Genomic DNA, 250,000 nt, shown 5'->3' with positions numbered 1-250,000 from the left:
AAGAAGTAGGTGTTAGAGCCTGGCAGATACTGGTATCAATATTTAGTTGACAGGACAATATGCTAGGCAATACAAGGTTTGTTTGCAATGTTACAGCTACTTCCACTTTGTGATGAAATCAGATTGTTCGCATATGCCCACAAATGGCAGCTAAGGTTGTTGCATGGATTGTTTGTGTTGTCTGCTCACATATTTCAGATCAGACTCAAACATGTACAGATACACTCAGGAATTTTCCATTTCGGGTAAAGAACTAGAAAAAGAAGTGAAATCATACTACTACTGTTTGTTTTTGTATCCGCTGGATCTCTGGAGCTGGCACAAGACTGCAGTGGGACTATTTCCAAAAGTTAACCAGTCAGAACAGAGACAGGAGGTAAAACAGCCTGTTTCAGACAGAGGCTGAACTGAGGGGCAGTCAGTCTGTTTCTAAAGTCCTTCAAACAGATGGATGACAAAAAAAGAATAATAAATAATGAGTTCAGAAACATTAATGAATGCAGATGCTGTTAAATGGGGCACAACAGCCCACTCAATATCCAGCCAGCGCTGATACAGACTCACTGTGTGTATCCTGTATTCCTGTGTGGGTCAATCTGCCTTTTAAGAACATCATGTTGAGTAGCTTTTCCTTCTCCACGGTTCTAGCCTTTGTAGTGGTGAGACTATGTTTCACATCTGTATGTACATAACAGACTTAACACTCCCTCAGATGCTCCTATCCTGGATGTTCCTTATGACTTCAGTCTGGAAGTTGGATCTGTCAGTTTTCCCTTTTCCTGTCCCAACACCTCACAGTTCAGATAGAGGACAGGAAGTGAAAGTGATGCACTTCCTGCTTACCCCAGTTTTTGCTGGACCCGTGGATTATTTTGGCCTCTGGGTCAAAACCCTGTATATGTGTGTGTTTGTCTATGCATGCACACTGTCCCAGTATTGGCTTGGAAATAACGTTTCCTCCATTGGCTTCGTTTGGTTTAACAGAGAAATGGAAGCACACACATACACACACTACTCTGGCACGTAGGCTTCAAGTTGCCTAGCAACCGTGCAGTAAAGGTTATTATTCAAGCAACTTCTGTAGGTGTGTGTGAATGTGGAGCAGTTACAACGTGTGTGTGCAGGTGTGTGTCCATGCTTGCAGACATTTGGTGACAAAGACGGATTATGTGTGAAGAATTGATTAATTTTACTTGTGTCCAATCTATTTACTCTTCTGCACACGTGTGTGTGTGGTCCACAACTTCGCATGTTTAAAGTCTGGGCTCTCGTTTATGGCTCACAGTGATTTGTGCCCCATGTTAACCCACTTCCACGTTTCCATGGCAACAGTGGGACAGTGGCCCGGGGCGGCCAGAGGAAGCCAGACACGCCACACAACTCATTGCACACACTCTAACTAGCCAGCGGCCTGACTTCTATGATGCCGTCTTTCTTTCTCTCTCTGTATCTTTTTTCATCTGTCAGATTTTCCATCCACTTTGCATCATTCCTTTGCATTTTTCATTGCTCATACTTTGTTTCCCTCTCTCTCTCTCTTTATCTCTGTGAAATCTGCTGCTTACAGTACAGCTAAGACCACACAGATTTTGGAGGACTGGACCAAAACTGACCATTTACTGGTACTGATTTGGTAAGATGATTGACGAGGTAGGAAAGAGGAAAAACAAAGCCCTACTACACAAATGTGCACTCACCGTTTGGACTTTCAGAGCTTTGCATTTATTTGTGAAATATCAGACAGTTTTAATTCTTTTGGCCTCACACAGTTATTTAAATAAAACCAAAGCTTTTGAGAGAAAATCACTCTCTGCTGGAAGTGCTTACAACTCATAAACATCTGAAATGTAACAAGGGTGAAGTAGATCAGGGATCACAACACAAAAAGGTTGGATATCATTTGTTTCATCTGTATTTCATAAGCTTATACAATCTTAAGATGTAATGGTGTAAAAAGAACAGTATTTACCTCTAAAATATTGTTGAATGGAAGTGTAATGTAACAGAAAATGGAAATGCTCACGATAAGTACCTCAAAATTGCACTTAACTAAATCACTTGAGAAAATGTACTTTCCACCACTGGGTAGACCTGTATGAAGACAGGAGATAGGACAGGATCACCTGCTGTCTGCAAATGCTGGTGGTGGTAGATTAAAGCCAGCAGGTGGATAATGGAAACTCTCAGCTGGTACTAGTGTGATGGGCAGTTCATGGGTCGTAGCTACAATAGCAGGTATGAAAGAAAGAATGACTAGGTGCAGTGATATTAAAAGAGCAACATCCTAGGACTGATTGGGTCAAGGACTTTGGGCAGAAAGAACCACGGACATTATTGAATGCCATGCTGTCTGTTGCGATATTTACTTTTTATTACTACAAACTCATCACGTCCTACTCTGTACGCAGCGTATTCCTTCACAGCTTTGATCTTTGAATTTTTTTTCATAAAGTGCAAAGAACTGTCCTCTAAACTTGCTGTGGCTGTGTTTTCGGCTATAGCCATGGAGTTTCATGAGAAGCTGCAGAGCCTGGCGGCAAAGGAGGGGCTGAAAGGTCGCAAAGTCAGCCGAGCGCTGGAGAGTTTCAGCTGGAACATCACCATCCTTAAGGTCAGTAACACACACACTCATACGCTCTCAAAAACCCAAACAGCCTCTGGGGCGGACCATTAGACTGTGTTTTGGCCTCCAGCTGGTTGCTCATCCTTTTGCTCTGTTTCCAATCTCCCGCCCTCCCTCTGTTACTCTTTAATTCTCTCCTGATTTCCCCTTTCCTCTTCACTTTCCTCACATCCAGGGCCAGGCTGACCTGCTGAAACGTGCCAAGGCTGAAGTCCAGGAGAACATGAAGCAGGTCCATGATGCCGCTCTGACTGGAAACCTCAGCAAAGAAGGTGTAGGAGTGAGAAGAGTACGCTCCCAGACACGAAGAGGCCAGGACGACAAACCCACACCAAGTGTTAGAGGAACCACGGTATAGCAAGTGAATGAAGGAGGACGTGACCAAATTGCCATCGTAGCTGCTGTGACAAACTCTCCAGATGTTATCAAACTTTTCCAACATGGTATAGCAAGTAAGGTGTTTTTTGAGTACAGAAGAGTTGATGAATGTAAAAGTCTTCAAAACGCAGCCAAATGCAAACGTTGCTGCTGAGAGGAAGCAGAAGTTAAAAGATTCTGGGAAGATGAATGTAGTGAGATGTGAAACCAAGGTGCAGTTTGTTCGTACTGTATTAAACTGTAAATACACCAAATGTCTACTAACCTCTTCTTACAGTATGTGCAATGTTTTTGAGGTTGGAGGTGAGTCTTGTCATCTTTCGAGCACTTTCTAGGATGATTTAAACTTTAACCATAAGATATTCAAAAGCTTCAAATTTCCTTGAAAAACTGCCACGTCCACATGATAGCAGCTTGTGTTGCTTAAAGCTATGATCAAGCAATATCAAGGAAGGGTTCAATTTAAAATCAGGTCGCGGTGCCTGCGCATTAAAAAAAGACACACTTTTTTGATCATTTCCATTGGAAAAGCTAACGTTTGTGGATGTTTTAGATGTTTTTTTCATGACCCAGTGCAGCTCCCGTACTGTATGTCTGTCCAGCTTCTATGAATTATTTGTGTCCTGGTTTTCTCCTCTTGATCAAGTCACCTTGAGGTCCTTCATCATGCCACATCTCTCACTACTGTTGTCTCACGTACAGTATTATATATTTTTGTATCTTCTTGAAGCCTGTGTGCACTGTTACCCGCTGTAATGCTCGACTCCAGAACTTTAAATGTCTGCCTCTAGAGAACAAAATGCTGTTATGTTGACAGTGCTTACTTTGTGTGCAAAACACTGTACAGTATTTTATTATGTAATTCTATCCTTTTGCTGTTAAAGAATATTTTACATAAGTTATTTATCTTGAGTGAAAACATTCCAGTCACACGTATCGGTGCAGTAGATGAGGCTCAACCTGTTCAGCTCTGTAAAAAAGAGTTCATGATCACCTTCCTAATAAATCACGATGGAAATAAATTCATTTTTAAATGAGTGACGTTTATGTGTGCGTGCTTTAACTTTGATGTGCATTCATTCAGACTGACATGTGACACAAGTTCATTACTACAGCAGAGATGCCAGCTGGGGCAAAACAAAGCTATGGGGCAGTTAAGTGCAACAGATGAAAGCCACTAATTAACTTCCATTTATAGTAGTAGTCAAAACGTATTGACAATAATTGTTTTAATTAGTTGACAGAACAACTACTTTTTTATTATCGTTTTTTTTAAAAGCAAAAATAGAAATATTTGGTTACTTTGGTTTATGCCTCTCAGTTGTCTTGTTCTTTGTCTTATGTAATGATAAACAGAGTATCTTTTGATTCAATTGTTCCAAGTATTTTTCTTAGATTCTTTTATTGAATATTTATCATTAAAATAATCTGTGGAGTAATCTTCAATTCTGAAGCCCCTACTGTATGGCTGCAATGCTCACAGGGTTGTAGCAGGATTGCTAATTATTTGATCGAAAATTGTTGCACTTCTTAGCTTATAGTCAATGGCTTCAACTTAAAAAATCTCACCACAAAGTCAATTAAGCATCTGTTTTGGGGCTTTCAATCATATCACATGACCTTTACCAGAAGGACTGGAATTTGCTCAGTTGTCAGCTGTAAATGTTTTAATTTCCTTTTTTCCTGAGCACTTTCAGAACTTCTCATCCATGTTGGCTTGAAATATTAACGTCTACAGCTTCATTACACCTGGGCAAACTTCCATCTGCTGCAAAAGGACCATGATATGATAGAAAGCTCCAGAACAGCTCTTTAATGGATATTGTGGTGAGAATGTTTTCATAACTTCCCAACATTTTCTTTAACAGTGGCACTATCTGTAATATTGTAAATTGACTATATGAATGCAGATCAGCAGTGCAGCCCAGATTCTGCAAAGCAAGCCGAAGTGTACATCGTTGTATAAAAAGGTCCACACAGCATTTCCCAAACAAACACAATGACTTCATTGCGTAGCAAGAGCAATGTCGTTTTATTGGTCTAGAGTTAATTATGCTGAATGGGCAGCTAGAGGGACATTCTTTGTGCGCACTGCTTTACATGGTCTCCACACGAGAGAAACTCAGTTCTGATGTGAGAAATGAAAACTGTCAATTACCACTTTAAAAATGTCCACATTGGAATTAAAAAAAAAAAAAAAAAAAGACTTACTCCATAATTTAATCATTTTTATCCAGGAAAGGGTTAAAATATTTTCTTTAAAAAAAAAAAAAATCTAACAAAAAAAGGAATAAGATCACAGATTCAGGTTTTGTTTGGTTGAGTTAAAGAGTAATGGTCAGAGGCACTGGTTTAGGATGGGGAGAGGAGAAAGCTGCCCTTGACAACTGACAGAGGGACAATCATCCTTCTTTCCTATGAGTATCAGAGAAGACAGCTTCCCCTGTAAAGGACAAACAGAGACAGACATGACACAGGTAGAGAGGTATGGCCAAATCTCCACATTCAGAAGAAGCAGAGCATCACATTCCCAAATCAGCACAGTAAGCTCAAGAGGAGGGAGAGAGAGTCCCCCCCCCCTCCATAAATTGAATTGCAGTTTGAGGTCCAACTCTTCAGAGTAATCTTGTAGTGACAGGGTAAGCAGTTCGATGGCGCCCTCTCTCTGTGGAGCAGGGCGCTACAGTTAAACATCATGAGTGACAGGTGAGGAGGTTGGTGCCTGCGGTAGGCCCAAACGTAATAGGGAGACAGGCATTAGGTAGATGAGATAGTATACAGCATCAGTTCAGACAGGACTGAAGTGGCACAGATGACAGTTAAAGAGACAGAGTACAAGGTTTCGGTGACTTGCTGGCTCTCTTTGATGAGCCAAAGTGTCATAGTCCACATGTGCAATTTTTTAGCCGACAGCAGCTTCACCAAAAACTGCAAACCCCAGCCCCACATCCTCTAATCCCGAGTCAGTTTTCTTTTATCACACCCTCTGAATGGGATACGATACAGGTATAAGAAGAGGAGGGGAACAAAGAAGGGGTGGTTCACAGGTCATTTGGATTGACGATGGTGAAGTCAGAGTCCTTGCTGTTGGTGGAGCCCTCGTCTGGGCTGGAGGAGCCGGAGGTGGGGCCGGCCATCAGGGGGTCGTGGAAGGTCCCTGCCGCACCCTCAGGCTCCATTCGCACCATGCCGCGGCCTCGCCTGATCGGAGGGGTGTGCTCGGCTGCAGCCCTTCCTACTCCACCTTCTTCAGCTTCTTCTCCTTCTTCTCCTCCTCCTCCTCCTCCTCCTCCTCCTCCTGCTCCCTCGGCAGCCTGCAGGTCTTCTTCCTGGGATACAAGGATGTAGTCGTCCCAGTTCTTACCCTCGGAGCCGAGAGAAGATGCCACCTGTGCACAAGATAATGTTTTAGCTGAATGAAAGGCTTGAGCGTGATTTTTGTCCTTTTTGTCAAAGATTCTCAACACGTTGAAATGCAACAGAACTCAGACTCCAGGAAGCACGTCATTAAGCATTATGCAGCATCATCATGGGATTGATTCATTTCTAGTGGGACAGCTTTAGTGTCACATGGTCTAATCCTGCAAAGAACACGATTCTGCTATAAAAACCGGATCAGTTTTTGACACTGGTTACATTTTGTTGGGATGAAAATGATGGGATTAAATACATTGAATACTAGATGAACAAGGTCAAACAATCAAACAAAACAATCGAAAATTAATCCTGCCTGAATGGAATATTAAACTGTGGTTAATACCAACATAGCTGCTGACTCAGTGTAAAATTAATCAACTACTAGCCTGTTGCTCAGGGGGGGTCATCGCCTGCTCCTCCTCTTCTTTCTCATCCGTGCTCACGCTCCCGTCGAGGTCGGAGTCTCGACTCGGTCTGCTGTCGCCTGGCTGCTGGTCGTCACCGTGGTGACTGTTGGAACTCAGAGCATTTTCCGCAGCCGCTGTCAAGGTGTAGTGATCGTCAGCGATGGTGATCTCCTCGTTCTCTTCAGCCTCCAGCAGGCTTTGGTTGAAGCGCAGTGCCCCCTTCAGGATGTCTTTAATCTGACAGGATCAAAGTGGGCCACAGGGGGACATTACAGAAACGCACAAAATACAAAATAGACCCCATGCAAAGAGAGTATCACACACATTTATGTACGCTCACTTCCATGTTCACACACTCACCTGTTTGAGTCCTGCCAGTGAAACCAAGACCTCATCTTCTTTCTTCAAATGTTCCTCGAGAATCACTTCCTGGATTTTACCTAGAGACAGAATAACTAGTCAGTCAATGATCCAGTCTTCTAAAAAAAAAAAGAGATCTGAATCTGAATCTGAAAAAAGGGAAATTCTCAACCTGATTGAACAAATAAGTGAAATAACTTGTGACAATGTGTCCAAAATCATTTCCCACTTGCCATAAAATGATAAACTGTCCCAAATGGAGAATTGTTTTTTTTTTTTTTACATCAAAAGTAAGTGCACATTTTTTCACTTTAAAAGCATTGTCATGGTAGACAAACCTGAAATGAAACTTATTCTTACTCTATTTTAATAATAGGGAACATGTCCAGGGTTTGTAGCATTTGAACTGGCTACTGCTTCAGAGGCTGAAAACGATCAAGTGCCGGTGTGCACTTTTAGCAGATGAACTTACAGATGTGGTTGTTCATCATCTTGGCACAGTATTTGCTCATAGCCTCCAGGTCGTTGATCTGACCCTGCAGGAAAGACACCTGGGCTTCCAGGTCCTCCTCCTGCTGATAGTACACCAACGCACGCACACACAGAGAAATGTGTCAGACTTAAGACAATAAAAGCACTAAAGGAACAAAAATAGGTAGGACACCCATATAAGAGGGTTTAGGGTTGATGAAACTGGAGACAGCAACATGTAGAGAGTGTAAGAAAAGTACAAAGACATGTAGACAATGAGAGACTGAGCATTAGAAGTGAAAACTATGGGAAACAGACAGCAGGTTGAAGAGCTCACCGCCTCTTTCTTGCCCATGGTCTTGCTGTGGGAACGTGAGCGAGTGATGTTGAAGAAGGACTCCTTCTTGGTGGCGGAAAGGGGAGGTGATGAAGTGCTGACATCACTCCCTCTGGATGGGGGGAGGGGTGGAGAGGCAGTGGCCTGACCACGCCCACCAGAGAAGCTTTCTATGCTGGGAGAGGAACTTACTGTTCTGGAGCTTTGGCCTGCAAAAGGTACAGAGAGAGAGAGAGATAGAGAGGCGCCAGAGAGAAGGCAAAATGTTAAAGAAGGCGAACCATAATTGAAAATCTATGACCTTGCCCCTTTATGTACTTTTAACAACAATGCTGCTGTTGGCGAAAATAATGCTCAACACAAAATACAAATTACTGGCTGTTTCTGGAGAAATGTTTTTTTTCCAAGGTTGAAAATTACCCTTAAAGCTAAATATTTTTATTGTTTTAGAAGGCTTAAGAAAAAAGGCACACTCATATAAATAAGTACAATATATCCCTTAAAACTGAATATGTGTTTCAGCTTCACTGTGCAGACTGATGTATGTGCATCATTTTTTTTGTAAATCGTTGTATCATAAATAATGACACACAGCATAGCCCCCTCCCCTTGCAGACACTGGAGAATATAAGCATGTGCTGTTGGCCAATGAAAACTTGAGTAGGCCAGTAATGTGATGCATGAAACAAGCATCACTCAAGATTATGTGAACTGTGTCACATAGAAAAATCAGTGGAGCAGGTAATTTTTCACTGTTATAAATACTCTTGAGAAGGAGAAACACTGAATGAGGGAAATCAGGAAGCTTGGAGTGGAAGAAATTAGTCTACAAAATGTATTTGCCATCAGGTTAGGGAGACTCCATCATTTGAAAGAAAGTGGGCTAATCAAAAAGAATTTAGCGTTCAGTGAAATAGAGGTGATGGGTCGTACCATTCTCAATATGCAAGAATATTTGTTGCTTCAATCTATGACACTGTTTCCTTGTTCTGTTTCATTTACTTAAATACAGATTAAACGTGACAATTGACTTTAGTCTTTGTAGTAATTGACAATCACTAATATATAAAACAATCTGAATAGGGCAAGTAAAAAACACCTTACAGGTGAATCCTGTCATTTGCTATAGGGGCACATTTTTCTGTGTTCTCCTTAAATCTGAGTTTATCTAAAATCTGACATGTATGAATTAGCATGATTTGTGACATCACAACTAGTCTGGGAGCCAGAAGTAGATCAGTAAGCAACCAAGTTACACTTTTAGGATGAAATACATCTGCATATTGACATATTCTGTATTTTTCAAGGAGGAGGAAGAGTAGATGAAAAACTTTTTGTGGAAAAGTCACGAGACACAAATAATTACTCATACTTAAATCAGTCTGGAGGGGATCTTTAAGGTTTTTTTTTCTTTTTTCTTCCAAATATCTACAATCTATATTAAGAGCAAGAATAGCAATAATATGAAGCCTGCACTGGAATACTTAATTACAGAAATACTATTAAGTACTGGCATAAAATACTATAAAAAGCTTTTACTGATTGATTGATTAATTGCATATGCATTTAAATGATTCATTTAAAAAAAGTCAATTATATTTTCCAACAATAATTATATATACCTATTCACTCTTTTAATTATTAATTAATATTTGAATTAAAAAAAAATGTTCTGACTTTTAGTATTTGTTATTCCATTTCCTAAATTGCACAACACAATTGTCACACAATTGTTTTAGCTCCTGCTTTTAATTTTCAGTTTCAACAATTTCCATTTAGATTGCTTTAATTTAAATTTTGCTTTCCTAAATTTAAAGATGCATGAGCGTATGTGTCTGCTGATAATTAATATGAACGTCCAACCCACCGCACAACAGAGGGAGCTCTGACTGGCCACCTGTTATGAGTTGGAGGTAGTCATCTGCAGATTCAGACCAATCAAGAGCTGCTGCTACGGTTCATTAATCCATCATTTAAATGCAAATTCAATAAATCTATTTCCAATAGCCTTTTATTTGTATCTATTTATTTATTAACTGATTATAATTAAAAACTCTGAGTCTATAATTATTCCAGGCTCCATAGAAGACAGGCATGAAATCCATTTTCTTTGCATTTTTCTTTGTCAGCGCAGAGAATACAGACAAACTGGCAAAAAAAACATGACACACAATAAACAAACTCTGTGGCCACAGAGATACAAGAAAAGCACAAACACAGGAGAGCTTACTCTTAGGTACATGTTCAAAGCAATACTGACAACAGATGTCACAACACATCCTTGACACTTGTACTACTCATGTGGCTGGCTGTGATCTCCCTCTGCTGGTCAGTATTCACTATTACAAGCAGAGGACACAACTGTTTACTGTAATATTCTAGAAACAGATCATCAACCAGTAATTGTCACACTTGGTACTTAGACATGCACGGACAGCGACAGAATCGCAGAGGGACGAGGGGGCGTCACACAAGCAGTTGCCATGGTAGCAGTTACCTTCTGTGTCAGTGTGAGTCTGGGCTGGGAGAGAGACCTGAGACACTCCACCTGAAACTACATCTAACAGACAGGAGAGTCAAAGCTGATGCTGCCACACCCACACCATACAGCGGATGCAGACATTCACATAACCTACATGCAGCTAATTCACCAGTTACATAACTGCCAACAAAAATGCACAAATGAATAGTCGCTAAATAGGAAGCTGTCCTGAAACAATTCTGGAGCTGTTTTCTTTTTGTGTGTGTGTGTGTGTGTGTGTGTGTCCTGGCACGCACCTTTGCTGAGATGAACAGGCATGCTCTCAGACTTGAGCAGGCGGTAGTGCTGGCTCTGGCTCTGGCTCTGCAGTGGCGCCTGGCCTGATGGAGGCTCAGCAAGTGGGTGACTCAGGATAGGCGCAGGGGCTGAGGCAGGAGAGGTGGAAGACGAGGAGGAGGAGGAGGAGTGTACCTCACTGTTGATTGGTGAGATGCCGCTGGAACCACCCGAAATGGCTGGAGCAATGAGCTTCCTGCCGAAGCTCAGCAGGCTGCTGGAGACTTTGTTGATGTTGAGGGGAGCCGTTTTTACACTGGAGCCCGAGCTGCAATGACAGGAAAGACATAATGATGGAGTTAAATTGACAATGAAGGAAAAAGCATGCTGTTTTAAAAAAAATCTTAATACAAATCGTTGATACTTTGTCACTGCTGCTCTTTTAGTGTTTAGACTAATTTCTTACCTTCTAGGCAGCCATTGGTTTATCTATTATTTTCCCCACAGAGCATAGAAACTTACTTGAGACAGGTAATCACAGTAAAGAATTCAGCACATTTATATTTGCTATAGTGGCATGCTAACAATATTATAAGCAGACATTAATCTATGCATTAAAGGACTCTCAGACAGCTGAGATTTGAGAGTAACACCGCTGAGCTGCTCTCCAGTCATAAAAACTGATCCCAGAGGACAAACAACAAGCAAATATGGAACATTATGAAAAAATGAAAACTGTAAATGAATTGCCTCATGTAGGAAGAAATGCGTTGTGTTGTATTCATGTCCTGAATGTCAGAGTGTTCTGTTCTTGAATGTGCTAACAAGAACAAAATGAATCTGAACTATTTCAGTATTGTTGCTTCACTTTGAAATGAAAAGAATAAAAGCCATTCATTTCATTGTGGTGGTTGCACATCTCAATAAAAGTCTCTGAAAGCACTGTAAGCAGTACATTTAGTCATATTTTGGTCTGTGTGTCTGTGTGGTTGGAACATATGGATGAATGCTGGACAAGTGGATTGTGTTGTAGGAGCTAATCATGATCTGTGAAGCAACTATAACTTTTCACAGCCACGTTATAAGTCTACAGAGGGTGTGTGAGTGTTAAAAGGAAGGATAGCTCTCTGTGTGTGTGTGTGTGTGTGTGTGTCTGTGTCTTTTACCGTGTTTTGTCATCAGATCAGCTCCCCTTGTTTTGTAGTAATCCAGGTTCTGCTGAAACTGGTAGTTTACAGGTCGTGGATTGTTCTACAAGAAATGGGACAGATTAAACCGTTTTTATATAGCAAAATCAGTCCGAAAAAAGTCACAGCAGTGTGAGCGAACACATCAACCAGTGCATTTTGTATCTGTGTGCACGCATGACTACGTAACCAAGGAAATATGTGTGCCTTGACTTTTCTGATTCAGTACTTATGAGCAACAAGCCTGTTTTCTGCCCCTTCCCCCCAGGTGTAACCGTGATGTGGACATGGGGTGACATGGTCGTACACCTGGGGCCAACGCTGTCACTTTGGATCAGCACCTTCCAGGATTTTTATCCCAGGAGAGAAGTGGACAGGAGTGTGGAGAGGTCGGGTGTGTGGGTCAGTGAGTTTGAATTATTTGTAACTGAACAGTTAGGTGTTAACTCAAGTCAAAGAGTGGCTACTTTTAGATTAAAAGTCAGTCTCTCTCTCTATCTCTCTCTCTCTCTCTCTCTCTCTCTCTCTCTCTCTCTCTCTCTCTCTCTCTCTCTCTCTCTCTCTCTCTCTCTCTCTCTCTCTCTCTCTCTCTCTCTCTCTCTCTCTCTCTCTCTCTCTCTCTCTCTCTCTCTCTCTCTCTCTCTCTCTCTCTCTCTCTCTCTCTCTCACACTCACACTCACACTCACGATAAAGTGACAGAGCCTCCAAATGAGTGAGAGTGTGTGCTAGGAAAAGAGACAGAATTGCATGTGCATGATTACTATGAAATGTAGTATATATATTCACATCAACCAAGACAGCGGAAGTTATAAGGTGTCAAAACTTCGTCCTGTTTTCACTCTCACTGTTTTACAGTTGGTGTTCAAATCGTCAAAGATTACAAATGATGATTACTGCAATAGGAAGCAAGCACTACAATTTGGCAGTTACATTTTCAGGAACTTAAGTGTTTTCACATTCAGACCTAGCACAGGGATTTTCCTTTATTACACTGGACAGTTATACTCATTTACAATGTTTTAATGTTTAATGTTTGATGTTTAATGTGGTTGTTGTCTACTAAAAGTCTAGCAAAACAGAGGTCTCAAAGCCTTAAAAAATGGTCATGATATTAAAAAAAAAAAAAAAAAAAAAAAAAAAAACTTATATTAGATGTGAAGATATTGAAAATGAAACCATAAACTTGTACATGCAATTTGTAGCAAGAGGTATAATTTGCAAAGCTCAAGTCCATTGAAAATCCAGTAGGAAATCTTATTCTAAATGTGTAGTTATGCAACAGTGGTGTTCAAATTTAAGACACCTGAAGGTTTTACTTACTTGTGAACGATGTCAAGAATAATTTTTATCCCTTTACAATCAACATTAAACTAATAAACACTTCATACTTGTCACCAACTCGAAGGCCACATCACTGAGCATGGAGTGTAATCGCCTGCAGGGACCTGAAATCATCTCACTTCCAAAACTTCAAATGAAGCTTAACTGATAATTAATAAGATAGGGTCCAGTCTCCTAAGAGACACATCATAAAACAGGGGAGTAAATGGATATATTTTTTGTGACTGAGTCTCAATAAACATCTTAACTTATCTTGTTTCCTCTAAATATACACAAGCAGAGGATTTCCCGCTTTCCCACATTTTCTTCATTCTTGTAAAAATATTTTTATAGGAAGCTGTAATTTGATTTTTTAAAGTAATCTTGCAAAATTAGTTATTTAGGCATGTGTGCATATTATAGGCATTATGTGTAAGATTAATGATCTGTGACTGTCCCAAACTTACTCTAGTACTATTTCCATGTCACAGGGTGATCTGTTATCATCTGTAACATACATTTCATTATACGTAAATGTCAAGCATGTGTACACTGTATGATATACACATGTACACAACTTCCTCATTCTTTTTGACAGAACTGACTGGTTCATCTATTGCACCTGTGCCTTGTATATTTACAGTAAACACCCTCATAAACAATGACTGGAACCACTGAAGTCTGAGGAACTGAAACGTTTGCTTCTAATTTTAATTTCACTTTTAACACTTAAGTACTTTTTTCACATAGCAATAAAGTTGCAGAGGGTTTTGGTCTATTCTACATGACAGTTGTTGAAGGATTTCAGCCCACTGCTCTGTGTGTGTGTGTGTGTGTGTGTTTGTGTGTGTGTGTGTGTGTGTGTGTGTGTGTGTGTGTGTGTGTGTGTGTGAATGTTTCACTTCTGCTAATCTTTTCCTTCCTCTGCAAAGAGCATAATCATTAGCACGGTAGCTCCTTTGCTCTGAGTACTGAATTAAAGGAGGAGGAGCAGATACTTTCAACTCAAATTTAGGCTCCAGGAAGATTCACCTGTTTGTTTCAAATTTTCCCTTTCTCTTCTCCATTTTGACTCGTGACCGGTTCGACATAATGAAAGTACTTAAACCACATTGAGACCTTCTGGCAAAGAGTGTGAAAAAATATATAACACCCACAACCAATGTCAATGAACTGCGTGACTGACTAAGAAACTCGCCATGAACTGCAAAATCGATTTTTGATAACTATGCTAGTGTGTTTGTTTCCTTACTTTGGGATCTCGGAGGAACAGAGCCTTCTGCAGCAGAGCGTTGATGTCTCCTATTGGAGGGTAGTGCATTAACAGGCCCAGGCAGGTCTGGAAGTTACTTGCAATGACTGAAACAGATAGATGAACAAATGCAGTCAAAATAACCTCAGAATGAGAGAGTGCACTATAACCATTTTAAACATGATTGGACGAGCTTGTGCAAAAATAAATTAAAAAATGAAAAATAAAACAACAACATTAGAACAACACCGCCTGCTAGGAAAAATCCCAGGCGACAACAGACCAACAACAGCTGTGCGTCAAAATTACTTTCTTTGATTATTTGTCTTCTTTTCAAAATAACGCAGCTGAATATGCAGACTGATAGAAAAGATTTGGCTCTTACATTTGGCTCCATAGCATCTGCTGTACAACAGCAGGGATTCAGTGTCTTACTAAAAGACACTCGAGCAGTGACAATGCTCGCCAACATTAGAGCTTAAACCCCCATCTTGCTTGTGTGTGTGATCTACTATATTCTATTTAAAGCAATATGACTCCATCTGATTAAATGAGGTGAAGTAAATCACATTCTTCCAGTTAAGTGTGCCTCATGAAATCACATGCTGCAAAGAAAACACATGGCTTTATTGGATTATTTCAGTAATAAATGGAGCGTACGGGCATCTCGGATATAGAGCAGCATGGCCACAAAGATGTAGTCCACCAGGTCCAGAGTGATGCTGTCAGCAAACAGTGCGTCCCACACCACCAGTAGGTCCTGAAGTGGAAACTCGCGGCCAAACAGCAGACGTACCCACCGGCTGAGGGGGCACAATCACAAAGACACAATCAAAAAAACAAGGTAACTGTGACGGTCAAGAACAGGTGCGGCCGTGCTGAACTGAAGCTGTATATACTGACATGCCATAGATTTGTGGGGCGATCTCCAGCCGGTTGACGTGCATGTGCAGCTCCACGTCATGCTTCTTCACCAACTGGTCCTGGATGCGGTTGACTTTGGTCACTATGGCAACAGATGGTCCTGCGTCCTGGGGCCGAGCAAATGGGATGCTGGTCAGCATCTCTTCTTTTCCCTGGAGTAGGAGATCATTATGTAATTAACGTATCATTATATAAACATCAATTTGCGCTGTATGACACACATTTAGCACATTTGTTGAAGTTTTTCAAGTGTCTGAATTACTTTCTTTCTTTTTTCTTTATTCCAGCTTAGAACTAACATCAGTAGCCTTACATCAGCATACCAAATATATTCTATAGTTCAGTTTTCTTCTTCATGTCAGCACAAGCTGATCAAACTCACCCTCCTCACTTCCCTCTCAAAGCTGGAGAACCATGGTTCTGCTGTGTCCATCAGCTGGGAGAACAATGCACTATAGACAAGAGAGGTGTGTTTGTACATGAGTGGAGAAAGAAACAAAAGAATGAGAAAGCAAAGAAGGGACACACAGAGATAGAAATAGACTATTCACAATATATGAAAAGTAATGTACAATAATAAGAGTGTACTCACTAGGCATCATGCTCAAGGAACAGTGGGTTCAACAGACACTTCATCTCCTCACTATGGAAAAAGAGAGATGCTTTAGTCCGTATCCGTAATAAATGCAGAAATATTTTATCTAGAGAAGCAGAGACACGTGTAAAAGGTGACAGATACAGATTCACAGGGAGTACTGTAAGAACTGACCTGGGGCTGGCAGTCTCGCTGGCATGCTGGAAGGCTTGATGGTCACAGTGCAGCACAAACACTATGGGAGCCAGTAACTCGTGCATACCCTACAGACAGAGGGGTTGAGACAGAGGTAGAGGGGGTGTAAGAGGGCAGAGAGAAAATATGGTTCATTTGTGGTCAGTCTTTCTTTAATAGTGATGCACGAGGTTTCTAATATGGGATGACAGATTTAATTTAGATATTGTTAGCCACTGCCCAGCCATGTGTCACTTTGAGTTTGCAAAAAAGCTGTACTAGCCGCCTATTCACTTGCTGGCACCTGTTACAGACACTGATAATGATTAGGTTAAAAAGGCATTTTGTTCTTGAGTCCGAGCTGACTGGCCACTGAAAAGCCTGCACACACACGGGCACACACACAGACACACACACACAGACTAGACTATCAACATTATTGCTCTGCAAGAAAGCCTGTACCTGTTTATAAAGTAATTGTTCATTTTCTCGGGCATAACAGAAGAGGATGTCCGTCAGCTTGGTCCTCACGTCCTCGTCTTGGAAGTAACGAATCTCAGGGAACCTTAAGGAAATAGAAACAATGAAAGGAGGAATTCACTTTACGTAGACAACAGAAGACTTTAGGGTGTTTAATATAGACAATAAAATAAAGCAAATAAACAACTAGTCCGATAGTGATACTGACGTTCTCAACACATCTTGTTTGATCATCCCCTTCAGCTCTTTATCCTGGAAGAACTTGTTCCACAGGCTCTGGACAGGAGAGGAAACATTACAACACATCCATAAGAATATGAGTCAGAATCAGGAAACCGGGGAATTTGGTTGGCAGAGGGGCAGCGGTGGCGCCACAGAAATTATAAACAGTGAATGAATTAATACATGAATCAATCCATCAACAACAGATAGATGGATCAAAATGTTTTTTAACAATAGACTACCTAACTCAACTTTGCAGCCCTGTTGTCATCTGATAATCTGATAATTACTTAAGGGAACAGACTCTTTGGTGTAATTCAGCAGCATTTTGTGTAAGTATTTGTATTTTCTGAGTTTATTTATAAGCAGTTTTAGCATCTTGTTTTGCAGCTGATCTGCCGTGCAATGATTAAAAGACATTCTAAGTTACATTTGCAGTAAATTGCAAATGTATTAATAATCTATTTTACTTTCAGGAGGCGCCCTAAGAAATTTCATAGGAAATTATTAGCAATATTACCAATTTCTTCACCTGGCTAATAAGAGCTCCGGTTTGGCTTTGTGTTATCCTTAGTGTGGCTTTCTGAGACTTTCTTAGTAATTTCTAGATATTTTAAATATTTTATCAATTGCCTAATTCAACATTAATTCAATGGCTTTATAATTCAATCTGTTAATGAATCAACAATGAATCACTGAAACAGTCTATAATTATTGCAATGACACAGAGTCATATTTTACATGAAAATATGAACTGAAGCTGACTGAAAGACAGACTGAGAATAAATCACACACACACACACACACACACACACACACACACACACACACACACACACACACACACACACACACACACACACACACACACACACACACACACACACACACACACACACACACACACACACACACACACACACACACACACACACACACACACACACACACACACACACACACACACACACACACACACACACACCCCCTCATCCTGTGACAGCGGGTTGTTGACCACCAGGTCCTGCTGGCCTGCAGCCTTGCGAGGGTTCGTGATGTGCTGTGACAATAAAAAAAACAAAAAACAAACAAAAACAAAATAAACGCACAGCTGTAAATTCTGGTTGTTCACAGATCGGTGATCTCAGTTAATTCCTCAAGGGCTGCACCGCTAAAAATGCATGATCACATTGTGACTTCAGATATCAAGTAACTACTGCAAAAAATAGGCAGTCATAAGATCTAAAATCTATAAAACGTCTGTGGTTGTGGAAAACTAAAATATAAATAATATTCTGACGTATCTGGAAAAACAACTGAGGAGATTATTTAAGTCAGCAAAAAGAAAAGAAGCCTCTGCAATTTGTATGTCTGACTGTTTGTCATCACTGTGAGGAAATTGGCCACAGAGAGGCCCTCTCACCGTTTCTTTAATCTTCTCATACTGGGCTCGGAGCTCCTTGGTCTTGTTGATCCACTGACTCTTGTCTTCTGGAAGAGCCTCCAAATACAACTGCAGACACCCAGGACACAGGTTAGTGCGTGCTATCTTAACAAGAGCTCTCCTCTCACAACTCATGAATATGCAGAAAACTCTCTAAACTCTGGTCATTGTTTCCAAACTGCACACAGATTCACCACCACAACAAGGCCTGCAAGCTGCCAGAAACTGCAGTGTTTTCTGAAGCAGGGAAATTGCCAAAGCCACTCTAATAAAACTCGATAGGACTGCTTGATCCGTTTGGCAGTTACCTTCCAGCATACGCTCCGAAAGCGGCTGCTCCTCAGTCGACCGTTGATGCCTGCCTGCCGGATCCTGGCCAGGTAATTACTGTTGAGGAACAAGTCGTCCCATTCTTTCCTGCACAAGGGGAGGGGGGGAGAGAAGGCAGAGGACAAGGAGATTTATGAGCTTCTCACCCCAAATTGGGCACAGTGTTCCATCTAATGTGTCATCCGGCAATAAACTGAGTGGTGAGTCTGGCCAGGAGTTTATGGTACGCCGACACAAGAAAATACTGCAAACACTCACCTATATGAGAGGAAGGTTGACTGAGACTGTGAGTAACCACTGCTGTCAAGAGATCCTCCTGTTAGAAACAAACACAGGCACAACCACAAGGGGGAGACGTGAACAACAACAGCTAGGGAGTAAAGCTAGAGATCAATCATTTTAAAGCTTATAAATGTGGGGCCATACACAAAAACATAACCTTTGACAACTACCGTAATAAGGAACTGGCCCTTTTATTGCTTCCAAATGACTCCTCGAATGTGTTTGGGCTCTTTTTCTAACCATGCAGGAGAGCATAAAAAAAAAGACCAGAAGCAGGCAAAGTGACGACACACAGTAAAGCACCATTCTCCTCTTCCTCTTTATTGCCAGTAATAAGTCTAATCTGTCCTGCAGGTAAACACGCACTCAAGTCGGAGAGCTGTCTATCAACATTAATTACAGGAGTAGATCATTCCACGGGGACACTCATTATGAATATTCATCAGTTCCACGACATGCCAGCCCCCAACATTTTCTCCCTCTCTCACATACGCAGTCGTAAACATAAATACACCCTCGGCCCGGGGGCGTCGCCAGCCACGTCTGTGACTCACACTTCACAGTCAGCTCCAAATTTCCTTTTTATTATATCTCTTCATCTGTACTTAATGTGACTGTCTCTTCTGCTCTACGCCCCCACTACAGGTAAGAGTCTCTCTTCAGGCCTCCATTATCTCTGGAAGGGGATTAAGAGGTTATGAAGTGACTTAAAGAAATATCTACAGCCTGGTTCTTTAAAACTGTAAACAAAAGAGCATTCCCAACATGAGAGAAGCACTTATATGTAGGTAGTGTAAGTGTGGTGTTTGATCTAGTGTGTGACAGCCAGCACCGAGAGTTGACGTACTGCTGCGGTTCTTGTTGAAATTGTGGAGCGGGTCGAAGCCCGTCTCCTGCTGCTCGTCCGTCTGGAGCGGGTGGCGGGTCTCAAAGTTGGGGTGCTGCATGACGGCGACCCAGCCGGACCTGAAGAGAGTGAAGCAACAACTAAAACAAATAGAATCACCATCACAGGTTAGCAGAGCAGAGCAGCTACAGACTACCAGAAACCATAAGTCAAACTTTGGGTATCTCATATCATGTTATTGATATGACTTTTGAACTCCCTAAGTCCCAGTGATAAAGCACAAAGAGTTGCATATGAACAGGATAGGGACACTGACCTTTGATCATAGACTGTGCTGACATGTATCTACCCTGCTGAGTTGTTCTCTAGCTGACCGCAACTTCGGACCTCTCCATTGAGGGCGGTGTGAGCAATACTTTCTAACTAACGATAAACACTCTTGAAAAGTTTTCTCTCACTACTTACTGTCACAGCCTTGTAATTCTCCTCAGCCAAGACTCAGAAGAAGAGGATGTTTCTGCAAGAGGAAGAAGAGCCAGTAATGAAACTTAACACCCTCAGCGTGAGGAGAAATAAATAAAACTGCTATTAGAGGGCCAAAAAAATGATGTGGTGTTAGTAAAGGCATGTTAATCGCCACTGAAGGATGCACCAAGAAGGAAGTGAAAGATAAACTTTTAAAATGTTGACATCAAATACACTGTACAACATCATAACAAAATAGAACTTATGAAGACATGATATTTCAATTCAAAAAAATACTCTTCAGAAGACATAACTGTCAGCTTTGGTTACACTTGCAGCTATTTGTATTATGATGATCACAGCCACAGTTTATTCACCTTTTGCATTTAACACAACTTTGCTGCACAAAATAAAAACACTGACACTGATTACAGTAAGTGAAGAATGGCTTAAATTAACAAGAAGCACTTGAGCTGCCTGATGTCCCGCCATGCTCTCTGTGATATATTAAACATAAGCAGTAATGCTAATTAGGTCATTAAGTAGGCAAATTAATGCATTAATTATATATTTTGATGTCAACAATCTGGTCCTCACATGACACATAAGACAGTATGAAATGTGTGTCTGAAATTATTCAGGGATACTACAGTAAATAAAGTAATATTAAATATTAAAAATTAAGACTGTGTTGTTCCTCATACAGTGCAATATATATACACACACATATATATACATATATGTGTTGTGTATTAGGTCAACTATGTTTACACTTAGATAAGGTTGCATGTTCACAATTGGAAAAATGTATAAAAATCACATAATCAGACAAATCTACAATTAAGACAAAATTAATAAATAGACAATTACATACAAGTAAGAAAGTCGCATATATCTTATAATTTTACATAATTCTTAATTTAGGCTTTACTAATATTAGTACTATTACTGATATAATATCAGTTAATTTAGGGTTCAATGTAGGAGATCTATTGAATGTATCCATCTACCATCATTATGAAACTTTCTTACATCTTAATGTACTTTTGCTTTCAATAAGTAGTCTGAATCAATTACAATGGCATGGATAACAGCTAAAGAAACCAGTGACATCACAGAAAACATTCAACCAATCAAAGAGCTTACAGTCCAGGCCAGAAGGCCAGATTACACTGTAATTAATCAGGACAAATGTCATTTAAGTTAGCCAGCGGCAGCGAGGAGACTAAAACATTCGTCTGCAACAATTGATAATTGGTTAATTGTTTAAGTTGTTTATTAATCAACATAGGCCTTTAATGCTTTTATCTGATTTCTAGCCTTGAGCCTGTGAGAAATTGCAATGTTCTCCCCTCCCAATGATTATTTTCATTACTGATTAATGTGCTGATCATTTTTTCAATTAATTGATAAATTGTCTGGTCTATAAAAAGTCAGGAAATGGTGAAAAAATGTAATCACTGTTTCCCAAAACCCAAGATGCAAGCTAAACCGTCTTGTTTTGTCCTCATCAAAAGTCCACAACCCAAAGATATTCAGTTTAGTATCACAACTGAATTTTAGCATCTCTTCTAAAACAAATGACTCAAAACAATTAATTGAGTCTAATAGTTTTGTAATTGCCTAGTCATTGTAGCTAGAATAAACCATTAATAAATTAATTTTAAAAATATCAGATAGATCATGCAAATTATTGTATCCCTAATTAGATCAGACATACCAACTGTTGGAAGGTAAATATGATCATTTATAATTATTGTCAAGAAATGGTCCAGTTGAGGTGGCAGACAAAGCAAGTTTCATTAAAACAAATCTATATTGTAATAGTCCAAACATGTCCATTGTGAGTGAAAATTATTTGCTTACATACCAAAAATGTAAAAAACGTTCAAAATAAACACGACAAAACATTAGAAAAATTACAATAACATGAACATCCTCTCCAGGTAAACCATGAGCCAGCTCCTCTCCTCTCTGCCAGGCCATTGCAGCTCTGAGAAAAAGTTTCACTTTCTCTGTGAGATGCTGCAATCTAGGTTAACCAATTCTGCCTCCATTCTTTATCCGGCTTGGGATTATTCCACGTTTATGAATATGGTTAGCCTAATACACAGGCCTACAGAATAGCGTGCTTCCACAGAGCATTATGTTTTCTTTCGCTTTATTAATTGTGGAAATAACACAACAAAGGCATATCTTAAACCTATTAACCATGTGAATGGAACACCGCTCAATAAATCAGCAACACGCTATCAAAATAGAAATAATTTAATATATGCATAATGTATGTGCCTGTTTTCTTAGGAAACATCTGTTCTCCTCCAAGACTAATGCTCTCCTTAAGTCTATGGGCTTTTTCTCCCCTCTCTCATAAAAAAGGACATTATCCCATTAAATAACTAATCCACAACTATGGGGAAAGACCATAGAAGAAGAGAGAAGAATGTTGTGAATAGGTATCTCCAATTATTTTGTGTTTTATTAGTTTTTCTTTAAAAGATTGGTATGGAAGATGTATAAAGTATCCTGGGTGATTATAAAAATAATAATTAATTGAATATGAATTCATAGTATCACTATTAGACTGAAAACTGTCAGTGTCAGAAGATATTTTGAGGCACACTTTTCCCTCACAGGCTCTCAAACATATCAATTGCTTTGTCCCTTCCTTCCAAAAATACCAAAAAAAAGTCATTCCTAACTTTCTAAAGAGGCCTTTACAGATCTATTGTGCTTTGAGGACACTCGTTTTGTGTGTCTGTGCGAGCCTTTGTGTGTGAGTGAAAGATGATGCGGGCAACGGAAGACTCGAGGCCTGGCTATGTTAGCTCAGTCTTGCCTGAAGCCACTCTTCTCTTAGACCCCCCCCCCACCCGGACTGGAACGTGAAATGACATTCCCCAACTTTACTACATAATAATCAACGCAAATTAGCTCCTGCATAATTCAACCTGCTGCACCTGGAGACGCCTCAATAATTCAAAACACGGATCTTTCATGAAATAATCAAATCAATACATAATGAAATTTATAAATAAATCAACAGACAAATAAGGCCGCGTCCATCTGTTCTGAGGTAGAAGATCTGTTCCTGGGATTTACAACAACAGCAGCAGCCATGAAGTAAAAATCAAATCGCAGTCACTACAGTATCTTGTTACATACATTAAGACTTCTTGACCGCTTTCTTTTTCAGTTCAAAGGGATCGCCTCAAGCAGTGCCAATAATTTAGCAGTGTGAAGCACACAATTCAAGTCAAACTGTCGGGCTCGGAACCTGTTCCTTCAATGATCCTGATGAACGTGTAATGCACAACATTTCCCCTTTAAACTCAACCTGAAAGAGCCCATAAATATCACTGGAACGGAGCCTAAAACTTTCCTCTACTTCTTTGTTTTTCCACTGGATTAAAGCTGCAGCATCACATTCCTTAGTGTCATGAAAATATTTCAGAGCCACAGATCAGCTGATACTTAAAGAAGCTCTGGGCTCACCTCAGTACCATAGCCAAAATTAAAATTCATTTCAGCTCTTTGTCAAAGTGCACAATGTGGCAGTATATTGGCTGGATGACCACATGCTAAAGATCCCATGTTCATGTTGATGTGACATGAAAACACAAAGACAACCTTCTTCCTGTTACGAGCTTATGGGCCTAAAAGGCATAAAGGCTAAACTATTCTGAAACTAAACCCAGATTAGTCAATTGTATTAAACATTTTGCTGCCTGTGCTTGCAGAATTTCTAGTTAGAGACATCTGACTGAATCACAACAGCAGTTCCTCTCAAATGAACAGGGTGCAGCCTCATTTCCATCCTTTATAACATAAGTCTAGACACGTTTTTTTTTTTTTTTTTTAAGGCTTCATTCCAGCTCTACGATGGCTAGAGTCGTCTGATGTCAAATAAATTCAGAAAAAGAAACAGTACAGTGACTCTTCAGAGGATGAATATTCACAAAGGGCCCAGCAAACAGCGATGAGAGGAGCTGTCAGTGGCAGCCACAGTCTGAAGTTTAGTCAAAGTGAAACAGCCAGCTAAACAAACTCACATGTCTCTACTTCAGCACACAGCAAGAGCCCAGGGACCTTTACAGTCACATGCTCCACAAGAGGCTGGGAACATGCTTAGGACCTTAACCTTGGCAAATACCATGAACTTGCTGGGTCCTGACTGATTTAATTACCATATACACGACTAGAGATGAAACATGACAGATATCTCTCTGTCTGTGTGTCTCTGTCAAGATGATCGGCGGCATAAAAGAGGAGGGGGGAAAAAAAATACCTTAATTTCCTCTTGGGTTTTTTTTTCTTTTTATCCTTGTGACTTCGAGGACAATTTAACCTCTTCATTCAAGGATTCAAGGATTCAAGGATTCAAGGAAGCTTTATTGTCATTGCCACAATAAAGCTTCCATTATTGTGGCAATAAAGGAAGACTAGCTTCTTAAAACCAGTCCTGACATATCTAGGCTGACATTATTCTCTGACCTATTCAACTAGTGCTGAAGGGACATATTGATATTATATTGATATGGTGATATAAGGCTAGATATTGTCTTAGATTTTAGATAATGTAATATTGTGATATGTCATAAGTGTTGTCTTCTCCTGGCTTTAAAGTATTACAGTAAAGTGATCTGATTTTCTGAACTCACCAGACTGTTCTAGTTTTTCTATTATTTGTCTTTTCCCAGTTAGTCATTATGTCCACATTACTGATGATTATCAAAAATCTCATTGTGTAAACATTTTGTGAAAGCACAAATAGTCAACCCTACAATATTGTTGCAGTATCAATAAAGGTATTTGGTCAAACATTTCATCACATTTGATTTTGTCCACATTGCCCAGCCCAAGGTGGAACCTAGAAAGTTGAGAAAACTGCACTAGAGAAAGAGCTGTGGTGCAAGAACAAGGAAGAAGAAACGTTTTAAACATCCAAGAAAACTCAGTGGTTTGTGAGAACAGCATGTTCAGCGAGTAGGAAAAAAAAAAGACAACCCATTTCCCCTAACTTTTCCAATCATTACAGTCATGTGAAATTAAGGCTAAAGGTTAGGTTTTAGTTAGATGGCTTTTAGTTAATAAGGGCCAACAACACAGTCCAAGTCTTCTTTTCTAATCTCAGAGTTTCTAGTCCAAGCTACCCCTTCAGACACTCAGACTTGTACTTGTACCCTAACCCATATTTTCACACTGAAATGGTTCTTGACCGTGTGGAGATGAGTGTGAAACCGCATTAAAAGTGTTCAAGGCATGCAGTGAGAGCTGCACTGCCCTGAACCCATCACTAAATCTGTCAGGAAGGCTGGCCCAGCCCGAGAAAAATGATAGGTTTAAAGCCCACCACCCTAGTAAACCTGCTGTAAAGACAACACAACCTACACCTTTCATATAACAATCATACCAAAAACAAAGCAATGTATGTATAATTTGACATGAAACGCTGTGATTGTCTATGATGCACCACGGATGGTGAGAGCAGCTGGGATTATTATTGCGCAGGCAGGGCAAGACGCCAAACTACAGCTAGCTTTGACCGAGTGTCGGCTAAGCGACGCTAACAGAGGTCTAAACTCGTTCAGATAAGCTTAACAACGACAAGTTGGAGCTGTGACAGCTGCCCTAAAGTGACCGCAGACGGACGTGAAAGCTGGCAAAGCTAATGTGACGGTAGCCTGGTTGTTAGTTAGCAAGTTGTAACCGAGCCGACGCACGGGCCTGTCCCGACTTCCGACACGCGCAGCTCCTGCAGACAAACACTCTCACACACACAAATACTCACACAGGTTAATATAAGTGTCCGTAGTGGCACATGATAATCCATAAACTTTGATTCCGATACCTGTCCCCGGTCATGCACGGCTCCTCATTATGCTGTTTCGGAAATGTTGGTGGTTTGTAAACAGTAGCAGGTCAGGCGGATGTGCTGAAGACCAGCTGACTGGTCACGTGACAGGAGAGGCTGACGATGCAGCAGCCTGCAGGTAGGTATGAAATGCCCCCAAATGGCTTTGGGTTCTATGTTTATACAGCTTATTTTTGTGTTTTATGAGGATTTAGGCTACTGTACTTTGACATTTAAATATTATTTCTGTCTGCAATCAATAACAGAAGCAATTTGGTCATATACATATACAATACACACATGCATACATACAAAATAAAAAGGAGGCATACTCTAATGCTAAAGTTGACGAGCAACACAATGACACAATTTAAAATATTTCTGCAAGTTGAAGCTACAGCTTATATAATGGCTACTCTTTAACAACACATGATATTTGACCTCAAAAGATAACACCAAACAACAACAACAAAAACAACTTACATGTTATGAACTCTGTTTGCATATGCCAAAGTTGTTTTTTTCTGATCATCCAATTTATATTTGTTATAAGTAAGTTCTTTTTAAACATTTTTTAAACTTGATTTTGATAATTTTTTTCAATCAGTCCTTGTTTATTGTTTTTTGAGCATGTGAATTCCTCTCACATCATATTAACTTCCTCTACCCTTTTACACAACTTTTGGATAGTTTGATAGTTTAAGCCCTGCAAAATGGGGCCATCCATGGGGTTTGAAAGACAGGAGTCAAGTTTCCATCCAAATGTACTTCAAATTTTAACTGAATTTCCAGAAAATCTGCTAAAGAAAATGCAAATTAATTGTTTCTTTCCACTGCTATTATGCAAATATTATGAGTTGGCTGCAAAGAGCGAGATTATGAGTTGGTGGTGCTAATTATCCTGTCAGGTGCCATTAAACCATTGCAGAAGAAGAGGGTGCTACTACAGTAGATGATGTAATTAAGAGAGCACCAACCAAATGCTTTTTCAATGATATTCGAGTTACATGCTTCATGTACATGTCATAATTTATTCACTAAGTGTTCGAGGTATTTCATTTTTATTACTACACCAATGTTCCCATATCAGCCAAGCGGATTAACGTTTTGTTTGTGATATTTCAACTTTTCTCATTTCTGGTGATTTCGCTTAAAAATGTGCAAAAGAGAATAGGCGGATTGAAATGAAGTTATGGCATAAACCAGACAAGGAAGGTCTATTGAAAGCTTTTGAGTTACATTATGGGAAATGTAGAATCCTATGGAAGAGTTTAACCCATAATATGGACCAACAGTCAGGATGTCGTGGCCTCTGCTGGAACAATTTTTCATTTTCTTTTTATCTGTGTCTTTTAAGTGCCCCCAACTTTATGGAAGTGTAATACTAAATTGCTAGAGTGCCTCTTTCACTAAATTCTGTTGATAATATTTGTCTGTTATACACTATTTAACTTTTACGTAATTAAAGAATCTGGTACTTCGTCCAGTTATTCCACCAAGCTTTCTGGAAATTATCACATGGGACTATCTGTGTCTGTGAAAAAATGTGTAACTTTTCTTGTGTAGGCCATAATTAAATTGCACTTCCTTGTCAAATTTAAACTCTCGGATGTATGTTTATAGCAGCATTTGCTACAGAAATATACAGCGGCCTAGGGAGTTGGTGATATTTCCAATAATTGATCATCATAGCTACCCACTTGGCACACAGGAAATATCCACAGACTCTCATACTACAAACTACACTATGATCTTTGCCAAAATAGTCCTATTTGGGCTTTATTGCGAGAATGATGCATTTCCCCTGCAGTCTACTGTATAGCCCTGTGCTTATCTTTTTTTGCTGTCCCTCTCATGTGCATCTAAAAAAGCAATAACAGATTTAAAAGAAGAATATAAACAATATGGATGGTCAAAAAGATGGAATAGTGATGCTAATCTTACTGCATTAAGCTTAGGTTGTGCTGGACACCACCCCACCATGGAGAAATAAAACACATCACGAATAAAGAATACAGAAGGGCCTATACAACATGAGGGTTAATTAGGATAGTTTTATGGAGACTTAATTACAGCAATTTTTGAGGTCAGACAAGTCAGGTTTATCTGTGAGAGTGCTTTTAATTAACACCTTCATCACAAAGTGCTTCAAACCAACAACACAAAAACAAACTAAACCAAAGCAGCATGACGGTCATGATGGGGAAAAGCAAGAGTCTGTGGTGACTTTAAATAGCATTAATGAGTCAAATGTGTGCACTGGCAGTGTGTGTGTGCGGGTGTGTGTATTTGTGCAGTGGTGGGGGTTAACACAAAGCAGTCGTAATGATCATCATCACCATTACCATCGTCATCATCACAGGCATGGCATTTCAAGAGCGCCATTATCATCATTATTATAGCTAATATTACTGATGATGAGGCTTTCATGGCCTCTCGTTGGCCCTGACTAAGGTATCGTCATGGAAACAGATGACAGAAAAGAGCACTGCTTTATTGAATTACTCTATGAAGCTATTCTGACCAAATGGGGCTTGAATGTTGCACTGTCTGAGTATAGTATGTGAGCAGCAATGTGAAAAGTCCCGAGGAGACACAGATGAGAGTCGGGGGCAAACGGAAAGGGGGGGGGGGGGGGGGGGGGGGGGGGCGCAAACACAGACAGAAATATCAGTTCAAGAACAAAAAAGAACAGATAGAAAAGAAAAGAGACAGAATATAGAACACAGTGGCAGCGCTGACGGGCATGTGATCGGAGAGAGACGCAGATCCACTGGTACAGAGAGCTCTGGTGACCAGCACAGAAGAATATTGTCTGATGGCTAGAAACAATGACACCAATTTACAAGTCACATTAGAGGAAACCATAACAGTATGGCGCCAACACAGACAGTGAACATCGAAACCACCGATTTAGATCTTTAGCAGGTCTTAAAATAGTAGGCTGATAAATGAACCTCGTCTCTTTTTTTACTTCTCCATTTGTTTCAATGAGAATCAATCCAAGTCTGTATGTGTCTCACACATCCTAACTGAGTATTTTAAAGGTGCAAATATCATCTGCTTCTGTTATGCTACTCAGGACCCGTTTGTAGAGTTTAAAAGACAAAAACAACCATCTTTTTATTCCTTCAGGAAGCAGAAATAGCACAGTGCCCTCGCAGCTATCTAAGCCTCTGTCATGAGGTCTTAAAACCTGAGTTACATGGAGAGAAACATCATGTGTAGCTGTCTGTATGGGTAAAGTGTGTCCACTTTCAGTTTGACGGTTTGGTGTTTTTCAGGAACATTTTTGTGTCTTGTCAAAAACAGATGTCAATTTATTTGTTTTTTTTTAAATATATAAAAGTTATTGGTCCAGTCTCACATGTAAAACACATAAATCTTTATTAATTGTACTCAGACTCTGTGAAAAAAAATCTAGTGAAAGATCAGATGGCTAGAACAGATTGAAGTAATGCAAAAAATACAATTATGATTGAAAGTCTTCAGTTTTACAAATGAAAGAGCTGTCATTTTGTTTCAATATTTCATGTACATACAGAATGTACTTCACTCATCATCTTCAACACCTTCTTCGTCTTTCTTTCATGAAAACACATGAAGAACATTGTGCACTCAGTTCTGCACAGCTCGCTCCGTCTGAAGTGTAAAAGGAGAACAAAAAGCAAACTTTTAAGAGATGCTGTCATAATACTTCCTCATATTCTTGCCTGTTTCTGTTCCATACGGTGAAAAATCTGTTAAATACGACAACCACAAGATGTGTAAAAGTAACACTTACAGCATTTTTTGAGACAGATTTACAAATTCATGCAACAACAGAAATACTGTGTGTAAACTATAATGTGCTCAGACGCAAATTAGAGCTTAACTTTTAATATTGTGAATAAAGTTGGAAAATAGGAACAAGAATGAACAATTAAGATACGCCCACAGTGATCAGTTTGGTTTTTCACTCATTGTTTGATGAATTGATTTAAATAGCCCTGCAGTAAAAACTGCACAGCATGCCCCGTCACTTAAAATAGGATTCATTCCACTTGTTATATATCATTCACAAATTCAACTCTCATTGTTTCCAAATAACTATGATTTTGGTCCTCAAAGTTCATTAAATGACTTATGACTCCACCATGTAAATAGTGAGTGACTTTTCTCTTGGACGCGTTTAATTTAAAAAAAGAAACATTACATTTTACAGACAAATATGGACAAGAACAATGTAAAGAAATCAAAGATAGACTCCTGAAGAAAACTTTTAAATGACTGTTAAAATCTGATTCATAACACAAAATCACTCCTAGTTTAAATATAAACAACGGAGATACGGATCATATAAAAACAGACGGGCAGTGCCACTTTCTACAAGGCATTTCTGGCATGAACATTTCTGGAACTTTAGATCAGTCAACTACAGTTATTCAACAGTGATATGTAATCTGAGGCTCTTTGCAGTATCTACACAGAAGCCATGTATAATAACATTATCTGTACATATAGTCACAGTTACTTTCTGTCTCAAGTGCATTAGGGAACCTCAAATCACAGGACAGTTTATAATGTAGGTCTCTGGTTTTGAATATGTGCATCCTTCTGTGGTATAAACAGATAGAATTAGTCTTTCCACAGCATTTCATTTTCAACCTATGTTGAATGTGTTGCGGTTTGTGCTAGATGTAGCTGTCCCGCTCTTCCTTCATATGGGGAATTGTTTGAGTGCCAACTTCCAACTCTTTCAAAATAGTCATCTCGCTCAAGTCATTTCTCCCCGTCTCCTCCTTCTCCTCCTCCTCCTCCTCCTCCTCTGCCTCCTCCTCCTCATGTTCTTCTGTTTCAGCCTTTGCATTATCTTCCTGCTCTTGTTCCTCAGTAGTTTTGACTTCCTGTGACTGGTTTGGGTCTGTGTCGCCATGCTGGTTTTCTCGCATATGTTTTTGGATCTGGCTCTGGTGTTGATACTGGTCTTGACCATGCCCATGCTCCTGGCTGTTGAAGAAGCTGCGGATGGTGTGTCTGGGCAGGCCCAGCTGAGCTGAAAGGGTGTGGACTGCTTCCTCGTCTGGGTTGAGGCCAACGTCCTGGATGAAGCTCTGCAGGATACCCAGAGCTTCATGGGACACTTTTAACCCCTCACCTGTAACCTCATCTCTTGCTTTGACCTCATTATCTGCCTCTGCACAAACCCCAACCCTTGCTTGGTCCTCATCCTTCACACCGGGCCACATCACAGAGAGCTTCTCCTTAAACTTGAGCTCTTTACTGTCTCCATTGCTTTCATTAATGCCTTCCTCACCCTCATCTCCATCTCTCTCCCGCTCCTTGCTTTCTGTACTCTTGTCTATCACCATGCCAGTAGAACCCCAGTCTCCACCCAAACTCCCCCTATCCCCTCTTCCCCCCTCAACCCAATCCTTACTGTCCACTCTCTCACCACTGCTGCTGCCTCTGCCCTGCAAACGTACTCTCAAGTGCCCCCAGTTGCCCCCGGCCTCAGATTCAGCTGGTGATGCAGTGCATGGTTGCCGTGGAGATAGGTGAGGTCCTGTCTCGGGCTGCAATGGTTGATGGGGTTGAAGATGGTGTTGCTGTGGCAGTGGAGAGTGGCGTTGATACTAATGAGAGAAAGAAGTTAGAAGTAATTAGAGTAAGAAACCATACTTGGAGCACCCTGATAACCGAATGGTTACTGTGCATTCCACATAACAGCAATGTCCATAACATTCCTGGTGTTCATGTTGATATTACAGGCTACTATTTTAATGGCATACAACACTAAGTAAAGTCTAGATGGAAATGTATTTGTAACATTTGAAGTGATGAGTCTTAAAAATAAGGGACGAGTCTAGATATGTTTTAACCATTAAATGATCTTAAAATGTAGAAACAGTAGTTGTTAAAGAATAAGTGTCACTGCTTTATGAAATGTGCTGTATTCGTTTTAGATTGCTACTGTCTGTCAAAGGAAACTCTGAAGCTATAAATTACAGGATTGCTGTTATTATATTAGAATTGCTCTCACATAATGACTGAGAGCAAACACATGTGGGGCTTTCAGTCATTTTGAACTGACTGTGACATTGACTGTGTGATGAATACTCTGCACCACATCTACAGAAGAGATAAAGGTCTGAAGTTGTTGTATCTGTACACACACTGTGTCCTTCCACAAATCAGGATACACTACAGGTTTTTTTTGCATGTTTATTCTGTTGAATTTGTGCTACAATCAAACCATCAATGCACAAACTATGGAAATGAAGGAAAAATAACAAATGTAATGTTATTACTTAATGTGGTAGTCATCCTTTTTTGTGACATCTTTGGCATTTCAATGTGATGCTTTTTTAAATTTCTGATAAAAAAATAATATTATTGTTATATGTAAATCACTTCAATTTAAATCTTGTAGTTTAAAACACCAAATGACAAAAGGTTTTATGTCTAATAATGTTGTGTTTCTCCTGTTTATGTAGGCTTACCAGTGTGTTGTCACTGCTGAGCAGCGTAAGCCTGTCAGAGCAGTGCTGCTGTACTGTCGTGTTGATGCTCTCCTGTTCGTAGATGGCATCACGTTCAGTCTGGGACAAGCTGAAGAACCGGCGGATCATGCATAGGTTCTCCCACAGGGTTCGGTTCTCTGGACTGGGATCCTCTTTCCAACGCAGCAGCTCACACAGCCAGCCCTACAGGAAACACACACACACAGGAGCTTACCAGGTAACCCACTGTGTAAGACATAGATGCTCTGTGGTCATGAAATGGTGTGTCCTTCACTTAGACGTCATGTCAGCACACATTTATTCTTTGTACACAAGACACTGACACCCACTGAGCTCCTGTGGAGAGGTTCTATCAGACGTGATCTGACAGTTCTGTAGAGCAAGATAAAGCAAGGAGAAAATGTCTCTTTGACGACCAACTAAAATATTGCAATTGAGCTGCCTAATAATGCCGCCATAATTGCCACGACATAGTAAACATATCCATTAGCTCTGCTAATCACAATAATCATTCTGCTAATTAGTCCATTAATTAGTATATATTTCTACATCAACAAGCTCATCTTCATATAGCAGCATATTATCAATATCTTACAGTCTTTCTGTCTATTGTGAGTCAGAGACAATGTCTCTACATGTGGTTTGATGTTGTGTTGAACACTGTTACCTTAACTACTACATGACAATGCCACTCAGAGAGATTTAAGTTGTTCAGCTTTAAATTTAACTTCGTACACATTAGCCTAAAATTGACATTTTTTGTGATATATATTTAGTACATTATGGTGTTAAAATATTGTAGCCATGATGTGTATGATTCATCGATTTTTTTGACTGCATGTACACAGGAAAGAGATAGAATGTGGTCTTAAATGGATCCAGACTATTTACCCACATCACCAACATATTTGTAAGTTTTGTCTGCTGATAATTTGTTTTAACAAAAGAAGTTACAGTGTTTTATAGTAAGCCATATTTATGTAGCGTACATATTTATGATGTCCAAAATCTAGTAAAGTTGATCCATTCTATAGTGTCAATCCCTGGTGCACAGATAACAAAGTGTCAGGACATAACAATTGCCATGGTGACATCATATGAATTTATATCTTTTTAATTCATGTCACCTCCATACACCTACTCTCCCATTACTTTTGTGACTAATTATAATTTTAGGTGGGTATAAGTGGTGAAATTTGAGGGTCTGATTTCATAAACAAACTACAAATGAGTAGATTCAGTCTTCCTTTGGTATATACATAGCATGTATGTATATTCATGTTGTAAAGCTTCTTATCTATTTCTTGTTTACTCTCAATATACAACACAAAAAGTCAGTTTTTAAGAGTGAAGATGCTCTAAATGCAAAACTGAAAGATGACAGTGAGATTTTCTCATTAACTAGAATTCTTTCTGCATCACGACTTGTGAGTGGCAGATTGAGGAACGTAAAGCCAAGTTAGTTTCAGATTCATGAACTGGAGCATGATTACGTTTGCAAGCAGTCTGATATGCACACGCACGCACGCACGCGCACACACACACACACACACACACACACACATCTGGCTAGAGCCCAACTCTAGCACACAATGCCATCCAGATGCACAGCGCAGATAGAACAGAGAGATCCAGCATGGATCTGCCTGCCAAACAGCACGGGTAATACAGAGAGAGAGCAAGAGTGAGAAAGAGAGGTAAAGTGAACATGGAGAAAGTAAGGTAAATTGGAGGCCAAAGAAAAGATAGAAAAAGAACCTTGGGGGTTTTGGACCACCTGTCTGTACTGGCATGACCGCTGAATGACCTCTAAACATCTTGATGATGAGTAGAGAGAGAGAGAGAGAGAGAGAGAGAGAGAGAGACAGAGAGAGAGAGAGAGAGAGAGAGAGAGAGAGAGAGAGAGAGAGAGAGAGAGAGAGACAGAGAAAAAGAGAGAGAGAGAGAGAGAGAGGTAAGTTACAGAAAGAAAGAAAGAAAGAAAGAAAGAAAGAAAGAAAGAAAGAAAGAAAGAAAGAAAGAAAGAAAGAAAGAAAGAAAGAAAGAAAGAAAGAAGAAAGAAAGAAAGAAAAAGAAGTGGAAATTATATGAGATATGCGCAGGAGGAAAAGAAAATGAGACAGCTAGAATCCCCCCATTCCATGAAAGGAAATTATCCTCAAAACAAAGGCAATAACAAGCTTATGGGGCCGACATAAAACTGAGAACAATAAACACTCAAATCATGTTAGTGTGTGTATGTGTATTAGTGCACTTGTTTGCCTCTGTGTGTTGTGCGATTCAGTGTACATGCATGTGCTTGTACAGTGTGTACGTGCACAAATCAGTGTATGTATGTATACGAGTGTGCATGTGTTTTTGTATAGCGACTATTAAAGCGATCATTTAGGACACAATAGCAGTCTGATGCACTGATGATAGTCCTCTGCAGAGTACAGCTGCTGGTTGATTATCTGGGCTTTTCTCCACACACTCTAGCCCATCCCTGCTTTAACTGAGGAGGTAAATTCGCTAAATTTGAACAGTCGTACAATAGAAAAGATTTGCATGTTTCGCCTCCATCAGATTCACACCAGTGAGCATATATGAGTACCTGACTCTTGGAGGCGGCCACCTTTGCAAACAAGGCCTGAGACACCTTGGCTCTCTTCATCTCATGCTGAATCTCCTCGTAGATAGAAGAGCTGACATTGAGAACACAACTGTCTGTCCTCAACCCTCTGTCTGTTGTGACTGGAGACAGTCTCGCCTAAAGAGAAAGAGAGAGAAAAAGACAGACAAGGAGATTGGATTTTAATATGAGCTGTAGAGACAAAATAAAGGGTAGTTGCAACATTTAGATAAATCTAAAACACTCCATTAAACACTTTTAAATGTTTGGAAATGGGAAGCCGGTGAGGGACCATGTCCTTTACGTAGCACTAGGTGTGCCTGTGCAGAGAGGAATGGATCCGGGGTCACAGGTTGAAGCAATGCATGCTACTTTCTCTCAAATGAAACTCTTCCTTGACAACTCCATGTTTATCAGAGGAAACGTGGCAGTCTACACCCTCTCCAGGCCAACAGAGGGAGACTGCAGTGAAGCAAACTAGGAGCTGGTCATTTCAAATTGGGATGAATTGGTATAAAAAACAAAAACAACAGAGATGAAGCTATGAGAAATACTATATGAAGGACTTATATAATCATGTCATGTCTTCATGTCATCTTTCCTGCACTGCAATATTGGATAAAACAATATAATAAAAAATCAAGTTTGATGTTGAAGCCCCTTGTAAAGTGTTTTTTTAAATGTATTAATTACTAAATTATGATTTATCTAATTTAAATGAGATAATAAAAAATCATCCTATTATTAGGTATATATGTAGAAGCTTTATTTAATCTGCTTCATCAGGACTGAGTGGTTTGATCAGATTTGATTAACAGTGGCATGGCAATATGATTTTATTGATTTGAATATTGCATAGTCCTGATTGGTGCACAGAGGCATGTGACGTCTTGTTCTCCAAATGAGCCCACCCCACTTCAAACCAGTGGGAAAAGCACAGACAAAAACATAAAGAAATCTCTCAACAGGAATAACCAACACTGAGAAAATGATGGGCGTTTAGGCATTTTTTTAGTAGGCGTTCTCTATGAACAAGACAGTGAGAGGTGTTATAAATAGACATTTCTTACATTTGACTTGTCATGGCAGGAAACGCACAGGTGCCACTAATAACATTAGTGATGGTTCAGTTCCATTGACATTTTCAAGGAAGCCATACTAGTGAACCATCATGCACTATACCACGGTCATGAATTTAGAAGTGGTGCATAACGAAAAGAAACTTTGTGTCTGGTAGTTTTGGTTTACAGGGTTCTGTAGGGCCTGTCGGAGGGGGAGGAGTTAAAAAAGGTTGTATCGTTGTGTCACACCAGCCATTTAACCTTCTGCCGACATGTAGACTTGTTGCCATCTTGGATGAGTCCATCGAATGCAGTTTCACCTGCAAACTTCACGAGTTTACCTGCTGTTTCCTGCTTATCAAGAAGCTGGAGATACAGTGAACTGGGAGAGTTTGGAGGAGACAACGAGCTGAAGTCCACAAACAGGAACCTCGCATATGCCTCTGGGCAGTCAAGGTGTTCCAGGATGTAGTGCAGTCCCATGTTGACACTGATAGGCAAACTGCAGGGGTCCAGCAGGTGTCCTGTGATGTTCTTCAGGTGGGCTAACACCAGTCGTTTGTTGTATTGATATGATTCATCGGCTTTCTCTCTACCACCGCTTCCTCTCTTCGTTCACTCTCAACCTCTCTCTCTCGCTAGTGCTTTCAGCTCTGTCTGTTTCTCTTCTTTTTTTTTAAAAAGGAGTTGGGAAGCCGACAGCAATGCCTAACTTTACTTTTAACACTATCAAACAAAGAGAGATGTCCTCCCCTCATCCTAGTAATATATTTGTACTCCCTGCAACATGTCGTTGGGATGCAGTTCTCCAAAAGTTGACTCTGAATGAAATGACTCACCGCAGGCTATTGCAGCGCTGCTGCGGCTAAAACACCTGCAGCCAAATTATCAGTGTCTTTGGTGTGAATACAGCCTAAATTTGTCTTTCTCAAACATGCAGTAGAGGAGACTCAGGTCATCAAGCAGGTTTTTGTTTGTTCCAGCAAGAGGGGATGGTCTTCTGGTGTTTGAGATGCCTTGCAGGCCTTTCCACACTGATGCAGGTTGGCTGAAAACCTGTTTTTCCAGCTTTTTAGTGTAGCTTCTTTTAGCCACTCTGATCATCCTCCTTGGCCTGAGGAAGTTGCCTTAGTCTGGCTGTGTCAGATGGCTTGTTATTGTTATATATGTAGTAGGTCTTGGTTGGCACACACATGTCTTTACAAAAACTGATGAAGCAGTATCGCTCTGTTCCAGGTCCAGGTCGTAAGTTGCACTCCAATCGGTGGAGTTAAAACAAACTTGCTGTTCCTGCTTTGCCTCACTGGTCCATTTCTTCACTGTTTTGACCTTAGACTTTAGCAAATTTTCTTTTCTGCCTTTAGTTTGAAATAAAATGAACCAAGCAGTAATTAGAGTGCCCTAAACCTGACCCCGGAACAGAGCGGGATTGCTCTGTTAAAGTCCTTAAGGTTTATGAAAAGTGAGTCCATATGTTTATTAATAAATAATTAATACAATAATACATTTATATTTATGTAAAGCTGGTGATATCAATACTTAAAGAGCCTAGAGTCACTGTGTTGTTCTGTCCAGTAAAAACATTAAGCATCACCCATTTTATTGGGCAAGGAGTGGAGCAATGATGTCATTAATTGCACGTGTACTTGTCTTGCTTTAACTTGTCAAAATGACCTTGTTTTATATGCAGGGATCAATCTGTGTATGTTCTTTTATATTTGTGTTTCTTATCATTCATGCAAAACACGTGAAAGATCTTTTTTACAGGGCACATTTTAAATCAGTTACATGTTACTTTTGCTTGAGTATTGTTTTACAGCAGTTAATTATTCTCCTTAACGTTCCGACTAATTCGTGTTCACTATTTCTGTGAGCTGTCCTGAGGAGAAACACATCAGTTGAGACATTTAACAGCAGGTTTGTGAGACTGACTTTTTATTTCCTGTGTCTTATCTGTCTCCCCATCTGTCTTCTGACTGACCTGTGTGGATCTTGGTGGCGTGTTGTTACAGCTGGGTGTGAATCCAGTCAGGCTTCGCTCTTTCTCCTCCTGGTAAATGCGCTCCCTCTCAGCTTCGGGGAACTGCAGGAAGCTGTACATGGCTCGCAGGTTGACCAGCAAGGACTGGGAGGCATGTTTAGGATCCTCCTCTTTCCGCAGGATCTCTGACAGCAGTCCCTGGTAAACACACATAAACACACACTAATTAACAGTCACATATTTATATGGAGTACATAATGATACATGCAACATCGCTAGATTACTATCCTTAGAAACTGATTGCCATTGTGAAAATATTGCCATCAATGTTGTCTGAGGGCTATAGTTTACCTTTGAGATATAATAATCTATGCATTCAAATCAATTATTTTTTAAAGGAACAATACAACATTTTGGCAAATATGCTTTTGTGCTTTCCTGTCAAAAGTTAGGTGAGAAGAGCGATACCACCTTAATATCCATTAAATCCTTTTTGTGTCTGTTAAATATGAAACAAAAGCCAGAAGGCAACTGGACAGTTGGATTACAAACATTATGTGTCCAATTTTAAGCCAGATGCACTAATGATACTGATTTCTTTTTATATGTTTCATAAATCAATATTTAGGCATATGGGATGGTACATTAATAGGTATTTCAGAGAATACAATGTCCTTTCAGATGCTGACTTTCTTTAGGCTGCCTGAACACTTTAAACATCACACATACATGGGGATATTGTGACAGATTTTGTATTAAAGATGATCGATTTTTTTCAATTATCTTTAAATAATGGTGGAAATATAAAGTTTCTCATATGCCCAAATTATTTTTTAAAAAGCTCTTTCTTTCTAGCTTTAATGTAATTCAGCAAGGCACCTTGACAAGGTGATGCAGTTATTGTTTCACAGTTATAGGTGATATAGAGCCGGTTTACAGTCACTGCTAAGCATGTAGAGCTAGCATTATTCTGTATCTGTCAATGCAGGAAAGCCTTCAAACATTAGTTGCAGATTGTCGGGCCTCCTTCCTGAGAAGAAATCATATTTCATGCTGGCAGAGAGATGGCATGGAAGGAAACAGCCTTCTTATTCAAATCATGGATCATCTTTGGATCCACACAGCAAACCATGCCTTCCAAATAGGGTCTTAACATGAATTGTCAAATGACAAATACTTCCCTCGCTTCTAGATGGCATCTTGGCATCATGCCCAACTTGTATGGCTGGCACCGGCACACCTTGCACTTGGCAATGGGGAAACATGGGGGTGGATAATAACTAGCTCTGCTTATTGTGATGAAAATGATAATGACGGTAATAATAATAATAACAATGGGCTTAGCCTGTCTTTTGAGCCCTGTTTCTGTGGGCGTGGTGGTGAACGTGGCATTTTAGTGTTATGGGCAATGGATAGCAATATGAAGGACACCAATGGGAAGAAAAAGGGAAAGATTAAAAAAGATAGATTGACAATGAGAGGTAGATATTATATGAATAGAAGGGCTGCTGGAGTGAAAGGTGGCAAGATGGAGGGGCAGTGAAAAAGAGGAAGAGGTAGAGAGGGAGACAGCATTTCTCCAAGGGGTTGTGATTAGTTGGCCCAGCAGCTGCTTCAGTGCTGGCACCAGCTTTGTGCTGCAGAGAGCTGGCACAACCACATACACACACACAACCACATACATACACACACACACACCCACACACACATACACACATGCACATGGGGGAGGGGGCATTGCGGCAAAGGCCATGCCACTGTGCCAACCATCAAACACATGCACATAGAACACACTTACGAACTACTGCAACACCAAAAAAACACTTCCAAAAGATAATCACCAGCAAACAGTTGTTATCTCTTTTGAATAAAAACACCTTTCAATCAGACAAAAGTCCCCAAATGCCACTGTCCTCCTTCCTTTCATACCTGGGTCCTGTTGAAGGCCACTCGGGCAAAGATGGCTTGGGAGATGCCTGCTCTCTTCAGTTCCTCTCTCACACAGTGGTAGATATCATTTGGCACATCCGATATCCCCAGAGAGGACCCAGGCAATGTCTGGTTTTGCTGCCCTGCTGCAGGGCCTCCCCCTGGGCCACACTGGGCCTGCTGCGGGCCTTGGGAATCAGGGGGTTTGGAAAAGACCTGTGTAGGAGGTCTCCCTACAGGCGGGTGGTTGAGATACTGCTGTGGGGCAGGCGACAGACCCTGGCCAGCTAACATGCGGCTAACAGCGTACTGCTGGTTGAGAAACTGGGCCATCACTAGCTGCTGGCTGACCATTTGGCAGTTGAGAGGTTGGGTTACCAACCCGGGGGGATGAAGGCCGAGAGGGGAACGGCCACAGATGTTGGCTACTCCTCCACGAGGGAAAAGAAGGCTCGAGCTCTGATCAGCTGGGCTACTTGTGATTGGCTGCTGGGTGAGGGTGATATGTGTTGACTGGTCAGAGAAGCTGTTAATCTCTGGTGCAGGAAAAAGGGAAGAAAAGACAGATGTAGAATTATTAACACATTCAGTTATAAGAGTGTTTCCCAAACCAGTATTACACACTAATTTAAAGCAGGTTTTGACTACTGTATGTAATGTGTTACCACTGAAAAAATGCGAGAAAAAAATGAAGAATGCTCAAACCAGTGTACACACTAAAGGTTTTTGGGGTTTTTTTTGCTGCTGATGCACACTATTTTCTTGTGCTCAAAGGAAATGGAGGAGGTGCTCACACTTGGAAAAAAAAATCTGAATTTTATTTGTTAAGTTTAATTGGCAGCAAGGGTGCTGTGCCCATTCAAGTTGAGAGGGGAACGTGGCCCCTCAGATATTTGTGGGTTTAGACATTGTTAAATTCTATGTTCACAATAAGTGTTTTTAATTAGCCTTAATAATATGTAAGAAAAGTCATTTTATTTGTATTTATAACAACATAGTAGAAGTGGAGCTGCTGACATTTTGTATGCTGCTAAAACAGTGCATTATGATGATTAGTATGTAGCAAACTGTAAAGAATTAGTATCTAGGATAGATTTGGTACATGCTATTAAGACTTATCAGGCACACTTAATGTTTAGAGGCTTAATTGAAATCCCTCACCCTTGAAGCATTTGGTCTTCTTGAAGTGCTTGTACCATCGACCAAACTCGTGACACTTGGCAGCTGAGACATTTGCATAGTAAGTGCTATTTACAATAGATGATATCATACTCTGAAACAGAGGGGGAAAGACAATAGAAATTCATTACATTTTCCAAGCTCCTGCTATGGGCGGCCTGGGTGTCTCAGCTGTTCACACATCTGATATTAATGAACTCAGATCTGTGTTATTAAAAAGACCCCCAGGTAAATAGGATAATAAAGACAGATGAGTATGTCAGCGTGTGAGCTGTTTGTGCATGTGTGTGTATGAACAGCATATGTGTGTGTGTGCACGTGTGCATATGTGTGTATGTAATCAAACAAAACACTAGAGGTCATCAGAGACTATGGCTCTCTGTCTCTTTCTCTCTCTCTCACTCACTCAGGCACACACATACAAACACACAGTTTGTCCCCAAAGACCGTCCTGTGCAATCTTTACATCTGATTACACCTTTCATCTTCTCATATTTATTTTAATCTGCCTCTCACAAACAAGAAAGTGGGTAAAGAGAGTGATAGGAGAGAAAGAGAGAGAGAGAGAGAGAGAGAGAGAGAGAGAGAGAGAGAGAGGGGGGGGGGAAGGGAGGGTTTGGCTTATATCAGATCTTAAAACTGCACAGAAGGAAGGAATCAGAAGAAGCGAGAGATAGTGAGCAATTTCTCTTTATCAAACTGTAGATGTCCTATGCACCCGCAGGCAAAAACAGCAGATAGACTAAGTTGATATTTATGAATATTCATAAAGAGGCCATCTCCAAATACTGCATGATTAATGTGAAATTATTTGTGCAGTTGTGTCTATATTTGCTTAATAAAATACACAAGAATTGAGGGAGATCTTGAAACCAGTTTTGGATGTGAGTTACTGCTGAATCAGACAAGACTGCAGAAAAAGCTTAATAGCAAAGAGTGAGCGTGATGGACAGATAGGGTGAGAGTGAGACAGGGGGTGAGGCTGACAGACAGATAGGGTGGCAGGGAGACAGTCGACAGGATCGAGATAGGCAGCAGCCGAGGCAGCTTTTAAGAGATAGCCATCTCTATCTATTTCTCTCTCGCACTCTGCCCCCACACCTTATCTACCTCTGCATCTGGACTTCCTGCACACCTACTGGACCACACAATCACTCTGTCTCATGCGTCAAAGTCAGCACAGACATACATACACACTTGTGTATAGGAAAGCAAAGACATTACATGCACTCTTTGAACTTATTTCACATTTCTCTTCTTTTATGCATGCTCTGTGTGCATGTGGTGTAAGTGTGTGTGTGTGTGTGTGTGTGTGTGTGTGTGTGTGTGTGTGTGTGTGTGTGTGTGTGTGTGTGTGTGTGTGTGTGTGTGTGTGTGTGTGTGTGTGTGTGTGTTGTGTGGTACCTGGGACAGTGGGCACTCTTTGGCCAGCGAGCTCTGGTTCATATCCTTGAGGAGCTCCTTCAGGGCATTCCTCACCGTTGAGTGACTCCACTGCTCAGCTGGCAAATCCTCCAATTTGGGACAGCTTAATTTAAAAAATAAACAAAACTATTTCACTTTAAGAAGTAGATATTCTTTAACTTTACTGTCTTTCATTGCTTATTTCTATTTGATGGGCAGGAAAAACCCTGGATGATATGCCAGTCTATTACAGAGGCAACGGCCCTGCAATAATAACACTCAGAAATTCATTTAAACCACAGAGTACACTTCCTGTCTAACTTTGGACCACATGCTTATTCTGTCTCATGTGTCAAAGTAAGCAAAATCACACTTACAGAGGTGTGAATAAGAGTCTGGGCTGTGATCACAGGGGAAAACATACTCAATCGCAGGTCTTTGGCCTTTTTCATGTAAGACAGTTTGACATGTCAGCAATATGATAAGCACAGGTGTAGTTAATACATTTAATGGTGGTAGAATTCTATTTAGCCCCCGGTGTTGTGCATGCTTTTCCTACTTCAACAAGTCAAAATCTCTGCTATGAAAATAAATTATATTAACCTCCCTACTCTGAGTCTTAAAATAATGTACCATCCTATGCCCGATTGCAAGTCTTATCTAAGACTCAAAATGTGGCACAACTAAAGGGGAATATTAATAATATTTAATATATCATATTTAAAATAATAACAGGTACAAATATCTTCTGCCGTTAAAATGCTCATCAGTATTCATTGGAACAAGAACATAAAACCAATCCACTAATTAAATCAAATATAAAGATATTAAATAGTCAAAAAATAAGAATTGTATCATTCTCTGCTGGAAACTAGATATTGTAAAGTCCATTCCCTTTGGTTATTATATTTTCTTTATTCAAATGAAGGCTGGTGGGTGGCTGGAGTTTTTTTCGTGTCTTCAGTGAACAGCGATGAAATACTCAACAAGTCTTGAGTCACAGGGCCAAGACAGACAATCACACTCAGGCTCTCATTTATACATACTGGAGTCTGCCGTCAACCTTGAATGCATGGTTTTGGACATCAATACAAGGATAATATGCAAAGTCCACACACACACACACACACACACACACACACACACACACACACACACAAAACGGAAAGGAATAAAACTTCGCTGTGAGCGCAAACAGATACAGATGTGTGTGCCCTACCTGTGCAGCTGTATTTTAAGGGTGATAACATGGTGAACATCCTGCAGCATGTCGGCCACTGTGGCATCTGGAGCATCTGTTACACAAGATAGAGGCACCGGGTTCCACCTGCCCACCTGAATCAGACCTGAACACACACAACCATACACAAGTGAACGATCCATTGTGAAAATACTTGAAGATAGACTTACTTATGTCTTTGCCTTTCTGTGCTGGTGTGTTGTGTACCTTTGGCCTGCGCGGCAGAGCTGTGTGAGTAGCCCAGGGTCAGCAGGGCCATCTCTATCAGCTGGTTAAACAGCAGGTCTCTCTTGACTAACACAAACTCAGCATGTTCTTCTGTCCTCTCTCCCTCCAAAGAGCTTTCCCTGTGTTCCACCACACAGAACACCGGCAGCAAGCTTCCTGAAATGACGGAAAACACAGATGATTTCATGCAGCATGACATTTGAGAATGCAGTGTGAAAGCCGAGAGTGAACATATGACTTATATATGAGTTTTTGAGTTCGCCTTGAAAAAAAATTGTTTGACAGCAGTCATGGGTATAGTTAATGCAAGTGATTTTAATTCAAGTTATCAAACTTGCAAAATGGTGAGATTCTCCAAAAGATCAACATTTAAGGTGATGACATCCACCTAATGATCCCAACACAGATACTTAATATAGGGCAGGAAGAAGTAGTCATTCTGCTAAAGACCACAATCTGTAACATCAAGTTTCATTAAGCATAACCAAGAAAAATCGTTTAGAGATAAGATTTTTAGATGTGATATCAGCCCATGTACCTCTGGTGTGCCAGCTCTTGCCCTGTGACTTCACTGTGGTGGGTTTCTGGGCCAGGGAGGGGGTTTTGGCCCCTGGACTCCCTTGCCTGCTGCTCTCCTGGGTTGAGGGTCCCGCTCCGTTTTGTTCCAGACGAGCCAGCTTGGCAGGAGGGGGCCGGGGGTCTGCAGTGGGATCACTACCCTCAGGTTTTTTGGCTCCATTACACAAGGGGTCCATCTGTGGTCTCACACTGACACACACACACAGAGACACACACAGACATACTTAATGATGACAGCGTACAAGGGTCACTAATAAGAACAAAACACTTTTATTCTATTAAAAGTGTATAAGTGAGTTAATGGCAATCCTATTGTACTTTCTGGTGTGCTTCCTTAAGACTATTATATTTTAAATATATGTTTTGCAATCACACTTCCCACTGTTCCTATAAAATTGCTGATAACGTGAATAATTTCCACAAGACACATGGCGAGTGTCAACAGAGTGTCTCAGTAAGAATCACTTGTGATTTTCGAAAAATGAAAAAGCACAATTTAGACACACGTACACGCACACAGCCTCCGATCTGAAGGATATCCGGATCAGAATTGGGAGACGACCTTCACACAGATGCAGCGATTAGGATAACCCTCTAAATCCAATAAAAGTCCGGTGAATGCTACAGCGCAGTTTCCCATAATAAACCTGCTGTCATTTCCAAGCGCGCCGCTCCAAGCGACAGGGATTCAGTTCATCTCCAGCACCTAAATGCGCGCTAATCGTCCCACGTCCGATTTTGCTGAAGTTTGATCGAGGCGAGACCAACCTGTTTCAGTCGGCACAACGTGCATGCCCGACCTGCCATCATACATCAGCACTCCATTCCTGTCGACATCGGCTGTATCCATATGTTGTGCTCGCTTCCATTGATCTCCAGGAACAGACTTGCTTCTCCTGGCTGTCGGTATTTGTCCAGCTGTAAGCACCGAAGCGTCCTGATCACACAGACATATCTCGTGTTTCACAGTCCAAGTAGTTTTATCGCTATTCTTCCTCGTTACCCCGTTCACAGACCACGCTTCGCTTTCCGGTGTAACAATAAACTGGCGTTAGCTCAAGTTCAGAGCGACTCCCCCCCTATCCAGAGCAGCGGGACATGCTGCTGTGGATCATGCTCCAGAGAGAACAATACACGGCTCGGAGCTCCTGGAGTACATCTCCTATCACATGTTAGGCTACAGCACTGACTGCGGGACAGCAGTTGTTGGTTAGGCTACACTTCAAAGCCCTATGCGCACGCGGAGAGGGAGACAGTAACACACACACACACACACACACACACACACACACACACACACACACACACACACACACACACACACACACACACACACACACACACACACACACACTCATAAATACACGGACCCAGCTGCATTAGCATATGGTGTAATAATGAATTCACTAGCGCGCTCCGTAAATGTATTAAATGTGACAATTGCGCATAAATCTATTTATTATTTTCTGCCGCATGCTGTGCACGCACTTATTATTGTCTTTAGGGTATTGGAGCTCTCCATGGTAACAAAGTGGAGCAGGACAAGGTGGAACTGGCTGACTGATATTAACTTTTGAACGCTGATGTTTTATTGTCACAAGATTATCCATGCTTAGGTTTAATATGCAGATAATCACAGTATGCAGAATCCTGCTCACATTACATTTATAGCTGCAGGCATAGTAGGTTATAGTAGAATATAGTATAGTGTTTATAGAGCTTTTAGTACTGTATGATATGATTCATTGACTACAGTATAGTATAGTTGAGTATAATTGAGAATAGTTTATACTATACTATACTATACTATACTATACTATAATATACTATACTATACAATACCACCAGGTATATACCCTATAGTATAACTACTATGTTGCAGTGTTATTCAGTATATTCTACTATACTATACTATACGATACGATACGATACTATACTATACTCTACTATACCACCAAGCATATCAATATACCATATCCATATCTACCATCTTGCGCTAATCTACTCTATTGTACTATGCAATGCTATACTATATTATACTGAACGATATATAACATGTAATCCTATGTAATATTATAGTAAAGTTTAGTTTATATAGTACAGATTTTATTGTACACTATAGTGCCCCTCAGTGTACTTACTGAGTCTATTGCACTCTACTCTACTCTACTATACTATACTATACTATACTATATTCTGTATTACAAATAACTTACACATTATTTTACTATACTATACCACACTATACTTTAAACTAACACAACAGGGTAGCACTTTAAACAGCAAGATAAAGCTTTGATAATATGTGATAATAATAATTTGACTCAAGCACTGCTCACTAAAGCAACTGTAAAATGCATCAGAGTAGAACCACCAAAAGCACCCCAAACTCCAAAAAGACATGAACACAAACAGACACATTTTAAACATCACTGTACCTCCAAGTTTTGATATAGCTGAATTATTCAATTTCCATGAACAACTCTTCTGACCTGTTCCCAGACACCTGAAGTTGCAGTCAAGTCCTATTAGTCTTCCACCATGCAGTCCACTGCAGACAAGACACACTTCACCTCTTGAGCTGTAAACCCTAAATGGTGCCTGAAATCTCTTTGAAGGTATCGTAAAGCAAAATGTGCTTTATGTATGTGTTTGTGTGTGTGTGTGTGCGTGTGTGTGTGTGTGTGTGTGTGTTTGTGTGTGTGTGTGTGTGTGTGTGTGTGTGTGTGTGTGTGTGTGTGTGTGTGTGTGTGTGTGTGTGTGTGTGTGTGTTGTGTGTGTGTGTGTGTGTGTGTGTGTAAATGAGAGAAACAGAGGGAGAGTCAGAGATCCTAAATTCTTGGCAGATGAGATTCAAAGATTTGCCCCATGAAATGCTACACCAGTGTGGTTACAGGTCTGTCTTTTCTACAGACGACACATAGATGGGTGGATGTTGTGTAATCTGAGTGTATGTTTAGGGAGAGAGAGCATGCTCTACTACTTTTGACTAATTAAACAAAGTGAATTAGCTATCTCCCCAGCCAGAACGATTCATGGCTAGTTACACATCATTCATCGTGACTAATGCAGAGAGAGAGATGTCACTCAGCTGGGTGGAAAAGTATGTGTGCATGTGTGTGTGTGTTTGTACCACATATTCACCTCTGGGTATGCTGCTGTATAAGATCACTGTTTTGTGTGTGTGTGTTTTAGAGATATCTTCTAATGTTTTGTGTGTGCATGTGCCTTTAAGTGTTTATATGCTCACATTTTTCTCTCTCTCCTATTTCATCACTGGCTTGATACGTCGTCAATGAGGCTGGCATGCTAAATGATAATTAAGACCATTACACGCTCACAGAGCATGCTACCAGTGCAGCACACGGCTCCCTCAATCGGAGCCTCATCTCAAGGGACACCCTACTACTCACAGAGTCGTGTATCTCTCCAAATTAGGTTAGATTTTCATTCCACCTCATTCACCATGGATGTGATGTGGTTATTATAAACTCATGATATGGTTAGTGAGCCTGCCGCCGTTAGCTGGGTGGAGGCATCATTTTGGCGCGTTAAAGGGGAAATGGATTGCCAACCCTCAGTATTGCAAATCTCTGTTTTTCTTGCTACTCCATGATCTGAAATATGTTTGCAGATGCACACAACCATGTGCAATCTGATATGCACAATGTAATGCAAATGCACACAGACACAAACAAAATGCATGTATGTGTTTGTTTGTGCAGACTGAGAGCAGACAAGAACAGTGGGGGCTTAAGACACACACACATCATACCACATACAGAATATACACCACATTACCTTAATTTAAATGATCCCCTCTATCTACACATCCAGTGTTGTAAAGCAACTAAATACATTTGCTCAAGTACAGTTTTTAGATACTTGTACTTTACTTTAGTGTTGCCATTTTATGCTACTTTATAATTATTTCTTTCTTTCTCTACTGTGTTTCAGGGGAAATTATTGTACCCTTTTAACTACAGCATTCATTCTACAGATTGAGATTTTACATTAAAAAAAAAAACTTTTTGGCTTGTAAACTCTGATAAAAAGCAGTATCTAGTTGAGGCCCCATGTCATGTTTCAGATGAGTTGTTAACTGTTAAACCACAGTTACTTCTCCTTGAAATTTGTCAGATAATTTAGGTTTTAGTAGCTATTACTGTATGATTCTAAGCCCAAATAGGCCCCACATTTCACAGAAAAGCAACAACAACAAAAAAGAAAACAGATTTGTGTAGCTGAACTCTGTTTTTACTTCTCTCTTACCTTGTTAATCATCTCAGGACCCCTCAGATTTAGGGGGTCTCAACACGGTAGCTGGGAACCATTGGACAAATCTACTTAATTGTGTATCACTGTGTAACAAACAACAAATGATATAATTATCAACAATATAATAATGTAGAATATATTGTAATAATGCAGCATTCACAGTGACTATTTTCTGAAGTTTTACTTTCATACTTTGGGTAAATTTAGCTGTTGATACTTTAAAACTTACTTTACTGGAGTAGGATTCAGAATGCATGAGTTTTTCGAATAATGTATTCTTACATTGTTGCATTGGTGCTTTTACTTAAGTTGAGGATCTAAGTACTTGTTCCGCCATTGTCCTTGTCATATGACTAATGTGAAACACCTTAACCCAGAAACCTCTCTCTACAAACATATTATATATCCAGATATTATAATCTTATCACTGACATTGTGCCAGACCTAGGCTTGACGACAGCTGTCTCTCCTCGGGTTTCTCTTTATCTGGAGTGTGTACAGCTCCTCAGGCCTGTTAACATACCTGCATAGGTATCAAATATTGTCCGAAAAAACCATACTCTCATATTCATATACATGTCAGAATTTCTTTGACAAAGGAGGCTCGAATTTAAATTGAAAGATCTCCAGATTTCAGATGAGATTGTGAGCTCAGGATCAGATGTGAGATTGTGCCCTTATTACACACAAGATTGAAAAACTGATGGGTTTTTGTTTTGTGGGGAGAGGGAAATCGTGTTTTTGTTAGGTTTTGTTTGAGATAAAGATGACGAGTGAGGATAAAGAACAAAAGAAAGAATGGGTGAGAAGCAGTTTGACAAGAGGTCATATGGGTCTGCAGTAGAATATTATGTGTTATGTGACATTTCTATATAATCTTGTTCTACAAAAAGGCTTGTGATGATTATAGTGTGATTCAGTGTGAGAATGCATACATAGTGCACATACTGTATTGGCACTGCCTCTCATATTGACTGTGCCAAAGTATGTGTGTAAAATGAACTTATAGACGTATCTTTAAGCAGCCATGCCCACTTCCTGCATAGCACCCGAGGGCATCATAAAAACCATTAAGTTAAAATGCTGGCACAGTGTCGCCTTTATAGCACAGCAAAGGAGTCTTAAACCATCAATGCATGACTTTATGTTATACAGGCATGAGGCCAGATCTGATTAGAGTTTAACAAGGACTGTTTATAATGACATCAAGAAGCACAGACGGACTAAGGACACAGTGTTGAAATCGCAGCAGAGCAGCACATCACTCACCCAAAAACTAGTACTTACAGCTTGTAGACAAAATCACACAATGAATGTACAGTATTGATGATTGTGCATTACTGTTCAAATTCTTTGATGACATTTAAACAGTTAGTTTATTTCTTATCTATTTCTTATAATATACATTTTGTATGTTAAATTTCAGACTCTAGTGACTCCTAGTGGTAGTATCAAAGAGACATCTGAACCACAGACACTGAGAATGAATGGCTGAAAGCAAGATTTACTGAGTTTGGCACATTTTTTTATAAACATATAAATACAAATTATGCCACCAGAACAGTTTGATACTATAATCCTGCACAAATTCCACACACAGGGGCTTTAAATGTTGCTTGTCATATTAATCCATTACAGCTCAAAATAGCTCAATGAGATCCTTCTCTTGTGTTTTAGCAGATTGGCCACTAATATGGAGGATGCTATCTGTATCTTGGGTATAGTCTTTGATTCCAACTTTGTTATGGATAGCAATCATGATATAACTTGTAATTGACCTGGGTTAAAATGAGAATATAATAAGCTACACCTCTTTTGGATTGTTTACCGGTTACATGTTAGTGTATCAATACACTTTAAGGTAGTAATAATAGATTTTAAGTAGGTAGTATAGTTTTGAATTTGACTTTGTAGTCTTTACAAAGTCAAGCTCCCTTCTTGCATTTATACTTTTTGATTCTGTTATGATCTGTTACTCATTGTAACAAATTTAAAATGTTCTTTAATTCCTTGTTGTGGGTTTTAAAATAGCATTTTAGCCATAATTTGTGTTGAAAAACACTTTGTAACTGAAGGTAAAAGTGGATAAAAAATCTGTGATCGAGATGATGATGATGATGATCAAACCCCAGTAAGTTTCTTTACTGTCTCAACATGAGTGAGTCAGACCTTTTTATCTCAATGGTATCCATGGCTACAAATATTTTTTTTGCACAAAAAAGCTTTTCTGATCATTGAGTCAGTGATTGGTAATTGAGTGATGTCTGAATAATAAATGAAGTAATGTAAGTTCAAAGACTCTAATTGTAGAGGTTTCATAAAGCTTGTGGTGAGGTAAGACTGCAACAACAGAGACTTATTTTGACTCAACTGTCACTTAAACTTAACTGTGGCTTGCACACACAAATACACACACACACACACACACACACAAAATGTTTTGTTTGGAACCGTGATGAGGCTTAAATGATGCATTAAGCACTTTATTACTCAGGTGAAGCATCACTGTGCGTGGCTGTCTGTTTTAATTGTATTAGCTGACATGTTTATGGAAGTATATCTCTGCGGTAAACTACTTCACACCCTCACCTAAGGGACATGATTCACATGCTTCTATATGTGTACCTGTATGTTTTTGTGTGACTGTGTGTACATTTTTTTGTGTGTGTTCTTGCTTGAGGCCGCTGAGGTGATACATGATTCACAGTCTTAGAGCACTTGATGACTTCAGTTTGTCTAAATGACACAACAGTGGTAGCAGCCACTTCACTTTTGTGGAGGGTCTGAGTAGGAGGCACAGTGCTTGACTTTTAGTGTTTGGTACCATGCTGTAAGCACTAATAGTAATGGGATTGACCTAGATTGGAGTTTGATTCTGTTTAAAATATTTTGGCTGCATGTCTTTGTGTATATGAACATGCTCCAGGTGTGTTGCTGCGTGCCAGAGAGATGAAGGTGTGTGTTGACTTGTAATTGCAACATCAGCTCATACTTGTAAATATTTGGTGGCAATCCAATTTTCTGGATTTACAAAAACAGAGTTTGAGTTTACAAACAATTACATGTGAGATATATTGAGACACCTCCGATTACATACAAGGGATTCATTTATAAAATCCTGTCCATCATTATCTGAAAGTACAGTGATACATTTTTGAATGAATTATCCATCGGTTCTTCAGAAAATAATAAGTCAGTTTAACAGTTTTGCTGTAAATCACATTTAAGGAATGTGTATGTTATCTAAAAGTTGGTGGACGTCATTTGTATAATTTCTTGTATTTATTGAAGCTTGGCACTGTCATGTCCACATGAGGGCGGTATTATGCAACAGATAAGTCTGTTTTGCATTCTTTGGCGCTCATTGTGTTTTGACTGCAGCCCATCCATTCAGTCTTTCATGCATGTCATTCTTTAATTATACCATTGGGTGGCGCTCAAAACAAAATATAGTCTCTCGTGTTCCTATGGCCAGCTGCGCGCATGGTGACAGGTATGTGTGTGCTTGGGGAAGAGAACAACAGCGTGGACAGGTCGAAAGTCAGACTATGAACAAAGCAATGTAAAATCGACGTCTATTGCATTTCGTTGTGCTCTGGTGTATTTATTCATTTTAACCGTTGCACGTTCTGTGCATTGCCTGATTGTTTTCACGTATCTTAATTTTCCCTATATTTTACTACAAAGAAGCACTGGTCTCTGATCTGTATTAAAGATCAACTATTAAACTAATATCATTATTGAATTTGCTATAGAGTGCACTAAATCATTCAACAGGATCAGGGGTGATAGTGATATCAATCTATTCTTCATTTTCACTACTTTTAATGGGATTTCCATCGATTGAACTATAAGTTGATAAACCAGGACTTCGTTTATTGATGTGGTGATAAGACAACAAAATGAATTCATGTAAGAAGTTGTAGAGCGAAAAAAGGAAGAAAAAAGAAAACAAGATGTAAATAAAGTTTTGTTTCTGAAGCTGCCTCTTTGCGCTGCTGTTGAGCGTGATTGATGTCTGTTACCATTGTGCGCTGTGGAGAGATGATCATTGAATCCGGCGGTATAATAATGGCATCGCTGACAGGGAGTCTCACTCGCTCACGGTCGTCCCCGCTATTACCTGAGCTGCACCTGTGTGCTTCATCTCATCTTGTCGTTTACACACGCAACAGACGCTCCAGACACACGGGTGCGCGCATCACGTGCACTCTCCATCGGGTAAGGATCGCATTGTGCTGAGTTGACCGTATAGCTCCTTGGTCATATAGGTTCAGCGCCTTAAAAGGGAGAACCCCACACGTTTGGACGACTTGCACCTTATCTTCAGTAACTTTGATGGGGACTTCGACATTAAACAGGGAAAATGCCTGTGATGAAGGGATTATTAGCGCCACAGAACACGTTTCTGGATACCATAGCCACACGGTTTGATGGCACTCGTAAGTTTGGCTTTAATTGCTTTTTACACACTCGATTTTTTTTTAGCCGCTATAATAGTTTTTGGTTTAAATGTTCGGCTGATTTGTGTTTCCTGGTTTGTGAGGGGGCTTGTCAACGCACACTGCGTAGTTTGATTGAGGACCCTGAGTAGATTCATGGCCGGGCACGCGTTTACCTGCAAAAATAAAATGAGGACTAATGGATTCTCGGTGCCTTTCAAGCTGTTTTGCACACTTGCATTTTGTTGTCCTTGATGCAAATAGTCTTTGAAATAAGGGTAGACGGCACCAGCCATCACGGACTGATCTGGTTTTGCTGAGGTAAACTTTAACTTCAAGGCAAGTCCAAATTGTTTCATGTCTCAGGACCAGAGAGCGCTCCCACAGCAATTAATCGACGGAGACTGTCGCTGTCCTCGGTGCTGAACCCTCAGCAGCACCACGGACAGCGATAAAGGGTTAACCGTACGCTCACACAGGCTCCCAGCTATATACACCACACATTTGGAGAACTTGTTCTCAAGTTGCATCCTGTCTCATATATTTAATGTACATATTTGCTCACAGACCTGAATAAATACAACTTTTTGGAGTTGTTCACATGTCAAATCTTTGTGAAGTTTACCTTTATTATGTCTGCTTTTTGGCCGACAAGTCCTGCGGCGAGTGAGATCTTCCTCCCGCTGGTCTGAAGCCAGCAGTCTCATTTATCAAAATTAATTGGTCAGCGGCAGCAATACAGCCAGCCTTTCCCCCAGCCCGAGGCACAAAGGCATTTTTTTAACGACAACTTTTGTCTGAACTATCGCCTCTTTCGTTAGTCTTCTTTTTTCATAATGAGCATCCTCTGTCTGTCTTAAAAAAATCTTTGAAATCAGCTTTAGAGTTGACGTTTACAGATGAGCTCTCATTCTCTAGGCCTATCTCTCCTTTCTGCAGTTTCAGCTCATCCTTAGGCTTTTGAGAGTTACATCTTGGTCCGTTTGTTTAGGCAGCTAATACACCAGCATGTTTGCAATGCTTCTCTTGTTTTAAAAACTGTGGTGTGTTTGTTTGAGATAGTTATTATAGTGTATCATATTAAGGAGGTAAACACACGCAAAAGACTGTAGTGCTTTATATAGCATGTTTGATGAAAAAAAAAATCACAACATACAGTAATGTTTGTGTCAAGATTGGTGCTTTTAACAAAACAAAAAACAAAATTAAACACTACAACATATTCAATTTGATATTTCTGATCAATCTGAGCTAAGGTTTTCCACTTATTGTTAAAATGTCTTGTTTTAGGTGTAATGGTAATAATGTATCTTTAGTGTATTTAATGGAGAAGCCCAACCCAAACCAACCACCTGACCCCACCCGTATCCCATCTACATTTCATCCTGTTTGCTCACCACTCAGTGAGACATCATAATAACCACAAACATCCATCATTATGTCTGTCCCTCTATGACATTCTGCAGGTTGAGCACCATTGTATGAGTAAGACGAGGCTAAAAGTTGTGTGGCAACAAACAAACATTCATATGCTGGGGAAGGAGATTTGTTCTAACACAAGGGTATTGGAGTGGTACTGTACCTAACTTCTCTTGAGGTTTGTCAAGCCCCAGAGAATGAACTGCTGTCCTTGAGCTGCAAGGGAGGAAATTAACGTTGGATTTGAACTGCAAGATGGGCCAGACTGGAAGCAGCAGAGCTTGACGGGACAATTTGGGTCTGATGGCCAGGCCAGGAGCAAATATAAGGGAAATGCTGGGTTCACTGCTATGTGATCCCCTTTGACGTCATCCAAAGCCCAGGCAAGCAGGTCAGACCTGGAGACAGCATATGATAAATGGATCAAAAAAAATAAAGTGGGCAAGTCTTAAACTTGATCTGATTTGCACCCAGAGGAAAGGTTGTTACATTTGGCTTTTTTTGTACTCCCACTCAAATAAGAGATGTGGTCTCCCATATTCAAACCACAGCTTATTTAAATAAAGTACTTTTTATGAGTTGTCCGAGGCATAACCCAGTGGTTTCAGAGACAGTGTAGTTACTGCAAACTGTCTGCATAATTTCCTTTAAAAGCTGTGAGAAGGCACTAGATCCACACACATTCACTTAAACAGCTCGGATGAGAGTTGAAGCAAAATGTCTAAGCCATTGAACAATTAATTGTAGGCTTTTTCATTCTGATTCCATGTTTGAGGAAACTAACAGCTTTGCAAATGAACAAAAGTCCTTGGAGGGATATATACAGATTTTAAAAATATTCCTGCAGCTTGCAAAACCTGATGTGGGCCAAGTTGCTGTCCACTTTGAAAAAAATCATCTCATAGCTCAGTGTGTGACATTTTGAAAAGGCCAGCAGTGTTTGGGTGCTTCACTGTGCACTGTGTCGACTTATTGGTTGACAGACAGAAATAAACCTCTGATCACTGTGGTGGGCTCGGCGTGTCCCTGTTTGCTAGTACTGTAACTAAAATAGCAGAGTCTTTCTGTAGCATTGCACTGTGATGCCATTGTGAGAGTGTTGTGACACTTTTTGTCATCACTACACAGTGTGCCATCCAAGTGACTAATATTTCCACCTGTCCATCATAGGGATGTAGTTAGTGGTGTGCTACTCATTACAATTACATAATATCACTTAGCTGACAGCATACTGTAGCAGTGGTTCCCAACCTAGAGAGATAGAGAGAGTGAGAGAGAGAAATATTTTACACAAAAATTATGTTTTTTAATGACTTCTCTCAATTTTTTGTTTATTCTGTTTATTCTGATAACTGTTCTGATAACTGTTCTGCCTCTATGAACCATTCACATGAAAACTTAAGGGGAAATATCCTTTTTGGTTCAACTGCTACTGCTAGTAACAGTAAAGCCATAACCTGTGATGGGTGCTTTCATTTTGACAAAAAGAACAATATAATATATAGAATAATATAATATTATATATAATATATAAATGCATAATGAAGATCTTTAGTTATATAGAGATAAATTTTGATGGTTAAAATGCATCCATACAATACATGCTCTGGATAGCAAAACTGTCACTTAATACCTCCGAAGTCATTACTGCAATCTCATCACCAGCACAGATTATTTGCTGACTTGACTGTCTGTCAAGCAGTGATGGTATTCATAGGGGAGATGGATGCCGTATTGTATGGTCCTCCTGCCAAATTAAGCAGACGGTTTGATGGTACAGTTGTAGCAGAAGGCTGTGTAAGGTCTCTCAGCATGTGCTGCATGCTTCCCATTCTGCACCATTCTTCAAGATTGCTATTTTCTTGCTTTCAGCACATTCTAGTTCCACCTCCACTAGGCAGGTAATTACTGTCACAATCACTGGTGCCAAGAGTTGGAACAGCTGTGTGTTGAGTCGGCACAGGGTGGAGGTAGTGGAAATGTTTAAGTGTATATGTGAATGAAAGGGAAAAAAAGAGTAAAGAGAGCTGAAGACACAGAAAGAAACAACACAAGAGAGGATAGCAAGAGGAAAAAGGAAAGTGATCTGAATTTTCAGCACTGCTGGTTAGTGTCCTAGAACTTTATGTGTGTGTATGTGTAGCTCTGCAGCTGTCTCCATCTTTGAACATGAAGGCACTAAAGAAGAAGTTTCCTCTCCACTGATTAACTTTCTTTAAATGAAGCACATCTAATTAAGCTGTTAAAAAGTGGCTGTGGGATCCCACATCGTGATTACCACTTGCTGCCAGGTGAATGTTTAAAAAGTCATCAGAGTATTGCACACAATAACAGAGGCCATCACTATCATATTCTGCTGTCTCAGAGAAGACAGTTGCTGTTCTTTGACCCGCAGGAAAAGCCAGGCAGCTAATTAACAAGTATGAAAGACCACAGACCACATACTGATGCACATATGACTGAAGTGGAGATAACCTGGATTATTTTCTGGGATTAACCAGGATTACATGTATCATACCAAAACATCATCAATATTTCCATTTAGCTCATGTTTATTTTACAATGTTATTATGCCAGCTTGTGAAAAGACAGGTCAGTTCTGTCCTCAGCCAGAGAAGGACTGTGAGAGAAGTAATGAGTGCAGTTATGAGACTGTGAGGGAGTAATCAATCATCATTGACTGTAGTGCTGCAGGGTGCAGAGACGCTCTCACTTACTGGCAGTGGATTGGCACTGCTGTTCCCATTTTCTCCAAAGCTCACTTAATATTAAGACTGCTTCATTTTAGGGTAAAAATAGACTCAGTATGGTGCTATGCCGTACCACAATAGCCAATGTAAAATATAGAAATCATATCATAGTATTGCCTTAGTGCACGGTAACACCATCTTAACGAACCATGATGATTGTCTTCTGCAATTTAAACTCCGGCAGAAACTGCATTAATTGATGTTTTAACCACAAGCTGTTAATACATATTCCATTTTACCATCTTATAAAGTTAATATAGTGAACATGTTAGGAAACAGAACTATTTACACATCCAGCCTACATAGAACAACATTAGTATTCATTTGTTGTGCCTTAGACGACTTGAATGTAACATAAATCCAACTTTCACTCTCCTTCTACCTCTGCTTTAATCTCCACCAACTCAAGAGGTAAAAAAAAAAAGCTCACTTTTTAGCCACTAGTTGCTAAAGAACCAAAACAGCTGTGTTTTTAATTCTGTGCCTCAAGACAACATGTTTTAACTTGTATTCAATAAAAATAGGCTGATTACTATAACATCATCATTTGCATGTCCTATTAAAAGTAACAAGATCCAGAGTATCCACCTACTCACTCACATTGCCAAAGGCATCAGTTAAGTGTAGAAAATGTAAAGTAGGTCTAGTATTTTGAATGAATAGCCGCCTGGCAGCATCCACTGGCTTTAAGAAGTCTATAACAAAGTATTCAGTTAAGAGGACATGACCACTATCATCAATATAGACTCAGCAGGCAAACGTTGTCCTCGCTTTAAGGTCACTAGACTTGATAATTACTGTGCACTTAAAGGGGGCTAGTGTCTCGTCTGTTCCAGCAAATTTCTAGGATTTCTATGTGAGAGCACCACAGTCACTGTGGACGTTCCGCCTTATTAAACCGCCTAATTAGCGAGATTCCTCTCCTAATCACCGTTACTAATGGACTGTCCAAAACGATCGACAAATGGGGTTTCACCAGCAGAAGTCTGGGCCAAGTCGGCCATTTTTAGACTCAATTAATTTTTTTAATGAGAGGATTGGGTGGCGAGAAAGAGAGAGAGAAAGTGAGGGGCTGTAACATATATTTCAAGGAAGCAGAGAGGGAAATAGACAATGGAGAGTGAAAAATATATTGACCAAGAGAGATACAGAAAGAAAAGCAGGGAGGGAGGGGGCTTGCAAATTACAGGAATGTAATGACTGGTATAATGTTTCACTTGGTGAGAGCCTGAGGGAGGGACTGTATGATAAAGAGCAACAGAAGTGATTAAGGCTTTGGATTTGTCTAAGGATTTTCTCTCTTCAGTTATGTCGTGTGAGAAGATTACCACTTTGAGCGAGGCTCGGTGTATGTGTCAGTCCATGTATGTACTGTGTATGAGGGCAGATTTATGCTTGTTTGTATGATCTAACTTCAACAAAAACACATATAATTGACACAAAACTCGGAATTTATTTATACAATAGAAACATTTTACTATTGGACATTAATCTCATAATCCCAAGAGTTGATTATGAACGTTGTAACCTTGGTTGCCATGGTGTGTTTCAGTGGTAACTATGGCAACTCCGGAGTGACATTTTTGTGGTTACATTACTGCTCTGTATTAGTTTCTGTAAAGGCTGGCATGAAGTCTGGCAAAGAAGGGAAGAAGGTCTGTCCATCCATTTCTCCAATTCCCCGACAATTTTTACCACACTCCATCTCCATCTTTCATCATTCCATCTCTCACAGCTCCATCTTACTTACTTTCAACTTTTTCTCTTTCTTCACATCACCCCGCAAACCTCTGTCCCTTTCTCGCCCTCATCTGTCTACCTCTGTATATTTCTCAGTCCCCCCTTCTCTTCCCCTTACCTGTCCACATCCCCCTCATCTCTCAGTCTTTCTCCTGCCTCGCCATCCATCTCCTGCTCTCCCTGCTGTTTCTCTGTCACTTTCTACTTCCCCTCTGTCTATGTATATGCTCCCTCGCCCAGCACATGAATTGTTGTGGTGCCTTAAATAGCTCAGGGGTTGCTTGAGGTGGTGGCACAGGGGCTGGTGAATGTACATATGGAGCATTTGTGTGTTTAAAACCACAAATCTGGGACAGAGCAATGTGTGGACAAGACCCCCAACTCCCCCAACCCTCAAGCATGCACTTGCCTCCACTGCCAATTTTTCCCAGGCTATCTATGGTTGCCTAGGACCACTGTTTTGGAGCCATGACCAAAAATATTGCCTTTTAAAGATATCACTTTAGTTATCTTTCATCTGGGCCAAAATCACACGGTGTATACTTAAAACAATGTGACATTACTTAGTGTTTTGTTGGCAAATTTTTCATCTTTAGACAGAGCCAGATGAACTGTTCCAGTCTTTATGCTAAGCTAAGCTAACCATGGCTCCAGCTTCATAAAACTGTTCACAAAACCTAATGCATTTTGAGAGGAGTTAATAGTTATATTCTGCTGTGGTTTTGAGGCTGGGGTATGCTCAAAAGTATCTTTTATTTATAGCTCACACATGCTTTACAAATTATTAGTTCACCCACAATTAGAAAGCACATTAATTGACTTTTATTGTATAAGAAGGCTCCTCAACCATCTCCCTCCTCTTCCTTCATGCTGTCTTTCTTCTCTCCCTGCCCACTTTCCTCCTCTGCCCTCCCTCTTCTTCTCCTTGTCTCCATCGTTCCTCCTCCCTCTCTTTTCCGTGTCCCTGTGGGGTTTCTCCAGCAGCTGTCATGCAGTAGTTTGAGAATGAGGGGAGATGATCTATGGGCTTCTACACTGGAGCAATTAGCGAATAGAAATTCTGAATGGAGAGAGAGATAGAGAAATGGGAGGTGATGAAGAGGTTGAGACAGAGGAGAGAGGAAAATAAGATCCAGAGGTTTTTTTTTTAAAGGATGAAAGAGTAAGGTGGTAGAGTGGTACAAAATAGTGAAATGACTTCTGAAAAGCACTGAGAGATGAGGAGATGATTCAGTAGAAATTAAGGGTGCAGAGGAAAGACAGCAGAAGTAGAGACAGATGATGCTCTCATAGAGATGGTGGGGAAGATGGTGAATGTGCAGAGAGTGAAGGAAATAGATGGATCATGGGAATAGAGAGATAGGCTGGTGGAATTCCAAGGGTAGAGAGAAGATGAAGAGTAATTAGGCGGAGAGATCCAAAACGGTAGGAGGGATATAAAGAACAGCTGGGAGGAAAGGAAGGAGGGAGCAAGGGTTGATGGGGGGAGGGAGGGCAGGGAATACAAACAGTTGTAGAGCAAAGGAGTGAGAGAAAAGGGGGGTATAGCAATGTAAAAGGTAAGAAAATTAGAGGGTATGGGGAGGGTTGGGTTGGCACATAGAGCATTAGAAAAGGAGGGAGGGAAGGAGCCAGGGAAAGTAGGACATAGGAGGGAGGGGTGGGAAGAAACGTAAAGAAAAGGAAGGATGAGGGAATTTGGTAAAAAGGTCAAAGAAAAAACATTTGGTTCTGTGTCGGCTAAAAACATGTCAAGCAATTAGTGATGTCTTAGACTGCATGTGAAAATATTTATCAAAAATAATAATAATAATAATAATAATAATGCATTTGATTTAAAGGCGCCTTTCAAAGCACTCAAGGACACCTTACAAGGCACAAAAACACGACAACAGTACATCAAACAATAAAAATCTGGTAAATTTTAGTGCAAAGATAAAGAAATAAATATGAATGTGACTATAAAGTGCATCAGTGCAACAAATAAGCAAGAACATGATTGCATAGTTAGTGTGAGACAGAGTATGCCACTCTGAATAAGTGCGTTTTCAGGCGGGATTTAAAGGTGGAAACAGAGTCCGAAGTGCAAATGTCTGGTGGGAGAGAGTTCCAAAGGCGGGGGGCAGATCGACTGAAAGCTCTTGACCCCATGGTAGTTAAGTTGGCAGATGGGGCAAAGAGCTGGTTGGCGGAGGAGGATCGGAGAGTTCGGGAGGGTGTGTAGATGTGAATAAGTTCCGAGAGATATGATGGTGCCAGGTTATGAAGGATCTTGTAAGTGAGGAGTAGAATCTTAAAGTCAATGCGGGATTTGATAGGAAGCCAATGAAGTTGCTGCAGGGCAGGAGTGATGTGTTCAATAGAGGCGGTCCTGGTAATGATACGGGCGGCCGCGTTCTGTACCAGCTGGAGTTTGTGAAGAGATTTCCGCGGAAGACCAAAGAGGAGAGCGTTACAGTAGTCCAGACGGGATGTGATCAGGGTGTTTACCAGGATAGCGGTGCAGGTTGGTGAAAGTGAGGGACGGAGACGGTTGATGTTCCGTAGATGGAAGTAGGCAGTCCGAGTAACGTTATTGATGTGGGCTTCGAAAGACAATGTGCTGTCCAGGATAACACCCAGGCTCTTTACCTGATGCGATGTAGGAACAGTGGAATTGTCAATGGACATGGAGAAAGTGTTGAGTGTTGCTAGGGTAGATCTGGTACCAATGAGGAGGACCTCAGTTTTTTCGCCGTTGAGTTTAAGAAAGTTGAGTGAGAGCCATGATTTAATTTCCAGTAAGCAATCCGATAGGGCGATGGGTGGCAGAGTGGAAGAAGGCTTAGTGGAAAGATAGAGTTGGGTATCATCAGCGTAACAATGGAATTGAATGTCAAATTTCCTGAGAATATGACCAAGAGGTAGAAGATAAATAATGAACAGGAGGGGGCCAAGGACAGAGCCCTGGGGAACACCACTAGAGACTGGGGAGGAGCCGGATCTCAGGTTCTTAAGTTGAACAAACTGTGTGCGGCCAGAGAGATATGATCGGAACCAGGCCAGAGGGATGTCAGTGATTCCAATGGAGGATAACCTGTCCAGGAGGATGTCGTGGGAGACAGTGTCAAAAGCTGCGCTCAGGTCGAGGAGAACCAGAATGGAGAGGAGTCCAGAGTCAGATGCCATCAGGAGGTCATTGTTGCTGTCTCGGTGCTGTGAAGGGGACTGAAGAAACAGAAAGAAATGACAAAGAAACAATCAAAGCTCCTGCAAACCTGGTGTCAATCTTAAACAGTACTCAATAACACTGATGAAACATGAATCAAAGTTAAATAAAGCTGGATCTTGTAGGTGTGATCAGATTTGATTGACAGTGACCACATAAGCAAACAACCTCGCAGCCCTTATCACATTGTGAGTTGCTAAACCCTGTTTGGTGCATGGAAGTAAATTATATCATCATTTTCCCCAAACTCACTAGTAGGAGGGCGTGGATTGCAAAAATAGGTTTTTGGGGCCTTAAAAGTGAACAACATTTTATGATTGCCTTGATTCTCTAAATACTTTGGGCACTTTTGATTACTTGGGCACACAGCACACAGGCAAACCATGCTATGATAATATAGGCCTGGGGTGTTTTTTGCATTACTTTGTTTAAAGAGGCATGTTTTGTGTCATGGTGACGTTTTGCTTTGCCTCTCTTCATTAGGCTACTGTTTTATTGCTATTCAAGCACAATGGTCTCATACTTCCTTCAGGCAAAATGAAGTCCACTTATCCTTACATGCATGTTTTTCCCTGTCACCCTATTTTTTTCTTTTTTGTATTAGGTATTTACAACATTCCAACTAATATCGCACAAATTACATTCTTTGCAAGCTTAAAATGCACATAAAATGAAGTTCCGGGCCGGATTTGGCGAGCAGGCCTTGAGTTTGACACGTGAAATGATATAGGCTTCTTTTTTTTTGCATAATATGGTATTTCTGAGGACAGAAAGACTCAGACTGTTTTTGTCATCTTGGTTTTTAACACATTAGTTTGAGCACATTGAACCATATTGTAACGTCAAATAAAAACGAAGGAGCTCTTTAGTTAGGACCATGTGTATTATTTATGCACTCATTTGATCAGTTATCCAATCGGCATAACAAAACAGGATCACTTTTCGTCCCCTCCATACATACATGAACAGTATATCTGTCACTTCCCTTCAATCAAACTAATCCACTGTTGAACACAATATATTGTGCAGTTCACTGTAAATGTTTGCTTCCTGTCAACGCCTTTGTCTGGTGCTCTGGGGGCAGCCACCAGTCAGGCTGTAGGCCTTTGCACCAGGTTCCTAGTAGCCAAGCAATCCTGTCGGTCTTTCTGCTTACTGCGAGCCTGAGGGGCCTCATGTCTGACAGCCGGTCCCAATGCTGAGACCTGCTCTGACCATCTGTCTGGGCCACGCAGTCAGAATATTACTGCTGACAAAACATTCTCATATGAAACATATGAAAGGGTATCATTGTAGCTGGATTTTATTAATTTAGTGGATTTCATTAATTTAGGACTCACATGACAAGAGAAATATTGTCTCTGTATAACCAAAGACTGGTACAGCTCCCCTGTGCCATCCTCCATAGTTGTATGAAAACTAAGACAAACACATAAATGAACCACACCGTTGCGTTGGTTGATGTGTTCCTTCATTACAATGAACATGGACTGTACTGTCCTGTTGTTGTAAATACTTACCAGGCCCCAAATCTGCTACTGAAGTCTTCCCCCAAAATGCACTATTAACTCTAACCCTAAACCACAGTTCCCAGCTGCTTTAGGAAATGATTTAGCCTTGTGACACCATTTTGAAATGCCACAGACTGTTTAGGGAGGTAAGAAAGTGTTGAGAAACAAACTAACACACTGGGTTATTTTTGTCTTTTCATTCAATTTGTTGAGTAGTATAGCATGTCGCCTCCCAAAACTCCTGAGAGTGACACAAATTTTTATTTTCTAGTGAGTGCCAGCGAGCGTGCAGAAGCAATTGTAGATCGTTGAATGGGATTATAAGAAAGAACATGCTGCTTATTCCTCTTGAGGGACGGATACAAGGGTTTTGTTCTCTGCTGCTGTATTCCCAATTCAAATCTAAGGTGGTTTCCTTCAACAAAGCCTGACATACAACATAAAACAATTAAACACCGGGGTCGCTGGAAAAAGGATTTATTGATGCAGAAAATAGATTTTTGTAATGAAATGTAATTGAAACAAGTCGCTTTGCAGGACGTCTCAAGCAATGATTATTAACGAGCTCGTGTTGCCTTGTGTGTTTGTGTGTGAGTGTGCGGATTAAAATGTGTTACTCATTTGTTTACTGTGATTATACTGATGTCACAAAGGTTACGTGGGTATAATTTAACAATGCTGCATGTACTGTAGCTTTACACCTGTGTATTTGTATGGTAGGAGACTGGTATTTTACTTATAGGGACTACTTTGAGCAGGTTTGACTGCTCAAATTGCAGCACCTTATAGAATCTGCTAAACCACTGGTATAATATGCATCGTACTGTAAACATCAGCTGTCTATCAGCACAGCTCAGCATCATTCTCTGCGTATGCTGGTGCTGTGGGTGTTTGTTTTCGTGGAAGGGTGTAAGTGTTTGTGTGTTATAATAGATGGATTCAGGTACAAACAGCTGGTCCGCTTCAACCAGGTATTTAGAGCTAGACACAACACTAGGCTTATTAATTGTGATAGATTTCAGTGTTGATGCAAATCTGTATTCACTGTCATCATTCCAACACATTCCCTGCTGATCCTCCACTTCTGCTTTATGTCTCACGTTTTGCTCTTTGTTTTTAAAACCAAAATTTCTCCTTAACACATGACCTCTCCTGACTGCAACTCTCACTGGAAGTATTATGAATTCAGGGTCAATTTCTTGACACCAGGGAATGAGCGGAGGATACCATGGCACTTCAGCTTGCAGATAGATCAGTCCTTTATTGAAGTAAATGACCCTTCATGTTGCAGCCCACACAGGCGTTCATCTGCCTGAGCTGCAGATCCCATTAGCCTTTGTGTCTGAAAGTCATATTTTAGCCCCGATGGCTCGTGAAAGCGATTCACTGAAATGTCCGCAGAGGCACTTCTTGACCAGTTGAATTTGTTTCCATTTTTATTATCTGAAGTTTCAAAAGTGGGTGGTGGTAGCCTCTAGGTTACAGCAGTGTGCTCACAACAACAGTTATGACAGTCTCAGTTGGAGACTGTAGTCAGTAGTCATACACAGCTTCCATGTTGCTAAAAAAGATCCTTAAAGCTGCTCTAATCCGTATTTTATATTAATGATCGATCACATGACTTCTTGTATGTGAAAGTGGTTAAGAATTAGGTGAATTATTTAAAGAGAATCATCACCCAACTCTACATTTTCCCTCAGCTCTACATAGATCACTGCTGTGGTTTTACAGCAAACAAAAACTGAGTTAGTGACTAGCTAGTGAATGTAGTGCAGCTAAAGAGCCAGATATTTCACTTAGTTGTCAGGGAAGACCAAAACAGAGCTAAAAGAAGAGTGAATATTGCACTTATTCGTTGGCTGGATGTGTAAATACATAAATGTTTGTTTATATGTCAGTGTTGTGTTTCAATGTGTTGCTTTGCTGTAGAGTAGACAGTAATCAATTATAGCAGATTTATACTTGTTAATGTTTCTTACTATTACCAGTGTTAATTAATTTTCATATTTATACAATGCTTTGCTAGAAATTTGCAGTGTAATGAATCTGTGGTGAGTAAGATGTTGGGTTGTATCATTGGGACCTCCAGGGACTCATGATGGAGCAAAATAATGTACTGAATAAACTAATAGTTCAGTACATGCAGAGTTTTATTATTTTGCCTACTTGCCTAGAATCCAAAAAACATTGCATGTTTTTTTTCTTTAATTTTTAGATTGAAGACATGTTGAACAGCCCTTGGATAATTTTAACTGTGTGTCTTCTTTCTTTTGAGAAGTAGGCTACCATTTGATCTCATTGACTTAACTGAGCTAAGCTAAGCTCACTGTGCATTATTCCTTTAAACTTTGAACAGAGACACAGAGACCTCTATGAATTTATGTAAGTCTGGCTTAGCAGAACTTCCACCTGCACCTCAGTGAAAAAAAGTCATCAGCTACTTCCTGTCCATCTTATCTTGCTTCTTCCTCCCTCGTCTCCTGCAGACAGCAACTTCATCCTGGCCAACGCTCAAGTGTCAAAGGGCTTTCCCATCGTCTACTGCTCTGATGGCTTCTGTGAGCTCACAGGCTTCTCCCGGGCGGAGGTCATGCAAAAGAGCTGCGCCTGTAAGTTCCTGTATGGGCCCGAGACCAGCGAAAGCATCATCCTCAGCATTGACGACGCTTTGGAAGAGCGCAAGGAGTTCAAGGATGAGATCATGTTCTACAAAAAGACAGGTAACCATTGACATTGGCTAGTCTGGTTACCATAAAATGACCAAGTTTGTGCCTACCATTTACCAATTAAATGTTATGACCAAGGAAAGTGGACAGGTACAGAAAGCCATTAGAGAGCACACAGAAAGAGTGATTACCATGTAGGACTTCCCATGTAGTTCCATAAATGGAAGACAAGTTGTGTGTGGCTGTTCCTGTGGAGGCTCCATATAAATTGGCATAGATGGAGCCATGAATAAATCAAGTAATTGGTGAAGGAATAGATGTTTAACTTTTTCATTGGTCCATTCTCATTAAAAGGCAATTAAACAACCCGTCATTCACAAAAGTCCTCCAGTTATTATTTAATGCTGACTGACACACATTAAACTTTCATAGCTGTCGGCATAGTGACTCCTTAACCCTGTCTCCCAATTACAATGAGGCCAGTTGCCAGTTGTATCCATGTGTGCTGTGGGATGAAACCAGTTCATTTTATCTTCATGCTTCTTGTTTGGACGTCTTTGCTTCAGTCTGGAGCATATATAAGTTACTTGTTCCATCAGTACTGCATGCTTTCTAATTTGATCTTGATCTTTGATCTAATCTTGATTTTGAAACAGCAGCTGACAACACAATCTCACCACAAGGTCCATCACTTTGCACAAAAGTTTGTTTCTGACGTTTCTCCTGTTCTTGACCTTTCAGTTTTAGCTTTTGAGTCAACATGGACAAGTGAAACTCTTTAAAGTACTCTGTAAAACGGAACTTTGAATATTTACACTTTCATTACAACTGGGCAAACTCATCGCCTGCTAATCAGACTGTCGTCCCATTTTGTTTTACTTAATTTATTCTGCAAGACATTGAGTTCATGTTAGCCAAATTCTTTTCGGGAGGTTATTTTGACTTGTTTTTCCCTGAGCACTCAGTGGCAAGTGACATATCTGTCCCACTGACGTCATTTTCAGGCAAGAAAGCTTCAGAGGCGGTTGCTAAGAGCCATTCACCATTATGTTGAGTTATGGGTTATTTCTGTTAGTGGACTTGCAGTAATGTGTGCATCTGCATCAATCTCATAGCAAACTAAAGATTGTATAAGATGATTGAAAGATCCGGAATAGATATTTATAAGGATTGTTTACTGTGGTTTGCTTTTCAAAAAATCAATCAAAACTCAAACAGGTATTATGGTATATGCATATGTCATGTACAACTTTTCGATATTTTTTCCTGTGATCAATTTGTAAAGCAGATATAACAGATGGCTGAGTGCGGTTTGCATAGACACCGAATTGCTAATACCATCACAGATGTTAACTGTCTACACCACTCTGTCTGCTGTTGCTTTATCTTTTGTATACAGGAAAATCTGTCACACTCCCCCATGTCTTTTTTCATTTTCCTTTCACTTTCCTATTTTTAACTTTAATCTTACTCCAGCTATTCCCTGGCAGTGTCATTTCCCTTTCTACCATCCTCTTTACCATTTCCACATGCAGTAGTACTGTTTGTTTGTCAGTCTCCCATGGTTTTCTTACCCCCACTTTCCCCGCCTCAGTCTTTATGTGTTGTCTCATCCCTCTCTTTCCGTCTGTCACAGCAGAATCCTGAAAGTAAACGTTGCTGATTGACTCGGTTTGTCCTCCGTCTGTCTGCCTGAAAAAAGAGAAAGCTGCGTGCTCGCAATCAGGAACACTTTTTCTCTCACTGTGTGCTTGATGGAGCTGCCTTTCATGCCATGCAGATACACACACACACACACACACACACACACACACACACACACACACACACACACACACACACACACAGATAAGAACACACTGTGATTGAATCATCACCAGGCAAGGAAGATAGTGAGTGGGAGTTATGGGAGGGAACTCCGTGAGAAATCCCTCTTAATCAGCAATTCATCCTTGGTCATTGAATGGAGAAGAATAATGCTCTACTTTGAAGTCTTTCATCTTCACAAAAAAGTATTTTGAGAGTAAAAGAAAGTTTTTAGGGTAGGTTTCAATAATACTCAGTCTCCAATTAGAAAACATTCTAACAAAAAGATCAGTTAATCAACAAGAAGGAATTTGAGTTTTAAATTATCTAAGAGCAAAACAAAATACCAATACATGTAACAAAACTATCATCAAAACAGCATATGAACACTGCCATGCTGCCACAGCATGATGTGGATTAGACTGAATTTGATGTGATTAATTAACATAATGACTAAAAGTGCTGAGATGCTCTAATGTTCAACACAATTCCTATTATTTCATGAAGAACATTAACAAAATATAAAGATGACACCAGAGAAACAGGGGTTGTACAACAAGCTGTAAACACAACACTGACATATTTTCACCCTATAAAGCCGTTAAGGTAAACATGACTATTCACACATATAGGAGACACAAAGCAACATTAGCATTCATTTGAAGTCAAACTAACTCTTGTGGGAAATATTGGGACTTTTAGTTTACCTTGTTAATGATTTACTTACTAACTTTATCTCTGCCATTAAAATTGCTGCCTGTTGCAGCTGGCAAGTTTCATGAGAGCCATGAAGTCAAAACAATGAGCTGAAAGATGCTGAAACGCTCTATAACACTGAGGGAAACAGCTAATTCTAATTATTCTCTTTGGGATCATCACTTCCAGCGACCTCTGTCACATTACTCATAGTCATTTGACCCATTGTTAATATTATAATGTTTTTTTTGCAGCTTTAAACTCACCCTCCACTAAAAACACTGTAAATGGTTTCTCTGTACTCCCTTTTAAGACGCCTCTGCTGCATGGGCATGATTTTATGTCATCACAATGAGCCAATCCTACGAGTGTGGACTTTTTAGTGTAGCACACTTGTGTCTTGTGTCTAAAACTTTTGAAATGAACAGTATTTGCATAATCATAGATACTGGATTTTTTAAAACTTTTTCTGAAAAAACAAACAAACAAACATGTTAGACGCAAATTAATATTCAGAGCAGAGCGTTTTATATGTCTTGAATATAGAACATGTGTTGGTACACCAGAATAGTACAATGTAACCAAAAAGATATATGTCCAATGCGATTATTTTTTGATAAATCAAGTTTATGAGAGTGATACAGTAATGGGCACCAGCACACTAACAATGGGGCAGAACCACACAAACACACAGATGCTGACCCGGAGGTTCTCTATTTAGCAGGAGATGGGACCTCAGAGATGGGTTCATCTCTTTCAGTGCCTGAGGAACAGTGGTTTGGTCTATTAAAAGGCTCTGTTTCTCCTGAGGGACTTCCAACTGTAGATAGGCTTACTAATAAGTCTGGGAGTCTGTTGGATTGTTGCTCGACAAACACAAACACTGTAAATCCTTTCCGAATATAATCACAGAGTCTATAATAGTGTTAATAAGAGTGTTTTTCTTCCCTTTTAGCAGTGCTGTTCTGGTGCCTGCTGGACATTGTACCAATTAAGAATGAGAAGGGAGATGTGGTGCTCTTTCTGGCTTCATTTAAGGACATCACTGACACTAAAGCCAAAGCCATCCAAGAGGACAAGAAAGAAGGTCAGTTTGTGGATGTATATATGGAGGAGCAATTTTACTGTTGTTGAGTGGATTCTAATGAATCACAGACAAGAGAGAGAAATGCACTCATTATTTTTTTTAAAAACCTCCCAAATATTTATTAACAGGTGAAGCTTTGGCTTTAGCATTCACTACCACAAGGCAGCAAGGATGTGTCATTTATCCTCCACATTGTCCAAACTGTTAAAAATGTGGTGCTTGATTTTGTTGAATCCAACCCTCAAGTTACAAGGTAACACAAAATCTATATGACTGTGATATATTGAAGGTGAGTAACTTTTATTCCTCCAAGATCACTACAGATTAACATCACTTCTTTCTTGCTTTACGTTCTCTTCATATCTTCTCTTCAGTTCTGTAGGGAGCTGATACTCTGTAACTGTGCTCAGCAGAATATAGTTGTATTTCTTTTCTTAGATTGAACAGAAAATTGAAAAATTAACAGACAAGCACACAACCCTTCTACCTCCCATTAGAGCACCTTATGAAATCTAATATTTATTCTAATGATTAGGTTTAAAGGTGCAGCTTTGGCTGTAATATACTTTCAGAATTGGTAAAAAACAAAAAAACACTGAGGGCTCTGATATCTTGGTTAGAACTACACTTGTGTTTTCCCTTCCAGCATTTTAATTATATTCATTGCTGTAAGCACTGAGAACAACTAAAGATAAAAAGGTCTCAAAATCTATTTTCTCAAAGGATTACCTTTAGGACAATACGCTAAAGCTAAGAGCAGCCTACAAAGAGAGAAGGTCAATGTGTGTGTGTGTGTGTGTGTGTGTGTGTGTGTGTGTGTGTGTGTGTGTGTGTGTGTGTGTGTGTGTGTGTGTGTGTGTGTGTGTGTGTGTGTGTGTGTGTGTGTATTTGCCTACTTACTCGTAACTGTAAATAAGGGGGAATGGGAAGCAGAAACAGTGAGCACAGTTATTATTTGCTCACTTAATGAAATGCTTTTCATAGAACAGGGAAGTGACTAATACAGCGTGCCTTTAGACAGAGACGATCACCCAACAGGTTCGGCGTTGACAAGCTTGTTTAAGTGAGAATATGCCCGATAAGTTTCACGAAACATTTTCGGTCTCAGTGCAGATGTAGCATGTTTTTGTTTATTTAAGCCACTGCAGAAGAGTGAGTAAGTAAATAAAAGCGATTGCATTTGCACAAATGTTACAAGGTGTGTAGAATTTTTTTTATAATTGCTGCCATTTATAAAATCATTAAACATGGTTAAATACATTCATGAACAAGCAGTAGATATGCAAACACTATGACATCATTTAGGTATTTCCATCTGTGCTGAGGAAGCCTTTCAAGGACGGACAGACCCCTTGGATGTGACCCATTTAGGTTTATTTTCTCCCCACCGACTGGATACTGTGTGCAAAAGAGGGAAACCCAGTCTCTGTCGTCAACAGTCTCCTCTCTCCACCGCCTGTTCTCTTCTCCTCCACATCACCGTTCTCTCCCTCTCAGACATGAATTTTCACCCTCAGTAAAATCTCACAGTCTGCTTTGAGCTGGCTTTATGTTGTCCTCTTCTCACCTCCCACTCTCTCCATCACCTCTATTTCTCATCTATCCCAGCTGTTTTTACAGTATCTCTCCATTCCCACCTCCCCTATCTGCCCTACATGCCTTCGCCCTCCTCCGTCACACGCACACACACACATACACACCCACCCCTGCCGTCCCTCCCCACCTATTCTCCCCCTCTACCCCCACAAGAATGGTTATAAAGGCGAAGGGAAATTCATTAGGTCTAAAAATAAGCATGTCTCTGTCTCTGTGCTCCTGCCGTGTCGCGTCCCCCAAGGCTGCACCACGTTATGGATGGGCCCTGTCTGTTCGGCTCGTCTGGGGTCTGTATACACACACTCGCACACCAGAGAACGCACACACACTCTTTCCAAAGGACATTCAAAAGCAGTTAGCACGTCTATTCTCCAGCTTCGTTACTGCCGTTATCTGCCCTCCAGCCGGTCTGGCCATAGTGCGTTCCTGTGGGTTCACAGCAGTGAGAATGGGGCTTAGAACCCAGCAGCAATAACTTGCCTTCTCCTATTACTACAAGTCCTTGATCTGAACACATCACTCACGCGCTATCTATTTTATCTAATACTACAATACACTTGGAGGGAACACACAAACATGTTCGCAAACACACACACACACAGACCATCCCAGTAGCAATCTACCACAACAAATCTTCCATACCATATTTAACTGCCTCTCTGCCCCAGTAGTGGCTTATCAAAGCTGAAAATTGCTCTGCTTTGCTGGAGATAGTGTTTACACAATAAACCGTCATCAACCAACATTTACAGCTGAATAACATAAATCAAAAGCAGGTAACAAATGTTCTTTGACCTTTACAAAAGCGAAATGACAGTAAATACACAAGTTGTTTGGTTTTTTTAACTTTACTCACAAATTTTGCAATTGCTCAGAAATGACACATTCTTGCTGTTGCATATTTATGTTTTCTATTCAGGACAGAATATTATGTATTTCATCAGGCATAATGACTGATTCAGTCATCAGGAGTTAACCTTGGGGGGTAAAGCATTGTAGGAAAGAAAGTGTACTGACATTTGTGTGATGATGATAGTGTGTGTGTGTGTGTTGTGTTTGTTTACAGAGCGGCGGCGCGGCAGGGTGAAAACAGGCTCTCCATTCAGCTCAGCTCGTCTGCGCAGCAGCACAGTGCTCTACCACATCTCTGGACACCTCCACAGTCGTGAGAAGAGCAAAATTAAGCTCAACAAGGTATCATCAGACACTTCAAACAATGGGGCAGGAGGCAGCATGATGAAGGTTCATTCAAAAGTGGGTGGGGGTGGACTGAAACACTGGAAGGCAGAAGATTACTGCTGTTATTGGAGCTCAGTGGTCAAAATCAGGGGGCAGGAAGCTGAGGAGGAATATTGTGTCCAGGTGGAGAGGGGCGCCTAACTACACAAAACTCTCCAATAAACAAGGTATAATTAGCTTACATTCTTTATCACAGCCACCATAAATGAGCTAGAACATGCTGCTGATCCTAGAATCAGTTACAGTAGTATTAGTTGTATGGTAGGTACCTAGGTTTGGTTTGGTATGGTACCTTTGTGAATAAAGGAAAAAGGAAAGATCACAATACACTCTTAATATCACAGACAGATAAAATACAGATTGTAATATATTTAAACTGTCTATATTTTAAAAACACATGGGGTGAGCTAGCTGTCAAACCAAAACAAAGAGAGGAAAGATGCTAAAATAACTAAAGGGAACTGCATGTACTGAAAGTAAATGTGCTGACATGCGACCTACAGAGGTGAAAGTAATCAGCTCAGTAAAAGCTGTCCAACTTGGCGTTTCTATGTTTTCACATTTCTAGGGGAAAAAACATGCTAATATTTGAAAATAGAACAAGTGGATACAACATAGCACATTGTTGCAACTATAACACTTCTGTTATATTTTCTGTCCTTGTCCAGAATGTGTTCGGAGATCTGCCCGCTCTGCCAGAGTACAAAGTAGCAGATGCCAAGAAGTCCAAATTCATCTTACTTCATTACAGCACATTCAAGGCTGGTTGGGATTGGCTGATTCTGCTTGCCACTTTCTACGTCGCCGTGACTGTGCCCTATAATGTGTGTTTCATTGGTGATGATGATGACCTGACCCGCAGCACGACTGTCAGTGATATCGCAGTGGAGATACTGTTCATCATAGGTTGGACTTTATTGTTGAATCACAGTAGATGTAGTTGGGATTATTTGAACTGAAAACTATTCTTAACAGTCAAAAGTCCAAATATGATAAACAATTCTGCGTGTGTTTTTTTTTCTTTTCCTCCTAGACATTGTTTTCAATTTTCGCACCAGTTATGTCAGCAAGTCGGGCCAGGTGATCTTTGACGCACGGCAGATTTGTATCCACTATATGACCACATGGTTTATCATTGATCTGGTGGCTGCGTTGCCCTTTGACCTGCTCTATGCCTTCAAAGTCAGCGTGGTGAGTAGCTGTTAGCTTGATGTTTGACCCCCAGTTTATGGTAATACAGAGCAAAATCAATGTGCTACTGTAGTGTTTGTTTCTTTTGAAAATTGGATCTAAAATACAACTTTTAATGATCAAATAAAAAACGAATACAAAAATCATATAACAAACAATATCCTATATTCAATAGAATTGCCTGAAATATTGAAAAAAATACTTGTAAGTAAGAAGTAAGTATTATTTTAGATGGATTTTCCAGAAGCAGAGAACCAGTCTCTAGTCCTGTCAACACAATAGTGCATTGTAAAGTGCAACACCTTCAGCACATTTGACATTTCAGAACAATAGATCACATGGATTGTTTCCAGTGCTGCTCCAGCAGCTCTTTTATTATGAAATCAAATAAGGATCATTCATATGTTGAGCTTGTGAAATGGTGGTGGTGGCAGTGGTAATGAACATGTAAAGTTTTGCAGCTGTAGAAATATTTTGTGCATGTGTGAAAAAAGTTTTGTGCAGGAATATTTTCACCAGTAATGTTGCATAAAATCAGAGAGATGGACACACACATTTCACTAACCCAAACCTTAACCCTAACCCTAAATTTTAATTACACATACACAAAATATTTATACAGCCACAAAAATCGTTTTCACATTTGCTAATTAAATCTGTGCATGTATGATCTTTTTTCATACATGCAAAAAATAAATCTGCAAAACTTTATTATACATTTACAAACCATTTTACAAGCTCAAAATATAAATGACCCTTATTTGAATCCATATTTGATTTTGTGTATTGATTTCACACACTGTACAAGGCCTTACAAAACAGTTCAACCTGTAGGCTATCATTAAACTGCTTTCTGTTCAGTTTGAGTCAAATACATGGCCCCCCTTAAGAATAGTTGAATGGAGGAAGACACCAAGATACAGAGCAATTATGTAGACCTTCTTGTCTTGTCCCTGGCTCAGTAATATCACCAAATGGAAGCATTACACTAAAGGGGTGTTTTGATTGGTTGCTTATGGACGATTTTTGCTTTCCGACCTTTGATTTATTGACAGGGATGCTTTCACTGTATTAAAGTGGGTTTCTATGTGGTTGTATGTTGATTTGTACCCCCATTAGCTGCTACATACAGTACATACAATACAGTGTAAAGTCATACATACCAACACCAATCACTCAAAACTCACAACTGTATAATGACAATAAAACACACAAGGGATACACTTACATCCAAAATCATCAATGGCATGATATCCATATACATACATACACATAAAAAATGCTGTGTCTTTTACTGTGTGTGTGTGTCTGTGTGTGTGTGTGTGTGTGTGTGTGTGTGTGTGTGTGTGTGTGTGTGTGTGTGTGTGTGTAGAAAGGGGGGGGGGGGGGGGGGGGGGGGCACCATGACTGGCCGCTCCAGGCAAAGGTGCCTGTTTTGTTCCAGACTCTATTAATGGAAATACCACGCGCTCCCAGTAGAATGGGATTCGGGTGTAGGGCTACTGGGCTGCAACTTCCCCTGCCGCCGGGGGGACCAGGCCAGTAATTGCTAAACGTTCTGCGTGATGTCCCCTCTAAGGATGAAGTATTCAGACTGATGTCCCTTTGAGGACCGAAGCCATCTTTTACTGAAATGAGCCATGGGGCCTCAACAGTGTCCCTCTCTGGTGCTTGCTTTGTTTGTTTTTGTCATAAATCTCTGGTATATCGGCTTTTTTGGAACGTTGTACAGTATTGTTGAGTGTTCCCACTTTGCCCTGATTTTCTTTTCTTCTCTTTTTAATTAAATACTTATTTATTTTCTTGATACATTCCTATTTCCCATGATCATCCCCTGCATTTCCCCACCGTCTGTTTACCTTTGTAACATTTGTTGTGTGAACAGCTGCACATTTAAAAACTTCCCAAACATAAGAAAAAAATAAGACATATGTTTGGAGGAATTTGAATCACCTAATCATTTTGGAAAATGTGTTTTAAGAGATATGAGTGTTTGAGTTCTTTTTGTTTTTCTTTATAAGTGAAATACTGTTATAATGTTATACATTTTCTAATCATTTTCTAAAACTTAGAGAAATGTGCAAAATACAGTAATGTCCTCATTCCTCATCCTTCATTCATGGTCTGTCCATTCCATCCATCACATTTTGTTGTCATGTAAACAAATGTGTCAGCCATAAGATGATGATGCAATCACTGATTTCCTCCAGCGATAGTGCCTGAACACCAGAGCCGAAGGCTGCAATTTGTTATTAATACTTTACTGCCACCGTTATTATTAAAGCTCCTGTGAGTATGTCTTGTAGCCCTGGAGGCCCAGCTGGTAGCTTTGTGGAGACCAGCTTAGTTATTCATGCTTACTGGCCTCATGCTGCTGCATCAGTAAAATAAATTAAAAAAATAAACATGACCAGTCATGCTGTTGTGACTGACTTTTAGGGATAAAGGCATGACTGCGGGGTGAGAAATAATGAGCATTTTTGCTAAGTCATAGTATGTGTAGACTATACAATTGAGGAAGGTAGGCAATCAGGTAGCTAAATATAAATTTCACACCTGATAAGCACAGGAAATGGATATGTGAATGGCACGGGTGAGATGGAGTGGGTAGAGGAAAAGTTGAAGGAGAAAGTGGCATTATATTGCTTACTGCTCATGCTGCTGGGGGAGAATGGGATGTGGCACAGCCTGGTCTCTCCGTAGGTGGGATGCAGGGTGGTGATAGATGGTGGAGATGGTGGAGAGGAGATGGAGCTACTCCCCACGGCTCGGTCGGAGGCTTTATTACCCCTTGTGCGGCACCAGTTCCCTATTTCTCACAGCAAGTGTGGAAAAACTGCCATAAAACAAACTGGAGACACATGCTGGAGGAACTGTCCACACATCTTTCCCTCTAGTTCAAATGCTCTGATTGTGTATTTCTCTCTCTCTCTCTCTCTCTCTCTCTCTCTCTCTCTCTCTCTCTCTCTCTCTCTCTCTCTCTCTCTCTCTCTCTCTCTCTCTCTCTCTCTCTCTCTCTCTCTCTCTCTCTCTCTCTCTCGCACTCTCTCTCCTGTTCTCTCTCTCTCTCTCTCTCTCTCTCTCTCTCTCTCTTGCACTCTCTCTCCTTCTCTCTCTCTCTCTCTCTCTCTCCCTCTCTCTCTCTCTCTCTCTCTCTCTCTCACACACACACACACACACATTTGCTCTTTCTTCTTCATCCCTTTGTTGCCTTTGTCCCACATCCCGTCACATCAAAGGTATATTAAGGTATATTATATATAGATTTTCAATTGTGATTCTTCCCACTTTGTCATTCTCCACCCTGTCCAACCCCCTACACACACACACACACACACACACACAGTCTCCCTTGTCCTACATCCCTCTAAAATAGCTGATGTGTGGCTGTGCATCCGTGTGTGTGTGTGTGTGTGTGTGTGTGTGTGTGTGTGTGTGTGTGTGTGTATGTGTGTGTGTGTGTGTGTGTGTGTGTGTGTGTGTGTGTGTGTGTGTGTGTGTGTGTGTGTATGTGTGTATCTCCAATGGGGATACAGTATATGATGGCGAGCCCCAAATGATGAACTACTGCTGGAGATTTCCTGAGGAGCAGGTACACAATAGATTCACATCACACACAAATGAAGGAAATGTGGGAAAGGGAACTCAACACAGTGGAAGAAGGAGGCAGAAGGACTTTTGGAAAAAGTAGTTGTGAATTACTGAATGAATGAAAGAACACAGGACAGACAGGGTGAGGGAAGACATATAAAAAAAGAAAAGTGGAGTGTCTGTGATGATGAGGATGATGGAGAGAAGTTACAAGACAACAGAATCAACACACCTGTGAAGAAGTGCGTGATTGCGTTTGCGTTCTAACTGTAGAATCTGAGAGCGCTTGAATGCCTTTAAACACCAGAGAGGACATGAAGCATGACAAAGAGCTTTTTATTACTTGAGGCAGTGTTGTGTATGCAATTAGCATGTGTGTGTGTGTGTGTGTGTGTGTTAAGCTGGTTTATCACCCTTCCCAGGAGATTAACTGTCTGTAAAAGGGAGACGGTTGAAGTCTGCTCCTCACTTATGTAGTGTGTGTTTCTGTGTCATTTTCTGTATTTCTGTGTCTGACAGTCTGTCTTTGCCTTCAGCGGAACACCCGCAAATTTCAAGAAATGAAAGGAATCCCTGCCTGGCAAGGATTGAAACACATGTTGCCCTCCGGAGTTACAGTTGCAGAGACAATATAGTGTTGATAATATATAGTGACAACTGTAGGAGTAGTACATGATAGAAATTTCTATTTAGGTTTAAAACTGCACAAAATTGGCAAATTTACCATCTGTGTCCCAAAAATGAATTAATTTTGTGTCATTGGTCTTTATTCCCAGGTGTCTGTGGTCCACCTGTTAAAAACGGTGCGCCTGCTGCGTTTGCTGCGGCTGCTCCAGAAAATGGACCGCTACTCGCAGCACAGCACAGTGGTCCTGACACTGCTGATGTCCATGTTCGCCCTGCTGGCCCACTGGATGGCCTGCATCTGGTACATCATCGGCAAAATGGAAATAGAGGCCAATGCTTACAACTGGGATATCGGTGAGTAGTAGGAAGAAGCTCGGTTTGTTTGTGATGCATGACAACATCTGCACTGCACTACTGATGTTTTAAAAAGTGGAGAACAGTCGTGAGATCCATAATGCCATTCGTTCCAGCTCACTGGGAGTGATATTGGATGCTATGGGGATATGTGATTTCCCCAAATGTATTGATAATTACCTTGATGTAATGACTGATATTCTCCATTGGTTAGCATGACTCAGCTTATTCACAACATAACATTATTACACCACAACACTAGCACATTGTAGACATTCGGATTTATTAAAAATGATGTGATTACACCTGTGTGTCAGTAAATGTTTACTGTCTTACCTGATTTATGAATGCAACTATAAGGTCTTCTGTTGTAAAACAAATCCACATTGAATAGGAGTTTAGATGAATAAGGAGCTGTTCTTAGGCAGATTTTGATTGACTGAGCACTTGAAGGACCTCTTGTCCACATTAGCCTAGAAGCTGGGATTGAAAAATCATCCATACTAATTTTTTTTCAGAAATAAACTGTTCACAGAAACATGGACTCCTTGCAACAGCTATACAAGTTAAGTCCAATGAGAGAGCAGGATATCTCACTCCTAAAGTAAATACATGGAATCCTTATGACTGTCTAAAAACCACAGCTGGAAGGCTGTAATATGACTAGATGAGAACGTCAATACTGGACGATTCTGCAAAATCCCACATTAGGTTCAGTGTCAAGGTACAGTATGGTTAAAGGGAGGGATAATGGTTCCCATTAATTAAAAGGTGAATGTTAAGTAAAGAACTGTGACAGAAGATAAACACACATTTCTTCAACTCTTGTTCCACCTCACCCCCTACATAAAACACACTACTTCCTGCACTGGCACTGTACATTGGCACTGGATGTAAATCATTAGGTGCAATCATACCACATGGTTGTAATGCCAAGGATACTGTTACTACTACCAGCTGCTGTGGTGAATGATTGGGATGTGTTTGATTTCAGCTCAGCAGCAGTTCACTTAATGTGTGGCAGATTCGGAATAGATCTTAATTGGATATTCATGGCGCGACATACAGACAGCTGTGCTGTTGCTGTTGATGTAAATGTAATTCTTTAGTTTTCTGTACGGGTTGAGCAGCGAGGCCAGTTGAAGGCTTTTTATTTTATCTACATTTTTCTCGCTGAGGGAGCCATTATCCAGCTTTGTCAGGATCTGCACTAAATCAATAGAAAGGAAACACTGCGCTAAAGCTAAGTTGTCTGATTTTTTATTGATCACCTAGCATTAATAAAAGATGTGTTTCTTCCCATTTTTTAACACATAAATCCCACATATATCTCATGGAGGAGACGCCTGCTTTCCTCTTTTTTTGTTCTCTTGGCTTCTGTGTTAAGATTTAATTTCTGTTTTATCATGTGTAAAGCTTGGGAAATGTCTCAATATTCTGGTGCTCAGCAATTTCATTTCTCATTCTTTCAAAATTTTGTGATTTTGAAAAGCTACTGATGCATGAAACCTGCAGGTTTTTTTCAGCAGGCTAGATTTGATATTCATCACCTTTAAATGTGTTTTTCAGCATGGACCCTGTAGGTTTCCAAGCCTTTAAGACAGATGTTTACGTACAACGAGGATTAACCAGCACTTGACACATACGCGAGTATCGATTCTGCACTAATATAACACTCCTCATTTTGTATTAAAAAGTCAACATATGGATTTGATTTTGAAATGTGTTGTCATGTTATACAGTAGAGCAGATGTTTTGCAGGCAAGTAACGGTGCTGCATATTTGTCTGGGTCTCTTAATATTTCAGAAAATGGTGTATGTTAGCAGCTAAATTAAGTAGATGATTTCTTCATCGATTTTATTGATTACTAAGTCACTTGTAAAATATGTATGGAATGGAAAATGTGAGAGCACTGGACCAGTTTGTATGTGTGTTGTAGAACTGACCGAGAGAAGGGTGTGATTCTTCTGGTAATTAATGGTGAAGCCCCGAGGCTTCCCCCCTCAGCCTCCAGGTCCTTCTTATAATGAGGCCCCTTGGGCCGATCTCTGGTCAGTATCGATGAGCTGCTCTGCTCGCAATTACCTCTCTCTGGTATCTTCATAACTGGTTCCGGGTCAGCATAGACTGGGTCATGAGAACGATGCAAATTTCTTTTCACCAATTACTGCATTTCAGTGTCATGAAATAACAGGTCAGTGCATGCGGCAGGATTAATGTGTTGTATCCTAATTATGCAATTCTGATACCAAACGTGCGTTGAAGTCAGGCAGCTATGAGAGGCTTCCATCCAATTACCATTCATCAGTGTCTGCTGGAGACTCTCTTGGGATCAGCCGCATGTCTCCACACTGTACTGACCAGGGATCAGTTCTGGTTTCCAAGAATCTGATCTGCTTCTACTGTTGAATTCATTGTTCTTAACATAGCACAGTTTCCAGAATCATTGTCCTTGCACTGAGCTTTGAGTGGACCACTGCAGCACTTTGTATCTAAAATCACTACAGATTCTGTGTAATGAAACAATGCATTTCCGGTGATAACTTACACAATACAAGAAGAAGGTTGTGGAACATTTTTGAATAAAGTAATATCTGTAATAACCCTTTGATTATTTTATCAATAGATACTACTCAGAATAGATATGGTCATTTGAAACATGCAGTTTCAAGTTGTTTGACTGGTACAGTGTTATTAGCTTAAAAAAGAGAATAAAAGTGCATCATCTAATACTTTCAAATGCTGCCTGTTTTTTTTTCTTCTAAATATCTAACCTTCTATTTCTCCTTCTGCCCATCAATTCCCCCACTTATGCCATCTTATAAACAGGATGGCTCCATGAGCTGGGGAAGCGCCTGGAGTCACCGTACTATGCCATAGGAGGCATGAATGGGACCAGCAATGGTCCATCTATCCGGAGTGTCTACATCGCCTCACTCTACTTCACCCTTAGCAGTCTGACCAGCGTGGGCTTTGGCAACGTGTCGGCCAACACTGACGCAGAGAAGATCTTTTCTATTTGTGTCATGCTGATAGGAGGTATACAGAATACATGCACTGATTACACAAGTAAATTAATGTAGAATTATAAAGTAGAATTATATTTATGTCATATCTGAGTTTGAAGATTCTTTAGTAATATGAACAAAACCTGTTTTTGAGCAACTGTATCACACACATTTGGACAAGTGGTGAGCCAACACATATACACATACATACCATAGTTTTATCATAATCCTGTTGCCTGTACATTTATCAAACATGTCTCATCAGGTTAGTCTGATCCAGTTTAAACTGGCTTGTTTAACTGGCTTAGTTTTTGGGGCTGAAGAGAGATCACCATGGCGGGGTTCCCCCTGTGGACACTCCCCTGTCTGGTTTGGCTAAATGTTAAATGTCCATGGCTGCCTGGGGGCAGTAGCAGTCACACATACACACACAGTCATGTTTCCATCACTTCAGAGGACATTATATTGACTTGCATTCATTTCCTGGAGACTTATCCTAACCCCAAGCTCAATTATTACTATTGTTATTATTATCTCAACCTTAACATAATGCTAAACTTATCTTTAAAGGAACGTGAGGAATACCTGGACCACACACACACTAATACACACACTGTCCCCTTATGTGTTTATCTGAAATCTAAATTTACACAAGGCAAGTTTATATTTATAGCACAGTGTAGGTCAAATTGTGTGAATTGGATTTTTGCCTCATTAGAAAGCATAGCAAGTCTTTCTTTAACTAGATATACAATTGAAAATATGACATACTGTACGCCGACAGGCAAAAAAAACATAACCAAGTTAAACTGTTACTTTAGGACAAAACAACAATCGTTTTTTATATCAATGGCATGTGTCAAAAAAGATGAGTTTGGGGCCACGAGACCCACGCTTGACACGTAGTCTGTGTTCAGTGGTTTCATGGGCAGAGGTGAGCGACACACCTGCGGCACAGCTGAAGACAGAATAAGATTAGGGTGTTTAAAGGGCAGGTATCTGTCATTCCAATCAAATCAGCTCCGCTCAGTGCTGACACTGATGTCCCTGTCTGGGAGGTGCGGAGCCGCAGACATGAATGTAAATATAATGTTTAGCTGGTTGACTGGTTTTTATGTTTATTTGTTCACACACAAACTGACAGCTGGATTATGATTGTATGACAGAAATTTGATTATGCAAAGAAGTTTGTTGAAAATAAATTCTAATCATTTAAACAGAAGTACTGGCAAGTAGTCTGTGTGATTGTTGTAGAGGTCTATTTGGGTGTGAAGACATGAACAGACAGAACATGACTGCTCCTCGCTGCTATTTTCAATGCACCATTGACTTGGTTTGAGCTGGCAGGTGTTCCGAGTGCAAATCCCACTCATACCAGTAATGCTGCACTACACTCCTTGCTGGTGCTGAAACAACCCCTGCTGGGCCTTTTCCTACATTTTGGCACTGTCAAGTTTAGGATGAGCTAAGCAATCCACAAGCGCCAAGCTTCCACATTAATAATAGCATCCAAAACTATTTTTGTTTCCTGTCTTGGCAATCTGTTGTCAGTCTGATCTAATTCACCTTATTTAATTCCTGCTTGTGCTCTATTATTGCCTCCTTGTCTAACTCTCTCTTGCCTGCTTTCCTCTGTCTTCTTACCTACAGCACTGATGCATGCATTGGTCTTTGGTAATGTGACAGCCATTATCCAGAGGATGTATTCACGCTGGTCCCAATACCACACCAGAACCAAAGACCTCAAGGACTTCATACGTGTCCATCATCTGCCGCAGAGCCTCAAGCAGCGAATGTTGGAGTACTTTCAGACAACCTGGTCAGTCAACAACGGCATCGACTGTAATGAGGTACAAAAAGAGGGGTTTTTTTGTCAGCTCACCACACATGCACATACATACCTATAAACTCATTCAATTTTTTCAGTTAAATTTCTGACATCAAGGATCAATAATACATTTGAAAGATCACAAAGTCCCCAATCCTCACAAATGAGCTCCATTTAAACTAAGACTGAAAGAGTAATAATGTGATCGATATTACATGACCCCCTACAATGTAACATGTTCTTTCTCACTGCACAGATTGACATGGCATAGACCAGAGCATGTAAAGTGAAACCACTTATCTCTCATACATGGTGATATGTGGATGACAGGATATTTTATTAGCTGGAGATTTAGAGGTTTCTACACTTGTACACTATTGTTAGCCAGTTGAAATCAGACTAAGTGCACAAAATGTACACAAAACCGAGGTGTGGTGAACGCTAAATGCCAGCACTGGAAAAATATAACCAATATAGATTAGCATCAACTGAAGTGGTGTAAGGACAGCTTAGAGAAAAACACAAAAAGAGAAGGAGAGATGTCTCGACAAGCTCAGGAAAACGGAGTCAACCAGTCAGTAGTCTAATAGAAGCGCCTCTCTCTGGGCTATGAATGCCTGCGAGCCAGATGTCAGAGCCCAGAGCAGCGCTTCAATGGAGTGATGATGATGAATCCCAGACAGATGAATTATAGATGGGCCTGTTGATTAAAATCAGTCTGGCCTCTGATGACTTGTTGATTGATTGTATGTTACAATGAGCTCCAGATATTTGTCCAGACAAGGAGACCAACAGTGGTATGCAATGTTTTTGTTTTGTTTTTTTAAATTGTAGAAGGGATGTTCCATATAATGCTCATCTGTGTAGCAACTCTTTGTATTGTGTTGATTTATATAGGGCTGGAAGGTTTCTCATTTTTCTTTTCTTCTTATTCTTTTTTAAGTTATTCTTCTTCTTCTTATCAGAATTTAGGGTCTGAAGATAGTAGATAGGAGTATGTTGGGCAGACTCTCTGTGACAAACTACTGATTTTGGGTGATAAAAATAAACGTAACTTTCCCTGTAGTAGAGTAGGTTAGGAATCAAATCAGAGGTGAATTGAATCACTGTTGCAGCATATTGCTAGTTCCAAAGCCATCATGCTTTCTTCACTCTTTCCTGCTCCTTCTTTCTCTCTTCCTGCCTTTCTCCCTACTGTCATCTTCACAGCTTCTGAAGGACTTCCCGGATGAGCTGCGATCTGACATCACCATGCACCTTAACAAGGAGATCCTGGAGCTTTCGCTCTTCGCTTCTGCCAGCCGCGGCTGCTTGCGCTCCCTGTCACTACACATCAAGACCTCCTTCTGCGCTCCTGGAGAGTACCTCCTCCGACAGGGCGACGCACTCCAGGCCATCTTCTTCGTCTGCTCGGGGTCCATGGAGGTGCTGAAAGATGGCATGGTGCTGGCCATTCTGGGTACGATAAAAGGCTGGAGGTATTGAGGGGAGTTGGAGTGAGGTGTGTGTAGGATGAAGAGAAAGAATCCGTCTCTGCTATCGTTATAGTTTTACAAAGAAACTACCCGCAGCAACCCTCATAATAAAGCCCTGAGCGGCTCAGTGTGATAAAGCTGGGTCCTGTAAATGAGCCCATTGTTTAGAAACAGGAGCCTTACAGTATCCTTAAGGCTGCAGCTAACTCTCTATTGTTATTAGGCTACCATAAAATCAAATGCCATTTTTCAATATGTTCTAGTGATTAAGAGCCAAAGAAAGACTCATCTCTAGTCCTACATGAAAAATGAGAAATGAGGGAGCTAGATTCCTGCTTTCTAAAGCTTTTCTTTATGTTTGGCATATCGTTAGCTTGAAGGTGAGCAGCACTGACAGGGAGATGTTGAAACAGACATAAGCAGCCACTGCAGCTTGTATTATTTTATACATAGGTAGTCTGCTTGGAGCTGTCCATGATCATCCAATTCCCCACAGGTTAAGCCACTACAATCCTCTAACTGAGAAAGGTCAAGTCTTTTTTAAAGCATTGCAATTCAGGTCTGTCGACTCTAATCAGTGTTGTCCAGTTCAGTCCAGCCCATTCCATCAGTCCAATTCACTGGAGTCAGGTAATTTCAGATCCATCTAATTCAGTCTAGTCCAGTTTAGTGCTGTCCAGCCCTATCCTCTTTTAGGTATGTAGTAGTGTTGAGCACATTTTCACATGCAGGATTAAATTAATATTTAATTTGCTAAGGTTACAGCTAATTGCAGGTACTGCCTTTACCTGGATGCCTTCAGTACATTCGAAAACAGAAGCAGAAAAAAAACCCTGAAATCAGCAATTCCATAAAAAGTGTAGAGATGCTAAAATAAAATGTGGCTACTCACTAATGAAGGAATGAGATTCCAAAACATTTGTTAAGTCTGCTCAAACTAAGAAAAAGTATTTGGGTGTTTTTTATTCATAAAATTATAATAATAATAATCATTATTTTATGAGAAGGGTTGTGCTTTAACTGCAAAAGGAGTCATTATGAGAAAGGAAAGGAAAGGAATAGTATCTGAAATGACTTAAAAAGATGCATTAAAAAAAGACTTGGTCAAAGAAAGATGTAAATACCTCCCCTCAGACATTTTCAGGAGAGCAAACTGACCAAGATGGAAAAACTGATGCAGCAGGTGATTCATGTAGATGGTATTCATCCTGTATGACTGGTCTCTTCCTAGAATCCTGAGTTAGGACAAAAGTGTTTTATTAAAATGAGTAAGTAAGTCATAAGTCTATCATACTAGCAAATATGGTTATTAGATTCCTTTAGTAGTGGAGACTTTTCCTTTCAAAACTGCACAGAAAATCACTCTGTGTGTGTGTGTGTGTGTGTGTGTGTGTGTGTGTGTGTGTGTGTGTGTGTGTGTGTGTGTGTGTGTGTGTGTGTGTGTGTGTGTGTGTGTGTGTGTGTGTGTGTGTGTGTGTGTGTGTGTGTTTGCTGTATTTAAGTTTGTTGTTTGTCTCAACACCTGTTTGCAAGCGTTCGTACTGAAGAAAGTTGGGTGCGTGTATGTGTGTGTGTGTGTGTCTGTATGGAGTAGGTGGATTTGTTTACTGATGTGTGTGGGTGGATGCATGTGTGTGTGTGTGTGTAGGGTTGACAGGCGGAGAACATTGTCTTTGTTCTTGCCTGCTGACTGTGCAGAAGGTCAGGCTGACATTGAGTGTCTGACTGAAGGAGAAAAAAGCTTCACTGTCTCTGTTTCTCTTTTTGTGTGTGTGTGTGTGTGTGTGTGTGTGTGTGTGTGTGTGTGTGTGTGTGTGTGTGTGTGTGTGTGTGTGTGTGTGTGTGTGTGTTTGTGTGTGTGTGTGCCCCCTCTTCCTTGTCACACCACAAGTTCACAGATACAGCTCGGTAACATAATAGAAATTGAGACCACGGCAGGAGACAAGAAGCAGAGAAACAGAGGCTGAGGAGAAAGTGGGAAAGTGGAGTTGTTAGAGAAATAATAAGACGACGTGTGTAGTAGAATATGTAATAATGTGTGTGTATGTGTGTGTGTGTGTGTGTGTGTGTGTGTGTGTGTGTGTATGTGTGTGTGTGTGTGTGTGTGTGTGTGTGTGTGTGTGTGTGTGTGTGTGTGTGTGTGTGTGTGTGTGTGTGTGTGTGTGTGTGTGTGTGTGTGTGTGTGTGTGTGTCTGTGTGTCTGTGTGTCTGTGTGTCAGTGTGTTGGGTGACACTGAGGGAAGGAGTGAAAATGAGAGAGGTGTTTGTGTAAGCAAGCAAAAATAATGGTAAATGTGGAGAAAGGGAGCAAAGATGGGTTAGAGGAAGGGATGAGGAGGAAAAAGAGGGAAAATCTTGAAAGAAGGAAGGATGCAAAGGAGGACGGATGGAAGCAAGGAAGGGCAAACAAACAAGGAAGAGTGAAGAAAAGAAGAAAGAGATGAAACAGGGACGGAGGAAGGAAAAGACAGAAGAAGGGAAGGGAACAGAAGGAAATAAATTGGTTAAAAAAAGGGAAGGGAGGAAGGAAAGAAAACGCAAGGTGAAAAGAGAAGAAAAGAGGAGAGAGAGAGAAAGAAAAAGAAGAAGAAAAGCAAAGCATTGGGAATGAATGACAAATGAAAGAAAATAGTGAGGAAAAAGGAAAGGAGGAAAGAAATGAGACAGGGAGGGAGGAAGACAGGAAGAAAAACATTAAAATAGGGAAGGAAGGAAGGGAGAGAAAAAGGAATGGATATGGAAGAAAGAAAACAGAAAGAAAGGAAGAGAGGAAAGAAAATGCAAAATAGGGAATAAACGAAAGGAAGCTGAGAGGAAAGTTTAAAAGAAGGAATGATGGTAAGAAAGAGTACAGAAGACAAAAACAAAGGGTTTTGATATAGCAGAGAGAGGAGTGAGAAATGTAGAAACTGAGAGACAGAGAGGGCGGGCGGGAGAGAAATAATGAAAGAGGTGAGGAAAGAGAGTTGACTGAGAGACAGAAAGAAAGAAACAGAGAAGAGGAGAATGAGAACAGTCACGACTGCTGCTTCATCAGCCTCGGTGTAATTGAGCAGCGTTCACAGTTCACAATGACCGTAATGAATATTTTATCACTGCTTAAGGGGCATTAACACTAACAGGGAACTTCGCTCTGTCCTGCATGTATCGAGAGAGCAGGAAACAGCTGTCACCACCGCTTCATTCAAGTGTTTCCAAAAACAGTGTTCTGATAAATGATAACCAGACTGTAAACAGTGATAATGTGTTCATTCACCACCTTTGTTTAAACTTGTTCTCATTTTGTTTTTATGGTATTACTCAGTGACTGGCTCGATGATACTACAGTATCATTATTATTGTTATTATTATGATCATCATCATTATTATTATTATTATTATTATTATTATTATCATTATTATTATTAACAGAGTTAATGATACAAAAACTGACCATAAAATATTGTTGTTCCTGGCCTCAGTTGTGGCTTCCTGGTCCTTGTAAAAAGAAACTTAAATTGAGATAATAGCAACAATCACACTTTCAGTCATAGTAGCCAGAGTAATAACTAAGCTAATAAAGGGGCTACTTTCTAATAATGCACCTTTTATGAAGAGTTTATAAAGTTACTTTTTCTGCAGGACACTTGTTTTTTTCTTTTTTTATTCCTTTAGTTCATCAGTGGACTGCAGTTTAAGCACTTTCCTCCTGGAAAAGTTATTATTAAGGATCGCCTGCAGGCATGTTTCAAGATATATTCAAAAATACTTTACTTTGACTAAAAAAATGGATCTGTTATGATTATTCCACAAAAACAAGTCTGTTTCCTCATTGAAATCCACACACTACCCTTCCCCTGTTATTGAAAAATGCTGAATATGTGAATATGCAAATATTTGTCATTTCATAAGTTGAACTGCTGGACATAAGATGTCTTCTACTTCAAATTTCCACATCACCATTGTATGTTGCATACTGGAACAGAATTGGATTCTCAATAAGAATCACTTGTGATGTGACAAATCTTCTTAGTTTTACTGAGCTCAGTGAAACTTTCCACTCTCAGTCAAACTCTACACATACATCATCCTGCACAGAGAAGCATAAACATCCAAAACAAAGATTTTTGAGTGGAGTACTTCAACATTTACAACTCCAGACTTAATGGATTATTAACCAAAAACTTCTTCTGTTGGCATATTAAAAAGGGATAGACCCTCTGACCCTTCATCATTTAACATTTGTATTGCATATTAATTATTGTACAGATTCAGCCTTGCTTATAGACACATCAGCAGCAGACGTACACACCCAGACACCCTTTAATAAATGGAGGATATAAACCATGCCTTACTGTCTACATTATACTCAACCCTTTAACCAGAGTATAAACAGTACGCTATACCTCGTCCATGTCTCTGTCTTTGCAGGTAAGGGTGACCTGATTGGGGCAAACCTGTCCTTAGATGACCGAGTGATAAAAACCAATGCGGATGTGAAAGCTCTGACCTACTGCGACCTGCAGTGTATCAACCTGAAGGGGCTTTACGAGGTGTTAGATCTCTACCCGGAGTACTCGGACCACTTTGTCCAGGACATCCAGCAGGACCTCACGTACAACCTGAGAGAAGGACACGAGACACATGTGAGTCATGCAAATGCTTTTGATCCTCATATGTGAACCTCACCCAGAATCAGGTTTCAATACATTATAACTAAAGTGATGAAATCATAAATTACTTTTTCACCAGAAATACGCAGATTAGTCAGAAAATGTGCGGTTTTACAATGAATGTATGATGCACATATTGTGAGGCTGTACTGATATATATTTGAATGATATAGTATAGTATATATATATAGTATAGTTTTAAAAAAACTACCTATTTATGTTATACTGACTTTTTATGCAGCCCCTCAGTTCAGCCTCTGTCTGTAACAGGCTATTTCTGCTCCTGTCTCTTTAATGCCCCCTCCCAATGAGCCCATTCTTCTGATTGGTCAGCTCCCGGAAGCTGCATCTTGGCCGACTTCTGGCAGATTGGGAGGCTACATTTACAAACAGTATTCTTTACTTGAAATATAAACTTATCAGCTAGAGCTATAAATATCCAAGTCTAAATCTGAAGCAAAACATGTGATTGGACAACATGGACATCCCATGGAACAACCTTAGCAACAAAGGCTAGAAAACAGATGGGCATGTGTGACTGATCTGTGATCAATTTGATGAGGAGGTAGAGGTAATATTGCAAACAGAGTGTTCAGATCATACATTCACCTCAAGTTTTGGACCTTTGATCATATGTAACATATAAATCCAACATCATAAAAGTACTGTATATAGATTACAGAAAATCATAAAAAGCATGTTATGTCCCCTTCGAAAAGAGTTATCTGAGATAACAAGTCCCCATGTATCCAAATGTTATTATGTTTTATGCTGTAAACTGACAATGATCACTGTAGTTCACATTAACGAGGTGTTGTGATGCTGACAATTTAGCTTCCAGTAATAAAAAGTGAAAAGAAAAATGAGGCAGAGGTTCAGAGGATGAAATGAAAAAGAAGGTTCTGATTGAAATAAGCAAACAAACAAACTAAAGAGATTTTCTGCTTCAAATTATGTTGAAATTAGATATACAATAAAATGTGTATGTTATTGATTCTTATCTTGTACTTCTCCCTTGTTTTAATAATATTAAGGTACCCTGACAAGCTCTAAAGGTTTGTATTGTTGCTGCTGTTGTGTGTATTGAAAAAAAGAAATGAATGACCCCTATTTATAACCCACAGCAGTGCAGCACAAAGAAACACTTTATATACACTTGCCAATTTATCTGTATAATGAATCAAGGTTCTGTAACAGTGTGTGATAATGACTAATGGGTTGAGAGACAGGAAAGAGGAAAAAAGAAGGGTTGAGGTTGGGAGGGTGAAGACATGGACTGCAGAGGCGGGCAACAGAAAGAAAGAGAAGGAGAAAAGCATTAAAATAAGAAAAGTGAGAGAGAGAGAGAGAGAGAGAGAGAGAGAGAGAGAGAGAGAGAGAGAGAGAGAGAGAGAGAGAGAGAGAGGGGGAGAGAGAGAGGGAGAGAGAGGGGAAAAAATAGCTGGAGCACTTAGAGGAGCACTGCTGCTGTAATTACAGTCAGGTGTTCCTGTCTGTCCTGCCCAAACACCACTGGCCCACTTACACACACACCACCACTGGCCCAATTACACACACCCACACACATACAAACACACACACACACACAAACACACACTCTCACACATACACACACACACACACACACACACACACACACAAACCTGCCAAAGGGCTTTTTAGGGAAGCTAGTGTGAAGAGGGGCAGCCCAAATCTCAGGACTGGGCCAAGTTTAAATGAAGACCAGAGGAAGGAGGCAGCTCAGGGTGGAGGCTGCTGTTTGTGTCTGTGAGATGTTGAGATTGCTGTATGGATATTATTGTGTTGCACAACACAACAATATCAGTGTACTGCTGTGAATTATTATACCATCACTGGTAGCTCTGCAAGCCTTGTAATCATGTATTATTTTCTTGCGCCCACTTTACAAAATAATTCACGTCTGAGCCTTGTGAAATATCTCCTGCGTAAATTAAAGACAAGAAAGGCCACATCTTGATTGCTCTTTCCTGCGGTTGATTTACTATATGTGTCCTCTCTGGATCTCTTCCAGGTCAAAGCCAGACTGTCCACAACACCTCTAGATACTCAGGTACTGGACCACGAGCACTCTAACACAAAGACTCTGATTAATGATGGAAGATCTAAAGGCAATATGCCCAGCTTTGAGACAAGAACCATTAGCTCAAAACACTGAGGTTGATCACCTCGCTGTATTTGTTGACACCAGTCCACAGTGTTTTAATCAGCTCGCAATAGAAAATAATGAAACTCAAATTAAGGCTCAACCCCAGATCAATTTTTATACTCTATGAAAAGTCTGCGGGGGAAACCAGCGGTAGACCTCCATCAATGATAATGGACTCAATTACTCTTTTAGTCTTAATGATTCTGATGGAGAGATTTTTCCTCTTTTTTGAGGGAGGAGAAGGATCAATTATGTTTGAGAATGAGTTAGCAGTCATTAAATAAATGCTGCACCAGAATAGAGTGCAATGAAATGCTCTACATGCTGTCATGCTGCTCTTTCACTGTTGACAATCTGCACAAATAACACAAATATAACAATCAATATTTAGATATTTTACAGAAAAATCTATTCAGCTGTTGGACAGATTAACTTCAAGCTGCTGTTGTTTTCCTCTGAGAGTGTTGGGTCAGAGGCCTCTGATCAATAAGTTACTGCGGACCTAATTTCTGCTATTATCTTCATAGTTGATCAGCACCCTTGCAATTTAGCAAAACTGCAGACCCTTCACAATAGAGGACACAGGTCGGCCTTTGTTATTCTGCAGGTCATAGCCTAAAATGTTGATCTGGGGATTTTTGGTTGACTTTGTCAATCCAGCTGAGTGTTCTCGCACTAAGAAGTCATTAGACATGAGTTTTTCAGAGTCATGGTATTAACTGTATTTTTCTAGTTGTAGTCAGATAAATATGGATGAGTGTATTCAGCATCTTTGGAGACAGCAGGAAAACAGGTTGCAAAAAGAGGAAATTTAAGAAAAGTAGGTAAGAAGGCTGACGCTTCACATGACTCAAAACAACATGAATTATTTTGACTTCATGTCAGCTATGTTTGTTCCAGTTATATAATCCACAAAAGTTAGAATCCACACTCTAAGGCTATATTCTAAAATGTCCTCAAATCATAGCTGATTGATATTTGTTTCTGCTTTCATCTATTACATTCGTGTACTGTTTTATTTTTCATTTCCAGCCAGGAGTGAGAAGGAACGGACGAGTGGTTCAGGGCTATCCACCCATCATCGAGACGCAGGAGGAACATGAGGAAGATGAGGAGGAGGAAGACGAGGCCATGTCTGGTTCTCTGTCATCGGAGCGGAACCAAGCGGTGAACCTCAGGGACACCGGTGGGAAGTCTCCCCTGAGCCAGCCCAGCCAGAAGACCACAGGACAGAGCTCCAGGAGGTCTCGGAGGAAGGTCCAGGAAATTACTCTCACCACTCTAGATCCTTCCAACCTGAGCCCCAGGTGAGTTTGACTGCCATTGATTTGTCAGTCTCTGTGTGTCTGTGAGTCTGTTTTATGTCTATTTTTACCATTTTTTAGCACGGCTCATACTATGCAAACTAGGTCCGGGTGCTTTTGACAAACTTAAAAGTCATAGTCAAAAGTGAGAGACAGTATTTTACGACAATTTATTGTCTTGTTGTTTGTTTGTTTTTTAATACAGTCCAAATACTTCATTTTAACCAGCTGCAGAACTTTTCTTTTACATTTTGGAAAATGATTTCTGTTAAGTTAAGCTAACTGTCTCCTGGCTTCTCATCTAACTCTCAACAAGAAAGTGAATTATTATGTTTTCCAAAATGTCAAACTATTCCTTTAATACCATGAAAACACAGAGACTACAGTATTACAATAACCACAATCTAAGACATTTTGTCATATGTTTGTGTCTTTGTTCTTCTGTGCTCTTGACATCACTGAAAATAAGGGCTTCCCCTCAATGATCTCCACAAGATTTAAATAAAGGTTAAATAAATAATATCACAATATTAGTGTTTTTTATTTACTATTGTTATTGTTACCACATTATCAGTAATAATCTTCACCTCCATTCACACATGCACACCTTTCCAGTGGTGAAAAGTAAATCCATTTATTTAGATAGATAGATACAGTAGATAGATAGATAGATAGATAGATAGATAGATAGATAGATAGATAGATAGATAGATAGATAGATAGATAGATAGATAGATAGATAGATAGATAGATAGATAGATAGATAGATAGATAGATAGATAGATAGATAGATAGATAGATAGATAGATAGATAGATAGATAGATAAAGATAGATAGATTTCCATTTTATGCAACTTTATACTTCTACTCAACTGTAATTCTGAGGGAAATATACTTTTTACTCCATTACATTGTTTTGACAGTTATAGTCACTGGTTATGTTCTTAATATAAAACATATGATGAGCTTAGAAAAAAATTATGTGTATGAATGTTTTAGATTAAACTATTAAAATAGTTAATTAGCTCCACCTTTGCAAAACAGAACAGTCAAATGCTACTTACACATTAATGCATCAGTAAAAGCATTATAATATATAATTGCGTAACTATCACAGGGTGCATTTTAATGCAATTGTTACTTTTAATACTTTATATTTATTTAGCTAATACTATGTACGTACGTTTACTTAAGTAACATTTTTAATGTAGGACTTTTACATGTTAAAGTGTATTTTTACGTATGATCTGAATACTTTATTCCAACGCTTCACTCCTCTCTCTGTGCAGGATAGTGGATGGTACTGAAGACAGTGAGGGTACAGAGACTTCCCTGGCATTCTCCTTCTCTACCAACCGTGGTTGTCCTCCCAAAGAACCAACCAGTGCCCAAGCATCTGCCTCAGGTCCTCCAATCATAGAATATACAGCTGTTTCTTCTCATGTATAACTTCATAAACTACCATTTACAATCTCTTTAACTTCAAAATCCTGGGTAGAGAAAAACGTTCACATTCCAAACTCTGTAGTACTGTTGTATAATGGGGGTGATTACTATGAATTTGCACTTCTGTCAATGCCTACAGTATTTATCAGCCACCTTAAATCACCAACTGCTGGGTGTAAATTTGTAGCTCTTGTTCCGCGCTGGGAGTGATTTGTAACATGCTAATTTGTGTCACAGATATGCTGCAGATCAGCACAGCGGAATTAGCAGCTAAAGCAGAGGAGACCAGAGGACAACTGCGACACCTCGACCAGCAGGTAGGAGTGTGTGTGTGTGTGTGTGTGTGTTTGTGTGTGTGTGTGTGTGTGTGTGTGTGTGTGTGTGTGTGTGTGTGTGTGTGTGTGTGTGTGTGTGTGTGTGTGTGTGTGTGTGTGTGTGTGTGTGTGTGTGTGAGTGGATATGTTTTAAGTCACTTTCAGGGGACACAAACTATTTTTAAGACTAGTTGATTGGAGGCAGTGTGTGCAATTTGGGACAAAAGCTGTTCCCAAAGTTGATACATTTTTAGTCAGTGTTTAAGGTAAGGGTACGGTTATGTTTAGCCAAGTAGTGGTTGTAGTTAGGGTTAAGGTACGTCTCCTAGAAATGAATGTAAGTCTATGTAAATACCCAAAAGTGACTTAAGCAATCCTGTGTGTGTATGAGAGAAAGGTAGAGGTAGAGACTGACAGAAAGACAGCGATAGAGGAAGACAGGTTGGCTAAAGGCAACAACACAGTGCCAGCGTTCAGGTAAGCAAAAGCCATATGGTTGTGACAGCAGGACTGAAAGGACTCAAAGATGTAATGAACCAAAAGAGATTTTAAGAAATAAAAAAATAATACAGTAATAATGTCACGCAGTAGGCAATTTTTCTCCAGAAGAGGTGGTTTTATTGTTTTTAAATAATGAGGCCTTGCAGGATGGCATCAAACATGATTTATACAGATCATTTTTCAACCATATGAACCCTATATTCATGTTTTTTCATGAGTCTGACAATAAATAAACAGAGTCTGTTGAATCATGTAATCCCGATCTAAAATGTTTTGTTTGTTTTGCTCCTTTTCAACAGGATTTAGTAATACTGTGCCTGTTCAGCTGTCATGGATAATATCCTATTTGGTTGTTTTATAGACTTCAGTAACTAATTGTCCAGCTTGAAATAATCTGTTCGTGCACACACAGTCTCTCGTGCTGTATCCTATGGTTTTGATTGGCGGGTGGCTAAATTGACATTAGACTTTTGGCAGGTGAGGAGGAGTGTTTGCTTCGTCCTGCTAAGCTTAAGTCTGTATCCTGGGTTGAAGGGATAGTGGCAGAGAGAAAAAGCAGGCTGAAGAGAACAGAGAAAAATAGAGTATTAGAAGAAGAGTAATAGGACTTTTTGAGTAGAGTGCAGAAGCAAATGAGAGAGGGATAAAAGGGAGGCGTGTGAGCAACAAAAGCATGGCACCTCCACTTGCACACACACAGTTATACACATTGGCTCTGTTGTCCTTTCTCTGTCTCTGTGGGTTACCAGTGTTTGACAGGAAGTCTCTCAGCATGGTCTTATAGGTTGTTAATCCTCACTTGGATCCATCCACACTGATCACCATAGGAGATGAAAAGGGGGTGCTGGTTTAAACCCTGTCTGCTTTCTCTACACATGTGTGTGTGCGCTGTGGTAAGGTGACTTTTTTTTTTTTTAAACAGACCAAATGAAAGCATTGGATATTATGTGACCCTTGCAGGGTGAATGCAAAATGTGTTTCTTTAGCAAAAAATATTGAATATATTAACATTAGCTTATGCCAGCATTATCTTATACTCATTGTTCAGTCTCTCCTCCAAAGCAATATATAAAGGTCAATAAAGTTGCAGCATCCACAACTAGAACAATGGCCAACACTCAAAGTGATGGTTCATGAAGAATTTATTGCCAATTCACACAGGAGGAAAACAAAACAGCTGTCATTATATTGCACATTTCCACACTCACACAGAAAAACCATAGCCATACAAATTTATAATAAACTGAAACTAAATTATACAAGTAAAAAAATGCCCATAAGTTAGTACCCTGCAGTCTATTTGCTTTGTACATTAAAACATGATGAGACCAGTCTAAGTTCTTATCCATTGAAAAAAGCCAGGAAGTGCACACCAAGAAGCTGTGCAGTTTAAATTAGCTAGGCTATCTGTACATTTACTTGATAAATAGAAAACAAGCAATCAACCTTAGAAAAACCTGAAGTGTAGCTAGTGTTCCCATAATGTCCCCACTTCCCACTCAATAAAGTAAATACACAAAACATTGACCGATTTTTAAAATAAGAATTTGGCCAATAACCGATGTATACCGATTTTTTTTTTAATTTAATATGTTTTGTAGTTATTTAATCCACAGAGAAAAAAAGAAATTATTGTTAAAAAAATAAAAAACTGAATTGTTGTGTACTATCTGAGTCCGACCATCCAACTGCAAATAACCAGAACATTGGCCAATGATATCAGCGAATTGTATCTTATTTACTGATAGGCCGATGTTAGTCAACAAGAGAAATATCAGCCGATTCCGTTATTTGGCCAATATATCGGTGCATCCCTAACTTTTACATGTGCAAACAGTTACCAAATTGCAATAAGCCAATGTTTCCTTTTTAAGACAACTCATGAACACAAAAATCCCTGCATGAGTCAATCAAAATTCTTAATCTCATAAATAACGACAACAGTAACATTTTTGCATTCAAACCTGAAGACCAAGGGCCTCTTGAAAGATCTACTTTTGCTCTGCAGTAAACAAAGTGGGGCAGCTTTCTTTTTTTCTCTTATCAGCATGAACAGAAAAGCACAAACTTCTATTCTAAACAAAAAAAAATGTGTCCGTCTGAAAAGTGAAAAGGTTAATTTCCTTGTAGATCCTAACCCAAGCTGCACAAAGGCGACTACATTTTAATGAACTACAAATTGTGTGAGCAATAAGCCAGCCCTGACATTCCTGTGACCTCTTACCTCTGCCCTTTAACCTTACGCTATATTTATGCCACTGAAGGGTTTATTATAGTTGGATATGAGTAAAATATGGCTGAAGAAAGACCTAACATGGTGACCTCTGTACTGTGTCATGGAAATCATACTGTGCACACAGGAGAGCAGAAACAATAAGAGCTGTGTCTGAACAATCTCAGTAATTTTCTCCATAATTACAAGAGGAGGCTAGAAAAGCACTACAACATGACACACACACACATATATCACACACACACTTGAGAATGTGACAGGGATACACACACACACACACACACACACACACACACACACACACACACACACACACACACACACACACACACACACAGTAGTAGTATATAGTGCATATAATTTAAAGCAGCTATAATTGATTTTGGGGGGTACACATATGATCATGTTATAAGTTTTGGTAAATGCGTTAGCAAATAGTTACAAATAGCAACATTAACATCCAATAGGAGTTATTTTTCTGGTCACCTGGCTAATATAAGTCCAATACTAAATCTTCTTGGAGCTCTTTTTTGGTCTCCACCATCTCCCGAGGTAAATATGTTAAATGTTCCACTGTGAGAAGTAGAGTTTTTTTTGCTAAAGATAGCCTGCTGAACCAAAACAGTGACCTGAGCAAGAAAACTAAAACAACAAGCTGTAAGATACTAAAACACTTAATACAGCTGAGGGGCATTCATGGTCTCTGTGGGTTTCTTACTATGAGAAACACCTTTCACATTACATGAAGTCATTTGATCAACTGTAGATTTAAAGATATTGATTGATGCAGCTTTAAGGCATGGGTGAAAGGAAAATTATACTCAGATTGAATAATAAAATTAAAGTGTGTCATCTACATGAAACTTAAATTTAGATGACCAGTTGTATAGTAAATGTGTTGCATCAAACTGAACAGTAGGCAAAGAAAGACTGCTGCTTGATCGAGCAGGCAATCAGGATTTCAGTTTGATCTGATTAATCTGTTGATGTACTGTGACCTAGCAGATTACATGCTCAATTAGAGTGCTGCAGTACTTCTCCTGAACCCTTATTCTGATTCAGGTGTTTTTTTGTCAATTACATACAAGTTAGCATAAGAACTATATGATTTAACGATGCTTTTACTATTCTTTATTGAGCTCAACATGTACCTGCAGCTGAAAAGGGTTCTGGTCAACCATGGCTGCTGTTTGTCTGACCGTCTCTACAGACGGTTGTCTCAGAGGTGGGAGTACTGGAATCATGTTGACAGCGTGTCAAATTGGACTGTCCTGTCGCTCTCAGCTTTTCTATTTTTATCAGAGTCAGAGTGTAGTACCAGGCTTTTATCAGCCACTCCAGAGAGAGCGAGAGATGCGATAATTGTAGGATTGCGAAAGAGGGAGAGAAAATATTTTGTTCTCCTAAATGATTGTCGGTGTAGTAGATCAAAGTCAAACAACCTCAATGGAACAAAATATTGAACATATAACAGAATACAACTACATGTGCATTTGGACTATTAACTGATTTCTGTGTGAGGAAAAGAATTTGTACTACATTTTTAGGGTAAGCACATGCACATACCTGTTGTAGTTATGCCTTACAGTGTTCGCCCATGGAACTGAGAGTGGCCTTGCCTGATCTGATGACAACTTATGCGTGTAGCCTGATCACCTCTTGATGTATTCACTGGAGCAGTTCCCACCTAGAATTGTGTTTCCTGCTGTGGGCTGATGTGCATCCAGTAGCACTGATGATGTGCGTGATTGGCCTGATGAATGGTCATGGGTGCTTTGACTGGCAGAAGCAGATGGCACATTGGCAGGGCTTCATGCTCGTGCCCTCTGTGGACATGTCATGAGCAGAGAGCAGCTAATCACCCGTCCCTCCCCCCCTCATAATCGTAATGACCAATTATAGCAGCACAATGTTACATGCAAAACAGCATGCAGGAGACAGAAATATTTTGACCCAAAATGACTGACCTGAAGATACAAAATGCATCATTTGTGGGGCCTTTTATTTTTGATAATCAGTAAATGTTTCCTTGTTTGTCTTTATTACAGAGCCAGAAGAGTCAACTAAAGATGCTTTTTTGTTTGTGTCTGCAGGTGAGCACCCTTGGGCGGGAAGTGGCCGACCTCGGTTGTGTCATGAAAAGAATGGCCCAACTCATGGAGACCCTCATGACATCATTACCACACGCTTCAGTGGTCTGCCCCACACACTACTCCCCAGCACACCACACCTACCTGCCCCATCCTAACCCTCCACCATCTTACCCCTCCCCATCCTCGTCTCAGACTGCCTCCACCTGGACAGACACGCCCATGTCATTGCCCTCCTCTCCCCTCACAATCCCCCAGCAGCATGGTGCAATATGCCACATGGACTCTCTCACACATAGACCCCAGGACTTTCAGCACGGGTGCCCCAGCTCAACTCCACCTTTAACCCCCAACACATCTGCCTTTCAACTACAACACTCCTCCGTTGTTGCAGAGTCTCACCTGCCTTCCTCACCCCACGGCTCACCGGAGACTTCTAATTATGAAGATGGGGTTTCTGACTCCATCAGGTCAAGGGTATACTGTCCACCTCCGCAGGACGGGGGAGATGAGGGCCCTCATCAGAGCACTGGGGGCTCTCCTCAAACTGGATTTAGAGGAAACTACCAGGACCAAACCAAGGATTTGTAGCGAGCCTCCATATAACATTCCTGGACTCTGAAGGAATGTTTTCCAGGATATTTGCTGGGACATGTTCCTGCACTAAAGATCAAACTGATCATTGGAGGACATTTGCAGGGATGCAACTCAGATTCATTTTGTTTTAAAGGCACGTGTTTAAAAATCCGGTTGCATGAAAACAAGTGCAGAAGGCTTAGGTGTGTTAGCTTTACCTTATAGAGTCTTGGTGTTGTTAGACGGGAAGTAGAGGTTTGGGTCAATTGTGGAGCTGTGTAATGGCAGCTCTCTGGATAGAGTCGACTCCCAGCCCCCCACCTTGAGGCTCCTTCAGAGACCAATGGCAGGATTGTGCCATAATGGAGGACAAGAGTGATACGGTGTAGGAGGAGAGACTTCTTTGTTTTTCTTTTCTTTTTTTTTTGCTCCTGGCTAGAGATGGTTTCAGGTTGGCTGGGCTGGTTAGAGGAAGAGAAAGCATCATGAGTGGAGGTGGTGGGCTTTGGAGACAAGAAACCCCAGCCCCCTCCACCCATCCATCCACCTCTGCTATTTCCTCTCCTCTTAACCCTTCTTTCTTTGCTCACTCAACCCGTTCCAGATGCTGGATGGATTGCGTGGACCAGTGCGTGGCTGGTTGTGGCTGGTTGAACTGGGAGCACAGGATATTGTGAGAAGAGAGATGGGATACATTGTGCTCTTTACCGTTGGTCCTCAGGGAAGGGGGGAGGAGGGGATGCTTGGAAGATTGGGGCGGCTGGGAGAAGTTGGTTATGGAGGTTGGAGGGAGGGAGAGAGGGGGTATGGTATGCCTCAGGCAGCATAGCCCCTGCTGTCGTCTGTCACACTGAGCACAGGGACATTTTCTCCTTTTCTGTTTCTCTTTTCCAGTGTTTCTCTCCATACACCTTCTTCTCTCCCTCTTTCCCTCCTTCTTTCTCTTTCTCTTGCTCTCTGCATGCTTTTCTGAGCCTTTTGAGTAGTGCCTGTAGACACACATTAACATGCTGCATGTCACCCTGTGGAAATCCAGCTTGCCATTTATCTATCTATTTAAAGGAAACATGGTTAATTCTTTTAATAACTGAACCTGGCATTTACTGATGCATATTTATTGGATGTGGGCTCAGTTTAAACAACTGGCTAATATTAGGCACATGGTAGTCTGAGACACCCCTGTTGCGAGGTGGCCTGGAGCAAACCACCAATATTATATTGGTTCATGATCCGTGGTGTAGGTCATTTCCCTGATGGTCACCTGGGGTTACCAACTCTGAGATCCATTTTCTCAGCTGTTCAGATTGAAGGCAATATTCCCACATAAAAGCACAATAAGGATATTATGACACTTTTATATTTCTATGAATGTATCAATACTAAAGATGTATTTTTTTACCTCAAAGAATGCAAGAGTGTGGGATGGCAGTAAATGATGCTACTGTATATGAAGTTGTGGCAGTGCTATTTGCTGGTGCCAGCCAGCCAATGCAATCCTAAACAGGAAAAGGGGTCATAACTCTCGTCCCAACAGATTTACTGTTCATGTAGGTTTGACTCTGCTTCTCTGCAAATGGAATGTACTGTAATGAAACTTTTTTCCCTTAACATTTTGATATTTATTAGATACTGTTATGCTAATAAACGACAAATATGACTGTTACGTCCCAGATTGTTTTTTATTCAGTGCTCACAAAAACATTTATTGAAACTGGAGGTTATTAGAGTTTACATCCAGAAAATCCACCCTTTTATCTTTAATAACGCAAATAAATATTTCTTACCACCATATTCACACTTAGGAATGGCTATTCACCTCAGTTATTAAAAATCAGGATATGAGGATTCATCCTTTGGGTAACGTAACTGTGTGTACAACATTTAATTAATTTTAAAATTGGAAATTTGTTCATTATTTGTTAGGATAGGTGAAGTGGCCAACTGATAGACCAACATTGTCATCCCCATACTACAGTACTTACAAGATTAAAAGCATATTACCTAAACATATACAAACATAATGAAGCAGACATGCCAATAAACCACAGGCATCTAAGACTGGTTTAGGTGTCTAAAATGTTGAAAATACAAATTGTTTTTCTGGTTCATACAATAAAAAATAAATACTGGGCTGAGGACACGTTTGTAGAAATTGTGACTTATTTCCACAGACATTCATCTTGGGTAGCTCTGATATCTCAGTGTACCTGAGACAGCCTATAATCATGCAGCTGACATTCTGCCGAGTTGTTCCTGGACTCTTAATACACTAGTACATATATTTATGCACACAACAATCCAATAACAAAACAAAGCTAATAATGCTTGATCTCTGTCCTGCAGGGCTATCGCTTGTCCATACTCTGTTTATAATAGTAGTGTGTATTAGTTTCTTTTTGTGCATGCGTGTGTGGGTGTCTGTCTTTTGTTAGCTGCTGCTACGGTTCATTTGAGGTGAAAGTGTAACATCATCACATCCCACCGGTGACGTAGGCGGGGGTGAAAACTGAGTAAGCATGCATGCTATGGAGCACATTGACACACCTGTCAAAGGTCCAGCTGCTCTCACCTGGCGAGGCCCCACTCTACTCAATGTGTGTGTGTGTGTGTGTGTGTGTGTGTGTGTGTGTGTGTGTGTGTGTGTGTGTGTGTGTGTGTGTGTGTGTGTGTGTGTGTGTGTGTGTGTGTGTGTGTGTGTGTGTGTGTATTTGTCTATGTTAGGTAGTCTGAAATAGACCTGTGTTCAGCAGGGATACCAGTGAAAAATCGTGGCAATTCTTGTTTGTACAGATAACATTACAACCATGTCAATGTGTCTGTGTTTCTGAATGAACGTATGTGAGTCACTTGTGTGGTCGAAATATTCTCCACTTACACAATTTCTTGTGTGTTTTACTGAGAAGGGAGCTGCAGGTGGGTGGAAGTGTGTTTGCATTTGGGATGATTATTTGTGTATTTAGCAGCACCTCCATCACTTCTTTGGGAATGCTGTGATTTAGCCCGGGGTCTTGAAGACCCATCCATATTTAATGGTGTACAGACAATCCCATCCTGACTATTATGCATCATTTTATCCACCTGCGTGCAAACTCATCTTTTATTCAGTGCTTTCCCACTTTATTTGCTATTAGCAAACTGAGGCCCACCTGCTTTTCTCTTTTGCACCCTTGCTTTCTTCATTCCCACTGCTTATGATTTTCGATGACTCAGAAAGACAGAATAGGTAAGAGGAAAATGGAGAAAAGCGCAACACAAATGTTAAAAAAGAGAAATGGTAGAGTTCTGTGGTAGCTGAATGGTTACATTATATGTTACGTAATCTCAATGCACCCTGGTTCAAATCTGCCTGGGGACCCCTGTTGTCTGCCATGCCCCTCTCTCTCTCTCCCCCTTGTTTCCTGTCTGTTTCTACACTATCAAATAAAGGCACATAAATGCAAATTGACTGATGAAAGAGGTGGGATGTGGACTTATCTGAGCATTCATTTTTATACTTTATAACTTTGTGTTTTATATTAACACTATTACTGTGCATCTGTGTATATGTTTAATCCACTCTATTCACATTGTTTAATAATGGCCCTGACCCAAATACAGCAACTATTCATCTCTTTTCACTCTTTTCATCTGAACACGCACACACGCACACACGCACACACGCACACACACACACACACACACACACACACACACACACACACACACACACACACACACATAAACACACACACATTCACTCTTCCATTCAAATGAGCACTTTATCCCAGTGAAAAGAGCCTCTTCACTTGTCCTTCGGCCCAGATTGCAGCACTAAAAAACACCATTGCTGTGCAGGAGGTGAGAACTTCTCTCTCAGTTTATACAAATCCGTTTATTTCTTTCATTCATCTCCACGGATATAATGGCGATACATTGAAATCTGCATGCTGAGGTGTGGCGTCCATTCAACCTTCACAGCGTTCTGATATGCTGCCTGCTCAGGAAGAGAAGGCGAGCCAAGGACACATTAGGTGTGTGTTTGAATGTGTGTCGTCCGATTTAAATGCTTATGTGTGTCTTTGGTACAAGTATGTCCCTGTGTATGCATTTATAAGAGCACATACACATATAAAATATGGAGAGAGCTCTCCACACAAGGGCTTTGCATTCATCTGTTCCACTCGGGGTGAGACAGTAGCTGCTGTTGCACATCCGATGGTTATATTTGCATTGGTGTAAAGTTGGAAAGGTTGGGGGAGGCTTGCAGGACATATTGTGTGTTTGATAAATGGGTCTGAGCTGCTCCCCTAGGTGCTATAGCACAAGTGATGGTGGCACGAGGAGTGGCAGCAGTGGTGGTGGCACGAGGAGTGGCAGAACAATGTGCATGTCAGAAGTGGAGATTAATGGTGGTTTCTTCTTTTAGATGTGTAAGTCTGGCAATACCCATCAAGCCAATATACTGGAACGGTTGCTAAATTACCTCTTTTGTTACGCACCTGTCAAGGGAGTGATCTGGTATTTTTAAGCACCAAATAAAAGGATCATCACCATGTACAGCTCTTAGTAAGTAGTTGTCTTCCATTGTGTTGCTGGGATGTGACGGCCCCTGTTGGAAAGTCTAGACTACAATGCAGAGACATTTACAGAATGAGACAGGAGGCATTCATCTGTCTGTGAAAACCTGGCAGCATTTTACCCATAAAACCACTTTAACACTTAGACAGGCATAGATGATGTTCTATGATCTTCGATTCTGTTGTGTGGTGGTTTGTTTTAATAGGATAACTAACTAAAAAATTACTTTTTAAAGAGCACCAAAAGATGTGTAACTTTTCTTTTTAGCTATCTAATTATTTAAAATAGGACACATGGTGTCTGGTTCTAGATCCAGATTCTGCTGATGGTGGAGATAGTGAGACAAGCAGGAAATGATGCACTGTCCTTCCTGCCCAGAAGCAATATTGGCCTATTTCTTCTTGATGGATTTTTTAGTGCTATCAAAATATTATGCCTCTGTTTATTCACATCCATTTCCTGAATTATTATCTTAGCTCCAACATAAGGATGAAGACTTATTTCGACTCTCTGACTGGAACACCAGGCATCTATTTTTAGGCTATTCTATATAGTTCCGTTTTTCAATAAACCCTAATAAATCAGTTGGCATGTATATTGGCCGATTACTAACAAGAATTTGCAGTGAGGAAACAGAAAAAATCAAAGATGTTTGAGTTATTTATAACACCATTACATAGGATGTACAACAAAGAGCTACTGCACGTTTATTTTTCAGCTTTTTAAAAGATCAGTGCACATAATAGTGATGATCCTTCAATTAAAATAAAAAAGAAGGGATTCTAATCAAAAAATGTTTGTTATTGTTACATGTTTAAGTTACCAAAACATTTTTTTTTAATTGCAACTTTAATAATTTGATTTTTCATCAGGATTATTTTTGAATTTAAATCCAAATTTGACAGATTGATCTTTTTTTGCACCACTTGCCAACCACATATTTCAGATATGAGGTGGAAATTAGATGATGCATGTTCAATAACAGCACAATATGAGCTGCTTTAAAATACCTTATGTGTTACATAACTATATAGGCTTCACCTAAACTCTTTTTAAAAAAGTCACCAGGAACTTTGAAAATGAAACATTCAAAGCCGTTTTTGTCTCTGACCTTAATTGCTGTTGCAAGCTGAGTTTTTGTCACATTTTAATGCACTTAATCTTTGCTCAGTGTCAGCCCCAGCTCTCGAGGCTCATCCACATAGCCTAATTGCACAACAAGCGCATTACGAATCACTATAAACAACAGTGTCTGTCTAAAGAAGACCCAAGGCTCTTTGTGGCAAACGCAGTAAGTACAGCTAGCTCCGTCCTGGATGAAATAGCCCCATGGATCTTCATAAAGAGGCCACAGCTTCCTGCAACACAGCAGCTGACATCCATCTGAGTCACCCGGGTACCTTGGAAGATGTGAATCTGTGTGTGTGTGTGTGTGTGTGTATTGGTGTGCGTGTGTGTATTGTGGGTGGTGCAGAAAAAAAAAAAAGTCCAGGAACTAAGAGGCTGTTAGCTGGTAAGAATGTGACATGCCCAGCAGCCTTCAGTGTTTGATATGGGTGTTCACCGTATTCATCGCACTCACCTCAGCATGGAGAAGAGATGGAAGATGCTACCGATGGAAGACATAGGGGAGGGGAGGGCAGGCAAAAGGTCACATACAGCAACAGTGAAGGAGGACAGTTTCAGGACAGGAGGGAGTACAGAAGAGGAAAAGTCTCATGAGGACAATTTGATTGTAGACAGAATGAGATACAGAAAACTGGACAAATGATAAACTGCAGCTAAACACTTGAACAGAGTGTCCCAAATTTTCTAATTTGAACACATTATTATACATACATTACAACATTGTTATTCATATAGAAACCAACAAAACATGATATCCTCTTTAATGAAATTACAAAACCTAATCTAAGTTTTAGATACGTGCCGACCCTAACCCTCCAAAGAAATATAATGGCACCTTAATAGACAGGTTCATAATTATGCAAGTCAGCCGGTCTGTGGTGGTTAATTTTCACTTTCACTTAAGATGTTCCTGACTGACCAGCACCTAATCGGAAATACCAGCTGTGCACAGGGAGTACTCTGCACTGATACATTTTTAATACATTTTGCATGGAAGGAACACTGTAGATTTTGTCTCCCATCACTTGCATTAAATAAGCATTATAAACAGGAGGAATGATTACAGCAATAAATAAATAAAATGTGTCAGTGTTTATTTGGGCACCACACTGTTGTTTTAGGACAGACTTTAAAAAATGGGAACCTATCCTTAAAGTTGTCATGTACAATAACCATGAAACACATTGTTTACCACCAACAAGCTTGCAGAAAAGGGTGTTGTTTCACCAATATGCTTGACACGACTGGTTTCTGCTGAGAGACACAGTGAATGATCTTGATTATTTAATGTGGATTATCATACCTTCTACTGGAAAAAAATTTTCACACATCTTATCATGCTCTGCAATACAAAGTGACATCAGATGTCCCTGTGGGCTGTAGGATTTAAGTCATAAAATAGGCATTAAAAGGGGTACAAACTCAGTTTCATATCAAGACATAAATACTGGAGTTGGTGCACTAAAGCATTGAAAAATAAAGCTTTATTATGGGTTATAGTTGGGTAAATCATAAATAGTCTCACCTTGGGAGGTAATGGTAAAAACATGGGTGAATATTTATTTGACAAGTGTATGTGATGGAGAGGGTCATGAAATGTGGAAAGAAGAGGGCGGACATGCAATAAGCTCCTTACCCGCATTCAATATATAGATTACTCTCCTTTGGCAGACATTTTGGCAAAAGCAATTTACAATGATATTCAAGTCAGTGATGTCATAGTCCCATATTACAACATGAAGTGGCCAAGAGGACACCCCACTGCATTTGGCTTTGGATCAGTGTGCACATGTATGTTTGGCCACTTTGTTTACACATCTCAATAAAGCTAGAATTTTAGATGTTGTGGTACTCTGATGGAAGCTAGGATAAGTGTAAAGACTAAAGATAGAGTTTTATGTATTAGCGGTGCTGTCAATCAGACCTGTCATTGGCTTTATATTGTCTATTAAAGTTACACTATGTCCTGCAATCTTTGACCTTTATTTTTATCCAACAAGACAGTCATCACTGTCAAATCTATAAATAAATCTGGCTGATCATGGATTGCATTTCACAGTGAAATCAGCCACCTAAACTGTCTGTGACCTCTGTTCTGAGGACCCGCAGTAGAGATACAGTATGTTGCATGTCTTTAGCCCGTAGTTATGCAACTGGGGGAAGGCACGCTGTACACTGTTAATCACCAACATGTTGTTTGTCCAATTTCTTTGACCTATGCCTCCAAGCTGCAGACATGCCATATGACTGGGTTTTATTGAAAAGGTGCTGTGTGCTTGGGCTAAGTACTAAGTGCTCCATGGGTTAAGAGGAGCATTATTGTGTGGTTACTAGCACTCAAAGCCTGGGGGCAAGCAGATACTTCCCCAACCTAACCCTGGGCTTAAATAACAACTTCACATATTATTTATTTAACTGTGAGTTAGATACTTAGAAGTGTAAACATGTATTCAAATCATGGACAGAACACACTGTTTTTCTGTATGCCAATCACATTATTGACAGCACACACTCCTCTCAATCAGGAATCTTTTTTTATTTATAACAATAACAAAGTGAACAGCCGGGGATGTTAACTAGATTATAAAGGTAGATGGCTCCCTCTGCTGTTGACAATATGTGACAAAATACAGTTTATTTTGTTATATATACACACTGTGTTAAAATATGAGAATGCAATAACACCAAACATGTTCTTAAAAAGTATAAAATATTTAAGATTACAGCATTAAGTGGGTAGTAAATGTAAAACTAATCAATGCTTAATTAATTCAGTAACACCTTGCACACCTGTGGTTTACTCAAACAGGTGTTTTCACTTATTTTGCCTGATTGGGTCACTTCTCAGAAGCTTTATTCCAGCTGTGAAGGTGGAACACATTTACACATTTATAATTCTTAAAAGCTTTTCTCACAGAAACATGTGACAGTAAGAAAAGCAAGGATGTAAATAATAACATGTAGCTGCTCCTGTTTCAGGGTGCTGGCATTGTGCATGCTGCTGTCATGTCTTACTGGGACATTTTAATAGAATGGAGAAATCGCTAATGTCATTAATAACACCTGAGTTTTTCTTGCACAGCTCTAACTTCAACTTTAAAAGGCATTTAGTCAGCCAGGTAAGAGAAAACAACTGTGTTTGATATCATGTCCACTCAAGTCCAACAACAAGAAGCATTGGCCTTTTTATTGAGAAACAGAAGCAAATGTTAACTAACAGCTAACCCTAACCCTACTAATTGTTCTTATTAAACATTTTTTAATAATAATAATTTGTTTGCAGACTTTGTCATCTTTTACTATTGAACTTTCCACAACAAACTTGTATACATTTTTAATTGATTAAAAAGTAAGGCAACGTTGCAAAGGATTTTTGAGTATACTCAACTAATGGGCAGTGAAGTTGAAGCCGCCTGTCCCCCGTGCGCAACCTGTGGCAAACGTGAATTTCTGAATCTGATTACTCTCCCAAAACTAATCTGATTTCTTGTAATCTGATTATGCTCTCAACAGTACACATATTACTTTTAATCTGATTATTCTCCCAAAAGTGTATCTACTCCGGTTAAGAACCACGCTTCTTACTGATGTCCACAATCACTTTTATTCACCTTCAGTGATGAAACACCGTGAAAACTAGAAACAAACAAAAAACATTTCAGCAATCACATACATCAATCTCAGTCATACATTTCTTTGACACAAATGCCCAACAAAATTAACCAAAATAATTATTCTACCGTGTGCGCCTTGCAAACCAGCAGTAGATAAATTGAACATCGAAAAAAGGTCCGCCGCACCATTATCCTCTCTCGTCTCTCTTTCTAACTCTAATTCCCGCTCACAACATTCATCACACGTAACCCCGACAGGAAGTGGTTGCGCACAAAACATTCCCTACAAAACAAAGGTTTGGCAGAAACCATGACCATAAAGTATATAAGCATATATATATTTATATATACACATATAAAATAATAATAAAAAGAAATCAGATATCAACATATAAATTACACACTGACTTCCTGTGTTGTCATGGCAACCCATAGAACATTATTATGAGCGTCAGCTACAAAAAGTAATCTGATTACTTGTAATCTGATTACTCTCCCAAAAGTAAAGCTGTTATTTTGACTTGCCTGGCTGAATTGTTATATATTGTTTTGGTTGATTTTGATCCTGAACCACCATCTGTTTTTGCACCCTGTTATCATCATTATCATCATCGCCACATACTTTTAACACCTTCAACGTTGTGAAAAAATCCCAACAGACCGGGGTCACCATGTTGCCTCAGGAATGAGTTGGTTTAGAAAGGCTGAACAGAAGACATGTTTATTTCGCTGTAAGGGAAAGAGACTGGGACCAAAGACTGCTGCCATTTGACATCACTACCCAGAATGCATTGGACAATAGCGACCTTCAAGTGAAAGGATTTTTTTCCAATTTTATGAGAAATTAAGACACAGCAAATGTTGTCATATCACATTTGTGATGATTAGTTGATGACAACGTTAATCTAATAAAGCCTACAAATCTCAATAGTTGGGGCTCCTCTTCACAGTTTCTAATATTTGCAGCCATGTGATATCTCCAGTGTTGACAGTATTAGGGAGCAGCATCAAGGTTACAAGTGAGTGTGGTGCCCACATCACATGCGTTTTTTAACACCTTTTCTTCAAAATGACTGGTCACATTAAAAATTCCAAGACCAAATTGGTCATGTGTTTTTAGGACCGATGTACAGTGCATTCAGGAAGTATTTAGACCCCTTGAAATTGTATTGTTACAGAATGGGATGAAAAAATTGAAAACCTTATTGAATACTTATCATACTCTCTTTACTTATCATTCTTTAAATATGCTTGTGTTATGTAGGATACAGAACAGGAGGAGATGTGCGTCAAGGGACTTGAACTTGGAATACTCAGAATTGTTGAAGATGACAGAGCAGTCCAATACAAGATACATATAACAGCCTCTGCTCCTCCTGGAATTATCCAGCGGCAGGGATTGTTCACCTTCAGCCACAGGAGGTCAGTGCAGGTCAGTCAAGTTCTTCCACACCAAACTGGGGAAACTGTGTTTTTATAGACTCAGTTCTGTGCATAGACATTGTCATGCTGAAACAGGAAGGGGACTTCCCCAAACTTCATTAATACTGTAAACCTGTAAGCAGTTCCCTTTTTTATAGCAAACTTGAGTATGTTTTAACTGATCTGTACTGTCTATTGATAAATGAGGAACCATTCAGAAAGTATTTCCTATTTTTTCCATATCCTGTGTGTAAAATGTGTTTTTAATTACCTTGTTTTTTATTGTTAAAATTTCTCTTCAAGTCAAGGGGAGAGGAAGGATGAAGTGACTTGTGGTTTAGGGTTAAAAGTTCATGATTGTTGTCAAGATGCCATTTAAGATTTTGCAATGATTTCCGCCACGACCCAGCACTCAAATCATAACGATATAGTGCTTTTTAATGTGATTCTGTTTACTGAATATTTAAATATTTTAGAAATTTACTCAAAAACATTTACACATGACTTATTGAAAGGAATTTACTGAAGTAAAAGAAAACTACAATTTCTTCATACTATACAAATAGGCGACAATACAATAATATATATTCAATTTATAATCCCATTATATAATCTGCTTTTTTATTATTTAACACAATCAATGTTTTTTGCAATCCTTAAAACAGGAACAAAAACGCTGAGTGGTAAAGTGGAGCAAAAAATTATTTTTGATATATTTTTCTACACCATTTTACTACAGGCATAATGCATGCCACTATGTATAATACATATGATAATATGTGCCCAAGATTCTCATCTTTAAAATCCACCAGTCCATGTGTGCTTTCTCTCAGGTGCCTTTAGGAGCCACTAGTTGCTCAAAGTGCCACTGCTGTCTGGGATGATGGGTGCAGGGGCGCATGAAGAGACCACCCACGCTGGAACGGGTGCTGACTTGTTTTGGTTGAACACTGTTGCTGTGTGGGGGACCTCTGTCCTTTACAGCCTCCAGACATAACTGGGACTGTTGGTGAACAAGCTGGCCGCTCAGCTGAAGGGCAGAAAACAGACATATAGATATAGCCAAACACCTTTTTACAACCATACAAACAGTTTAGTGTACTGTCTTGCCTTTATGAACTTCCACTGGAGTCTGCTGGCTGTAGGTCGGGGGTTGAGGCATGGAGAAAGGATCACTTGCTCGCCTTTGGTGTCTAAACACAAAGACCCCATTGGACCCCATCGCACTTCACCCTCAGAATTTAGATCACAGTGCTGCAACGACAACAGAGATCATTTTTGTCCCTGTGTGTCAACCATCTCCTTCTGAGTTACACTGCTGAATAAAGTGTTGTCATGGTTACCTGGCTCCCCGTCCCGCTGCATGGTGCTATGTTCATGGACCCACCCTTCAGTCCGTGCTCTCTGGGGTAGTCTGCACAGCTACTGGTGCCAACATTGTAAAGCTTCAAACAGGCACCAAATGTCACACATCACAGTCTGTCTTGTCCACCATGGTGTGTTATGTGTGTGTGTTTGTATTGTGCATGGGTGCGCTACCTCTCCTGATAATCCAGTCCTGTCCTGGGGGATGTAAAGTTGTGGATACACTGTAGTCAGGTACCACTGGAAGTTCCTACATCCCAGACTCTTCTTTAGTTGCAGACGCTCTGTGATGTTAGGGCTCTCAGACTGCACAAAAACAAAAAAAAACATTTATGTGTTTAGATTTTCAGTATTCAGGATACTCAGCAGTTGATCTCTTGATGAAATCAGCCCCAACACATACCTGCCTGATGAAGTGAGCCAGTGTGTCTCTCCTGTAGAAAATCTTCCTGTATGTGTCCATCCATGTGTCTGCAATGCGGATCTTGTTTTTCTGAAGCTGCTCATCTGGGAAGCGGTAAGGTAGGTGGTGGCGGTCTAGGTGGGCCACACGGGAGCAAGGAACCACCTCCATCGAGCCCCCGCATGACCACACCTAGGATAGCATCAAAGATAAAAACATGTTTATAACCCTAATAAAAGGAAAAAAGCTTCAGGAAAGAGATGTAGAAGCAGTATTGTTTCTGTTAAGTATAACAAGAATTACTGCATTTTGAATGTTGGTCAATGAATCATATCTTATACAAGTTTCAGACTGATTTTTATTTCTCCACACTGCACCATTTTACTGTTTAACCTTCCACAGTACCGGCTACAATTCCACAGTATGACTTTTAATTGTCATCATAGGAAACCAAGTGGTCATGTAACATTTCCTTCTAATACTTGTGCAGTGAACAGGCAAAGACATTCCCAGACCACGATCCAACCTGAGATTTCCATTTGCGAAAGGCATCCCAGCTCAACATTCCTGAGGCCCTGACAGAAGGCAACCGAATCATTCAGCAGAGTATCGCTTTAAAACGATTATACGACTTAGTATGAAAAGCAAAGGCAATCTGTCATCTGTCTGTCCTGTGTGAGCGTGCGAATCGGAGGATTTAGTCGGAAGGTTTATACTAAATAATATCCCCCTTACCCTGATTGACAGCTCAATTTGCTCTGCCCCCCACAGCAGCATCCCCGGGTCGTAGGCTCCCACACTCTGGAAGAAATGTCTGTCGATGGCCAGAACTCCAACTCCTAAAGCTGGGCTCCTGTCACAGTCATAATCAGCATCACTTTACTGGCCAAGAAAAAAACACAGGAATTTGTCTTGGTGTCACAGGAGCAAAGACACAGTACAAACGTAAGAGGATTACAGGCTCACTTAACAGGTTTCCAGTTCATAAATGTCTCTCATTTTTTGCACTTTTCATAGTAAAAGGTCAATTGTGCAACCATTAGCATAAAATGCAAATGTATATATGTGATTAATGCATCCTCTTGCGGTTCACTCAGGATTACATTAAGTAAAACTCATCTCTTTCAGGTATGTGAAAGTTGTTAACTCACCGCACAGGTTCAATATCAAAGCCAGGGTCCTTTTCTTGCAGCTGTGATTTTGACTCCCAGTAGAAGTCCAGTCTCCAGTCAAACACTCCCTTGACTGGCCACTGGGTGGCATTGTACTGAAACGTCTGCCAGTCTATCACATCCATGATGGGGGACACCACTCTGGTCCTGCAGAGACACCACATTCATCTGAACTGTGGTTTTAATATTCAAGTGAGTATGTTTGTTGATATCTGTCAAGTATGGATTCAAAATAAGGGTGATGTTATGAATGGAAAGTGTGTTCCTGTCAGTAAATTTGAAAGAGTGACCATTTTTTAAAATGTTCCTCACCTGGATGAAATTATTGACAGCCTGTGTGCATTAAAGTGACATGGATGAAAATGGATGACATGGATTAAGAGGGAAATGGTTCCTCATCAGTGTGTGTTTATGATGCACATGTTATTGTTTGTCTGTGTTTTCAGTCTGTGTCACAGAAGCCAAGTAAACATGCATTGTCCTGCTGGGGCCTGTTCTGGTCCACATATGTTATTTGAAATACTTTTACCAAGAGGTCATGTGTGATATGATGTTCAGAGGACTGAAGAGATTAATAGGGTGGATGGGGGGGGGGGCAAGAAATGGGAGAAGGGTCAAACATGTGGCTGAGAGAGCTGAGTGGTTGCAGATTCCAGGCTGGAGAGTACAGCCTAATTACCTAGTCTAATTAGAGCTACGCTGCATGCAGTCTGAGACACAAGACCTGAGCCAAATCATGAGAGCTGAGGTTTGGGCACAGCAGCACATGTACCCCCTGCCTTCCTAATGGGTGAGGACAACTGATCACTCCGAACACCTCCATCTTCTCACTTTTCTCAAGTTCTTCTGTCAAAAAGAACGCAACAGAGACAAGCAGGCAGACAGTTTTAGCACATGCTGCAGGGTTTGAGTTTTCCCCAGCCAACTGTTTATCTACGTCTTAATCATTCTTCAAACCATCACAAGACACATTTGTCTATATTGTTGGCATTTAACCAACAGAGCAATTTACAATGAGTGTGTGTGTAACTGAATAACAAGGCTTTTGCACTGCTGTCCATTACTGTCATACATGATTAGAGTGAATACCTGTCCTGGGCCACTCTCTCCAGCAGCGGTTCCAGCCAGCCCTTCTGGCATTCACAGTGGGAGTCCATAAACACCAGCACCTCCCCCGCAGCCCTGGCAGCACCCAGACTACGGCATCCTCCAACTCCCAGGCGCTTTGTGCTGCGAATCAAATGCACCCCATCCAGATGTGACACATACTCGCTCAGCACACTTTTCAGGTGACCTGAATTGTAACGAAGACAAGACAGTGTGATCAGCAAATAAATCGGGTCAGATGATGAATGGATCAATGTGGAGAGGCGCAGAAACGAACCGTGTTGGCTCAGGTCGTCCACTAGCAGGACCTCCCGCAGGTGCTGTTTGGGTGTAGTGTCCAGCACGCTATGCACTGTGCGCAGGAGCGTGGACCAAGCCTCGTCATGGAAACAGATAACAACACTGGCCGACGGCAGCGACTCGCTGTACTGCTCCCCCAGACACCTGTTAGATGGGCAAACAATTACACACAGTCAAGGCAACAATTTGGACGCTCTTTAATATCAAAGTGGGCTCATTTCATTGCAAAAACTTTGGTTTGTATTTTGTGAGCTTTGGCAAGATGTTCCATGCACTTACTTAGGATGGCGCGTCTCAGGCAGCCTGCGATGCAGTGAAATCCTCTCGCTGCCCACTTCGTTGAAACCGTACTTCTGCGCTGCAGACAGCTCCTTATCCCTTTCCACACCCTCCAGGTGCAGCTGCACTGCCTTCCCCATTTCACCGTGCGTCGGGGTCGCCGGAGTGGTATGCTTATTTGTTACCGGCAGAAGCACCTTGTAAGTCCCCTTCCTCTGCGGAAGGCTCTTGGTGCCCTGCATCGACCGCACGAATAAAAGCTGGTCTTCTTGCAGAGAGTTGAGCGGGCTGAGGTCGACAACAAACTCTAAGGCATCATCCTGGTAGTCAACGACCTCCAAGTCCGGTGGATTGGGGACCCGCTGCAGGGGACGGCGGGGAGGGCCAGGTTTCAGATAACTGTTTTCCCTGTCCCGGTTAAACAGGTCCGAGAGTGCCAGCGTGACCAAGGCGAACCCGAGGAGCAGCAACCAGAGACAGAGCATCCTCCTCCGGAAAACTTTAGCTCTGCCCCACAGCTTCATGCTGGGGAGAGGGAAGAAGAGAGGGGTGCTTAGAAGTTAGCCCAGTGCTATCTTGTTTTCCCCATGTTGCCTCAACATTATTGCACTGAGTGTGTGCAGAGATTACCCAAGAAAGAGGAAAACAAATAAATCGTCCATAATCTCCTGACAAGTAGAGCTGTATCCATGGGGCATCAGACCTGGGATACGAGTGACAGACAGTGCAGGTTGAAGACAAACCCTCAACTTCTAAATGGTGGAGGTGCGCAGACTTCACTCTCATGCTCCAGCTCATCCCGTGGTCCTAAAGCCTGCGTAAATCTGAGCCCTCAAATAACGACTTGAAGATGCACCTGATACATCCACCTGCTACATTTACACCTGCTGAGGGAGCTGAATGTCAAAGTAATCTTAATATTTCAGATTAGAATATTCTTTTAGACAACCAGTTCTCCGTTGCGGACATACTGCAGACTCCTTTGAGTTTATTGTTTTTATGTTATTTTTAATCTTATTGCTTTGCTAGGATGCATGCATCCACTGATGTTGATGTCTGTTGGACTCACTAGTTAGTTTTACTGTCATATGGTATCGTTCTAATATTACTGTAACTTCAGGAATCCCAAAACTTCTGTTCTGTTATGAAACATTTTCTGTTATGGCAATAGCTCAGTTTACCAAATAAATATGTTTACTAGCAGCAGCAACAGTAAATTATAAATAAGCCCACACTGCAGTGGAATGAGACTGTTTTTATATTTCCTCCGGTCTGTGCGTGAGAGTCGGTTTGGTGCAGGCGTCTCCCCGGTGCGTCACACATCAAAAGACGCTCTCTCCGGCCAGCTGGCGGTGGGCCTCTCAGTCCCATGACCGTCTGTCGGTGCCGGGAAGAGGGGCGGCTCGAAGCTTCGATCTCCCCGGTTCGCCAGGGACATCTTGGCAGCCGGTGCTGCAGTTTTCATGTGAATGAAGACAAAGACCTCGATCCATCCACAGTTTGAGTGGAAAAATTTGGTCAGAAAGTTGTTTTCTATTGTATCGAAATGAATTTGGCACCAAATGAGATTATGGATGGAAAAAACTGTTTATAAGGGAAAGTGTTCATAAGTCATGTGTTGAGTATCTCGGTGGAAAAAGTCAAATTTAACCTAATTATTTCCTAACACATTTTCCAAGTGACCTCAGAATACCTTAACAGGAGGTCAGATTGCCCAAGTTTTCTTCACCACATCACTAAATGAAGACCTTTCTGCGTCAACTCACTTCACACGCTCTGTATTGTGGTTGACTTGAGCTGTGAAAGGCCACTGCATGTAACTTGGCAGTACAACCTGTGGAACTTTGAAGCCAGTTTGGCTGCAGTCAGAGACCAGTTCCCTGTCCTGGTGGTGGTGGTGGTGACTGTCTGGCGGCCCTTGCCTCTGTGATTAGCTGTCCTGAGTGAGCTGGTGGGATTAGCAGCCTCCTGCCTTCTTTCCATTATCCACAAATACACTCACCCTCCCTTGTGCTCAGGATGACAGGGCAGAATGGCTTCCGATGATTATGATTACAGTATACAGAGGAGGGAGGGGGACACCTGGAGGGAGAGGATTGAGAAGTTGAAAGAGCAAAAGAGGGCGAGAAAGAGAGCAAGAAGGCCAGGGTGTTACAAAGAAGGTGGACATGAAAGAGAGGCATGAAAGACCTGTAAGAGGGAAAGAGAGAGAAACGGCCGGCTCCTGACTCCTGTGTTCTTGTGGGAATAATGTTTATAAGGCACGAAATTGAAAAGAAAAGAAGGTCTTCATGTATTTCCAGTGCTGCACAGTGAACACTCCCATATGTTCCATCCTGCGGCCAAAACACACACACACACACACTGAACTGAAGTTTCCACTGCAAGCACATTTTCAGAAACACACATAAACACAGAAAGAGCACAGATACACATATGCACACACACACACACATAGTGAGAGAGGAGGTCCAGTCCCACACACACATCCTCAGGAATGTGCCTGCATTCCTCCATCTGACGATAAGCCAGAGCTGTAAATGAGAAAGCACGACAAGTAGGCCTTCTCGCATGCATCCTCCTCCCCTCACACACCACACAAACAAATACACAACCCCCCCCCCCCACACACACACACACACACACACACACACACACACACACACACACACACACACACAAACATGCACACATGCACACAACCACAGAGAGAGAGAGAGAGAGAGAGAGAGAGAGAGAGAGAGAGAGAGAGAGAGAGAGAGAGAGAGAGAGAGAGAGAGAGAGAGAGAGAGAGAGAGAGAGAGAGAGAGAAGGGGATGAAAGACAATTGGCTGCATGATGCATTTCTGGGCTGTTCATTCAAATTTCTGTTTTACAACCAGTGAAGTCTTCTGTCCTGAAAAAGAGACAAAAAGAGAGCAACACACACACACGCACACACACGCACATACAACATTGTCTCAGTAAGGTGCTGGGCCACCATGTGCCATCAGGACAGTCTCTGAACTCTACTGGAGGGATGAACACCATCTTCCAAAAGACATTTGCTCATTCGGTGTTTTGATGGTGGTGGTGGAGAGAGCCTGTCTAACACATTGTTTCAATATATCCCATAGGTGTTTAATTAGGTTGACATCTGGTGACTGTGAAGGCCATAGCGTATGAGTCACATCATCTTCATAATCAAAACATTCAGTGACCTGTGGATGGGGCCATTGTTGTCCTGGAGGATACCACTCCTATCAGGATAGAAATGTTTCATCATAGGATAAAGGTGACCACTCAGAACAACTTTGTATTGGTTTGTATACAAATCAATACAAAGTTGTGAAGACTCACTATAGTGAGTCTTCCCTCTAAGTGTGGACCCAAACCATGCCAGAATATTTATTTATCTATCTATCTGTCTATCTATCTATCTATCTATCTATCTATCTATCTATCTATCTATCTATCTATCTATCTATCTATCTATCTATCTATCTATCTATCTATCTATCTATCTATCTATCTATCTATCTATTATCAGAGAGAGAGAGAGAGAGAGAGAGAGAGAGAGAGAGAGAGAGAGAGAGAGAGAGAGAGAGAGAGAGAGAGAGAGAGAGAGAGAGAGAGAGAGAGAGACTTTCATTTGTTTTAATGAGCTGCTGCGGAGTGGTGCTGCCCTCTATTGGAAAATGAGCCGTATTGCTGTTCATTAAATTTATTTTTTCTAAATTTCAGGATTTTGACACACACAAAAAAAGTCAATATCAACCTGCTGAATTTCTTGAGGAATTGCATCACCGGATGTTCAGGTGTTATTAAGGTGGTATGAATGAAAAACATCTAACTTTTTGTTTCGTTTCATTCACTCATTTCCAGCAGGCTATGTGGTTAGTGGGCTAAATGTGAACATATGATGTCATTAATCATTTTTGTGTTGTATCTGTACTTGATGGAACACATTGAAATACCAACAATAACGTCGATTAGGCTGCATAGTATCATTACAGATCTTTAGTAACTGATTTCAATGCACAAACAGCCGATTACAGAGTGATGGTGTGACTTTTAGAAATAATTTAATTGGATTATCATTACGTAATCATGCACTGTAGCCCCATAGACATACCAAATCATCATCCCCGTATGGCAAGAAAACATTATCAATTTCTGGGCTAATGATAATATACTGGATGTACGTTAGGTAGTTTATGTTGGTTTAATTCCTGACATAATTTGACCAATCAGCCACTGCATTTGAATATATACGGCTCTAAATATTAAACTGTTGCGGTTTCAAAGTTGACAGATTCTTCTCTCGTTGTGTTTTCTCTGGATTTAATGCAAAAAATCAACTGAAGATAATTGATACATTTTATCTGAATTCTGCGCATGAAAAATTATCATCCATAATCCAGTTTAGGTGTTTTCAACGTTTTATGTTATAGAGTAAAGGATTTCCATACAGTGAAGAAGAGAGTTTACTGTTACAAGAATGATGAAAGCAAATTTAACTTGACTTTTAAACAGACATTTCAATTCGAGTGAGATGTCGTGTTTGCAGTTTGGGAGTCCTTGTTGTCGCTGTTTCCAAACTATCCTTGTGACAGGGTAAAGGCCCGTTAAAAAAATAATGAAGTTAATCACATGCTGGATGCTGTCGTGCCGCGGTGCTGTATATCAGACGCTTTCCTTCTGCTTTTGCGAACGCAGCTGTGTCGCAACGTGAGTGCGTCTCATCATGACACAGCTCAAATTCATCAACCTGAACGATTCTTATTATTATAATTGTATTACTATTTGAAAACTGACTGTCATGTGGTTAGCTGCGGTTAGGACATTTGAGGTTATCAAGCGTCCTGTCTTAAATTTAACGAAAACCCGCACAATCAAAAGATAACTTTATAATAGAGTTTTATAATTATATCAAATGTAATATGATTCGACTTGTTCAGGAAAAGAGATACTGATCAATCTGTGTCGAATTTTATGGGAATCACGACAAGAAGTTACAAATGCCTTTAATAAAATGCTCTTCGTTTGGATAAATAATAAAAACCGGAGCAGTTTATAGTAAATCAAGTTTCAGAATCTTACTAAAACTGATAACTAAGATGAGGGCCTGAATTAGCAAAAAAAAAAAGAAAGTTGCCGTCGCATATCGCATTGCAGCAACAACTAACAGTTTATAAAATATTTTGTACAAGTTTATCACATTTTTAAAAGCGGCTGATACCAAAACAATATACAAATAAAGACGTTACACACAGTTTATAGACCCTCCTTAGAATAAAAAGCCTTTATAATTTCTTGACAAACAGGGTTGGGGAAGTAAAAACACGAGGGGTGGGGGGGCACGCGCATATACCATTTCTCTCGTGAGTTTCCTGCATCCAGGACACTAATAAGGGATGAGATGCGTCTTGTTAGAACACATCACATGTTTGTGTGCTCAGCGGCCCCAGATTAAATTATCGAACATCAGGACAGGCAGGGGGAAGAACTGGCAGAGCTGGACGAGCAGAGTGTCGGACAACATCTGTCGGTGCGGAGATAGTTTCGGGTGGAGGACAGGCTGCGTTTTTAAAACATATTTTAATAAATTTTCCTACTCAGTTGTGGAAATGGGAGCCTTTAAATATATTTTTCTTCTGGCTTGTGCTTGCTTTTTGTATCAAGCGGATGGACGCAAAAGTAAGTGTTGCTGCTTTAAACTTTAGTAGTCAGGCTAATTGAAGTCAAAGTTATACAGTATTTTGAACAGTAAGTTTAGAGAGGTCTGATATGGAAATATGAACTGCAAAAACATCGTGTAAATGTCCTTGCTTCAATTTAAAGATTCACACTGATATCACAGAGCTGCTGTAAACTTAACTGTTCTGACTGACACATATCGTGTCATTAAGTATGAAATACACTTTGGGTATTCGATATTTTGTGCACAGGTTATAAATGTCCAGTAGTCAGCTGTCTGCAGTCAGAGTCCCATGAGTTTAATTAAGGAGAGCGTCATCCAGGGCACACGGGCTGACGCTCTCAAGTCAGACTGTGAGTGAATAACAGACATTCAGTTAGAACAATTTAAAAGTATCTTTGCAAAGTAAAGTATGTTATATCCATAAAAGGAGTACACACCTCAACCTTTAAACTTTCACCTATTTCATTTACTAAGTGTAGCACTGGAGAAAAGAACACCCTCAAAATGTAAAACGCACACTTTTATTTCAAACATTATTACAATACAAGTTTTTTTTAATCATTACAAATAGACTGCACATTATTTTAAAAAGTCTATGTTTGCCATGCCATCAGCTGATCGTCTGCACACATGTCTGCCTTCACTGAGATCTGGATTATTTTTCCTTTAATCAAATTACAGAGATGGAATTTGTTGTTTTCGTCTGCCATCCATACTTGGCAATTAAGATATGTCACTCAGGCTGAAGTCAAGATTAAAGGCATGGACTTATACAGAACAAGTTTACTGATCGACTAAAGACATTTTAGCACGATAAGATACATTTATATTTAAGATAATAATCAGTGAGTATAGGGCCAGATTTCATCTGTGCGAGTTTATCGTGACAGAACAGATATGCAAATTTTGTGGGGGTTTTTCCGTTTCTTTTGCGTCATGCCCAATTTTAATTATATTGTGTGCCGGACCATAGCCCTCCTTTTACTTACTTAATTCAATTAAAAGACTAATACTAATATTTCAATTAAAAAAACGAATAAAAATTGATTCACCTTTGAGGTGAACACACATTCAGATCATTATTATTATTATTATTATTATTATTATTATTATTATTATTATTATTATTATTATTATTTTAGATTGGATTCATGCTAGATTTCTATAATTCTATAATTTTTCACACTGTCATAATCTGGCCATGATAACCTTATAATGAATTGAACTTTATAATAAATAAGGTATGAAATCAGCTGTGGCACCATGTTTATAGACAGTGTGACAAAGGGACCTATGGAGGAAAATAATCACCTTTTAAAATGTAGCAAGATGGAATTCTTGTCGATTTTTTGCCAAATCAAATGAAATAAACAATTAAATGGCCTTCAAATGCACACCAATAACTAACTAAACTAAATGTTTTCATATAGCTGTTCTGCTTTCTCTTTCCAGCATACGCTGACATGTTTCCCCACAAGCACGCAGTAGCAGGAAAGTTTCCATTTCCAATCCCACCAATTCCACCCATCCCTGGCTGGGATCCTGACACCAACCCTTGGGACGATTACCTCTACCCACCACTTACCCCAAAGCCAAAGGAACTCATGCACGGAAAAGGTGAGTTAAGAAGTTCTTCTGACTGCTTACTATTACATGCTGAGTTGTTAACCTTGATGTCCACTTCTCCTTGCAGGTAAACCCAAAGTTCGTCTGACCAGCGACAGCCCGGCTCTCAATGGCTCTTCCATCTCCTTCACTGCAAAGCTGGAGCATCCTCCGTGCCAGAAGGAGGATGCCAACGGGGACCTGGTCTGGGATGAGCACTGTGCCGATGGTATGGAGCTGGAGGCCTCAGGTGCTGCCAGAAAGCCAGACCAGGCCATGTCCCTTAACACATGACATCACACTCCACCACAGAATACCATGATGCCATCAAACCAATAGACTTAAAATAACACATGCTTTTTCTTTCTTTTCTTCTCCTGTGAGCAGCTAATGGTCAAGTGCGCTCCGGCTATGTGTATAACTGGACTTCCTGGTTGGATGACTACGGCTTTGGAAAGTGTACAGACAAGATAAAATGCAACGTATTCCCTGATGGAAAGCCTTTCCCTCAAAGCAATGACTGGAGACGCAAGAATTATGTCTACGTATGGCACACAATGGGTGAGACGCACAAGTTTACAACTATGCACACATGCACAAAGACCAAATCCATCTCAAACTGACTTCTTTCTCCTTTTGACTTTGACTTTGAATGTGTTCCAGGCCAATACTTTGAGACATGTGATGGTTCCTCTTCCAGCTTGACCCTCAACACCACAACCTTCCCTATGGGGGCAGAAGTCATGGAGGTCATGGTCTACAGGAAACGTGAGCGCAGGAAGTACAGCCCCCTTACCACTGACAACAGCGTTTTCTACGTCACAGGTGGAGACAAACCTCATGTTGTCAAATAAATGTCTTCATGTTTCAGCAAGTAGACAGGTCTCTGCACAAGTAGAAACCGAATTAATTATTTATCACTCCCTTACACACACTCTCTTTAGATAAGATCCCAGTGGCGGTCAACATCTCCCAGAAGGCTGCGGTCAACCAGTCAGCGAATGTTTTCTTCCGTGGTGAAGATGTAGTCTTTAATGTCAAGCTCCACGACCCCAGCGGCTACCTCAAAACCGCTGCTGCCATTGACTACATCTGGGACTTTAGAGATGGCAACCAGCTGGTAACACACCGTGATGTTACCACACACACCTACAGCACGCTGGGGAAAATCAGTGTGAAGCTGGTGGTGGAGGCTGCATTTCCTATTGAATGTCCACCTGCTGTTGCCACCCCAACTCCAAGGAGTACAACACCAAAACCTCCTACAAGTAACAGACTGAAACATTTACATATTTAGACATGTACATTCAAAGAGAAAAGCATTTTTGTGAGCTACTGTATGTCCCTCACTCCTTATGGCATAATCTTGCTTTCACCATGTCTATCTCAATGTCCACTGGGGGGCGCCAATGTCAGGCATATTCTAATTCTACAGTAGTGGCTTTAAAGTTAAAGGAATGTTTTGACATTTGGGGAAATATGCTCATAGAGAGTCAAATGAACACTCTAACATCTGTATGTTAAATATGAGGTTACAAGCAGGAGATAGTTAGCTTAGCTTAGTGTAAAGGCTCTGTCCAAATATTTACAGTCACAACACAACAGTGGTATTGATCTTCTCATCTAGCTCTCAGCAAGAGTGAATAAGCATATTATCCAAAATTTGGAACAATTCCTTGATATTGCACAAAAAAACATTAGATCTGTTCAAACTAGTCTAAGCCCCTGTTACATTGGATAGGCCCTTTAATCATGAGTCAGATTTAAAGACATGGACAACAACAAGGTAGTCTAATAATGAAATATGTTGTCCTTCAAGTCTCAGTTCACCCTACTATATACTTACATTATTTGCTCAAATTTAATATTAAAAGTGTAAAAATATTAATTTCTGAAGGTTGATCATGTTTCTGAAAATAATTTTTGTTGAGATTCATCAAAAATGGCAGAGATTTATATTTTCAAAACCTGGACAAAGATACCATTACCACTAATTGGTAAGATGTGACCTTTCTGTCGGCAAACATCCACCCTGCCGAACAATGGATTGATGATCTTACAAAACAGCAAAAATGCAACAAAAAAAGTGACTTTCCCCAAGCAGAATTTGAAGAATTACATAACAATGCACAGGTGTTTGTTGATCCTATCTGTTTTCTCATATCTCTTCCTCCAGAGGCTCCCACACCTCCACCTGCTACTCATGCTGTTACTATCAAGAGGGAGACCACACAGGGTGAGTTGTCACAGCTGTTTGTGTTTGCTGCGTGTATCTGAACACAAGCTCATTAATTTTTAATCTAAGAATCTATAAATTGACTTTAAGTTACCTGCATGTATCCATGCACACACATGCTTGTTCAGTCAGTTCACATCTTGACAATTCTTTCATGTCCCAGTGCCATCCAGCACCACCCGTGCCTCCTACACCCCCATTTCCACGACAACAGGGCTGCCCACCACAGAGTCCCTCCCCCCTATTGTTGCCAGTCTTACCCCTGAGTCCAACCCCACCACCGCCCTGGCCTGGCTCCGCAGCAGGCGCCCGGTCAACAGCAATGGGTGTTTTCGCTACGCCTATGGGAGTTTCATGGGTAACATCAGCATAATTGGTAGGTGGCAGGACGCACTTTTCTTTTCACTGTGTCATCAGTGAATTTAATTTTGTTCTATCAATTTTCAAATGTTATGATACGTTTCCCAATTAGCACAAAGTTAAACATAACATTTCGTATGGCCTACTGAATTGCCTCATCATTTTATTTAGCAGGGTTGTGTCATAAAGGAACTCAAAATAAACAATATTGTCTATAACTAAATATAATTAAAAGACAATCCTTTGTGTCTGAAGTTGAATTATACAGAGATGTTTGCAAAATTCAATTTCTTGCATGCATTTTTATGTGAATTATTGCAGGATATAATTTAATTTCAATAATGCTGATCCTTCATTTTTTTGGTAAATTTTTCCTCACACAATCCTGTCTTTGTGGGCTTGCTTCATCATTTTAATGTTATGAAAAGATGATCTCACATCACAAACCAACTGTTTTAATCTGTTCTCCACAGAGCCCAAGCACCCAGTCAGCAGCCAGGCAAACAGCCGCATTGTGGACGTGTCGGCTGCCAGAGTGACCAACACTGACATCAACTTCCTGGTGAAATGTATGGGCAAGTGAGTATATCATTATTTTATCATTTATTTCAGAAATATGTCAAAAAGTGTTTTTTTTTTCTCCAAAAAGAACGTTTTAAGATGTCAATGACTTACTTGTAAAGCAGATAATTTAATTCATCATTCATCTTCAGCATCCCCACTTCAGCCTGCACCATTGTGTCAGACCCCAGCTGTACTAAAGTACACAACATCATGTGCGATGATGTGCCACCATCGTCAGAGTGTGAGGTGCGTCTCAGGCGAACATTTCGGGAACCGGGTATATACTGTGTCAACATCACTCTGGAGGACGCCAGCAGCTTGGCCCTGGCCAGCACCACCATCACCATCAACAAGTCCCAAGATACACCTGGTCAGTTACACAAGCCTATACACAGCTGTTTGTTCTCAAATTCTCCACGTTCAAAGTAAATACTTTTTTATAATGTGCTCTCATTATAAAAACACTTTTTTAAAATATATCAGCTTTGTTGAAAGTTGATGAACTCTGTCCCTCTTATTGCTATTCTCTGTAGTGTCCAAGACTCCTTACACTGCAGAGGTGGTCCTCTCTGCGAGTGCTGTGCTGGTGGCCGTCTTTGCATTCATTGCCTACCTGGTCTACAAGTAAGCAGTCTCCAGCTTTAGATGTGAAATTTAGATGTTTTTGTAAGGTTTAAGGTTTAGAGTACATTTTAATACATGTATACATAATGATCCTATATAGCTGAGTACTCTTGAGTTTTATAATCCCATACGGAAGGAGAACACACTCACAAAAAGGTGCAAGCATTATTAATACCAATGACATACAGGTTTGCTAGAGATAATGCTCTCACCCATTCAATGATTATCATCCTTCCCATTACTCATCTGCTTGTTTTATTCTTTTTCAACCCTTCCTTTACACATTTTTCATCATTTTGACTCCACCTGGCTCATTTTCCTCACAAATTCTTCATCCTATCTCTCGTCTTACTTTTCCTTCTCTCCTAGGCGCTATAAGGTGTACCGGCCCATACGTAGGTCACTAGTGGAAGATGCCTGTGTCCACGCTGGAGTCGGAGGTCGCATGATGCGCCTGAGGGAGACACTGTTCCCTTCCAGTGAGGAGAGTCATCACCTTCTTACTGAGAGACGCCCCCTGTAGGCTTTCTGTGGCACCTAAAGCCAAACTGAAGTTTCTCTTTTCTACCTTTAATGGCAAAAAATACTGAAGCCTATGCAAGATAAATCATGCAAATCTAAGCAAATGCTGAATCCTTAAAGAATCAAAATAACAGAAATACATTAATCTGTGTATGAAAATATTAGGAAATAATACTAATGTCTTGTGTTGTAATTTACTTGTTTAAGAGTGTTGGCTCCAGCAAATGGATAATGCTACAGCAGTATATGACGAGTGAGATGATTTACTCAAGAAGTTGTTAAATGTCTGAATGAGGCACTGCACTTTTTGATCTCCTTGATCTAACTCATCTGTGAATGAAGAGGTTGCCGGGAGATTAATTAGGTTCAAGTGACTGTTTTGGAGGCTTTTTCATACAGAATAGATGTGTGCCAAGAACTGCTTTACAATTTTGTGAATTATCCTGTAACAATAATCCATAATTAATTATATCCTTGAGATTTTCTGTTTTATAAAATATGTTTCAACTGATGCTACTAGTATCAGTGGTCTCTTCTTTAGTTAAAGGAATTCACTGGGAACTTGGCATGAGGCCCCTAATAAAGGCTGTGAACTAACCACTCATCTTTTGAATGCATTCAGTTCTGTTGCTATTTCTCTGTGGATTTTTAGGATAACCTTGTTTCTGCACACAATGCTTGAAAGGCTGGTGGAAATCAATTTTTAGCATTCACATCCATTTTAAACCAAGGTTATTTAAATAAAAGCAAACTATCAAATATCCATCATAGCAAGATTCGGCTAGTCTTAGCCGTCAGACTAAATAATGTTACACCCTCACTGACAGTACATATTTTGATTGATCACCTTCGTTCGCCAGCAATCAGCATTGCAAATCATTGACTATACACAACATAGTGCCACTTAACAGCAAAACTTTTCAGAATATCTTCAAGTTGCTATTTTTAATCAAGACCAATAGACTTGTACTGTACATAGAAAGGGATGTTTCTACTCATCCTTTCCCACTCAAAAAAAGTCTCCATCACATGTGTATATGAAATGTGACCCTGCAGCCCACAACGTAAGGGCCAGCAATTATCATAGCTGTTATTTCTACAAAATGTAGTGATATGATGCTCAATTCTGAAGAATTTAGAGTGCCCAGTTATACTATTTGCTCTAAAGAGTTAATTTTTTCAAACAAAATTCTGTTATAAGACTAACTAGTAATATAGATTTGGTTGTCTGTATGAACATCTACACACAAATACAATTAGCACAAAAAAATCCTCTGTGGAAAAGGTGGGGGGGGGGAAAAGGCCAGACAACACTTCCTTTTTTTAAATTTTTTTTTATTTTTTATTCAGAGGCATTTGACAAGTGGAGCTGTGTGAGGGGGAGGTGAAGGGGCACAAGCATGGTTGCAGAGAGGGGGAGGAGGGAATATCATGCTGAAGTTAGATCACTTTTCCAAAAAAACTCAGAGACCCAGTCCCTCAAATCTGTCCCATACCAAGAGGATGTTCCACGTTACACAGCCAAGAAATGCTAACAGAAGAAAATAGCTACCAAATCAGCGAGTGTGTAGCATTTGTGAAAGACAAAAGGTAAAAAAAGACAGGACTTGTATCTATTTTGTAGTCTTACAAATCAAACAAAAAAGGCAGGCCCTTTTTTTAAGAAAAAAAACCTGTATTTTCTCGTTTTAAACTATTGAATGCTAAATCAAACACGTGATTTGACCTTTTTCACAAAAACCCAAGCAAGAGTTCAAATACATGTAAGCCACACCACCAAAAATAGAAAGCAGAAAGAAATAACCATCGTTTGAGGATTTCAATTAAGCCAAAAAGAGTATATATAAACACTGGCAAAAGAAAATATTTTGATCACTTTCGATTATTCTCTCAATTCTAAAGAGTAAATGATTTTATTTTAAGTTTTAATTTATATCTGGGGAAGCATGGGGAGGTGTAAGGAGGGGGGGGGGGGGGGGGGGGGGGACTAAATCCTAACAAATAGAAGAATGCCTCTACTTCAAATACATGTCTAAAGAGGTAGATCAAAACAAACTGCAGAGGAGGGGAAGGGGCTGGGGAGGGTGGTTTGGCAGGAAGAAAGCGGGGGATTGGGAGGTGTCAGGGATAATTTTAAGTATCACTTGTGCCCCTCAGTTAAAGCGCGGTGTTAGGATGGCGCGCCCATGTAGAAAGAAGTGTTCCTGGGACTGAGGTATCAGTGCGCGCTGGCGCTCAGTGGGGGCAGGGTGGGGTGCCTAGTGCCACAACAACCCCCCACCCCCTCAGCTGAGGTAGACGGCGTTCTACTGTGGAAGCATGGATACACTCAAGCACTTTTACCACAATCAACATATTTACATTCGGCATGAAGAGACAAATGAAATAAATTGTATATTTAAGTTTTGGATTTCTTTCCTCTTTTCTTACCCCCAGTCAGGGTTCATTCAGTATTTTGTGTGCCTTTCGAGCTTATTTTTCCCTGTATGAACAACAAATTGAAACATCAAGTTACATTTGTGAGTTACAGAGAAGTCTTTTTTGTTTAAATCATTTTGCTATAGCAAAAAAAAAAAAAAAAAAAAAAATGCATCTATCAGTGCGACTCCCCCTACCCTCACCATGCAGTGAACAACGTTAACATTGACTTGATGGCCTGGCTACAAGGGCCACTCCGAACTGACAAAGCTTGCTCTATGAAAATAAACCTAGTCGGGCTTGGACCTTGCTAAGACACTATTGTCAAGGTGGTGGCAGATGTCCTGGGAACAGAACAGACAAAAAACAGACGCTCTGCTAACTCTAGAGCAGCTACACAGAGGACCATTACAGTCCACCCCTGCACTGCTCCGACCACAGCCCTGCTAGGAAGGCGAAAAAGGAAATTTTGACAAATTAAAGTACCATTACCAATAACAATGTCAATCCCAAAACTAAATGGCATTGCTGCAATTATGTACGGTTGGCATCATTTGCATGTCTTAGTTGTTTTGTACTTTTTTTCAGAAGATGGTGGACCCTCAGGGGAAAAACTGAGGCGATTTTCTCTGGATACTCCTGTCAGCCGCCAGCTGAGGGGGGCGCCAACTCTTGCTCCGGGGCCACTATGTACAAATAGACTTTATGTACAGGGTCATCTTAAGTCACACATACACATGTACAATGCCACCTAAAGCACCAGAGTTGAAGGAAGGTCAGTTGGCAGCTGACCAAATTTTAAATTTTCTTAAAAAAATAAAAATGTTCAAAGACTATCAGCTTTATAAAGTATACAAAATACCACAAAAGCAAAATAAAAAAGAAAGGAACATTTTTTCATATATATATATAATCATTTTCTTTTCTCTTCTGAGGTACTAGATCCTGAGGTAGTTAAGTAAAATGCATATTAAATTGGTTTTCCTGGGCAGCAGCAGTTCGGCACCATTTCCCTAAGTGTCAGTCGTGGCGCTGCCCTCACCTCTAAATATATATTCATCTATGTATATAGGTCTATCTATAAAATGCATCCGAATTTATAAAATGCCACTATCATTACAAGGGCAGAACGCCCAATATAATCCACCCTTTCAGGGGTCCTGTCCTGAAACAAGAATCTTTCCCCTAAACATGGCCCAACCAACCTGAGCCAACCCTCCCCCCAAATAAACCTCTCTGTTGGTCCGACCAGGACCTTGATAGCAATGCCTTTTCCTTTCCACAGAAAACTCATGAGAAAGCTTCAACCTATTGAACACTGAAAAAAAAAAGAAAAGGAAAAAAAACAAAGTGTCAACTAAATCTGAAGTCAACCGAAAACATCTTGTCAGGTTTGAAGTACCACACCAAAAGAGGTGATAGGAGGGGGATCCTTATTTCTTCTTTGTGTTTCTAGTGTAAAAAGAGGAAAAAAATAATTTTTGAACACACCCGTGGGGGCAGGAGGAGAGCGGTCGAGGGGTGCGCACATGTGAGGGCAGGTGATGTTGGGAGCCCTCCAATGTACATTTTTTTCACAGAGATGCAGAGAGGTGAGGTGGGTGGGGGTTTAGAGGCGTAGAGTCTCTTAGCCACACTTGAAAGCTCAAGTAAGACAAGGAGGGGTGGATGTTTGGTTGGGTTCTGATAACCTTTGACCCCTGAGATGAGCATTACAACCCCTTGTCTTCTTCTCCCCCTGGACTCTGCTGCATCTGTCCAACTGTCTAGTCTTCTGGCAGATTCAGTCACCATTCCTCCAGGTCCGCTGGGTCTTTTACTTCCTGCGGGGCAGTGGAGGTTGGGCTCCAGATGTGGGCTTAGGCTGTTGCTGCCTCCTCACCTGGGCCAGGATCTCCTGAATCTTCCTCTGGGCCAGCTGGACAACATGGGGATAAAAGGGGAATTTTAAAACCAGATCATGACATAAAGTTACAAGTCTTAAGGGATCCCGTGTTATCCTCAAGTGATTCCTCATCCTCAGCCCATGCTTTTGTCAGCATGTATTGCAGCTGCAAGACTTTCTTGAATTAAATTAAGATGGCCAATATTTAAATAGTTGGATTTTCACTCAATCTGCATAGACTGCACCCAGGTAAACCTTACTTGGTCCTGATTAAAAATAAGAGATTTTATGGCTGCGATTAAAGGCAGATACTCAGAGCTGCGTTTGCCCGCAAGTATCTTAATGCAAAAACCTTCATTCGATTATACAGAGACAGACAAAGACGACTTCTTAATCATGTGCCTTTTGGGAGATAAGACTTCCTGAGATACTGCACATGCCGGTTTTCTTCGCAGCACCCACCTGGCATGCAAAGAAGTGTCCGCTGATCTTGACTATGACCTGATCGTTCTCGTCAGGCGTCTGGTCCCTGGGCACCACCACTTCTGCGCAGGTCAGGTTCTGCAGCTCGTTTACCTGCAGCCGCAATTGAGATATCAAGATGAAAAAGAATAAGAAATTGGATGAAATAAAACAGCTTAATTTTTTTATTTGTTGGAACAAACTTAATGATCGCACCAACATAGCTTTCCAAATTTCAAGCACTGATCAATCAGTCTCCTTATTTACCGTTTTTCCACCCTTTCCGATGACCCGTCCAGCAGCAAAGGAGGGAACCTTGATGTGAGCCTCCAGCTTCACCTCCTCTTTGGGTCCAAAGAAATTCTCTTCCTTCAGCTTGCCAAAAATGCGACACTGAGCCTGCAGCCGAACACGTTAGAATACCAATTACTTTTGCTCTTTTTTTCCTGGGGAAAAATGTCTCGTTTTAAAAGTGCAGCTTAAGAAAAACTTATTTTACTTCTGGTTGTAAAGAGCCAACAAGATGCTACCAGTTTAAAACGGTTAATGAAGTGAGAACACACTGACTGCAAAATAAAGATACAGCTAACAGTTGTCACCATGAAATTTAACTATATGGCTCCATTCTTTTATTTCTAATCAAACAGTTTCATGTGAAGGTACAACACCTTAAACTGAGCCTCTGGTGGTCCAACAATAATGACCATCCTCTGTTTGGCATCCATCCCTTCCGCTGGGGCAATCTGAAGAAGGGCAGGCAGCCAGCATTAACAAACAAGCAACCTGACACTGACACATTATCACTGAGATTCAGAACTTTACCGTCCGTCACTCACCTTGATTGAGGCTCCAGCAAAGTGTGACAGCTGTTTGATGTGCTGACCCTGTTTTCCAATGATGGCTCCCACTGCAAGCGCAGGGATGAACAGGTGAACCGTCTCCGACTCTGGGTGTCCCTGCTGGGTATAAGCACATTAGTACTACTGTGACGAGGAGGCACATCACAGGAACAGTAACTGAAGACCGCTTGCTCAACTCCAGCCACCAATGCGCAAATGCAGATCATTAAATCTAGCAAAGCTGTTACATTCTCTAAGCTACATTGGAGCTCATGCCCTCCATTTGAAATCAGATGACCAGAAGTGGCATATCTGTAATGCAGTGATACAATCGCAGATGTCCAGGGGGAACTGTGTTACGCCACTCGGTCTATGTCTTGCCAACGCCAATACATTTTTAGTTTCTTTTACACTGTTAAAAATGTATATAAAAAATATTTTTTCTAAAAAAGCCATGATCTCAGTTTGCCGCATGCATCCGTTTAGTACTTCAATCATAAATATCTAAAAGAAAAAGAAAGAAATGTTTTATATTATACAAAAGAGTTGTGCTAGTCATGTTAGAGCACATCACTTGTTTGAGTGAGTGATTGACATGAGCTCTGAAAAAGGAGGCGGTTGCATCGTCAAAAAGGAACAACAAGCACCGCTGTTGATTTAGGATTGAGCCCAATATTCCAGTCAATGTGTCAGCTGAGGGCACACCAACAACTTGCATTGGCAGCCTCCAAATCTGGAGAAAGGATTTTAGTTCTGAGAATGTTTTCCTCTCTGTTTGGAAAACATTCAACTTCCTAAACAAGTGGAAATGCCTCATATTTGTTAGAAATAACACTGTAAAACGTGTCGCAACTCAACTAAAATACAACTGGTAGCCAAGCTGCTGTTGCCCTCCAGGATTTATGTCTCCACTATCCCCCTGATTAAAAATTGCACACAGATTAGGGCCTGCCTAAAGGTCAGAGAACAAAGGGCAGCTGGAGAACTTCGATGTAGCAAACCCTGCCAACTCTTCCTGCTGCGAGCCGCCACAAGCCGTGCAAAGCACTTTGGGACGGGTGACTTACAGCAAGTGGCTGGCTGCTCGCCGACAGCATAGAAGCCCAAAATGGCCCCTCACCCCCATAGGGACTGCACTAAAGGGAAAAAGAAACATGAAACTGAGTTGCTAAAGACTAAATATCTGATTTAAAAAATAAATTAATAATAGTTTTCACTAGACGACCCAAGACAAAACAACCAGTTCTTGGTCTGTTATGGTAGCATAAGGGGCAAGCTACTGTACAGTATAGTATGTGACAAGGAGACTTACTCCAAATGATGAGCATCCACCGTGGGCTCCAGGAGGTGGGACACTGGACATGGAGGGACCCATGCCTGGTGTTCCACTGGGGAACAAACCCAGAGCGTTCAGGTTCAAACCTGGAATCAGGTTGGACTGGAGCTAGAATTAATGAAAAACATTTCCATCAACACAACATACCGGTATGTTACAGATGTGCATCAACACCTCTTATCCAGAATAACATTTACCACAGTCATGTATGTTTACAATATGGACCTTAGTGGAGGGTTTGTACCCATTTCATCTCCACAAGATTTACATATACAATTCCAACTACACAAGAGTTATTACTACAGCTCAAAAAGTGAGTAGAATGTGTAAATCATAAAAGTTGTCATCTCTTTACAGCTTCACATTACACAGTATAATTAAGCAACCTTTAAAGAAGAAAATGAACTTTTGCAAAGTAGTAACTGGCTTACAACATGCCCTGAAAAAACCCCACAGTGACCATTTTGGGGAAGTAAACTGCCCAGAAGATTGGTATCAAACTTATGTAACTAACGACTTCAGATAGAACTGAAATATAAATCACTTTAGCTTGATTCTAGCTGTGAGGTTTGTAAGAGGGAAGAAAATATTTTAGTCATTCTCCAGTATCTGAAATGTTATACATACAATCTGAAAATCTTTCCATTTATGAGAAGCTTCTAAGGAGGAACCTGATCAGAACATGCTGAAGGAAAACTGTTTTCTATAAGTTGTTTTTAAGTTTATTTCTGACAAAATACTCAATGCTGGTGGTGTTTTCAGATCGCTTGTGCACGTAAACCCATTACCTGATTTGCTTCCTTTTGACATAATTTGGTTTGTGTGGATGTAAACTTAATCACCTTTAGGAAACAGTCTACTACTGCAGAATATCTGCTGTCACTTTTGAGTCAGTTAGTCAAAGAAAATGTGTAGTTTTTACCACCACATGCTTAAAAATATTAACCATTAAAACTAAGTGAAGTCACACTCCACATTTCCTGGTGAATCCATTTCAACTCTTGGTGTAATGAACACTTACATTCATAGCAGCCATGTCGCTCTCATACGATTCCCTGATCTTCTTCATGACCTCCTCTTCTGCTCTTGCACACGCCTCAATGGCGCCCTTTATTGTGATGGTCCGCTCTGGGTTGTACAGGGTCAGGTCCTGGAGACTGGATAGAACAAGGGGCAAATGAGCAAGAACTCTGACAATTTAAATAGTGATACCACAGCAGCTACTGCAACATTATGCGAAGGCCTTGCAGTGGTGTCAATACAAGTAGATATCAGCGAACTTTGGGACAGCGTCAAGCAATCTTACGGTGAGATTGTGATCTTGGTCCCCGTGTCCTGCTCGATTTTCTTTAGGTTGCGTCCTTCCTTTCCAATTAATCTTCCCACAAAGTTGTTGTGTGCAAGGATTTTCAGTGGGATCTCCTCAGTACTGCACAATACAGACAGCATGTTAATTTAAGCAATCCTTCATATTGACTGAACACAGATGTGATTTCTATCTATTTGTCTGAATGCTGTAAACTACGAACATCTTGTAGTATAAATTCTTCTATATTCTATGTACAACCTGTCAAAGCTCATTTCCTTGGTTGTTTTTTTTTTTACAGGTGTGGCTAATAAATAAATGCACTGACCTCCAACCATAAACCTTTAACAGTTGTAAACAAAGCATACAACATGCATACATCACCCTCATGCAGACAGAATGAAAACAGCATTTTTAAAAATATTTTTAAGAAAGCGAAAATAATCTAAATCCAATTGACTCAAATTATATTTAACTATTAAATACTAATTGTCAAATAATTTTATTTGTCTATTTCACTATTGTATACACAAAAAAAATGTAAAACTTTTGAACTATGACCATATTTTATCATTCAGACTCACAATTTTGTGTCAACGGCTTCCTTCTGCATGATTTCCATGATTGTTCTGCAGGCATTCGAACAGCCTTCAGGTGTAGAGTGAATTGTGATGGGCTTCTCTGCAGCACCTGCATTTTCTTTCCTATGGATGTCAATCCTGGGGTAAAAAAAGAGAAGAGAATTATAAAATGAGCACATTTAAATGCTGGAAGTCAGTCCAGCAAAGTAAAGCACACAACTCACACGGCAACGTTCAGCACAATTCCTGACCTCAGAGTACGTACTTTGAGTGGGTCTGTTTGGTGATGTTGCGGATAGTTGCACCCTCCTTGCCGATGATTGCACCTACAAACTGTGTTGGAACCAGCACACGCAGTGGGATGTCTGACTGCACTTTAGGCCGGGCACCCAGACCTGGAGAGCCAGAACGAGGGGGTCCACGGGAATTAAAGCCTCTTCTACCCCCCGGTGAGGGACCCTCTGGTGCAGCCGTCTCATCTGGGATATAGGATACTTTCAAGGCATAGTTCTCCATCATTGACCCATTCAGCTTCTCCATTGCCCTACAGGGCATAAAAAAACGTCGGTCTCTGGGCAGAACTTTTGATTGCCACTGAGTGGGCACGATTTAATAAAAACAAAGGCTTTTAAGACAGCCTTCGTGGAGTGAAAAGACAAATTTCTGTTGAGATACTTAACATAAAAAAGGTTTACGTTTGATTCCTTTTCTGTCTCTTTGTCAAAGAGAGAATTAAAGAGGCTTTGAGCCAAATTGTATCATTATCTCAAGTAACGGGTACAAGGGAGAAACAAGGAGCTAAGAGCTCCTAAAAAGGACAACAAACTTAAAGACACAATATTACTTCATGAGGGTGCTACAAGAAATTCACTAACAATAAGAGTATTCAAATTTACCACACATGTCTTTTTTGCCCCAAGAATTCACATTTTTTTACTGAAACAATTGCGCCTCGAGACTTCTACAACCACTCGTGCCAAGAGCAACACTGTAGTATGATTCATGTACACCAGGGGGCACCAGATGGCTAATTTAACCCCCTCCCTCACCAAAACACATGCACATGCACACACACACAGATTCACACACTTCGCCCTCCTCCCTGTCATCGTTGCATGTCAAATTAAAGTAGACTGGTTTCTGGAAGAAGGAAATCAGGTACGCCGTATGAACACTACACAGAGGAAGTTGATGTAATTTCCTGTATAGAATGCTACGTAAAGTGAAAAACATCAACAGATCCATGTCAGGATATCAAGAAAGATGAGTTGGAGGTTAATGATGTGAACATAGTGCGTGTGCGTGTACTCACAGCCTGGCCTGGTCCTTGGCTGCATATCGAACATTGACTACTGCAGTCTCTGTGTCAGTGTTTACTGTGGGAGAACACACAGCAGAGTCATTCACACACATCCAATGACAGTGACACAATTTACCACCATGGGTTACTTTTATATACTAATTTCTAATTGTATAACCTTCTAAAATAACACATTTTCATTTTAAAAATTAACCACCACAAGTTTGTACAGTTATAAAACATGATACAATTTTTTCATGCAATAAAAAAAAAAAAAGTAAATAAAACGTGTGTGTTTAGGTGAGGTGGTGCAGACTTGTGACACAAAAGCTTAAACAGGAGTCTGTATTTACCTTGTTCACAGCTCTCTACAGTACCATACTGAGCAAGCATACTATCCAAAACCTGAGGAAAAAAAAGAATAAAGAAAAAGCCATGATTACTTAGAGACTTTAGAAGGCTTTGACCAGAAGCTCATCCATGGAAACCAGCTCAGCTCAGTGCCAGGACACAGCCCATTAATTCTGAACCCGAGTTCAACGTTGAGTTACGTGGTTAAATTTGCTGCCTTCTTGTAAAAGCCTGTCTACCTCAAATTATGACTCGCCTCTTGGTGCTCTTGTACGGTGCACCAGGTGTTAGGCTATTTTTTTAATATACATTTTACAAATACGTTGTGTATTCATTGTGAATAACTAAAAACATACAAATTAAAATGATAAAAAATAGGATGCTTGTAACACGCATTTATTTAAATAAAACAAAATTGGTGACCATTTAAAAAACAGATCTACAAAGCTATGGTTGCTTTAACTTGTTGGACTTTATGCCCCCCCCCCCCCCCCCCCCCCCCCCCCCCCCCCCCCCCCCCCCACACACACACACAAAAAAATATTGTCAGCATACATGAACAAAGGCAACTAGCAAGAAGAAAAATAAAGTTGCTTTATTTCAAAATGCATCCAAATGAATGCCATATCGAGCTGGCCATCAGCCCAAATCTGGAGACCACAGGATTTTAATTCATTAGATGTGATCAATTGCGAGCGAGAGGGGGAGCGAGGGTTCTAAGCTAAGACCTTCGACCATGCTCAGTCAAACCCATGGCCACACCCCCAAGAGCTCAACCCCACTTTTTAGCCAACAAGACTGCGTCCCTGCCCCCCCGACTCCACCAACCCACCAACCAAGCAACCTCCCGCCTCTCTGCCATCTCCACTCAGAATCATTGGCTGCTCCAGCACTGATATGAGTTCCCTGAACCCAAGAGTTGCTAGCTGCTGGCTGGCTGCTCCGCCTGTCCATCTGCAGACTCTGGCCAATGGGAATCCAGGCCATTCAGGAAAGGGTGGGGTACATTCCAGCAGGAAGCAGTGGCTGGGGGAGGGGTGCGAGTTCATGCTACATATTCTGTGAATCGGCGCACATGGAAGGGAAGGGGAAATAGTCCAGGCCCACCCACCCACTACAGCTTGTGAACACGCCACTACTCTCCACCACCATTCGCTAGCTGTAAGGCTATACACACCATGACCCATTGTCTTATCTACCTGATAGATATATACAAGGCCTTTGCATCAAAAATATCCCAGTCTACTCTGTTCCTCCATTCTTTTAACCCCTCCCCCTCTCTGAGGGGGAGAACCCTCCATGTCACCTTTTGAGAAAGCAAACAGCTCGCTCGCTACATACTAGTAACATGGGTGGATCTGGAGCTGCAGTTTGAGGGACATGCGTAGGCAAAGCGAGCCCACCATTACAAAACACTGAGCCTATCCGTAGCCATTTGATCACAGAGAGTGAATAAGGCTGAAACCTAAAATCCATGCATCAACATTACAATCTAACATTTTAGAATACTACTGAACAATTTTGTAATTCATTAAAGGAAATTCTCATTATGTTTCCCTACTCTTTATGGAGCAGAAAATTAAATTAAACACTACAAGCACACGCTATCACAGCTTAACCTCTTTGGAGGGGAACAAGGGGAGGAGGAGAGAAAAAAAAAAAAAAGGCACGTATAGCTGTGTTACTGGCACGACATTCCAAATGGAAGTTAACAGTGAGATCCTGACTTTCAAATGATTCCTGGGGGAAAAAAAGCTTCAATGCAATTTGAACATTTTGAAGTTTTATGGTAGATCTGTGTCCAGAGAATGTACGTGAACCCAGCAGATTAGTATGTCAAAGTACAATGTGTAGCTGATACTGAACACCAGAGTTTTAAAAACTAAACGCTTATCACATGCAGAGAAAGAAAGACGTGCAATGTACGGACACACACACACACACACACACACACGCAGACTGTTGCTCAATGCTTACACTCATTTCTCATTAATCAGGCAGTGGCCATGATATCTGACCATGTTATGTTATAGTTTGTATTCATATTTACATGACATTAACCCTTTATGGAAATGGAATCCACAAAGCAAGTAAATTTAACACTGACCTTGAGCATGACTTTTACTGCTTAAAACTCAGTTTAAATAATCTGCTGAAGAAACCTTTAAGCTGAGGACATGATTGCATGATCAATTCGAACATGGTTTTGCTGAATTTGTCAAAGAAAATTCAAGGATGCATGTTTGCCTAAAATACCACAGCTTACTTCAATCCAAGATCATGTCAAATAATTCAAGCAGTTATCTGTACTGGAATACATGTGTGTAGAAACTTTTTTTGTAAAGGATTAACAGCAGGTCATGAATTTTTTTTCCTAATTTTTTTTTTGTCTTGTGGGAGCGTGTTCTAAGCTGCTATGTGAATATGGTATGGGTCACAACATGGACATAAAAATCAATATTTGTATCATTTAATGGGATTCAACAAAGTAACCAATACATTAGTAGAGTATACTGCTGTATTTTCATGCAGTGTCAGCAGTGCTCTACACATTTATAGTAATTTGAGGCTGTGTGTGGCATTTATGAATAGTGTTATTTCCAGTGCATTATTTAGTTACAAAATAATAATGGAAATACGTTATATTGCATTCTCACATACAAAAAAAAAAAAAAACTACATCCTTACATTTTGATACAGTTTAAATCGACACCTCTCTGACAAACTTCATAAGTTTTTTAATTTTCAGGGTCCATGTAATGGATTATACAGGTGCAGATTTTATTTCACATATCCTCTTTATGGTCAAGAAAACACACGCCATTTGCAGATGCATGAAACACAAAACTACAACATTTTCTAAAAAAAATTAAAAGAAAAAAAAAAGTCCCATAAGCCACATAAAGACTTGAACACTTGGGTTGGCCAGGTCAAAACCGGCCGCATGAATGTTTCACAACCCCTCAGACAATACACTATTTTTTAATTTAATCTCCAAGTTTTTTTGGCAAGAAAACACATGGTGTGAAAAGGCTTTCACTTTCAAATAGGCACATGTGATCAGTGTCGAAAGACACCATGACACAACAATTAAGTCACATTTCCCATTTAAGCACTTCAGATCCAGTGTAGCCAGATAATACATTCCAAATCAACAGTAAGCTTTCTCAAAATGCTTTAAAATCATGCAGTGTAGGTGGCCAACACATGTAGGAATGTAATGCAACTAATATCAATACTTGAAGTTTCTTCCTTTTGCATGAGCCGGCCAAACCACCTTGAGATCGTACTCAAGAAAGGTAATCCTTTTAAAATTCTTCCTTACATAAACCTGACATCCTATTCTAGCCATCCCAAGTTCTATTGGATATATCTTACTACCATCATTATCAAATTTCCATTGGCATTAGCAATCATTTCTGTTCCAATCACAGCTGCAATCATTGGTTGGTATGTTTAACTGGGTTGAGCTGCAGCTTTGTTCAAACGAATCAAGCGCGTGCTCAATTGAAACCCAAAGGGTGGCAAGGTGACTCCAAAGGCCACTAAATGAGAGCCCAGTTGGGCTGCCCCATGGTGCCCCACCCTGGAAGCAGTTAGCAACCTGTTAGCACTCACCTCCCACTGCATGTGAGGCGGGATGTTCCTGATCTGCATCTTACAGCTCCTGGAGAAAGGACAAGGGAAGAAGAGGGTGGGGGATGGATGAAGGAGGAAGGAGAGAAAAGAAGAAATAGATGAAGGTAGATGGAAGAGAGATGGGAAGGAGGGGACAAGACAAGACAGTTAGTAATCAATAACACCTATGGAACAATGATACAAATGATGTAAAAGGCTTCTTTTTTTTCTCTTTTTCATTTTTTTACAAAGGAAAAAAAAAGTCCTCACTCCCTCTATCATCTAGCTAGACCAGGGTGGAGAAGCTGCAGATATGATTTCTGCGTTAATTCCATTTCCAACCCAGCAGGTGCACCGAGTAAAACGTGGGAGGAAGTGATGGAGGAAAAGCAGGTGAAGGGGTGATTTAAAAATCACTACTGGGTGGTTTAAATTGAGTTGAGGGTGTTCAAAATTAAAATTAAGCTAAAAACGCACCACGCCCTTTCTCTCAAACCACCAATTGTGTCAGAGCCACACAGAGCGAGGAAGGAAACAGGGGAGAGAAGCAGGACAGTGGAGCGGCAGGAAAGAGTATTAGAGGAAAGGATGAAGGCGGCTATGATACGCTATCCAAATGTCTTGTCTTCAAACTGTTTGAGGCAAGCATATTCCCTGTAGCATTGCATCATGAGGTTTCAACCACTGTGGGGCTCAAGCCCACACTTTTCAACCAAAATAGACAGTCATACAGGAGCATCCAGCTGTTGTGTCAGGAAGGGGGGGGAAGGGGTGAGGGGGAATCTCCACTCAGCGCGTCACACTAAATAGGAAGAATTGAAATTGCATGCTTGTTCATAAAGAGTGTGCATCCGGCAGAGGCAAGTGGAGACTACCAATTAACAATGGCGCTGCTGTGCCCCGACACTACAAACAACCAGGGCAGAAATCCCCAATTCCTCCTTTAAGAATGAAGGGCCCCAATTTAGTTACATTGGGAGAACAGCAGCAGGAGTATGCGGATTATGTGTGGAGGTCACGCAGACAATGGAACTTGTGGATGAATGAGTCAGAGTTTCACAAGTGTTTGCCTGCATGTTGACGTTGTATAAAAATGTGAGAAAAGTACATGCCACTCCAAAGTCCACCTCCTGTTGACACACATAGGCCTAAATGAACATAATGTACATATGGCTGGGAGCTGACGCGCACACACAGACACACACACTATGTGGAATCACAAACCCTGACCTCAACTAGACTTACACATGCTCTGCGCATACCTGCCACACACACGCAGCCTATGCAGCTCATTTAGGTTGGACTGCGTAGACACCATTTTCTGTCTTCTGTGTAAAACTTAAGCATTACACACATCTCTTGTTCTTTTCCGCAAGCTTCACTGGGCTGTTAAATGACGTCTAAATGTAGCTCATCCACTTCTAGAAACTGTTCCACTGCTGATGCTTGTTTTGTAGAAGATAACGCCTTACAACATGCAGCATTCATAAACTCACTCTTTACGTCATGTACTCAAATTTACCTCAAAAGCTAATTTAACAAAAAAGGGTAATTTAAAAAATACACCCAAGCACATCTACACAGTAAAACATAGTGCACATGTGCAACAAGGGCCACAGCAGAGTCCTTAGCTTAGTTAATACGGCCGTAATCAAGAGAACAGTTCAACAACATTAAAATTTGAGACATTAGGAAACTACTTAAATTCTAAATAGGCAAATTGTAAAGAAAATTCCCAAATAACTTCCAAGAGGAATTCCAGCTCTTTCCGGCCCACTGTGCCATTCCTGGCTGATCCGTCCCCCCTCTCCCCACACATTCTGTATGCTCTGCATTGCGGTGGGAACGCCATGCGAAATGTGCGAATGCACCGAGCACTTCCAGTCAGATTAACCTATAGCTCCACACAGAAGAAGTCAGCCAGAGTATGGAGTGGAGGTGGGGGTTGGGGTGGTATACATTCCCTTGTCCCTGCCTTTGATTTGGGATAGGGGGGTGGGGTTGGGGAGGGGGGTGGGGGGTGGGGGGGGGGGTGTAAGTGGGGTGTGGTGTGGGGACTAGCCCCTGTTTCAGGCAAGGGTAACAAGGGCCCTCTCTGCCCTGTGGGGGTGGGGCCCTGTTGCCATGGACACGGACAAGTCCACTGACAGGAACATGTAGAGCAGCGTTAAAAGTGGGAGGGGGAGGCAAGGAGGGGAGGGCCAGGAGTGACTGGGGTTGGCTCGTCATGTGATGGCCAAGAAGAGGCTGGGCTCCTTATTTACTTTTAAAATGGACCTACATTCTACACATTCACCCCCATCCTCTACCACGCTAAGACCTTTGGGCCTGCACCAAAGACACACACACACGGGTGGGTGTAAACACGTATGCAAGCATGCAAATGCCTCCATAAAAATAAAAAATAAATCCACAAGAGGATCCACAAGTCAAGCAACATGAGTCTGCACCACACCTGTATCCATCTCCATTTCTCTGCCATCCCAGCAAACTGAGGCACTCAAACGTCAACACTAACAGGGACGGTGTGGGACACATGAGATCTGTGCTCAACGCTCATCCAGCCATTGACTATTCAGTACGCAGAGGTTCTGAATGACTGAACTCCACACAGTCTGGTTTCCGCTAGCCTCTCACAGGCCTTACATGCAGACTGCGCACCCAATAAGCTACATTCAACACTTGTGTTTGGATAGATTGGTTTGGAATTCCCTCAGAATTCCGATGAGCTGAATATCAACAGTTAGAAATGACTCAACTTCTGTAAAGACTATTTACCCTCGCCATCTCATTGAAAATACATTTTATTATACATATTTAAGCAAATGTAAAAATACAATGGCATTTTCATGTGAGACTAGGAGCAGGGAGAGTTAAGGAGCCTTTGCCTGTAGTCTGGGTAAAACAAGGGGCCACATTCATAATTCTCTGGCACCCCAAGTCTCCGTTCCAAATCCCCGTTTTTGCAGGTGGGGCCCCACAGTGACCCCATGACCCAGAATTCTTGTAATAAGAACCAGGAGCCATTTCTACAACCACCACTGATACGATCAACACTATTGCCTCAATTTACAGACTTTTTTTTTTTTTTTTTTTTTTTTTTAAATACTAATAAAAAAAAACCTGTTTAAAATAAGAAAAAAGCAAAAGAGCTCAAATTGTACACTAGTCAGAACAATTGCAACAAGCTCTGTGTTAAGTTGTACACCTGTGAACAAAGTGTGTTTAACGGCCGTTTCCCTCTCGCTCTCTCACTCACACACACACTTGGGGCCACCCCTCTTATAGCCATCTTTTTTTTCCTTCCTGTACATGTGACTAAGTGGGTACATGCATGTAGGGGTGGGAAAGCTATATTTTAATTTTGCTAAATTTATCCAACACGAGGAGCACATCTGACCCAGGAAGTTAAGTGAGAGTGCATAAAATAATGACACTGTTGCAACTCAGCATGTCTTACAATTAAGGATGGAATTAAATATTTGGAGTGAATTTTTAAAAAGCTGCTCACTTAGTTATTGGTAGAAAAAAAAAGGTGTAGCCCAGTTACGCTAACAAGCAAAGACCCAGCTTCTTCCTTTTTTTTTTGAAAAGTGAAAATATAATTTCCAATTTATTTAGCAAATATTGCTGTTAACTATATGACACCTGTAAGATTCTGATTAATGCTTGATAATGTTTTTTGTAAAATGTACATGCTTTCAGAGAATAAAAATACAAACACAGGATATTGGCAAGGACGAGTGAGTGTCATCTTTAAATGCCAGATTAAAAAAATAAAAAAAATAAAAAAGTAAAACCAAATACATTTTCAGAAGTGGGAAGAAGATAAATCTAAAATGACTACACGATGGCTCATAGGTTTAATAACTATGAAATGAAAACAATAGCTGTGGACAAGATGTTTTGAACTATTAATGATTATATTTTCAGGAATCACTGCAGAATGCACCAGATGTTTTGCTAATGCAGGAGAGATCATTTTACACAGCCTTTTGGTCACAACCATGACACATTTATAGAAAATGCATATCAAAATATCACATGGTGTTTTTTGGACAATACGGAGCACCATACTCACCAGCATTTCACCCTACGTAGCATTATTTTCTTTATGAAGCTCCAACTGGAGCCATCCCACCTTGATCCCTGTCTGCTACAAGCACTTCCCCTTCCTGATGAGTTCAAAGGTTAAGCCATGGTGATTGGCCAAGCCCCCAGCTGATATTTGCAGGCTGGAATGCAAAGAGGGGGCCCCAGTATGGAAGTGTGTGCGCGTCTCTCGCTCTCTGTATGAATGTGTGTGTGTGTAGCCTATACTCAGAATACTGTTCCCATTGACTACTGCTATGTTCCATGTTGTAAAGGGAGGGCACGTTTTACTTTTTTGAAGTGTGGCTGAAACTCGACTCTGTTGCTACCATAGCCAGCACAGCAGACTGCACTAAAAAGGCAAGAGCAACGTCACCAGTTTTTTCGTGATCAGGGAAAATTTGGAAGCAGGTCTGAACATTTGACGCAAAATTCCCCTCGTAGCTCACCTGGTATATTTGCCCAATCTACTATTTACACCAACCGCCTACCAGCTACTAGGGACAAGCGTGTATGATGTCCAGGTGGAAAATACATTTCACGTAAAGACGTCAAAATTCCCTGCTGGCTTCGTATTCACATCTAAGCACTTTATAAATTAACTCAAACCACGTATATTAGTTTTTAAAAAGCCTACGTGTTTCACCTCGACCTCCCTGTTTCCACTTGGTTTAAAAACAATGATCATACCACAAAACTTTAGGCCCACAGAAAATGCATATTACGTGTAATGACTTAGATGTCATAACAGCATTTACCTATCAGCTGCCATTAAATTTGAAAAAAAACAAGAAAACGATTAATTGCAACCGAAATGCACCAAGACCAAAAATTACGCACACAATGCCAAAAAGCCCCAGTATTTACGCCCTTAACACAAATTACGTGGACCCTTCCAAAAATATGTATAGTAAGACTTCTATAGGCATAATCGTGATTTAAAACACGACAGTGGCTACGAGGGTCTAACTCTGAAACTGGGGGGTTTCCGTGACTTGGGCCCCAAACCTCCCATTCCACTCGCGTTTGGGAGTCCATCTCATGCAACAGCAGCACAATGTGCAGAGGAGGGCGGAAGCGCAGGGCAGGCAGGGAGAATGACGGGCAGATCCTTCTCAAATGGACGACTCCACAAGGCCTGTACGCCTCAAATCCAGCCTGCACTCACTCTGCACACATTTCAAGCCAGCACACCCAGCCTTCACTAATCGCCCTGGGGTTGGAGCACAAATAATATCAAGTGCTGTACAAATGCAAAAAATATAATAGTGGATGGGCGAGCGAGACAATGCAAGCAATGTGCTGGTTAAAACCAAAATGACGGTTTTTAGGAGCACTCCACAGCCATGGCGAAGAGGAGGGGAGTGTACGCCATCATACAGCCCTTTTATTTGACCCCAGATCATTTAGGGAAAAAAGGGCACCTCATTTAACCAAAATGTAAATACTTACGCCACTGAATTTAACAGCAACATAAATGCACATTTCCAGTAAATATAACTTAGAGGGGAAAATAGGCTCCTAGTAGAAAATGGCTAAAGGAAGAGAAAAAAAATAGGAGCTCCCACGAGTTGAACCAAGCACTATATAATAAAACTCGACCTACCTTTGACGTTTAGGGACAGAGTGCTCCACTTCGAGAACTTTCCCATGAAGTTCAACTTTACCTAGAAAACAAAATATTTTTTAATTTCATTAATCCTTTGACTTCCTAAAACAGACCTCCCCTTCTCGCTTTTGGAAATGCAATTAGGGCCAGTGTTTACTACTCATTTTATGGAGTGTACTAAAATCTAAACAGGCATATGGACTTATGGCAGCGTCCAGGATATTTTCAGCATAGTGTGATATTAGCAACACAAATTGCTGAAAGTGTCCGAGCCACTAATAACACGAGGACACAGATGAGCCAGACACAGGACCAATTCGTAAAATTATACGAGTTCAGCTAAATTGTAACGTGTCCCCCATGAGCAGGCCTAAGTTTAATTTAAAGACAAAAACATGAGACGAAGTGAATAATACACAAAAGATAATGGTCGTGTGGCTCAGTTAGTTGGCCTACATTAGACCAACACAATTAAACCACCTGGTGTGTCAGCATGGACGAAATGGCTTCACAACGTAGCGAGTTGTTGCCACAGGAGAGGGCCTATACTTTGAAACCTGCATACGAGTGTAAGTTCAAATTGAGGCTGGTAAAAGCAGCAACACACTACGACCTCTACCCCTTATCGTGCCCAAGTGGGCTCGGTGTTAGAGGCTACAATAAGGCTCACTTCACGGCGTTCACAGCCTCGCTGCATATGCGCCCTGAACGGCACACAACCGGCATAATGCCTTGGTATTCTCATCCTCATGATTGTGTTTACTCGACCATTTTATCAAGCTACACTCAGTGAAATTACAAGAACAGAATTTCACTCAAACCTCGGGCAGCCTTTTCTCTGAGTCCACAGTGTCAAAAGGCCAAGTAAAGATTGTGTGAGAGAAAGAAATGCTTGGATACACCCCCACCCTACAGGACTACATGCATTTCTCATAGGGGCCCTGAAGTAAGACAATCTTCACACAATTGCAGCAGTTCGTGCGTCTTAATAAATACCACTTTTTTGCCCAAAATGTCTCACCTGAAAGAACATCGATGGCCTTCATTGCAGCCTTTTCGTCCGGGCAATCCACAAACGCATAGCCAGTTTTGACAAGAAATGGACCACTGTGCGGAATCTTCCACTGCTCAAAGATAGTTTCGAAGTCCTCCTCGCTCGCCTCTGCGCTCACGTTGCCAATGTATAGCTTATTCATGTTCTGCGCCGATAAAGGGACAATCTTTACGCTGAGGGAGAGATAGTTATTTGCTCTCACTGATGTGCAGTGTTTGGAGTAGCCTAAATCGCCTTTACTACTACGGAGTGGCTGTGGCGTGCTTCCCGGTCGTTCAAGCCACAGATAGATTTAAACTGGCAGCCTCACAGTGCGTTTGCGCTCCCTCGCCCCTCTGCCTCTATCGCGCAATAAATAAATGCTCAATTATTAATCTCGTGTCTCCAAACGATGGCTGGCTGGGTGAAAAGGAGGAGAAACTACTTTGTGTCTTCCTCCAAACCCCTTGGCAAAGAGACAGAGAATGTCACACAGGGTAAGGCTGGCGCCCGCCTCTAAGTCTAGAGCCTAGAATAAGAAGAAGAAGAAGAAGAAGAAGGGGGAGAAAAAAAATCCTCTGCTATTCCGGCTTTTTTTGAATGAGCCACGTGTTCAAACTACAAATCAGCCCACACGTGAGGAATCCCAATTGCTCAATTAAGTGTTTGGGATTGGGGAAAATTGCACGGGAATCTGGGGTGGGGACAGCAGAGGGGAGTGGAGAAAAAAGGAGGGGAAGAGTGGATTGGTGTTGGGAAAAAACCTGGCCAGCTATGTGCGTAAAGGGATTCCGTGAGAACCAAGTGTATCTTTACTAGAATCACATTCGTGTGCCTTTCTTTACAAAGCCTCGATTCTCATTGGTCAGATGAGGAATAGTAAAACGGCAGTGCGCTCACGCACGCCCATAGCAGGGAGACGCTGATATTGCGGGGGCTTGTGCGCACGGCTGTGCTAAGTGCGCTGTACTGATGACACAGTAGGAGGAAAAGGGGGTGGGGCCATTCATAAATGATGTTGCATTATATTGCTAAATTGCATGCTGGACACATTAAATTTTAAGAAAAGTAGAGTAGGGAGGGCCAATGTGCTGCTCCTTGGGCCCTCGTGCAATGTGGGAATGACACGTATTACTATCCAAATGACGGCATCCATCTTCTCCAACTAGACTGGAGCCATCCCCTCCCTGATCCACAACTCAAAGTCCAACTGCAGGCCCGACTGGCCCATGGTCACACTAAATGATATTGAGGGGGTGTCTTTGGTGCTGCCACGCCGCTCGTTTGGTGCAACTTTCAGCCCGCTTGATACAGCGAGGAAGCCTTGACCATGTGGAGCGAATGCACATGGCGAATCCTCCCTGCTATATACCACCGGCATGGATTTGCATTTGCTGAAAGAGGGAGGGGTCCCCCTACGCCAATGTGCCCCTAGCGTTCTCTGTAATGTACAGCCCAACTGAATCACGTGTGGAATACATGTCTAAAATATTACACAACTGTCAAAAAAGATCATTTACAAATCATAAGAAAGGCCGACTGATTACATGGTGACTCTGCAGAGAAAGGTCTAATGGGTAATAGAATCCATACTTGTTGATACAATGTCAACACAGAACTTTTTTGCAACAGAAGGGTCCCCAAAATTAAAATTCACACAGAAGGTCAAACACACACTTCGCTATCAGTGTATCCAATCTGACAATACACTTATAAAGAAAGAATGTGAAACATACAAACAACATTCCTTAAACAAGTCCCTTAATACATATCTATGTTATCCATCTATCTATCTATCTATCTATCTATCTATCTATCTATCTATCTATCTATCTATCTATCTATCTATCTATCTATCTACGAATTTAACTCTATGAATTAAGTTCAGCTTCGGACTGAGGGTCTGTTTATATGTGCTCAATGCACAACACGTGACAGTATAATTTGATATATGAGGTTATTTATGTGTGGGCAAACATAAGGGCATTATTACGCCACATTCATGTAGCCTAATTATTGTATATAAGTTATCCTATATGAGTTATGATGGGCAAATTAAAAAAGTTCATTATCTTTACAATAAACTATAAATCGAAACTATACAGTATTAACTTTAACTTCATTTTCCTATAATTGTATTTTTTATTGCAACCTATAGGCTATATTATCTGCTCATCATTTAGGAAACTGCAAGATTTTGACTATTTCACGAAGAAAAATGTGTTGGAAAAATAAGTTTATGTGGGTGTTGCCTCCACCCTAACCCTGCAATTGCCAGTACAAAATGCTATGGTTTGAGCTGAAATGATAGTATCGTGTCCCTGCAGTGTTTGTTAATGAAAAGGCCTAGGTGTGCATGCTCATGTAAAGCAGGTTACAAAGGGAGTGTTGGTTTAGTGGGCCCTTCAGCCACTGGCTCAGACTGGGGCCATGACTGCTGCCTCAGTGGGTTTACTCCTCTGCTGCTGAACAAACACACAAAGTGCTCTGATTGGTCGGGAGGGCTGTCCAATCAGAGGGCTGCAGAGCCGCTCCGTACTACTTCTGCTGGCTCTGCCTCAACGCGCTCATTCATTGGCTCCTCGGCTCGACTATTCTATATGAATCAGCGCGCCAATTATGCATTTCTGCCCATGTTTCCTCTGTTAGGCTTTGTCATAAGTCATAAAGATGTAACGAAACACGAGCCGGAGATCAAAATCGCGGCACTTTTCAGGACTGTTATCATCTTTTCAGGAAGTTTAGGCTGTGTTTACATTTTGGGGAAACTCGTATAAATAGCTGAAGCAAATAGACAATAAAAGAGAAGGTTTAAAAGGCGCTTTAAAGTCACTTCGTATACCAATTTAATCACTTTATAATTTGTTTCAAGTTTCAAGTGCCGAAAAGTTTCTTATTAAGTTCAACTGGTTATATCCTTATTCTCCTCCTGTATTGACCTATATGAGAAATTAATTAAACCAAAGCGCTTTCCGTTGGCCTAGTTAGGTTGATACAATTTTTTAATAAACCATTTTATTTGGCTTTAATGATTTCCACTGCAAATAAAATAAAGAAAAGCACACAGAGGAACTAAGCCTAAGTGTGCTCTGCCTGTTGAATGGTGCCACATAGATGGCAGAGATGTGGACTGGACGTATAGAGACAGCAGTCATGTGAGTTCTCGGCCGGCTCTGTCGGTTTAAATGAACTGATGCATGGCTGCAGCCTGCCTGTGTGTGTGTGTGTGAGTGTGTGTGTCTGTGTGTGAGTGTGAGTGTATGTGTGAGTGTGTGGCTGCAGGCTCTGCAGGAGAAGTGAATGTATCGTTGAGGAATGTACAGAAAGTCTCCCCGCCCCCAGTTTCACAGGACTCCTCGCTATGGACAAATTCCATAGGGGCAAACTGACATAAAGTTTCAGACTAGACTGCATCCTATGTGGGAAGATTTGCTGCGGCTAATGTCAGTGTAGGAAAAAGAACTGACAAAATCGATCTGGTTAAAGATAGTCTTGGATATTTCTAGAGAAAGACAAGAGGAGAAGGGAGGTAGATTGTTTAAGTAAAACGCAGCTTATAGCCCAACTTTGAGCTGTTGGCCTCACTAAGAGATATAGGCGTCGCCAAACGCAAGACAAAACCCTTAAAGCTACACTGAAATCAAAAGGATTCTGTTTTCCGGTGAGCTTGCTTTATTTTTTTATTTACTGCAAGGCGATTCAAATCTATAACAATGTTTTCTTTCCACTTTAGTAGTGTAATCAGTAAATCCACTGACTGACCGCTTCGGACAGAGTCAGGGAACACTGGTGAACGCCATGTTGAGGAGAATGTGGAGCCTCACAGCAACATTAACTGATGGAAACAATATCCCATTTCAACCTAGTGCAAGCCTTTTTTATTTATTTATTTTTGTTGGTCCAGACACATGTTTTGCATTTACATCAAGTGGTTTGATGCAGGCACCAAAACAAAATACTGGAAGCTTTTTGTCCACAGATTCTCCTATGGGATGGCACCCCTCATCTCATTAGAAAATGGCGGTTTGTGTCCCCTCAAAACACATACCAAGAAACATTTATTTTTAACAGTAAATAATGAGTTAATGCTAAGTGGCAAAACGTTAAAATATGAACTATATTCAATGTAACCTCTTTGTTATTTTTAAAAGAATAATGCATGTTAAGAAACTATCGTTTTTCTTATTTTCTCGTCACTTCCACTGTTTTTCTACCAAAAACTCAAATGTTGCAAATTACTATGAAAAAGTTGATTAAATCTAGATCAATACCAGCAGAAAAGATTATTTAAAGGTTGCTATATTTTTTAAAGGAATAACTGGCCCTTTGTTTGGTTGAAAATAGCTCAGGAAAGCTATTAATAGCAGCCACACATGCAATCCGTCATGTTTTCTTTCACAACTCTCCCTGTAATTTCTCATTCAATATTAGTTTAATTGAAAGCAGTTCGATTGTATGCACACACTGCATTTCACACGATGTACAGTGTGTAAAAGAATGTGTTGGAAATTCTAATTTCTTTTTACTTTTCTCTATTTCAACAAAAATGCAGTTTTTTGTTATAAACATCTGCTGATTTTTTGTGTTTTTTGTTACCTCAAGTTGACTGCACCTTTATTGTTATTTAGCATTTTGCTCAAATTAACAGCACATTCATGCAGTACAAACGTCTGATGAAGGTGGGTGTTTTCACGTATAGTCACATGAATATTTGCAGACTTTTTAGCCACACATTGCAGATATGTTGCATGGCCATGCTTGAGCATGTTGCTTTGTCTCTAGTGTAGAAGAACTTTCTTCCTGGCTGTTGTTGTTGTTTGCTGTTTGTTGGCTGCTGTTGTTTTCAGCACCTTGATTGATTTGTGACTGTGATTTGTGTTGAGAAATGTACCATTTAAACAGCCCAAAAGCAATCAATTTCTTCCAATATCTTGTTTTCTAAAAGAACAGAGAAGCAGGATTTGTTGTGCCTCAAGCTTTCACACTTATAATTTTACATTAGATTGTGTTTACTGCAAAATCAAGTGCAGTATTTATTGAATCTGGAATGGACACTCTCAGGTGGAAAAGTTTCTGCAAATTCTTGCAAACAAATAAAACTGTTATTTTCCTCATATGAATACTGATGTTATGTAAAAGTGCTAGAGATAATAACAACTTGTTGATTTTGGTAAATAATTTAAGCAATTCAAATTATTTGATCTTTGAATTAACATGACTTTTGTACCAGCAAAATGTTATGGCAGAGTAATTCACTTTTCAGCTATCTGTGGATTGTCCTTTGTTTATATGTAACAGTTATATAAAGTGATACTGAAATTATTTTTTGGGAACAAATTAGCAAACCCTTTAACAACAATTAAAATACATTTCTGACTTAGTAAAGAACTGTTTCTTTATTATTATTACCATGTGAAAAAAACACCAAACATCAAATTTCTATTAGATGCAAATAGATAAATGCAATCAAGTTCATTCAACAAATGCCATTTTCAGAAATCAATGAAACTGAGTAAGATGAAGAATTTAAGACACATTCAAAGTAAAATGATTTTAAAAGGCTCTGTTGTACCACTATATCATCAAGAACTCTAACTGATCAGCATGATTTAATAGCAAACAGTTGTTAATGTTTATTATACCCTATGGACTCTTGTGTTTACAGCTTAGACATGAAAAACTCACATGTAGAGAAGTTTAGCCTACAGCCCTCACAGCTGCTGCTGTCCTCAAAACACACAGAATACAACATGTTGTTGTCGATTAACCTTCAGGCATTGTCCAGTAGTTAAGGTGTGTTTCCTTACAGGGTTTTTTTTTTAACAAATACATCATGTCAAGGCTACAGGTTGCACCTCATCTACCTTTGGTGTGTTTGATCCATTAATTTATGTTCTTGTAAAACTATATGATGAAGTTCATGAATAACAGAGACAAATTAATTGTATGCAGAATCAGAATACACACCATGTGTCTGGCCCCGATGAAGAAACATTGATTTTTACTCATCTTTTTCATAAAGTAGTAGATATAGATTGTTTCCTCCAATAGTATGAAACCTTTTACCTATTCTGTCCCCTACTGGTCAACATATGTGTAAATGGCCCCTGCAGAGACACCTGTGTCGGGGCAATTTAAGTGAAAAATAAAATGTGTATCATAACCTTGCATCTAGCCATAAAATCTAGTGTGTTATCAACATTTTGTTCAATCTGCGCACATTTTCTCTATGAATGAAACTGTTAAGAAGTGGCTGTGAGACATTGGATCAAGGGGAAAATTGTATAGTTTACTTTATTTTATTAGCCAAACCTCTACAGAAAAGAATGCTAATAATTTAGGTTCACTCAATGTAAAAAAAAAAAAAGTGTTTAAAATGAGTTCACACACAATAGATATCAGAGTATATGGCTTTGACTGTTGGATAATCATTGAGAAAGACCTCATACTTTGACCCTTCTGTCCTGCCTGCTAGTGGTTACCTTGGAACCTGAAAAATTATCTTTGAGTCGGTGTGAATGAACGCATAACTCTGAGGGGCCCCATGAGATGTCAGCAGTGATTATTAACCCCATTTGATTGAAGTGCTTTATTATTGGGGCTAAGGTCTACAGATAGAGACCTCCATTTCTTCAGGTTTGCTTTTGTGATTAGCCATTCAATCTCAAGATCTTGTTTGCTCTCGGGCTGTATCAATTTAGTATCTTAACCTCCATCTATCGGGGACAAAACCTGATCATGTTGTCTAGATGCAATCTGCCAGCTCTTGTTTAAATGCAGGAAAATGTGTCTGTATGAAGAGCAAACTTGGCTCTGTCCTGTCATCATTTCATAATGTAAAGCACATTTGTTTAAAAAAAATGGAAATGTTGTAGTGATGTTATTGATGAGGTGATATACACCATATACACATGGTACAAGTCATTTTAATGTTTTTTTTTTTTTTTTTTAAACAAAGCAGCTCTTTTGTTGCAACGTCATATGTATATTGAGAAATGCAATGTAACAACAGAATATACTGCAATATGTTCTTTAACTTGTGAACTTTACATCATATGTATTAACCACCCAATAAAAGTTTTTTTTTCATGTTTCCACTGGTGTGGCTTGAATGAGAGAAAATTAAACTTTTAGAGAATATATTGTGGTTTTTGAGTGTGACTCCAGATCAACTACTTTTACATTTTTTATTAACATGAGCTTATCATGCACATCATCTTGGCGCTGGTCTTTGTCTGTGAAATTCTCCTAGCTCGTTTTCCCACCTCACCCACACAACTTTTATAACTCCCACCTAGACAACTAAAGCTCAACTTCAATTTCATGCACATTAAGTCAGAAAACCACGTTACAAACTTTGGAGTTTTCATATATTTGTATTTCCATACAAAGAAACAATTAAAAAAAAACATAACAGAGCAAATGCCCGTGGGTTGGCTGAAGAGTGCTACTTCACAAATGCAAGTTATAAAACCCCCCCCCAAAAAAACAGGTGCTCTTTGGATCAAGGACATATCATGAGATCAAAAAGAGGTTTGACTTGTCCTTTGCTTTGATTATGTCATTTCAACAAAAAAATATTTAAAAAAACCAAAGGTACACTGCTTTGCAAAACTTAAAAAGCCTTTAATAAATGGCTTCGTGCCCTGAAGAAGACTGAGTAGAAACAAGAGCTAAGCCCATTTATTAAACGCTTTTCAGTTTTGCATATCAGTGTGCCTTAGTTTAATTTCGTTTTTCTAATTGATAACGAAGCAAATTACAAGTCTTACTATTCTCTTTTATTGGTCTCACAATAAAAAAAAAAAAAAACAATACATGATAAAACTGTGGAGAAACTCATGACTTTCTCAACTTAAAAAAAAAAAAAAAGTTATTCCAAATGTGAGCAGAGACCCCAACCACTGATTGATGGTAGCACTTCATATTATAGCCCCATTTACCTTTTACTTACCAGTAGGCTCAGTTATTCCCACAGGACATTGAGATTAAGTTATATTCAACCAATACATATACAAACTTTATTGTTTGAGTTATTTCTTAATACATGTAGTAAAAATGACACCATTATCAGCTTCAACCCAGTTTACCTTCCCCATTATGACAAAAACCCTCATAATAGAGACCAAAGTAATATACCAACAACACAGCTCATTCACCGTCATTTGACAGAAAAAAAGGAATCACTGCTACAGAAAATGAAGAAGGAAGGAAGGATGCAAGTTGAATAATGATGCAACAGTAACCAACAGTTGTTGAGTTCTTTGCTCACACCAGACATTGATGCGCGAAAACGCCTAAAAATTAAGACATCTATTGCATGTAAACAAGAACTATCTCAAACTTAAGAGTTCTGTTGATATACACATGCTAATTGAAAATATACCCTCTGACACACCTTGATGAATCACACACCATCAATTATTGGAGGGAAGCTCAATGTTGTAAAAAGCAACTTAGTATCGCCCTGCAAAAAGAAAATAGAAAATGTATATTAGTACATATAAATGTCAAGTGCATTACTGATAGAAATATATAAGCTTTCAGCAATGATCGAAGTACAGGAGTCGGTTCCAATATGCATACTAACGGCAGTCTGATTTGATGTCTAAATAATGATACAATAGTTAAGCGAGTATTGTATGCTTCACACTTACGTGGGCTGTAGGAGCGAGACCGTGAGCGAGACCTGTATCGACTGTAGTAGGGTGATGGAGAGCGTTTGCGACTGCAAAGAGACAAAGAAAAATTTGAAATGTTCTCCCACGCAATAGTGCAACACTGACTTTGTACTCACAAATTATAACTCACCTATACCTATAGTCATACTCGTCATATCTGTCGTAACGGTCATAGCCACGGTCATAATAGGAGTCTCTCCCCCTCCTGCTGCTGCTGCCGCTGCCGCCGCCGCCGCCGCCACCACCACCACCACTGCTGCCACCACCACCTCCGCCGCCACCACCACCATTGCTGTTGAAATGAGAAAATAAAAAAGGCCATGACTTCCAGGAGCCTTGTCTCTAGAGAAACATGGCACCATGTCCAAATAGGTATAAAATGTTACATTTTACCAATATGTTTCAAGAAGAGATGCACAACCAGATATACAACAATGATATAAGTGAGCGCTGACCTCAGAACAATATACCTTGCATCCCAGTTCTTTACTCCTGACTACTCAAATGTACAGTTATGTGCATTCAAGTAATGAATATCTAATGCCACATAATAGGTAAAAGGGAACTTGACATCAGCGCTGATCTTACTGAGTTGGTCGGCCCATGTAGATTCCTGGTGTGGGGGTATGGGCACGTTTGGTAATGGAATAATCCACTCTGATGCGCCTCCCGTCCAGCTCCATGCCGTTGGCTCGCTCCATTGCCTGGGGAACACAAGAGGGAGGAGAAGACATAGATGTTATCACTTTATTGCTAGCTTTGGTAAATTAAATTCACAAAAGACCACCTACAATACACAGTATCCCCTGGCAAGGGATGCATGGCTGTGAGATGAGGTAATTTGTGGCAAGGCAGACACCTAGTGGTGTACTCAGGTAATCACACCTAAATAAAGACTAAACACTGTCAGAGAGGGATAGACCTTTGGACCTGCATGCAATCCAAACATGAAAAGTGCTAAGTGGGCAGAAATCATTGCAAAGACTACACTTAACACTTTATATCAATATTCTTCGCCACTGGTTCTCACCAGCAGTCATGCAGCAGCCTTCTTATTCTAGCTATCTAAATCAGGGGATATTCTACATTTAGGATGACAGATAAATGAAATTAACTACAGTACCAGTCAGAAGTTAAGACACAACCTTCCATTCACTTGAATGGGAAAGTGTTTGAACTTTTGACTGCTACTGTACATAAATACACAAAAAATAAAAACAGAAAACAAATGACTATCCAGGACCAGGCCTGAAGATCACTGGCTATCTGATCAATAAATAATAAATAAATACCACAAACATTTCCCTCACCTCTTTGGAATCCTCAATTCTCTCAAAGTAAACGAAGGCAAAGCCCCGGGAGCGACCTGTGCGCTGGTCGTACACCACATTGACCCCGGCAAGCGGACCATAGCGTGAAAACACCTCCCTTAGGTCACGCTCTGTGGTGTACAGGCTCAAACCAAACACCCCCAAACACGTGCTGGGGTCAGGGTTTGCCTGGAAGGGTCAAAAACAAAAAGGTCAGAGTTGATATTGTGGCTTACAGCATCCTTTATAGATTTAGTATGCAAAACATGCTTCTTCATGCACAGGCAGTTTTTCACATGTTTAATGCACTGGGTACATTTCTAAAACAAGTATAGAAAACAACAAGGCACCAGGGAAAATATGCTGTACTAATTCATACTTTATACGCTATGTCTTCTGGCTTATAATTAGGGCACTTCATTAGTTTCTACTAAATAAGTGACAGATCTACGTATAAGTTAACAATGGGTACAAAAACGTTTTCCTCCAAGCATCTCCAACAGTAAATGCTCAGTGGGTAAACTATGACAGCTTTAATAACCCCTTAAACAGCTTTCAAAAGAGATACCCATGAGAGACAGCTGGTATATTCAAAAGGTTCCCTATAAAAATACTACTGTCAAAAGATCAAGTCTAGAAATGAATTAACTTCAGTGGTATATTTATGTTATATATCAGTTTTATATATTTATATTTGCTATGTCATGTCATGATTGTCAAAATGAAACAGCATATATTATAAGTTAAATACAAAAGAAATGCATACACACATGCACTTACTGAAATCATCATTTGATATTAGTGCAATATAATTACAAAAATATAGACTTGACACTAGTGCATGTTTTTGCCAAGTACTGATAAGCTGCCTTATACCCACTTGGCACCAATGATTCCAATGTTGATACAGGATTTATACTCAAAGTGTACAGTCTACAATTTATTTATAAATGTCATGAATTCAAATAGGTGCTTCTTTATACAGGTAATAAGTGTCTTTTTTTCAACCAAGCAACTTTTTTTTGGAAATACAGGTTTGACCCTGATTGCAAATATGGGTTTGACCTGATTTCAAGGTAGGTCATCTATGCATGCAGCTGGACAAGGGTCTTGGTGTAAAGTGGAAGGACATATTAATCACTCCTGCCCAATTTTACAAACAATGGTGTACACTGATGAAAAGAAAGATAAGTACTTGATAGGTGGCCCATCCAATGTGCATGTCTGAATATAACAAGTTCTGTCATTTTCACTGGATTTTATATCGCCCTTTTACCATTGATCTAGTATAACACCCAGGGTATGCCCCTTTGTCCCACACACAAACATTACATTGCCCTTGCCCAAAATATGTCAGAAGGTCCACATACCCTAACATCAGCATCACCGCCGCATGCTTCTTTTGTGAAGTCATTGCTCTGTTGATATAATGAAAGGAGGGGAGGGTTAAACAAAGGGGTTATTAAATGTCATGTCAGAGTGGTTTCCCACAGCATTCATTACAATCATATCAAGTTACTTCCTCACAAATAGTTCACTTACTCTTGATTTTAAAAAGTGTCAGTTCAATCATATAATCCTTGTAAATATGTTTGTAATAATCCAACTCCAAGCCATATGCAAAACTTCACTTTGTTTATGAATGTTTTATGAATGTTAACACATTTTAAATTATTTTGTTTGCTATGGCCACTCGGATTTATCTAAATGAAAAGATACAAATTCTGAAACTGTTAGATATTAAATTACAACAGTTTTAAAGGATCAAAATGTCACTATTAACATCATGTAAATGTGTGTGGGCATACTCAAAGTGGCTGTTGGCTCTATGGCCTACTGTACTTCGCTTTAAATTCAGATCTCTATACACTCACCCTACTGCCAGCGTGACGGCGACGGTTGGACATTGGGGAGGTGCTCTGGCTCTTCCTGCGCCGGTATTCAGGACTGTAGGAACGAGAGCGGGACTTCCTGCGGTGGGAATAGGACCGAGAACGTGAGCGGCTACAGCGCCGGTTTGAGTGCCGCCTAGAACGAGACCTGAATAGGATGAGATGGAAGAGAGGGAAAAAAGAAAACTGTGTAACCGTGTCACATATTTATTTCACATCACCATATCACAAAGGTTATTTTAAAACAGCAACATACCTTGATTTTGACCGAGAGTGGGATCGAGACTCGGAGCGCTTGGAGGCTCGGGATGGGCTCGGGGAGCCGGACCTGCTCTCGGACTTGACCCGAGCTGGACTCCCGCGATCCGATTTAGATGGGGAGCGCGACCCCTATTGCCACAGCAGTATGTTAACAACTTTTTCGTGGACAAACATGTCATGTACAGAGTAATGAGATTTTGTAAATATGTTGCACACGTAAACCTGTCTAAAATCTACAGCTTATGTACTGTGGAGGAAAGGGTTAGTCAACTTATTTCAATGACTAACTCTTTGTTTTACAATGTAATATAATATTAACCATATACAACAGTGTACATGACAGGTCTATTTCCATGTCCACCTGGGCCATCAAGGGAAAAAATAAAACATGCATTTTCATGTTACAAAAAGAGAGCATGGTAAAGAAAAGACATTTGTGACACAAGCAGTATATTTACTTAACCTAGGGACACATTCATTCTTCCAGATTCTTTACACGCTACTCCCTTCTCTCGGGATTTCTATCCTTCTTCATTCTTCTTTTTTCAGTTTTCTCATTTTCTGATTCCAGGTCTGTTTTTCCTCTCTTCACCCAAACTGAAACCAGTTTTCATTTTAAGCCATTACACTGCAAGCGCGTCTATCTGACACCAATCTTCCGTCACATTTTCCTCCCTTTCCACTTCTATGTTCTGCTCTGTAAATGTTTTCATTAGCCTTCTTTTATCTTGACAATTTTCTTCACCATTCTTGGATAAAACTCTTCAAATCCTTCACGATCAATAACCTTAATGAAAAAAGAACATTCAATAAAATTAAGATCATAGGTTTATGAAAAGGAAAATGTCTTTAATAAATAAAGATAATGAACACTGAATGCAGTAGTTACATTGTTGCTATATTAAGTATGAGCACAAAAATTGAAGTTAATATGGTAACAAGTAAAGAGCTTAGATACATGTAGCTTTTCTTAAGCAGAGCGTGAAAGTAGGGAAGGAAGAGTGGCTTAGGACTAATTACATTTCATTTCAGACAAAAAAAAACCCTCGTGTTTCCAACGTGCATCAATGACTGCAGTAATAATAGTGCATTCGACGGTAGATAGCTCGTAATATAAGTCATAAGCGAATGTGCCAGCTGCAATAAGAATGAACTGATAACGTAAAACTATGACAATTTGCAGATACCAAAGTCTAACCCTGGAGCTGTTTTAAGCTAGCGGTAACTAGCTTACTAGCAAAGCTGAAACCGTCCATGTGTGTGTGTGTGGGGGGGGGGGGGGGGGGGGACTTTAGTGCACAAGTATTGTTGGCTTAAGACAAAACCATATAAATAAAAATGGCCGCCTCTATAAAAGGTTAACCATACCGCCAACAATAAAACGAAACTTACAACGATACGCAATTTATTTAACGCTTCGTGCTCCTTGTCGGCAGCCACACGGGAGACAGAGAGAAAAGGAGGAAAGGGAGATATTCGACGTAATTCAGTGTGATTACTTACCCGTCCTTCATAGTTTCCATCCTCAATGTCACTCATGTTTCAGTACAGCTAATAACAACCAAAGTACTATCACAGAAATAGCTTAGCACGGTGGTTTAACGCAATGTTTTAATCTGTCCGGTTGCTAACTAGAAGATGGCGCGTGAAGTGGCTGCTATGTTTATGTACTGCAGGGTCTGACGTCATCTCCTGTCTCGCCCCCTTCATGCAAACAAACGCTTGCCGTGTATTTGAACGTCTCACGGCCTACACTGTACGCCGGGGGAGTGGAGCTAGAAAATAACATGAGATGCATTTACTGAAGTACAAGCACTTCAAAACTGTGTTCTCACTTTAGTACTTGAGTAAATTGTTACCGTCCACTACTTGCCCATGACAAGGCGAGATTTGGCTGGTAAGTTTTGTCAAATACTTCCGGGTTTTGTAGCGGGGTCAGTAAAACTTAATGAGCTGAAAAACCAACCTGCACACACACACACACACCTAAGGTCTCATGACCTCATGGAGGTCTCATGGAGGATGCCCTCTCTGGAAACCACGGGCTGAATGATAAGATAGAGACAAATAAAACTGGATTTATTGTCTTATGAGTCACAACTATCTCCATATCCCCAACGACACTTTCCCATCACATCTAATTTGCAGGTAATACATAGAGGATGTGATATAAAATGTAATCAAATGGGTGGAGACATTTTTCCATGAAGCCATTTTATTAGCAAAGTTGTCACACAGTGGCTGACTACCTCGCCATCCTTTCTACTTTAGCATTATGAAGTGAAGTACATGTAGGGCATCACTCAATAGAGACTCCGTCAGCTCAGTCTAGCAGCCCTAACATACAGTTACGTTTTTTAACAGGTCTATGTGACAGACATTTTGAAGCAGAGTAGACAGGAAATCATGATGACTAGTTTATGTTTTCTTTAAACTAGGGCAGGGCGGTATGGATGAAATCAAATATATTTTTGACCACAAGATAGATATTGCAACAATATTATAGAGCTGACTACAGATGCTTTCACAAAATATTTACACAATGAGATATGATGACCAAGTGGGTAAAGGCAAATAATAGAACAGCTAGGACAATCTGGTAAATTCAGAAAATTGCATCACTTTATTGTAATGCAGTCTTTAAAACCAGGAAAGGACAACACCTACGATATTACGATATCCAAAATCTGAGATGATATCTAGTCTCATATCACGATATCGATATATCATTATATATTGCCCAGCCCTAATTACAATGACAAATTTTCATCCTCATATTTTATTATGTCAAGCAAATTGTCTTTATTACACAAAATACCCAAATAGTTCTGATGAAAGTATTGCCCACTTTTGTTGCTGAGGAATGAATATTCCAGAGCTCGATGTTCGCCTCCCTAAAATATCCCTAATGTCCAACTTGGATTAGCCCAGTATTTTTAGAAAATCTCTATAGAGTCACAGTGCAACATGAACCCTGAACATGTGTAAGCAGCAGGTCAGTCATTTAAACAGCACCACAGGGCTAAATACCGGCCTCGCAGTACATTCAATCCATTCCACATCTGAACTGAAACAACTCCCAAGGAAAGAGAAGGGAACCAGAACATTGGATCTCAACAAAGGCAGCGTACACACACGCCCATGTATACAGTTGCAAATACGCATCATCCCATCATATTCTGCATAAAACGTTAAACTGTCTCGCAGCAACAATCAATACACATTTATCCTTCAAGTGGAGTGCAAATAACATTACTTGAATTAATTATTACATGTTATACTGTTAAAGTATTCTTAGAAAAATCAATAAATGTATTAGCTAAGAGGAGAATCTTATTCTTATAGTATTAAGCAACTGCACTAGCTAAAACCCAGACGCAGCTATTCCTAACTATCATGAATGAACTCTTTAGTCCAGCATGTTGATATGTTGAAGCAGTATTGTAAATTTGTACACACAGGGGAGCGATTTAAGCCTTTTCTACGATAAAGCATATACGATTCTGTTTCTGGTGTTTATACCTTTTTGTACTCACTTTAACAGTCACAAGATTCAATTATGACATTGTAAAAAGTGCTCAAATTTAAGTCAAATAAAATCAGCAATGGAAATTTATAAAATTGCGCTTATTAGTCCAGGTAAAAAAAATAAATATCAGCATAGGATATAGCATAAAGAAGTCCTTCTTCTTCCCACAGAACACTTCTGAGACGCATCCCACAATTGAAGTTCCCGGATGTCCATACGCCTCCCTATTGCTTTTCATTAGGCTGATGTTGTTACATCAGTGATAAATGCTTGAAAAGTGTGATGTGCCAAAAAAAAAAGATCAATATATCTATAAAACTATGCTCCTTGATGCGGACGAGGCCTATTAGGGATGTGTGGGTGAAAGCGTGAAGTCCCAGGGTGGCTGCCAGGTGTATCCTGCTTCGGGGCTTTCAGTAAGGCAGCGGGATCAGAAGCAAGGATGCCCCCTGCTGTATGGGAGGTGTTAGTGGAGGAGGCGTTGACCACCAGTTCAATTTTCCCCTCCAGTTTGACCAGCCGTGTCAGAATGTCGTCCAGTAACACCGCAATAGTCCTCTTCAGATCAGCTGTGTGTATGTGAAAAGAGAAGAGAAAGAAAGAGAGAAAACCAGAGTGAGTAAATTAATATAGTATTTTGATGTTGATGAAATACAGTAATAATCACATGAACTGCCCAGAATTCTTCTAAAATGGTTACCGTAACCAGCCATGGAGGTTCCTTGAGGCCCACCAGGTGCATTCTGGTTCTCCTCTGTCAGGACCTTGACATATCGCCGACTAAGCTCCAGAATCTCCTCACGTAGCTCGGCGCTGCTCTGATGACGAGGCTGCTGCACAGTGTATCGCAGCAGCATGAGTCCCCACACCAGGCCGAATAGCAGCAGCAGCACACTCAGCTTTTGGGACATGTTTCTACGCAGGAATGTGCCCAGCATGGTACTGGGGATGGCAAAGGGGAGGGAAGCTGCAGAGGCCTGGTGGAAGCTGAGATCTCGTCTTGGATGTGAAGACACAAATTATATAAGTGTGATAATTACTCGATTCCTATAGGACAAATTCTCTTTTCTGTTGTCTGTATCCACAGAAGCCAAAAGTCAAAGTCCACTACATATCATTCCTCAGGCTGGTATAGATTTGCTCAAGTGAACTCTAGCAGGATATGTGTGAAGAGGTGATGAGAAGGCGCTGAAAAAGAGCAGAGGCCTGGAAATGGAACCAGAAGGAGGTTGACACCCACAGACACCGTCAGTCAGGGGTTTTTGGAAAGGTGCTTTGGTTGCAAGATGTTTAGCACCAATTCACCAACGCAGATCAGGTGCTCAGACAGGGTGTCAGCAGACATTGTGGACTGTCTGGGGAATTAGATAAAGCAACAGAAAAAAACAAAATGAGCAAGAGGAAAGGAACACATGAACCACGCAAACATTAGAGTATAACCTAGATGTTTAAAATAGCTTAAAAGACATGATTTCAGTTTCCCTGCACTTAAGTCATGAACAGGGGGGGAAATCCAAAATTTTGCATTGCAGCAGCACCTTACAGTTTCACTCCTGCTGAGCATTGTGGTTTTACTCAGAATGACTGCAAGGATTTCTGCATGGATAAACACACAAACTTTTATGAATGTGCTGGATAAAGGGCAAAATTCACTTCATCATTATTGGCAAGGAGGTGAAGGCTAGATCAAAGTGGCTTCCTAGCTCTGGGTCAGGGTGCACAATAGCCCACTCATCAACAAATCTTTTTCAACCCTCTTAGGCCAGAAACTTGATTACCAGTTTAGATTTCATGGGACCCATTTTGCAGCTCAAGATAGGAGACACAGCAACAGACAGAAGCACAGAGCGCATTTGGTTTCTTATCCCACCCTCACAATGGTCACTGGACTGACAAATAGCTTGTGAGTTGACCGTGCACATGCAGGTGAAATTAGGCGATTATTTCTCCGTTTTCACAACTTTGTCACCAGGTTCATTCTCTGCACTCTCTCTTGGGTGTGGGAGTGTCACTTCCTATTGGGGTCAGACAGGGGCCACTGACTGAGGGAATAAATTATGAAAAGAAAGGTAACAGAATCCGTTTAACAGTGCTTCACAGTCTCTGACCACACACACACACGTCCTATGACTTGGGCACTACTATGTATCATCAGATAAATAGTGTACATAGTTTATCATTTATACAAATATTGTATCTCTGTGTTTTTCTAGAGAGGAACAAGACAGCAAATTGCAATGACTTCATGCAGTAACAGTTGAAAGCATCCAGGAAGCAAAGCAAGCTCATAGTCACACCACCCCACACCCAAGAAGAAAGCTCTGCCATGCACTTTTTGGGTGGTGCAGCCCCTTTAGCTTCTGTTCTTAAACAGCAGCTGAAAAATGTCTCTCACAATAAGATTATAGGATGTCATATTGTCACATTTTTAAATAATGAATGATTGAAAGAAAGCCAAACCTGACAATTAAAAAAAACAAACTAGTTAACAGACACCACTCCTAATATACTTTATGCACAGTCAGGTACAGAAAATATGTCTGGCTTAAGTTTACCCTATGTGTGATAAGCGCTATGTTTACAGATAAGCTTGAGCATTCCAGTCCTGGGGCAGAAAAGGAAAACAATCATGTTGGGTTTTTATATGTCAGACAACAGATGATTTCCATCTTAATTAGGCACTTGTTGACACTTGTTGACACCCAGAAGACTTTTGCCATTCAATCCAGACTCCACTATCATGGCAGGGTATTCGCCAGGCCTGGTCATTGTTCTTTGAAAAGGCTCACCATTTAAGCCACAGCTTCAGACAGTGAATGCCCCACTGATTTAGAAGACTGTGAATATTGTGTACTACCTGATGAGATGGTTGACAGTGATACAGCACGTAAGAATATCTAATCTAGGGGTTAAATTTTGACCACGACAGCTATCACACGTGATCCAGCAGCTGCTAGTCTCACCCACAGACTTACTAGACTTAATCAGATGACTTTAAGAGCATGAACTAAAAACTGAAAAGTCAACAGAGTCATGGTAGAGGAAGTAAAAAATATGATGATTTAGATGCAGTGCATGGTAACATTGAGACTACTACAGCAATCATAAACATAGTCATGACAATAACCTACATAATTACAACTTGGCTACATGATGACTTGCTGAACATTTGGTTATAATTACGCAATGCCAGTTAAACAAATACACGAAGAGTAAACTAATCAAAACAGCGCCGGCATTAAAAAAAGCACGAATTTGGGATAGTTTAGATTTAGTTTCAAGTCTTTTTATTACCTGTCACATGTCGTTTAAATGAATGTCAGCAGCTGCTCATAGGTCAGCAGAGAAGCACAGCTCTCCAACTCCACTAACAGTTAGCTCGACATGTTAGCTACGGCAAACCTCAAACTTGTCAGTCAACAAACAAACGTAGTTTATCCCAACCAAAGCTGATAATGTACCCCAACGTGTTCTTTGAGAAGCTATTTTTGGGTAAAACAGCAATTACCAGGTTCCAGGGAGTCACGGACGAAGCGCCTGAGAGCTCCAGCCGCTACCTCTGGCTGACACTGAATGATGCTTGTTGTTTGGCAACCCTGGTCTGTCGTTACTGACGCTAAGAGAAAATATCTTAGGCAGCCCGCTGTCTCCGTTTAAAAGTTAGCTACCTAGCCCGATATTGAGCTGTTTGTCCACTCTGGTATCCATTTGGCTTCTGCTCCTACGTACTCGGAAACGATGTGGTCTGGTCTAATGTAGGCTAAAGTCGGCAGCTGCGATTACAAACATGCAACTGTGCTGCCCGTCATGGTTCCCCTGAACGTTCCCTGCGTGCGTCACTGCTACGGCATTGTGGGAGATGTAGTCATACCGCGTTCTCTATGCAGTTAAAGGCAAAAGAAAGAACAGGCAAATTGTATTGTTTGCAAACCAAATACTAGCTTGATTTTAGTTTAAACACGGTTTAGTAAAATGACAGATTAGGGTTAACTTGTTTTCTCTCTCTCTCTGTCTGTCTTTTGTGTGTGTGTGTGTGTGTGTGTGTGTGTGTGTGTGTGTGTGTGTGTGCGTGTGTGTGTGTGTGTGTGTGTGTGTGTGTGTGTGTGTGTGTGTGTGTGTGTGTGTTGCAGTGCACTTTGCAGCCGTTAGAGGGACCAACGACAATTTCCATGGCAACGCTGATGGTAAACAGTAGTTGTGTTCTGTGTGAGAGGAGAAATAACAGCCTTAAGTTTGTTTGTTAATTAACAATGGAGACAATAGATCTCGACGAATCAGCCTTAAAAGCAGTGGATGAGTATTGGGAGTACAGAAGGTTTGTCTTCATGTTTCTGCAGGCTGTTCCTCTAGCCTATACTATAGACTACTGACTTTTCTTATCTCTAAACCAGCATCAGCATGTGACAACTACAGATAAACTGATGCAACCTAACAGCTAAAATACAATATAAATGCAGACTGTTTGAATTTACATCTGTAGCTAACCCTTTTTTTTTTAAATTATAGGCTGTACAACTTATAGTAGCCTATTTAATGGTGTTTTTTCTCTTTCAGGATCGTAGGTGATGATGATGGAGGCAAACTGTTTACTCCAGAGCAATATGAGGAGTACAAGAGGAAAGTGCTCCCTCTACGATTGAAAAACAGGCTTTATGTGAGCTTTGGGGTACCAGGAGGTAACGAATGTAAACTCATTGGCCCTGAGACACAGTGCTTCTGTACACACAGGTAATACATTACACTATAAGACATGATATCAGACATCCTTCACTCCTACACACAATCACACAAATAAATATGTGCTCTTTCAGATATAAGCAACACAAGACAGACTTTGAAGTTGTTCCCTCTGAGCGACCCTTGGCTCTACCGTGCCAGTCCAGGGGATGTCATTGTTCTGCCTACCTGTATGTTCCCCAGTTCGGGTCAACACCTGTCCGTTGCAGGTGTAAACACTTACCCCATGATCACAGTGAAGCTACTGGATATTTGTGCAAGAAATGTTAGTCTGAAATCCTTTCTTTATTAGTTCACTGTACAGATTCATAAAGACACTACACACCCAAGAAGATTTTCACACAGAGAGATTTTTGTACTTTTTCAGGTACCTGCACTGGGTTCCAGAGCTCCTACATCTGTGGCTGTGGCCAGCCCAGCTCTGCCCACCTGACCCTGGCAAGTAGAGTCAACAGGGGTCTGCCTTGTGTTGAAAAACACTGAATAAGTATAATTTGCCATAAAATCAGTATAATGTTTTTTCTATTTTGGCAGGTTGAGACAAAACTAGAGAGGGAGGCTCAGGATCGGCCAGTAGGCAGGGATGTCCCTTATGCTGCCATGGGGGGTCTGACTGGGTTCAGCTCCTTGTTGGATGGATACCTCGCTTTGGAAGCCAGTAGCTCAGGTGAGTTAGCAGCATGCACCGTCATTGAAGACTAAATGTGACGACTCAATCTCTGTTTGCACTGAATAGCTACAATGACAAATCTGTCCTAAAATGGATTTGTGTACGCATGTGTGGTATATGAAAGATGCCCCCTGCCCTATGCCTGGAATGCTGAGTGTGGATTATTCCATGCACGGGTAGTCACACCAGCAATAACCCAATACCATTCAAGCCATTTGTCCACCCAATTTCTTTTATTCATTGAACCAATTTTGGTGATCAGGCCTTTAAAAATGGAGACTAGTGTAGGTGTATGCATACACTGTAATAAAAGTGAAGAAAGTTCCCTTTAGAGACATGTGGGGGCAGCAAAGAGCAGCACTGCATGCATGTTTTATACACATGGTTGCAGATGAGGGATTTGTTCAGGTAAAAAGTGTATAGTAAAGACCACATATCATATATCCCTTAGACTTCACCACCACATTGCTTTTTACCCAGACAGTAATGCAGTAAAGCTGTGGATACTACAAAATGTGTGCATTTTATATTGTTTAAAGATAAATGTATCTAATTTCTTTGGAAACATATTGTATATCGGATGTAAGATGGCATGCTCATACTGAGATCCTCAACAAATGTACATTATAAAGCAATAAAGCTTACATTTAAGGGAAACATTTAGTCATAATGTGTCAATGTGGAAAAACTGAAATGCAAATGCAATAAAGCATACCAGTTAAAACTGCTAATGATATCAGAGGGTATCTGAAAAGTAATTACCTCTCCTGAAAACCACAGGGGTTTACTCAACTATTGAATGTGTGACATTCATTTCATAAATTTAGACCTTTATGGTCACAACATTCAGCACACACAGTGGTACTGAGTTGATCTAATGTTGAAACACTGTAAGGTACAAGATCAGGTTAGCCATCATATTTTATTTTAAAGTTATCACTCAGTAAATAGTTTTTTCCTTAATTGAGGGGAAAGTGGTGAATCTTTGGGTTGATCTGTTGTATTATAAACAAATTTAACTTTCACCCGTGACTGTAAAAAGAAATAAATTCTATAAAATGTAAAACTTTTGGTTGTAGTTTTAATACCATCAGTGCTCCAGATCCTGTTATAGTTAGTGCTATGCCGTCACATCTTTCCATAATCTCAGTTTATCTTTTTCAGATCAAGACAGAGAAGATGGCTGCCAGCAGAGAGGCTCATCATCAAAGAGCAACCAAGCGTCTTGTAAAGCATCTAACTCTATTCACTGTAAGATGACCACCAAACAGTGAAATGCAACATTACATTACCACCTGTCACTTCTGTCCTTTGGATACTGGCCAATTATGATTTGCCAGAGCAAATAAATCCTTACATTCTGCTGATCTCTTTCCTTTAATCTTGTCCAAAGCTTAAGAATTCGACTTTTGCACAGTTGAATGGCGGGGGTTTTGTGGGTTTTTTTTGTGTGTGTTTTGTTTTTGAGTGATGTGTCTGTCTTTGTCAATGTCGTGACAGTGTGATACAATCAGTTAGCAACTGAAGTGATTCAGTTCAAAAGCTAGTTTGACAGAGACTGATTTTACTTGAATATTCCAGTATTGTTTTTTTTAAAAGCTTTCTTAGCAATACCTCAAATTTCCCTCTTGTTTCAATAACTGGACAGTTCACACATTTGAGGTTTCTATGATTGATGTTCTCTTATGGAGAGAAAGCCACCCACTCAATATGTCACCAAAATAACAGCTACGTGCTCAGTGATGAGCGCAGCTTTTAATTTACAGATAGATGTACTGTCTCCGATTGATTAATCCCATTCCTCACGGCAGATCAGCAGTGATGAGAGCTGATTTAATCCACGCAGTGAATGGAGATTGAAGCAGGTCATGTTTTCTCCTTTGGCAACCCACTTTCCAACGTCTTTAACTGAGAAATAAAATTAACGGGAATATAAATGAGGATTCACTCCCACTCAAATGTTCCCACTATAAGAATGACAAGTCACAGAGGATCAGCATCCGCACTGATGTCGGCCAGTGCATCTCAAATCACCTGTATTGTGATGCCAGCTGTCTCCCAAGGGAGCTGCATTTGTTGTGTGTGTGTGTGTATGTATGTGTGTGTATATGTGTGAGAGAGAGAGAGCTGAACAGGTGGTCTTGATGGAAAGGAACTAGGGCTATGCCTGAAGGATGGCATGGATGCACCTGGGTCTCTGCAGCTTAGTGCTGAAGAGGAAGCAAGTGGAAGGGATCTCATCTGAAAGCTGACACTTCATATTCAGTGTGTATCTACGATGACCATCGCATCAGGTTTCCACAAGATAAAGAATGCCCACACACACTGACGACCTTATACACACTTTAAACAAGTCATGTTTCCCCTTCGTTTCAGAGAAGAGTTTTATTGACTGCAAGAATCAAGTCCTTAAACAAAACACACACAAAAAACTTGACCTGTTTCCACTGCTTAATCCAAGACTTTTTTTTCTCAGAGGGGTAGGTGGAGTGGGACGGGGGTGAGAGAGAGGAAGAGCGAAAAACCCAATTAATTTAAAAGGCAAGGGCCTGACACATTAGTCGTGCACAATTACAATTTAGGGTAATTGCCTCTCCATAGCAACCCCGTTTAGGAGGCAACAGGTAATTTATTTAGGCGATTGGTTGAAGGGAATGGCTACTACACTTCCCTTATCCCCATGGAAACCACGCCCAGCTTGACTGACAGATCCGACACTACACATCAGGAGGTGAGCACAAAAGATTAAATTGGCAATTACTGTGCAAGGAAACAGTTAATTACCCCAGTGACAGTTACAGTAAGCACACACTGACTTGAGACGAAGAACACACTCCCCTGATTTCCCCACAGACAGACAGAGAGGTAACAAAAACTCGGGCATGGAGTGACACAACAGTCTAGCAGACACTGACAAATCATTTGAAATCATTCTCTGATACTAAAAAAATACACTGTAAAGTAGAATTTCCAAAATGTTAAATAAATAAGCTGAGTCTCTTTTATTTATTGACAATGTAGTCTGAAAACAAAAAATCAGTTTCCCAACTGTTTTACTGAAACAAATTGCAAACTGTAGTTCCCTCCAGCTCTATGGAGTTTTAGTGCATCTATTAGTTAATTGGTTCACTCTCATAGTTCTCGTCAGCATTGTTTTCAGCCGCCACAGGCAGCTGTTTTCAGTACAATACCTGCCCAATGCCAGGCCATAGACAGATTAATTTAGCAGCTGGCAGGTAAATATTGTGGAGCATTTAGCAGCCAAAGAGACAGATATTTTCCTCAGAAGTTGGTGGAGACCAAAAACTGAGCTAAAAGAGATTGACTATTTGTCTTACAACCACAAAGTAGACACAAAGAGAGCTGCAAATTAACACTAATGTTGCTCTGTATCTGCTGGATGTTTGAATAGGCAACTGTTTGCTAACAAATTCACCACATCAACTTTATGTGCTGATCAATATTACAACTGTTTGTTTTTCTGCTGTCCCATGTGGCCAAAAACATCTGTCAGTGCAGGAAAAAAGCTGTTAATATCTTAATGATCTAGAAATATTATAGAATTAACATAACGTAATGATGGAGCACACTCTCCAAGGCTGTTGATTAACAGTATAATTTACCATGCCACATTTACATAATCAGATGTAATGTAGGGCATGCAGATAAAAACACAAAATTGATTTATCCCATTGCAACACAATATTTGTTCCAAATATGATTGTTGATCTAAACTGTTTCAAACATCCTCAAAAACAGATTTCCCCTGTTGTTTCAGACCATTCTCTTTCTTCTAAGCATCTTTCTTTGATGATCAGAAGAGTTATCCCATTTCCTTTTAAGGACAGATCTTGCTCTAACAAAACTACAGTTTGTTCTGTTTCTAAGAACAAAAAACCCATCACAATCTCCTGAAAGTGAAGCAAAATCCTACGTATGACTTTGACACATTGTGGTGGAAACAGTGGGAAACTGACAGTGCTGCGACTTCATAGAGGCTATGCTTCGAACCCCTCCTGTGTCGACAGACTCGGGGAGGAGGATGGAGAGCGAGTCGTGAGAAATGGATTTTGCTTTTTCACAAAGCAGTGTGATAAGAAAGAGAACGGGATGTCGTATAGCTGAGTTAAATCAATAGTAATGTTTGAGTAACAAAAGTGTGTTTAAACACATGCAGTCACTCACACCTACACACACATATATGTAGTATATATGCACATAAGCACATATTGACCCACTACATACTGTGTGAATGAGAGAATTATGAATAATGTTTTTAATGTTTGCGTGGGCCAGCGTTATCAGTACCACTTAACAATAATGCACTTGTAAATGGTTTATAAGTTGTTATATTGTAAAAGGCATTAGAAATGGATCACAGGGTTTCCTATTACAGCTACAGTAAGCCATAAAATATGCTGGTACATTTTTCAGAAGGTGGTCAAACAGTCCAGGAGAGGATCTTATGTCTGATTCATTTAATAGCAGATGGATTCTTCAATAACCTGTAAAAACTTGACTATCAGTCAACTGGGTCATTTATGAAATCTGTTCCCCTTTTGTGGAAATGATTATTAATTGGACATGAGTCAGAATCCAGGTAAATTAAAAAAGTTACATTTGTTTAAAAAAAAGAGAAAGGAAAAAAAAAGAAAGAAAGAAAGAAAATAGTATACTATCTATTTGTATTCTGGACCTAAATAAATATTGTCCTTTTGAATACTTAAAGTAAGTTTGACATTTTGGGGATTAAGCTTATTTACTTTCTAGCCAAGAGCATGAGGAGAAGATGGATACCACATTTGCCCATTAAATATGATACTACAGCCAGCAGCCAGTTAGCATATCTTTGCATAAGAACTGGGAAAAAGGGGAAAAGAGCATGCTTGGTTCTTTCCAAAAGCAACAAAATCTGCCTACTAGCACATCTTAAGTCCCCTTAAATAAACAAACAGGATATAAAGTTTTAATTAGTGAGCTTTAGAGTATTGCTACTATGTAGATAAGTTCCAAAGGTAAGCTGCTGACTGTAGCCTTACATTTAATGGATATGACAGGGTTATCAATCTTCTTATTTAACAAAAAAGCAAATAAACATATTTTTAAAAATATCAAGCAACCCGTCATAACACATTAAAGTATAGGTTCACAATTTTTGAAGTCAGTCTTTAAACGACAATCAGGTGCACATGTAAGCACCGAAACATTTTTTTTTTCATTGCTGTAATCATTTGTCCTGTTATTATTGGCCATTAAGTGATCCCTTTCTAACATGTCTCCAATATACGTGACGGGAGACAAAATCAACTATTCATCTGAAGCTAATAAGAGGCTTCAACAGACTGACTTAGAAAAAAAGTCGGTATCTTCCAAAGTTAGCTTCCCCCTTTTATATTTCCAAGTCTCAGCCTTTTGACCTGGTTTTGTTTCAAAGGGTCTCGATGAAGAATGTCTGAAGCACCACTTACAACCTAAACCAGATTATTGCTCTTTTTAATAACGGTATTGTACCTGTTATCAAAATGTACTTGCATTTTTCAAATGCTGCTTAAGTGAGAGGGAAAGTGTGCTCTTTAAGTGAATGTGCCCTTGTGTGTAACATTACGAACCCTTCCACAAGTTCCCTGAATAATAACAAATTAAACCTGGAAATGCCTTTAATTTGCAGAGTAAGTATTTGGACACATTCAGTGGCTGATTGACAGCCATGTGGAAAATTTTGTTCTTTCATGAATAGAGCACACTCTTGAGAATTGATGCTTTCAACTGCTTTCTAACGCATTAGATGGACTGCTTAATTCGTACATTTCCCCTCCATTATCAGGCTCCCCATCGGTGAGCCCTGCATCTGGCATGGTGTTTAATATGTTGGTAATATATTTAACATGGCTGTGCCAGTGGTTATCACATTTACACTTAAAACCTACCGTATGCTAAGTGGCTGGAAAAGTGCAGATAAATTCAAATGTTAAACCACAACAATGACGTCATTTGGACATCATGATTATGTGATTAATTTGTAGACGCTAATGCTGTGAGTCTTGAAAGCTTGTTAAAGGGTTAAGGATTTTAATAAGTGCTTAGTTTTTGGTCTTAGTTTTGCATGTTGTAGATTTTGGAAGTCATCTATCGAACTCAGATCTGGCACATTCAGACATCACATTCACCATAACCTTTAAGGGTAGTTAGAAATTCAATACCAATATAGTAGTTTACAATCCATAAACACATAGTCATCGAGTATTATTTACTAGGACTACCCATCAGTTTAAAATATTTGTAAATGATGATATTCATTAGAAAAAACATCTTGCAAGAAAAGACACTAAACTAAAAAATTAAAAATGAATGAATACACATGTAATAGTACTGAATTTTTAAAAATAATGATATAAACCTCCCTAAATATCCGTTAATATGTGATATATATCAGGTTCAGTAAAAACAGACATAACAGTGATGCTGATGATTTTTCTGGATGTGTCACATGCAGACTACGGTGATCTCACATCAGAAGGTCACAACAGTTAAACTAAACTGTAGTGCCAGTTGGACATGGTTACAACTTTCATCATGTTCCCTAATATCAAAGTTCAGGACTCTGACCTGCACGTCACACCTGAGCTGAATACAACGTGCCTCAGCTTGGTGACTTGACCTTCTGTCCACCTGTCAATCAAAACATCTCATACGATGCTTCTCTTGACGTTTGCTCTGCTTTAACCCCAGCGGGCGCAGATGTGGCCGAGGCACATTTACGCACACCGACACACACATACACACACACACGCACTTACACAGATCACAGCCAACAGCAGGAACAATGAGAAAAGAGGTAAGTTAAAACACAGAGAGCAGATAGGGTGACTTAAAGCAGTGGGAGCTTAATTAGAACGATAGAGGAACAAATGAGAGAGCGACAAAGAACATTCATTTCTTGTTATGTCCTGATTGAATAGTTTTCAGTATTGTACTTACTCTGAACTAAGAGTGGGTAAAAGCTTGTGTTCTCAGAGATGTTATATGTCTCAGTAATTGCTTGCAAAGGCTGTCAGTTATGTCAAATGCAAAACAAAGACACTTTGAGGACATGCTTGAAGTGTTGATCAGCTCAGAGATGAGGATAGTGGTAGTCCAATTTTGTGAAAACAACTAGATTGTTGTTGAGGCATTTGTGCAACATACAATTAAATACAATTCATTTATTTTCTATTTACCACAGATGCAGCACAACTCAGCACAAAAAACACAATTACCTTAAATTGTGTAAATGACCTTCAGTTTGAAGCTTCAGCCCATGTAGGGGGCTGCCGATGCTCTAAGTAATTAGTAGTGCTGGCTTACCAGAAGTAACAGAATGTCACCGTAGCACAATAGGATAGTCAAAGCAGCAATTTAGATGTCAGAGAAAGAGGTGTAATAGCCAAGAAAGCACCAAAGCTGTACGAGATTTAGCCTTTTTTTTCTCCATTTGTCTCCCCAGTCCGTTTGCATGCAACTTGCCTGAAAGAGAAGATACAGGCAGACTGCTTGTCAGTATTTCCTTTCAGTTTTTTACACACTGCAAATTTGAAATGTGTGATTCACAGCAGCAGAAAATTACCAGCCTTTTCATCTTAACAAATCTTTGGAGAGAACTTATTGTCCAAAGCAGGAGGCTGATGAAAGGAGGAGAAAACAAATTTGCATTTAAACTGCTTGTTCTGCAGAAGGATTTGCTCTGCGCAGCAGAAATGATTTCTGATAAGGAGAAACCAAGATCAGAGAAACTCTTTTTGTACATTTACCTAGAGGTGCATGTACAGTAGCGTTTTGCAGGGGCAATAATTTATTGTCATATTAATTGTGGCTGTTTTCATTTGTCTAATTAGCAACAACTGAGACTGTGCTGGTATCTATCTTTCTAATGGCATTGATATTATTAGTGCTGATGTTGATCAGAATTAATGACCATATTTCCCCCTGTCATTACTGCCATTTGTCTTCCTTTGAGCTGGAAAAATGGCGCCCTCTTCCTTTTTTGTGCCATACAGACATTCAGCAGAGATCTTCCAAAATCTGACCTGGTTGTCAGAACCATGTTAATTATAGAACATGTTGTAAATATTTAATGAACAGAATACTGGCTGAGACTAATTCCACCGCGAGCGTAGACTGATCCACTGTACTGTATGTGCACTGAGAGAGTAAAGCTGCAAAGAAGTCTTTAGGTAACATTTCCCAAATGCATGCTCATAAGTTGATTACACTGGTTAAATTATATGACTGTTTGTTGTTTTCTTATTTTTTAACTGTCAGACCAGGATAAGGCTGCCACTATTCTATTTTGTTCTTATTGTCAAAACATCCCATAAAAAGACTAAAATGAACAACTACTGAAGATGTAAATCTTTAAAAACAGGTCATAAATATACAGTTCATTTTTAACTCAATCATTTCCTAAAAGTGCTAGGCATATTAGTCATTGGCAAAAGTTCCTTAATCAGGAGTACATTTTGGATTTGTTGGGGACTATTTTCAGCTGTGGATTAATGATTACATGAGGGTGAGTATTTAAAGCAGCAGGAAGGTGTATGTGGGATTGACTCCAATTTAAAGGAAAAGGCTGGTTATTGTCCGTCTTTGTCAGACAAACCAAGAATGAACTCATAAACTAACAAGCATTGTGTGTGGATCCAAACCTTGATATATCTTACTATGTGCATCAGTGAGCCATGCTGCTGCACTGGGTGACGTGTTGCTTGGCCACAAAGATTTCAGTCACTTTACTTTCTTTAGAAACAGCTCCAAAGAATAATAACAATGGTCATGTTTTCAGTCTCCAGAGAGCAGTTCCTTGAAAGGAAGGTACTAAGCATATGCAGGAGCATGGCTTTGTTTACAGAGTTTCTCATGCTTGTTGTGTTACACGTCACAACCTCTTGATTTTGTAGTGCATTGTAAATAAGTAACGTTAGTGTGGTATAAATGCAGTAGAAAGACTGTTATGTATTCACGATCATTTTAATAATGTCTCAAAATGAATGTGATGTTCAATGTTTAGACCAATCTGCCAAATTTGTTTTCCAAGTTTCAGCTACATCATGTTTCTCTCTGTCTCTGACTGTAAAAAGGATGTTTGAGTCTTGCTGGCAAATATGCTGCTTAAAAAGTTCAAATTGGTGGTGGATTTGTCTAAACAATCCACTGTGTGTCAAGCAGACTGCGCTTAGTCTGGGATTCATCCACGATATTGTCAACATTTGGTTTCACCTCATACCAAGAGCACTTCCCGGGGTTGGGTTGAGACTACAGGCCTGTCTAAACTGAAGTTACTAGGGTAGATTGTGAGGATGAAGGAGTGCACATGGTCTGCTACAATATGTATGTGGTGCTCAACTGCTACTGAGGGGCCAAGATAACATTCCCCAACCATTATGAGTCTGTGCTGTTTATACTGGGCACAATGGATCAATGAATTCATGCTGTTTATGCATAATTGTGGCCCTATTATCAGCATGGAAATATTTTTGTTTTGTCAGGTCATTTCCACCCTTCAGTATTTTAGTGTTTAGCTGTTATGAGTATAACCTCACTTGGTCTTCTTCTATTTTAGCCAATCCACTTCAAGGTTCGATTCGAGAGTTGTATATTCAAACAATGCACAATTTGACAAATGCAGTTCCATGTCACTTTTCTCACTATTATGTTTTGGCAAACACTAACTGACCTCTCAACTTTGTCCATGTACTTCATACATCTGCTTCATTCACATGTCAGACACTTGCACAAGCTGGTTGCTTAAAGAAGGTGTTATACCTATTGAAGGGGCTCACTGAGTGTGCATGTTTTGCCTGAAGAGGACTAGAAGTTCTAATTCCTGCCTGTGAACATCGAGATTCAGTCATGACTTTGTACTCCGCGCTCACTCACTTGTGTCTCATTCCTCGTCTCCCTCTCAGCATCCTGTGTTATTCAAAAAAGCCCTTAACACATCCTCTGCGCAACTTAAAAAGCAGCAATGCTGAATAATGCTGATTTTGAGAGATTATATGGCAGGGAGCTGGTATACAAAAGGATTATGAATGGGAGGTAAATGAAGCACTCGGTGATACAGATTCATTTGAAGTGCTATTTGGGTTTTCTTATTAAGTGGGTATCTTGGAGATTGGGCTCTTCTTTGGCTGACGTGTCTCGATATTCAAATTAAGCCTTTTGTTCATGTTGAGTGTCCCAGTCTCCTTTTCCATCTGATGGAATGAACTGCAAAATGAAATTAGTGGACTGATTCAGTCAAACAGCATGTCAAAAAAAAAGAGCAAAGCGTTCATGTACATGTGAGTCTGTTTGAAATCTTTTTATTCCAGATCACCCGAGGCGTCATCATAGGAGCTTCTTTTGGTAAGAAGGCCGCCTATAAGATTCATTTGAAGTTCACCCACAATTTTATATTACTGCCATTCTTTTGTGACTTTAGATGGGATTATTGATCTCATTATGCAGAAGAATCACTACTTGATTGGGAGATAATTCATCCCCTTCTTCTTCTATAAAGAAGCCTCATAAACACCAAAACATCACACTCAATTTGTGTGTGTCAGTCTGTTCAACGTGTTTGAATGTGGGGCTTATTAAAAGTGTGTGTGTGTGTGTGTGTGTGTGTGTGTGTGTGTGTGTGTGTGTGTGTGTGTGTGTGTGTGTGTCTGTGTGTGTGTGTGTGTGTGTGTGTGTGTGTGTGTGTGTGTGTGTGTGTGTGTGTGTGTGTGTGTGATGCCAGGTTATGTTCACACACCTGCATCTGAGACAGAATATAGTGTTTGTTACTTTCACAACATAGTAATTTAAATCCGTCATTTCTAAAGGTATTAGTCTAATGCTCAACAGTGACTTTACAGTGAACTTATATTTTTTCATCATGTACAGTATTCATTGCAATGTGAACGTTAAATGTCTTATTTGGTTTTGTATCCCTTTAACATGTAATTGCAGCAGTTTGGATTGGCAACATAAAACAACTCAATCCCTATCGTCTTAATCTCACTGGAAACATTATTAAACATATTAACTCAATCTATTTTTAGTTTGTATTGTTATTTTACGTTTATTAAATTGATGTAAACAATTTTTTTAAACCAGACTAATGACAGCATCACCAATGACGTTCACATGGAGAAAGGCAGTGACTTGCGCTAAACGGAGCGCAGCTCTGACGCGTTTTCTGGCGCACACTGATATAAAACCCGCCGAGACCCAAGAGCCTAGAAGAGCAGAAGAGACGCTACAGGACAGCGCGCACATCTCCCTCTAACCGTCCGGGAATTGTAAGTACTTTGATATTTCATTTACAAAAGCATGACTTTGAATGACTAAAGTTATGTAAAGTCTCTCAACATGGCTTTTAACTATTCACTCTGCTGCAGTTGCAATACTAGTGATTCTTAGAGCTCTGTCACTATATGGTTGCATGTTTTTGTTTTCTCCGATCAACCAGAAAATTATTCTTCAAGAGGCATGAAAGCTTTTGCAGTGATAATTATGAGCTAAATAAATAGTATTCATTCTTAGACTTCAGAGGAAAAAAACGCTCATAGAAATACGTGTCCAAACAAGTGGACTCACAGTTGCTCCTCTACTATTCTTCAGATGCATCCTAACTTGGTGAGCTGGCTGGGGACACTGGGGTTCCTGCTGTGGGCGCTGCTTTGCCTGGGCACCCTGACGGAGGGTTACCCGGTGAAACCGGAGAACCCCGGGGAGGACGCCCCAGCAGAGGACCTGGCCAAGTACTACTCAGCCTTGAGACACTACATCAACCTCATCACAAGACAGAGGTGGGCGGACTAATTACACATCTGCAAGAATAGAATAGAATAGAATAGAATAGAATAGAATAGAGGCCAATTCAAAGAGCTGGAGTTCAGTCAGTGAATACTTTGCAATATTTTTCTGATGATTCTGTTCTACTGTACTTTATCCTACCGACTGGGGTACCTGCAGACCCCAAAGGTTTACTTTTTGTCATATCTCAAAGGTGTTTTTTTCTATCATTCTAATTTTTTATGACATTGTCATTCAACTTGTTCCTAATTACTTAAAATCATTGTTTTTTATTTCAGTTTTAATAAGTGATTAAAAAAAACAACAACATTGTATTGAGGTCCTGGGGATCCTCAGTCAAAGGCAACCAATGCAGCCTTTGCAGTTTTAATAGATGGAACTATTTATTGAGTTAATGTTTGCCATGGGTCCTAATTTAAAGTATCACACACTATCAGGGGGTTGGGGCAACTGTACCAGTCATTTTTAAAGCTTTGTGGAAAGATTGTTCATGCAATTTGTATCTAAGAAAAGTATTTATTTTAATTTTACACAATATGCAAATTAACTGTAACTTTCCTGAAATAATAATCATAACAATACATAACTAATAGGCTAATGTTTTGATAAGAAATAAGTTAACTGTTTGCTATGATGGTCCCCAGGGACCCCAGTTGGTATATAGTTGTATGTTAAATAGTTTGGTAGGATGAGGGTTAATTCTCCACATGTATAACAATTGCATGTAAAGAGTTATCAGATTTAAAAAATGTATTTTAATTTCAACTGTGCCTTAGTATATTCTTCATGTTTAAGCCATTGTCTCCCTCTATAACTCTAAATACTGCACCAATTACAAATGCTGCTGAGCAGTAATGCACTATTTTAATTGTGATGGATTGTTTATCCTCATAGGCTCCACAGAAAAATAATATATGGTTTCAAAATAAATGTACTTCTGTTTCTGCTATAATCCAACTAGACAACACTAGGAAACTTTCTCTGACAGGCATACAGGCAAATCTGAAAATGCAGCATCAAAAGTGGTTTTCAAAGAGACAGAAACAGGGAGCATATTGTTAAGTCCACCAGGAGTTTTGCTTGTTGGAGCTGCCAGTCTGAATTTTGCAGGTTTGGCTGCAGCTTTTCCTAAATCACACTCTCTCTCACACACCTCACAGAGCAGGGCACGTCCACTGCCTATTCACCACCTGTGAAAATGAAAAAAAGACCTGAGGTGAAATCACTGGCATGGTCAGCATGCCATGTCAAATTACCCCCGGATTTCAGCTTTCTTCTGAATGTCAGGGGCTGGGACGCCGCTGCAGGCGCTTAGACACCCATAGGGAGAAGCGCGCTGGCACAGCTTATCATCTGAGGAGCAGAAAAGGAAATATGACCACCTAGGATGCAACTCCTGTCTATACCTGCTGGGTCCACGTCTGACTGTGTTCAGTTTTCTCTGAGCTTATAATTGGACTTATGACATGAGGACATGCAGAGTAATAGGGCTCTGTCTTTATTTCTCTGTTTTCAACACTGCCAAGGCTCTTTGATCTTTTTCATTTGACAACCGAAAGGTATTAGTCTCTTCAGATTGATAAATCATCGATCTCTGTTTATCTGTCTGTCTGTGTTACTCTTTCTTTCTCTCTCTCTCTCTCTCTCTCTCTCTCTCTCTCTCTCTCTCTCTCTCTCTCTCTCTCTCTCTCTCTCTCTCTCTCTCTCTCTCTCTCTCTCTCTCTCTCTCTCTTTGTGTGTGTCTCAGGTATGGGAAGAGGTCCAGTCCTGAGATCCTGGACACACTGGTCTCAGAACTGCTGCTAAAGGAAAGCACAGACACTCTTCCACAGTCAAGGTGTGTGTGTGTGTGTGTGTGTGTGTGTGTGTGTGTGTGTGCGTGCGTGTGCGTGTGTGTGTGTTATTTTGAGTGCTACATTTGCTGTAACTCTCACATGAAGCTGACTTTTACCTTTTGTCCTCTCTCCCCAGATATGACCCATCATTGTGGTGATGATTTCATCAGTGCTGGCTCCACCTCACTGCCATTGGCATCCTCTGTCACTTCTTAACCTCCTACACCCAAAGACCACCCTGCCTCTGCCCTTTTTACCTCGATGAGCCACCACATATACTCAACCCCTCCTCCTAACCCATCAGCTACAGTCAAGACTGCTTCTAGTATGTGCCATAAAATTGTAAATAGTTTATTTGAAGTGGTCATCTGTGAATCGTACAAGTAAAGTGGGGGAGGGGCACGTTGATTGTATTGTTTAATTGTGCTATTAAAGATTCATTGTTTGAACAAAATGTACTTCCTGGCATCTTTTTGAAAGGCTGAACATTTTAATTGGTTTGAGGTATGTGATTTTGTTCACATTGCAGTTAGGGTGTGAATTCACTACACTCAGGCAAAAATGTCAAAGCAGTGGAGCGAAACAGTATACATATTCCATGCCACCCAACTGTCAGATTAGAGAGAACATTTGGTCCTGGGTGCTCTTATAATGTTAAAATGTTTCTTACAATAGTCTCCAGATACAGTTTGGTTCATCTCTCCCTGTGATCAGATCAAGTTTAGACTTGCTGTGCCACACCTTGCCTCCCAGCTACAACCAACATCTGTACCTAGCAGTTCTAAATCTCAGTGAGACTGGATAATGAAGCAAGTGCAAGAAAAGCACATTTAAACTGGGTCTAACAAGCATGACTGGTCCAATGAAAAGCTCTCACAGTCAAAAAACATCAGTCAATTTGAAGCTGCCAATTGGGTAGCTAATGGCGCTCTCTTGTGGCCATAAGAATGAGTACCTACTCTGAGACTAAATGAAGGGAGAAATGGCATTGCCACGGGCATTACTGCAATTATACGAGTGGTTAGCCTACCGCAGCCCGACATCACAAAGCACAAATCAGTTCAGTTAAGAGGCACTGCAGACACACAGTCTGCAATGGAAATGAGATACCCCAAAGGGTGGAAAAACATCCAAAAGAGCACCTCATGCAAACATTTCTGGAACAGGTATAGTGAGTGAAACAAGTGGCCATTCAGTCTAGTGGTAACACCTGGTCATTCCTGGCGCTAATTTCCATGTGAAAGGATGGATTGGAGCTCTGAAATATTCACCGCCTCCTCGCTCTATCTGTCACCTTCTCCCAGCTAAAAGCTTAGAACCTCTGTGGAGACCAGATAAAAGTAGATGGGATATGACTGTGCACGTATGAGTCTGGAAGGAAAAAACACAAATGTAGGCTGATGTGGAACAGAACTCGTCGTCTTCATCAAATCCAATTCGTGCGCGTTAATCTGGAAAAAGAACCTCTATTTCCTCGATTTAAGTCACTTTGTTACCTGTCACACACTGTTGGCGCCAACATTAATAAAATATGACTGTTATGTAATTATTTATCTCAACTAGAGTGGTTTGTTTTACACGATAGTGAATTTATAGTGACGTTTTGTGTTTACTTTTTCTCTTGGTATCACTATTAATGTACTATAGATTACTGTTTCGGTTGTCACAAATGAGTCAACAATGGCTTTCATGCATACACTATCTTATAATAATAGTCATTTTATATGAGCTATGCTTTTCCTATGAAATCATAGTGCCTTAATTATACTTTTCTTTCATATCCACATAATATGCATGTGATATTATGCAATAATGTATTTGTGAATAGACGACGGTGTAAGTTTGTATGGAAATACTATACGCTACAATGCATTCACTTAATGTAGGGTTGAACCTCAACTGTCATTGGGCTGTGTTACGTGACGTCAGTAGAAGAGGCGGGGCGTATCTGTTTGATTGGCATCTTGTTCTCTGGTAGTCTGCTGCGGGACCAGGACAGACAGCTGAGGGGGGTCTGAATGTCCAACCGGGACGGGTGGTGGACTACCGCGAAGTCACACGCACGATTCACAGGTAAGTCACGGCTCGTGATCATATTCCAGGTTTGAAGATTTTGAATTCATTCATCCCCTGGCATTCAAATGAAAGACAAAGGCACTTTGCCGTGTTTGAGGTGCAGTAGAGTTTGACAGAAGGGAAGCTTTGCCCCCCTCTAGAGCCCGCTCTGCTTTGAGAACAGGCTTTATTTAAGACAGATATCAGTTTGCGTAGGGCGCTTATTGAGGAGTCGGATGCGTCCTTCCCCTTTTCCTGAATATTATGAGGAAGGATACAGCGGATGGGTTGTTGTCGTAAATGTGCGCACGCCACAATGGCTGGGATGGGTAACAAAAAATGGCCGCACGTGTGGCGAGATCGGTGTGAATGTACAATTGTCTGGTCAGCCAAAACGGCGCAACCGTTTTGGCACGGATCTGGCGCACGGTTCAGGCGCACGGATCCAGCGCACGGATGTGGCCGTGCGTCAGAACCGTGGTTTGGACCCATGACTGAGAAGACACGAGGAAAGAGCTGCAGGTTAGAGTGCTGACAGGATGAGAAGGTGGGAACGCGCCACCGTCCCGAAATGACAGACTGCAATATCTATTATACCAGCAAAGGGTGGTGGGCTTGAGGAAAGACACAGAGTGCGCTTTAACATTTACACCAAGTCACGTAGAGTGGCATCTGCGCCAGGGAGATCATTGTGCCTTATTTTGTTTTCGGGGGGGAAAACAAACGTTAACTACAAATATCACCACTGCATTGTGTATAATGAGCTGATGTTCAACGAGAGGGTACCGGTGGCTTGGCACAGGCTGGCCGACCGGAGGCGCAGCCAGACGATGCTATTGATTTTTTTTTTTGTCCTCCACTGAAATGTATGAGTGCGCCATCCAATAATGCACAATAACACAATGTCAGAACCTGTTTATGCGAGCACTTAATCGAAACATGAAACCACCTACATATCACAGCAGACCACAGCTCTCAATGAATATAGGGACTTCCTTGCTAAGTTGAGCTCGGGGTCACTTGGCATGGCTTAAACGCTGTTTAGTCTCGCGCACGTGATGGGGGAAGCCCGTGGACATACGCATCATCCTTGGGGATCTTTCCTGGGAAGGGCTATGGGTCACCAGATCACTGAGAGGGGCAGCGTGGATCTTGTTGCATCTAAATCAGAGTTTATGGGTCGTCCCTTCTTCCCTTCTATCTTATAATAGAGCCTAATCAGATTACTTGAATCTAATAGGAGGAACAAACAGAGGAAGGGAAGGAGACCAAGACAGTTTAGTGCATTAAATCGGGAGTCTCTGGGCAGGGATATCCAGTAAGACTTTTGAATCAGTAACCAGGATGACCTTTATTGTTCTGCTGAAGTAGGTGGAATAAAGTCAGACTTCTCAAACCCACATTATGTATATTCCTTCCTGTCAGCAGGATAGAGGAGAACATGCATTTCAAGTGAAGCACACATTCCCCATGTTGGAACATATGAGAGCTGTCAGTGAGTCATTCAGAGAACAAATCCAAGTCTCAGAGGCATCTATGTTTTCATTATTAAAACACAGATATGGGAGGGATAATACAGTAAAAGGAAGGGTAGAGATAGGGAAGTACACACACACACACACACACACACACACACACACACACACACACACACACATTCACACACACAACTGGAGTGACTCAAACCTCCCGGCTACAAACAACACACTCTGTTATCTACACACCTACAATCAACCCTTCCTGTCCTGCACCTCCCTTCTGTTAACACGCAACTGACCCCATAACAGTTATCAGAAGCTAATTGCAACTCTGTCAGGAAAACACACAACCACATACAGAGAAGAACAGTATTTAGAAATATGAATTGCTACCAGGGAAGTGAAGGCCACCCATGTTTGACTGTTTTTTTTGCTGCAGCCCATAGTGCTGATTCACCAGATTTTATCCATCACTAAGGTCTTAAAGGGGCATACCACTGCAGATAAAGAATAAAAGTACCAGAACCATTGGGCAGGTTGGTTTTGTGTAGAAGACATATTGTTTGGTCTACCAGCTACTGAATCTGTGATGCAAAGCTCTTAAAAGAAAGCATGTATATCCTGCTGAAAACTGAGATCACATGAGGTCATCATGTAAGCATACCAGATCAATGCCTTCTTCATTTTGAATGGAGCAACTCCAGATAGCATGATACCACAGGTTATAGCTCTTTGGTTTGACTCAGGATATACATGTGTTTGTAATTCTTGCATGGATTCACAAATATAAGAAGATAAACCAAGAAACGGGAATTTGTTGAACGCAGCTCTTTTCTCTATCTTTTTTTCCTCCCATCAGAATTATATCAAACAGCATCACACACCATCAATTTTCAGAAATGTTAAACTTTGCAGTCATGTTAAGTGTGTTGCATCACTTCTCCCTGCCCCCTCTTTTCCTTAACATTAATGATCAGTAGCAGGAGGCTGGGAAGGAAAGACAGAGAAGCAGGCAAGGCCATGTGGTGGTTAGATTATGTCATGAGGTGCTCATTATTAAAATCTCTGCGGGTTCAGTGCCGGAGGCTTTTGACGAACTGCAAACGGCCATGTAATTATATCATCCCCTGCTTCATGGCAAAGCACAGACTTCCCGCCAGCTGTAACATCACAGAAGAGAGGAATGAGATCTTTTTCGGTGATGCGGAATAATGTGCACTGATGCAGGAGTTGATGCCTTTGTGTTAAACGGTAGCAATTTAGGTTGTGGTGTCAGGTGAAGAGCATAGAGGTAAGCATGAATCAGCAGTAAAAGTGAATGAAAGTGCATTGTCATCATTTGTGGTGATGAGAACTGCCCTAGGATTTGAAACTGAGCTGATTTCATCAACTTTTTCAAGCAGCAGCACCAGCAGCTTCAATAAGAGTGATAACTTGTTAAAAAAAGCAGTTATGATTCATATTACGCTGATATTGATCTTTTAAGATGGACATCTTCGGGGTAGCAGTGTAATCCTCTTATTGGACGGCTGTGTTAACACATGCAGTGACCTACATAGGGTTTGTTTGGGAGCAGAGGGTGAGGGAGATGGTTAAGTAGGGAGGGGGTTAGTCATATAAATAACCAGTCATTGCACATTCATGTCCACAAATGCAGACTTCTTCCTTGAATGCCTTGTCCATTAGCATTCACTACCAAACTGAAGACATACAGCGGGGGTGCTGCCTTACTGATTGCTCTTTGCTACCACTGCAGTCAGCCAACGCAGCGACATCTGGACTCCCAGGCAGAATGGAGCTCACTGGCTTCCTTTATGATTCTCAAGTCAGTGAGAGGAACTGAGAGTGACGGCTGCTCTCAGAGCCCCCTCGCCCTCGGCTCTGCAGTGCACAGGAGGGCAGAGAATAAAGGTGGAGAAAATATCTAGACATGAATGGTTTCCCCAGGATGGATGCCTTATGGACTCTGTGTATTTGTGTTTCATGACCCCAAGGGATGTAGCCTTGTGCTCTGACCCGAGACTATTAAGTCACAAAATGAGCTACCGACTCAGGGGCAGAGTGAGATTCTTTGCTATTGTGACAAGAAATGCAGGAATTAAAACCACACTGCCCACTGATGTTTGTCTGTGCTTTTAATAGCGTGCATATGCACACATACAAGCACACGTTTAAGTGTCTGAGACAGCAATGATGTTTTGTACAAAAACAAACCCTCTGATCCTCCATAATCCCTCTTCCATGAGCTGTCCATCATCCCACTGCTTGGCAACCGGGGGGCACTCTGAGGACTTCTGTTGGCTCATCCTTTCCTGCGGAGCAGCCAATGGCAGCCTGGTTTGGAAGTGACCACTTCCTGTGATTTTTTCCTCCCATCTGTCCCAGCAGAAGGAAAGAAGTAGCGGGCATTGAGGTGGTACCAGGACATCAAGGGAGTCTGGCACATGCTCAGTGTTATAATTGAATTGCATGTTGTAACCCAGTTCCTAGTCCTTGAGATGACCTGAAAATAAGAGTATACACAAACTCTCCACATCTATTCTATGTGACGCAAATTCCCAGGATTCATTCATGGGAACCTGTTTTACTCTAAGCAGAGGACGAACAGTTGCCTGGCAGTTTCTAGAAAGTTTTCACACGATCAGCCGCAGCCCATTCTTTTATCTCTCAAGACTTTTCTCATCACCTCTCTCTCCTCTTCTCATCCTGCCAAAGCTTGAGAGGCTTTTCACATAACTCTATTTTATCTGTAAGGATTCTTCTCTTTTTCTCCTCGCTTTCACGACTCCTAATCTATCCCTCACTCTCTTTCTCTAAATCTCTTCTCCGGCTTCTCTGAAATTCTCCCACTCCCTCTGCCTCTTTTTATAGATTCTTCTCAAATCAGGTTGCGACCCTTCCCATCTTTCTTTTTTTCTTTTTTCTGCTCAGCTTTTCAAATCCTCTGCTTGTTCCTCCCTCCCTTTCGGACCTTTGATTGGCCCGACCCGGTTCCTGTTACTGCTCTTTGGTGCGGATGATTTGGCGAAGAATTGCCCTGGTGGCTTTTCCTCCATTAACATTCCTCCAAGGGATAACTTTCACTTCCAATGAGCGTGCAGAGTCTGATTGTAATCTGTGTTGCGTAATGAATTGACCTCTCACTCTCCCTCTTCCTCTCTCTTTCTTTCACACTATGAAGGAACAATTAGCGGTAGCATGATGGATGAAAAGACTTCTGTACAGTGAAAAGAAATAATAGCAAACCGGTGATGTGTAGACTACTTTGGTTGTGTTGTAATCACCTTTACAAAGTGAGATTGGGCACAAGGGAACATGTTGGTATGACCCAGACTGGAGAGGAGCTTAAGGTCAAAGGTCAAGTGGAGTGTGTGTGATCTCCTCCTGAGCGGGAGAGAGAAATATTTGTTATTTTGGGACACTTGAGATGAACAGAGCACAGAATGAGCAGGTAGAAGCTCTGGCTTTGATGAGACAATTTTTCCAACCGCCAAATTCTCCTCTCACCGCTCGGGATGAGAGAAAGTGGCAATTTGAGAGAAAGAGAAAGAGGCCGAAAGAAGTGAAGCATGTAGGAATGTAATCTATTTTTTTGTGGGTGAGTGCAGCCATCAATTATTTGTAATCACACCATTTCATTGTCTTTTTTTTTTTTTTTTGCTGGCTTGCAGTTTTCTAATGGTCTGTTTCACAATGGCCATTCAGAACAGCATGAATGGGTTTAGCACTTTGCGGTTCTATTAGACAGATCAGGTTTTAAACATTGGGTTGTTGCCGGGGGTGATGATGGGACCCTCTGTCTATATTCAGAACAGATGAGGAAATGGCCTTTTAGAAAATGTAGTTTTGGGAGCTAATGCTGATGTTGATTATAATTTTGATTACTTGAGATGAACTGTTTATTCTTTGGAAAATCAACCAAAGGTCCACTTACTGTACTTAGTTGTTCTGGGGCTGTCAACCGCCTTTCACAGTCTTCATCTGAGATTTGCTCAGTTGTCATGGAACTGTAAGTGTTCAAACTTAACAGGATTCACAGCACCTCGGGGACTCCTTATTCATGAACAAGCGAGTAAGTGGCCCTTGAGTTGAGATTGTTTTGTCCACTAATTATGGTAACTGGCAATTAATTCTGCATTTTTATTATGTTGCTACATGGACATACATCTTCAGCAAGAATCCATCCATTTAAACATTTTTTTCTTACGTTTCTGTCGCCTCGAGTTCTGTAGAGTATCACAGTATGAACACTGTTACCAAACAGTGTAATAACAAGAGGAGAGAGTCATGTTTTCTAAATGACCTAAACCACTGCTTTCCGCAGTATGCACTTGATCTGCAAATGTGCACTGATATAGCCAATAATACAACATTCCAATATAGTCTACACAATATACACAGAGAGTGTATGTAAGCATCTGCGTACAAGTTTACAAGTGAAAGTGAGCAGAAAGTCTTTCTGGGAATGAATGCATACTGCGTTGTCATTACTTTCAGAAAATAGTGGCTATTTACTACGTTTGGGGCACATTAACAGCTGATGATGCAGACATACTTGAATAGGCAAGGAAAATGAATCATCTGGATGACTCTGTGCTTCGCTCTGAACAAACAACGGCCTCGGCCTGCAGATCAGACTTCTATCTTGTGCGAGGCAGGGATGACATACAGTAGATGGATCAAACAGATAGTCCGCAGGCAAGAATGTGTGTGTGTGCGTGCATGTGTGTGTTTGTGTGTGTGTGTGTATAGTGTAAAGATGAAAACTGGTATGCCGGAAAGCAAGTAGAACTGAATATTCAAGCCCCATAAGGATGAGCCTCATGAACTTTCAAACACCCCTCTCACTCTCTCTCTCTCTCTCTCTCTCTCTCTCTCTCTCTGTCTCTCTCTCTCTCTCTCTCTCTCTCTCTCTCTCTCTCTCTCTCTCTCTCTCTCTCTCTCTCTCTCTCTCTCTCTCTCTCTCTCTCTCTCTCTCTCTCTCTCTCTTTCTCTCTCTCTCTCCAGGTCGTCACAGTTGACTGATGAGCAGCCAGTAGGACTCGGGTTAGTCTACACCGACTGGCAAAGGTAAACACAACTTCCTCCCCGCCTCTTCCTTGGTACTGACACACTGGAGACATTTAGAGGAAAATGTTTCTTGCATGCTGACACGATTTCACCAGTTCAGTGTGAGAACTGCCAGCCTTTGAAGCAAGGATGTTCTCTTGCTGCTGCTGCTGCTAAAAAAAAAAAACCTCACTTTTAAAGAAGTAAGGGAGCTGGTTTTTGCTCGATGTGCACATACTGTATGTCCATGTGGATTACAAGGTTAATAATACATTCTCTGCACTTAAAAGGCCATGCTAATATTGATCTAAAACTACGAATTTTGAACTTTCAAGGTCTTTCTATAACAAAGATCTTTACATATTCACTTACTGCCTATGAATACTACCTTTATACCATTATTGGCCTTTGGGTACCATTCTATTCTTGCCAGTGCAAATATTACTCTATTATTTGTCAGATTTCTCACCTTTAAAAATGTGCTATTTGCATATAGAAATATGTTTATTGCTGAAAAATGGACCACGTATTTTAATAAAATATAGCACAATCTTACTTTGCTTCTCATACATTTGGAGCTTGGTGATCAAATGTTTTCCTTCCTAAATCTGTTGCCTCTGTGACATCCCATGATGTTTTGTTATTGCCTCTGTTTTCCTCTCACACTGCTGCTCTGCCTCAGTCAAACTCTGTGTGAAATCTCATTTTCTTACTTTCCAAAGAGAAACAATTAAGTCAACATTTTAGAGACTCATGATCAACAAACTGAACTGCTGTCTTTCTCTGTAAGCCATTTATGTTACTTTCAGTTTACAGAAATGTAGTCTAACACCGTACCGATGATCAAAAAGGCTTCACTTTTGGGGCTGAGGCAGTGTAAGAGATTCACAGTCATTGTAACCACTGCCAAGCCAGGCGATGTATTGTACTGCACGGCGTTAGCCATGTCGAGATGTTTGAACGCTAGATATAGAGAGAGAGAGGAAGCGAGAGGTTCTGTAATCCCATGCTTTCGTGGCCAGATTAAAATCCCACGTCCTGAGTTGGGGGAGGGGTTGACTGGTCATGTTGAGGATGGGGCGGAGAGAGAGGGGGCGGGGTTGGGCGGAGTGGATTAATACCTACAGATCTGTTCCTTGCACAGCTGTGTAAGGATGGGAGGGCCTTAATGGATGTTAAAGAGGAGGAGCCTGTTTACGACTCTGATGCCCTTTTCTGCTTTAACTCTGACAGCCTTGGTATTGAATATGCAAGAGGAGCTTAAGCAGTAATGTTACGTAATATTGTAGCTAACAAAATTATGGCCATTGATAGAGATTTAAGGGTTCGCCGGCTGCTTGTTTTGTAGCAACGCTAATGGCATGGCTCTAGTCAGCCGGTCAAAACTGAAAGATCCCAACAATTATTAGATGGACATTCATGGTAGAGAAGAAGATGAATCCCTCTGACTCTAGTGATCCTTTGACTTGTCCTCCACCATCATGCATTATGAAGTTTTTGTTTTTGTTTTTTCTGGAATGTTTAAACAACTATCAGAGCAACTTCTATGAAATTTGGTACAGATGTCCATGATGCCTAGAGTATGATTCCTTATGACGTTTCATCAAGTGCTACCAGAAGGTCAAACATTTCTCTTATCCAGTGAAATATCTAAATATCTACTGGAGGGATTGACACAGCATTTGGTGCAGACATTAATGTTTCCTTTAGGATTAATTGTTATAACTTTTGTGATATCTTTTTTATTTGTCCAATATAGAGCTGCAAAGACAAGGCAATTAATCGATTAATCAATTAGAAAGTTAATTGTCTTAATTTAATAATTATAATCATTTTTCAAAGCAAAAATGCTGTTAAAGACTGGTTTCAGCGTTAACAGTGTCATTATTAAAAAAAATGTTGTCAATATTTTAAATCGATTACCTTTGGGAATACTTTCTGCTGTTTTGTAGACAAATTGATTATTTGGAAGAACAACATGCAGTTTAATCAATAATGAAAATAGTTGTTAGCTGCAGCCCTCGTTCAATACTTTGGTTTATGTCCAAATATGTTTCAAAATGAACATACCAATCAGTCTCAACTGTACTTTGTGTTTAATACTTTTCAGCAGATGTTAGCATGCTAATGCACTAAAGTAAGATAGTAAACATAGTAAACATTACATCTGCTGAACATCAGAATGTTAGCATTGTCGTTGTAAGCATGTTAGCATTATATGAATTTAAAATGAGGCTTTGATGGTTGAAGAATATTTCCAAAAAAAGAGTTCCTGCAAAGACACAATCATGCACCCAGTAGCTTGCCCAAATGTGTTAATGCTCAAGGGTGGAGCAGCTTAAACTGCAGCCCCAAAAATGTGCATAATCCTGTCAGCAACTCTACTGATTTAGCAAGAAGTAAGGTGGTAAGGGAACATTAATTTAAAGAGGGAGAGACACCAAGGGAAAAATGAGAGAGAGAAAAAAGCTCCCATTAGGCTGACACATGCTGCTTTAAGGAGGTGGACGGCTGCTGAGGGAATACGGCCGAACACAATCTGCACACGCTGAGAGTTTCTGCACAGTGCTGCAGCGGGGTGTCAAACCTTAAGCTGTGTGAATGAGAGAAAGAAGCAGGAGAAGAATGGGAACGTAAGGTCAGGCCCCCTTCAGTAACACTTATGTAAGATTACTTACATAATGACACTTCCAACTGGTGTGTGTGTGTGTGTGGTGTCTCCGTGTCTAGACAAGGGGGGCAACTCGACTTTGGGTGGGGTCGGGAAACCAAGAGGAGGGGTACTCAAGCAAACCCTCAACAGCAGGAGAGGATTGTGGGATTATGTGTGTGTGCGTGTGTGTATATGTGTGTGTGTGTGTTATCAACGGAAGGGGGGGTTAGGAAGGGAGGGTATTAAAGCCAGAGTGGAGGGAGGGGACTGACAAGTATTGAATGCATGTCCACATCTGTGTGTGCAATCCAGCTTTCTACCTCTTTCTGTCTTTCATGCCTGTCCTTCAGAGTTTATCTTATCTTCTCATCGTTCTCTCCCCTTCTTCTTAAATTTCTCCCCCCATCTTCCCTACTCCTCACCGCTCCTCTTTCCCCTCCTCGTCTCTTAATATCCCCTGATCTTAATCCCACTCTATTGTGGCTCTCTTTGTGTCTCTTTGCTTCTCTCATTGTCTGCCCTCAATCCCCCCCTCCTCTCTCTCTCTCTCTCTCTCTCTCTCTCTCTCTCTCTCTCTCTCTCTCTCTCTCTCTCTCTCTCTCTCTCTCTCTCTCTCTCTCTCTCTTTCTTTCTCTTCTGTACTGTCCCTCAGTGTTTCTGGAAGTTTAGAGGGTCAGCAGTGCCAGACAAGAGGATTGGAGGACAGAAGAAGTAGTTGCAGAACTACTGGTGGTTGACTTGTGGTTAGCCTTAGCGTGCTTGTGGCAGCAGTGAGGAAGAAGGAGGGCTTGGCGATGGTCACGGAGGATGCCTTTCCCAATGGGGTACGGGAGGAGGAGGAGGAGCAGGAGGTGATGCCCCCGGGAGAGCCTGGCGTGGAAGGTGCCCCGGCCGTTCGGTCCACCCAGGGAGCAGATACGTCTGGAGGTGAGGAAAGTAGGAGGAGGTGGAGGTGGAGTGTTCCATATAGTAGACTATTTAGATGAGCAGAGACATACTGTAGTCTTTGATTTTTGTTTAAAAAATGTGAGATTGAGCCCAGTTCAGAGCGTGAGCAACTCATGTAAAGTGATTCTGATGCCAGGTTTTTTAATTATCTTGAGACAAATATGATCTGACAATTCCTCAGAGAAGCTGCAGGGCAGTTTGGTTCTCATTCTGCACTTCACGGGTAATGTTACTTTCCTGCAAGTTGAGATGCTCCTCTGATCTCCATCCTGCAAGCTAAACAATAATAATACCCCGTTTAATGCAGGTTGCCAGGTCCTCTCTTGTGGGGTTTGTCTTGCATTCCTTGAGAAACGGAGCTAGGAATTATTAAGCAGGGAGTCTCTGCATTGGCATTCATCGTGCACCGTGCTCGTTGGTGGTGTTCATACAAAGGCAGTGGTTTAGGTGGTGAGAGGCTGCAGACAAACCACACAGAGGGAGGAATTAAGAGCAGGTAAGCAGGGTGATTCATTATGTAAATGAATAATCCAGTTGGAAAAAGAACACACTCTGCTATACACTGTCCATCTGTAAGCTTTTTTACAACTTCTTCAGGCAAAGGCTTAACAAGAGGCTGGTAGGTTGTTGCTTCTCCATGCCATATTTCGTAGGATTATAGAGACTTTATGTGGGAAGCTTTAGCCCATCTCCAATCTCTGGCAGGGTAGAGAAGAATCTCGCGCCTGCTTGTCGGCATGAGTAATGTACACAAAAGTACACGTGGCAGAGAGGCGGAGGGCTGAATGAGATGAGCAAACATTCCTGTGGTTCGAGGATACAGTGACACAGTGAGCTGACCAAGTGGGTAAAGGTCAAACCGGAGCGCACAAAAAAACTCACATGGATCCAGCCGCTTGCGTTTATGTGTTTGAGGTTTTGAAGTCAGATGTGTTCAAGTACGTGAGTGAGGTTAGTTTTGGTGGGTTTTTTTTGTATACGGTTAGAAAGTTTGTTGTGTCACAGACTGGGATCAAATTTTGCATGTGTCTCTCATCCATGCTCTTTCTCTCTTTCAAACAAACAGGACTATTTTTTTTTTTTTTTTACATCTTTTTTTCAGTGAAACATCTGAAACACATTATAGTTCTCCATTTCAGACGGTTTTATCCTGAATAATTGTAAGTGTGAGTGACTGAGTGATTGCTGTGTAATCAAGGTGGTGGTTCAATGCTTGTTCATGTGTTTGCACATGTTAGTGTGTGTGTGGATGCTTCTACGACAATCACAGCTCCGACAGACTTTGTGTTTATCCTGGCTTGTGAAAGATTGTGTGGGGTACTCGCAGGATCTAAATATCCTGTTCATGCATACTATCTAGTGTATATCTGAGTTTAGACATTATGTCTCTGTGTTGTCATGCAGTAAATACATGGCTTTATGGATGTGCAGTTTTAACCTCCCTCCCCTACTTGTACTTCTCTAAGAGAACATCATAAATATTTAAGGTTTGTTTTTTGCATGGAGTGTGCTGCTTACATAGTCTGCCTGTGCTCACCGTGGTTATCAAGCCTCAGTGAGGTCTTCGCTTCACTGTGAGGCTAAATTGTTTTTTTACCCATCTAGATCTTTTTGCATGCAGCTGGGGGCCATTTTTGAATGTATGATGAGTAAATATACAGTATCACTGTCAAGCCATTTTTAGTACTGAAAACTGGAAAACATAGCATTTTAATTTCAAGAGGTCTTTTCTAAATTATACAAATGCATTGACTTCTGATGACAGATCCTACTTAGCCCTTAAATATATATTTTTATATATTAAATCTTCAAATGTAAATATGTATTACAATTCAGATATGAAGTATTTTATACCTAGAAGCCATGTGTGCCCATATCATGTAAGTTTACATCACATGTAACATGTCCAAAAAACACATTAATGTGCACTTATCACATGAGATGTTTCATGATTTCAAAAGTACATATAATACCAACAGCAGCAGTATGTAATCATATGTATCTTTCATGGCAGCAATGTATCTGCATTAAATCACCTAAAGGACTGACAACACGACCACCTGCTCTTGTTAAAATGTCTCCTTTATTACATGAAGAAAAGTATGTTTGAAGTCTAATCTGGCCCTTTTCTTCTTAGTATGTGTCACTTTTTTCTCTCCAAAAGTGACACATACAGAGAAGATTAAGGTTTACAATATGACTTGACTTTATGACATGAAACATGAGCCAAGGTTTAAGACTAATAATAGGCCCTAACATAAAAATACAGTCAAACAAAGAAGTCATACGGTGAATCTACTCTATACAAGTGCTGACTGGACATATTTACCATCCTCATACAGTAAGTGTGTAATGACACAGAGTCACAAATGCACGTTCGCAAGGCTCTAAGTATCTTAAATGGGCTTACATGGGCTTTGAGACCCTGGCATTAAGGCGTTAGCTGGCTGATGTCGACAGTCCACACCTCTGCCTCTCTTTTGTTTGTGTGCACACAGCATACAAGACTCAACGGAGGTATTTATAGAGAAATGTTCTTACAGCTGAGACCATTTGAATCCTGGAAACCTGGAGTTTTGGTGCTCGTTTTCAATGGACTAAACCTACCGTACCTCCAGATGGAGCTTTAATGTGATACTTTTGAGCACTCTGCTGTGTGACTTGTGTAAAGAATTCTGCATGAAGAGGGAATGGACTTCAATCACGGCCGATCAACGTCTCAGGAGGAACTCTCAGCATAATTGTGTAATAGCATATACATATGGCAGAACATATTTTTTTAATTCAAAGCCTTACAACCTAAGGCCAGACCTAACATTCATAAGCCAGTGTCTGCTTTTCTTCTTATCAGCTGCTGCATTATCTTTAAAACTGTTGTGTGTGTGTGTATGTTTATGCTTTGTATGACTTTTACGCCTGGCTAACTCACCTTATCTCTCTTTTCCTCTGTTTCTGTTTATGTCGTCGGACCCGTCCATGCAGCCATGCAGCAGGTGTTGGATAACCTGGGTGAGCCGCCCACCTCCACGGGAGCCAAAGACATCGACCTGCTCTTCCTGCGCGGCATCATGGAAAGTCCCACTGTACGCTCCCAGGCTAAGGTAGCACACACACATAGCTCGGGGTGAGAAGCAGTGAGCTGACTAACCACAAGCCAGCTCTGCACCCCCACCTGCTCCCAGTGTTGCTTTGCTTACTGTGACTGAGGAAGTACAGTAAGGCTTGGACTAACACAGCTCAGTGCATCTGAACCACAAATGCATACATACTGTCGGTGACAAAATGGTGCAGATTCAGTGTTGTGCCTGTTCTCCACTGATATTGCATGTATTGCAATGCCTCTGCACACAGAGTTTGTTCAAACCTCCTCACTGCTGTAAGAAGCCTAGTGAGCAGTGAGTTCAGTTAGAGGACAGCTGTAGTTTCTGCGAGACAGGCTGCTGTCATTTTCCACTGTTGGAATTTTCCCTGCAGGGCTGGAACTTGTAGAGATGACAGATCACTAAACATAAATAAATACTCCTCTGACTTTTAATACAGTAACGCGAGGCAGATGGTGGCTTCTTCACAGAGCAAAATAAACCCAGGATAAATCTGCATCCGATACAGCAACTCAACTCCCATCCGGCTTTTACACATCCAAATAAATAGTAACACAACACTAAGTCGTGACAACACAAAACATCATTACCATCCCTCCACGTGCCTCCCTGAGCTTTTCTCTTTCTCTCCCAGGCTCACGAACAGCTGGAAGAGGTAAAGCTGGAGGCGGTGCAGGACAACAACGTGGAGCTGGTAACGGAGATCCTGGGTGACATCAGCGGCCTGAAGGTTAAAGACGACAGCGCAACGGAATTGTCCAGGATCCTGCAAGAGCCCCACTTCCAAGTGAGCAAACACACACAAGCTCACGCGGTTGTGTTTCCATCCCTTCAGGAGACGTAACATCGCCTTACATTTATTTCCTGGAGACTCCTGGATAACACACATACATATCAGACCATGGTCAATTTTAATGACATTACATAGACTTATATTCATTTCCTGGAGACTTACCCTAACCCTTACCCTAAATTTAACCACTGACCCAAAAATCAGGTTTTTCCCAATTGGGGACACAGCTTTTGTCCTCAATTGTACAAGTCGTCCACAAATAACTGGCCCTAAGTCTGAAATTTGTCCCAAAAAGTAGCCAATGACAGACCACACACACACACACACACACACACACACACACACACACACACACACACACACACACACACACACACACACACACACACACACACACACACACACACCACATACCTTATTCACTCCATGTTTAAATGGTGATAAGGCAGAACAGACATGATTTGTGGGAGTAATTGTGCTGCTGTTGGATTGAATATTAACTTGGCTCGCTGACACTACTGTGAACCATTTCTTATCACATCGCAATTTCCTTGCCTTTAACACCACAGATTTACATTGCAAATAACACCTACTTTTTCTGTTCCCCGTGGACAATAATCCAACAGTAGGTCAAAAATCATGCGTTTAATACTTTCCTCTGAGCTAAATGTAATATGTCATTATACGTTAAACCAGGGACTAGTTTTGCGTTGTTTTAAAGGTTTATAGTACAGGTTACATTAAATGTGTTAAACTGTAGGTACAGTAGCACAGATCTAATGTTTTGTATCCTGTCCTCATGCAACAGTAGAACACTAACCTCTATCCCTGAACCTACCAGGGGCTTTATACAGGCTAGACCAATAGGAGTTAAGACTTCTGAGCCCAGAGAAGCCACTGCACCAATCAGAGCCATGTGTGCTATAAGCTGGAGGATAAGACCCTGTTGACCTACTGAGAGAAAGAGAGAAACATGGAGAGAGGGTAGGGACAGAAGAGAGGGAATGAAGTGAAACGGATATTATGTCATGTATTGACTTTAAAGACTTGCCTTATCTTCACCAGTAAATTGTTTGTATCTGACTGGTGTTACACCAGTAGTAACATAAAAACAACAGATTTGGATGAAAGTTGGAGGATGGATATTCAGTGAACCAAGAACTAATTGATTGGATTTGGTGGTAATCCATATTTGGGATTTCAACCATTACCTGATTAGTTTACAACTTTTAATGTGCTGGAGAGAAAACACATCAGGGACGTTCAAATCTGTTGTCAAACAGCATTGTGTGCACAGTTTTTAGTAAATCAATTGTTAGAGTTGTTGCAGGATTGCATATAAACAGTTATCAGTGTTGGTTCAAGCTTTTGCTCTATGGACCGCCCTCGAGATCTGTTTGTATCTGTAATTGTATTTATCCAACTTTACTATCTGTCAACATATTCTACCTCTAGTCTCCTCTCGTGTTTTTTCATTGAAATATCAAGCCGGAGTCTGGTTGGCATCATTTATAGTGAGCCTATGTAGTTGCTAAAAAACTTCCATTGTATCCATGAGTGACAGTTACAGAATAGAAGTAAATGCTGCATTCCGACTTTAGCCCTGAAAAAAGTACAGCCTCTTCATTCATTTTAAGTCAGTCCAGTGACGCCAATGCGGAGTCAAAAGACACAAAAAAAGCAAAAAAACATCAGTCTGGCTCAACTTTTGTTGCAACACAACATTATGCAATGCTGCGTTATCTAGTGAGCTGTGTTGGCGAGTCAAATACATGAAAGTGCACATTCCAGGTAGATTACTTTGTAATGTGAACAAAGTATTTTCACTGTCTGCCACGCAACCATCAAATAATTGCCACCAGTATAGCTTCACACGCCCCACCAAGGTAGAACCCTAATTTGTTTTTAGTCTGAACATCCACTAATGTGATAATAACAGACATGGAAAAGAGTGATAAAGTCTGTGAACGGACTCAATTTATCTTTTTTATTTTCACCCAGTCACTTTTGGAGGCACACGACATAGTGGCCTCTAAGTGCTACGAAGTCCCGCCCCCGACTGAGACGGCCAATGATGCAGCAGTGAACAGTGCTCTGATGCAGGCTGACGCTGTGCGCATGATTGGCATCCGAAAGAAGGCCGGAGAGCCTCTGGTGAGCAGAGACAGAAACAATTCAAGTGTGTCTGCATACAGCATGTGGATGACCATTATTCATATCATATATTATTAAAGGTGTGAGTGTCATAACAGTAGGTGTGTGGGTAAAGATGATGGTGTGTGTGTGTGTGTGTGTGTGTGTGTGTGTGTGTGTGTGTGTGTGTGTGTGTGTGTGTGTGTGTGTGTCTGTGTGTGTGTGTGTGTGTGTGTGTATGATGTGTAGGTATGCTCACTTCTACAAGCAGATATCAGAGGATAAACCTCATCTTGCCGTCTCCTCTTCCTCTCAGGGCGTGACATTTCGTGTGGAGAAGGACGACCTGGTCATTGCAAGGATCCTTCACGGCGGCATGATTGACAGGCAGGGACTGCTTCACGTGGGTGACATCATTAAGGAAGTGAACGGCAAGGACGTCGGCAACAACCCCACCGAGCTGCAGGAGATGCTCAAGGACTGCAGCGGAGGGATCACTCTCAAAATACTCCCCAGCTACCGAGACGCTCCTGCACCTCCGCAGGTACACTCGCACACACAAATGCCAGATGAGATTATAATGTAAACAAACACTCCCGCTTATGTAATGATGGGCAGATGTTGGACAGGGCTGGTGATCTGTCCTACGGCCCTTCCCACAATCCCCTGCGCAGGAATGTGAACCCTGGGAGCCCTATTAATAACACTCCACATGCTATCTGGGTCACACTAGCTGTTTCTGTCTCTTGCACACACTCCAAACACACACATGCTTCCTATAATCTCATGCAGCCACACACGAAGAGTACAGTTATTCATATTTTTATCCTCATACGGGCAACACCTATTTTTCATCCTATGATGGCTCCTGATTAGTCCTTATATTGATATTGTGCATCCTAAACAATTGGACATAAACTTGGAAAGGCTTATACGGTTTAATTTATAAGCACCAGCAGTAAAAGTGACTGAAACATAATGCAAAATCGCATCCTGCTCTCTGGCTCAGGGCATTTTGCACAGTGTTTTTTACTGGCTTGTTTTATTGCTTCCTCTGGCTGCTCGTTTAATCTAATACATCGGCCAGAGCACTTTCCCCCGCTGGCATCCACTGTTGGCGCAGCGTGAACAGCTGTGTAGGGTGCATTGTGGGGACCTGGGACGTAATGGGTGTGAATGAGCCACACATTTACTGTGCCAGTGTGTGAGATGGCACACTGAGCTCGAGCCTAGCCAGATTTTCTTTTGATTTCAAGTGCGCCAAATTTTCCTTTGACCACAGAATCCCAAATAAATATGAATCAGTTCCTGGGAAGACTCAAAACTGTGCATCTGTTCACCTCAGGTGTATGTGCGGCCGTACTTTGACTATGACCCTGCCAATGACAACCTGATCCCTTGTCGAGAGGCGGGCATGGCCTTCAAAAAAGGTGACATCCTTCAGATTGTTAACAGAGAGGATCCCAACTGGTGGCAGGTGAGCTTTCTTCCATTTTCCCCCTCTTTGTATGTCTATCATAAAAGATCACAGGGACATAATCATCTGATCTCTGAACTGTGCCAGGCATGCCATGTGGTGGCTGGGGCCACAGGACTGATACCCAGTCAGTTCTTGGAGGAGAAGAGGAAAGCTTTTGTCCCCCGAGACTTTGATGGATCAGGTAGGTCACTATATGCATTTCTTGGTGGTATTTTATACAAGCACTGTAAAAGATGCTTAGTTTAGAGCTTAAACTCTCAAGTTTCCTGTTCCTCTATTTAGTAATGTTGATGTCAAACAGTCTGTTATTTGGTTTGCTGCCTGACCTTTGTCACTTCTCTATTGCTTGAAAACTAATTTACTCTCAGAAAATGGTCCACTCCTGCCCTCCTCTGGCCAAATGCTGCAACAGCAAAGATTTGAGATTGCCTAACTATTCCTCTTCTTTTGTAGGGATCCTTTGTGGAACCATAGCTGGAAAAAAGAAGAAGAAGATGATGTATCTAACAGCCAAGAATGCAGGTGAGATTCTTCACACTGCTGAATCTTAGCTGACATATTCATTATCATCATCTATGATTGAGTCACAATTTTACATCTGTTTGAACAGAGTTCGACAGGCATGAGCTGCAGATCTATGAGGAAGTGGCGAAGGTGCCTGCATTCCAGAGAAAGACACTGGTTCTGATTGGTGCCCAGGGTGTGGGCAGACGTAGCCTGAAGAACCGACTGATGGTCCTCCAACCTACCCGCTTCGGCACCACTATACCATGTACGTCACACTCGGTTTAATCTGTATTTCGATAGTGACAACCCAACCCAAAATAGGAGGAATAGTTCAGCAAATGTCTCTGAACTGACACATTGAACTGACCTCTTCTGTCCAGACACTTCACGGCGGCCCCGTGACGAAGAGCTGGATGGCAACTCTTACCACTTTACCACAAGAACAGAGATGGAGGTGGACGTGAAGGCTGGCCGCTTCCTGGAGCACGGCGAGTATGACGGCAACCTCTACGGAACCAAGATTGAGTCCATCCATGAGGTGGTGTCAACAGGTCGCACCTGCATCCTCGATGTCAACCCACAGGTATAAAAGATGTTTAGGGAGAGTTAACGTTGTAGATGAGATTGGATAGAATAAGAAATGATGAGGGTCCTTTAAGAAAGAACATTTTGAAGCATTTCCAGTTTTTATGCAAGAGAAGACAAAGTAGGGACATTTAAGCAAGGACAAAATGATTTATGACTGCTCTATCACCTCCCGTGTCTCCCTGCAGGCTCTGAAGGTATTGAAAACAGCAGAGTTCATGCCTTATGTGGTGTTTATCGCAGCGCCAGATTTTGATACACTCAAGTCCATGCACAAAGCTGTGGTGGACGCAGGCATCACCACTAAACAGCTCACGGTAGGTTAACACCAATGTTTTGTTCAAACACACACTTATGTCGAACATTACACTCCATTTTTTAAGGATATTTCAATACAATTAGCCTTTTTATTCTCCATATTTTTAATTGCTCCCTTTCCTCAAGTACTGCACCACCCCTTTTTAAAAATGTCTCAGTCCAGCCTTTTTTTTTCTTCTAAAGAGGGCTTGATCCCAATGATTTAGACCAATGTCTAAACTTCCCATTTTAGCTAAATTGGCAGATCAACTTAAAGATTTTATGAGTGAGAATACTGTTTGAAGGTTTTCAATTTTGTTGAAGAGGTTGCCACAGCATAAACTGTGCATTTCAAGGTGCTCAATGATATACTTTTGGCAAATGACACTGAGCGTCCATCAGTTGCCGTTCTTTTAGTGACCACACCTTTCTGCTAACCCATCTTGAGGAGGTGGGTAGGTGTCAGTGTCACAGCTCTAGATTAGTTTTAATCCTACCTCAAAGATAAGACTTTTTATGTTGGTTGTGGTGATTACAGGTGCTCTCGATCAATGCTGCATTGTGGGGTTCCTCAGGGTTCTGTTCTCGGCCCAGTCTATATGCTACCTCTTGGACATCTAAGAGTGCGCATCAGTCTTCAACTTTCTGATACCCAAATTCATTTTAGCTACAACTTCAATAATTTCAATGAGGTTATGTCCCTTTTAATCTACCTTGAGAGCATCAAAAATAGGATGGCTTTTATTTATTTTGGCTTTTTTTTTATCTTTACAATTAACTCTTTAAAAGCGGAGATCCCTTTAATTGGTGTTAATGTTGCTAACCTAAAATAATATAAAGGTTCCACAACTCACCTGTCCTTTGTGTGTTGACAGGATGTGGACCTGAGGAAGACAGTGGATGAGAGCGCCCGCATCCAGAGGGCTTACAGCCACTACTTCGACCTCACCATCGTCAATGACAACCTAGACAAGGCCTTCGAGACGTTACAGGCCGCCGTGGACAAACTGTGCAGTGAATCCCAGTGGGTCCCGGTGAACTGGGTGTACTGAGGACCAGCATCAGTGCTCCACTGACCACTCTGAGCGGGTCACACTGACCCATCAGCATGTGTGTGTGTGTGTTTTTGACCACGAAGGCCAAAGAAGAAGAGAAGAAGGAAGGGATACTTCTGCAAAATAACAAAATATTCTTAAAAAAACAAACAAAAAAAGAACTTCTCTTGGGCCTGCACGCCATGCAACTTTTTTTCTACTCAAACTCAAAGGGAAAGAGTGCTTATTTATTTTATAACTTTTTATGAAAGATCTTTCTATTCAATGTGGAATTCCAGTGAGAATGAAACAAAAAAATCTGGTCATGGGCCATATTTTTGCATTAATTTATTGTTGTAGTCTCATTTTTCTGTTGTGTCCCAAGTTCGAGTGTTGTTGTCGGTTTTTCCTTCACGGACACCTAGGATTTTGATCCCCACCCGAGCTCCAAAACGAAGACAAGGAGCAGTGATGGATTAATCAAGATTTCTGAGCAGTCCTTGTCCAAGAAACCTGTCAAATGTCACACATCATTGCCATGTCTGTGCAAACTGTAGTTGTATTTTATTTTCACCTCAGTACAATTAATCCTTTAGTGTTGTTATGTAGCTCTAAACTCTTCTATAAGTGTCACAGGATCAGCTGGGCAGAAATAAAAAGTTAAAGGCCTGCTTGTGCACAAGTCCTCCAGTATGTAAAAGAAAAAAAGAGCGTTATAATGTACTTTTCCCAAGATCAAATACTGTCTGTGTCTTTTAATTTTGTCTAGCTTTGTTTTCTTATGCTAGTTTTTCACTGGTGTTGTGATTTTTAGAGTGTAGTGTTTTGTCACACATGATCTTTTGCTTTGTTTTCAATTATCCTGCCTGGCTGTCTGGAGTATGACCGTTATTGCCCTCATCTTTATATCTAAATGCCAATTTGTTAATGTTTTATATATGTGAACGTGGCACAAACCCACTCTCTCCTTATGGTCCTTGTCTTCAATGTTGCAGTATGCCAAAGCCCCAATCATACTCCCAATAAAGTTTAAAATCTACAATTGTTATATCTGATCAATATTTCAAATACAGGCTATAACATGCATTTCTAATTTAACACAATATGACTGTGTGGCAGATACATTTAGCAAAGCTAAGGGTCAAAACTTTCTCACACACACACACGTCTTTTAGACATGTAAATCTGTCTTAAAACAAGTCAAAACATTTCAAAATGCCACCAGTTTCCATTTCAAATTCATTTGCTCTGAAGCCTGTGTTGAATCTGGAGTCATTGTCTTGGACTGTTAAAGGCTTCAGAAACCATTTAAGGCTAACATGGACGAGCTTAGCGACATTTGTGATGTTTTTAAAATCAACCTGTGCCACATTGTGAAAAAGCAGCCCTACTGCCTGTTGAATTGTTTTCACATCAACCCATGTCTACAGATTTGTTTCTACATTTTTATCTGCAAAGTTATAATAAAGTTTATTACATCTCACAAACTAGTTTCTCTTTAAATCGTTTATATATTACTTTAATGCATGACTCATTGGATTAACTGGGAATACGGGGGTTTACGATACTGACAATGTCATTGAAACTTCCGCATTCAAGGGCTGCTGGAAACCTTTGCTGCATGTCATCTTTCTCTACCTTATGGACTACAATCTTCTGCTATACACTCAAAATCAATCCAAAAAGGCCCTCTAGTAATAGTTTATACTGAGCTAAAGTTGAACCTGTCAAGTATCAAAAGTTGCCATCCTTTGGTCAGGTCTTGTTCATATTGGTTTATCAATTGGTTCCTGATTTAAGTCATAATTCTGCCAATTTTAAACCATTTTATGTAGGCAATGTTTTTCTACAGCTATATTAGACAACATCATTTTGTATTGTCAAGTATTTTGAAAATGTGTAAAGGACACAGCCTAGAAAAAATAAATGTAATGAATTTGAGTGATGTTAATTATCCAGAGTAACTGGGACATTGTTCCTGGAAAGAGATGCTGCTGTTGAGTTTTTCCAAATGCCCTTTATTTTTAAGAATCACATGATATTTCATTCTCCTCCATTGTATTGGCAGTGGCAGAAGTCTCAGAGGTTGAGATTGCTGAAAACAGAAAGTCACAACAAGACTGGGAAACTTTTTAAACATTTTTATTAATTAACGCAACTTACAGTCAAGCCAAAAGAGTGAACTATATTAAGTGATACGTATTCACATTATGTCCTAACAGGGTTTACAGCATATCTTGTGTTCTGTAAGCATAATTGTTAACAAAAAAATAAGGAAATGTAAAATAGAAATCAAAGCTTACAACTTTACAACAACAAGAACAAGGAGCTTAGCAGTGGATGTGAACAAATTAAAATCAGCAACATAAAGACCCTCACCAGAACAGGAATGACAGCAAATTCAGTTTTGGCATGTCGTGGTTTAAATAAGGGAGAAGAGAAAAAAGAGAAAGAGGAAAAAAAATAATAAAACAAAAACTCATAACTGAGCTCATCATGACACAAATAAAGGGAGGTTTGAATTCACGAGGCTGTGCAGGGCTGCCTTTGCCAAGAGACTTTGGTCACTTTGCTTCTCCATCATGGCTAACAACGAAAAAAAAAAAAAATCACGAAGTATAAAATGAAAATGGCCAATGAGGGAAAAAACATCAAGAAAAATGGAGTGTCCTGGAATCAGCTCTATGACTGAACAGGGGAATATATTTGATATTTTTCAAGAATCTACAGATGATTGTCTGTTTTCCTTAAACGAGCATGAAAATCAAAAAAGTTTTGCAGTCGACTACATCTCCAGGACAGCCCCTACATTCATAGGAGGTAGATAACATGGCAATGACACGACACAAACTCTTAAAAAAACAAAAACAAAAAACAGGGTTGGAACGGGAATCAAGCTCTCTGTCAAGTCTGTGAAATTGTAGTGCATAATTTGTTCAACTTTTTAAGGCCAAATAGGAACCTCTCGTGTAGATCTAAGGCTATTTTAAGACAAAGGTGCGGGAGGAGTTGGAGCAGGGACACAGTAAGCAGATATAGCCCTTTCGCGGCAATACCTGAGTCAACAGTCATTTATATATATATATATTATACCACAGAGCCTCGCAGGATGCTTGGTGCAACTCTTCGTCAACTAAACCTGATAATTTTTTGGCTACACAGACACAGAGAATATGCAAAAACAAAAAGACAGAATACAAATGGTGTGGCCACAGCTGAGAAATATTCAGATGAGACTGTGTATAAATTGCATAAATGACAAGTTATGATTTGGCCACAAGGTGCAACAGCTCCTTTGTTACAACAGAACTATCAGATTAACTGGTTGTGGCATTTGCACAGCCTGCAGTGACATTCAAACCTCCCAAAGGGGAAAATTAGATTTTTATTGGACAATATGAAGTACACTAAAGAAAAAACAAGTCAATGCAGCATATATCAGGCTTATGAGGTACTTCATGAATATATATATATATAGATATATATCTCAACCTTTTTAGAAAAGCTCTTCAAAGTCATATTATTCCTTATAATTCCTATTGATAGCATAAAATACCTCGTCAGTTATTTTTTACTTTCTGCCCAACTTCAAGTGGGCGATTTTTTTTTGAGACTGCTTGGAAAGTGCAAAACACAAATACTGATCGTTCTATGCAGCATCTACACGCAAAGGTTGCATGATGATTAAAAATGGAAATTACTTTTATGTGGCGCGGCAGATTTTGTCAAACCTTAATGCGGAAAAAAATTACTTAAAACCCAAAAGTAAGGGCAGATGGAGAAGAGAAAGATCCGACAAAAAGGCACACATAAAACGACTACAAACATGCTGGATGTTTTCTGTTGAGACAAAATGACAACAATCTGAAGTTCATTGCCACACGACCTCATATGTACCTTTTGTTGAAATTTACAATGATTTGATACATCGTAAAGTATGTTCAAATCTGTGTATTCCCTTTGTAAATTGTCACATGCACACTACTGCTTATACCCTCAACACAAATGGTGTCCGGCTAATGGTAGGAAAGTGGAAAATGAACTGAGTAAGAGACAGGGACATCCTCCCTGATTGTATTGCAGTACTGGGTTAACACGGCAGAGAAATGTCGGTGTTTGATCACGAAGAGTGGCTCTATCCAGTATGAAACCTTGATATTTTAACAATCCGGGTAAACAAAAACAGAAAAAGCTGGTTACAGGTATCGAGACAAAGATTATCTGTCGATCTACCCATTTGCAAAGTATCGTCCTGCTAAATTAAGTCTGCTGTTAATTGAGAGTTGCCTTGACCAGCGTAATAACGAACAAATAATTACCTACGATTCACAGCCCACATGCTGACATTATTGCTGTGCATACATCTATCCATCGAGCCTTTTAACGCCACTACAAACATGGCTCAATATCACCAACTTTTTGCTGGAATATTTAACACACTGTCATATTGGATTAGCAATTACGATGGCACATTTTTCAACATGTGATCCAGTCATGATTACAGTTTATTTAACGCGCTGGGTTGTTTTTGTCTTTTTAAAAATGAAGGACTTGCACGAAACAATTAGACTTGACCTCCCGATTACAAAAAATGTGGTCCCTTAAGTGTAACCAACTAAAGCAACCAACCAGTCATACATGATTACTTGGTTTTCCATTTATTAAGGTTAAAAAAAAAAAAGACCTGTGCTTTCACACAATATTGGCTTGTATTGGTTTGGTCACTACAATTTTTGATTTTGTTACCATTATTATAAATTAGGGCTAATATTAGCTAGCACCGGACACTGCTCTGAGGTAGTTTTTTCCAAGTTGGTAAATACAAAGCCAAGTCATTCTGAGGACTAGAAATACTTTGAAATATACAAAAATACCCACACAAGTCTTGCACGATTGGATGCATGTAGATCAGCTGGATGGCATCGGTTTGGTTTGGTGAAGCTCCGTAACAGTTCGGTCAGATTTACAACAGCCACAGGCCCCAACCTTCAATGTCCACCAGATGCAGCAGTTACATTCTGGCTCCGTCCCGGCTTCCAGAGATGACCAGTTGCAATTTTAGCCCGTGCTGATGTTCAGCTGTTACAATTAATATTTTCCATCTCAGTTTCACGTGTTAGCATGCTAACATCTGCTAATTAGCAAAAAAAAAAGCTAAGAATAACTGAAGCTGATGGGAATGTCGTTAGTTTCTAGGATAGCCATTTGGTCATAAATCCTGAGGCAGGGGTCACTAGGATTCATCCTCTAGTGAACATAATTGTCTGTACAAAATGTTATGCCTATCCATCTATTAGATGTTTTGGTACCAAACTAACGGATTTACCATCAGATCGTCAGTGTCATTATCTTCAGACCCACACTGGTAGCATGGCTTAAAATGTGGGCAGAACAACTCCAATCAATATTGGAAATGTGAATAGTGAAGAACAGACTGCTTGAAGACTGCTTAAAAGCCTCCAGGAGACACTGAAACCGTGAACAAAAAAACATGACGGAGATGGCACTCCTCCAAAATGGGACATAGCTGCATCAAGTGGACATGAGAGGTTAATAGTTATTCCCCTCAGGTCTGCCCAGTACCCCTTTTGAATTTGTAGCTGCAAACAACAATATAGGCAAGTTTAAACTGCAAAAACCAAACCGGTATCACATGGCTTCAGGTAACTGGGTGGACAACGGCATGATCAAGGCTAACTTTCAAGGACCAAGTGATGTTTCAGAAAGGTTTTTCTAGGAATGAAGCCAACAGAGTGCCATGTAAAAAACAGAGATTTTTCAGTTTCAAGTGGCACGGTACAGATGAGTTATGGGACTCTACTTAGGGAGGATTTTTGGATTTATACAGGACAACTCTGCGAGGACTGGACAGGAATATCAGACTGAGGACTTAAGCGGAAGCAAAAAATAAAAATAAAATCTAACAGCAAACAAGATCACACCAAAGCAACCAGCATATATACACATACAGCTCTTATGTTACAGCATCTCACACAAGCATGACGCCAGAACAAAACAAAATTATTACTACTCTTTGCACCAGTGTGAAACGTTTGTCTACTAAAACTAGAGTCGCTGACATCCAGAGAAAGACATCTGTAACAACTGAAGACTTGTATTTCATGTTAATCAGTGAAAAGATCATTAATATCAGCTGTGATGTGGGCGATATCTAATTAATGAGCTTAATAAAAGAAAACATAATACTTTGTCATTAATTAATCCTATAAATAAGAGAGAAACACCCAGAAAAGAAAAGGCTGTACACAAGTAGCAAACACGAGTATAAATGTACTGGATGGATAGCCTATACACTATATCAAACCATGCAGGCTCTAAGTACATTCATTGTTATTTGGATCTAGGAAAATAGGTCTACTCTACAAGAGGTTTCTTTATGTCAGAAATAAGTTTCTCTACAAGAGACGGATGAGAGGCAGAGAGGAAAAACATTACTGTACAGAGAGTTTGGAATAAATTGATATAGGTTTTTTCTTTATTTGAAATCTGTTTTCTTTTAATTCCAAGACCATTCAAAAGCCAGCAAAGTCTGCTGAAAAAGTGAAGAGGCTGATCGTTACACTTGGAGCAATTTAATCTCAGCCTCTTCCAACGGTAAATTTAAAAACATACCTACAAAAAGAAGAAAACCCGCTATCATGAAAATAAAAATTAATAGATCAATTAACTTAGCTTATGATATGCCATTTAGTTTACAAACCGGCCATTTCTAGAACTTGCTTTGTCCTAGTTTTGGCCGCTCCAAAAGACACAGAAAAACAGCCAAACTGAGGTGAGTATGTGCATTTAATTTAAGAGTCGGAGAACGTATTTTATAATTTCATGATGGTCCCCGCCACATGTTTTGAATGCCTGACTAAGCACCTTGGGCACCAATAAACTAGTAAATTAGTGCCAAATTTATCCAGGCTGCTGTACTTATTTTCAGTATTTGTTTTATACACATTCTTGATTTAGCGCATTATTATCAGGCAGATTTATGTAAAAAAGTAAACACCTCTTCCGTATATTGATATGTATAGTCTGTGGTTATTTTAGCATGATTTTTCTATGCACATTGCAGTCTTGAACAGGGACTATGACCATGTAAAACCTTCCTACACACTTTGTCCTCACACAGCACTTTGGCATCACATCTGCGACAAGCGACGTCAATCACATAAACCTCATCATCAGCGAATCAGTTCATTTTAACAGCTGTCAGTTTGTTTTGCATAAAGCACCTTTCTCCCTTGCCACTAAAAACAAAAGGCAACCCACCCGGCGCAACTACAAGTTTCACTCGTTCATCGTTTAAAAAGGCATCAGGATATTTCTGGGAAAAAAAACAAAAAAAAACCAAACTTGGATGCTGGTTGGCTTGGTGGAGTCCCTCCTGATCAGCAGGCGTGGCTATACTGAGCACACGCTGAGGCTCTTGGGCCTGCTGGCTACACGTGTCAAGTTGTATTCTTGGAAGGCCACCGAAGCCAACTGCTCCTTTCTAAATTAAAACAAAAAAGAGGCTGCCATTTCTGTCACCTGATAAATACTCTTAATGCTGCAACAGCTACAAAGTCCATTCTTGTTTAGTGCAAAAACAACATTGTAAAATGTTTTGAGTTTTGTTTCCAGGAAAAGCAATGCCATTCTGATCTGGTATTCTAAGGTGCTGGTACAGGTAACGTAAAACACAAAGAAGCAGTAACAACAAGTACAAACCCGTCTGCTAAAAAGAGACTATGATGTTTTTAAATTTTAGCAGGTTATTATTAAGGAGACGTATTACATCATGTGGAAACTGAGTGTCAGAAAACGGGAACATTTTGCCCACAGAAATATTAGCTTCCCACTAAAATACCACATACCAAGGCATCCCTTTGAGAAACAATCCCAACACTGAACATTCAAATAAATGACGAATATGGATGTTTGTGGCATTACGAATGCCTGCAGTCACACAGACACAAAGACGTTCAATCTTCCGAGCACAGAACCAACGACAAGCCTCATTGATCAATCTTCATCAACACATTGAGTCATTTGCTCTCATCCAGCCACACTTGAAGTAGAATGACAGATATAAATGCACAATTACACACGGGAACAATACGTTTCATGATGAAGTTAAAGTGATTAGAGGCTTTGCTGTTTTACAAACATCTATTTCAATATCAGTTTGATATTTTCCAGGCTGACGGGGTTGTTCTCTTTGTATCGTTTTAATCTTGCAAGCAACTTTCATTAACAGTCGACCTAACGGCAACGCTAGGGTACAAATTCATCCAGGTTAAAGGATATGCAATGATCATACCTGATGTGGGCTTTTCATTTGTTGTTGTAGTTCTAGGGTGGGAAAAAATCTAGTTGTCAAAAGATAAAATGGTTGTTTCATTGGTGCATAGAATAAAAAGGAAAGAAAGAAGGGAAAGCTGCGTGTGAATAAAAACACACTTCAAGAATTTGGTCGTACAGCTCAACACTCAAAACCCCTACAAAAAAAAACCAAACACACATTCACTCTTGACATCAGTTTGAGTAAAACTATGAAAAATCACACAACTACATATAAACTGAGAAAGCGTGTTCACCATCATCATGCATACAAAGCGTCTAAAATTTATGCCGTCAATGCAAGACTCCAAACAATGCCAATTAGACAGATAGCAGGGGTAATTATACAGAAATGGCCCGCAGTGTGATGTTACCATAACACTTAAACAGGTAACAAGAGGTAGAACACACGGCCATTTCCATACAATTACACCAGTGTCACACAATATGGCTGAGCCTCCTGTTTCGATCGAGGCACACACATCTATAGAAATCGTCGTTCTGCTATCAAAAGTGCATCCAAATTTACATGTTGTGAGACCAGCACCGATAAGAACAATATTGACATCATAACAGTAAATATCAAGTACGTGATTTTCAAAATGCCCCACAAACACAGTCAGTCGGATTTATAGTTGCTTTACAGGTAATGAGTAAAAAGGGTAACACAGACAGGTCGTCAGAGGGAGAGAAAGATCCTCAAAATGATGAAGCATCGATTTTTTTCCTTCTTTTTTTTTTTCTTTTTTCTTAAGCATACAAGTAAAAAGCCTTGTGGACCAGTCCAGTGAGGATTTAAGGTGGTTTACAGTGAAAACTTCTAGCACCTAGAATCAAGATGTCCTTTTGTGCTTCCATGTCTTTTGAATATTAATCATGTAAAAGTTTGTAATCTTGTTTGGCTAAGAAAGATTTGTGTGTTACAAAGGATACGCCCAATTTTCAGGCTATAAAATCTACAATGTTACAAATGACCACATATATACTTCATCCCTTAGAAAGGTATGAAGATTCTGAAAAGCACTAAGAAACGCTATTAAATGCCACATGCTAAAAAACAACATAAACCAAAAAAAAAAGCCCTGATTATCTACCTCTATAAATGACCCAAATTCATGTGAGATACCCCCACTACTAAATCTCTTGGTTAAAAATGATGCATAGTTAGAAAATATAAACTACTTGCCTCCAATCAAGACTAAGTGAACATTCGCCAGCTTAACTTAGTAGTAAAATTTAGGTGGGATGTTAGGAAACGTTTACAATTATTAGTAAGACCATACCAGTCTTAAAAGGCAAGAGAATATTTGCATTTAAAATCTTTATACAAATAGACAGTGTTAATTTAGACTACATATGGGCCAATTGTTTAAAAAAAAAAAAAATCTATATATTTTCAGCAGCCTCTGCTGAAAGCTTATTCAAAATATACCTTATTCCCAACATTACTATATAGTATAAAGACTCACAAAAAGTCAATTGCATAAAACTCAAGCTTTTGTGCGACACCTGCTCTCAATTCCTGGAGCATACACTATAATCATATGGTTTTTGTTAGTTTTTAGTTTTTTAAGGGAATTTCGATTAGTTTAACTCTAAAATGTTGCACCTTTCACTCCACTGTACCGAATGCCTGGATATCAAAACGCCACACAAATATCCCGCTCTGACAAAGACACTGCAGAAACACTATTCTGCTGCTATATACATTAAAAATAGAAGTTGGGTTAATGCGTATAAAAGGAAGAAAAAAAACAATTGTCACAAATGCCTAAATGTCTAAAACATGAGTCAGCTACATGCATATTCATTACAAAAATGATTGAAATTAAAATAGACTATAAAAACAGAAGGGAACAAAAAAATTCATTGTGTTCCCCTGTGTTGATTTCTACATAATGTGTCTTACATCAACGCGGCTCAGAGTACATCAGAAAGGTATCCTTGTTGGGAACCAGTCCCAATATGCTATTTATCGTCATGGGAATTCGGTTAATGGTGCAACTTTATCAGTTCAGACTAACACGTGAAACAGGGAAGAATAAAATTGCTGTTCATTCAATCTCTATCTGAATAATAAAAGCCATCTAGAATAAACTAAGTGTCGGTTCAAGGGTTGATAACAAATCTGACGCAAAGAATTCTTTAGTAAGTTGTCCCAGATTTGGCATAAAATAGTTGTCAGTGTCAATCAAGGACAAATACTGAAAACCCAGCGTATGTGGGTCAAATAATTCATAGTTTTACATAGAAATGACAACAGAAAGGTGGTCTCAAATGGCACTTTTTTCATCACATAGTGCCCTATGTGAAAATCACTCACAACCTTAAACGTATTAAGTACTTATGTCCTGATTGAAGTACCCATTCTGGTCAGTGCACTTTGCTTTGATTGGCTGATAAATAATATATTTGTCAGAGGAGCAAATTATTAGGCAAATAAACAATGAACATGCCCCCACCATCTTTTGATGGCGCTTTCGCCTTTAAAGCACCGAGACAGAATAAAAACAGGAGAAGGAGGGTGAACGGCTTTTTCTAAATTATAAACCACCCCACTGTATAATGATACTGCCCACTAGTGTAGAAATGCTAGGTTTTGGGTATTGGTGTACACACGTTTCTGTTTCCTTTCACACTTTGCGCCACATTTCCCTACAACAAATACAAATACACACTAACGCACAACATGAAGATAAAACCTCTTCCAGCTCAAAACCAAAGAAAGAGGAATTCTTTTTGCATCTTACAGTCTAATAGCTGGCTTGGTTTAGGTGGGTCAGGGGCTTTCACATGTGGGCTGAAGTACAATTGTAGATATACTGGGTAACTGACAGGTGTGTTAGGTAGGGAGATCATGATGTGAAACCACTTTGATGCTATCAACAGCTGACACTAAGACAGCGAGGGGTAGTGTGTTCCATCAATTGGGTCTCACCCACGCTAACCTGGGGTTGTGTGCTATCAGGCAAAGTACATGGTGCGCAGGGTGTCCTGGTGGATCTGAACGGCCTTAGCCAAGGCCTGGTGGTCGCGCCCGTTGCTCTGGCCTGACGTATGACTGCCTTCAGCACTGAAACAGCAATTTAAAAAAAAATTACAGTAGTGTAAAACACTGATTCAACATAATATGTGTAGATGGGGCTTTTCAAAAAGCAGACAAGTGTCTGTTACACAGCAAATGCTCCGAGTTCTTACCTGTCATGCTCTTTGTCCACCAAGTGATATCGAGCACGGAAAGCCACCAAATGGGCGTAGTAGGCTGGTGCTGGGATGGAAACTGAACGGGTGCAGCGCACGTAGGTGTGGCAGAGCTGGTACGTGAGGACCTGCAGTTCATCTGAAGAGAAGTGGTTGTCGTCCCAGAGCACATGGTAGTGAGACGGCCTGCTGGTACCCTGCAAAAAATAAAAAGTGGTGATGGTTTTGCTTCTGTGATCAAAAGGAGAAACATTAAAGCTAAGAAAAACTTCTTAATGTCCTGCCAAAATCAACTTAATTTGAAATTTAAATGATGGTATGTTTTTTTTTAAAGAATCCACAGGCAAATGGGTTGCTTTAGGTCATTTACTTCACATCTGAAGCTGACCCTAATTCAGTTCTTACCTGTATGCCAGCGTGACTGCAAAGATAGAAGTCAAATTCTGATGGGTGAGTGATTTTGGTGTCCACTGTGGTGCCTGCAGGAATGTTGCCACTCTTCCCAACCTGCAGAAATGCCAACATTAGACAGACATTATTTTAAAATGTTGGAGCTTTAAGGTCTAGATAGATCCAGATGGGTGAATACTTTATTGATCCTTCACAGGAAATTGCTTGGTTACAGCAGCTACATCCTCAGTCAAGACAGTCACACATAACATCTCTCTCAAGAGCTCTCTCTCATTTTAACAAAATTACTATTCAGTGACACAATACTGACCCTCTCGTTCCTGTCCATACAGAACAGTCTTGTGTGGTGTCTCTTCTGCACAACCACAAAGGTGATGCCAGGCTGGTAGTCCTTCTCTAGCTTGATGCAGGCCTCACGGATCGCCAGCAGCTCATGCTGAAGAACCTGCAAGTATAACAACATAGGAATTAACAAAAAGCACTGCTAGGTCTGTAGTTTTCTTTTGGACCTGTCTAAAGAAATGTGCCTAAATATTTTTGTATATTTATTAAACTGTTCTTTATCATGCCTGATATATCACCTGGTTGAATTGGCCCTCTGAGATACCGTCTCGGTAGTAGATGATTCTGGTGGGCTTGAAGCGGGTGGACTTGTAGAACTGGATGAGTAGCTCCCGCACCATGGTGGCCAGGTCCTGGATGATATCCTGGCGGTGCTGCTGCACCCGGACTGTGGCACAGTATCGGCTGGGATGGGCGTCCATACTACCAACGACCTGAAGAGCAAAAGCAAATATCATTTAGTACGAACCAGAGAAAGATTGAAATGTATGTATCACACAAGGTTATTCATTTAAGTAGAAACAAAGTGTAAAGGTGGTTTAATATATTATATATTATGTATTTATAGTGTTTTAGACTGCTACAGGAGAATATGATAGCTGCTTAGGCATAACTATGCTTTTTTGTGTGGGCAGGAAAGCTAAAAAAAAAAAAAAAAAAGAGCTCAACAAGACAAAAAGTTCTGTAGAGCAGAGTAATAATTCTCCATTATTTTTGACCGTTGAAAGATCCTTTTACATTTCACATACTTCTGTATGAAGGGAAGTGATTTATGATGCATTGTATTGTGTGGTGTGATCTTTCTTACAGCAGCAATAGAAGGCTTCTTTCCATCTCCTGCAGGCGGATGAGTCACATCTGCGCCGAGGAATATCACAGGCTGCTGGAACACCAACGGCCTGGAACAAGAACACAGAGAGCAGGTGAAATGTAGCACAAAAACATTCTTACACATCTGAAAAAAGTTTACAAAATGTGATGAACTCAAGTTTCAGTAAGGGGTGTAGTAATATCTCTACTGACCTGCCCTGTGGGAGTAAGATGTTGTTGACACCGCCTAGCTTGACGTTGATCTTCAGACAGAGGTTGGAGAGGGTCTGAGGTGTCGTCTTTTGAACATTCTTCACCTGTACACACTGTGTGGCCATGCCAAGGACCGTGTCTCCAACACGTTTCACCTCAGCTACAACACAGATACATGGATACATCAATTAATTAAACATGATCTCTCAATACTGGTGTTTGTATTTGTATTTGAATATGTAATTTCTGGAGGCATGGTTATGTCTACATTTCTTGCAACCTGAAAGTGTAATACAATAATATGTGGGTTGCGTTGTTACGTACAGAAGGGATTACTGATGTTTAAATGACAGAGTGAGTTGAGAAGAAAATGGGAAGAATCAGAGAGAATGTAGCTTTATTTGCTTCCTATTTAATTGTAGTTTATTCCTAAAGCACCAATAGAAGCAGTAAGACTTGCTCAGCAAGCAGCAGGCATGTTCAGATACACCAGATCAGGAGCTTTAAATACAAGTGAACACTCTAATCACAAAAACCCTCACAGATAAGATTAACTTAAGAAATGTTTGTTTTAAGCAAAGCCAACTAGAAGTCCAATCCTACTTCCATGTTGTCATGACATTATTTAGTCAGATGTTATTTATATTTGGCTTTAAGAGAACAATCTGGTTTCATGGGGAGAAAGTCCATCTTATCTCCAGTAATAAATGAATACACATGATAAATTGTGATTCCACCCTAAAAACAAATAATAATGATTAGCAGCCCTGGGAAACTTCAACCTGTGCAATCAGCTCTGCTCAGAGTTTGAAAGAAGTAGGGTATTAGCAACATTTTGAGTATCAGTGATCGCAAACAGGATTTCACGCCACAAAAATGTACTGTTTGGTTTTTTAAAATAAATGTCTCTGTAGTAAGAAAATACAAGTTCCTCACTGAATGACAAACAAAATGAGTGCATCGCTCACCGTAAACAGGTGTCTTCCCCGGTAGGATGACGACAACCAGCTGGAGCCCCTGGTATGTGTACTTGAGGTGCCTAAACATGGGCTCCACGCTGTCCGCGCCCTGGGCGTACTTACAGAAGCAAGGTTGACCCTGGATGGGCATCCCTGCATCCCGGGAGATCTTCCTAAGCTGATCTGTGAATGCTCTGAGACAGACAAGGAACTTATTTATTCACGATTCAGTTTGATGCATCATTTCAGATTATACATGAGACATGTCTTTAAATTGATATTTGAGCTCTGGGTAAATAAAGGAATAATAAGTTAACGGCCAAACCTAAAAAAAAATTGAGAACATGTCATGTAGAAAAATGCTTCAAATATGCACTTGGTAATTACTTAAATGTCCAATATTTTTGCTGAGCTGTATTGTGCACCTTTCATGACATAATTCTTGTAACTGGAGAAAATATTAATATTGATCGTTTATTCGGAGCTGCAATTATATCTAAAATGAAAACCATGGGACTCAGACCTTTAAGTATTGATACGAAAGATATAAAGCTTGAAACATACCCTCTAAGTACAAAAATGCAAGTGGAAAAACCTTGCTAAGGCATTGCAAATGCATGGCACAGCTGCACATACTCAACATGTGCTTGCAGAGCTAAAATACCTCAGTCCTCAGGGGGGCAATATCGCAAGAGACTCGATAAACTGGGCTGTCATGACAGTTGTGAAAGAAAGAAGCACAAATCAAATAAGACAGCTTCTGCTGTTGCTGCGCCCCTTGTTGCAACATTTGAAACTTCAGCTCGCACTTACATCAAGTTAGGAATTTCTGGTGACACATTTTCAAATTCCATTATGCATAAAATAGCTAAATGTGTCATTGCACTTTCATAAGGTATGTTTCACAGCCATTTAAACTCAAGCCATTCAATTATGGTCTGACTGCCATCAAATCCATCAAGTCTCATGTTGGAAGAATGGCACACATTCATGATAACATGAAACACATATGAAGGAGAACATACTCCCTATGTATCTCACTTACTTGAGCAGGAGTTCAGTGCACTGTCTCTGTGGTGCAAAGCAAGCAATGGCCCACACTTTGATCTCAATGCCAGTGTGGAACTGCTTGTTCCTCATGTCCCATACTCCCTGGATTGGTGTGGCTATTGCTTTGTTCTGCAAATTACAATGAAAGCAGTCTTATTAGCACTTAAAAGTTGTAGCAACATTTCTTTATAAGCAATGGCTCTAAAAAAGATTGTGCTGCAGCAACATGGAAATACATTATTTCCTCTTCACCAACCAAACTGGCCATCAACATACCCTGCCTCCATACAGGATGGAGGGTGCTTGAAGGACACGGCCGTTCACTTCTGTCATCTCGTCCCTCACCATCACTCCAAATTCACGAACATAAGGGTCAGTGTTGAAGTTGGCACTTCTCATCTGAAATAATGTAATAGTTATATATTTGTGAATATATATAATATGACGGAGTTAAGATTTATTTTTAAAAAGCTGTTAGAAAAATACACAAGGCAAATATAGCAATTGTAGACATTTATGAAATGCATATTTATGAAGCCTACTAAAACCAATGATTAAAAAGGAAATCAGGAAATATGACCTTTATTCCCAACTATAATTTACTTCAAAGAGAAAATGCTTAGATGGTTGCTGTGGCGTGTAAGGTGTATAAACACTCTGTATGTGTAAATTATTAATGACTAAATGCTTGGCTAAAAGTACAGATAAACATCCCAAACTCCTCCCCAGCAGCCAATCAACAAACAGAACTGGGCCTGTCCTTGGTGTCAAGATGGAAAAAAACTAGGCAGCTTGGTCACAACCTTTGTCTTATCTCACCCAAACAGTCCACTGAAACCCTGACAATGTAGCAAGAAGCAGGCCGGGCAGTCACTGACGATTATGTATTTCTTAAACCATACTATTAAAGTGTCTACAACCATGACTTGATAATTATATAGGACTGTTGAACTTGTCATAGTAAAACAACTGTCAACAGGTAAGAATGTTAAGAATATTAGATGTTGGCTAGCTCTGTTGTGGGGAGTTACGTGTCAGCAGCACGCTACAACCATCAATAACATGCAAGCTATTTTAGCTGTTTTTAGTTTGACCTGACAGTGAACTCTTGAGTTTTTTTACTGTCTTCACTTGGTTTGCTGTTGGCTGTGGACCAACAGGCAAACATTATTGATGAATCCTGCAATGTTGTAGTCTGCACATTGTAAACACCTTATAGTGTTCACAAATATAGTGTCAAACTATTTTGAGACATGGAGCGAACTGCTGCGTCACATTCAGTAAATATTTATTTCACAGACTCACCAGTTTACTGATCTCATCCTGACGGTCTGGTGCTGATCGGGCTGTGGCACGGATCATAGTGGAGGTCTGATTGTCTGTCAGCTTTTTGATGCAGCGCTGTCCTGCCACTATGTTACACACCTGGACACACAAACACACACACAAAACAGCTTTTAGTGAATACAGTCTTTTAAAGCAAACACTGTACACACAAGAGGTCGGTGACTGCTTACCTCTAGAGGTAGGTAGGTGTGCTTCTGCTCCTGTCCCACCTGTAGACACGGGAGGTGGGGGTATCTCAGGATGAGCTTGTACTTGTCTTTGAAGTACTGTGCTACTGTGCATTCAATAGTTTGGCCATTCTCCTGCTGCAGGGGGAACCTGAAGGAAGCACATACCAGAAACTTAAAAAAATAAAAAGGGTGGGAAAATAGAGGAGCTCCTTTTTTATGCATTCTTAAAAGATGCACAAAGACCTAACAAGACTTATCTCTTGTATGCCAATCATTGAGACACATTTTTTAATCCACTCAAGCAAAAACCCATTTCAACGGTAAATTAAACAGCCAGTATGCCTGTTTAATATCTTGACTCTGAATGCTTGTCACAGTAGTGGAAATTTCACACCAGTTTGTCACAATTTTTAGTAACACTAAGCATCATAGAGACAAGTTATGCTTTTTAAATAATAAGGAGTCTATATTTGGTTATTGGTGGAGTGTCATGCTGTTGTCTCCAGAATAGATTAAGTTACATGCATTTTTTTTACTTAATGCATAGGTTTTCTCATTGCTGCTGCACATATTTTATTTAAACAATATACCCAAGGGACAGAAGAGCATTCTTACGTTTGATGACTGGCTGGTCTTCTGGTCACATTGCACACTCTGTACTTCCTCTTCATCTGCCCACAATGAGTGATCTCCACCTTCAGGCCTGGATGAAGGAATCACAACAAAGTATAATAGTTAACAGAGTTTTCTAATCACCTTCAACCCCCCCCTTCTTTTGACAACGTTAAAGAGACTGATCAGTTAAGAACTGAATCAAACTCCAAAGATTAAGAATGAATTGTATCCATAACCCAGAAAGTGAAATACATTTAAAAAACAGTCAATCTAACAAGCAAAGACCTTCATGTCCGCTAGCAGGTGAGCTCCTGCCCTTTAATTACCTTTGATTTCCTTCGTAAACTTCACTCTTTGAGAGTCTGTTAAGGGCTTCTGTTGTTCTTCAATGCTTTTGAAATCCAAGACCTCACACATGAACTCAATTACAGGCTGGGCTTTGTAGAACGCAGTGGCCGAAACTGCAAAACAAGCGGGTTGAAATTAGATACACGCGTACAACTTAACTTCCAGTTTGTAAACAATCAAAATGAATGATTACCGTCGATATTGAGCATCATTTTCCAAAGGGAGGGCCTGACAGACTGGTGGAAGCCAAACCACACCTCTCTGCCTCCACCAAGGGGGTTTGAACACCCCTCTGAGGGAGTGAAGAAAGAGCGGCCCACTGGGGTATACCTGTAACAAACCAATGATAAAGTCTGAGTAGGGCTACAACTAACAATTACTTATATTAATCTGCAAATTATGTTCTTGATTAACTGTTTGTCTGTAAAATGTCAGAAAACAGTGAAAAATGGAGGAGAATGCGATTTGTAGCAGTGGATAAAAGGAGACGCTCCAGATAATGATGTGACTATTTTGTCAGTTTGGCATGTTTGCCCCATAAACGATCTATTTTGTTCACTCTCCATCAGTGAGTATACAGTCTTAGATGTTTTCCAGAATGGTTCCTGTCCCCAAGTGCATTAATATGCAATAAGAATATTATTGTGGACCAAAACATTTTGTTTACCACAAAAAATGATCTATTACATGAAACTTTCAAGTCTCTACAAGCTGACAGTCACACCATACTAAAATGAATAGAAATTATTCTCAGGTCATTATTAAAGGCCAGACTTTATCAGGGTGATCTGTGAGACTGAATCCTGTTTATTTGTATTCAACTGGATAATAAATCATGTAAATGTCAAATAATATCTACCTTTGCCATATATTAATGACAAGAGTATCTTCAATGAACAATAACCCATGAAGACAATCCATCATCCATTAATGAATCAATGTTCAATAATGACAGACCTACCTCATAGAGGGCAAATGTCTCATGACCACATCCAAGGCTTGAATGGTCTCAAAGGGGACACTGGGTAGTCGTCCCGCGAGTGCCTCGTGCAGAGCTTGCAGGCTAACGCAGGACACCCACTTGATGGAAACTTTGAAGCTGCGGTCTTTGCCTTCACCAGGAATGGTCACCTCAAGCTCCACCTGTGTGGTTGATGGGCAAGAAAAAAAAAGAGTAAGAGAGAGTATTGTGTTGTTTTTTCTGTGGCTTTAGTACAAATATGTTAATGTGATTTCATTTTTGCAGGTTGTTCTGGATAAAAACGTACTTTGTCTCTGCCGATGGGCAGGGGCATGGCAGTGTACAGATTCTTCCTCCCGTCATACACTGGTTTTCGATCACCAAAGATCTGCGTTTTAAAGTGCTGGACCATGTGCTCCACAATTTCTCTGAGAAGCAAAATGAAACAGAAAAATGAGCACTATGTAATTTGCCTGTTATGACATCATTACAGAAGATGAGCCACTGGTCTACCAGAGCCTGAAAATGAGCTGTACACTCATACATACCGATTGACCCTCCTGGGACATTTCTCAGGTTTGATGTCGATGTCATAGTGGTAGACCTCCAGTTTGGGGATTTCCATCTCAAAGAAGTTGGCCTGGAGCTTGATTGTCCTGCCCATGGTGCCAAAATCTGGCCGTGATGGTGGCTTGAACACGTATTCCGGCACCGGGGAAGATGGGGCGTCTGATTCAGGGGGGTCAAATGGGTGAAAGTGACATAGCACGTGGTTAATATCACATTTTTCAGGCACCAGACATTTCCCCAAGATCTGGAAGGCCCAAACTGACAAGTATGAACAGGTATGTTTAAACATACAATACAACTCAGCAGATTCATATGACATATAAGCATTGTGTGTTTCTCAGCTGGTTATAGTTGAAAACGAAAGCTTGTTTTTCTTTCTTAGTTAACAAACATTATTGACATGTTTCACAGCATCAGGATCCATTAAAACTAAATCTAAGTTGTTATAGTTGAAAACAGTGAGTAACACGCAACAGCTATCCTGTGTTTCAAGTTTTGGTTGTGATGGATGTGTTTAAATTTGGATCGTACAATTTGCCTTTAAAGTAGTTACAAAACAAAAGTGGAGTAAAATATTTTCTAATTTATATATTCAACAGCAAAACTGGAGATGTAAAAAGTCAGTTTTTTCCATCTCTGTCTTCTTGTTAATAGTTTAAATAATGATCTTAAACCTGTCTTGTTCGACATGTCACAACCTGTTCCGCCATGTTAATTAGTCAGCTTTGTTAAGTGTTGATGCCAGATAAACTCTGAGAAATGATTTACATAACCTACAGCCTGGAGGACACCACAACCTCAAAAGTTTGTTTTTATAAGGCAAATTTATCTGAAATTTGATTGGAAGACTTGACGGACACAGTCCAAATAATTCTGCAAGCACCTAACATCTGACCACCTTTAACAGGCATAATTTCAAACCAACTTTGCTCTTCTTCACTGATGTTGATATGAACCCTCACCATGTCAGTTGGACAAATATGTGACTTTCAAGTCAGTTCAAAAATGAAAATATGACTGCTGAAATTATAATATATCAGCTTAAGTAGGTTTCTGACTAAAACTGAGGAGAAACTTGAGCCACATCTATAGCACAGCAGTTTTATTAGTTGTTCACAAAATTTGGGTGTATTAAGAAATACTGAGTCAAGTCAACAGCACAGTGTAGTTCACATATTGTTTGGCTTTCAGCTGGCAGACTCGACCCATTTTTGTATACATACTCCAAGTCAATATCATGCAGCAAGTACCAAATTTAACATTTATTCCTAGCACTAACACGCTCAGTAAAATTGATGCTCTTATTGAATGATCAAGTACTGAAACACTGATCAAGTATTCTGACCATTACAGGCTCCAAATCAGAACCATCCTATTGCTTTTAAACCTGTAAAGACTTTATGTGATACTTTGTATCCTGTGTAAGATGACAAAGGGTTTATTCATTGGGTGACGTGTTGAACCAAGAAGCTCCACATCTGCAACTTCAGATACTACAGTGAGACTGTCAGCGTTCATACTCCATTCCCTTTAAGCGTCTTATCTTTGTGCTCCAGCTCTGTTCATTTAAGCAGAATAACACCCATAAAAGCTAGTTGTATACAGTAGAGATTACTGAATGGCCTATAGCGTGTAAAGGTGCACTGCCATTCAGAGCTCAAAATGAGATGCATTTTGAAGAAATTGACTGCCTAGAAGGACATCATGTTCTTTGTATATTCTCAACTGTAGCGCCAAATTGCCAGTGTCCCATTTCCTGGACATTTCATTATTGAGCCAGAAGGTCAAATTGTGCTTCAAATGAGTACATACTGTGACGCTTGAAGGATACATTAAAGCATAATGTTGCTGCTTACAGTGAACAAGGCTTTACAGTGAAATAAGGGGCAAAAACTTACCAGAGCTTACTGACCCTGAGGGACGGGGTCCCTCAAGCATCTCGGTGGCTACAAAGGACAAAAATTGCACATTATAAATGCTCCAAAAAATCTACTGTCAAATATATGGTATTGAAAACCTGCATTTTTGTACTTTACATTAGGACAAATGTAGATAGAAGAGTTCATCAATTTTCTTTATGTTGCAGGTTGCAAAGGAAGCAAAGTGCAGGGAACTAATCATTAATTGTACATTTGTAATGCAAACCCTTTCTTGCTTTATATTAGGCACACCTATCGCCTCAACACAATCAATCGTGACTTTTTCAAAATTCTTATCAATGTGCACACAGAAGGTATCGGGCAAGCTGGCAATCTTAACTCTACTGAAGACACCCAGCCTCCTGCTACACGTCACATTTTACACAGAGAAAACAGATTATCTTACATATACAGACAAATGTAACAAGTAACTGGATTTTAGTGTTAAGTTTTTATAAATGGTTTGTTACTCTATCTTAAAAAAAGGCAATGATAGAGAAAAAAATACCGCAAAAGTTACACATTTCTACATGAGAGCAAACTGTACCATACTTCAAACTTTGTCCTGCATACTTGTTTATTCCGTGTATGTTCACGATCAAAATTTCAATGTTACATAATGGAGCAATTTAATAGCTTAAAGACATTTATATATTATGGCCAAAATCGATGTAACATGACTAAAACTACAAGTTGGATGCTACCAGCTAACCAGAGCAAAGATTGGTGATGAGATTAGATAGCATGGTCGGCCGCTAAATAGTACTATAATCACTGCGAGTAGTGTTAACGACGTTTAAATCATATCCTAACCATTCACGCTTGTAATGGTTGTTTGTTTAGAAATACGTTAGCCAATCGACGCCAGCACACATAAATTAACCCGAGACGGTCCCAAAGAACAAGTTCGGGGAACGAGGTAGCGCTGAAGCTAACTTGGCTAGCAGCAGTTTGTTGTTGTTGCACGCTAGCTAAAGCTTGACTCTACTATTAATGACTTAAAACAGGGACGCCGTGTACTGCAATAACCAGCTCGATTAAATAAGCGAGCACTTGATTCGCCATTGGCTTTCTATAATTTAGCACCAAAATGCTGCAACTAGTGTGTGAATGTGTGTTAGCTGCATCACTTAGCCGATGCTAACGCTTAGCCACTTACCTCCAGCAGAGGAATACATTTTGTCGACTTTTTAACGTGTACAGATACTCCTCTTTACGGTTGCCAAATTCCGCCCAAACTCATGCGTGGTCGAAAAGTATTTATATATACAGGAGCGAGGGAAGCCCAGTTCGGAAATAAAGATATTTAGTTTTTCCAAGGTGGTAAATATTTGGAGTCTCTCATCCTCGACACGACCCCATCCCCCCAACACACAAAACGGGAGCCGAGAGAGAAAAGATAGCACAGTGAAGACCCTAGCACAGCAAGAGAGTTCCCTCCCATCTACTTCCGCCTACGTCCACATCCGGTTTCGACAGCTTCAATGTTTTGAGCTTCACGAAATTAAATCTGACGTTTTGCCCGATTTACTATATTTTTTCAGTGTTTAAAGTGTTGAAAAGTTCCTAAAACACAAAAAGTCTGTAAAATAAATATATACATATGGAAAATAATTGAATAATGCAGAGGTTATTAAGTGTTTACTGTTTAGATCATTCGATTGTCACTGACATATTGATATTTGTTTAGTGTTCAAATTTTAGACTGTTTAGACTGTTTCACGCCTGTTCATTTATTAGTATATAGACAAACCATCGGTAGTTTTGCAGTCGACCACTTCCAGACATTTTGTCTTCCACAAAATCAGGCAATTTCGTCCAAGGGTGTGTGGTTCTTCCTTCAAAATAGACAAAATCATTACAACAACTAAACTAAACTAAACCAGACACGCAAAACCATTTGTTTCTCATGTGCCAAAAGATTAAGAATTTATATTTCACCCTAAATAGGCTATTATATTTTTCACGTAATAACTGTTTTATTTGCGCATATTCTCGTAATATTACAATGCTTTCTCGTAGGCCTAATATTATAACTTTATTCTCAAAATCTCTTTTCTTGTGGCCCTAGTGCTCCGTTTTATCAATCACATAATTACACTGTATTGGATCATTTCCCCCTCTGTATAATTTCGCTGTTAAAGTGTAAGAGTTAATTTGGACGTAAACAGGAAGGGAACTATCTTGGTGCGTCAACTCTTCAGTGACGTCAGAAACACGCTGCGCGCTCACCGCTATTGAAATGAAAAAGCACATCAAATGTCGTTTTTTTGATACGAAACAATGTTTTTATAATGCGGGTGACAACATCGGTTTGGTTTCAGAAACCATGAACCACAAACTGAAATAATATTCAACTTGTCAACAAGCAAGGCCCCCTTAGGAAGAAATTCATGGCCTCGTAAGGGGGAGTATTTCCGGGGTAAACTGATACGTAAGCATCATATACAGTCTATGGTAAGCATAAGATAAGATAAAATGAAGAAAAGAGAAATTCCATTGACAGTAGCACAAGGAAATGTGGTTACATCAAAGAAAGACATTTACATGAACACCTATACATCAAACAATCTAGTTTAAAAATAGATAAAATAGGAATAATAGATACATTAAAACTGATTTGTGCACATGCAATGTTCATGTGTATATTTACAACTGCAGTACATGTGGTGACCTTAAAACAATCTGACAACACCAGGAAAATTAAGTGGGAAAGGGAACTCCTCAAGGAGGTATTGTAAGTCTAATATTGTTTCCAGTTATGATGTAAATAGGTCCATTAGAGTTGCATTATTTGCACATGGAAGAAATATAGAGTTAAGAAGCAACAGATAAGGTAGATATATGGACACTGGGTTTTAGGGTCTCACTTGCTGTATTATCCAGAAATATTGCTGTATAAATAATGTTTATTATTATTGTTGTTGTAGCTTAAAACGAGACAACAGGCTCACTTGGAAAACACAGGAAAAATAGTTGGAAAATGTAAACAACACTGAATATTATTCACTGTTTGAGGGTAAGCAAGTAGATCTGCTTTGAAAACTATCTATTTTGGTTTAATCAGGTCAGTTATTGATTTTAGCTGTATAATCTATGAATAAGCATCAAATACTTACCACGAGTTTTGAGTCTGTGTTGTGGGCCCATAACAGACCACTCCACTACTAACTCTACAGGTGGAAATGGATATAAAATGCCTTTGGAAATAAGAGAACAGCATTAGCATACTGGGCAAACTTAAAGGGACATAATGAGAATCATCCGGCTCAGAGTTAATTAAAACCACTTCGAGAGAAGGAAAAAGGGCAGACAAAGGGTTTTGGTTGGACAATAGAGAACAAGGTCAACGAAATATGAATAGCTGATAAAATATTATGGCCCTACTCGGAACATAATGATCATAAGTAAGGGCCGATTTGAATGTGTTAAAGACGGAAGAAAATTGAGTCATTAGATATGAGGAAAGTTATTCTGAGTATATACAGTCACAGATGCATCTAAAACATTGGAAAATAGAGTTGAGTTACCATTTATTATTCTGTATTACTTAAATGAAAATGAGAAATGTGTGGTCATGAAATATAACATGGCTGAGATTTTTTTTTAAATTAAATCAGAAATGAAAAAGGCGTGGGATAGAGAAAACAAAACCCAATACTACTACATGATTCAAAGAGAATTAGGAGAAATGAGAGGAAGAAGTAGAAATAGTAAGGACATGATATAAAGGATGACATTTGATCAAAATGGTCTGAACAGTATACTGAACCTCATGAATGGACATGCTGCTGGTAGTAGTGAGCATATTGGACTGCAGGAAAAGGTGGAGTGTGTAGTTTTGCACTGTCCCAGCAACAGAGACAGACACTTAAGGTTACACTTTGAATGACTCACGACACCTGGCTTGAGAGAAATGTTGCAGAGGGGTTCAGATGATGTAGGATACACCACAAAAACCACAGGAACAAGTGAGCCCCAGGACTGATTTTATCTTAATTACCTCAGTAAACACTTTCCTTAATGGTTTGTGGTCTTAATTTCTACTTATAAGTCTTCTCCAATACAGCATGGTGTTAATTGTATCAATTAAGGTCCCATTTAATTTAAATTTGACAAAGAAGCAGGATATGTTTCAGGGCTACGTTGTGATTGACAAGTCGCTACCGTGGCTACAATTTCGATGACGGAATAAAAGCGTAGCGTCGTACGTCAGTTTGTTTTCATTTCGTGAAAGTTAATTGTAACATTTTGGTCGCCTAGAGTCGGATGTTGAGTTTTTTTCAGGTAAGTTCATTTAGTTTTAATGGTTTTAGTCTTAAACTCGTTTTTTGCTAGCAACAATTAGCATTAGCATTACCAAAACTAACCATAGATTGTAAATGCACATTGCTACCAAGCTAGCAGTTTATTTTTCAGCTGTCAGCTCCATCCTCTCGTCTAAATATATCATGGAATTTGAAATATGGTCACTTATCGACACTTTTTGGCTCCAAAAATCCAAAATGGCGACGGTCAAAACGCCAAACTACAAACTTCAAAACACGAGTCCATAAAACAGCCACGGTGGCTACATCCATTATTTTATTTTATTATTAATATTATAAGATCTGTTATAATAAATCCATTCTGAACCACCCTCCAGTCCAGAAGATGGCGATAATGGGCGTAAACCGTGTTTGCTAACCGCCAATACACACCAAAAGACGAAGAGAAAACACCTGTGTAGCACGTTAAATGATAGGTAGGCTATCATAAAAGCATGACAGTGTGGAGAGGATTTTCAGCCAGGCAGAGGACTCATTGTTGGCATGAAGCAGTATCAGCCTGTTATCTGTGGTATATTTGAATTGTAAAGGTAATTAGGTTATAATATTTGAGGTTACATTTGGTGAAGTGATAAGTGGTACATGGCACATTTAGGCTATAAAAGCAATGTTAAATTGAAGAAATAATAAATACATTTTTAAACAGCAATAATTAAGTAGAAAAAGTAAGTGACTTGATAATACAGTAGAAAAATAAAAGTTTTTTATTTATTTAGATTCAGATGAATTTGAAATGTTGATATTGTGGACATAAATATCCTTGTTTTTCTTCACCATAACAGATCTAAGATACAGACGTTTGTAATTCACAGTGCTCGTCAGGTTCTGATCATACAAGTGCGTCTGTCAAAGTTTTTATTTTTTAATAATAACAGAATTATTTTTTGTAGTTATGCCTTGCTATCGTTCACATACACACACACAGAGTAGTTTCAACTGTGCAGCTCCAAAGTGGCTATGCTCTGTAATGTCTGAAACGGTGACAATAACCTAGAACCTCTCTAGATTCTCAAGATTCTAACCACCTTGGCCATTGCTGCCCCGGATTATTGTCCTTGTATAAAGTTTAGGAAACTCAGCCATGAAAGCAGCAGGTATGCTCAGTACAGTGACCAGGGTTCCCAAGGTCATGAAATTCCTGGAAAAGTTGTGAAATTAGAAAAAGTTTTGAATTAGGGATGACCCATCTGTTATCAAAGATAACGGATATAAGAGAGGCTGCATGAACTCTGACTGTGAATTTGTCTTATTTATGTTTATTTGTATAGGGGCAAGTATATAGCATGAACTAATGCCATATATGGCAGCATTTTATAGCATAAGCCTATACTTATGGCCCTTTTAAAATACATTTAAAAAAAAAACAATAAAATGCATACAAAACAGCACAAGACACAAACAACAATACAATAAGAGCAAAATACTTGAATCCAATACTAGCTGTTGGACACAATTTAACCAGTAATGTATGGCACTAGATACAGCTGGTATAACAAATGATACTATAAGTAATACTATTCATTGTGTCCACTGTTGGTAATTTCAGTCTTCACACCTGTTGCCCTGAAGCCTACTATAATCTTTCAGTTTTTCTTTGTCACACAAATATTGAATTGTTCGTTTGCATCTGGGTGACGTTGCAGTTATTGAATGTGGCCACTGGTCGGCGCTGTTCACCACTGAATGTGTCGACTGAGCATTGATTATTGCTTGGCAGGTTAAAAAATGAGATGAGATGAATCTTTAATGATCCCTTTAAGGAAACTGGTCAATTTTAGCATTATAATACATGCTAATAATAGACAAACAGGCATGGGTTTGATTTTTTTTAATGTGGGAGGTTAAGTGTTGTAAAATAAGATATATGAAATATATTGGACAATAAACAGTCTATTAGATATAAAAGAATATTTCAACAATGGGTTGTATCGAATATTTCATCAGGTTTAGCATATATCTGTTAAAATAGAAAATATTATTAATATGTAGCCATCAATTCAATTTTATTCCCTCTCTATTTTATGATAATTCACTGTTCCATGATACTGTTGAAATATTTGATTTCATTTAATAATTTGGGGGTCATTTGGCCTAATTAACTTCGTAGAATAACGTTGAGTCCATGTTAATAAAATGCTTAAATGAACAGTAATAAGACAGTCGTAATAATCGGTCAGTATCAACAGCAGGAGGCCTTTTTGGTAATGAGGTTTTGTTCCTCTAATTCAGAAAAAAACGTCGATTTGCTACACGGCCAACACTTTAATTTCCCCCATTGATTGATAGTATAAAAACACAACAATGCAGCCACATAGCCCGGGTGGTTTCCCCCCTATAAGAAAGCTGGCTGAGTGAATTGGGTGTAGCTGTGTCTGTGTGCGCCTTGGCCAATGGAACCAGATCCTCCCTGCAGTGCGTAAGAGCGCGATTTAGGATTTAACCAAGTCTTTGCTGCGGGGCTGGCTGCAGTCTTCACCAGAGCCCGACGGCCTGAGAGCCTTTCGACAATGCAAGTGTAGTTTTCACGCCACTTTGGAGTCAGACTGCCTCGTTTTTTTTTTGCTAATTAAATCAAACAAACCCTTACGTTGCGTCTCGAAGTATGACTGGAGTATTCGACCGGAGGATCTCGAGTGTTAAACCTACAGACTTCCAGAGCTCCTTTCAACTCTCCACCATGCATCACCCGTCTCAGGAATCTCCTACTTTACCCGAGTCCACCGCCACGGATTCTGGCTACTACAGTCCCGCCGGTGGAGTCACTCACGGTTACTGCTCGCCCAGCTCGACCTCGTACGGAAAGCCTCTCAATGCCTACCAGTACCAGTACCCGGGTGTAAATGGATCCGCTGGAAATTACTCGACAAAATCCTACACTGATTACAGCTCTTACACGACCCCCGCCTACCACCAGTATGCTGGGACTTACAGCAGAGTGCAAGCCCAGCCGAGTCCACAAGGTACGGGCCCGCAGTTTTTTTTTTTATTATAACAAAAAGCAGATTATTAGTGACTCATCATGCTGCTCTGTTTAGAAAAAACCCAACAACAATCGTTTAATTATCTTTTCTAATTTTTCTGCATTTGTCCTACTGTTATTCTTGCGTAAAAATCCAGAAATGTACTAAAGATAAAGGAATAAATAAAGCAAAAAATATTTGTGTTATTGTTAACTTATATTTGGCACCACGTGATTCAAGATCATTTCGAAATATTATGAGAATACATTTGCCTTGTTTTTTGCCAATCCATAGTTCATTTTGTTCATGAAATAGGATTTTCATTGAAGGGATATTCACACACAAAAATCTATAGTGCTATAGTGCAAACATCCTGCAGTTTGTAATGGACACATGTGCTTATTGTTATTTTAGCAGAAAAAGAGATAGTCGAGACTGAAGTGAGGATGGTGAATGGCAAGCCGAAGAAAGTGAGGAAACCCCGGACAATATACTCCAGCTTCCAGCTGGCCGCCCTGCAGAGACGGTTTCAGAACACACAGTACCTGGCGCTGCCCGAGAGAGCAGAGCTGGCTGCCTCGCTGGGACTCACGCAAACACAGGTGAGATTTTGGATCAAATGTATACTTCCTCCATGTTGAAACAGTGTAAAATTGAACGTTTTAATTGTTTTCGACGCCTCTCAATTCAAATAAATGATACTTTGGTGACTTACATTTCAGTGCGTCTATTGTTGGTGTGAACGTTGTTACGTGACAGTATATTAATAGTATTATTTTTCACACTTTTCCAGGTGAAAATTTGGTTCCAGAACAGGAGATCAAAAATGAAGAAGATCATGAAAAACGGCGAGCTTCCACCGGAGCACAGCCCCAGCTCCAGCGACCCCATGGCGTGCAACTCACCACAGTCCCCGGCCGTTTGGGACACACAGGGGCCCTCCAGGCCGCACAGCCTACAGCCACAAAGCATCAACACGACGGCCTCTAACTTTTTAGAAAGCTCGGGGTCATGGTACACCTCAGCCGGCAGCTCCATGACTTCCCACCTCCAGACCCCTAACTCGATACAGCACTCACTGGCTCTCGGAGCGGGGACGTTATATTGAAAAACCTGTTGTTCATTTAAAAAAAAAAAAAAAAAAAAAAAAATCTCCTTCTATGGGACTCGTGTTCAAATTTCAGAGGAATATGCAATGTATTTGATGACAGTCATAGAAGAAACGTGTAAAATGTGTAAATGTGTGCATGTAATTTATTGCATTTTTGGAAGACTATTAAACGTTTAAATGGACAATGGAACTTTGAAACCTCCGGCCTGCCTGCAGTCTCTTCTTATTATAATCCGCATATTTACACTGCAAAATCACGACAAGGACTCGCAGATATAAGCTAGAGATAATGTTTGTGAGCCTCAGGTGACATTTTTATACAAGGTTGTAAATCACAGCTGTTCAGTAATGGAATGAATTATCTAGAACATGTCGTAAATCGAATCTGGCCAGCTTTCATTTGCCACGGTCTATATTTATCCCGTGATTTTCATTTTATTTATTTATTTCTTTTGCTAAAGACTTCTTTTTATGTGTGCAAATATTCTGCAAACCAAGTGAATAATTGTCTTGAAGATATGGAAGATTAAAAAATATTTGCCTTTTGGTGATAAAATTTGCTTGAAGATCATGCTCAGTTTAGTCGATAATATGGAGAGAAAGGATCAAGAATTGCAATGCCAATTTTTCACTTCATTAAATGTGCATTTAAAACAAATTTGTCATTGTAAATACATTTCTGAGAAACCATGGCTACTGTGTACTACAGTTAGCCATAACCTTATATAATAATTACAAGTCCAGTTTATTTCAATACCGGTGTTTCAGAAATAGTTGATCTGTTATAATTTAATATTACAGTTGTGATTTCTGCAGAATATCATTGTAATGATATTAATAATAATAGTGTAATGTTATAATAATCAGTATTGTATTGCCAATTTCTTATTTATTCTTCTAAAATCGTGGGATAATTTTGCTTTAAATTATGTTATCATTATTATTATTATTATTATTATTATTATTATTATTATTATATTCACGAGTATCTGTGATCAGCAGATCGATCACCCTTTATTTTCTTTTTTAATCATTCACATTGTATTTTAGTGGAGAACCTGATTGTGCCTTTCAGCTGGTTCCAGCTCGTCTGTAAGAGAAAATGCCTGCTTCTAGCAGCAGACAGTCTGCAGTCGCTCTCGCTTTGTGTCCCCTACAATTAGCCGCTTTGAATGGCAGAGAGGAGGCGAGGGGGGCGGCACGGAGATCTGAGACAATCCGCATTCCTGTGGGGGTAGACCGGCTCCAGAAGCTCTGCCACTCCCGGCCGCAGCCCACCTTCCGGGGGTAAAAGAAAAAAGAAAGAAAAAAAGAAATCCTCCACAATTTCACCATGTTATTAAGCCAAGCAGCAATACCAGTGCTGCCACTGCGAAACCGCTAAACAAACCGTGCCACTGTGAAAAACGCTGGGGATTTGAAAATTGATCTAATTGAATTTGCCCGGCCATATGCACAAAGATCATATAAGTGAGATTTTACAAACGAGCATGATGCACAAAAAACCTCCCTCCCCCTCTTTCTATCTCTCTCTCTCCCTCTCTCCCCATCACACCCCCCCCCCTCTCTCCTCTTTCTCTTTCTCTTTCTCTTTCTCTTTCTCTCTCACTCACACACACACACACACACACACACACACACACACACACACACACACACACACACACACACACACACACACACACACACACTAAACAATGCTGCATCTGACCCGCACACTGACCCATGCATTTCCACCTGACACAGAATCCTCTCCCTGTAGCTGATTGTAGTCTACTGAATGCATTTTACTCGCACATGTACACACCGGAGCCAAATGTTACAGAAAATGCTCTCCTTAATCCAAATCGCCACATTGCTTCTTGTTGTGGTCGTCAGCCTAATTTCTACTGTAGGCAAAACGGTAGTCCCGTTATTACCACGCGAAACAGGTCACTCGAGAAATTTAGGCTTTTTTTCCCTTCTTTTTTTGCATCACATGTGCACGCGCTCAAGAACACTCAAGCGCGCGCGCAGCCTCGTGTACACACACAGGGCCTCTATCGTTCTCATGCACATACACACACCACTACTGTATGTCTCACAATATCCATCCCTCACTCTCTAGCTCTCACACACACACACACACATACACACACACACACTAGTGGTGCCATTATATCGAGAGCCCCCGTTTATTTCCAACCGAATATTTTCCACTCAGCTAGTTTCCCCCCCGTTTTGCAAATCGAGTCTAAATAATGACAGTTAGCTTTACTGGACAGCTTCAACTGTAACACTCCACAATAATTATTCTCCAGGATTAGGGCCTCCATTATCATAATCTGGACATTGACAATTACCTATAATTTGCAAAGATGCGCTTGGTTCTTGATTGCAGAGGGCTTTTTTTCAAGCTCGCCATCACTAAACAGTGACAGTAATAACAGCTAATTTTGCAGGCAATATATAAGAGCTTACCGGGGTGTGCAAACACTTTCCCACCTGGATTTGCTTATTCAACCACCAGCAGTAAAAACCGTGCAGCGCTTTTTTTGGGTCAGTTTATGTTGAGAAGCAGAGAAAGGTAAGGGCGCATCTTATATTTTTCCTTCCTGCACCATCCATATTTTCACTCTTCGCTGTAAATTGCTGCTCAGTAAGCTTTGATCTTAAACGTTTAACCATCGAGAGAGAAAATGACACAGCCGTTTCCTAAAATCTTTTTATATATATCTGTTAGAAATAGTGTTGCGGGTATCTTTGTGGGGCTTGTTGCGTCGCCGTTGAAGGATGGAGTTAATGTGGTGGTGATGTGTGAAACCTTGTCAGGTGCTATAGGAGCTTTTATCTGAGGAGCCTGGTGCATCAGCAAGAAGTGACACATCCCTTCCTGCATCCCCCCCACCCCCATATCTGTCTCTGTCACTCTGTTGCTATCTATCTATCTATCTATCTATCTATCTATCTATCTATCTATCTATCTATCTATCTATCTATCTATCTATCTATCTATCTATCTATCTATCTAATCTTCAGTCTCAAACCCATTTGATTTATCTCATCCGAAACCATTTCCATTCGCACAACAGGATGAAAGGTGTCACTTCTCAGAGCTGAATATGCACAACTGTGTATTTATGAGCGTTGTTGATGTTTACTCGGCTGCTGCTTCGGGCTCCCTGCTTGCAGATCAGATACAGATCAGATGCTCATGGCCCAGGAGCAGATAGGCCCCAGCCTGGGGCCCCAGGTAGGCTGAATGAGCGCCAGTGGGACATCCGCGACTTGACAGCTGCATGAAGCTTTTCAGCGTTGTAATTTCAGATAATATCCCGAGCGCTCACTCTCCTCGGCAATTTGTATATGAATAACCGAATAATTTTCCCTTTTGTTCCATCTGTGCTACCTCAAATCCAAATAAAGATGCCTTTTAGTATTAAAAGTGGTAGAAAATTACAGGTAATTATCTTTGACGGTAAAAACGCTGTAATCAGCGGGCTACATCAAAAATTACCCTAATTATGCCTGCATTTATGAGAAAGGGGGAAAAAAGCCTCACTTGGATAAAAACCCACAAATTGTCCCAAATATCTCCTTCATATTGAACGCCACTGCAGCTGGCTGCTTTGTTCAACATCGATCCCGTGGAGCTTGGCATTTAACGGCCTGAATTAGGACGGAGAGAAGGGAGAAAACATTTTGTCAATACTTCTAATAATTGAGGGTGAAATGACAAGATAAGCTGGACCTGGAGCAAATGTCTTTCGGGGTGAATGTAGACAGCAGCGGGGCAGGGTAAGTTAATTTCCTCTGGTGTTCAGTGTATTTTGATAAATCTATATACTGCAACCTTCTGCAACCACTGAGCGCTTTGTATTTATTTAAAATGTTTACTCTGATGAAATGGGTTTTTCACATAGCACTGTGTCATTAACTTATGTTCATATTGTCAGTTAGGAGCTTGTACACATCAGGGTGGCGGGAAACAGGCCTGTTTTTAATGTGATGTGGGCCCAATATGAAGCGTAAAGAGGCCTATAGTTTAAAATGAATGCATATTTTTTTGTTGGAAATCATGCAACAGCAGGCATCTGTTTTGAGTCACGGTTTACTCAATCTGACAAAACATAAAAAGTGTATGTACAACTAAAATCGCAGATTATATTTACAGACAGACAATTTGCTTGGTTTTGCATGTTGGAGAAACAACCAAAAAAAAAAAAAAAGCAATCAGGAGTCCATGGCTAGAGGTTTCTGGGCGCCACAGCGCCAGGGAGAGTGTACGCAGTCTTTGCCCAAAGTGGCTAAAAATGTCACTGATAATATTTGGTATATTGACGTTCAGATGTTGACATGAATGAAAGCATAACAAATATGCGAGCCCGCTGAACAGCCATGTACGCTAAAAAAAAGATGGTTAGTTCCCTTGTTTTTGTGTCATCACACCGAGGCTTGGCTGCGTTTTTTATCCGTCAGCAGAGGAGCAGCGGAGGGGTTTTCTCTCCTTTCCAGCATCCCAGTCTCTGCGCTGACACAAATTGTAGGCTACGTTTTTTGGGGGGGAAAACTGCACGGCGGAGATCCGGAGGCCTCCAGACAGGCTCACTGACCTCCTCGCCTCATCAGTCTATCTCTGCATTGAATCTTGATGTGGGGATGAATACCAGTGAGAGTAGCCCGGCATGTAGCTGTTGGCCGGCATGTTTACTCCTTTGGAAGAGGCCGAGACGTCCCATATTGGGGGAATGGTCGGGGAGCGAGGGGAGAGGGACATGGAGCCCGGTATAGGATCACTCTCGTGCGGGTTGCCGCCTTGCTTGAGCAGCTTCTTGAACTTTGACCTCTTATTCTGGAACCAAATCTTTACCTGCAAGAGGAGAAGAGAGGTGGTGCATGCAGTTAGAAAATATATATGGAGCCTGTGTGGAGTTGTGGTTAATTTCAACAAAACTGTATCAATGATTCAAAAACTAGGACAAAACCACAAAATAATCCACCAATCCGGGATGATTATAAAAATCCAATATTTATGATAATTTAAACAATTATAGATGTGATCATTGAATGCAAAAATTCAAGCAGTGATACAGCTCATCTCGTCATACCTGGGTTTGTGTCAGTCCTAGAGAGGCAGCCAGCTCGGCGCGTTCCGGTAAAGCGAGGTACTGTGTTTGCTGGAAACGGTGGTTCAGTGCTTGAAGCTGCAAACTGGAATAAATTGTCCGAGGTTTGCGAATCTTCTTGCCTTTCCCATTAAAACGAATTTCCCCATTTTCAATCACTGTCGTTTTCTGCTGCTCTGCAACAAAAACAAGCAATGTTATTATTCAAAAACCACAACCGGGCTTGTGTTATTTGTCTTTGTCTGCAGGGAGATAGAAACATGTCAAACAGCTGAAATATTCTGTGAGGGGTGAGCATTAAAATCTGAGGCGCCGAAATGAAACCGTCTGAAAAATGTGGAGAAAAAAAAATCAGTCTGATAAACGTTGACATCTCACATTGCCTTTACGCGCCCGTGGCAGCCACAATCCTCATACGCTGTCATATTTAGGATATTGCTGGTAATGACATGTCAATTAAATGCTAATTACAACATTCAAGGCGTGCGGGCTGCCTAATTTCCACGAGTAGTTGGTGAGGATTGCACGGTCGTGATGATCACACCCCGGGCATTAAAACAGGTTTTGTGGGAAGCGAGGGGAGTGCTAAACGGGACAACAAAACGGCTGAGAAGGTAATAGGCTGGATGTCGAATTATCCGGTGCCATTTACGCACGATTTTTCTTCGATACCAATCGTCCACCTACGCTTGATAGATCACTCGTCTGAATTTTGGAGTTGCCGTGCGGTGACTTGGGCATGACACCAACACTGGCACGGAGAAAGGTTTGATTCCCACTGTGGGCCACCCATACTAAAAGAAGGGATGCACTAATGGTACTGTCAGGCGCCGGGGATGGACATGACGCGGTGTATTTTCCACTTGGCTGGTGAAAAAGGGGATCTCTTACCTGTGCCGTCTAACCTTGTCTGTCCTCCCGTGTTGCTGTGATAGGATGGCAGGTACGGGCTGTGGTGCGAATGGCTCACGTAAGGGTAGGGTAACGACCTGTTGTAGGTGTTGGTCCCGGAGTACGCGGTGTTGTCGTGCTGGTGGTGAGCGTGTGAGCCGGAGTGGAGACAGTGCAGCGGGTAGTGGCCGCTGGCCATCGACGGGGAGCTCTGCTGTGAGTGCGACTGCTGCCCAAACTCCATGAAAGCAGACTTGGACGAGTCCTGAGCCTCCAGACCGTCAGCCATCGTAGTCATGGTCATCATCGAATTTTCTGCCTTGAGAGCACTCACCCCCCTCTCTCTCAAGACCAAATCGTTTTTTCTCTCTCTCGCTGTGCTGTTGTCTCTCTCCCCTCTCCACCGCGAACAGATATTGTCCTATTAATACCCGAATTTTCAAGTGGCGTCTTTATTTCCCCCCTGGTCCTGTGATATTCTCACTCAAAGTGGCGGAAGGTAGGCATAAGTTAAGGGAGAGATTTTAAGGTGGATTCTGTTAAAATTGAGCCCTTGCTTCCAGACTTGATGCAGACACTACAAGTAAAATGGTTTGTCTCCAAAGGGCAGCGCCTCCCGATTGGTCATCCAACCCAACGTCATCAGTGCTCTGCGCTTCACTGAGACTTGAGCTGGAGTTAACCCACCTTACCAGCTCCTGCTACAACTATGGGGGAAATAATATATGGTGGGAAATACGCCTAATTCCTACAGACAAGCTTCAGACGTACAACCAGCTCTTTTGGAATTGCCGAGTCGATTTCGTTTTCCTTTTTTTTCTTTTTTTTTAACCCAAACCCCCAAATTACGCACGACACACATCATATAGCGCGCACTTTGATTAAACCTGATAAACCAGCAGGATATATATGCCTTTTTCTTCTCAGCGTTTAACTCCTCCTTGCCTTAGGAATTAATTACTAATAATAAAGCATCAGACGTGCATCTTATTAAGTCGAAATTGAGTTTAAACAAAAATAACCATTACATTTTTTTTTAAAGTCCTTCAGTGCAAACATATCCACCTTTACACTTAACACTACTCTTCTGTGTTCATTTAAAGGGATTAAATAATTGTCTGTGCACATTTTCAAATGAGTGTTGAATAATCCCAATCATATTAAATGCACTTTTAAAACCTTTTCTACATTAAGTGACATTATACCTATTGATGGCAGAGGGGGGCTAGGGGGGGGGGGGGTTCTGTTTTATGTCGAGGAAACTCCTGAAACAGGTGGAATTTCTTTGGAAATAAGTCCAAATTGGCCTACAAATCTGCTATTTTTTATTTACATAATGTAACTTTTACATTTATTTTTATAATTATTATCACATTAAAAAAACCCTTTCGCAATCTAGTATTTCCTTTGATGTCGCCTAATGAGCAGCCCCTCTTTAAGCCCCCCTCTGCTCTGAAGGTAACATATATTATAACTGTTCGTTTATCCTGCGGCGAGTGACCATATGATTAAGGATCTTCAGACAATTGAAAATACATTACATGTGACACATCAAATAACAATATGCCTGAGGTACAATAGGTTATTTTGCAGATAGAAGGGTGGATACCGAGATAAACTGACAGTGTCTTTTATCCCTGCTGTAATATGAGGCCTGATAGGGTCCTCAATGTAAATTATACAGTTTGCCTCTCAGGGGCTGCGATGTTCAATTCAACAATAAGAATAAAATGATATTTTCCCGCTTATATTAATGCAATAGGTATTCAGATAATGTTTTGCACCACTTTGAGCACATATTTGCCGCAGTGTAGTGCGATCCCTCCCCAAAAAAGGCCATGAAAAATAATTATGGTTGCAATCAAGTTACTACGAAAACCTATCTGATTAGTGGCCACACTTTACTCAAATTGCAGCTATAAAATTAAGAACAATTCGCCTGTAATGATTATGGACTGGATTTATTTTGGGAGGGTGGAATAAAAGTGGATATAGCATAAATTATCCCCTAATTATACGCCAGTGTCGCCTCAATTATCCTCTTATCAAAAATGGTTGTCTAAATGCAGCGTTTAGTTTCAATTTTCTCCTTTTCTGTAACAAGAACTTGGTACCTTGCTATTATCGTCAGCTACGGTTGTTATTTACTTTGTGGGATTTAAAAGTGCACAACCCAGCCGGATAATCATTTTACTGCAGCGGACCAGGAGAGAAGCACATAGGCAGGGATGTGTGCCGCAGGACACCCAGACGGATTTCTTTGATTCTTCCAGACTCTCTTTGATAAATGTACTTCTTTTTTTTTAATAAACTCAAATTATATGGCACAGAGTCATCAGGAGGGCTGCAGGTAAGAACTTCCTTTGAATGGTCTTTTGTGTCACTGAAACAGATGGACGATATTTATTGCCACTGTTAATTCAGTATTTTAGGCACACAGTGGCCTCGCAGACCTTGCAGGAGTCAGCACACCTCTGGTCACCCTTCAGTGATCTTACATAGTGGCCAATTCCCTTGCCCGTGTTCCACTTGGACACGCAGAAGAGAAACCAGATCCTATACCTTTTCTAATCGCCTTTGAGTGCTACTACAAAGACATACATGCTCTGCAGTGATGTTAGTTGCTTCCCTGCGGGCTAAAAAAAAGAAATCCGGGCTCGATTAGACGAGACGTCTTCATTCCTCAGGTTTTTAGCAGCATCATCTGTGTGCCACCACAGGATTATTAAATTGCGGGATAACAGTGCGCGGGTAATGTCAAAGTCTTGGTGTCCCGCAGGCGTGTTTGGAGGCTTTATAGGCACATTGAGATTAAGTGAAGTGGTGAAAGGACGGATTTGCTTGAATTGAGAGAACATGACATACTCGACCTTAGTGCTTTTGAAATGTTTAGGTTCAGGGTTTAGGATGGAGCCTGTAGCATATATGCTGACAACCGTGTCTAATTGCTAAGCACGTAAAAAACTAACAGTCTATATAATATGTTATGAATGGAAGTAATTTGTATCCATTAATATTTAACTATATTGAAATTTACAGAAGCAAAAAACGTTGTTTCTGTCAGAAATATTTCAATTTTTTGACATTAAGACATTGCGCCTTTACGCACGTTTCACCTGCTGTATCGTTGCCTCTTGTTGTACTCCTAATCGTGGATTAAGAGTTCATAGCCTCATCCTGGAGAGAAATTATTTTATATTTCCGTTCGTCAAAATGTCAATCACAAAATGAACGGCGTTCAGCTGCAAATCTAGAAATCACTTTGTCCCTAAGTAGATGATTGACCTTCAGCACAATCAATGGCCGTGGTGGTTTAACATAAGTGGTCTTTATTTCCAGCTGTCTTATAAACGCTGATGAATGACTCTCTAAAATCACTCCAATATCCAACCCGGGGTGGATGTATCAGGCCTGGGATTTCCCTGACATCCACAGCCTGCGTTTGGATTCATGAAAACTGGTAACATTTTACATTACAGTTGTTGGTGTAACATATTTTAGGGTTGACACACTCTTTGTCAGTTTAGATATTCTTAAAATGGGACAGGGGACTTTCTCCTATAGGCAGAGGGATGCATGGATGAGGTCACCCACTCACATCTATGTAATGTAGGTTTATGCACAAATTCTCAGTGCAGCACACAACATATAAAATGCAGCTGCAGTTCCTTCTCTCCAGCTCTCTTCCTCTCTCTGGCTGTTTTTACCACCACGCGTCTTTTCTTGTCCCTCTGGCCACATGTGTTAATCATATCTGAGCGTTAACACGGAGCTCCAGCAAGACACGGGTCATAATTGTACCGAGAGGCTGGGCGTTTGTGGTCGCTCGGTCCCTCTAACAGCTATTGACTGGCTCGCATGGAAAGCCACCTCCTTGGCTGCGCAAGGGACCATGGGCGGTTTTTGGGGACGCTGAGGCTTGTCACTGCAGAGAGAGAGACAAGGAGGCACTTAAACAACATGTCTCCCTTCTCCGCAGCGCAAAAGCCACTGGCGCTTCACAGACAGCCAGGCGTCGACGGCTCCCCATCTCTGTTGCGTGAAGGGCGGGAAGTGGCGAGTGGAAGCGCTGATGCATACCACACACAGCTGTCAGTATAACATGGTTCATTGTAACTACATTCAGAGGGAGCAGCCCCCCTCTCACCCCCACCCCACGTTCGCATCAGCCCAAAATGATCACCGATCAGCCTTTAATGCTCTAGTAGAATTCATCCGTGCCCAAATGGTGGCGCGCCGCTTTTACGCACACAAATTGCGCACAGCGTACTAATGCAAACCCACTTATACAAAGCTTTGATATGTTTTGTAAAAGCGTGCAACTACACCAAGAAAAATTAGTGTGGTTTTGTCATAAAGAAAACCATGCGCTCCCAGGCGGACGACTGTTTACAGTAGGTTTTTGCATCACAAATTAGGATTGCATTATATCTTTGAGTAAATAGCAAAATTGGCATATGCATGGCCCCAGGTGCAGGCGAGGGCCTTCAGATGGACCCAATGTAGCGTGTTGCTAGTGGAGCTAAATGACCACAAATAAGCAAAGGCCTGCACCACTGAGTCTCCACAGCCTCTCACAGCCTAATGGATTTAATTTGGCAAGGCTGAAGCTGCGCAGGTCCCACTCAGGGCCCGTGTCCTAATTAAGACTGCTTGTTTCTCTTGTCGCCTTCTCTCACTGCTTGTGTAAAGTCCACCAGAGTGTTTGCATCGCTCACTTTCCTGTGTTATAGTCATATACCTAGCTTTTGTTCTTCCTCTTCCGTTGCAGAAATGGTGAAAAGAAAAGGCCAATAAGCGTGAAATGTAGTCAATGCGTGTAGTGCAAGTAAGCACTCAACTGATGAGCAAACATGTGTATAAAACGTGCAGTGATCTTACCTTTCTGACCATATTATCCCACACCAATGACAAAAAAAATAGCTAAGAAGGAAGAAATGAGGGATTTAACGCGTATTTGTTGTCCTCTAAAGCCAGATTATGAATGACAGAATATTGGTTATGCTCTGAAAATGGCTACAGTCTATATGACCTGGTGAAAACAGCTATGATACAGAATACCTAGTCCATAACCAAAGGAGCTATATCCAAAAAAGTTTATCTGAATTTTATGTTGGTGACAAATAAGACTGTGTGGCGTGTACTGGCCCCCTTTTTTCCTCTCTCGACTTAATACGCGACATTATTAGGTCTGACAGCACAGTGGTCGGTCTTGAAGGAGAGGATTTGGTCGGTAGATGACAGACAGGAAGGCCAGCAATCATGGGCTCTTTTTTTATCAGAATGTACTGTTCGATGCCGTTTATCCCTGATGATAGAAAATTGCTCTGTTGCCAGGACGCTGCCGCCGAAATAGAGGGCAGGAGCAACATTTCCATTTTCCAGTTTGAAAGCCATTGAAATGAATTAGTAAAAATGAAGAAAAAAAGGGGGGGAAATGAGAAAGAATCCCCTGGTAAACAAAGGGGAGCAAACAAAGATACCATTTTCTTTTGCCGAGAATCCACCCTCCTCATTTTTCTATTTTTTTCTCTCTCTCTTTCCTGCAGCAGAGTCAGGGTTTTACTTCAACAGTTGCAAATCACATGCTGGGCTTCTAATGTAGTCCAAGGCCCGGGCCTACTTCAAAGACAATCATTTATTTCCCAACCTCCTGGAATAATTAGAGCGCCTTTTCATCTGTCGTGTCAGAGAAGCAAAAAAGAGAAAGAAATTAAGAAAGAATACTTGACAACAAGGGGCATTTAGCAAACTCCTGAAATGTTTAACCATCACGCACAAATTAACAGTGACCTGTCACAGTGGGGAAAAATGTGGAATATTAAAACATGAGTCACAATTGATCAGAATTTAGAAAGCCTGTTATAACCTTAAAGTGTAAAGATGTTGAGCGATGATCACACATAGCTGATATAATGATAATTAATGAACAGAGGCCTATGCTACATAATTCATATTGCACGGTCTTTGTTTTGAATGTATATTATTATTATTATATTGGTTTTGCTGTTGTTGCTTATAATCATCATTATTACATTTATTTTAAAGTGTTTAAATATTGTAGCTATATTAGCTATTATACTGCAGCTATTCTTTAAAACATTCACATAAACACCAACATGTTTTATATGTAGAATTTTTTTTTTTTTAAATGAATAATTTCGAAATGCTTTTTTTTTTTAAGCATATGCCAGATAGCACTTTAAAACGCATTTAAAATCATTTCATTAAATAATAAGTAGTAAATCCACACAGGACTATTGTTTGGCCCATAGCAATCATTTTTCGTTCAGTTTATTGATCAGGCAGACAGACAGATCCTGTGTGGAGGCCACCGTCAGCACATGAGGGGTTACTGTCTGCACTGTCCGAGCAGGCAGGTGGCTTTAAATCCTCCACAGACTCTGAGCGCGCCTCCAGTGCGCGCCACACGCTGAGTGGATCCCCCCGAAATGACACCGGGCTCACTAGATTAACGTGAACCCTTAAGAGAGGATATAATAAATTGCGGAAGGATACTAAATGTCCCCAGCCCAACTATGTCAGTCTTTAACAGGAGCATAATAATATGCTGTTAACATTGGCGACGTTATTACAGGGACATGACAGGAATATTCTCTCTTGTTTTTCGTTTTGGTAATTAATGATAATTAACCATGGCTGCTTTCTTAATGAGGTGTGATATTCTTGTGAGGCAAACTAATACTAATCTCGATTACAAATGCGATGGATTTAAAGGATGTTTTCACTGAAGAACCAAGAGAGAAATGAAACCTAACATATTTCTGTGTTTCAGAATTCATGTAACATTGAAGTGTTTCTTAGTCCTGCAACTGTTTACACCACACAAGTCAAATGCTTTAAATGGGCCACATGGGCTGATGTGCACACAGGCCTGCAGAATAATGTTTGAAGGAGAAATTCTAGTTGTGAGTCTTAAAATTTGGAATACATGCATTTATCAGATATTTAGCAATTAAAATCTCATTTAGACCTGAGATGGATCTTAATCTGTTAAAAAAAACACAAAGAAAGAGCATAAAGCAGAAAGGCAGAAAACATAGACTGCTATATCATTAAAGGTTTGTCTTGTTGAGGATTTAACCATGCAGTAAGTGTAAAAATCACTGTTGAAAAACTGTTGGTGGGAATATCTTTTAGATACATCTCTCAGAGGAAAGCACTGCCCCCCCAACCCCCACCTCTCACACCCACCCATACACAAAAAAAACAAATAGTGTGTGCTCAAACAGGAGACTCACATATAGGAATGAATGCCTCACTGGAGGAAGCAGTGCACACAATAGCCAACACTGACCGCAAAATAAAAGAGCCTGAAATCTAAGAGCACAGTGTGAAGTGAAGTGGAAGAAAAGTGAAGAGAAAGGGAGTCACACCTGGTGAAACATAGTGTGGCGGACAGGTACGTCTTGCTCTCAGATGCTGCTCGGGTTCTCATGAGATGCGGATTGCAGGAGTCTTGTCAGGTGATACAGCTGTAGACCTTTGTGTGCAGCATGAAACACTCCTGCCTGAAACTGCATTCAGATCAGGTTAGGTTTTGGTTTGGTCATATGCTCTGCCTTCTTAATTCACTGTCTTGTTCACGGAAAGTTTGAGTAAAAATATGCAGCTGCACCTGCCAAAAGAGTTCAACTGCTCAAGTCTTGACATTCATTCGTGGTCATTTTGTATCCAAGGAGGAGATGTTGATCTTTAAATGTGACGAATGTCTTAACTGGTGAAAGTGGAAGGACCAGACTAATGATCTGTTTCCAAAAAATATCTCCTTCAAGAAAACAAAACACCACACAGTTAACAGATTTATTGAAGCTAGAATTTGTTTTGTTTACAAGGATACAGCTTTTGGGCTATCTTTATTGAAATAATTTATGTTTTTAAAACATCAAAAATAAGAAAATTACCTCAAAATATCTCACAGCAGTTAAGTGTATTAAACGTATTATTATCATTATTTTTATTAATCCCTTCCCTTAAGCTAGGCATTACTGTTTACTGTTCTAGTCCCTTAAAAGGCCTAGAACAGTGAACAGGAGCTACAAAATGATGATGAAATGATAATCCTTTAAATCTTAAAAATAACTTAAAATTAACAATGGAAATAAATATACAAAATCTCAGTTTAATGTTCTTTCAGATATTGTGACCTGCAGCATAATGCATATATTTCATTATTGAAATTAAAAAGGCTGCATTTATGAATCAACTAGGTCTCAACTATGAACGTAATTTGGGCCTCGACAATTAACATATCGGCTTTCCAGCATAATCATATAAACTGCTGTGAAACAATTTGCAGGACAGTCCAGGGTTCTCTGAGTTAACAGATCACAGATCAGCTCAATGATTTGGCCAGGAGATCATGTGTATAGCCATAATATCATAGTTATTAATTTGTGCCTGAAAGCCCTCAGAGCCTTTATTTTCATTTGCTCTTAACAGTCAGTTTCAAGTGGGCAGATTTTAGGACTTTGTCCATTTTGGTGAAGTGAAGGTAGCCAATTATTGTCATCATTGCCCTTGAAAATGCATTATGCCTCACCTGAGGGCTCACTCAATCAAAGAGACTGAAGGGGCGATTAACAGATGACTTATGACCTTAATCCATCGTAAAAATCACCAAAAAGAGGCCAGACAGCAATCAACATTTCTCATTCAGCTTCATGTTTCGAACTTTCTTATCGTTGACATCTAATTTTTGCATCATAATGGCGATTCTGGGTTTGGGACCTTGAACGTTGCCTTTTAATCATTATTGTGTGGGAAAAATAGATTTTGCCATACTTCGTTTGTTCAACCTTGAATGTTTCTAAAATGAGTCAAATTTCGTGATTTAATAATTATAGTTGAGATTATTTTTTTTAAATGAAGTTAATTGAAGAAAATTGAAAACTAAAAGGAAAGGGCCACAAAACCAAATGTTCAAAAATCAAGAAATTGTCATTTTGCAGCAATGTATGTGAAAGTAGTGCATGGGCCAGCATTTTAATTTAATTTAAACAAGCTCATTGTTTTTGTTTTTTTTTAGATGTGGATTGTAGGCTCGGCATTAGCAGCTTCACCTCTAAACATGTTGTGC

At 40.4% G+C, this 250,000-nt stretch overlaps 15 protein-coding genes across 22 annotated transcripts in view; 7 read left to right on the top strand and 8 right to left on the bottom strand.

Moving 5' to 3' along the window:
- LOC133997082 (inactive phospholipase C-like protein 2) overlaps positions 1 to 4,002 on the top strand; it is a 23,112-nt gene extending 19,110 nt beyond the window's left edge. Inside the window, exons 12-13 of the mRNA XM_062436638.1 lie at positions 2,502 to 2,611; positions 2,799 to 4,002. Of these exons, the coding sequence (XP_062292622.1) occupies positions 2,502 to 2,611; positions 2,799 to 2,981 (293 nt within the window). The 3' untranslated portion in view covers positions 2,982 to 4,002. The remainder of the gene's footprint in view (positions 1 to 2,501; positions 2,612 to 2,798) is intronic.
- Positions 4,003 to 5,262: 1,260 nt separating this feature from the next.
- Positions 5,263 to 26,215, bottom strand: tbc1d5 (TBC1 domain family, member 5). The gene is given in 24 exon segments (XM_062436639.1): positions 5,263 to 6,390; positions 6,805 to 7,062; positions 7,186 to 7,265; positions 7,658 to 7,757; positions 7,994 to 8,202; positions 10,491 to 10,553; positions 10,772 to 11,079; positions 11,918 to 11,927; positions 11,930 to 12,002; positions 14,512 to 14,618; positions 15,172 to 15,314; positions 15,415 to 15,587; positions 15,818 to 15,887; positions 16,028 to 16,078; positions 16,205 to 16,293; positions 16,667 to 16,769; positions 16,893 to 16,960; positions 17,892 to 17,966; positions 18,330 to 18,419; positions 18,659 to 18,767; positions 18,939 to 18,996; positions 19,810 to 19,928; positions 20,275 to 20,326; positions 26,066 to 26,215. Coding segments are annotated over 22 exon segments (2,685 nt in total). The 5' UTR covers positions 19,910 to 19,928; positions 20,275 to 20,326; positions 26,066 to 26,215; the 3' UTR covers positions 5,263 to 6,042.
- A 4,586-nt stretch (positions 26,216 to 30,801) lies between these two features.
- satb1a (SATB homeobox 1a) lies at positions 30,802 to 45,019 on the bottom strand. Its single transcript, XM_062435444.1, has 11 exons — positions 44,803 to 45,019; positions 44,244 to 44,420; positions 44,016 to 44,142; positions 42,797 to 42,920; positions 41,375 to 41,486; positions 40,214 to 40,749; positions 38,285 to 38,482; positions 35,225 to 35,380; positions 32,611 to 32,814; positions 30,934 to 31,743; positions 30,802 to 30,879 (listed from the first exon to the last, which is right to left on the bottom strand). The coding sequence occupies exons 1-11, from the start codon at positions 45,017 to 45,019 to the stop codon at positions 30,802 to 30,804; spliced, it is 2,739 nt and encodes a 912-aa protein (XP_062291428.1).
- An 8,468-nt stretch (positions 45,020 to 53,487) lies between these two features.
- kcnh8 (potassium voltage-gated channel, subfamily H (eag-related), member 8) lies at positions 53,488 to 100,685 on the top strand. The gene is given in 17 exon segments (XM_062435443.1): positions 53,488 to 53,563; positions 66,678 to 66,911; positions 70,315 to 70,446; positions 73,109 to 73,236; positions 73,950 to 74,187; positions 74,315 to 74,472; positions 78,840 to 79,044; positions 81,875 to 82,084; positions 83,704 to 83,903; positions 85,091 to 85,340; positions 89,767 to 89,981; positions 92,041 to 92,079; positions 93,208 to 93,482; positions 94,769 to 94,884; positions 95,163 to 95,242; positions 100,067 to 100,570; positions 100,572 to 100,685. Coding segments are annotated over 17 exon segments (3,174 nt in total).
- An 11,281-nt stretch (positions 100,686 to 111,966) lies between these two features.
- On the bottom strand, positions 111,967 to 116,510 carry LOC133996805 (polypeptide N-acetylgalactosaminyltransferase 15-like). Its single transcript, XM_062436390.1, has 10 exons — positions 115,987 to 116,510; positions 115,685 to 115,851; positions 115,390 to 115,594; positions 114,280 to 114,447; positions 113,864 to 113,981; positions 113,129 to 113,320; positions 112,900 to 113,031; positions 112,704 to 112,805; positions 112,471 to 112,614; positions 111,967 to 112,390 (listed from the first exon to the last, which is right to left on the bottom strand). Exons 1-10 carry the CDS (start codon positions 116,508 to 116,510, stop codon positions 112,190 to 112,192), a joined length of 1,953 nt encoding a protein of 650 aa, XP_062292374.1. The 3' UTR covers positions 111,967 to 112,189.
- A 4,916-nt stretch (positions 116,511 to 121,426) lies between these two features.
- gpnmb (glycoprotein (transmembrane) nmb) lies at positions 121,427 to 128,172 on the top strand. Of its 2 annotated transcripts, none has more exons than XM_062435883.1 (12): positions 121,427 to 121,665; positions 123,122 to 123,286; positions 123,363 to 123,503; positions 123,662 to 123,835; positions 123,938 to 124,099; positions 124,219 to 124,542; positions 125,451 to 125,510; positions 125,674 to 125,886; positions 126,344 to 126,449; positions 126,584 to 126,804; positions 126,968 to 127,058; positions 127,428 to 128,172. In XM_062435883.1, exons 1-12 carry the CDS (start codon positions 121,596 to 121,598, stop codon positions 127,579 to 127,581), a joined length of 1,881 nt encoding a protein of 626 aa, XP_062291867.1. In that variant the 5' UTR covers positions 121,427 to 121,595; the 3' UTR covers positions 127,582 to 128,172. The 2 variants fall into 2 exon arrangements, with proteins under 2 accessions (XP_062291867.1, XP_062291866.1); XM_062435882.1 differs by having other exon boundaries at positions 123,363 to 123,524.
- Positions 128,173 to 128,954: 782 nt separating this feature from the next.
- igf2bp3 (insulin-like growth factor 2 mRNA binding protein 3) lies at positions 128,955 to 149,032 on the bottom strand. 2 transcript variants are annotated; one of them, XM_062436031.1, is made up of 16 exons: positions 148,399 to 149,032; positions 147,375 to 147,435; positions 141,677 to 141,725; positions 138,061 to 138,112; positions 137,720 to 137,783; positions 136,673 to 136,951; positions 136,411 to 136,545; positions 135,827 to 135,949; positions 135,542 to 135,677; positions 134,497 to 134,628; positions 134,252 to 134,320; positions 133,182 to 133,301; positions 133,014 to 133,088; positions 132,613 to 132,744; positions 132,346 to 132,459; positions 128,955 to 131,916 (listed from the first exon to the last, which is right to left on the bottom strand). In XM_062436031.1, exons 1-16 carry the CDS (start codon positions 148,571 to 148,573, stop codon positions 131,815 to 131,817), a joined length of 1,818 nt encoding a protein of 605 aa, XP_062292015.1. In that variant the 5' UTR covers positions 148,574 to 149,032; the 3' UTR covers positions 128,955 to 131,814. The 2 variants fall into 2 exon arrangements, with proteins under 2 accessions (XP_062292015.1, XP_062292016.1); XM_062436032.1 differs by lacking the exon at positions 134,252 to 134,320 and having other exon boundaries at positions 133,182 to 133,304.
- A 7,385-nt stretch (positions 149,033 to 156,417) lies between these two features.
- On the bottom strand, positions 156,418 to 162,213 carry tra2a (transformer 2 alpha homolog). Of its 2 annotated transcripts, none has more exons than XM_062435954.1 (9): positions 162,058 to 162,213; positions 160,550 to 160,683; positions 160,276 to 160,441; positions 159,772 to 159,819; positions 158,402 to 158,590; positions 157,680 to 157,795; positions 157,222 to 157,383; positions 157,068 to 157,138; positions 156,418 to 156,877 (listed from the first exon to the last, which is right to left on the bottom strand). In XM_062435954.1, exons 1-9 carry the CDS (start codon positions 162,091 to 162,093, stop codon positions 156,867 to 156,869), a joined length of 933 nt encoding a protein of 310 aa, XP_062291938.1. In that variant the 5' UTR covers positions 162,094 to 162,213; the 3' UTR covers positions 156,418 to 156,866. The 2 variants fall into 2 exon arrangements, with proteins under 2 accessions (XP_062291938.1, XP_062291939.1); XM_062435955.1 differs by having other exon boundaries at positions 157,222 to 157,344.
- Positions 162,214 to 162,690: 477 nt separating this feature from the next.
- Positions 162,691 to 167,871, bottom strand: ccdc126 (coiled-coil domain containing 126). Its single transcript, XM_062436622.1, has 3 exons — positions 167,592 to 167,871; positions 164,784 to 165,438; positions 162,691 to 164,652 (listed from the first exon to the last, which is right to left on the bottom strand). The coding sequence occupies exons 2-3, from the start codon at positions 165,019 to 165,021 to the stop codon at positions 164,402 to 164,404; spliced, it is 489 nt and encodes a 162-aa protein (XP_062292606.1). The 5' UTR covers positions 165,022 to 165,438; positions 167,592 to 167,871; the 3' UTR covers positions 162,691 to 164,401.
- A 462-nt stretch (positions 167,872 to 168,333) lies between these two features.
- Positions 168,334 to 170,764, top strand: fam221a (family with sequence similarity 221 member A). Its single transcript, XM_062435442.1, has 6 exons — positions 168,334 to 168,398; positions 168,638 to 168,811; positions 168,895 to 169,085; positions 169,188 to 169,258; positions 169,355 to 169,487; positions 170,655 to 170,764. The coding sequence occupies exons 1-6, from the start codon at positions 168,334 to 168,336 to the stop codon at positions 170,762 to 170,764; spliced, it is 744 nt and encodes a 247-aa protein (XP_062291426.1).
- A 10,348-nt stretch (positions 170,765 to 181,112) lies between these two features.
- npy (neuropeptide Y) lies at positions 181,113 to 183,300 on the top strand. The gene is made up of 3 exons (XM_062435537.1): positions 181,113 to 181,300; positions 183,055 to 183,144; positions 183,279 to 183,300. Exons 1-3 carry the CDS (start codon positions 181,113 to 181,115, stop codon positions 183,298 to 183,300), a joined length of 300 nt encoding a protein of 99 aa, XP_062291521.1.
- A 1,827-nt stretch (positions 183,301 to 185,127) lies between these two features.
- On the top strand, positions 185,128 to 206,742 carry pals2b (protein associated with LIN7 2, MAGUK p55 family member b). 5 transcript variants are annotated; one of them, XM_062435531.1, is made up of 14 exons: positions 185,128 to 185,215; positions 191,683 to 191,745; positions 195,030 to 195,304; positions 198,308 to 198,408; positions 199,061 to 199,213; positions 201,221 to 201,373; positions 201,669 to 201,896; positions 202,698 to 202,829; positions 202,917 to 203,013; positions 203,286 to 203,354; positions 203,443 to 203,604; positions 203,720 to 203,922; positions 204,113 to 204,241; positions 205,097 to 206,742. In XM_062435531.1, the coding sequence occupies exons 3-14, from the start codon at positions 195,172 to 195,174 to the stop codon at positions 205,271 to 205,273; spliced, it is 1,737 nt and encodes a 578-aa protein (XP_062291515.1). In that variant the 5' UTR covers positions 185,128 to 185,215; positions 191,683 to 191,745; positions 195,030 to 195,171; the 3' UTR covers positions 205,274 to 206,742. The 5 variants fall into 5 exon arrangements, with proteins under 5 accessions (XP_062291515.1, XP_062291516.1, XP_062291518.1 ...); XM_062435532.1 differs by lacking the exon at positions 195,030 to 195,304; XM_062435534.1 differs by lacking the exons at positions 185,128 to 185,215; positions 191,683 to 191,745; positions 195,030 to 195,304 and adding an exon at positions 196,133 to 196,276.
- A 639-nt stretch (positions 206,743 to 207,381) lies between these two features.
- On the bottom strand, positions 207,382 to 227,865 carry ago2 (argonaute RISC catalytic component 2). Its single transcript, XM_062436621.1, has 20 exons — positions 227,665 to 227,865; positions 226,487 to 226,532; positions 224,565 to 224,762; positions 224,324 to 224,444; positions 224,017 to 224,198; positions 223,249 to 223,385; positions 223,034 to 223,168; positions 222,708 to 222,795; positions 222,093 to 222,240; positions 221,881 to 222,000; positions 220,852 to 220,974; positions 220,571 to 220,704; positions 219,535 to 219,719; positions 218,567 to 218,726; positions 218,352 to 218,442; positions 217,783 to 217,977; positions 217,512 to 217,646; positions 217,196 to 217,297; positions 216,788 to 216,987; positions 207,382 to 216,662 (listed from the first exon to the last, which is right to left on the bottom strand). Exons 1-20 carry the CDS (start codon positions 227,681 to 227,683, stop codon positions 216,554 to 216,556), a joined length of 2,628 nt encoding a protein of 875 aa, XP_062292605.1. The 5' UTR covers positions 227,684 to 227,865; the 3' UTR covers positions 207,382 to 216,553.
- A 5,570-nt stretch (positions 227,866 to 233,435) lies between these two features.
- On the top strand, positions 233,436 to 234,901 carry dlx5a (distal-less homeobox 5a). Its single transcript, XM_062436174.1, has 3 exons — positions 233,436 to 233,793; positions 234,211 to 234,395; positions 234,587 to 234,901. Exons 1-3 carry the CDS (start codon positions 233,436 to 233,438, stop codon positions 234,899 to 234,901), a joined length of 858 nt encoding a protein of 285 aa, XP_062292158.1.
- Positions 234,902 to 239,513: 4,612 nt separating this feature from the next.
- On the bottom strand, positions 239,514 to 241,207 carry dlx6a (distal-less homeobox 6a). Its single transcript, XM_062436170.1, has 3 exons — positions 240,901 to 241,207; positions 239,992 to 240,185; positions 239,514 to 239,753 (listed from the first exon to the last, which is right to left on the bottom strand). Exons 1-3 carry the CDS (start codon positions 241,205 to 241,207, stop codon positions 239,514 to 239,516), a joined length of 741 nt encoding a protein of 246 aa, XP_062292154.1.
- Between the last annotated feature and the right edge of the window lie 8,793 nt (positions 241,208 to 250,000).

Source organism: Scomber scombrus, chromosome 16 (genome assembly GCF_963691925.1).
Source record: "Scomber scombrus chromosome 16, fScoSco1.1, whole genome shotgun sequence".
Classification (NCBI taxonomy): Eukaryota; Metazoa; Chordata; class Actinopteri; order Scombriformes; family Scombridae; genus Scomber; species Scomber scombrus.
Note: the sequence above shows the minus strand (reverse complement) of the source record. Positions and strands in the feature narration are given on the sequence as shown.

Coding starts and splice junctions, on each gene's coding strand:
- satb1a (XM_062435444.1), bottom strand. CDS start 45,019: ATGGACCCCTTGTGTAATGGAGCCAAAAAACCTGAGGGTAGTGATCCC. Junction 44,143..44,243: donor CTCTGCCGCGCAGGCCAAAG/GTACACAACACA, acceptor GTGTGTGTTCAG/GTCTGATTCAGGTGGGCAGG. Junction 32,815..35,224: donor TGGCCGCCTCCAAGAGTCAG/GTACTCATATAT, acceptor TGTTTCCTGTAG/GGCTGGCTGTGTGAGCTGCT.
- LOC133996805 (XM_062436390.1), bottom strand. CDS start 116,510: ATGAAGCTGTGGGGCAGAGCTAAAGTTTTCCGGAGGAGGATGCTCTGT. Junction 113,321..113,863: donor AAATTGAGCTGTCAATCAGG/GTAAGGGGGATA, acceptor ATGCTATCCTAG/GTGTGGTCATGCGGGGGCTC. Junction 112,806..112,899: donor GGACTGGATTATCAGGAGAG/GTAGCGCACCCA, acceptor GCCTGTTTGAAG/CTTTACAATGTTGGCACCAG.
- gpnmb (XM_062435882.1), top strand. CDS start 121,596: ATGGGAGCCTTTAAATATATTTTTCTTCTGGCTTGTGCTTGCTTTTTG. Junction 123,836..123,937: donor CTACGTATGGCACACAATGG/GTGAGACGCACA, acceptor AATGTGTTCCAG/GCCAATACTTTGAGACATGT. Junction 125,511..125,673: donor CAAGAGGGAGACCACACAGG/GTGAGTTGTCAC, acceptor TTCATGTCCCAG/TGCCATCCAGCACCACCCGT.
- igf2bp3 (XM_062436031.1), bottom strand. CDS start 148,573: ATGAATAAGCTATACATTGGCAACGTGAGCGCAGAGGCGAGCGAGGAG. Junction 136,546..136,672: donor ACCAAACAGACCCACTCAAA/GTACGTACTCTG, acceptor TTTTTACCCCAG/GATTGACATCCATAGGAAAG. Junction 135,678..135,826: donor ACCAAGATCACAATCTCACC/GTAAGATTGCTT, acceptor TGTTCTATCCAG/TCTCCAGGACCTGACCCTGT.
- tra2a (XM_062435954.1), bottom strand. CDS start 162,093: ATGAGTGACATTGAGGATGGAAACTATGAAGGACGG. Junction 160,684..162,057: donor ATGGAAACTATGAAGGACGG/GTAAGTAATCAC, acceptor CTGTGGCAATAG/GGGTCGCGCTCCCCATCTAA. Junction 157,139..157,221: donor GAGTATGACTATAGGTATAG/GTGAGTTATAAT, acceptor GTCTCTTTGCAG/TCGCAAACGCTCTCCATCAC.
- ccdc126 (XM_062436622.1), bottom strand. CDS start 165,021: ATGCTGGGCACATTCCTGCGTAGAAACATGTCCCAAAAGCTGAGTGTG. Junction 164,653..164,783: donor AACCTCCATGGCTGGTTACG/GTAACCATTTTA, acceptor ACATACACACAG/CTGATCTGAAGAGGACTATT.
- fam221a (XM_062435442.1), top strand. CDS start 168,334: ATGGAGACAATAGATCTCGACGAATCAGCCTTAAAAGCAGTGGATGAG. Junction 168,399..168,637: donor GAGTATTGGGAGTACAGAAG/GTTTGTCTTCAT, acceptor TTTCTCTTTCAG/GATCGTAGGTGATGATGATG. Junction 169,259..169,354: donor GCTCTGCCCACCTGACCCTG/GCAAGTAGAGTC, acceptor CTATTTTGGCAG/GTTGAGACAAAACTAGAGAG.
- npy (XM_062435537.1), top strand. CDS start 181,113: ATGCATCCTAACTTGGTGAGCTGGCTGGGGACACTGGGGTTCCTGCTG. Junction 181,301..183,054: donor AACCTCATCACAAGACAGAG/GTGGGCGGACTA, acceptor TGTGTGTCTCAG/GTATGGGAAGAGGTCCAGTC. Junction 183,145..183,278: donor GACACTCTTCCACAGTCAAG/GTGTGTGTGTGT, acceptor CTCTCTCCCCAG/ATATGACCCATCATTGTGGT.
- pals2b (XM_062435531.1), top strand. CDS start 195,172: ATGGTCACGGAGGATGCCTTTCCCAATGGGGTACGGGAGGAGGAGGAG. Junction 201,374..201,668: donor AGAAGGCCGGAGAGCCTCTG/GTGAGCAGAGAC, acceptor TCTTCCTCTCAG/GGCGTGACATTTCGTGTGGA. Junction 201,897..202,697: donor ACGCTCCTGCACCTCCGCAG/GTACACTCGCAC, acceptor TGTTCACCTCAG/GTGTATGTGCGGCCGTACTT.
- ago2 (XM_062436621.1), bottom strand. Junction 220,705..220,851: donor CCATCCTGTATGGAGGCAGG/GTATGTTGATGG, acceptor TGTAATTTGCAG/AACAAAGCAATAGCCACACC. Junction 219,720..220,570: donor TGCACTGAACTCCTGCTCAA/GTAAGTGAGATA, acceptor TGTCTGTCTCAG/AGCATTCACAGATCAGCTTA.
- dlx5a (XM_062436174.1), top strand. CDS start 233,436: ATGACTGGAGTATTCGACCGGAGGATCTCGAGTGTTAAACCTACAGAC. Junction 233,794..234,210: donor AGCCCAGCCGAGTCCACAAG/GTACGGGCCCGC, acceptor TTATTTTAGCAG/AAAAAGAGATAGTCGAGACT. Junction 234,396..234,586: donor TGGGACTCACGCAAACACAG/GTGAGATTTTGG, acceptor ACACTTTTCCAG/GTGAAAATTTGGTTCCAGAA.
- dlx6a (XM_062436170.1), bottom strand. CDS start 241,207: ATGATGACCATGACTACGATGGCTGACGGTCTGGAGGCTCAGGACTCG. Junction 240,186..240,900: donor GACAAGGTTAGACGGCACAG/GTAAGAGATCCC, acceptor TTTTTGTTGCAG/AGCAGCAGAAAACGACAGTG. Junction 239,754..239,991: donor TAGGACTGACACAAACCCAG/GTATGACGAGAT, acceptor CTCCTCTTGCAG/GTAAAGATTTGGTTCCAGAA.